This window comes from Macaca fascicularis, chromosome 2 (genome assembly GCF_037993035.2).
Source record: "Macaca fascicularis isolate 582-1 chromosome 2, T2T-MFA8v1.1".
In the NCBI taxonomy this organism is placed as follows: domain Eukaryota; kingdom Metazoa; phylum Chordata; class Mammalia; order Primates; family Cercopithecidae; genus Macaca; species Macaca fascicularis.
In genome coordinates, this window is record NC_088376.1 from 184805793 (window position 1) to 185053976 (window position 248184).

At 38.4% G+C, this 248184-nt stretch overlaps 3 protein-coding genes across 29 annotated transcripts; 2 read left to right on the top strand and 1 right to left on the bottom strand.

Annotated features, from left to right (window-relative positions):
* Positions 1–6262: 6262 nt before the first annotated feature.
* Positions 6263–61140, top strand: GABRR3 (gamma-aminobutyric acid type A receptor subunit rho3). Of its 2 annotated transcripts, XM_045385353.3 has the most exons (9): positions 6263–6721; positions 16415–16527; positions 22989–23056; positions 28610–28833; positions 32801–32883; positions 33948–34088; positions 40082–40234; positions 54681–54877; positions 60713–61140. In XM_045385353.3, the coding sequence occupies exons 1-9, from the start codon at positions 6597–6599 to the stop codon at positions 61010–61012; spliced, it is 1404 nt and encodes a 467-aa protein (XP_045241288.2). In that variant the 5' UTR covers positions 6263–6596; the 3' UTR covers positions 61013–61140. The 2 variants fall into 2 exon arrangements, 1 of the variants encoding a protein (XP_045241288.2); XR_010584682.1 differs by lacking the exons at positions 22989–23056; positions 28610–28833; positions 32801–32883; ... (2 more) ...; positions 54681–54877; positions 60713–61140 and having other exon boundaries at positions 6589–6721; positions 16409–16649.
* Positions 61141–75972: 14832 nt separating this feature from the next.
* On the top strand, positions 75973–106428 carry RIOX2 (ribosomal oxygenase 2). 25 transcript variants are annotated; one of them, XR_012431754.1, is made up of 12 exons: positions 75973–76008; positions 76690–76799; positions 80746–81216; positions 86687–86806; positions 89116–89244; positions 93783–93886; positions 96049–96149; positions 97411–97513; positions 98287–98455; positions 100855–100943; positions 102388–102477; positions 102933–106428. XR_012431754.1 is itself a non-coding variant. In XM_065539276.2 (11 exons), the coding sequence occupies exons 3-11, from the start codon at positions 80785–80787 to the stop codon at positions 103089–103091; spliced, it is 1398 nt and encodes a 465-aa protein (XP_065395348.1). In that variant the 5' UTR covers positions 75973–76219; positions 76690–76799; positions 80746–80784; the 3' UTR covers positions 103092–106428. The 25 variants fall into 25 exon arrangements, 12 of the variants coding, with proteins under 12 accessions (XP_065395348.1, XP_073889736.1, XP_045241284.2 ...); XR_012431752.1 differs by having other exon boundaries at positions 98284–98455; positions 102933–103493; XR_012431746.1 differs by lacking the exon at positions 76690–76799 and having other exon boundaries at positions 75973–76219.
* Positions 103307–227394, bottom strand: CRYBG3 (crystallin beta-gamma domain containing 3). Of its 2 annotated transcripts, XM_005548357.5 has the most exons (22): positions 227050–227394; positions 206132–206198; positions 183625–184055; positions 166905–173076; positions 165199–165243; positions 164845–164960; positions 163732–163879; positions 157789–157925; positions 156085–156199; positions 155144–155179; positions 151559–151692; positions 148465–148591; positions 143176–143318; positions 142930–143056; positions 141692–141724; positions 136016–136125; positions 132480–132606; positions 114424–114563; positions 111350–111473; positions 106943–107101; positions 105799–105958; positions 103307–105016 (listed from the first exon to the last, which is right to left on the bottom strand). In XM_005548357.5, the coding sequence occupies exons 1-22, from the start codon at positions 227196–227198 to the stop codon at positions 104928–104930; spliced, it is 8889 nt and encodes a 2962-aa protein (XP_005548414.3). In that variant the 5' UTR covers positions 227199–227394; the 3' UTR covers positions 103307–104927. The 2 variants fall into 2 exon arrangements, with proteins under 2 accessions (XP_005548414.3, XP_045241283.2); XM_045385348.3 differs by lacking the exon at positions 206132–206198.
* Between the last annotated feature and the right edge of the window lie 20790 nt (positions 227395–248184).

Genomic DNA, 248184 nt, shown 5'->3' on the forward strand with positions numbered 1-248184 from the left:
CTTCTTTGACTGGATAATTTTAAATGATCTCTCTTTGAATTTGCAGATTCTTCTGCTTAACTCTCTGTTGTTGAAACTCTCTTTTGCATTTTTCATTCCACTCACTGTATTCTTTAGCTCCAGAACTGCTCTTTGGTTCTTTTTGAAGATTTTCATCTCTTTGTTCAACTTCTCATTTTTTAATATATTATTTTCCTGATTTCATGAGCTACCAATTTGTTATTTTGTAGCTTACTGAGCTTCTTTAAAACAATTATTTTTAATTCCTTGTCAGGAAGTTTGTAGATCTTCATTTCTTAGGGATTCATTAGTAGATGTTTTTGTGTTCCTTTAGTGGTACCATGTTTTCTTGATTTTTCCAGTCCTTTGTAGTCTTGCTTTGATGTCTGTGTATTTGAAGGAGGAGATACCTCTTCCAGACCTTACAGATAGGCCTCAGTTGGGAGAGATATTCACCACAGGTGGGCACAAGGATGCTGGTCAGATGGGGTGCAGCAGCTTCTACTCTAAGAAGGTGCATTGGTGTGGACTTCTGGCAGCTGCATCAGCTGAGGTCAGTGTCAGCAAATACTATGGGGGCACTTGATGGCAAAATTTGTGGGTTTCCATGGCAGAAGCGATAGTTGCTTGGGCCCTTCTGCTCTCCATTTCTCCCACAGATGGAGTCTCATCTGAGACTGGGCATCCAGGGGATGGGCACATTTCTTAATGGTACCAGGGCCCAGAAATTAGGTGCATGCATAGCAGTGGCAGCACTGGAGCCCAGGGAGATATATTAATATTAGAGACTAAGAGGTCTAGTGGCAATGGAAATACAAAGGGCAGGAAAATGCAAAAGAAGTTGTGAAGCAAAAAACAAAGAAAAGATTTTGAAAGGGAGCAATTAAAGATGATTCAAAATTTCAATCCTGGAAAACAGGGACCTTATTGGTAATCTTAATGAAACTCATAACATTGGAAGATCATACTACATTAATAGAGATGAATGAGATGATAACTGATATTCATTTTGTCAATTATGGTATTTTCAATGTACCAAACCTTGTGCTAAATATACAGTCTCATAAATTCCGACTTTAATCTTAAAAGATCAGTCCTAGCATTATTCCTCTTAACTATATATAAAGTAACTGACTCAACAAAAAAATCTTAGGTCATTTTCAAAGTTCAGACAACTAGTAAATGGAAAAGTAGATGTTTGTACCCACAAAATCTGACACCAAATATCCCAATAAAGATGATCACTGTTGTCTCTTCTTAACCACTGTGTTTTATTGCTTCCTCGGGGATCTCAAAAGTCACCTACGTACATGTGCTTAATGAATACAGAAGAGGAAATGGAAGTCCAGGAAGTTTAAGAAGCTTTTTAAAAATCATACAGTAAATACCACATCCAGTCCCAGAGCCACGTACCCTAGTGCTTTATTCAGTGTCCTTTAGAAACTTTACTCATAACAGGTACTTCATTCTAATAGAAAGCTTATTGTTCTACAATGTTCACCTCTGTCCCTTAGCGTTCCCACAAACAAAATGCTGTTCTTAGGTGTAGGTAAAAAGTGAAATCTTAAAAATAAATTTGTGTTCAATCGGAGAAACCAATAAACCTCATTAGTCAATTATTCAAGGTAAATAGTTGCATTTTCCTCAATAATGGGGTGTGTGGTTGTTTTTTCTGAATCATTTGATATTATATCATTAATCTTTTCAGTTCATTCTGCCAATATTGGTAAGTGAAAATTATTCACTACAAATGCCGAATAATTTGCATTTATCAGTACCACACAAGGTTTTCCTGCCATAAGGAGGCAAATTCGAGACAATACTGTAATTTGGATGAGAATTTGTATCCTATGCTTCCATCTAGTGGTGATTTTGCGCTATTACACGATTATGTAGACAGGTTTGCTTTAGTGTCATCCGCTGGCCTGTAAAACAGAGGAGATTCTTCAGTGTCCTCACTCCTATCAGCTGATTTTGGATGCCAGGAAGGATGTGATAAGAGAATGAAACAAGGGTCGTGGGGCGAACGATGGTCTACTGGGTATGGAGAAACGATGATCTACTGGTTGTCTGGTAATTCTGGAAATCGGAGAGAAAACAGGATTTCTGAGCGAGAGCAAGGTTTTTTGAAAGGATAGCAAATGCCCCCTACTGGCTGCTCTAGGCATGGCCAGTTATATTTCCAATGCATCAAAGCAAAACACAGTTATGCGCAATTTGATGACGGGGACAAACTCAGAGAAATGCGTTGTTAGGTGATTTCCTCATTGTGCAAACAACTGTAGAGTATACTTACACAAACCTCTATGGTCTGGCCTACTGCACACCTATGCTATAGAGTGTGGCTATAAACCTGTACAGCACGTTATTATACCAAATACTGTAGGCAATTGTAATACAATGGTACATACTTGTGTATCTAAAAATATGTAAACATAGACAAAATAGAAAAGGTTCAGCTAAAATGCAGCATAAAATATTAACTGTATCAGGCACTTACCATGAAAGGAGTTCACAGGACTGAGAGTTGTTCTGGGTGAGTGAATGTGAAAGCCCAGGGCATGAGTGTACACTACTCTCAAATGTACACTTAGGCTACACTAAATTTATACGAAATATTTTTCTTTCTTCAAGAGTAAATTAACCTTAACTTATTGGATAACCACAGTCATATATGTGGTCCATCACTCACCAAAACGTCGTTACGCAGCACATGACTATAAATAAGAAAACTAAATTATGATCACTTAACCTCTCTAGTCCTAGCTTCCTCAGCATAAAAGAGAGCAGGAGAGGCATTAAGTGTAGTCTAAATGATTTCCAAAAGTCTTTCCCTATCAAGATTCTATGACTCTACAATTTGCAACTCAAGATATTTTGCCTAGATAACATCCTGCCGACACATTGGGAAATTTCTGGAAGCCTGGAATTTGTTGTTGTTGTCAGATCCAGTCTAAATAAGACTTTAGCTTTTCTTTTGTTTTCTCTTTGTAGGCAAAACAATTGCTACATATCCCAAGATTGGCGACACAGCCATCATTTCCAAATTCTCTCTTTATGTCCCTGCCAAACAAATAAAAACTGGCCGACTGACATCATCAGAGTGGATGAAGAGTGAACAGGAGGCAATTTATGCAAGGGAGAGCTTAAACTGTTACGAAATTCTCCAGTGACCCTGTGATTCATTTTGTTTCCTGGCAGTTACTTACCACTCTCTAGTTTTGACAGATGTGCTTTTCTGCTTTTTTTTTTTTTTTTTTTCCTTAAGAAGCTTACTGAGCTTGCAAAGAAAAGCTCTAAAGGAATAAGGTTAAGGAGCTAACTCAGCATCAACAGAGACAGATGCCTTCTTGTAATTGAACTAAAACCCTTGGACTTTCTATAAGCCAACTCTCTCTAGTCTAAGCTATTGCCTTATTTTTATTTTTATGCAGACCATTTCCCACTTGAAATTCATCATCAAAAACAAGCTTTTTATTTCTTCCTTAATGTTTATAGTGATATAGATAGTCTAGCAAAAATTATTCAATAAAGAGGTCAGACAGATTCTCATCATGATTCATCCCTGCAGTGCAGAAGGAGACACTAGGGCATCCTAACATAATTTAAGTGACAGTGAGGACGTATATGATCTGACAGATATTTCCGGAAAATACGTGCCCCAAAGAGCTCCAATGAGTCCTGTAAAGAGAATAACTTCTACTCTAGGGCTTCATTCCTTCAGATCAAAGACCCCTTCATGAAGTCTCCTCTTAAATCTTGCTTATTCTTTATCAGCTACCAATATTTCATTGTGAACGTAAAAGTTTAGCAGTCATCAAAGGTTGTCTCAAGATGATAGGACACAGAGTTTTGGTAAGGAGAATGTGCAAAGCACTGATTTACCTGTAAATGAGAATCTCCCAAACTGGCTGCCATGGAGGAGTACTATTTTGGAAGAATGTAAGTGTCGTGGTTTGGTTTGGTTTGGTTTTGTTTTAAAATGGGATCTGAGATCAAATAAGTTTGAGAGACACAGAGTTCAGCAGAACTAAACAGGCCTTTTTTTTTTTTTTTCAACTGAAGCCTTGATTGTGTTAATAGTCATTCATTATTTAAGAAATATTTACTAATACCAGCTATACTTCAAAGATAGTTATAAGTGTTTGGGAGGCCTCACGGAACAAAACAAAGATCACTTCCTTGCAGAGCTTACATTCTAGCAGGATTAGACAGATTATGAACAATAAACAAAACATAAATTATATAAGACATGCTAAACAGGATGAAAGGCAGATTGCTAATGCAGGTTGTAGGAGGAAATAAAGAATATGGCATTTTTAAAAAAGAGTGGTCAGGGTATACTTCACTCAATAGATGATATTTTCTCAGACATTTGCATTTGTTAAAGGAGTTAGCCATATAGATATCCAGATGAACAATATGTCAGGCAAGGGTGACAACCAGTCCAAAGGCCCTGGGGTAAGAGCGTGACCCCTAACAGAGTAATAAAATGTATAATGTTTCCCAAACTCATTTAGTACAGAACAGTTTCTCACAAAACATCTTCAGTGTAGCCAAGTACTTTGGGAAATGTTAGCGTAGATATTGCTTTTACTAAGTGAAGAGGGGACCAGGTAATAGAGAGTGCTAGGACTAAGAGGTTGGTGCCCTGGATCTCATAAGAGCACTGAGGTGGAACATACTCAAACAAACTTTGACCACAGTGCAGTCTTCCAACAAGCAAAGTGACAAAAGCAAAAGTTTAAGATGAGCAACTTTTCTTACATTTCTTCCATTGGCTCTTCAAAGAAGGCTTACTGGCTCAAAAATACCAAAGAAAATGCTTCAACGTTTCTAAACATTACAGAAATTAAAATTACAATACCCATTGAATTAGGCAACATTTAAAAGTCTGATAATACCAATGTTAAAAAATATTTTAAGAAATAAGATCTCTCATTTACTGCTAGTGGAGAAGTAAATTGCTACAAGCACGTTGATGAGCAATATGATTGTGCCCAGTAAATTTGAAGGTGTGAAAATTATTCAGCTTAGCCATTTTACTTCTAGGTATTTACCTAAAGAAACACTTACACGTGTGTACAAGAAAATATTTATAGAAATTTATTGCAGGATTGTTTGTAATAGAAACATAAGAAACAATGCCCATCAACAAAAATACGAATAAATGCAATGTTATGTATCCATACTGAAATACCATATAGCAGTTAAAATGAATTGACTAGAGGCACATTTATCAACATAATAAATCCCTAAGCATAATGTTGAAAGAAAAAGTAGCTTTTAGTAGTAAAAGTAGAATATGACACCATTTACATAAAGTTTTAAAACATGCAAAAATTTATACATTATTTATAGATACATACATATACAGTAATAGTATAATTGCATATAATTATAAACACTAAATCCAGCCTAAGAAGAGAAGCAAGGATTTATTACATCATTCTGTATATTTGTAATATTTTATATTAAAAATATATTTTAAAGAGGAAAGATATGCTCAAGAAATATAGGAGAAGGTTTTAATGCATGGACTAAAAGAAGACATAACCCAAACCAAAAGAAATAAATATGATTAAGCAGTTACACAGAATACAAAGTATCAAGGACACAGATCGATTTGCGGAAATTTAATAATTTCTCTCACAACACTATATTTCTGGTAAGAAAATGGCTTTCTAAGTCCTAGTAAAAAGGGCAGCTGTTGCTGCGTTGCTCACCTTGTGGTATTCCAGTTGAAGAAGATTAATTTCAACGACATGACCATTCATTGGTACTTCGCATATGTGAAGTAGAAATATTTTCCTAAATATTTTCTCTAAGTATGCAAAGCACCTTTAGGAGAGTATGTGGCTGTAATTTAACGGTGACAGTGTGTGCTTTGCACACTGACCAGGATTAAGTTCATTTTTATTAACTGGGTTGCTTGCTATTAAATAAACCTTAACTTAAACCACTTTTGTTATCAATGAATAAACCGTCATCTTAAAATACGATTATTTATCTTTAAAAAGATAATTATATTTTGTGTTTGTGCTGAGGCAGTCTGTATGCATTTGGTGAGGAAAAGATTCCTTTCTGGATTAAAAGGAACCATAGGATAATGGAAAAGGTCTTCAAATGTGTAATTAAGATTAAATTAATCATCTTTTTTTTCTCAATAAGCATATTATTTTGCTGAGTCACTAAGTATATTTCAATGATATTGCATTGGAGTAAGAGGATTAATGCTTAACCTCACTTCTTTGTTTGCCTAGGACTGCAGCTGAAGGTTTATTGAGTATGGATTGAGCATCACACTAAAACCCTTCCCTGGAACAGGGGACCAAAGGATGTAAACTGAACATTTTTAAAATCTGCTTTGTTTTCCTCATATTGCTGAAGATTCAGATAGATATCTGCCTGTAAGTGATGTGAATCAATTTAATCTACTGAAACAAAGTACAGCATTGAAGACAATGTCTTTTTTCACCCCCTAATACATTTTCCCTGGCGTGCTGTTTATTTTTTTTTAAGACACATGAAGAAGAAATCGTGATCACAGTATTGGCTGTATCCACCTGCATCCTTTTTGTCTTTTTTTGGAAGAGATGATCCTGGCTTTCCAGTTGGTCTCCTTCACCTACATCTGGATCACATTGATACCAAATGTTTGTGCTGCTTCTCACATCAGGATGACACACCAGCGGTGCTCCTCTTCAATGAAACAAATCTGGTAAGATGCTCATAGTGCAGTCCATGGAGTTACTGCCCAGTTTCTCTCACCAGTTGCCTCAGACCGACAGGAAACCTAGAAACATATCTTTAATGGTAGCACATCTTTGTAACCATGTCTGTCTCTGGAGATAGCATTCATGCATCATCATCAGTCACCTCTGTTTGACATCTGAAAGAGCAAGATCTTGGAATTTGCTGACATTTGTAAATTTATTTATGCTTATTTACGGAGAAAACGGTTAAAGGGTTCATATAAGGATCCTCTTTCAGGGAATGTATTTCCTCAATTAGTAATACATTTATTACTGATACATTAAATACTTGTTTAATGTTTCCTCAAATGTATTTTGAGTAGAAATTAGTCTAAGCACCAACTTCATTTAATGTCAAGTATTTGTAGGGTATATAGTTTCATGGATTGATGAAATAGTATCAAAAGGCATTAAAGCCATTTATCTTTCAACAATAATTTTCATACGTTTGACAAATCCTGAATATCAACACACGATCACTATTATCTTCCCATCAATAATCAGGAGCGTGTTTGGATGTGCTAGTAAGGGAGATAGCTATCTGTGAGAGTGACCTGTTTGTACACCAACTTGCCTAGGGCTTTATAGGTTTTAGTACTAAAAATGCCAGGAATCCCTTCAGCCCCAGGCATACTGCAATGATTTGTCCCCCTACTACCCATATACCTTTAATAATCAAATAACGTCTTTGAGAAAGTCTTCCCTTTTCACCAAGCACCGTATTTCCAAAAAGACCCAACAGGAGAAATTGCGGAATGAAGATAAGAGTATCATCTGGTCAATCCTGGCAGCCAATGGGGTGACAGATGTTTAAGTTAGATTGTCCTCACATCCTGAATATGTATTATGCACTCACTGGAAGATCAGGAAAGAGAACATAAAATTTTAATAAATATCTTCTGAAGTCTCAGGTTTAATGACCAAAACCAAAAGAGGTGTGTTGCTTGATTACTGATTCCTGCTCTGCAATTAAAAATCAGGGACTACCTCTCACACTTTCCTTCCATGCTTCTGCTCCCAGACCCAGACCTGAGATGATACGAAGTCTTGTTCCATTTAACCACTTTCCCAGTCTTCTTCATAGCAGTTAGCTAAGGAAATATTTGGGAAATGTAAGAGTATACCACCAGACTCTTATTTTTTTTCCAGGTAGCTTATTACATTTTATAGTATGTTTTATCTAATTTTAAAAATTAATGGACTTAAATGCTTAAAATATTATCTCTCATCCAAAGAGTAGACTTGTACAGTCTGGTGGATGTTTAGATGAGGAGGAGAGATGATTATAGTAGCTAATTCATCACACCAGCCCACTATCAGTGGCAGAGTTGCTACAGAAAAAAATCTACCATGTGTATTTTTTAGGTGACATTTAAAGAACAAGGGAGGAACATTGGTTCTTTGTGGTGAGGTAGAAATTTTTCTGATGTTAAATGCCTCATTTTTAGATCCTATGTAAAGGAAAAGAAGAATTTTAGAGCCTACGCAAAAGCAGACTTCCCACATAGGAAACGCCAGGATTTCGGCCATGTGGGGCCAATCATATTTGTTTTCACTTCTCTATATCCTAAATGAAGTGCTCCTTTGAGTCACAAGCCAGAATGGGATTCATTAAAATTTATATCTGCTTCTTTTGTTCTTCAAAGAAAAACCTTCTAGGGCACTGGGGATTGCATAAACCATCACCTGGTCCAGAAGTAGCCACTTAGAATGAAACCCAGGCATTTCCCCTGAGTGAGCAGGGTAATACAGCCAGCCAATTTGTGAGCTGTCACTCAAGCACTCTGTCATGCAGATTTTAGGGCATTAGACCAAAATACAGTAATTACTGTATACAGTCATTTTTCAGAATAAGGGGCCAGGAGTCTTCCTACCTTAGTGAATAGATACTGTGAGGTTCTTTGCCCAACATCCAACCTGATTATCAGCCAATAATTAAGTAAGTAATGAATGAATGAATAATCCACTCTTCTATAATGCAAGAGAACTAGTAGAGTGAACATGAAAGGAAGACATGATCTTTGAAAATTATAAGGGGGATTTATATATGCATTGTTTGGGGCCAGTTTTTATGCAACAAGGCTCTTAAATGTTTTGTTTTTAGTTGTTTTCATTCAGAGTATAACCTTAATTTTTAATCCAGAGATTCCCTTTTTTCGAAATCTAAAGACTTTAAAAAGTATTTATTCAAAGATACCTTTTGTTTCCTAAAACCAAAGTAGGGAGAGGTGTGAATAAAGTAAGTTTGGCAGGTGGAAAATGTTCCCCTTTTACCTAGAGAAGAAATTTTGCTCCTGGATAATGCAAAGAAGATTAAGCAAATAGACTCATTGAATATTTATTCATTCTTTCAACAATTATATTGAGTGACATTTACGTGCGAGTGCTGGGTTGGGGGCTAAAAATACTATGAGAGCAACGTATTGACTCTGGCCTTGAAAATAATCAGCAGAGTGCTGGAGTCTGCTCAAACTGGCTTGCAACAGCCAATTGTTTTCAGGAAATTTATCAGCTGGCTGTTAAAAGCACACATTATTTAAAATTAAATTATATAAGCCTGCAATTAAATTAAATAATTTCTAAGATAAAGGTAGCAAATACTTAAAACTCACCACTTCCTAATGATTTCTCCACATTTTATTATCATCTGTTGCTCTTGAAGTTATTTTATTTAGGTCTATTGTAACTATGGTAGAAATACAACAATATACCATACTGTACCATTTATCCTATCCTCTCCTCTCCTCTCCTCTCCTCTCCTATGTGCTAGGCACATCTCTGCCATGCATGTTGTTGGTAGCCTGAAATCAGCCATGGTGGAAATATTTACACCATGGAAATAAAACACTATAAACTGGGGCTTTTTTTCCTAAAGAGTCACTTGTTAAACATTACCCTGAACCTAATGTAAGAGCCAGTAGATTCTCAAGCATGGCAAATCCAATGCTACCACAAGCTAGACAGAAGACAGTGGCAGAGACTACAACTACAAGGTATATGCTCCTCTGAGGGAAAATGGCTGGTCAGGTTCAGCCTTCTCTTGTTTTTGTTTGTTTTTTAATTTTTAACTTTTTTTTTTTTTTTCCTGAAACAAGGTCTTGTTCTGTTGCCCTGGCTGGCGTGCAGTGGTGCAATCATAGTTCACTATAACCTCAAACACCTGTGCTCAAGTGGTCCTCCCACCTCAACCTCCCAAGTAGCTGGGACAACAGGCGTGTGCCACTACACCTGGCTAATGTTTTTTTTTGTTTGTTTTTTTGTTTGTTTGTTTGTTTTTGGTAGAGATTGGGTCTCTCTATTTGCCCAGGCTGGACTCAAACTCCTGGCCTCAAATGATCCTCAAGCTTTGGCCTCCAAAAGTTCTGGGATTATAGGCATGAGCCACCGTGCCCACAGCCTTCTCTTGTTATAACTTGAGCCTTATGTGGCCAGATTTTCTGATTTTTTTCAAAAGAAGCAAGAAATCCAGGCTTTTCTCTGAATTTTTCCAAGTTAATATACCATGTGGACTGTTTTTAAAAAATGTCTGCAGACTAGCTGCTAATCTAGTCTAATTTCCTCATTTCACAGATGAGGCAACTGAGGCCTCCTCACTGAGCTTTTGGTCTGACAGAGGTCCAAGTGAGATGTGGGAACTGTAGTGTTTCAAGTGAAGCATTCTCTCTCGCTGGCTTTTCCACAGAAATGTTCATCTGCCTAGATTTTTTCTTTTAGAAGAGACAGGCTATTGATAAAGTCAGGTATGTATTTCCAGAGTTCAGAAGTTAGGAGTTCAATCAAAGCCTTAAGATTCACTACATCTTATGTACCACATTTTCTCTAAGACATTTCAAAAACATCCAGGGTCTGGAAATAAACATTGGATCAAGAATTATAAAGGTTTTCTTCATGATGAAAAATTGGACCAACTGATTTTCCCACTACTTTACCTTATTCCTTGAATTTGCATCCATGTATGTAGCCTAATAGAACATTGTTGGTTCATTTTGTATTTTTCTAAAGAAAAACAAAAAGCCTACAAAAGGTTTTTAAAATGTTGCTTACATTATTTGGAACAGTTAACTGAGCTTCAGTGTGCACTGGTTCACAATAAAGCTTGACTCAGAAAAACATCCATGTTATCAAGAGGCCATGCTTCTAGAACTACAAGAAGAATGGAATGATAAGGTGGAGAGCTTTGACCAGATTCTTATTTGGAAAGGATTCTAAATGGCAAGTCCAATTTGGTCTAGATAATTTATGATACAAATAACAATAACAATAATGGATTTTTATGTGGAAAAAAATACCTAGAACCTCAAGGCTTTTGTTTTTCCAAGTTCACGTCTAATCGTTATTCATGAAACTACATATTTTCATGTTTAAAATCATAGCATAGAAACTGTTTTGTATTTTCTTCACTTAAGCATTTCTCACATTGCTTCACAGACACCATAATGCTATTTTTAATCACTCCATATTATTAATTTGAATTAAAGGACAAGAATTATCTCCTTTGTTTCTGAACATTCATTTTCAAGTTTCCACTAAGATAAGTAACAGCAATAAATGTTTTCACACATGTCATTTTTTCCTTTACCAAGAAAATTATGATTTTTCTGGAATTGAATAGTTGAGTAACGCACATGAAATATCTTTATAGTTCTTGAGATGAATTTCTAGAGGAGTTTACCAATATGTATACTCCCACCTGCAAAATAGAAATATTTGCATTTCATCATATCCTTTTTTTTTTTTCCCAAGACAGAGTCTCACTCTTTCGCCCAGGCTGAAGCTGGAATGCAGTGGCACAATCTTGGCTCACTGCAACCTCTGCCTCCCAGGTTCAAGTGATTCTCCTGCCTCAGCCTCCTGAGTAGTTGAAATTACAGGCTCCCGCACCACGCCTGGCTAATTTTTATATTTTTAGTAGAAATGGGGTTTTGCCATGTTGGCCAGACTAGTGTCGAACTCCTGACCTCAAGTGATCCGCCCGCCTTTGCCTCCCAAAGTGCTGGGATTACAGGTGTGAGCCATTGCACCTGGCCTCATCCCTTCACAGCATGGGGCACTAACATTATTTTTTGTCTTTTGCTAATTTAATAGGTATAAAATGACAGTTATGGCTTCAATTGGTATCATACTCTTGACCCCCTCAATTAAATACTTTTAAATATGCTTATTAATTATGTCATCCCTTGGGTAAGTAGTCTTTTCATATCATACCTAGTTCTTTATTCTAGTTAATCCATCAAATATACAGGCCTCCAGGCTCTAGGGAAACCACTCTTATAAGGCAACCAACCGAGTGTTTGTGACTCAAGTCAGATGAGTTTTCATCATTCCACTTATAAAACTCTAATGCCACAGAATAAGTTAGGTGTCTTTACTTTTCCTCAACCAGTTCTAGTTTTTAATCCTTTGGCTACTATGTCCTCTTCAAAGACCCTCTTAGTCCCCCTGAGACCACTCAAAATCCAGCCTTTCCCTCCTCCCAGACCTCCACTTTCTTCGTCACACAATTACAGTAGAGTTTCTGACACTGAGAAGAGGGAGTATAGAAATACGTTTTCTTTGTGTGACCCAGGAAGGAAAAAGCCCTAATTGAAGGAGAAAAAACACACCTATTACCAAGACTCACATCTACTGTTTCTCAATCTTCATAATACTTTATGGGAAAGGACAAAGATGAGGAATACCGGTGAGAGACTCTCCCAGGAATTGGGATATCTTCGCTTGATCCCATCAGGACTCAGACTCCTAGAAGATCCTCTCCTCAGACAGAACAAATCCAAAAGCTTCTTCTCAGTAGCTGCTAAACTGAAATCATTTTTTCTAGAATGAGGGAAAGGAGAGAAGACACAAAGGGGTTTAAAGTGATATGTGTATAGAGTAAGACTAGAACACTCTGAGCTAAATCTGATGCTGCATTATATAGTGATCCTTTATTAAGCAAATTTCCTTCTGTCTCCTTGGTTTTATTTCATCTTTCATTTTATTAACCTTCCTGTGTAGGCATCAGAGGCCTTCAAACCAGGGTGCCTGTCCTCCTGGGGTACAATGTATTATGCCTCTATGGGTAGATGCAAGGTATCTGAGGGGCATGTAGACATGAGTAGTTTTAAAACAGTTTTTGGATCTTTAACTTCCTTCTGACCTCTTTCTTAAAACTGATCTGTTCGCCACCTGCAGTCTCCTTTATTACCTCCATTTAATGATTGCTGTGTCCTACCTGGCAATATACAGGCATCCCTCTCCCTCTTCCTGAATCCTGCAAGTATTGTCTCAGTGTGTAAAAAGTTCCTGGATACAAAGAGATCATTACAAATACTGTAGTTGAGATAGTGGATGACGCTACACAAGACATCCTTTTCTTAATAGCAATTCTCTATTTTTTGCTTTTAACAAAATTGAAGGAGGCACTAATTAATTTGTCAGATTATAAATCATTAAAATAATTGTTGAAGATAAACTCTACAGTGTGAGTTTTGAAAAACAAGTAAGGAGTTTAAATAATTAAGTTGCATTGTTAAAAGAATACTGAAACAAAATTTCTTCAAATTCCATGTACTTCCACATATATGAACAAACTTTCTCAATATTTTCATCTATAAAGATTAAAAAATAAGAATAGAATTAATGCAAAAACTCAGCTTTATTTCAGCAATGAGTAATACCCATTTGCTGATACATAGAATAATTGGGGAAAGCGAATCATCACTTCATTAATAAATGCACTTTTAATAAAATTTTATTCTTAATTTTAATAAGTATCAGTATTTATACAAATTATGTTTTATTCCATTTGTAATTGTCATAGAAAATAAAAAAGTCAATTTCTTTGCTTACACATTTTTCTTAAAAAAGATACATGATGGAGTGATAAAATTATATGAAATAAATAAAATGGAGATAGAAATTTTTTTAAAAAAAGAATGCAATAAAATTTCTGATTTTTAAAAAGCTTATTCAGGTATATTTAAATGCATAATGTGTATAGTTAGATTCACTGGATACACTTAAAGGAACAATGTGTTTTATTTGAAATCATCAATATTTGAGTAATTTCAAAATTTATGATGAAGAAATATAAATGTCTATTTAAATATGTGTGAGGGGAATATATAGATTTTCAAAATTCATTAGAAGGGTATTTAAGCAGCAGATCCTTTTTGGGAAATAGAAGATACAAAAAATACAAAAAAAGGTAAAAGTAGATAAATATGGAACATCTCATTGTGTACCTGAAGAGCCCTCAAGTTAGAACAGGTGCATGTGCTTTCGCATGCTGCCAAGAGAGCATTTCACAGTGGGCTCTGCCTTTGGCATTCTTGGGATTCTTAATTAAGATTTATCCTTTTCAATCTCATGGAGAAGTATGCTTCTGAGCAGACACATTAGTGACATGCCATTTAGCTGTATTAAAAGATTATTACTAAAGGGGTTTACAGATTTTCATGAGTTTTCACTCATAGTTACATTTCCATCTTTCTTAAAATAATAACAAGTAGCTAGCTTTTATTAAATGTCTACTATTTTCTAGGCCAGTGGATCTCTTGAGACATTGTTATACATGCAAATTCTCATACCCCAAACCTATTGAATCAGAAACTCTGGGCATAGGTCCCAAATAAAGCATAATTTGGATGTATGCCAATGAAGATAATATTTACTTGGCTTGGTGCCTTGAACATAGTAGGCATTTAATACAAGCTAGCTGCTATTATTTTTTAATAAATTGTTCATTCTAACTCCTTGGAAGAACTTTTCTAGTTAATTCTAACTCCTTGTATATGTTCAATTATTCATGGGATATAATGGCTTAACATGTTTAAAATAAAACTCACTGCCTTCTACCAAAAACAGATTTCTTTTCCCAACTTCCGCATTTCTATCCATGATAAAATATACATCTATAAACCTCTGATGGTTTCAACCAGAAACTTCCCTATTGAAAGACCACACTGGGTGATCTCAGGTGCCCATAAGATGTATTCCTTCTAGCAGCTGCTCCAGTTTCTGAAATTCTCCCCATCAAAGTCACTTTATTGTGTAAGAAAGTTCACCTACGTGTCTTATATTAAAATTCACATCGGTTTCCTGGAGAAGACATGTTTTAATACAAAAGCATATCAGCTACTCAGAATGACTAGGATTCACTTAGTAGAGCCCTCAGGGTCTTGTGTTATTGCTCCTGCTGTCCACGATGATGGTGGTGATGATGAGGAGGAGGATGATGATGATGATGATGGTGATGATGATGATGGTGATGATGATGGTGATGATGATGATGGTGATGATGATGGTGATGATGATGATGGTGATGATGGTGATGATGATGGTGTTGATGGTGATGATGATGGTGATGATGATGATGATGGTGATGATGATGGTGATGATGATGATGGTGATGATGGTGATGATGATGGTGTTGATGGTGATGATGGTGGTGATGATGATGGTGATGATGATGATGATGGTGATGATGATGGTGATGATGATGATGGTGATGATGGTGATGATGGTGTTGATGGTGATGATGGTGGTGATGATGATGATGATGATGGTGGTGGTGATGATAGTGATGATGATGATGATGGTGATGATGGTGGCGATGATGATGGTGATGATGATGATGGTGGTGATGATGGTGATGATGATGGTGATGATGATGATGATGGTGGTGATGATGATGATGGTGGTGGTGATGATGATGGTGATGATGATGATGATGATGGTGGTGGTGATGATGATGACCGCCACCTTTTTCTGGAAAGAGGTGCTGAGCGAGGTCTCCCTCTGAAGGCTGCTGCAAGTCGCTCACAAAGGAGCTTTGCTACAACAGACATTCCCCCTCCACACCCACAGGATTGCTGAGAAGTAGATGTCACAGTGCAGAAAACAAACCAGGGTGGTCCAGCAACCTGCCTAAACTCACCGACACAGGGAGAGACAGGGCCTTATTCCCAATCAGGACACCTAGGGCCAAGAGGCCACTGCCTGCTTTCCTTTGCCCTAGAGAACTGTAGGTAAAAACAGACATCACCTACTTCACAATTTGACCTGGCTTCAGGTGTAAATATTGCCATCCCTCAGGTTGTGGAACCCCCGGTGGGAATTCTGCCCGGTGCGCTCTCAACCTGCACCTTGTATTTTCTGCTCATTTAGTCTTTGTAAAACACTGCCTTCATCTGTTTACAATCTTGCTGTCTTTTTTATTTTCTGTCGTGGTGCAGAGGTTGTTCGGCCTCAGTGACCCCAAGGATCACCTAGGTAGCTTGTTTGGGTGCAGATTACTAGGCCCTGCTTCCTAGGGGGCTGATTTAGTTGATCTGGGACAGGAGTCCATGAATCTGAGTTTTGATCACCTCCACTCAGGTCATTGGGATTTTCCAGGTCTAAAAACCGTATTCTGAGAAACAATACAAGTTTGTGCATTAAATCCAAAGTGAGTTTGTCACTGAAGGTGCTCTGAAATTTGGTTTACCTTATTTGCTCCACACTTATATAATAAAGAACAAATGTTGACAGCTATTTGGCTTAATATGAACTGAGAAAATGAGCTTTTATGTATATATTTCAGAACATGCTATGTTGAGCACAGATGGCTAACCTAAATCAAAATATCCAGAAGCATATGTATCTCAAAAGTTTTTTTCTTCCCCCCTTTGGAGGAACAGCAAACAAGAAACTAGAATGAAGAAAGATGACAGTACCAAAGTGCGGCCTCAGAAATATGAGCAACTTCTCCATATAGAGGACAACGATTTTGCAATGAGACCTGGATTTGGAGGTGAGTATTATCCTCTCAAAACTCATCTCAAAACCCATCATACTGTCAAAATGGAAGTGAAAATTTAAAACAAGTAAGACCAAAATGCAAGTAAAGACCATCAGTTTAAAACAGAAAAAGAAGGCTTTTATAATCACTGTCTCTTTAGTGAGAACAATTGATGAGTTATCCATTTTAAATTGACCAAAAAACTCATTTTCCTACTATGCACACTATAGTGAATAGTATGTGTTCCATAAATAGAGAATGGATATATGTTGCCTATACACCAACTTATTTTCTAACTGAAATCCTTAAATTGGATACATATTATTTATAAAATCTTATTGAATATTCTTATGAGCTAGAATGCCTCTCTTTGGGGGAAGAACTAGTATGGCAAATGCCATGGCTCCCTCTGAACATACTCTGCTGAATTGTCTTTTAAAAATGATTTATCACTTCTAGCAATTAAGATTGATCCAGTGTTAGAATACTCCTTAATGTACTATCTTATTCCATCCTCGCAGTGACCCTATGAAATAGGCACTATCATGATACTTAATATCGCAATGTGAAAACTGGGTCTTAGAGAGGTTAAGAGATTTGCCCAAGGCCATGAAAACAGAAAGTGGTAGAGCTGAGTTGCGATGGCAGGTAAAGAAGATGAAAATTCATATTACAGGTACATAATTGGAACAAAGACTTTCTTCTCCTTAGACTGCTTAATGTACACATAATTGCATCACTGAGGGTACCAAGTTTTCCAACAATACACAGGGTATGGGGAAATCATCAGGTTAAACTCTCTGACTTACAGCTAAATCCATCCTGATTCTTCTTTCATTGACGGAGCTTTCCACTTCCACAATTCCTGAACTGACAACTTTTGAGAATCCTAGAGATGTGGAGATGAGGGAACTATGGATGAGGGTTAGAAGCAAGATCCTCTGGCAGTAGAACAGATACATCCTTCTGATGAATAATGAATACCGCAAGTGTTCAGGGCGGGAGATACTCTTCTCATGATGTGGTTATGACCAGGGGAAGTGCAATAGGCATGTAGGTACTGCAGAGAACTAACTTGTTAACAGGCAAAACAAAAACGTATGTTAAATATTCTTACATTGAGGATTGGGTTTTTTTAGGGTGTGGTTGGTTGTTTTTTCAATTTCCTGAAATCCTTTTGATTCCAGTTCTTTGTTTGTTTGTTTGTTTGTTTTGAGAGAGAGTCTCACTCTGTCACCCAGGCTGGAGTGCTGGAGTGCAGTGGAGCAATCTTGGTTCATTGCAACCTCCACCTCCTGGGTTCAAGCAATTCTCCAGCCTCGAGTAGCTGGGATTACAGACATGTGCCACCAGGCCAACCTAATTTTTGCGTGTTTTAGGAGAGACAGGGTTTCACCATGTTGGTCAGGTTGGTCTCGAACTCCTGACTTCAGGCGATCCACCTGTCTCGGTCTCCCACAGTGCTGGGATTACAGGTGTGAGCCACAGTGCTGGCCAATTCTAAAGGTCTGACCTTGATTTCATCACATTTGTGACTCAAACTTTAGTAAGTATCAGAATCACCTGGGGGTTTGAAGGCACAGCTTACTGGGTTCCACCCGCGGAGTCTCTGATGCACTAGATCTGGGTGGGGCCAACGATTTGCCTTTCTAGCAAATTCCTAGGTGATGCTGCTGGTCTGAGAACCACAATTTGAGAGCCACTGTATTAGGTGATCAGCATCAGATGAAATCATGGTGAGTTGAATTTTTTGTTTTGCAGAGCATTTTTCACACTTGTTGAATCATAATTTAAGATTTAATAAGGCTTGAGATTAAGCAAGTTTAGAAATATGTCTCTTTTTTTTCTTCTGAGACTCTATTTCTTTATCTTTTTTTACTTTTCTTCACTGCTTCTCTTATGTATCTTCCTTACGACCGTTCTCAATGGACTGTTTTTCCCCAATCAAATTTTCCCAAAGTTTATATAATAGGCTCTACAACTACTACGCAGATATTCTGTACCTTGGTCTCTGTGATTTTACAAAAGCTCTTTAAAATATTTCCCCTACCACCATATAACAAGCAGAATCTTCAGTCGATAAATTTGCTTGGCTGTGGGTTTTCGGCCACCAGGGAGCGCCAGTCACACAGGAATGGCTTGAAACTGGCCACTCCGGAGCCACAGTTGGAAGCTCTCTACTTGATGTACTCTTTTCAACACAAATTCAAAAACCTGCCCTAATTCCAGTCAGGTTAGATTCCTCAATTAAATTCGCTCCTATGCTAGAGGAAAGGGTTTTTATGGAGATTATTTGAGGCCGTGGAAAGGAAGAAAGATTGAGAGAAAAATGACTATCCTTGAATGCAGACCTTGAACCAAGCGGTCTAGAGAGGCTTTGACACTCAAAGTGGTCCGTGGACCAGCTGCAGAATCACCTGGGAGTTAGAAATGCAGATGCACGGGTCCCAACCCAGGATTCTAAATAAAAATCTGCAGTGATTCCCCTAAATCTTACAGTTTGAGAAGCACTCCTGTAGATGAGGAAGAGCCAACTCTCCTCTTTTATTTTAAAACATGTATGCCTTCATTCTCCATCCCTACCTCGTCCTCACCCCCCAGAAAAACATGAAATTGACGTGAAATTTCGACTCTGCTTGATCTGTTAGAGACACATTTTAATATTTTTTAAAAATGAAAACGCATTTTTTAAAAAATACTTTCTTTCCCGAGGCGACTTTGTGGGGTCATTAAAAATGCAATTGAAATGTGCTGCTTAGTGGCAGGTGCAAATCATCCCATGATTAAGAAATTTTTCTGACAATCATAGACTGGGGCAAAATGGTGTCCAAATGACTTGTGTGTTTAATCAGTTTGAGCAGAAAAATCCATAAATTCAGTCAGAAGTGTCAGTCTGGTAGCTCTGTGAAATACACCCCTTAACCTTCTCTTGCCTGTCTTGGTCAGAGCAGTATAAGAAGCTCTTATACCAGTGACCCATTTCTCTGTTCTCACGGCTGCCTTCCTTGGGGGAAATCAGACTGCAGGATATCAAAGACAAGCTTTAATTTCTCTTCTTTCTTTATGCTTGTCTGCAACACAAACACACGCACATAGTGCTTCCCTCTTGAGCTAAATGTAACTTCAGCACTTCTCTTGCCTTAATGTGTTTTCCTAATTAGCTTTAACATTAAAACCAGCTGCTACTGCAGTGTTTTTTACTTTTATAAAGCATTAGAAGATTAATTGACTCATTATGTGGAAACAGGAGGATATAAATTTAGGGGAGCTTTTTGTTTAACTTGGGTTATAAATTGCAGCTCATTTTCTTTATTTATGTTTTCCCTACCTTTTACATCTCCCATAACTAAGGGCTTTTTGTTTTAGTTTTATAGATAATAATTTCTTTGTTTCTTCAAAGTGAAATCATTTCAGTATGTAGATAGTGGCTACAGAGTCAAGACAAAAGGTAAAGTTATAAAAGCTGCTTGCACAGTCTTTGCTTGTCAAAGGAGAGGACTATACTGTGAGTCAGAAGGATCTGGCTACTTTCCAATCATTAACTAACTTTGGGTTTCAGGCAAGTGTTGTAACCTCTCTGAGTATGCACTCCTTCGTGTCAAGTGGAGCTAAAATCAGTTCTCTCTAGCTAACAAAGCAGCTACAATTAAAAGATTAGATGATATATTATATAATGAACTTTAAATGCATTATATAAGTCAGATGTATAACTTTTATTTAGCCCTCATTATTCCAGCCTGCATAAAAACCAAATAGATGCTATATCTTTCCATATACAAAAAGGATTATAAATGTGTGTACTACTACCTAGTTAGTGAACCATCATCATAATGGTTAATATTTATTTAATTTTCACTATATTTTAAATGCTTTAGGTACTGAATTAATAAAAGTACCTAAAAATTATTATTTACACTGTTACATTTATTACTGAGCCAATAGATAACGAAGAAGTTGGTTTTAATACATCTGAATGGAGTTAGGCTAAGAACTTGACAAGCTTTCTATCACATAATCACAGCAACCCTATAAAGTAGGTACCATATATTTGGTTCTGTTTTACAGATTACAGGAGGAGTTGAGGTATTTACAAAAGTTTGGCACTACCTCAGGTTTATATGGCTACAAATTCCACGGATTTTAATCCATATGCTTATTGCCACCTTCTATCTGTGACTCAGCTCCTTCTTTGTAAAAAGAATGATCTTTGGAGCTTTTATCTGGCTCCCAAACTGTGATTCTGCATCTTGGCTTTACATGCTGCTCACTCTCTGCTCTGTCCTCAAGAATGCTAGAGCATAATACAGTTCCTCAAACCCATGAATAAGGTGCAGTGCGACATGGAGCTCAAACGAGGCAGAAGTAATATCCCGGCGCAGTGGCTCACACCTATAATCCCAGCACTTTGGAAGGCTGAAGTGGGCGGATCATTTGAGGTCAGGAGTTCGACACCAGCCTGACTAACATGGTGAAATCCCGTCTCCACTAAAAATACAAAAAAATTAGCCAGGGGTGGTGGCACATGCCTGTAATCCCAGGTCCTCGGGAGGCTGAGGCCAGAGAATCGCTTGAACCCAGGAGGCAGAGGTTGCCATGAGTCGAGACTGCGCCACTGCATTCCAGCCTGAGTGAGACTCCATCTAAAAAAAAAAAAAAAAAAAAAAGAAAGAAATGAGGCCAGACAGCACCCAAGAGCATACATTTTCCTTGCAAACGGAAGAGCTCATCCCCACCAGAACCAGTATAAATCTGGAGGACTGAAGGAAGAAATTGAAGTTATTTCCAGAAACCCATTCCTAACAGACAAGCTATGTTTTAACCCCCATCTCAGATCAGCCTGCAAACAACCCTTAGGCTTCAGTGCTTGGGCAGCAGTGGCATGAATAGGTCTTTGGAGGACAGTTTTATGACTGTCCCCAGGCTTGTAGAGACAGTTGTCAGCAACTAGGATCTATTTATAAATCATGAGGTACTGACTGCAAGTTGCTCTCTGGCTTAAAAAAAAAAAAAAAAAAGTTCTGGAAGCACTGTATCTTTTTCTTTTTTTCTTTTTTTAGTGAACATTGGATTCATTATCTAAATGTGCGTAGGATTGGGAGTAGCGGCTTGCATTCCTAAGGGGCAGGTTTACATTTTTGCTTAATTGCAGTAGTCATAACATTTATTATATGCCATTTGTTGACTACCAACTAAGTTCAGTAACTGTATTATGTCTAATCCTCAAATGAGTCTCCACGGTGAGTATTACTAGACAAATTTTATAAATCAGGTAAACTAAGCTTAGAGACATTATTTACTCTCATTCACATAACAATTGTGCAGCTGGTTTCAAACTCTAGCCTGAGTGACTTTAATGCTAGAACTTCATTTGGGGCATTCTGCCACTCCTCTAAGACCTTTCCAAATTTTTTCTTCCCTTGGAGTTTTGGAATTATTGGGAGGATTTAGTCAATCTAAAATACCATGGCATTTTATTTGGAGCCATGGCGAAGATATTTTCATGAACTGTTATTTTAATAATTCTACTAATTCAAGAAAAAAGGCACATACACAGAAAAAAGCACCAGAGCAGAACCCTATGAAGGAATAATAGTGAGATGTTCCCAAGTTAATGCTTAATCAAAATTACCATTAAACACCATGTAAGAATTGTCATAATTTGGCCAGGTGCAGCGGGTTACGCCTGTAATCCCAGCACTTTGGGAGGCCAAGGCAGGCAGATCACCTGAGGTCAGGCGTTTGAGACCAGCCTAGGCAACGTGGTGAAACCCCCATCTCTTCTAAAAATACGAAATTAGCTTGGTGTCATGGCATATGCTTCTAATCCTGGCTACTTGGGAGGCTGAGGCACGAGAATCGCTTGAACCAGGAGGCAGAAGTTGCAGTGAGCTAAGATTGTGCCACTGCCCTCCAGCCTGGGCGACAGAGTGAAACTGTCTCAAAAAAAAAAAAAAAAAATTCGTCATAATTAGTGTTGTAGGATATATAGTAATTGATCCAATATATCAGGAAGAAGATGGAAGTTAAGATGCAACTGAGGTATTCCAGAAGCCTGAAGCAGGAATATATTTGCATGCCATCCCTGTGCCTGGCCAACTGAAAACTTTCAAAATAAAAAAATGATACCGAGGGCATGGACTTGAGGATCCAAAAGAGGGAATTTGTTAATAAAGTGAAAGTGATGTCGGTTAATTCCTGGAAGAGTCACAGAAAAGATACAGGGACTGGCAAGACATACCTTGGGTTTCTATAGTATTATGCATGTAAAGGGCTGTTGAATTATAGGCATACCTGTTCCACGTAGCACATCCAGGCATTACGTAGCCTCAGCCTCATTAAGGAAGCTTTTCAGGCTTGACTCCTCTAAATCTTTCTTTGTTTCTTTTATCAAGAGCATTAATCTGTCTGTTTTGAATGGTTTTAAAATGATTATAATGCATTTCTCAGGATTTTACCCATTCTTCTTTCTGAAGGGTCCCCAGTGCCAGTAGGTATAGATGTCCATGTTGAAAGCATCGACAGCATTTCAGAGACTAACATGGTAAGTTTCTTCATGGGATATTGTTCTTCATGGGATATTGTCTGAAAAGACAGAAACTCGACAGTGTTAAAATCACTAGTGTTTTAATAAGTCATTTTAACTATGTATGTTATTTATGTCTCCTACTTTGCTTAATAATAGGGTCATGATTGCTCGGCTCTCTTCTATCTACTTCATTTTACCCTGGATTACAATTCTCATTCCCTTTCTACTTTTCTATTTTCCATCCAATGGTTTTCTAGTGGTGGAACACTGTAGAACATCATGATATGTTTACCTATGTAGCAAGAACTGGAACAATTGTATAAACAGAAGGATGACCGTACTATATGTGCAATATGAAATCTAAATCATGAGTCTTTGCCCATAAAATAATAAACGGTTGAACCAGCATTGATGGACTGCTTTCAAATATGTCAAATGATATTAATTTTGCTTACCTGTAGACAACCAGTAGCAGAGGGATAAATACTTTTTTTAAATTCATGGGACTAAAAAATTAATTAAAATTTTGTCTATTCCCTTATATTTTTCTAGAGATCTAAAAGAGACTGCCATTATTTAATTTTGCAGTGAAGCATCTGTATTTTCCTAGAGTATTATTCACTCTATGAAATATCCATAAAACTTGAAACTGACCCCTTATCTTCAACCTTCCTGTTAGCCTTTTTCTGTCTTTTACGACATTTTGCATGCCTTGCTTTTTTGTTTCTTCTTCCCGTCCCTTAAGCACTTTAGCTATTTTTATGTTTTAATATTATCAACCGTAATTTTCCATTTTATTTTCTCTATTCCCAATTTAGGACCACCTTCCTTGTTTACATAATTACCAGAGACATTTTTTAATTAAGTGATTTTAGGTTTTTTAAGTTGTTTTGCTCTAAGAAAGAATAGTTAATACCATTGCTAGCTTATACATACAAACACCTACATATTTGTTTTCAGATATATTTCCTTTTTACCCACTCTTGTTCTGTTAATTTGTTCATGTAGTTTCAGAGTTTGGTTGAGCCCTCTTTAGTTTGTTTTTCTATCCCAAAGAAAGAGTGCCTTTATAGCTTCAAATTTTCAATAGCTGTTTCCTTGCGGTCTTAGTCTGTTTGTGTTACAATAAAGGAATACCTGAGGCTGGGCAGTTTATAAAGAAAAGAGGTTTCTTGGCTTATGATTCTGCAGGTCGTACAAGAAGCATGACACCGCCATCTGCTCCTGGTGAGGGCCTCAGGAAGCTTCCACTAATGGCAGCAGGCATCACATGGCATGAGAAGGAGGAATGGGGGGTCGAGGGAGGTACTAGGGTCTTTCAACAACCAGCTCCGGGTAGCAGGGGTGAGGAAGGGAGAAGACTGTCATGGGAAATAATTGAGAACTCATTCATTACTAACAAGATGGCTGCAAGCTATTCCTGAAAGATCTGCACCCAAGACCTAAATACCTCCTGATATGGTTTGGCTCTCTGTCCCCACCCAAATCTCATCTTGACATGTTGGACGGACCTCGTGGGAGGTGATTGGATCATGGGGCGGTTTCCCCCATGCTGTTCTTGTGATAGTGAGAGAGTTCTCATGAGACCTGAAGGTTTGAAAGTGGCAGTTTCCCCTGCACATGCTCTCTCTCTCTCTTCTGCTGCCTTGTGAAGAAGATGTTTTCTTCACCGTTGCCTTCCGCCATGATTGTAAGTTTCCTGAGGCCTCCCCAGCCATGAAGAACTATGAGTCAATTAAACCTCTTTTCTTTATAAATTACCCAGTCTCAGGTAGTTCTTTATAGCAGTGTGAAAATGGACTAATACACCTCCCATCAAGCCCCACCTCCAACACTGGAGATCACATTTCAACACAATATTTGGAGGGAACAAACATCCGGACTCTATCACGTGATCTCACCTAATGGCTATGTATCTTTATATTTAAACGCTTTTTCTATCTCATTTCTTTCTCCTCAGTTGCTGTCTTTTCCATCATCATCTTTAGATGGATCTTTTTCATTTTCTATCAATCCTACACCACCTTCAGGTGTTAATGACAAAGGCCCTAACTGGTACCTACTAGTAAGATGCAGCTTATGAATATGTTTTGGTTTGGTTTCAATTTTATATTTGGTTTGAATTTTAGTTTTTTTCTCCATTCTACCCAAAGTACTAAACAATTTAATGTTTGGGCCAGGAGCAGTGGCTCATGCCTATAATCCCAGCACTTTGGGAGGCCGAGGTGGGCAGATCATTTGAGGTCAGGAGTTCGAGACCAGCATGGCCAACATGATGAAACCCTGTTTCTACTGAAAATACAAAAAGCTTAGCTGGGTGTGGTGGCACATACCTGTAGTACTAGCTACTCAGTAGGTTGAGACAGGGAAGTAACTTGAACCTGGGAGGTGGAGGTTGTAGTGAACCAAGTTCGCACCATTGCACTTAATCCTGGGTGACAGAGTGAGACTCTGTCTCAAAAAAAAAAAAGTTTGAATGCCTTCAGATGGGGCCTGTGCCCTCCAGTTTGTCCTGGAGCCCGTGCCTTGCTTTGCTCTAGAGTCAGCCTGCTTCTTTCATTAAACTTGCCCACCTGGTCCTTGGAGTCATTTGAGATCACAGCTTTTATCCAGATGCTTATTGTCCTTTGTTTTCTACTTTAAACATGGCAGTCTGGTTTTCTGTTTGTTTTTTAATAAAACCAAACCAAAGAGTACCTCTTCCATGAATTGGGAAAAGTTATTTTCTTTTCAAACGCCATTTTGCATCTGAAAAGATTTAGTTTGTTGTTTATCCAATCTACTCATTTGATGGCCATTTTTATGTACATGAATCCTTGAATTTCATTCCATTTTCTGGAATATTTTACATGTGCGTTCTTATAAAACTTTCAAAAGTTGCTTTTATACATACTTTAGAGTAAGTATTATTGATACATAAACTCTAGCATATATAGTGATTTTCAGAGTGTTACATTTTAAAATTTAGATTCTATGTATTATTTTTGTAATAATGCAAATACCGCAATTAAAGATAAAAAGAGACAGAAAGTGAACAAACAGCTGTTAAGGGAGGGACCTAGAAAATATCAATCACTAAAATCAAATAATCTTTTCCTCTATATCCTTAATCCATATTTTTTTATGTATAGTGATTCCTCCAACTCACTAAAGGAAAAGTTCAGGACACATAAAAATTCTAGAAAAGTCTGAACAAAATCTTCTATGACCCATTACACCTTGTTTCACCTTGTTTCAGTCTGTAAACTCTTCAGCTAATGGTCTGCCTCGTCTTTATCATTATCTAATTCAATATTTATTTCAGTTCAATGTAAGTCTTAAAGATTCATTTGCCATTCCCCTCCAAAAGGGAACAGCACCAAGAGGACTCGCTACTCAAAAGAGATTGGTTTAGAAGATTTTATCGCTTTCCTACCCAAAGGCAGCTCTTTTACTGATATTTCCTCGAGCCTGTTGTGCTCTGAGATCAACCCTTTATTTCCCCTCTCCTGGCATATTATCCAAGTCATTTCTTTTTTTTTTTTTTTGAGACGGAGTCTCGCTCTGTCGCCCAGGCTGGAGTACAGTGGCCAGATCTCAGCTCACTGCAAGCTCCGCCTCCCGGGTTCACGCCATTCTCCTGCCTCAGCCTCCCGAGTAGCTGGGACTACAGGCGCCGCCACCATGCCCGGCTAGTTTTTTGTATTTTTTTAGTAGAGACGGGGTTTCACCGTGTTAGCCAGGATGGTCTGGATCTCCTGACCTCGTAATCTGCCCGTCTCGGCCTCCCAAAGTGCTGGGATTACAGGCTTGAGCCACCGCGCCCAGCCTATCCAAGTCATTTCTGAATGACGCAGTTTGCATCTAAAATCCTTATTGTTTCTAACCAGCAGCACCCAGACCTGGACATCATCTTTACCCCCTGAATAAGGTTAGCTGTGCTAGTCCGTATCAGATCAAACTGGACTGAGTTCACATGCCGCGTTTGAAAATGCTTTCTAATTGTCAGTGATTCGCCCTCTCCCACTAGTGTTGTTTTTTTGTCTTTGTTGCTTTGTCTATTTGGTTTTGCTTCTCATTTAACTTCTTTCTACTCTCTTGTCCACCCTAACTTCACTTTCTATCCATTTAAGTTTTGTCTCACCCGCCTCCCAGAATGCTGTTTGGCCTGCTCCTGATGATAGCGCCAGCGTGTGGTGACTTGCTGTATCACCGACATGCACCAGCATCTGCTATTCGACTGCATAAACTCAATGTTTGCCTAGTGACCTTCAGATCAGACAGAGCATCTAATTCTAAATATATGCTTATTAAGGCACTCTGTGCAGTAACCCACACAATTCCTTGTATTATGTTAATGAAAGAACCATTCGGTTTATTTGCCCTCACCCTAATTCAAAATTACACATGGCTAATGTTCCTTGATTAATCCAGAGCCATAAATCAATATAGCTCTATTCTGAACCTAGGACAAACTAGCTCATAATTAATTGGTGACTCATTCAGAGTTTACTGAAATGTATCCTTTGTTTGTATAATAAATGCCAAAGTTCTATGATATGCACTAGTTCAAGAAAAATTTGATTATCGTTGGAAAAAAAACGATAGTAAGAAGTAAGCAATTGTGAAATAGTCAGAAGTAACCAATTGTGAAATAGTAAGAATTAAGCAATTGCAAAATAGTAAGAAGTAAGAAATTGTGGTTGTCCAACAGCCAATAATTTGGATGAAGCTGGGGGAGTTTCTATTCAAACAACGAAATATTTGGAACATCTGAGAGCCAAACAAAACTCAAATTATTAATGAAATAAACTAACTGTTTTTTCTAATATAATGCTAGTACAGTTTTTTCCTCTCATCAATACATTCTTACAATGTAAGAATAAACATTAACAATCCAAATCCCTGAGCCATACTGAATCAGAATCTCTGGGAACTAGCTTCTGGGAAATGTGCCATTTCAACAAACTTCAAAAGTTAATCTCTGCACGCTAAACTTTGAGAACTACCATTTCACAATATGCTTTCTGTCTCTCAAGCTGAGGACAATTCTGTCTCTGTCCCAGGACTTCTGACAACTTGCTTTACACGAATAGCTCTAATAAACATTGTATCTGTGTTTTTGTGGGATTATAGTTTATTCAATTTGGGAAAACTTCTTTAACAAAAATAACATGAGTATCAATACAAAATCAATTTTAAAAGTGATTTATTTAGAATGAAAAAGGAAATCACAATAAAATAATGGACAGTAAAATAGTAAAGTTTCAGGTTCCTTTCTTCTGAAATCTCTTTAGGTTATTTACCAGAATGCTTACACAGAAATGCTTCCCATTTATAACCTGGTTCCCCTTCCCCAACTTGAATATTCTATTGTAACTCCCAGAAATTCTCAACATTCACTAGACTTCATGTGAAGGAGAAGCTCAAAGCACAATCTTCTTAGCTTCAACCTGAAACTACAATATTAGCCATTCACTTAAAAGTCATTAACACCATGGGAATGAGTCCTTGGACTAACAGTGTTGAGTGGCCATCCTGAACCATATTCCTACTGGTTTTGATTGGTATCTTTTTCTCTCTGTCTAGGACTTTACAATGACTTTTTATCTCAGGCATTACTGGAAAGACGAGAGGCTCTCCTTTCCTAGCACAGCAAACAAAAGCATGACATTTGATCATAGATTGATCAGAAAGATCTGGGTGCCTGATATCTTTTTTGTCCACTCTAAAAGATCCTTCATCCATGATACGACTATGGAGAATATCATGCTGCGCGTACACCCTGATGGAAACGTCCTCCTAAGTCTCAGGTAAGGAGAGCTGCCTATGGCCTTTGGCTTCCTTGTACTGCAGCCGTCTGCACCAAAGCTGATGGCGCTCATTTCAGATGAAACTCACAATGTTGCTGTCTGTCTAATGCTGCTGGAGATTGGGGCACAAGCATAAGATGTGATTTTCCCCTGGTTCTAACATCCTGATTTTTAAAAATGATTTTCTAACTATACCCAGGCTGGGTATATGTTGGTTAGACAAATAGAGTGGAGCTGAATTATGGAACTCCTAAAATCTGGCACAGAATATTATAGGTAAACAAGCCTGTTTTCCTCCTCACCAACTCCACCCCACCCCTGCAGTTTTGGAACCTTGGATTAGCTAAATAACTTTTCTTAATTGTCTCCTTCGTTTTTTCATGGGAAGCTATAGCTATCATTCAAGCTAACACCAATTTGCTTTCTTTTTCTTTTCTTTTAATTTAAAATGTGCATTCCAACACTTTGCTATAACAGCTCTCCCTTTTTAATGTTCCATATTTTCCTTTAGTCAAATGAGTCCTGTGCATATTGAGTGGCTTATCATGGATAATTCTAAAAATGTTTGGTAAACCCAAGCAACTCAGCTTTTTTAAATGTCCTACAAACCTTAGAAAAATTCTAAAGTAGGGTAAAAAAATGATACCCCAAAAGATATCCAAGTCCTAATTCTTGGAACCTGTGAAGCTTATCATGTATGACCCAAAAAAAAAAAAAAAGAAGAAGAAGAAGAATCCTTACAGATGTGATTAAGTTAAGGATCTTGAAATAGGGAAGAAATTATCTGGATTATCTGGTTGGGACTAAAATGCAATAATAAGTATCCTTATAATAGAAAGGTAGAGGAAAATTTCATGCATACAAAAGAAGAGGAGGCAATGTGATCATAAGCCAAGGAATGTTGGCAGCCACCAGAAGCTATAGGACACATGGATTTTCCCCCTAGAGCTGCTAAAAGAGAAGGTCCTTTATGACACTTTGATTTCAGCCCCATGATACTGATTTCAGAGTTCCGGCCTCCAAATCTGTGAGAGAATAAATTTCTGTTGTATTAAACCACCAAATGTGTAGTAATTTATTATAGCAGCAATAGGAAACTCAGATTATTTTTGCTCATTAAAAATACCTTACTGGCTGGGCACGGTGGCTCAAGCCTGTAATCCCAGCATTTTGGGAGGCCGAGGCGGGCGGATCACAAGGTCAGGAGATCGAGACCATCCTGGCTAACACGGTGAAACCCCGTCTCTACTAAAAAATACAAAAAAAAAAGTAGCCGGGCGAGGTGGCGGGCGTCTGTAGTCCCAGCTGCTCGGGAGGCTGAGGCACGAGAATGGCATGAACCCGGGAGGCGGAGCTTGCAGTGAGCTGAGATCTGGCCACTGCACTCCAGCCTGGGCGACAGAGTGAGACTCCGTCTCAAAAAAAAAAAAAAAAAAAAAATTCCTTACCCACTTCAGCACAGAGCTGTTGCCAGGCATTTTATAAGCGCTGTCAATGTTTTTAAAAATGCAATTAAAGGAAAATATCACTTTCAATGGGTTTTCTTTGATGGGGGTGGGGGGAGGAGCAGAACCTCACTGTGTCACCCAGGCTGGGGTGCAGTGGCACAATCTCAGCTTACTGCAGCTTCTGCCTTCTGGGTTCAAGTGATTCTCCTGCCTCAGCCTCCTGAGTAGCTGGGATTGCAGGTGCCCGCCACCATGCCCAGCTAATTTTTGTATTTTTAGTAGAGACAGGGTTTTACCATGTTTGCCAGGCTGGCCTTGAACTCCTGACCTCAAATGATCTGCCTGCCTCGGCCTCCCAAACCATTGGGGTTATAGGTGTGAGCCATTGTGCCTGGCCTCAATAGGACTTTTAAATCAGGAGCAGCGTCGGACTCATACCTACTGGAGTCAAGCCCCAGTAGGAATCAGGAGCAGAAGGGCACTATCTGGACAAAGAATTGTTTTAAATTAATTTTGGTGGGGGGAAGTCCAGTAAATAATTAACTCAGTGAATTTTTCTTACCCTGCACATTCCAGGAAATATTTGGCCCTTGCCAGGCTCTTGCAGGGTAACCTCTAACCCCTTGGAATATCCTAACTGATAAGAGTATCTTTGTTTACTTGGGGGCTGGGGGCCAAGCCAGATAGTTTCTGCTAACAATGTGATTTACAGTGGAGGCTTTGAGCCCCTGGATATCAGCTTGACCTCTGGAGGGGCTGGAGACTAAGGTCAGTCATGTGAGTGGTCAGTCATGACTATGTGGCTACTCTCAGTTGAAAGTGTAGATACCGGCCGGGCGTGGTGGCTCAAGCCTGTAATCCCAGCACTTTGGGAGGCCCAGACGGGCGGATCACGAGGTCAGGAGATCGAGACCATCCTGGCTAACACGGTGAAACCCCGTCTCTACTAAAAAATACAAAAAACTAGCCAGGCGAGGTGGCGGGCGCCTGTAGTCCCAGCTACTCGGGAGGCTGAGGCAGGAAAATGGCGTAAACCCGGGAGGCGGAGCTTGCAGTGAGCCGAGATCGCGCCACTGCACTCCAGCCTGGGTGACAGAGCCAGACTCCGGCTCAAAAAAAAAAAAAAAAAAAAAAAAGAAAGTGTAGTGTAGATACCAAGTCTTGGGTGAGCTTCCTTAGTTGGTAATGTCCCCAGGGTGTTGTCACATATCATTGCTGAGAGAATTAAGCACCAACCACATAACTCCATTAGGAGAGGACAACTGGAAACATGTTCCTGATCTCTCCTGGACTCTGCCCTGTGCCCCTTTTCTACTGTCAATTTTCATCTGTGTCCTTTCATTATAATATAGGTAACCAAGATGACAACAGCTTTGCTGGGTTCTGCAAGTCATACTAGTGAATCGCTGACCCTGAGAGCGGTCTTGGAGATTCTCTAACACAGGAGGAACTCAAAATTGTTGTCAGCACAGCTCTTCCAGCCAACAGTAGAGCCAATCCAAGCCCAGAGCCAGATCCCCTGGTTCCGGCTTGGTTCTGACACTGCCTAGCCACCTAGCCTCCTTGGTCATGAAGTCACTCACGTGTACTATGAAGGAAGTGGACTGAAACACCTCAGAGGGTCCCTTCTAGGTTTAAAGTACTAGGAATACACCAAAACGAATATGTTTTGTGGCACAAAGTAATCCTTGGCTCGATGTTTTGTTGTATGACTATTGACAGTAGAATTAACCCACAGAAGATAAAATGTCCCTACTCCTCTGATTAACTCAAGGGCACCACAGGTAGGAGCATCTGTTGCCTTTGTTTTTTGCAAACCTGCTCAGGGGCCTTTTATGAACCTCTGATCTGCTATTGTGGGTACCAAAGTTTCTACTCTGAGGCAAGGTCATAGTAAAGCAGCCTCTGCCTGAAGCCAGGAAAATCTAGGAGGATATAACATTTGAAAAAACAATTCTCATCAGTATGCAAGCCTTTTGGCTTAATACTACCTGAATTATGCATTGTGCACATGGATCTATAACTAAGAATGCTCCAGGCTTTTCACTCACTACTGGAAAGAGAATATCCTTAGGTAAACTTGCTTTGTGAAGGAAACCTTTAACTATAGATTTTTATTGCCACCATTCCAACCCTTCGTTACTACAGACTATTTATGTGTGCATCTTCCAAAAAGCAAAAAATATTTAAATCTGTTTAAAAGTCTTCTCACTTTGAAGAGTGTTTTTCTAGAGACATCAGAGCCAGAAAATATGGAGGGGGCTGATCAGGAAATGGTGAACTCAGAAGCAGGTATGAGAGCTGAATTCACTCATTGACTCTGTGTCTTAAGAAAATCATCCACCCTCCTGAGTTTGCTTCCTTGAATGTTATTTGGACAGAAGATAATACTGCCTGTTTTGCATTATTCTAGAAAGACACACAGAACCGGCAAATAGTAAGAAAGCTTCAGTGTTGCGTGCTCGTTTGGCCAGGTGGTTAAATGATCTGTAGTTTTCTTTTTCTCATTCTTTTTATAGGATAACGGTTTCGGCCATGTGCTTTATGGATTTCAGCAGGTTTCCTCTTGACACTCAAAATTGTTCTCTTGAACTGGAAAGCTGTAAGTCTCACTTCCTGGTGGAGTGAGTACACATCATTTGAACACACCGTCACATACTCACATGTAAATAAGCATGCTCTTAACAAGCATTTTAAAATATTGATATATTTATCCAAAACCAAAACAGTTGTGGGTTTTTTGTTTGTTTGTTTGTTTCTGTTTTTTTTTTTTTTTTTTTTTTAATGAAGGTTGATGGTAGTTCGTCTGTTAAAGGAGAAGGTTCAGGGGAAAAGCATTTTGATAATTGCATATCCTACAGTTTCCACAGTAAAGGAACAGCTCCCTAAAAAGGTCTATTCTTGCTAATGCTGTTATATAGACTGACACAAACTTTCCACATTTAGAAAGCCCTGGAATTCACGTTCCCAGATGAATCACAATCCTCAATTAAGTAGACTTGGATTCCCTAGAAAAATCTAACTGTAGACATAGACCCCCTAATCAAAGCCCCATCCCAGGGCATCTGAGCTGTCAATCACTTTTACCGATCAGCTATTTTTGATGGAAGATCTTAAAAGCTGACTGCAATTTTTGAAAATGTGTCTGAAATGCTGGGAATCTCAGTAGATGTCTACTCCACAGATGCTCTGCCCCAAAGCCATTAGAAATTTTCCATACCACTGTTTGACTTTTGAAAATTTCTTGTAAGATTAGCCCATTTTGGAATTTCATCCAAGGAAACTAAAAACAAAGGGGGACTAACGGCGTGGAGTCAGGCCTGTGACAGTGAGGGGATGCTACGATGTCACTCTGAGGCCTGGCTTAATGCTCTAAGAGAATGCACACAAATATGGGAGCAGCTATCTGGGGAGTTTCAATTCATTGTGTGGGCACAAGATCCACATTATACTAGTCATCAGGGTCTAACTTTTAGAGATTATTTTTCCTCTTCCTAAAAGTGTGTGTGTGATCAGTTCACTGGCAAACATATTTGTGTCACCTAATATGTACATGTCATTGGACTAGGCACTAAGGATACAGAGTCACATAAGACATGCTTATGGAACTCATCGAACTTACAAGAGCTTATTCCACTTACAAGACTGGTATTTTTCATGTTTTAGATGCCTACAATGAGGATGACCTAATGCTATACTGGAAACACGGAAACAAGTCCTTAAATACTGAAGAGCATATGTCCCTTTCTCAGTTCTTCATTGAAGACTTCAGTGCATCTAGTGGATTAGCTTTCTATAGCAGCACAGGTACAGCATTTCACATGGGTGATTCATCAGCATTTATTGGATATCTACTGTTTGCAGAGCACCACAACATGTGAAAAGACCGGAATCCAAGCAAGTGTCCCCTTTGGCCAGGACCATCATTCCTCTCGTTTTACAGGGAGCAACCTCTACCTTTCCATACATCATTTCTTTCCCACTCATGCAGCCGTCTCTAACTAGATGCCTCGCTTCTATTCTTGACTTCTCTGGTCTCAATACAGCAGACAGAGTAATCTCTTTGGAACGTAAAGTTCACAGTTCTTTCCTGTTCGAAACTTTCCAGTGTCTTTCCATCACATTTACGACAAAATTGAAGTTTCTCAACGTGATCAGTCTCCTGCCTAATGTGGGACTCACCCACTCCCTCTGCCCCTCAGCACGTGCTACTCTCCCGACACTGGCCTTTCTGCTTGCCCACCTCATTCCATCTGCAGGGCCTCTGCTTGGCATTCTTCTCCCTCTGCCTGGAATGTTTTCCCCCCATATTCTCATGCCCAGCTCCCTCACTTCAGTCAGAACTTTGTTCAAATAGCTTCTCAAACGGTGCTTTCCTAACCAAAGCAACCCTGTGTAAAACAGGCTTCCCTTCTCACTGTTCCCTATTTCTGTCATCACAGCACTTACCATCACCTGAACTATACATTTATTTGACTGCTTTGTTGTGTGAGTGTCTTGCCAGGAAAAGGGCAGGGAATCTTGCTGACCATTTCTTCTGCAGCACCTGGAATGGGCTTGGCACATGATAGATGCTCAATAAAAATCAGTTGAATGAATCCATCCATAAAGTGCATCATTGCCCCAAACAGAAAACCCATCTGAAATTGGGCCTATATAGTACTCTTTACTATGACAGATGTATTTCTGAATTGACACCTTTTATCCAAGATACCTTTTAAAGTTAGATGTGATCCCCGTTGACTAAAGTTGGAAGCAGCCTCCTTCTGCTCCCCTCTACCTTCCTCACCCTCCACTATCATTCCCCTGCTGGATATTAATATTCTGGGTCATTTTAGGCCGAATCCATGTAAAATGCCATTTCAGATTCAATGCAGCCATGCTCAGGCTAGCCAGAAAGTATGCCAACAGCTATCCCTGAGTTTCAGAGCTGTCCTGGCTAGAATGCTTTTATCTATTCTGCCTTGATGGTGGTGCCTTTTCTCCTCAAAGATTCTCCACTCTGTTCTTAGATCTTGGAGAATAGTTATCAAGTTTTTATCTAAAAACCTGCAACTTTAAGAGAGAAGTAGAAGTTTACATTGCAGAGAAGTTAAATGATTCTTTAGGAACAACAGCTATTTAGCTATTTAGACCCAGAATAAATTCTCTATTTCACTCCATTATTTGTCTACATTGCTTGGGATTCAGCAAACGATACTATCAATTTTAATCACGTTTATTGCCTTTTCTGGTTATATAAGTAACACATATTTATTTGTTTTGATCACTGATATATCCCTGGCTCATAGTTGATGCTCAAAGGCTAATTATTGAATGAATGAATAAATGTTAGATAATTTGAAGAGACCTCAGAAAAATTTAAAGGAAAATCTCTTTGTAATCCTACCTCATAGAGATAAACTATATTATTATTTTGATATATTTTTCTGTCCTCCGTCTCCTTCTTTTCTCACTTTGTCTTTCTCTATATGAATAAATATATGCATATATTTGTCAGGATTCTTAATGTTCTTAATCCTAAATTAAATTAATATTTAAATAAAAGAATGTGTGCAATGAACCATGATATATGTGAAGCATAATGTATAGGATGTTTTTTCATTTTACTATTGCTATGATAAAATAACTTTGGCATATGATAAATTGTAAATAGATATTTGCAATGTTTAATGCTAATATCATGTGATATATATAAAGCATAGAAATGCAAAAGAATTGTCTCCTGCACAGAACATATACAAAACATACAATAATAACAATGGCATTTCTTTAGCTTTTAAAGCACAATTATCCAGTAACATATATCCAACCATCCTCTTAACAAGAAGTTAAATTTCACTTCAAAATTCTAACTTTACCACTAAGTCATTCCATTTGCTCTACTATAATTTTATTGGTGCTTGTCAGACTTTTTGAGCCCTACCAGGCAGCTCCAACACTAGTTGATTTTTGTCTTTTTCTGATCATGGTTTTAGAATCTCTAAAGCTGGGCAGAATACTGGCATGAAAAAACTTACTGCTTCCAAAGATGCTTGCATTTTAAGATGAACTTTCACATCCTTGACATTCAAATGTAGTTACATTTTTAAGAAATAGCATTTCAGTTCCTAAGAAAAATGAAAAAAATAGAATTAGGTTCAAATGTACATGCTTTGTGTAACATGAGATGGAGAGTTATCCATAATACATTAATATTTTTTAAAAGCAAGTTACAGAAGAATATATTTTTAAAAATCCCATATTTGTTATTGAAGAATGTATTTCCATATTTATGAGTGTTTATGTACATATGTATACATATCGTGTGTGTGTGTGTGTGTGTTTATGTGTGTGTGTGTGTGAAGAAATTAACAATAGATACGTCCGAGAAGTAGGTACTAACTGGGAGATTTTCAATCTTTGCATTTTTTAATTTGTTACAATATACCCATTTTTTAAATGACAGAGATGGTAGGAAAAATGCAGAAGGGAAGCATTTTGGAAGTTGTATTCAAGTATTAAATTAATAATCATATCTGGGTTCATTTAACCATCCCTTAGGTTTCGGAAAGATTACACTTAGAAACTTACTTTAGTTCATGAGCATGTGATAGCTCTGCCTCACATTATCCACGAATCATTAAACATAATCTTCTGACAGTCAAACTCAAGTGTCTTTTTCAGACTAGTTTCCTGTTTAAGTATTTTAGCTTCCTCAAAAATAACTTTTGATTTGTTTTCTTCACTTCTATCCTTACAACTACGAGCCACAACCACCACTCCCAAAACAACTTTATGGAAAAACTATACATCTGACTCTGGCTACAAGAGCCAGAAATATAGTTATAGGACCTTAGTTTCCATTTTATAGCCGAACAACAGGGTGTTGGTTTTTTTTTTTTTCCGTTGGCCTTCACCACTACCATTGCCACTGTTCAAAAATCACCACGACCTGGCAATATTAACAAGCAGGTGAGGGCTTCTGCCTCCTGCTCCCTTTCTCAAAATCCTCAAAATCATGTACTATAAATTTACAAAGAAAAAAGAAATGACTCCTGCCCCTAAGGGATGCATTGAATAATTTTCTTTCATAGCATAATCTAGTGGCTAAATGTGTAAGTAGTGGAAAGAGACTGCCTAAGTTCAAACCCTGTCTCTATCATTTATTAGCAACGTGACCTTGGACAAGTTGCTTAATCTCTCTAACCCTTAACTTTCTCATCTTTAATTGGGTTTCAAAATACTCTCTACATCACAGGGTTGTGAGGCTACAGGATGTCATGTAGTTAAGTACCTTAGAATGTTGTCTGCCATATAATAGAGGCTCAATAAATATTAGTTAGTAGCTGTTATCATCATCCTGTTTTCATTCACATTATCTTGATCCTTTTCATAGAGAGTATTAAGGCCTACTTTCAAGGTGAAGGTGACTATCTCTAGGTATAAAAACCTTCTTTATTCTTGTCTTGGGACTGACTCCCCAAATACTGGCCCAGTCCTCCATTTCCTTGGGTGCCAACTCTCTAGTCATTTTCTCTCTTTTATTAACTCCTCTTCTTTCTCCTGTATGGCAAACTGATGGAGGCAGATGTACCCGTCCCCATCGAAAATTTAGTTCAGATGCCAAAACTGATGATGCCATACATATGACAAAAGGGTATGAAGTGATTTATTACTCACATAATGAGGCTTTCTAGAGAGAGATGGGCAGGTTCCCAAGCAGGTCTGAAATGAAAAATGGCTTGAGAGAACAGGAAGGGGCTACTGGCTTGTGTTTTTATGGTAGCTAGGGGGTGCAGCTAGGGTGAGGCTGCCTGTCGTAGGACAGGATGCATGGTTTGAACTTTTCACGGGTGCCAAAAAAGGGAGACCTAGTCTTTTTTATTAACTTGCTCAGATGTAGGGCAGAAGGAGAAGTTGGGCTTGAGAGCTTTTCTCAGTCAAACATCAAAAATAGAATCAGACTCCTCTTTATTGTACTACCCAAAATGAAGTCTCCACAACATTCCAAGGCAGCACCACCTTTCCTGAGAGGGAAATGGACTCCCCATGACCTGCAGGTTCAACTAAAATACCACTCCTAGTCTAAAACCACAAGGCAGAGCAGCAGTTTTACTTCCTGGTTACTCCACCCTGTCCCCACCCCACCAAAAGGAAAAAAAAAAAAAAAAGGTGTTCTCCAGAAAAGTATGAATAAAGAAAGGATGCTGTTAACTACTTTTATTTCAAGTTAATAATGAACAGAAAACCATATACAGTAATAGTGTCTTTCTTTTGAATTTCTTTCACAGGTTTTCCTTATTTCTTTTCACCTGACAATAATTATATAAAGTTGTAAGTTCAGATAGCTGTTATTGTACTCTACAGCCATCACTGAAACTCTCGGTGGTATACAGTAATAAATTGGGGCTGTGATATATGTGATACAAAACAATGAGAAACTTAAAAAATAATTTATATTTTAACTTTATAATGTACTATGCGATGTATCTTTTATTACTCCTGGTAATGAAATTGTTTGATATTCCTGAACATGTATCAACTGACTGTTAGAAGCTTAGAACTAGGTGAGGAAGAAAAAGATAATGAACATTGAATTGAGAATAGGATTCTAAGAGTGGAGTCTGCCAGTTCAGTGTGGGTTGGCCGGGTGTATTTCGCAGGCCAAATGCCTAAGTACTTAAGTGATCCATCTAATAGGTTTGCCATCTTGGGTTTCTAAGAAATTACCACTGAGACTAGCAGAAGGGTTTTCCAACTCTGCAATACCTATGATTTTTATTTTATAACTTTTGACCTATAGTCCCTGTATTTTGAATAGTGTTGTCTGAAAATAAACAGAATTTATCACGGAAAAAATAATCATAATCTTGCTACTTATTCATAAAAGATGTATTTTCTTGTTTCCTCATTTATTGCCTTATTTTAGTAAAGATTTAACAAGTTTGGCGCATAGTTATTGTGAAATAAAGCAAGGTAATATACAATAGAAGGTATGAGAAAAAAAGAAAAATAAGGATAAGGTATTATATATCCTGGTACGTGGTCATTAAAGAATGGTGCTCAGAGAAGTCTGGTAGATGTCTGAAAATTTGGCTTTAAACTTCCTTGTAGTCAATGGGAGAGGTAAACCTGAACAAAATGTGCGTGTGGATGTGACCACAAATGGTGCTTTTAATTAGCACAATTAATCAATATTACCAACATGAGTTTATATAATTTCAATAAGAAGCAAAGAAACATCAGTTGGTTAGTTTTTTGCAGATTTGCCATACACAAATTATGGTATTCATGAGACTTTAAAATTATAAAACTAGCTTATGGATGTCGTTTTCTTTCCCCTTTGAATCCCCAGCTGTCTCCCTCCCAGGTCAAAATCCAATGACCTAGTACCTACTGTGAATCTTTTCATTCAGATAAATGTTTCTTTTCATTTGTTATAGCTAATAAATGGTTTGCTGGCTCTTTTATGCCATTATTAGTCATGTATTGAAGACTTTCCCTCTTGCAGAAGCACCACAGCACATTATATTGTGGAGAAAGATCTTTAGAGGCCATCCCACAAAATATAACTGCTATTCATCCCTAAACTGCGGGTTTGGAAGTTAAAGGCGATCTTTGAGTCAAATAATTAAGCAGACTGCAGTTCAGCTGGTTGAACAAACATTGACAGAGTGCCAGGCCCAACTAAATGGAGACGAGTATGTCAAATTCCACGTCCCCAAGGGCTTGGAGTCTAAAGAAGCAGGTCATTTCACTAAGTGCAGTGTTTCTAAGGGGAAGCTTGCTCTAATGAAAACTTTGGCTTTTTTCCATAGGTTGGTACAATAGGCTTTTCATCAACTTTGTGCTAAGGAGGCATATTTTCTTCTTTGTGCTGCAAACCTATTTCCCAGCCATACTGATGGTGATGCTTTCATGGGTTTCATTTTGGATTGACCGAAGAGCTGTTCCTGCAAGAGTTTCCCTGGGTAAATCTTTCCCCATCTTTATAAAATACTAACATGGGAGAAAGTTAGTATTTTACCTCAGTAAAATTAGTATTTTGCAGTTTTGGTCTTGACATCCTCAAGGGCAAATTGTCATTGAGTTCTTTCCTTGGGAACCCAGATTTTAGGGATGAAGTCTTTGCTGACTGACCTGCAGTTGGGTGACAGTAAAGAAAGGAGGTGAAACTATGAAGCATAAACAGCTTCACTTTTAAAGCTTATCTCTTTTCTTTTTTAAGGAAACCTCCCCATGCATTATACAAGTACATTTAACTTTTCATGACAAACCCTTACATCACAGAAAGGAAAACCTTCAAACTAATTCACACTATACTGTTAGTGTATTAATAATAAATTACCATGGTGGGTTAACAAGAATGTGGAGGGGATGCTTGAATTTGAAAATATGAATACTGATTAGAAATTAGGATGTAACTAAAAGTCCCAAATCAGAATCAACCACAGTGGAATTTCAGGTACAGTGGCATATTAGTTGGCAAGAGATTTTAGGTGGAGAGACGTTGCCAGCCTCATTAAGTCACTACACAGGGGTGATTATCTACACCATCTAACATGCTATATGCCTCTGTCACACACACTGATTTATGGGAACCATTTCAGACCCACTTAGCAATTATTGAGATCTTAGAAAGTGGAAGATGCCAAGCTAAGCAGTTAGATGACATGTTACTTAATGAGAACCCAAGAGATAATCCCACTTGCCTTTTTTGCTGGTCAGGACAGAGCCCCCTCATTTTTATCTGATTTTGTTCTTTCATTTGTAGTGCTCTATCTAGAGAGAAGATTGTTACTATTATAATAATTGTTACAATTATTGTAATTATCACACAATTCATTCCAGAAAGGGTGGTTTGTAAGTTAATGTTCACAAATTATATGCATACTTCAAAAGATCATTTGAAAGACATAAATTATTAATATTAACAATTTGCTCACCTCCTTTCCCTATTAAAAGATTCAATCTACAAGTATTTGAGACTGGAATATCTTCAAGGAAAAAATACCATCTGAATAAGTAATTAAATTATTTGAACTGTTTCTTCACATCAGAGCATGTGCCCTAACCTCAGTGCTGCAGTGTGGCAGCATAGACCCAAATACAAGACTAAGGGCACGTTTCCAGCCCTCGAGACACAATGAGAAAAGAACTCAGTCTATAAAGGTTTATGAACATGATTTTCAATCAGATTTCTGAACTTGACTGCTCTGCTCTTATACTGTGAAAATGACAGCAATAAGAGCTACTTCCATGGAAGGGTGGAGTGAATTGAGAACACTAAAACACTTTTAAGACACCCTTGAAAGTCTCTGCTTCTTGCAACCACATCTGATCCCTTAGGGTTAGAAAATTGCTATGCAGATGTACGTAAAATTCATGCAAATCAGAAGTGTAACTCTCCCACTTTTTAAAAAAATTATTTTAATAAGAGAACAGTACTATTCCTATAAAACTATTACCCTCTCAGGCTTTTGCTTCCTACCACCCTCAGTTTTTTTTTCAAAGACACTTTGCCCTCCGCTTCCCTAGCTCTTTGCAAATGCTGTGCTGCCCAATTCTCTGGAAGGTCCCTATGAATACCTATTCATCTGTCCCACTTACCTTTTCTCTTCTGCCTCCTTCCTTCACCTTCTCCATGGCATTTGACATTATTAGGCATCCTCTCCAAATCTACGACCAACTTTAGTGGTCAACAGTTCCAGCCTCATCTTCCTCATCTGCAAAATGAAATTATTCATACTACCTCCTAAAGGTCACTGCGAGAATTAAATGGGAGAATTAATTAATTTAATCATGTCAACTGCCTAGCTTGATGCCTGACCCATAGCGTTGGCTAAAACCAACCACACACACAATGCATTAGTTTTCAATACTCTCCACCAGTCGAGTTTTTTCTCCTCCCGAAAACTTTTCTTTCCATTTCTCTTTCCTGCTTTTTCTTCCACTCCTTAAGTATGAATAACTCCCTCTCAAGGATCTGCTCACTTTTGACTCTTATCAAATGGAACAAATTTTTTTATTCCAACTTTTATCCCTATGTAAGCATGTTCCATTTGGTTATTTTCAGTTGTATGCTGGATTTCACCTTCAGGTACTACAAACATTCATCCTGTTTAGAACCGAGTCTTTCCTTGGGAACCCAGACTTCAGGGATGAAGGATGTGCCAACAGCCCTGTAGCTGGATGATAGTAAGGAAAGAAGGTGAAAGTATGGAGCATAAACAGCCTCACTTTTAAATCTTATCTTTTCCTTTTCTAGGTGGTCTCCCATGCATTACCCAAGTCCGTTCAGCTTTTTGTGACAAACCCTTACATCATGGAAAAAAAGAACCTTCAAACTAATTCACATTATACTGTTGGTGTCTTAATAACAACTTACTTTGAAGAGTTAGCAGGGAAGCCGCTTATTCTCTTCACTTTCCTCATTCTGTTGGGGGCCTCCCAGTTTGTTGAGCCTTTCATATCTGAAACCTCAATTGCCTTCTTAATCTTTGGCAGTGATTCTCAAACTATAGCCTTAGGAGCCAATTACAATCTTAAAAATTAACGAGGACCCTAGAGAGCTTTTGTTGCTGTGGGTCATGTCTATCATTATTAGCCATATTAGATGTTAAAATATAATTTGAAAACATGTATTAATTCACTTAAAACTAGGAATAATCAACTCGTTACAAGTTAACATGGTAACAGTGTATGAAGCATAATTATTTTTTCTAAAACAAAAACATTTAGTGAGAAGAGTGTCATTTTTAAACATTTTTGCAAATATTTAATGTCTACCTTTATTGAGGGCACTGGATTCTTATCTCTATTTCTTCATTCAGTCTATCGCAATAGGTTTTGGTTGAAATATAGAAAGAAATCTGACCTCATCAGATACATAGTTTGAAAAGAGAGTGGTATTTTAATAGTCTTTCCACATAATTGTGGATAGCCTCCCTTCACATTACACCAAAACTCAGCAAGTGATAGTTCCTTAAAGTTTAATTGCAATGTGCTATCTGAAACCATGTCAACAAATATTTTCTACTGTGTTAGATTGCAATCCATTGGTCTGTCTTACATTTTGAATAGATTTTTCACTGATGCATTGGTCATTGGGAAAATATTGGTTCACTGAGTTATACACATCTTCTAAATGTTTACATAATTCATTATACTGGTTTGGATCATAATCTCAAAAAACACAATACCAAATGCCATAATCCTGAATGTTGAAATCCTGAAAGATCAAAATCCCTAAAGTCTAAATCCCTCAAGTCTAAAATCTCAAAAATCACAATCACAGGATAATTACATCATGTTAGGCCAGTTACTATGCACTATCTTCATGCAATTGCCTATAACCTATCACTGTAATACACTGTTTCATACATGAAATTTTCTTTTTAGTTTTTGGTCTGTTTTTCTTAAGTTTTTTTTTTTTTTTTTTTTTACTATTTTAAATTGTCAGAATTCTATTATAATTTTCTACACTATGTATTTCATCTTTGCATCATTTCTAGTAGTAGAGATATAAAGAAGTTAGACTGTTAGAGAGTTCTAATTTGTATTATGCATTTTTGCAAATTTAGCTCCATGAAAGTGCTTTATCAGATTAACTTTGCATGTGAGTATTGTGCATGTGTGTAAAAATGTTGAAACTTTCTCAATAAATGAGACATGTCCTTTTTGTACATCTGCATTTGTGAAAGATAAAATTTCATGAGATCTCAGCTCTTTGGGTGACTGCATATGTGGTGGTGACCACCATGGTTTTTGATCGATCCTCAGAAGACTTAGGTTGTTCATCACGGTGTTTCAGATGACCACAGTTATAAAGCTGGGTGCCCACAATGACCTACCATAGTGATATGCATTTATATGTTTCCCTTTTGACCTATTTCTTTATCAATACGGTTCATCTGCTCATAACTGTTCTGCCTGTGCAACTGTTGTTAGTATACCTGAATGTTTATGCTCACAGAAATACGTGCGTTATTATTGCCTATTTTACTGTGTAAAGTGGCTTATGAAGTGTTATGTCTTTTTTTATGTTTCTTAAATAACCTTTTTAAAATATAAATAAATAGCTTTTAAATTTTTCAAAATTGTTTTTAGAACAATATTTTCAGGATTTTCATCTTTCAAGATTGTGATTTTTAGTATTTTAGACTTTAGAGATTTTGATCTTTTGGGGTTTCAACTTTTGGGATTATGGAATCTGGAATTGTGTCCTTTGGCATTATGATTGGCTCCTCCTCCCCACCTGTCTTTCTCTGTCAAAATCCTGCCATCTCGACATGGCCAAAAGCCTTTAGTGATGACTCCAAGCACACATGCTCTCTGTCATCTTTGAACACATGGCACTTTCTGTATCTTCTAAGTAGCTTACTTCCTCTATTTTATGTTTTGCTGTGGAACAGGAGTGGCTTATCTTTTGGCCTCTATTAGAATGTGAGCTCCTTAAGGACTAGGATCACTATTACCATTTTGTTGTTGTTGTTGTTCCTTCAGTGAGTAGCACAGCGTCCTCCTGCACATAGTTCATGTTCAGTATGTAGTTGTTAAGTTGCCAGTGTTTAGACCACCATATTTTTAGTTACTAACTGGAAACGATAAAGGGTGATTCATTTGCTGGTGAAGGCCCTGCCACATTTGCCATGTTTCATGTAAAGAACAACAGAGGGTGCGTAGCATAGAAGTATCCACTGTGATTAGGCAATTCTCGTAAGAGATAATAGCTAACATAACTTGGAATGTGTGATAGGTCAAAAATACGATTATGTCTCTCCATTCAATTATGTGTGGAGAGAGTGTGAGGCAATTATAAGGTTGTTCAAGGATGTTTAAATATTTTACTTTCTCCTCTCATTTCCACTTCCCTCTTTCTTTCTTTGCCTCCATCATTCTTGCTTGATCCCTCTACATGAGGTATGCCATTCTCTATAGAATGCATTAAGTAACGGGCTCCTTTACTGGAAAACAGATATGACAGAGGAAGACAACCAAAGTTTTCAGGCCTGTAGTCACTCTCAGAGAAAAAATGCCTCCTAACAGAGGATATGCCATATGCTTGGAAAAGTGAATACTTAGGCAACTGGATAAGAGCAGTTCGTTTAACCATCACAGAGATTATGATAATTTCTTTTTTTTTTTAATTATACTTTAAGTTCTAGGGTACATGTGGATAACATGCAGGATTGTTACATATGTATACTTGTGTCATGTTAGCGTGCTGCACCCATCAACTCGTCAGCACCCATCAACTCGTCATTTACATCAGGTATAACTCCCAGTGCAATCCCTCCGCCCCCCACCATGATAGGCCCCAGTGTATGATGTTCCCCTTCCCGAGTCCAGGTGATCTCATTGTTCAGTTCCCACCTATGAGTGAGAACATGCGGTGTTTGGTTTTCTGTTCTTGCGATAGTTTGCTGAGAATGATGGTTTCCAGCTGCATCCATGTCCCTACAAAGGACACAAACTCATCCTTTTTTCTGGCTGCATAGTATTCCATGGTGTATATGTGCCACATTTTCTTAATCCAGTCTGTCACTGATGGACATTTGGGTTGATTCCAAGTCTTTGCTATTGTGAATAGTGCCGCAATAAACATACGTGTGGATGTGTCTTTATAGCAGCATGATTTATAATCCTTTGGGTATATACCCAGTAATGCGATGGCTGGGTCATATGGTACTTCTAGTTCTAGATCCTTGAGGAATCGCCATACTGTTTTCCATAATGGTTGAACTAGTTTACAATCCCAACAACAGTGTAAAAGTGTTCCTATTTCTCCACATCCTCTCCAGCACCTGTTGTTTCCTGATTTTTTTAATGATTGCCATTCTAACTGTTGTGAGATGGTATCTCATTGTGGTTTTGATTTGCATTTCTCTGATGGCCAGTGATGATGAGCATTTTTTCATGTGTCTGTTGGCTGTATGAATGTCTTCTTTTGAGAACTGTCTGTTCATATCCTTTGCCCACTTTTTGATGGGGTTGTTTGTTTTTTTCTTGTAAATTTGTTTGAGTTCTTTGTAGGTTCAGGATATTAGCCCTTTGTCAGATGAGTAGATTGCAAAAATTTTCTCCCATTCTGTAGGTTGCCTATTCACTCTGATGGTAGTTTCTTTTGCTGTGCAGAAGCTCTTTAGTTTAATTAGATCCCATTTGTCAATTTTGGCTTTTGTTGCCGTTGCTTTTGGTGTTTTAGACATGAAGTCCTTGCCCATGCCTATGTCCTGAATGGTATTACCTAGGTTTTCTTCTCGTGTTTTCATGGTATTAGGTCTAACATTTAAGTCTCTAATCCATCTTGAATTAATTTTTGTATAAGGAATAAGGAAAGGATCCAGTTTCAGCTTTCTACTTATGGCTAGCCAATTTTCCCAGCACCATTTATTAAACAGGGAATCCTTTCCCCATTTCTTGTTTTTCTGAGGTTTGTCAAAGATCAGATGGCTGTAGATGTGTGGTATTATTTCTGAGGACTCTGTTCTGTTCCATTGGTCTATATCTCTGTTTTGGTACCAGTACCATGCTGTTTTGGTTACTGTAGCATTGTAGTATACTTTGAAGTCAGGTAGCATGATGCCTCCAGCTTTGTTCTTTTGACTTAGGATTGTCTTGGCAATGCGGGCTCTTTTTTGGTTCCATATGAACTTTAAAGTAGTTTTTTCCAATTCTGTGAAGAAAGTCATTGGTAGCTTGATGGGGATGGCATTGAATCTATAAATTACCTTGGGCAGTATGGCCATTTCCACTATATTGATTCTTCCTATCCATGAGCATGGTATGTTCTTCCATTTGTTTGTGTCCTCTTTTATTTCACTGAGCAGTGGTTTGTAGTTCTCCTTGAAGAGGTCCTTTACATCCCTAGTAACTTGGATTCCTAGGTATTTCATTCTCTTTGAAGCAATTGTGAATGGAAGTTCATTCATGATTTGGCTCTCTGTTTGTCTGTTACTGGTGTATAAGAATGCTTGTGATTTTTGCACATTAATTTTGTATCCTGAGACTTTGCTGAAGTTGCTTATCAGCTTAAGGAGATTTTGGGCTGAGACAATGGGGTTTTCTAAATATACAACATTGTCATCTGCAAACAGGGACAATTTGACTTCTTCTTTTCCTAACCGAATACCCTTTATTTCTTTCTCTTGCCTGATTGCCCTAGCCAGAACTTCCAACATTATGTTGAATAGGAGTGGTGAGAGAGGGCATCCCTGTCTTGTGCCAGTTTTCAAAGGGAATTTTTCCAGTTTTTGCCCATTCAGTATGATATTGGCTGTGGGTATGTCATAAATAGCTCTTATGATTTTGAGGTACGTTCCATCAATACCGAATTTATTGAGCGTTTTTAGCATGAAGGGCTGTTGAATTTTGTCAAAGGCCTTTTCTGCATCTATTGAGATAATCATGTGGTTTTTGTCTTTGGTTCTGTTTATATGCTGGATTACGTTTATTGATTTGCATATATTGAACCAGCCTTGCATCCCAGGGATGAAGCCCACTGATCATGGTGGATAAGCTTTTTGATGTGCTGCTGGATCCGGTTTGCCAGTAGTTTATTGAGGATTTTTGCATCAATGTTCATCAGGGTTATTGGTCTAAAATTATCTTTTTTTATTGTGTCTCTGCCAGGCTTTGGTATCAGGATGATGTTGGCCTCATAAAATGAGTTAGGGAGGATTCCCTCTTTTTCTATTGATTGGAATAATTTCAGAAGGAATGGTACCAGCTCCTCCTTGTACCTCTGGTAGAATTCAGCTGTGAATCCATCTGGTCCTGGACTTTTTTTCGTTGGTAGGCTATTAATTATTGCCTCAATTTCAGAGCCTGCTATTGGTCTATTCAGGAATTCAGCTTCTTCCTGGTTTAGTCTTGGGAGAGTGTAAGTGTCCAGGAAATTATCCATTTCTTCTAGATTTTCTAGTTTATTTGCGTAGAGGTGTTTATAGTATTCTCTGATGGTAGTTTGTATTTCTGTGGGGTCAGTGGTGATATCCCCTTTATCATTTTTTATTGTGTCTATTTGGTTCTTCTCTCCTTTCTTCTTTATTAGTCTTGCTAGCAGTCTATCAATTTTGTTGATCTTTTCAAAAAACCAACTCCTGGATTCATTGATTTTTTGGAGGGTTTTTTTGTGTCTCTATCTCCTTCAGTTCTGCTCTGATCTTAGTTATTTCTTGCCTTCTGCTAGCTTTTGAATGCGTTTGCTCTTGCTTCTCTAGTTCTTTTGCTTGTGATGTTAGAGTGTCAATTTTAGATCTTTCCAGCATTCTCTTGTGGGCATTTAGTGCTATAAATTTCCCTCTACACACTGCTTTAAATGTGTCCCAGAGATTCTGGTATGTTGTATCTTTGTTCTCATTGGTTTCAAAGAACATCTTTATTTCTGCCTTCATTTCATTATGTACCCAGTAGTCATTCAGGAGCAGGTTATTCAGTTTCCATGTAGTTGAGCAGTTTTGATTGAGTTTCTTAGTCCTGAGTTCTAGTTTGATTGCACTGTGGTCTGAGAGACAGTTTGTTATAATTTCTGTTCTTTTACATTTGCTGAGGGGTGCTTTACTTCCAATTATGTGGTCAATTTTGGAATAAGTGTGATGTGGTGCTGAGAAGTATGTATATTCCGTTGATTTGGGGTGGAGAGTTCTGCAGATGTCTATTAGGTCTGCTTGCTGCAGAGATGAGTTCAGTTCCTGGATATCCTTGTTAACTTTCTGTCTCATTGATCTGTCTAATGTTGACAGTGGGGTGTTGAAGTCTCCCATTATTATTGTATGGGAGTCTAAGTCTCTTTGTAAGTCTCTAAGGACTTGCTTTATGAATCTGGGTGCTCCTGTATTGGGTGCATATATATTTAGGATAGTTAGCTCTTCCTGTTGAATTGATCCCTTTACCATTATGTAATGGCCTTCTTTGTCTCTTTTGATCTTTGATGGTTTAAAGTCTGTTTTATCAGAGACTAGGATTGCAACCCCTGCTTTTTTTTGTTCTCCATTTGCTTGATAGATCTTCCTCCATCCCTTTATTTTGAATCTATGTATGTCTCTGCATGTGAGATGGGTCTCCTGAATACAGCAAACTGATGGGTCTTGACTCTTTATCCAGTTTGCCAGTCTGTGTCTTTTAATTGGAGCATTTAGTCCATTTACATTTAAGGTTAATATTGTTATGTGTGAACTTGGTCCTGCCATTATGATATTAACTGGTTATTTTGCTCATTAGTTGATGCAGTTTCTTCCTAGCCTCGATGGTCTTTACATTTTGGCATGTTTTTGCAATGGCTGGTACCGGTTGTTCCTTTCCATGTTTAGTGCTTCCTTCAGTATCTCTTGTAAGGCGGGCCTGGTGGTGACAAAATCTCTAAGCATTTGCTTATCTGTAAAGGATTTTATTTCTCCTTCACTTATGAAACTTGGTTTGGCTGGATATGAAATTCTGGGTTGAAAATTCTTTTCTTTAAGAATGTTGAATATTGGCCCCCACTCTCTTCTGGCTTGGAGAGTTTCTGCCGAGAGATCTGCTGTTAGTCTGATGGGCTTCCCTTTGTGGGTAACCCGACCTTTCTCTCTGGCTGCCCTTAAGATTTTTTCCTTCATTTCAACTTTGGTAAATCTGGCAATTATGTGTCTTGGAGTTGCTCTTCTCGAGGAGTATCTTTGTGGCGTTGTCTGTATTTCCTGAATTTGAATGTTGGCCTGCCCTACTAGGTTGGGGAAATTCTCCTGGATGATATCCTGAAGAGTGTTTTCCAACTTGGTTCCATTTTCCCCCTCACATTCAGGCACCCCAATCAGACGTAGATTTGGTCTTTTTACATAATCTCATACTTCTTGCAGGCTTTGTTCATTTCTTTCTCTTTTTTCTTTAGGTTTCTCTTCTCGCTTCATTTCATTCATTTGATCCTCAATCGCTGATACTCTTTCTTCCAGTTGATTGAGTTGGTTACTGAAGCTTGTGCATTTGTCTCGTATTTCTCGTGTCATGGTTTTCATCTCTGTCTATTCGTTTATGGCCTTCTCTGCATTAATTATTCTAGTTATCAATTCTTCCACTCTTTTTTCAAGATTTTTAGTTTCTTTGCGCTGGGTACGTAATTCCTCCTTTAGCTCTGAGGAGTTTGATGGACTGGAGCCTTCTTCTCTCAACTCGTCAAAGTCATTCTCCGTCCAGCTTTGATCCGTTGCTGGCGATGAGTTGCGTTCCTTTGCAGGGGGTGATGCGCTCTTATTTTTTGAATTTCCAGCTTTTCTGCCCTGCTTTTTCCCCATCTTTGTGTTTTTATCTGCCTCTGGTCTTTGATGATGGTGACGTACTGATGGGGTTTTGGTGTGGGTGTCCTTCCTGTTTGTTAGTTTTCCTTCTAACAGTCAGGACCCTCAGCTGTAGGTCTGTTGGATATTGCTTAAGGTCCACTCCAGACCCTGTTTGCCTGGGTATCAGCAGCAGAGGCTGCAGAAGATAGAATATTGCTGAACAGCGAGTATACCTGTCTGATTCTTGCTTTGGAAGCTTCCTTTCAGGGGTGTACTCCACCGTGTGAGGTGTGGGGTGTCGGTCTGCCCCTAGTGGGGGATGTCTCCCAGTTAGGCTACTCAGGGGTCAGGGACCCACTTGAGCAGGCAGTCTGTCCCTTCTCAGATCTCAACCTCCGTGTTGGGAGATCCACTGCTCTCTTCAAAGCTGTCGGACAGAGTCGTTTGCATTTGCAGAGGTTTCAGCTGCTTTTTGTTGTTGTTGTTGTTGTTTAGCTGTGCCCTGTCCCCAGAGGTGGAGTCTACAGAGACAGGCAGGACTCCTTGAGCTGCTGTGAGCTCCACCCAGTTGGAGCTTCCCAGCCGCTTTGTTTATCTACTTAAGCCTCAGCAATGGCGGGCGCCCCTCCCCCAGCCTCACTGCTGCCTTGCCGGGAGATCATAGACTGCTGTGCTAGCAATGAGGGAGGCTCTGTGGGCGTGGGACCCTCCCGGGCAGGTGTGGGATGCAGTCTCCTGGTGTGCCTGTTTGCTAAGATCCTTGGTAGAGCACAGTATTGCAGTGGGAGTTACCGATTTTCCAGGTGTTGTGTGTCTGAGTTCCCCTGGCTAGGAAAAGGGAGTCCCTTCCCCCTTGCGCTTCCCAGGCGAGGCGATGCCTCCCCCTGCTTCAGCTCTCGCTGGTCGGGCTGCAGCAGCTGACCAGCACTGATTGTCAGGCACTCCCTAGTGAGATGAACCCAGTACCTCAGTTGAAAATGCAGAAATCATCTGTCTTCTGTGTCACTCGCGCTGGGAGTTGGAGACTGGAGCTCTTCCTATTCGGCCATCTTGCTCCCCCCCCTTATGAGAATTTCTAATGACAGTTATCTGTACTCTTGCACCACCTTCATGAGAAAATGGCTGTCAGTTTCTGGTCATAGAGAAATGTTAGAATGTCAAGCCCCCTTCCTTTCCTTCATATCATGTAATATTTTCTTTCTGCCTAGGCCTATATGAAAAATATTTTTACTCACTTGAAGATGAATATAAACACCCCCCTCCCTTCAAAACAACTACCTGCAACACAGTTAGTGAGGGGGTGAACAAACTCAGTGGTTTCATAAGTGATGCCTGTCTGCTCTACTGCTCTCATACCCATCAACAAAACTCTCCACCATGCATGGCTAAAAATAGCCGATGAAACTGGCAGATTCATGATTCTCCCCAGACTAAAGGTTTCTTAAGTCCCCATGCATGTCTTTAAAAGTTGATAGGGTGAGGCTGCAAGAGCCCAGGGGAACTGAGTCAAAGGGTCAGACTAAATATTTTCTAATAACACTTTCCTAACTATGCGTAGCAACATCAGTAGCGGGGAAGATGATTTGCTAATCCAAACACATGACCTTCCTTTGACTAAATGGTTGCTTCGTATAATTCAAAACTCCTTTATTGGGATGTTAACTTTAATGGGTTTGGAAGGAATACTATTTGTCAAGATTAATGTATTTTTGAGGGGTGGCTCAAGACATAATAAGTGTATTTAATGTGGCTATAATACTCCTGACTTCAGGTTCTATTGCTTTAGGAATTTACATCTCAGTTTGCTCATCATTCACTCCTCCTACCCAACAATCCCTCCTCTCCACTCTAATTCTTTTTTTTTTTTTTATTCATCTTAAAGAAGGAATATCTAGAATGCTGGTTTTAAACTAACTAAGGCTATTGTAAATTAGTTGGATTAAGCAACCTTTAAAGAAAATGATTAATAGTTTATTGCTTTCTGGCAAATATAGATAGTGCAATTCCTTTTTATTTGCCCAGTAGTTATCAATTTCAAGTACATGATGAGACCAGTCAGGCATACACATTTGTGTGTTTGTCCAAAATCCTTATTTTGTCCACTAAGCTCCATATTACTGCACATTGAAAAAATAATAAGTTCTATCATTTGTATCTTAAAAAAACAATAAAAGAAGACATTAAAAATTTTTTAGCTGGGCACAGTGGCTGACGCCTGTAATCCCAGCACTTTGGGAGGCCAAAGCGGGCAGATCACCTGAGGTTTGAGTTTGAGACCAGCCTAATCAACATGGAGAAACCCCCTTTCTACTAAAAATACAAAATAAGCCAGGGTGGTGGTGCATGCCTGTAATCCCAGCTACTCAGGAGGCTGAGGCAGGAGAATCACTTGAACGCAGGAGACAGAGGTTGTGGTGAGCCGAGATCGTGCCACTGCTCGCCAGCCTGGGGGACAAGAGCAAAACTCCATCTCAAAAAACAAAACAAACAAACAAACAAACAAAAAGTTTGAACTAATGAGGTTAGCACCTAAGTGGGAATATTAGTTCATGATTCCTTCACTTCCTACCAGTGAAATGTTGAAGAGAGTAAGACATTGGCATACTGAAAATGTCAGTATGGCACAGTAAAGGCACAGTGCCTTCTTTGTGCCTCTTGGCATAATTCTGCACTCTGAACAGAATTTGCATTCTGCTCTGACAAAATATGGGGTAATCCCTTAGGCACTCTCGGCTCCTGTTTCGTTTCTGCTATGTGTGGCTAATTATTTACCTAGATGTGTGGTAGGCAAATATTTGATAAAATAAGTAGGTTTTATTTAATAATCTTGGCTTCAGCTATATCTGTAATGTTAATAAATATTCCATGCTTAATAAAATTCCATGCTTCATGTTCATTCTTTGCTTCATGTTTATGTAGCCAGTATGTTTCAGAGCTGGAGAATACAGACAGAACCCTCTGATATGCAGATTGTTGATAATACCATTGTTGGGGGAAACCTGGGACTTGATGAGACAGTGGCCTGTGTTCAATGTTAAGAGCTACAATAGCATTTAGGTTTCTTATTCTGGAGTTCAAATTAGTGTGAAGGTGAGATTCCAAGTCCTCCCATGGTACTGTCAAATTGCCAAGTTGTGTTGATCTTGATCATACAAACTAAAAACCGTATTTGAAATAGAATGGCTCTATAGAATTGTCATTGTGTTTGATATGGGACTGTCTCAGATGAGAGCCTAACAGAATTATTACCGAAAAGATAGAAAGGTGTTGGTGAAAGCAGTCCACATGCTGTGGCTGTACATTTAGGAGTAAATCACAGTGCTCTTCCTGCTGTTTGGGACTCTGTCTGTTGACATTACAATGTCCTCACAACTTACAAAAATCATTAAGGATTCCATTTGCACCTCCCTGGTGGGAAATTAAGAAATAAAACCATGCCGGCCAGTGTACATTTCAAATATTTACAATAGTATGCTTTCTCTCCAGGCGGTACTCTCGCAATATCCCTCTGAGAAATTAGTGTAGATATTGAATGGCCCTCCCCATGGCCAGCATTTTATTAAGGAAATCTCAGAGTCACCTCTTTTTCCATTTTCCCCAGAACCTTGATCTTCTTACCTCTGATGATCATGCCAGAGAACAAAGAAGTAAAAGGAATAGGGGAAAAAAGGAAAGGGAAGAGGGAAAGTAGCAGAAAGTGAAAAGGGAATAGAAGGAAAGGGAAGCATGAAATATTAAAGGTAGACATAAAGACAGGTTATGAACAGTAAAAATTGTGAAAGAATGGGAAAGGTTAGAGGAAATGATTTTAGAATTTTTTTTTAATTGAATACATGTTTACCTTTTTGGCCTGCTTAGAAGAGGCCCCTCTGAGGGTGGAAAACAGAAATGTCAGACTCTGATTTCTGTGAAGGCTTAAATGGAGTAAAGCAAACCTTCTGGACAATAGGGTGAGGGCAAGAAAAAGAGACAGAAAGAAAAATCCAATAAGAGTGTTTGTTTAGGCTCAAGATATGTACTTGGTCAACATGCACACACCTTCCGTCCTCTTGGATCACCAGGTTGATATTGTTCTAGAAATCCATCCCCTGGTGTGATTCAGCACCAGATCCTGGAAATGAATGTCTATATCACTGAGCTTGCCACTATTCTCCAATGGCAGGAATCACCACAGTGCTGACCATGTCCACGATCATCACTGCCGTGAGCGCCTCCATGCCCCAGGTGTCCTACCTCAAGGCTGTGGATGTGTACCTGTGGGTCAGCTCCTTCTTCGTGTTCCTGTCAGTCATTGAGTACGCAGCTGTGAACTACCTCACCACAGTGGAAGAGCGGAAACAATTCAAGAAGACAGGGAAGGTACAGCCTTGCTTTGACTATCAGATCCCTTGGGGAATGTGGAAAAGACTATCCTTATCTGTTGCGCTCTCTTGACGGTGTTGTAAGCCTTTGTGTTAAGTCCATATGCTTGTCAAGAGGCAAGTTGACAGTATGGTGACAATTTAACATTGAACCTTACTCTCTGCTCTGTGCTGGCTGTTTTCTCATCCTCACTCACCTTCACCAGGAGGTTTTGTGTGTGCAGAATTTCTTTCAATATGCTCCTTTCCCCCAACTGTACCCTTTGAATAAAAGGGGTTGACATACAAACCACATTCTTTCAAGTGGATGATCATGATAATAATAATAGCTAACACATAATGGGGGTTTATTATATATTGGCATCATACAAACCATCTAACATATTGTGTCAGTTAACTCTCATAGTAAGGTCAGTATTTTATTGCCCTCATTTCACAGAGGTGAAATAAATGCAGCTGGGTGGTAAGTTGGCCAAGGTCACACAGCTGAAGAGGAATCGGGCTTTGCTTCTGGGTCTCCTTGACTTCAAAGGCTGTGTGTGCACTCTCAACCAGTAAATGATATGTTTCTCTCCACCGAGAGCCAGCATTTACTTTTCTCTTCTTGTCACTCGGGAGAGTGGTAGAGCATAAAGGGAGGTTCTTCCCCCGACAGTATCCTAGAAATGAGGTGCCTTCTGGGCTCTCAATGTTATCCATGTTTTTTGTGACATTGTTTAATAAATGCAGATAGATTGCTCTCTACCTGCTTCATTTCACAGAGGATTTGGGCACCAGTTTCCTACTTTTTACAAGAACTTACATAAGATATTGTACTTCAGAAACTTAACTGATAAGAGTCATTCGTTTCTAGTCTACACTTAAGAGAATAAACACACATACACACACATATATATGTGCATATAGTATATATGTATGCATACACATCCTATATAGAGAATAGCTATACACGTGTACCCATAACTTCAATGAAATCTATTCACATTGGTTTAAGGTTTTTTTTACATGAGCTTTTATACACACCCAAACATTATTTATTTTTTCTACTTCTGAGAGCATCTCATACTTTCAGAGTGTTTTTATATCCTCTTCTCACACCGAACTTTCATGTCAACCCCCGGTATAGATCTCGCAGAGATTATCATCTCTATTTTATAAATGAAGAAGCAGAATTCTAGTGAAATGAAGTGATTTGCCAACAGATTCTCAGCCAACAGAACTGCAGTTGCAATTCAGATATGGAATGCTCACTTCATCCTTTGATTTTACATCCTTTGAGTCAAAGCTCTAAAAATAGCTGATTTTGTTTTCTTGCAGATGCTTTCATTTCTTTGCTAGCAGCATGTGACTATGTTTGCCTGTCACATACATACCCGCAGTAAGTGCTATGCAGGCGTAAGGAAACCAGGAGCTGTTAGAGCAGTATGTGGCAGTGGTGCGTAGGCATCACCTGTGTCCTTGTTAAACTCTAATTCAGGAGGTCTGGGGTGGGACCTGAGACTCTGAATTGCTAATAAGCTCTAGGTGATGCTGATGCTATTGGTCTGTTACCCATACTGGATAGCAATGATTTGGATAGTCTGTGAAGTGAAAGGTGACAGGAAAAATGTGTAAGGAGGGAAAGAATTTTCTTCGTGTTTTATTTTGTTTTTATACGGGGAGTGGCTAACACAAGAAATAGGCACTGAAGTACTTTTGGCTCACCTCCATCTAGTCCTTTGACTCAAAAATATCTACAACTCCCTGCCCCCACCTGCCACACAACATGTGTTCACACTGCCTGATTGTTTTATACTTGTTGATATTATACACCATCTTTTTGTGTACCACTATGCAGAACTTCTTTCCAGGTAATAAGCATCCTCCATTTTAAAAATTATTTTTCAATTTTTAATTGTAAAATTACTATAACTTAGATTTTACAATCTGAATTGATTTTTTAAGTGTGCAGTTCAGTAGTGTTAAGTATATTCACATTGTGGTGCAACCAATCTCCAGAGCTCTTTCGTCTCACATAACTGAAACTCTATACCCATCAGAGAGCAACTTCCCATATTCCCCAACCCTCAGGACCTGGAAACCACCATTCTGAGCATCCTCAATTATCTCAAATAAATGCAGTTATCTCAAAGGAATGTCCTATTTGCCATTCATGTCTTAGTGGGACAAAACGAAGAAATGATTGAAGTCAGAAGAAGAGATGGCAGGCCAGGTGCAGTGGCTCACGCCAGCACTTTGGGAGGCCGAGGCAGGTGGATTTCTTAAGGTCAGGAATTCCAGACCAGCCTGGCCAACATATGAAACCCCATGTCTACTAAAAATACAAAACTTAGCCGGGCGTGTGGTGGGCACCTATAATCCCAGCTACTCAGGAGGCTCAGGCAGGAGAATTGTTTGAACCTGGGAGGCCGAGGTTGCAGTGAGCTGTGATTGTACCACTGCACTCCAGCCTGGGTGACAGAGGAAGACGCTGTCTCAAAAAAGAAAAAAAAAGAAGAGGAAGTCTTGATGGCAAACCAAATCCACCACATCCCAGCTTTGTGTTCCAGGTTAAGTTTCCTAAACCCCTTCTGTGCTTACACAATGGTGTCATTTCTTCCCCATTTACTTCACAGGGCTGTTGTGATGATCAAGTGATATAATAAAAGGGCCTAAAACCTTTGCAAATAACGTGCTATACAAATGGAAGTTCTTATTGTGAGTGGTGCCCAGAACACCTGCCCTGACGGAATAAGAGTATTACTAGGAAGAGTGGGAGCAAATCCAGTGAGATGAGATCCCTTGGAAGAAATAGAATGCAATGAGAGGGGCTGGGTAGAAGAAATGTCTGTGGGTTTGGGGGCTAATAGATGACACCTCTCTATACATATGGATTTGGAAGCCAGTATTAGGGAGCCAGTTGTGGGAGCCAGATATATGGATATAACAATGTCAAGCAGTTTGGAGAATGTTGCTTAGATCTGTGAGCAGGAGGGCTCACTAATAGTTCATCACTAGCTTAAATGTACTCACTGTCTTGGTCACTGGCAAAACAATGTTCAGGCCTATCCCTGGAAGGACAGTATCTTTTCACTTCATTTCAGAGAAGAGACCTGGACACCAATGCAGACACCAAATGGAGGACTCTAAAGGGACTGAGCCAAACATGCCAGTGTCTTTTCCCAGACCACTACAGTAGAGTGACCGAGGGACGATGAGAAAGGGCTGGAGTGTTAGGCCTTGCAATGGAGTTCCTCTCTATGAAAACAAATCAGGCAAAACTTGTTTTCATCACTCCCCTACCACCATTACCACTACCATCCACCACCCACCACCATCATCCACCACCCAGCACCATCCACCCTCTACCACCATCCACCAACACCACCACCCACCACCCACCACCACCACTGCTCACCACCCATCACTTACCACCTACTACCACCGTCTACCCCAACCACCATCCAACACCACCACACACCACCTACTCACCCACTGACCACAACTTATTACCAACCACCACTTACCACCGGCCACCACACCATCCCCCATATCCACCACCACCATCCCCACCACCCAACACCATCATCAACCACTGTTCACCACCATCCACCACCACCATCCACCAATACCACCACTATCCACTAACATCACCAACCACCACCCATCATATCAACCACCATTACATCCTACTATCACCCACCACCATTATCCAACACCATCATCTACCACCATCACCCAGCATCCACCAATACCATCCCAACACCATCCACCACCATCACCACCCCTCACCACCCACCACCACCACCATGACCACTACCATCTCACCACCATCTACCACCTACTAACACCACCAACCATGACCACTACCATCTACCACCCCCACCACCACCTACCACCACCACCCCCATTCACCACCACTACCACCACTCACCACCGACCACCACCATCCACCACTACCACTGTCCACCGCTACCACCATTCACCACCTACCACCCACCACTCACCATCATCCATCACCATCCACCATCACCACTTACCACCACCCACCATGACCACCATCCACCACTACCAAACACCACCATCATGAGCACCATCTACCATCACCACCAGATACCAATACCTACCACCACCATTCACCAACAGTCCCACCACCACACAACACCACCCACCATCTATCATAAACCACCACCATTCACCACCACAACCATCCATCACCACCATTCACCACCACCACCACCCACCACACACCACTACCACTCACCACCTCCATCATCTGCCACCACCATCCATCTCACATTATTACCATCCACCACCACACACCACTACCACCAAGTACCATCATGTTCATATACACATTCCTACCGCCTCCCTCGCTGAGATACTCAGAACTAGAAGAACAGCCAGTCTGGAAAACGTATCCCTGGTGCTGACCATTGCTTAGAAAGAGGAAAAATAGCTATTTTCTTTCTTGGCTGGGTGTGGTAGCTCATGCCTGTAATCCCAGCACTTTCGGAGGCCAAGGCAGAAGGATTGCCTAAGCTCAGGAGTTGAAGACCAGCTTCAGCAACATAACAGGACCTCGTCTCTACTAAAAATAAAATAAAATACTATCTCTGGGGATGTATCTATTATGTGTACGTCTGCAGGGGGTGCCCAACAGTGATGGTGCCTTTGCAGACATATTACTCTTCGGGTCCTAAGGTTTGGCTTTCATGCTTTCCATTGCCCCAGCATGGCAGGGCACTCCAAGCCACTTCAAGCCCCATCTGGGCTGGAACTGGTGTCGGGGGAGCCTTGGATGAATCGTATGCCCTGGTGTTGGTGTTGCCTCACTCCTCTGAGCTCTTCTTTCTGATCAAGCCCTGCTTAAAGTTAAATAAAAGAGAATGAGTGAAAAGAAAATTAGCCTAGTATAGTGATGTGTGTCTATAGTCCCATCTCCTCAGGAGACTGAAATGGAAATGATCACTTGAGCCCAGGAAGTCAAGCCTGCAGTGAGCTATAATCACACCACTGCGCTCGAGCCTCGATGATAGAGCGAGACCCTGTCTCGATACATAAAAAATAATAATAAATTTTAATTTAAAAGTTAAAAAAAGGGACAACATAACTCAAGTATGGGTCCTTAATTAGTTCACTGACTGCACAAAAGAGTCTTCATGTCTTTTGAAAAATATTAGATTTTTAAATCACTATAAATCAAATACATGTTTTGGCAGAATTTATTCTACAGCCTCCAATTTGAATTCTGAATAATTTCATCCAGTAGTAGCCTCTCTCTATTTGTTCATTTTTGAACTTCCCTATGAATCAAGAAGTGATTTTGTTTTCTCCAAGAGCAATTAGTAACAGCTGCTTTGTAGACATGGCTCTAAACTAGTGAGAACTGCTATCTTCCTCAGAGTGAAACCTTAAAGAAAATTTTTGTTTTGATTCAATCAGGCACTGGAGCCAGAAAGCATTGATAATTTGTTCCTTCAGAAAAATAAACCAATTCTGTGTTGTTTAATTGGGCTATGTTAGGATCATTTATAGGTGCTCTTAAGCAAAAATGGGAAGGCCCGGCTAATTTGCATTTGAATGGAGCAGCTAAAATCTTTCCTTATCCCATCCCCAAGCATAAATGGATCACCGATGACATGGTTTTAGTTTTGGACCAAAAAATATATACACAGTGACTGAGGATACTGCTATGTTTTCTACAAAGAGGAAAAATAAGTTGAAAAACAAATCCAATTGGCTTATATTGCTGTTCTGATAAATCATATTTAACTTTATTAACATTATTTACTGTAATTCCTATTTGTAAAACCATATTCAAGACCTACTTAAAAAAAATTTTTTTTGACAGATTTCTAGGATGTACAATATTGATGCAGTTCAAGCCATGGCCTTCGATGGTTGTTACCATGACAGCGAGATTGACATGGACCAGACTTCCCTCTCTCTAAACTCAGAAGACTTCATGAGAAGAAAATCGATACGCAGCCCCAGCACCGATTCAACTCAGATAAAGAGAAGAAAATCCCTAGGAGGACATGTTGGTAGAATCATTCTGGAAAACAACCATGTCATTGACACCTATTCTAGGATTTTATTCCCCGTTGTGTACATTTTATTTAATTTGTTTTACTGGGGTGTGTATGTATGAAGGGGAATTTCACATGTATACAACTTTGAAGCCAGACGATGTTTCGAAACAAAACTCTTGAATATGAGGTGGGTAGTCCTAGATGGAACTGGGAAAGAGCCAGTTGCCTCTCCTGCCCTAATGAGAATTTGAAAGCTGACTTATTTACATCTAAGAAAGAGTTTAGGCCCTAGAAAAGTTGGACTCCATAAATAAGAGTCACAGGCATGTGTATTATGGGAAAAACAGTCTTCCATTGGGAAGGGCTTTGTAACTACTTCATGTGAACCCTCCTTCTTTCTTCATGAAATGTTCTTTATTTAACTAGGGAAGAAAGCTGGACTCTAAACAATAATTGAAGGATATTTGGTTTCTTACTGCCAGCCAAGTGCCTGGTTATCTACCAGAGCTCAACCATCCTTAGGTAAGAATACCTACATTGAGGTAGTATCACCTGCACTCACACAGTCAAGAATCCTGTGAAGGATCTCCAATCTCCTTCTCCAGTCAAGTCTTTATTCTTATTTAAATATTGTTTCAGGCCCGGTGCGGTGATTCATGCCTGTTATCCCAACACTTTGGGAGGCTGAGGTGGACAGATCATTTGAGGTCAGGAGTTCAAGACCAGCATGGCCAACACGTTGAAACCCTGTCTCTACTAAAAATACAAAAATTAGCGGGCATGGTGGCATGTACCTGTAGTCTGTGCTACTCGTGAGGCTGAGGCAGGAGAATCACTTGAACGTGGGAGGCAGAGGTTGTAGTGAGCTGAGATTGCGCCACTGCACTCTAGCCTGGGTGACAGAGTGAAACACCATCTCAAAAAATAAAATAAATAAATAAATATAAATAAATAAATATTGTTTCATATATTTATGAGCATAAGTGGAGAGGGGAAGCTAAATTTCCACTCATTCTTCTCATTCTAATGTTAAATTAATACATCAGTCATCAATAAAAACATCTTGCATTTTGTAGACGATGTATTGTTTTCACAACTTTTTAGAGGTTTTTAATTAATCACTTTATTCAACAAATGTTTATTGACCACCTGTGTGTGCCAGGTACTTTACTAAGTGTTATGTACTGAAAAAATGAATATGAAATAGCATTCCTGCCTTCTCTAAGCGCATAGCCAACAGGAGCAGTGAACTGGAGCTATAACACATGTAACGAATGTTAAAATAGAGGTATGTACACTGTCTTGTGTGAGTTCTGAAAGGGGGATACCAAAGAAAGGAAAAGAACATCTCCAAAGGGATGTGGACTCTCAATTGATAAACAACTGGAGATGCTTCCAGGTATTGCATTGAGTGAAAAAACTGAACAAAATGTATTTATCCCATGGTAATCCTTAATATCTTTGGTTGAACCAAGTAAACCAGGTCAAGTGGATATTAAATAACTGTTTGCTAAGTAGAAAAACCTCCTGTGATCAGTGTTCATTTTGCAGATCGGCAGTGTGCATGCTTTTTTTTTTTTGAGTATTTTCTGAATAAGATTCAATTTAAAGAAAAGCCCTTGGCAGGAAATACTCCCATACCTATTTTGATTGCTGGGATTGAATTAAGAGAAATAAATTAAATGGTGTATTACTTTCAGTGTATTTCCTTTTATTTCACCATAAAGTAAATCAAAATGATTTGAATTATTTTTCACCAGGTGAAGAGACAAAACTTTCTGCTTTTTAAACCAATAACATTGGTTTTGGTTCTCTGTTGTGAATCACAGAGGGTTCTAGAAAAGTATCTTCCACCTGGGTACAAAATATTAAAAGGAAAATTATTTTTCTATTATGACTTCCCTCACAAGCAGGCTAACTCTGGGATACTTCATTCTATTTTCTTAATACAACTTTTCCAGTTCTTTTGAAACTTCCCAAGGATTATATTTTTACAGGATACTCTGTGAAAATGAGCTAATATAATGTATTAAAACCCTTCTCCATTTCATTGTAGATAGACCATAAATAAACTTTTAAAAAACTATTTATTTAATGGGTTTTAAGTTTGATTTACTAGTAGTATTTTGGTAGGATTATATTTTCAAAATACAGCACAGATTAATATCCTAGATGGCCAGGAATTTGTAGCTATTATTTAGCCAAGCACTACAATTGCATTACATTTCTGATTTTGACAAAACCAGATGTTTAAAAAGGGACAAATATACAAATGAACAGAATAAATCTCCACTGTTCTCGTCATCCAATACTCAGGTTCTTCGGGCTCTTCTGTTTTTTTTCATATACTTTGAGGTATAACATTCAATATGTCGAATGCTTCCCCTGGGCATATTCATTTCCTTGTTTTGAATCAAACGCATCACTGAATACATTTGGCAATCTAGTCTAGGAGAATGGGTCTCTATCACACCCACACACTTGGCATTCCTCTGGAGGAGCATGAATGCACAGTTGTTAGCCAATCAAACATAACTTTTGTTAATGGCTAGCAATACAGGCATTGTATTCTTCAGTAATGTACGTCTAACACTGAGAAGGAAAATATGTTTACTGCTCAAGGGAATTATCAGAGCGTTTGGAATGAGCTCCTAGGAGTTTTGCCAGTTTTCTTCTCTCGAGATTGGTGGCTTGTGAAGACGGTGAAGAGAGGGCTGTTCCCATTAGCTTCATTTCTTCTTGGTAGCAACAAGATTTCTGTTCGCTTCTTACTCCAAGAAGAATTGAAACCACAGTTTACCTGAAAAATATGAGAGTGAAGACAGCATATAAGAGTTACCTCATTTTGATTTTCACTTCATTTACTCATCACAATCCGGAACAGACTGTGCATGATTGTTCACTGAGGGATAAGCCTGGATAAAATGCAAGGATTTCAGAAAATAAGCTGCTTTCTATGATTAAGAAGAAGCCAGCTAGCTCTGTAAACTGCCTAAATATAGAAATGGGCTATTTTATAGGAACTACTTTGGAAAACCCATGAAATTGTATATTTTAACTTAGTTTTATTGTTTCTGTTCTGGTTAGAAAATAAAGCTTCATTATTAAAAATAATTTTTAAATACCAACTGGCAAAAAAAAAAAAATTCATCTACCCAGAATTAACATTTTAATGTACATTCTTAGAGGTTTTCTGTACATCATTTACATTTTTTCAAATGGAACCCTTTTGTCAACACTTGTGTTTATTAATTTAAGCACTTGTATCAAGCACTATCTGCTGGGGATACAGTAACGAAAGATGGACGTGGCTCCTCCCCGTATTGAACTTACATTGTGTTGGGTAAAGTGTCTATTTGTAGCCAGATTTTCTTCTCTGCATTCTAAACAACTTCTCATGTCTTTTTTCCTGAAAACTGATTTTTATATGCTGCAGAGCTGTCCACTGAATGGGTGCACCATAGTTTACTTAACCTATCTCGTCCTGTAGGACATCATTGTCATTTCCTATTGTATGCTATTACAAATGGGTTGCAACTAACAATGTAAAGAACACTTAGAAGTAAAATTATTTTTGATAAAATGAAATGTCTAGCCATATTCAAATTTCTGCACTTATTTCCTTTAGAAGAATCCCTGTCTGCAACTAGAACCCGCCATGTCAGACTCACTCATGGGTCTGCCTAGAAGCTCTGAGGTGTAGATTACTGTAATTGAAGAACCTTTTAAATTTTTAGTTCATTTTCCCCATGAAGCAGAGCCTTCTTATATATGTCTGCTGGCATTCCCTTTTCATAATGGAAGTTTCTGCATTGTCTAAAATACTTACATTAAAGCATTCCTATGTATTGAAAACCTGCTTCTTTCCATGACTGCTATCACCACTGCAAACCTTTGCCATCTTTCTAAGTAAGAGAGTAACTGAGATTGCAAATATTTGCATATGAGTTGCTACAAAATCATAACTAACTTGTGACTGCATTAATCTTCGTGGAGTAAGATCTATTGCAGGTGGGTTAATCTTCATGGAGTAAGATCTATTGTTCCTTATTGTGCCACTTATAAGCCTGTTCAAATCACACACACACCCCTGTACATACAATTTTTTTAACATGGAGATAAATTAGAGAAAGAATTACATCTACTTATATTTATTTCTATAACCATTATTATGATCAACATTTCAATGAAAATAAGCAACACCCTCAAAGAAGCAAGAGAAAGAAGTGACATGAAAACTGCTATTTCAAGATCAATTCTGTACTGGTGCTGCTGTTATTTTTTGGCAAGGCCTCAGGCAAAGCAGGCAATGTTATATTCCAACTACCTCATTTATGGAATGGAGCCACCTAGTCTTTCTCTGTAAACACTGCTTTAAAACACTCTATCACACTCAAGTGTCTTGCTTTTCCAACTGCAAATTTTTTCTTTCCTGGATTTAACAAATAACTTAGACATAATTTTTTTTCTCTCTTTTAAAGAAACCATGAAAAACAAAATGCACTGGACATTTAAGATGATGATTTTTTTTTTCAGTTTACTGCAATAGAAAGGGCATTTATTAATGAGAAACACCTCAAAGAAAAGGAAGGAGGTCAAGAGCTTCAAAGAGCCAGGTATGCAAGTGAGTCACATTCACTGGGGAAGGGTAGAGGTGGGCCTGATCTTGGAATATGTGAGAGCAGAGTGGTCATTTCTCAGAATACAAAATGTGGCGGGGATTTCCAGACCTTTGATACTTTCCAGGAACACACAGGCTCAGATGAAGTTCAGCATTGTCAGGACAACATTGTCAGTTGTTCCTCCCTTTCAATCCCCTGCTGAATCATAATGCTATTTCTGGTCCATGATGGGGCCAAGTGTAGAAAAGAGATTTCACAAAGTCACTGAGAAAAAATTACAATAGCTTTCTTTTTAATATACTGATATTTAGTTTGTTGTAGGAAAGACTGAACTACATTTTATTTATTAACATACATAATATTAAGTTAGGTTATTTGAAGGATTTGCTATTATTCTTAATTCTAGGATCAGTACAGTTCATTATAGAAACATTTTCTGCAAGAGTGTTTCAAAGCTTTTCTACAAAATTGTGGTGCTAGTTGACCCCTCCTTACCTTAGACAATCAAAAATAGGTGAAATTATAATGTCATTAGCAACTCTTTTGAAACACATTTTGTATTGTGAAATAAGACTTTCTGAAGTTTGAGGTACAAGCCAGTGTCCTTTAAAAGTGACATATATGTTCCAATAATTCCAAAACTAGCTAACTCAACAAGGGACCCTAAGTAAGCGAGGAAGTACTTACACTTACATAATTTCTTTTAATTCATCAGAGAACATCAAGGCAGGTGTTTCAAGGATTTTGCACTTCAAAGAAGTGTTATAAACAGAAACCCACACATCAAATAAATTTTTGGAGCAATCACACTGCCCAAAATAACTTAAAATATATTTTTTTAATTAGGTTGTATCTTGGGTAAGGTCATATCTAAATTAAATCGTGAATCAATGGGAAAGTAGCCTTGGGACCAGCTAAATTGCTTTTAAATAAATATGCAGTTCAGATAGACAGAAGAGAATGAGAATGTTTTGTGAAAAGGAACCTTAATAACGGAATATGATTTATAAAGATAATATGAATTAGAAGCAGGTAAGAAGAAAAAGGTAAAAGAAAGACAAGGACGGAAGTTTAAACTATGGTTGCTCTACAAAATGATGTCCTTAAAGTCACATAGCGTATATCTTCAGGGGAGATTTGAATTTGAAAATAGTATAAAGTCTATTTGATTATTTGGAATACTACCCTGGTCTATATCAATGGAATCAGATTATTATTGCTCATTTTTATAAAAGATAATGTGTCTCTGTGCAATAAGAGCAATTAATTGCATGTCGGTCACCAAGTAATCAATATAACATGCCATTTTGACCAAAATAATCAGCCCATTTCAAATCACTCAAGTTATTTGAATTACTTGATTCTATCATGATGTTATCTTTTACCCCTTGTATGTAATGGGTTGTACTGATGGAATTCCTGGTGAGTTCTAATTTGTTAATGTGAGCTATACATATTATATTGCTGAACCACGTTTTATACAAAATAACCTGAACTTGTAGTAGGTACAGACAGAAAATGGCTTTATTTTTCACCAATTGCTGTCAAACATGCTCTATTGGGTATTCTTTCTCTGCCTCTTGCTGACCCCTCAGGCTGATCTCACAGCTTTTGGGATATCAGGAGTCATTTATAAAGCCTTGTCTGATTTTAGTGTGTTTTCCCTACCCCCACCCCCCAACTAGTTCAGGCCTCAACCCTGGACTGAGGAAACTGTCCTAGGAATAAGGAATAAGGTAGAATCTGGTCTTTAATACATACCTCTCCCCCATCCTTCTTCATTCCACCAGGTTTGGAGTGGGGAATGGATGGAGAGGATTAGGGAAAGAACTTGCAGAAGTCTATTTACTTAATGATATGTACTTTAGCTCTCTTGGTTTGTTGCTGTTCTCTAGGTGGCAGGCAGGGCTGAGTATGCAGTTCACCAGGAGCCTCACCGTTGGGGTTTAATGCTTTGGAGTCACCATCTTGAAATTCATAATAATCTAATCTTAGAATTCGTTTTGTGAATGAAGTCTGAAGGAAGAAGGGAGGAAACTGCAGGTATGTGGGTGTGGCACATGCAGTTCTGTCTCTGTCCCACCTTGTGGGATGGTTCTGGACCTCTCTTTCCCAACCCCCTCTCCTGCCAGGTCCAATGCCCTGCTGCTTGCTGCCCCAGGTAGAGGCCTAGACACAGATGCAGAGAAGGCTGGGATGGGATGCACTTTCCATAGCATTTGGGGCTGGTCATGGTGGCAGCCAGCTGTGCCCTGGGCTGTCAGTGCTAGTGTGTTTGGAGAGCCACCAGGCTGGAGCAAACCCCTTGCCCACTCCCTATTCAAGTAATGAGTGTGTCCTGGCTGGGAGGTTGCCATCTCTTGGTGTTCACCCATCTGCTGAGGGTTGGAGAGATTGATGTTCCCACCCCTGGCCAGGCACAGCAGTGTTGAGCCAGTGGCTAGCAGCGGGGAGATGGCAGCAGCCTATGACCACGTGCTCCTGCACACACGTGGGCACTAAACAAAACATAAAATGCTAAGCCCCTTCCTGACTGAAAGAACCCCCTGCGGGGAAAGGGACCCCAGAAAATCCTTAAAATTCAGTTCATGGCCATGACGGAACAGGAGGTCAGAAAAGCCTCATTCTATGCCCCTCCCTTTTATGATTTTGATACAACTGACCTGAAAGTATGGCAAAATACAGAGGTGGGAGGATAGCTTGAGCCCAGGAGTTCGAGACCTGCCTGGGTAATATAGCGAGACCCCGTTCTCCACAAAAAGGAAAAAAAAAAAAGAGAGAGATTTTAAGACTGACAGAGCAGACTCCGTGGCAATAAGGTATCAAATTATAAACAGGACCTGAGGCCATGCCACGCAAGGGTTAAGATACTCACCCCCTGCACTTAAAGAAAAATAAACTATGTTCTAACTGCTACAAGGTTTTTATTTTTCTCTAGCAGCTAAACAAGTACTGGCCTTGAGATAAGCAGTATTAAAACAATTGTAGCTTAGCACTGGACACTAACTAACTGACCTCCTGTTCTACCAGCCATAACTTCAGCTTTGATTGGACAGGAGAAGATTTCAGTAACTTTCTCCTGATAAGAAAACCACCAACCATAGACCAGCTCTGGCCAGCTTACAGAGGTTATGTACTTCCCTGACTTCGCATCCCAAAAACACCTCTTGACATACAGAGCCTAATTGCAATATATTTAAATGTTAAGTCTCCACCTCAAAGTGAACCTGGGTCATATGTTATTAAATACATGCATATTTGTTCAATATGCAAGTGTCAGGACCACCTTCATGAATATGCATAGCTATTCCCATAACCTGCTGGGCATGTATGTTTAGCCAACTGGTTCAGCATTAAGGTCCTACCCCCGACCCCTGCTCCTTTGAAAGTGCCTCTCCCTGGTCTTAGCCAGAGGCACACCTCCCTGTCTGAGGGATGGGCACCTTGCAGGGTATAATCCTTTATAGGAAATAAAGTCTCCTTTCCTTTCCAATTTTATGATTTTTTTTTTCTTAATTTAGCAGCACCCGATGGTCCTGCAGGGCCCTGGGTACCTGTGAATGTCGGCACTCACCTTCCTGCACCAGGGTAGAGCATGGCATTTAGTGCAAATAAAAGATGCCACCCTGATAGTAAAGAATGAGAGACAAAAGAAGGGAATGGTTTTATACTTTAGTACCTTTAACGGCACTCTTTTGAAAAGGGGCTCTATATTTTCATTTTGCTACAGGTCCCACAAATTATGTAGCTGGCCCCAGTGACAGCTATTCAAATGGGGAAGCTTTCTAGGAATGCAGGGTGTGAGATAAAGTAGCAAATGTCTGCTTCTGGCCAGCCACATGGCCCTTGCTGTGAAGAAGCAATGTTTGCTCATTCTGCCTGTCAGCCTACCTTCAGAAACCCCTGGCTCAGTGACAAGCGCAGCCCTCCGGAAGAACGCCTTGAAGAAGATAAGCAGAACAGAGCACAGATTCCCACATCTCTTGCCTGAATCACTGCATTTTTAGAAAAGATAAGTTCAGTGATCCTAGATTTTGCCTCTTCCTGTCCATAAGATAACATCTGACAGGATTAATAATTATACCTTTGTGATCCGTAGCCAGATGTACTCTTGCACCCAAACTTTGATGAGATTTTGCTCTAATGTAACTTCTGAGTACATTTTATGTAACTTCTGAACACGCACAGAAACTCCACCACATAATGTATAAGGTATGGGTTGAAACACTGCTTTGGAACAGTCTAACAGAACTCTGAAAGGCTCTCCTTGGTTGAAATTGTAAGACTCTAAATGAAATTAATTTAATTCTTTGAAAGTCTAGCTTTTTCTTTAGTTGACAAGGAGAAGGTTGATTTGGAGGTACTGGGTTTATTGAAATTAACCTTGAGATCTCTGACAGACTGCCTGAGACCCTGTGTCTCTTTTCCTGTCTGGGCCAATGGACCCCACTGCTTCCTAGTCCACTATGCCACTCTCTTTGTCACCTTCCAGGTGGTCCAAGCCTAACTACTTTCCACAGCAACCACTCAGCCCAGAAGATGTTCAACGGTCCTTGATGTAACAATCTGTGTGAGAGCAGGCTGCCCCCACACTGCCTTTTTGCCTCAGAGTGCTATGATGAGGTCACCAGCCAACTCCTTCTTCAGAATATGCCAGGTGAGAAGCAGCCTTCACATTCCCAGGGCCATATCTCTGGGGTGCAAGAACTTTCCAACCCCAATAGGATCTTCTCTGACAGCAGGCCCAGAGCAGACCAGCAGATCCTACAGCTCAGCAAGCATCAAGTCAGACACCCTCCTGCAGAGAATCCAAGCCTCCCTGCCTGGGCTCTGGAGTCCCTGTCACTTGGCTTGGGGGAGGAAGGGACATGCTACAGAAATTTCAGCTAGGCTGAAAATCTACGATTCCGCAAACTCCCTACTTCCACAAATTTCCCCTAACTTTCCTTCTCTTTATATAGCCTGAATGTGAGTGATGGTCACAGGACCGTCTTGGGCCTTTTCAGTAAGCCCTACAGGGCAATGTCTAGCATCTCCTCTTGAGAATATATTTAAATGTGCTGTTTAACTGCAGTATGGTGTGAGATTAAAAGCTGGGATAGAAGGGACCCCCAGGAGAAATTCAGCAATGTCTAGATAAATTTAGGGTGTTTCAACTAGGGGTGGAAGAACAACCAGCACTTGGTGGGTAGAGGCCAGAGATGCTGTGAAACATCCTGCAATGCATGGGACAGCCTCCCACACAAAGAATTACAGACCAAAATGTCAATATTACCAATGCTAAGAAACCCTGCTCTAAAGCCAGGTGGCATCCATTGAAATCTTGGTTCTATCTCCTATTTCTCTGTGACCTTTGGCTAATAACTTAGTTTCCTGGTGCCTCAGTTTCCTCCCATGTAAAACTTGGAGAGTTATAGTATCTTCCTTTTAGATTGTCGTGTGTATTAATAAGTTTATGTACTCAGTTTTTAAAAAGGGCCTGGAAAATGGAAAGTGGCAAGTGTTGAACAAATAAAAAATAAGAATATTGTCTCCAGTTTGGGAGATTCGACTGAAATTTCAAGTCAAAATCCCACAGAGGTTATATGCCTCTAGGTTTATAAATAACATTTGTCTGTAATTTTCTTTTTCAGTTATTTTCCTTTTCTATATTCGGAAACAGTTTATATGAGGTATATTTTTCTCTTCCTTGAAAGTTTTTAAAAAAACTTCATTCACAGACCCATCAGTACCTGACTAGTACCACCTTAGCTGGTCACTTTTAGGTCATTATGATATTTTAAAGGAAAATAAGTAAACTAATGTGGCATCATAACGTTGGGGGCTCCTCACCCATACATACATTCTGTCAGTCTTGTAGGAAACATTTTCAATAGGAGCTTGTTTACCTTTTAACAAAGCAACCCAAAGAGTATGAGCAGAAAGCGCCTCTGCAGGAGTATATATATTTATAAGAATCATGGGCAAGTCAGTTTCAAGATTTATGGTAACATGTTTAGTAAGAAAACATGTCTGTAAGGAAAAGTCATTGGAAAATCCTGAGGCATATTTTCGCCGGCAAGTGCTGGGTTGTTGGAGAAAGGAGGTCTGCAGAATCATTTAAGAAAAGTCATGCAGCCTAACACCAGCTTTCCTGTAGGCACAGGCTGTAAAAGAAATTGGACTCTAAGCAAGAAAAGAAAATAGGAATACTTACCCAATTGAATTTTGTAAACACTGAGTAACTACTCTGTGAAGAACTCTGTTGCAGTTCTCAGAATTAAAGCAGCACATCTCTTGCTCCCAAAGAGTTTAAACCATAGTTATATAAATATGCAAAGTATAATCCCAAATGGTGATGGTATGCTTGTTATCAAGTTGAATATGTTGAGTTCTATGAGCTGTATCATAACTGTATAGTCTTGAAAGACCTCGGCCTGGGTCATTCTCAAACAAATTTGACTTTTCTGAAGGCACTAAGACACCAAGATTATCCCATGGTGATATGACATCAATTGGAAGGTGCCCTGCTTGATGAGTTGTGTAAATTAAGTGAAGTATGCATGGATAAAAGGCCCAACTGCATTTAATTCATTCTATGGAATCATGTTCAAGATGTCATATGGGATGTTAACAGTAATGCCTCTCATGCTGAATAGCATTTTACCGTTTTAAAACTCTTTTTACTTACTCCATCTCACCCGAAGCTCACAGCATCTTTCTGAGTTAGGTGAAATTAACCACTTTCAGAGAAACATAAACAGAAGTTCAAAGAATATTACTCGATAGGCAGTATGGGTGCTATGGTCTGAATGTCCCCACCCTGGATTCATACACTGAAACAGAATCACCAATGTGATCAGAAGGTGGGGCCTTTGGGAGGAGATTAGGTCATGAGGGTAAAGCCTTATAAATGGGATTATAAAGAGGACCCACAGAAGTGCCTTGCCACTTCCACCATGTGAGGATGCAGCTAGAAGGGCTCCTCTATGAACTAGAGAACAAGCCTCCGAAACTGTGAGAAGTCCATCTTTGTTGCTTATAAGCCACCCAGTCTTGGGTATTTTCTTATAGCAGCCCAAATGAAAAACATGGATTATCAAATGTAATTTTGAGCAAGTTATTTAATTTTGATGTGTCTGTTTCCTTATATTAAAAAGCTAGGCCAATATAGTGGTAGAAATATTAAAGTCATATACAAGAAACACGTGGTTTAGATATTTTCTGGACCAAAGTGAATACAAACACATAGGGGGCAGTACTCACATAGTTTAAAGCCATGTGTGTTGCCTGGAGCTTTACGACAGTAGCATTATAAAATAAAGCTTTAAAACAAGCATACAGATATTAATCATTTTATAAGTTCTTCAGTGTTTATAGACTGAAGGTAATTCCAATCAGACTGATTTTTCTTCTAATGCCTTTTGAAAATTTGAGCACGGACCCGTAAGCTTATGGAAGTTGAGTGCCAGTAGGGATATCACAGTACATCTGGTGCAATCTTACTTTATAAATGAGGAAAGTGAATGTTAGCAAAAAGAGTTTTCCAAATTCATATACCTGGCCCCTCCAGAGTTAGATCTAATAACCATAAAAAGTACATTTACACACTACCATTTTTAGATTGTTTTTTGCACCCAGCATCATTGTGACTGGAGGTGGGAGTAGGACAGGGAGGAACTTTGGCAGCCTGATGCCCAGGCTGGACAGGTGCAGAGCCACAGTGAGGTGGCTAAAAACCAAAAGCTCTACAGGAAGAAGAGCCTAAGAGACCACAGAAGTGGAAGCCAAACTTGGCTCTAAAAGAGTCTTTTAACAAAGCAACCCAGAGGGTTTGAGCATCAAGCACCTCTTCCGAAATGTAACTTATTTTATAAGGCTCATGGACAAGTCTGTTTCTGGATTTATGACCAAGACATGAAGGGAATTCTCTCCTTTCTCCTGTCTCCTTGGCATCTTGTTCCCCAGATCCAGAAGAGGAGCGCTAGTCCATTGATTCAGAAATCTGGAGGCTTCTAAAGTCTTTTCCCGGCAGATCTTGAGAGCTGCCATCTACAGCATTGTTTTCATGAGAAAATTAATTACAGAAACAAAATAACTGACTTAAATGAACCTCTGGTGGGAACTGGATAGCAGTCTGCATCCTGTTCTCCGGAAGAACTTTTCCAAAACAAACAAACAAACAAACAAACAAACCCAGAAACAATACATTTAGGAAGGCCACATATTCTAGAAGCCTCCCAGGCAAGGTTGCAGACCATTCTCCACTCCCATCCCACCCCACCCTTACTTCCTCACCTCCTCTTCCTCCTCTCAGGCAAGGTTGCAAGCCATTCTCCACTCCCATCCCATCCCACCCCACCCTTACTTCCTCACCTCCCTCCCTCCCTCCCTCCCTTCCTTCCTTTCTTCCTTCTGACAGAATTTTGCTCTTGTCACCCAAGCACAAACTAAGTTTCTTTCTCTTTTTCTTTTCTGAAACAGAGTTTTGCTCTTGTTGCCCAGGCTGGAGTGCAGTGGCGCAATCTCAGCTCACTGCAACCCCCACCTCCCTGGTTCAAGCAATTCTCCTGCCTCAGCCTCCTGAGTAGCTGGGATTACAGGCGGGCACCACCACGCCTGGATGATGTTTTTGTATTTATGTTAGAGACAGGTTTTCACCATGTTGGCCAGGGTGGTCTTGAACTCCTGACCTCAGGTGATCCACCCACGTAGCCTCCCAAAGTGCTGGGATTACAGGCGTGAGCCACCACACCCGGCCTCTCCTCCTTTTCTTCACAGGCATGATAGGCACTGTTTAGGTCTGAAGATGGAACTATCATGACTTTTTTGCTTGCTATGCTAAGAAATCGGAATTATAATGAAAAAAATCAGAGAGAACATACTGATAGACTAATTTTGCCTTAGAGGAACTCCTACACAAGATGTATGATTTCCCCCCACAGAGTTGACTTCAATATGTACTTTTGTTCTGTTAGACATCCTAGGGCCATTTTATATGCTGAGAAAATGGTATTTTATGTTGACATTGTAACTTTTTTCTACAACAGTACTGTTTTTCCGACTGGTGGACGTATGAGAATTTACCTTTATCTGAATCCCAGGAACAGCAATATTATTCTATATTATCTTGAGTAGATACTCTGCAGTCAAAATAAAGAGCAAAGGACATTACCAATATCATATCAACTAGTGATTTTTGTTGTTGGCTATTTTTTTTTTTTTTTTCCTGTAAGGGCTAAATTTGATGTTACCCTTGAGTTTTTCCAACTGGAACCTGCCAAGAAACTTACTAGTTACACAAGTGTTAGTAAAACGTGAAAAAGACCAGCAGTTGACTGACTGATTTGGCTGTAATCTTGTTTCTGCATCTTCCTAGCTGTGTGACCTTGTGCAAGTTAGTTAACCTCTCCTGACTCAGTTTCCTCAACTGTAAAATGGAGGTAATTGCAAGGTTGTGGTGAGGATGAAGTGAGGAGTATTTGAAACGCCCAGCGTGGTGCCTTACAGCCAGGAAGAACTCAATTCAAGACTTGCTATTATTGTTAGTTTTAGACAAATGTTAGACAAGGGTGTACTTTGTTCCCATCTGCTCATGTGCCACTTGACCATTAGAAGCAGCCACTGGTCTCAGTTACCTTGACAGAGTGAAATATCGACTTCCTCTGGGTCCTCTGGCTGTCTACAGAGCAAAGAAAGGCACAGGCCCGCCACTCATTTCCCTGCCCACTCATTTGTGCCTCCCGACCGGATCCAAATGTTCCAAAGCAGGGAGTGTTAGGCCGAAAGGACTCAAATAACTGCAATTCTTCTTTGTTTCTATAGCCATAGTCGCAAAGAATTTCCACTATCTTTTAAAACCAGGATTGATTCTCTCTCCCGGAGCGAGATGATTAAATGACACTCGGCTTGTACAAATCAGCATTGTGTAGCCCATAAGAAAGCCATGGGAGAATCCGAACCACCAACTCCCTAAACTTGCACAGCTGGTATTCCCTCTTCAGGCCTGTTTCTCTATTCATAAAAGGAGCGGGGTTGCAGCAAAACGCTCCCCCAAACCCCTCCTCCCGCCCCAAGTTAAAAGAAAAAAAAAGAGAGTCGGGTGGGTGGCTCACACCTATAATGTAGCACTTTGGGAGGCCGAGGCAGGAGGATCGCCTGAGCCCGGGAGGTGGAGGTTGCAGTGAGTCAAGAGCGCACTACTGCACTCTAGCCTGGGGAGAGTGAGACCTTGTCTCACATACCAAAAAAAAAAAAAAAAAAAAAAAAAAAAAAAAAAAAGAGAAAAAAAAAGTCCATTTATCATTTATCTCCTTCCTTATGGACTAAAGAAACGCCCGGGCGTGAACACGGAACACCGCGGGGTAGCCAGGCCCCGGGGCTCCCACCACTGGCTGGCCGGCGTGGCGGGGCGGGGGCTGGAGCACCGCCCGGAGCGTGCCCACGCCGCCCCGCCTCCAGCCGCCGCGCCGTCGCGCAGTGGGCTCGCGGCCGCGCGCAACAGGCCGTGCCGGGTGAGTGGGGCGCTCTCGCTGGCAGCCCAGCGCCGGGGCACGCCTGGTCGTGCCGGATCCCGCGGGGCGCGCGCTGCTGCTTTAGGCACCTGGGCCCGGGTGCGGGTGTGGGAGACCTGCCGGTCGGCGGGAAGCCTCGGTGGCAGGCTTTATGGTTGCCGGACCTGGGACGCGCGCCCAGGCGCCCCACCTCCCCGGAGACCGAGGCAGGGTGGGTGCAGCCCGGATCTAGGGGTATGGTCGCGGAAGCCTTGGGCACAGAGAGTCGCACAAGTGCCCTGCTAATGGTCGCGACCCGGGTTACGAGCGCGCAGAAAGTTTGGAGGTTTGGCAAGGAGGGTGGTGCCGGCTTCCGCCCGCTGGTGGCAGAACTGCCTGTGTGAGCGCGGCCTCCACGTGGGCTGCGCCGCCAGGCGTCAGGTCGGGCCTAAGAGACACGCTCTATAGCTGGGAAACCTGAAGTTCAGGTGTGTGGGGAGAAGGGCAGCTGCATTACATCATAGGCTTCCAATTCATTTACCAGCAAATAATTCCACAGCGATTGGCCGACAGCTGGGTTGTCCAACAGGTTACTGAGACCAGGTTATTCACTGTTTTCAGGAAGGATAGACTGGGAGGAAGAGGATCTGATTTTACCACTTGTTAGCTGTAAATCTGGTGTCTCGGGTTTCATATCACTAGGCTCATCTTTGAGCGGAGGAACCTGATTGACCCAGCTTCTTCTGCTGGTGCTGGTTTTTGCCTCCAGGACATCAAGCTTTGTAACATCAAGGTCACCAAAATACATTGAGGTATAGTCCGTTTCCTCTCTAAAATCAAACTAAAAAATAGCTACTGATCACCCCTTTAGGTCAATAGGAGAACCAGTTTTCCCTCTGGATTGATTAACATGTCTCTGAGCCAAAAATAAATGTTTTAGGTCTGGGCAACCTTGTTACAAACAATATATAATTTCTGACAGCCGTGTGTGTTTAACTGAGCTGCGTTTGACTGTTGTCCTCCATTAGTGGACCGAAAATTCATCTAGAGAGCGTATTATGTTGATGCAGATTTCTGGGCCGCAGCCGTCAGAAGTGGCAATCCAGTGGGCTTGATAAGGGACCCAGAAATTTGCATGCTAACAACCTTGCTGGTAACTCTGAACTATATTCGGTAAAACAGTGCCCAGGGGATGTGGAAACTTATACTTCCCTCCCCCGCTTTAGTAGTAACTACTGATGTCTAAAGTGCCTTTTAGCTTTTACGATACTGTTGAATCCTGAAGTGACAGCTGCCATCGGAAAAATAATCCCCTCTGCACAAACCATCTGTTTTTTCCGTAACTGTTTTGTGTAAGGCCTTTGTGATTTGTCTCCAAAATTGTATACAGACAAAAGATGAAAACGTGAAAAATTCAGCAAACATTTCTTGAGGACCTCCTATGTACCACACTTTGCTTGTTTCTGGGGATATACAAATCCTTTCCTTCAAGAGCTTCCTCACGTCTTCATGTCCTCAAATATGGGAAAGGAGTTTACGGTACCTTTAAAATATAGTGACTCTCTATCTGTTACCTAGAGTATGGTTGTCAACATTGATTTTCTTATAGGGTTTATCTGTGGGGTAGTCACCAAAGTATGAACCGTAAATCTTTTAGTCTTTTTACATTTAATGCTTACAGTCAACTCAAATGGAAAACCATTGCTCTTCAAAAACTTTTCTGTGATTTTATAGAAATATTTACTCCTATTGGGGTGGTCTCTGAGGCTTATGGGCAAGATTGTGTTGGCTGTACTATTCTAGACAAAGCATTGTCTTCTTTAATTACCATAGTATTGGATTCTAAGATAATGTGTTTTACTTTTTGCTGTTCCCGAAATTGTGATACGTACCTTAAGACTTTCATATGTTTAATGTGGTAGGATGCTTCATCTATTCTCCCCTCTGCTCTAGAAAGCTGTTAAAAGGAATGGTTGTCTTACAGTATGAGTAGTGTGAGAATCAGAGAAATAGTGTATTTGCCCAGAAACCTCTAAGCTTAGGCTCCAATTAACTGAGCCTCAAATCATTTCAACATGAACATAGAGAAACAAATGATGTAACTTTTGCAGTATGGGTAGTGAAATGTATATTCTAAGGAAAGCATTTGTTACACAGTATTGGGGTATATTTTGTTAGTGATTGTAGATGGGAAAGATTCTTTGAAGTGATTTTTTTCGGCATAAGTGTTTTGCATTCTTGTTTAGCCACACTTTCTGGTGAATGTGCTTATACTGTATTCATATATTATGCTTAAAGAAAACAAGCTTTTCGTTTGCATCTTCCTGCTGCTCTCTCCCCTTAAATTTTAAACGGAACAATTGTGAGCGATAAGAGATGTGTGGCTGAATATAAAATTACTGTATAGGGTGCCTTTAGTAATACAAACCTAATAAGCCCATCTAGGTTTTTAAAAATTAAACGTGAGCAATGTGTGTGGTCCCCAAGACCATTCTTAGTTCAGCAATTTGCTAGGAGGACTTGGCTGATTTATTACAGGGAAAGGATGCCAAGCACAGTCAGCAAAGGGAAGAGGCACATGGGTGAAGTTCTGGGGAGACCAAGTACAAGACTCCAAGGGTCTTCGAGCGGCCACACCGGCTGCGCTCAGTTGCTGCAGCAGCTAGTTGTGTCAACACTTGTGAAATGTTGCCAACCAGAGAAGCTTGTTAGAGACGCGGTGCCCAGGGCTTTTACTGGGGGCTGGTCACTTAGGCCACCCCTGCCTGGCACATACCAACATTTCCAGACTCCTAGAGGAAAGCAGGTGTTGGTATAAACCATGATTGTACGTTTTAGGCATGGTGAACCACTCCTATCAGTTAATGGTGGTGGAAACTCTCCCAAAATCTTAAGTTCTCAGACGTCGGCCACAAGCTGCAGTTTCAAAGGATAGCAGTCAGGCCTGCTATGGAACCTCTTCTGCATAAGCAGTACCCCTTGCCGAATCCATTTTTGTATCTCTTTATTTCTACATCACTGGAGAGTTCCATGTACTAGCTATGCTGTGCCTTCCCGAAGCCTTAGTTCTTTCCTTGAGAATTCTAGCTAGTCTGTTTCACTGAAAGGAAACATTTTCAGAAAATGTGTCTTACTGACCACATATCCTAAACACTAAAGTTTATTTTTTTTCCCCTAAGCTTAAAGCTTTACCCCTCTTCTGTAGGATTTTAGTATCCATTTGTATTCGTTTTCCACCATGTCCTGCGTTTCCTTATCAAAAGCACTTGGCCTTTTGAAGGAACTGAGCTGTTTAGAGGGTTTTATATTTTGACATTTCCTTTCTTAATCTGTTCAGTTTACATCTGGGTTTCATTCTAAAGGTTCTTTCATAAGTCGCAACACATCACACAGTATGCAACACATCGTTCCAGGATGCTTACTTCCCAAGCGAAAACATTAATTCCACTTAGTCTACAGTGTAGCTGAAATACTGCTTAGTTCTAATGACAAAAGAGCAGAGAGCAGTATTCTTGCAATTCTGATAACTCACCAAAGTAGGAAACTCTACCATGTATAAATAACAAGTCTCTGAGAAATTTTGCTTTTTATAAGCACAGTGGTTCTTAACCTTGTCGGGAGATGGGAATCCTTTAAGAATCTGCTGAAAGCAATGGAGTCTCTTCCCAGGGGGAAAGGACTTTAAGATAGAATTTTGCAGTCTCAGGAAATTTAAATAATTTGAATTACAGTTCTTGGAAACAGATGAGGGAGACCTAGCCTTTAAGTATCAATAGTTGTGGTTTGGAGGCAGTTCTGAAGGAGCTTTGCAAGGCTTGGCTGAGTGGCTTCTGCTACTCAGCAGTGTCAGCAGCAGAAGCATCACCTGGGAGCCTGTTGGAACTGTAGAATCTCAGGCTCCACCTGGAGCTAGTGAATCATCTCCTGCATTTTGTTGAGATGCTCAGGTGATCTGTGTGCACATTAAAGTTGGAGAAGTGCTGTGTTAGGGGTTAATGATATTGGTATTATTTAACATCTTCAGTTAAAAAGTTATAGTTTTTTCAAGACTTTAGATGTAACTACTTTTAACGTTCACTTTTCAGCCTTTAGGGGCTTTATTTGTTTCTTTAAATGAAGAGTTTTTGATAAAAGTGGCAGTTTTCAGGAATAAGCTCAGAGTTGGAAGTGAGGAGGTTCAGGTGGTTAGTGGAGACAGGAGAAGGCAGTGGCCTGCTCCAGCCACCAGGAGACACTGTGGGTCCAGGGTGCATTGATTGGCCTGCGCAACAGTTGGGGTGGTGCTGCGGTGAGGAGCACCTGGAAGTGGGCGGCTGTTAATTGTTCTCTAGTCGAATGTTTGTAACTCAGAGTACATCTAATTAGATGTGGGCCCTGATGCTGATGGGAGCCAAATCCAAGATATTTGACTTTGCTGTGTCAAGGACCACAGGCTGAACCTATGAGTAGGAACTGCTGAGACAGTTGAATAGGTTTATTTGGGATAATTATACTGCCTAATAAATAATACCATGACATAGTGCTTGTGTAAAAGAAAAACACGTTCTTCTTTAGATGAATATGTCATCTGAGTGGTGGTTGAGGCTGAATCATATCTTAGAAGAAACGACATTGGCTTAAGGCTGTCTCCTCTCCTGGGGGAAGTAGCTTTGACCTATGAGAGTTCTCATGAAGGTGTAATGGTCGTTCAGTTGCGTGTGTACGATCCACTAACACCAATCCTGGCACCTAACCATGTGTGTTTTGTTCTTTTGGTAGGTTTGCCTTTCTTTATTGCTTTGTCTTGAAGACAGAACGATGCCAAAGAAAGCAAAGCCTGCAGGGAGTGGGAAGGAAGAGGGGCCGGTTCCCTGTAAGCAGATGAAGGTAGAAGCAGCTGGGGGGCCTTCAGCTTTAAACTTTGACAGTCCCAGTAGTCTCTTTGAAAGTTTAATCTCGCCCATCAAGACAGAGACTTTTTTCAAGGAATTCTGGGAGCAGAAGCCCCTTCTCATTCGTAGAGATGACCCCGCACTGGCCACATACTATGGGTCCCTGTTCAAGCTGACAGATCTGAAGAGCCTGTGCAGCCGGGGAATGTACTATGGAAGAGACGTGAACGTCTGCCGGTGTGTCAGTGGGAAGAAGAAGGTTTTAAATAAAGATGGCAAAGCACACTTTCTTCAGCTGAGAAAAGATTTGGATCAGAAAAGGGCAACGATTCAGTTTCACCAACCTCAGAGATTTAAGGTAACCAGTTTCCTCATTGCAGAATCCTCATACATTTTAAAGTACTCACATTTGGCCACATAACAGCTCAAGGGTGAATACCTAGTTTGATGATGGTTAGCTTCCTGCCAGTTTGAGAAGGGGTAGCACCTCTTTGGTCTAAATGCATTCTAACTAGGGTTAAGATTATGTGTTAGGTTTTGGCTAAACTGTTAGAAACTCCAGCAACTCAGGGCAGACATTGTTGGGTATCATCGAGCTGCAAAAACTATACTGCAAGTTTGTAAAGTCATTAAAGTGGCAGTACAACTGCAGGAGTATGTCCTGTGAGCCAGTTTATGTTTTTCTGTATGATAGACATTTCTATTTGGTTTGTCACATCGCCGTAATTTAAGGCATGATAGCATCAAGGTGATCATTTTTTCCCGAAGTTGCCTCCCTTTACTGCCTGCGTCTAAATAGAGGCTTCAGAGCTATGACCAGATCACATGCTAGATGCAAGTTCGATAAAGAGACTCCACCCTTAATGACACCCGAATGGGTGACATTGAGGTACAGGGTCCTGGAACTGCTTCTGGTAAGGCTTCATAGATGGAGGAAATCTTTGCTTTGCAAATGCAGAGGACTGGCAAATTTTTAACTTTTTTTCTATATCAGGGATTGACGTTTGGGAAATAATTTGCCTCCTCTATGCTCGGTTTCTACATTTATAAAATGCAGATTTAGTATGAGCTAACTTGTTTTCCTCAAGGTTTGAGATCTGTATCTCATCTCATGACAGATGGCCCAGAACAGGTGAGGGGCTGTCTGGATTTTAGATAAACTTTTATCCCCATTCAGAAACCCCCTTCTGTGACCCTCCGTTAAGTCAAAATGGCAACATGGGAGGAGAAAGAGCGGGGTTTGTGAGGTTCCATATTGAGAGCAATGAATTCTGGCTTTATTGATGGTTTCTGAGGCTCTGTTGTCAGTTACCAATAGTGTTTCCAGTGATTTAACTTGAGGTGGCTTGTTACATCCCACTGGCCTTCATCTGGTGAATACCCCTCTCTTTCTTTCTTGTCTAAAAGATCTTGAACCTATTCATACTCTGTATGAAGTATGAGTACTCTTAGATTCAAGACAAGTCCTGATTCCAGCTATTCCATCTCAAGCAATCATACGAAGTTGAAATGTCCCTGAAATGCTAACCTTGTGGCCTAGGCACTCAAAAAGAATTTACAAATCATTTGTCAGACCAAGTTATGATTTGAATTCAGAAAATATGGACACCATCAATAAAATGCCTCTCGCTGAGCTAGTCCTTGACTAGAAGTAGCGCTTTTAAGAGTGGTGTTTAGAAACCTGAAAACTCTATAAACCTAAATGAATTCAGTGAATTTGATTGCGTGTACTTCGGTCATAGACCAGCAGAGAGGTGATGTTTGGCATATGTGTGGTATCCACTGTGGCTGTCATTTCTCTACTTTAGAATCATCTCCCCCGAGGACTTTTCTCTGCTCATCCACTAAAGCCCTGCACATTCCTCGTCTGGGATTCCAGTGTCCAACAACCTGTTTCTTTTGCCTTGTTGACTAGGCTCTGGCTAAGTTTCTTAAAGCAGGAAAGATGAGCTTTCTCAGCCCAAATTCAGCCCTCAGGCCAGACTAGGATGTGCCTTTTTTTTTTTTTTTTTTTCAGGCTGAGTCTCGCTCTGTTGCCCAGGCTGGAGTGCAGTGGCATGATCTCGGCTCACTGCAAGCTCCGCCTCCCAGGTTCAAGTGATCCTTCTGCCTCAGCCCACCTAGTAGCTGGGATTACAGGCACACACCACCATGCCCGGCTAATTTTTGTGTTTTTAGTAGAGACAGGGTTTCACCATGTTGGCCAGGCTGGTCTTGAACTTCTGCCCTCAGGTGATCCACCCACCTCAGCCTCCCAAAGTGCTGGGATTACAGGCATGAGCTACTGTGCTGCGCCTTTTTTTTTTTCAATCTCTTTCTACCACCCATACTGGAGAGACCTGTAAGCCATAGGAGCTCACTCTCTTCCACTAGAGTCTGGATTCTAAGTACTATATTATGAGGTGGTTTGGCATTGTGTGTGTTTCTTTAGTAATGGGCTTATTAACATCAGAATAGAGGAAGTCTAGAAGCAGTTTATCCCTGGCCAGGTTGAGAGACTGTTAGAGTGAACATGCCACCCTTTGTTTATTGGGTCTCAGACTGTGCACAGCTTATTAGTATAGTTAGTTTAAAAATGAGTAAGGGGGCAACCAGGGAGCCATAATAAGTTGTTTGCACTTGCTTTCGGTAATCCATATATTAAAAGTCCTGGTGAGAGGAATTATCACAATTATTTGCATTTTGCTTAGCAGACTAGAGTTTACCAAGTAATTTCATATATTTAAACTTTTGAACTTTCTAACAGGCATTTGAAATAGGGCAGCTTTTGTTCCATTTTCTTTTTTTCTCTTTCTCTTTTTTTTTTTTTGAGACAGAGTCTTGCCCTGTCACCCAGGCTGGAGTGCAGTGGCGCAATCTCGGCTCATTGCAATCTCCGCCTCCTGGGTTCAAGCAATTCTCCTGCCTCAGCCTTCTGAGTGGCTGGGATTACAGGTGCATGCCACCACACCTGGCTGGTTTTTTTTTTTTTTTTTTTTTTTTAGTAGAGATGGGGTTTCAGCATGTTGGCCAGGCTGGCCTCGAACTGCTGACCTTGTGATCCACCTGCCTTGGCCTCCCAAAATGCTGGGATTATAGGCATGAGCCACTGCACCTGGCTGTGGACTCCATTTTCTGTGTGAAAAAACGAGTTCACAGATGTGACCTTTCCATAGCTATTCCAAGCTGATAAGGGTTTCTGACTTCAAATTTAAGGCATTTTCCTACCATACTTTGAAAGATGTAAATTGAAATTTAGTGGGGCTTTTTGTATGTTTGCTTTTGCCTTTCTTTAGGCATATACGCGGACTTCTATTTTAGCCATGGCCTTGAGTTTGGATTCTGAGGGGTAGGTCAGTGGAGAGAGGAGGTCACAGCCAGCCAAGAGAGAGACTTCCGGCTTCTCCCTTTCATTGTTCTAGTTCCTCCTTGGACTCGCCGGATATCGAGTCCTGTGGTAAAGGAGAAGACAGGTTTCAGGAGCCTTGTTTGTGCTTGAGTCAATGTTAGTAAAGCAATATCGCTTGTATACTGCTTTGCAATTTAAATAGGATTTGTGATAAGTTGTTTTATGCTGTTCACCACAGTGTTTGAGTGGGACTGGTAATATCGTTATCTTAAAGATAAACAACTGAAGTCACCTTGCTTGTAATTATAACTTGAACCGAGGTGGTTTGGCTCCAGATCTCTTCTAGTAGGCCACGGTTGGCAGATTCAGGGGCTAAAGGTCCTGGTGAAATAGAAAAATGGTGCCATTGATAGCATTTTCAGTAACCTTTAAGAAGAAAAGAGACATATTCATCAGTTACAGACCCTGAGAGTTGGGTTGGGAACCATACAATCACCTACACAGTTCTGAAAGACCTCTCATGCCGTCAGAGAGAGAGAGAGAGAGAGAAAAGCCCTGGTTTTCTAGTGGTTCCAGTTACTATATAAAAATAATTGCAGAACCAGGTCCTGTTGGCCTTTCCCTGAAATAAATTAGGCCCTTTTGGAGCTCTGTTAACTCTTTGGAGCTATTCAGATGATATTAAATTATTTTTTCTGTGTTAAGTAGAAACTCTGAGATCTATAAATAGAGAGGCCCAGTGGTCTGTATAAAGATGTCCTTGGCTAAGTCCATGGCTCATATCTGTAATCCTAGCACTTTGGGAGGCCAGAGTAGGAGGATAACTTGAATCCAAGAGTTTGATACCAGTCTGGGCAGCAAAGTGAGACCATCATCTCTACAAAAAGAAAAAAAAAAAAAGAAAAAAATTAGCCGGGCAAAGTGGCATGCACCTGCAGTCCCAGCTACTTGGGAGGCTGAGATGTGAGGATCATTTAAGTCTGGGATGTCGAGGCTGCAGTGAACTGTGATTGTGAGCACACCACTGCACTTCAGCCTGGGTGACAGAGCAGACTGTGTCTTAAAAAAGTCTTTTTTCGTATTGACCCAGTTCTTCCCAGTGGATGTTTTTAATACAGTGGATTCTTTTTCACTCCTGTGGTAGAAGGGACTCCCAAGCTGTGGTCATTGGTTTGCTCAGCAAATATTCAAATATGTTGTCATGCAGTCTGTGTGCCAGGCACCGTACATTCATATGTTTAAAACTTTAGTCTCTTTAGTGTCCTGTGTGATTTGTCTTTTCTTAAATTATCTGAAGGGTATGGACTCTGGAGCCATGCTGCCTGAATTTGAATCCTGGCTCCATCGTTTACTAGTTGCATGTTCTCATGCCTCAGTTTCCTTGTCTGTAAACTGAAGATAATGATAGTACCCTCTCTAAACTGAAAGTAATGGTAGTACTGTCTTTATGAGGCAGGGTTATTGTGAGGGTTGCATAATTAATATGTGTAAAGCACTTGGAGACAGTGCCTGGCACATAGGAAGTGCTAATATCTACATGGCCTAATTGCCCCCTCCTCTGTTCTCGTCAGCCTTGGTAAAATCAGACTTCTTTCTCTCTCATGGGAATATATGGCCCATCGCTAGGCCCCTCAGTCTGATGTCTGCTCTAAAGAGTTGATAGTAGAGAGAGGGAACATTACCCAGCCTGTTATTCCTTCTCTGTCTGTACCTTCTTCCTATGTGATCATTTCTGTTCCCATTGCTTTAAATATCTGGTTTGTGTAGGCAATTCCCAAGTGTAAATCTACAGTCCTTCGTTTCTCCCAGAACTTCAGACCGACTTAAAGCATCTCCATGTGGGGGGTCTTAGCATCCCAAACTTAACATTCCTAATCTAAAACTCTTTTTTTTTTTTGTCCTGAGAACTTGTTTTTTTGTAAGTTTTTTGCATCTCATTACATGGAAAGGGGAACTGATTGCCCACGTCAAAAACCCAGGAGTATTTTTTTTAACTCCTCCCCTCTACATTGAGTCTGTCAGCAAGTCCTGTCTGTCCTGCTTCTAGAGTGCATCCCACTCTTCTATTTCCCTCCATGCCTTTCTTACCACCCCAGTCACTTCCCGCGTGAGCTGCTGCCTGAGAAGCTTCCTCACTAGTCTCTCTGACTTCCACTCTTTTCTACAGTGCATTCTTCACACAGTAACCAGGGTGAGCTTTCAAAAATGTAAATTGGATTGTGTCCTTCCTTGCTTAAAAGCCTTCCGGACTCCCAGTTGCCCACCTTGTCAGTCTCCCCTTTATCTGTTCACATCTGTTGCATGGTGTTTCTGCACTGGAATGGAAGATTTTTGAGGCCATGGGTATTGGCTGTATCATTGCATAATTCCCAGTGTCTGGTATATAATAGTTGCGCAGTAAAGACTTCCTAAGTGAACAAGAGCATGCTCTTACTCTTATTTCTAATACATTTTTCACCGCCCCCACCCCCGGACCCTTTTTTTTTCCTCTTTTGTAAAGGATGAGCTTTGGAGGATCCAGGAGAAGCTGGAATGTTACTTTGGCTCCTTGGTTGGCTCGAATGTGTACATAACTCCCGCAGGATCTCAGGGCCTACCGCCCCATTATGATGATGTCGAGGTAAGAGAGGGAGAAAATTGCTCCATGCTGGGAAGAACGAGTTGTTGAGAGCCTGGTTTAGTAGAGTTGTCAGGGTGAGTTCACATTATTCTCTAAGGCTCTTAGGTCTGTATTCACTCTTTCTGTGCAGTGTCTGGAGATATTGATTTCATCAAAATGTTGGGCCAAAGTAAATCCCACTAAACTGGTTTCCCATTCTGTCTCAAAGGAAGAGATTGTTTCCAACCTTACCAATTTAAAGAGCCACACATTCCTTTGAAACAAGTATTTATTGAATTTATCTACAGAAAGGTGTGCTTGGCTTTTCCTTTAATTTCACAAAGTACGGTCTTTAATAAGGTGAGGTCACAATCCTTCATCTGCTTTCATTTTTTCTTTTTCAGTAGCTGCCAAAAATATGTATATATTTTCCATTTGTGAAAATCTTGGGGCAGCTTGAATGAGGGTCATGGTTTCACTTAAGTATTGGCATCTTGACAAGTGTTGATTTCACTCTGACGTGGCTGCCAAACAAATTTAACTCTTTGGCTTATGTATTCCATAGTTTTATTTTTGTCCTCATATAAGGTGTAAACACAGAGTTATTAGTAAAACGTCCTCTTTTTCTCCTGTGGTAGCAATTTGACATCAATACATTTTCCCAAAATGTTATTTTTAAGGTTTTTAATAGAATATTAAAATATCTTTGACTGATTAAAGAATAAAAAATGCTAACTTTTCCTGTCTGCCCAGGCCCTTTCAACATTCAGGATTTAGACCTTCAGTAATATCTGAAGCTTGGCTTTTCCATCAGAGATTATGGGCTTTCAGCTGTCTGATAGAAGATTTAAAGGAATGAGATAGTGGAATATAAAGAACTCAGCGAGGCTCTAAGAAAGTGAAAAGAATGAATATCAAGTGTCAGGATTCATGATTCCCTGTTTTTAAAAATAAAACCCAGTAGTGGCAACTTCCGTTTAGCTGTGGAATGACATGCATTTCTCATGTTTCATTTTTATTTTTTATCGGAAACTTGTACCGTTGACCCTTGAGCAGAGTGGGGGTTAGTGCTGCCAACACCTGGTGCAGTCCGAAATCCGCTTGTAACTTTTGACTCCCCCAAAATTTAACTACTAGTAGCCTACCATTGCCTAGATATCTTACTGATAGCATACATTGGTTAACACTTACTTTGTATGTTATATGTGTTGTATACTTTATTCTTCAATAAAGTAATCTGGAGAAAAGTTGTTAAGAAAATTGGAAGAAAGAGAAAATATATTTCTAGTACTGTATCAATACTGTGAGTTTACATCATTTGTTTACAAGCTAAATTGTCCATCTGAAACTGTGGGCAGCCACAGCTGCAGGCCTTAGTCTACAGTACACATCAAGCAATTCAACTTTTTCTTGTAATGTTACAACTTTTTTCTGCTTCTCAGGAGTACTTGGAGTAGTCATAGTGGCACTTCATATGGGTCCCATGGTATTATTCAAGGCTTAAGGTGTTGCACTCAACATGATGAAAAATACACAAGAACTGTTGAGAGATCACTTTTTACTGTGATACACAATTCACTGGAGAGAGGAACGGTTCATGTGGAGATAATTAGCATCACACTTGAGCTCATGGCAATAGCAACAGGAGGTAGTACAAAATTATTACAGTAGTACAATATGTACTAAAGTTAATTTTATTCAGCTATTCCATATTGCATCTTTAAGTTCGTTTACCTTTCTTGACTGCAAATGGTGACATGTATGGTCTGGAAGTATTTGTATGGGTAAGTTTTGATAAATTTTAACCTTTCGTAATAGATTTGTGAATATGTTATGGTAGTAGATGATAGACTAATATCTATATGTTTTTATATTGGATGCATTTATGAAATTCTTAATTCTTTTGATATTTTTCATGTTTTTCAAGTTGTTGCAAATCTCCCCCAAATTTTCCAATATATTTATTGAAAAAAATCAGCATATAAGCACACCTGCACGGTTCATCCCCATACCGTCAAGCCAGGTGCAGTGGCTCACGCCTGTAATCGCTTTGGGAGGCCAAGGCGGGAGGATTGTTTAAAGCCAGGAGTTCAAGACCAGCCTGGGGCAACAAAGCAACACCCCAAATTGTGACACTGCACTCCAGCCTGGCCAGCAGAGTGAGACTGTCTCTAACAGAAAAAAACAAAACAAACAAACAAAAAAACCTATGTTGTTAAAGGTTCACCTATATATTTGTCTAAACCCTTAGAGGGCTAATATTCTGGAAGCACTTTGTGTGTGACTTGTCAGGAAGCTCTCTGATGCTCCTGGGCCTTGTGGGTCTCTAGGTTTTCATCCTGCAGCTGGAGGGAGAGAAACACTGGCGCCTCTACCACCCCACTGTGCCCCTCGCACGAGAATACAGCGTGGAGGCCGAGGAAAGGATCGGCAGGCCGGTGCATGAGTTCATGCTGAAGGTATGTGATGACCATTGTGGGCACCTCATTGTTGGAGCCATTGTGGTTTTCTCTGTTGCTAAGACAAGTTCAGGCTCAAGGTTTAGAGTTCGTGTGCTGGTCCCCATGGGAATGTAGCCCTGGGTCTCAGGGCAGGGTGACTGTCATTGCCATCAGCCAGCACATGCAATTTCTGAAAGAGTCTTGGTGGTTTGCGCTTGGAGACTTGAGTTAAGGAAGTATTAAGTTCATTTCCCAAATAACCTGTCTTCATGTGCAGTTCAAGTTCAACAGGAAGAAAGAGAATTCAGTGAACCATTTACTGCTCTAAAGGAAAAATGGAAGCTCTGGCCTTGGTCAGCTTCTCCACATCTAAGACAGTGGTCAGCACAGGGCTGGAAGTTGCTTAGACAGAGGATAGCCAGGGATCCCTTAGTTTTTTTTTGTTGCTAAAATTCCGGTGTGACTCATTTTCATCCTGGTTTTATGGCACACTATCTCTGTAGCCCCTGCATACAGTTACCAGAACAGTAGTAATCAGGAAAGCTCTTGAGGATTCTTTCTCCGGGGATTCGGGTGGCTTGATCACGTGCAGGTTCCTTGGCATCTTACTGCTGAGAAAATCTGTCTTTGAGCAGTTAACATCGAAGGGAACTGAACGTAGCCAGTCCCTAGCAGGAGAGGTTGTTGAGGGAAAGAATGTTACGGGGATAGTGGTTCCATGATTCAACTTTATACTCTTTCTTAAAAACATGTAACTTAATTTCCTTTAGCATTAAAACAATAGTCATTTTAAACCATTCCAAAGATTCTGCCAACCTGACACATTTGCATATACTTATTGTTTTTCTTGTGTCTCGAAGTTATAATTAGTCTGTTTCTTACTCAGTGCCTTGTGTGTTTCTTGATTTCAAGATCCTTCCCTACCTCCCAGTAACGAAGGGAAACAATCTTGCTTTTTAGGATGGGTGCCTATATTATAGGATACTTCAATAAATAAACAACAGTAAAGGTAATCTTACTGGGTTTTTAATGCTTTCAGTCAGTGGTCATCAAACTGTAGCCCATGGGCCAGAAAATCTGGCCTACTGCCCGTTTTTGTAAAGAGTTTATTGGAACACAGCCACACCCATTCCTTAACGTACTGTGTTCACTCAGCACCAGCAGAGCGGACTAGTTGTCACAGAGATCACGTGGCCCACAAACCAAAAACATGTACTGTCTTTCCATTTGGCTCTTCACAGAGTTTGCCAGCTTCTGCTTTTGTTGCACCATGTTTACATAGATTCGTGGTTGGTTATCTTTAAAGACTAAGCCATCAATAGTCTGGAGGTCAGGGCTAAGTTACTCAGGCTAATGACCTGGCTACTTGCTCTGCCCGAGAAGGTCAGGCTTCATAGTGGCCTTTAAGTGTAAAGGGTGTGGATTCTTTGTATTGTTGCTATGCCCATTAAACACGCAGTGAACAGAGTCCAGTAAGAGATGCCCTGAGTCTCCTGGACGGAGAAAGACCATGTTGTGCAGTGTTGTTCAACTGTGTATGTGTATGTGCATGTGAGGTTTTTTTTTTTTATTTTTTATATTTTTTAGACAGAGTCTCGCCCTGTCACCCAGGCTGGAGGGCAATAGCGCAATTTTGGCTCACTGCAACCTCCGCTTCCCAGATTCAAGTGATTCTCCTGCCTCAGCCTCCTGACTAGCTGGGATTACAGGTGCCCGCCACCACGCCCGGTTAATTTTTTGTATCTTTAGTAGAGACAGGATTTCACCATGTTGGCCAGGCTGGTCTCAAACTCCTGACCTGGTGATCCACCTGCCTCAGCCTCCCAAAGTGCTGGGATTACAGGCGTGAGCCGCCACGCCCCGCCACCGCATCCCATCCACATTTGAGCTTTTAACCAGTGGGCCTCTTCAGGCGAAACCTTGTGTCAATGCCCAAAGATGAAATAGGCTGAGTGGCTGTGGTTGAGGGATGGGCATGAGAGGGTGACGGTGGGGATCTTGGAGCCCTTATCTGCTGCTTGCCCCTACACCAGTGGCAGCCTGTGTGGTTCATCTGCAGACCCAGACTCCCAGGATGAGAGCACCCCTGTGATGGAAACACCGCTCTGTGGCTCAGGGATCTGACAGATCTGAGTTTGAATTCAGCTGCTCTCACTTATTAGCTGTATGTCCTTGGTCAAGTTATTTATCCAAATCTCAGTTTCCTCTTTATTAAAATGGAGATCATGATATTTACCTTGTAGGCTATGAGGATTGAAAAATTTTATTTTGCTGCCTCCTTTACAATAAAAATCTTTAGGTGGGGCGCGGTGGCTCACGCCTGTAATCCCAGCACTTTGGGAGGCCGAGGCAGGTGATCACCTGAGGTCAGGAGATCGAGACCAGCCTGCCAACATGGAGAAACCCCGTCTCTACTGAAAATACAAAATTAGCTGGGCGTGGTGGCTCATGCCTGTAATCCCAGCTACTCAGGAGGCTGAGGCAGGAGAATCACTTGAACCCAGGAGGCGGAAGTTGCAGTGACTGAGATTGTGCCATCGCACTCCAGCCTGGGCAACAAGAGCGAAACTCCGTCTCAAAAAAAAAAAAAAAAATCTTTAGAGGCAATATCTGTACGTCTGTCTTGTTTTCCTGTTGCTTCTTGTCAAATTACCACTAAATCAGTGGTTTAAAACAACATAAATTCATTATCTTATGTTTCTGGAGGTCCGGAGCCCAAAAGGGGTTTCTCTGGGGTTGCTGTACTGCATTCCTTCAGGAGACGGGGGGGGAGGATGTTTACTTGCCTTTTCCAGCCAGGAGGGTGGGGCAAATGTGTATGAAATCAATGAAATATACAGTCATGTGCCACTTGACGTTTTAGTCAACAACAGACATATGTGACAGTTGTCCCATGAGGTTATAATGAAGCTGAAAAATTCCTATCACCTAGTGTTACTGTAGCCGTTGTAAAATGTTGTAGTGTGAAGCATTACTCACGTGTTTGTGGTGATGCTGCTGTAAACAACCCTACTTCTTTGCTAGTCGTATAAAAGTGTACAGTGGGGTCCTGGGTTCTCCCATTCACTTACCATCACTGATGGGCTCGCCCAGAGTATGTAGATGTACCATGTTTTATTGTTTATACTGTATTTTTACTTGTCCACATTTAGATATGTTTAAGTACACAAACATCATTGTGTTACAGTTTTCTACAGTATTCAGTACAGTCACGTGCTGTATAGGTTTGGAGCCTAGGAGCAGTAGGCTGCACCATGTAATCTTGGTAGTACCCTATACTACCTAGATCTGTAAGTACACTTTGATGTTTGCACAGTGACAAACCACTTTTCTCAGAACATAACCCCATTGTTAAGTGACGTGTGACTGTATACATAAGAGTCTCACTCGGGCTGGCACAGAGACACTCAGTGAACGATAGTTATAATTATCAGTAAAGCATTTACTTGAAGTACTGTCAGTTTGTTGTCATTCAGGGAAAATTTGCAACCAAGATAGCTCTTATGAATATACATCATGATATATTCCTGTTGCTTAAAGCTCGTATTTCTTGAGCTCTTTCTCCAGGGCTCATGGTCTTAACCATTGCACTAGACTGACTCTTGTAGTTGCAGAGAGAAGATGAGCTGCCCTCCAGATTCCCTCTTTTCTCTGTAGGTAGCTGCTGTATGGAATGTTTCGGCCTGAGTGGGATTAGGAAGGAGGTAGCTCAGGGCAGGAGTAATGTGGGGAGAAGGTTTTGGTCCATTCACTTGGAATAGGGTGAGGGAGGCTCAGCTGCCTGGGAAAATGATGAATCTTTGATTACATCTGATTTTTCAGTTCAAATAAGGATTGTATAGTTTTTCAATTCATCCCAACATTCATTGAGCCTGTGTTGAGTGCTAGGTGCTTTGCTAGGGTAGGCTCTGAGAAAGACAAGAGGGTAAGATACAGACCCTGCGCCTGGGAGTACTCAAAAATTATCAGGAAGTGGGAAACTGGCAGATAAGATCATGTCATCCAATCACATGCCCATCATGGCCCTAAGAGCTTGGAAGCAGCACCTCTAACCCTCAGAATAATCCTGTAAGTTTTGGGGCTATGAACCTCCATTTTACAGATAAAGAAACTGAGACTTTGGGCAGGTAATTGCCAGATCATCAGCCAGTAAGTGGCAGTGTCTATGTGACTCTAAATTAAAGCTCCTACTGTTAACCACTGAAGCATGCAAGAGGGAGGAAGCAGGCTTCCCAGGCACAGGGTGTTACTATCCTTGATCCCTATATCAGGACAGGGTACTCTCAGGTGAGTCTAGTCTCAGCTTGAGAATGAAAAGATAGTTCCTCAGGCACTGAGAGCCCCTCGTGGATTGTGGTTAACAGTGACAGGCTCACGGACACAGAGAAGCTAGACTAGCTGCACATGACATGAGCCCAGCGTATCGACTGCGTCTTGAGGTCGCGGTTTCTCAAATGGCGAACTGAGACTCAAAGCCCCCATTTATCTCCCTGAAATAAAGAGGACTGAGAGGAATACTTATTAACTTCTCTCCCCTTTCCTATTGCTTCCTTTAGCCGGGTGATTTGTTGTACTTTCCCAGAGGAACCATTCATCAAGCGGATACTCCTGCGGGGCTGGCCCACTCGACTCACGTGACCATCAGCACCTACCAGAACAAGTAAACACGGCCTCCCGGCTGCGCACGCTAGGACAGCGCCGAGTCCTGGCCACAGCAGCCATGTTCGGGAGGGACATGAGGGAGTTGGCCCCTACCTCCTGTGCAGACCCCGGGGTTTCTGTGTCCTTTGCTGACTTCCACATTCCTTTGATGTCCCATGTATGTGACTGGCCCCTCTGGACTTGCCCCTGGGGACATCATGAACCTGACTCTATGTAGGACATGGGGCGTTGCCCAAATAAGAGAGTCCTATAGTTTGGAAAGAAAGAAACGAGCTGTGAGTACATCAGTGTGTTAGTGACGCCAGGCTGGGCTCGTACTCTCTCTTTTTATTTTTAGTATAAAATATATAGAACATAAAATATATCATTTTGAACCATTTTAAAGCATATATAGTTTGACATTAATTACAGTCACACTCTTGTGCAACCATCACCACTGTTCGTTTCTAAAACATTTTTATTCCAACAGAAACTCTGTACCCATTGAAATCTCTAGATCTCTTTTGAGGGGTTCTCTTTTTACAGTCCATGAAGTTAAAGTCGGACAGGCAGTCTGGAACAGCAGGAACTAAAGTGCATGTGCTGACAGCAGTTCCAATTAAAATCCTGTTTCATTTCAGCTAGTACCTCCTCACTGGGTGGCAGTGCTATGTGAGTTATATCCAAAAAGCAGCAACCTTGCTGGCCCAAATCATATTTAAAATACTAATCATGGCCAGGCATGGTGGCTCACTCCTGTAATCCCAGCACTTTGGGAGGCCGAGGGGGGCGGATCGCTTGAGGTCAGAAGTTTGAGACCAGCCTGGCCAACATGGTGAAACCCCGTCTCTACTAAAAAAAAAAAAAAAAAAAAAAAAAAACAAATATTAGCCAGGTGTGGTGGTGTGCACCTGTAATCCCAGCTACTCTGGAGGTTGAGGCAGGAGAATCACTTGAACACAGGAGGTGGAGGTTGCAGTGAACCAATCTCGCCACTGCACTCCAGCCTGGGTGACAGAGCAAGTCTCTGTCTCAGGAAAAAAAAGTACTAGTCATGAGTTAATGTGTTAAGCAGATACGTACTAGACATTGTTTGTTGCTGGGAATTCAAAGATTGTATTGAAGGGACTTTGAGAGAGCTTATACTTTGGAAGTGGTTGTAGAAGAGATGGTGTGATAAATTCTATTGTAGGTTTGCGGAGGAGACTCTTGGAGCTTAGAGGAATGCATTTAGCTAAGTAGGGGGGTTAGAGAAGGCTTCAGAAATAACACCAGTGCTGAGTGAGTCTTTAAGGATGAGTAAGTAGGGGTGGGTCAGCAGATCAGAGTAGGAGTGGACATTCTAGGTCCAAGGAATGGCAAGTCCCCTCCTACCTTCAAGGCCAGAACTTGCAAAACAAGTTAGTAAGCATACCTCTGCTTCTTCATCAGACTTTTCAGTGTGAATTTCACCTCTACATTTAAAAGACTTACTGGAGGAACTAGCTGAGGTCTGGCCCTAGTGTAGTGCTACCTTTCCCACAAGTAGAAAGCCCAAGCTTGTATTAGGCTTCCATTTTGAAAAATGCCCTCATCACTGTGGCTACGTAGGTTCCTTGCATCTTAAGGGACAGAAAGTCACCAAAGCCAGCTCAAGAAGCACAGAGTCACTTGAGGGAGTGAGTCCTAGAAACTATAGAAGGGCCAGGCCACGGAGAGGCTGGAATCAGAAGTCCATTCTGGATTCAGAGCAGTTCTGGACCACATAGTTTGGCCCTTTGAACATCGTGCATCTGCTGGTGTCCCATCATTAATGTTTCTCAGCTGCTCCCTTTCTGTAATTCTCTTTTCCATTTCTCTTGCTGCTACCAACTGGTTTTCTAGCAACTGGTGTTTTCTCCCTTCTATTCCTTCTGTAGCTTCTGTTTACTCATAACATTAAGCCATCACCAGTTGGTGCTCTGACCTCCCTCTATCTCATTGATCCTATTAGCTTTTGCTTCTGCTAAGGACCTGACTCACTCTCTGTTTCCCAGTCCCAAGAGTGAAGAACTGGCCGGCTGCCCCTGGGTCCTATTCATTTCTTCATTCAGCTGGGGCTGGAGAAGAGCTTCCTAAGTTACAGAAGTTGCCTGCCTAGGGTTGTGGGTGGGTACCATGATCAATGTGTCCAGGCTGGATTTTGACCTGTGTCTTGGTCAGTGATGCTGGAGCTAGAATGAGAAGATGTGACTTGCGGGCCATTGCTCCCCAGAAATGATCCTGTGCTTTGAGCCTAATGCTCCTTCAGATACCATGGAAAGGTGAATATTTGGGCCCTCCTCCTAACACCTCTCAAGGTAGCATTGTTGGAGTGTTTGGGGGTCTGCTGTATGTCGTTGATTTGGTGGTTTTACCAAAGTGAACCCTTCAAGAGATATTCCTAAATTGTGCGAAGTCCTCATGTCTATTCCGAATATTCTTAGAAGAGCACTATTTAACTTCTACTAAATTCCTCCACGAACTGTTGCTGTATGACTTCCACCTACAAAACCCTGCAAAGGAAGCACATATTTTATGTGCTGAGAGATCTGCATACGCCCTCCAGGTTGAGACTCAACGAAAGATGCAGGGTTGGATATCACATTAAGTCACAAAGCAGTGAGGCTGCCAGCTAGTAGACGTCTTGGGAAAACTGTCTCTCATGTGGCTTTTGTCCTCCTTTGCAACTTTTCTGGGAGGGAAGCATAACAGTGTTAATTTTGCTTACTGAGTGAGAAGTAAAAGTCATACTGTGAATTTCCATTTTCCACTCTCCGGCAGTTTGAAATCTGCTGGTGACACAGGGAAATGTTAAATTGCTAAGAAATGTTTAAAGAGAGCATCCCCACAGAGTGCGTTTCTTACACCGGCACACACTTAGGACCAGATACCCCAGAGAAAGCAAAGGTAATTGAATAGGGATGCTTGTCCCTCGATGTTATTTTTAGTCACTGGCTTCTATCCCCTGGTAAAACCACTGCTAGACATAATTGTTTTGGAATTATTGATGGTAGATATTTTATTCAGGAATAGCATCCCTTGCTGTAAGTGACAAGGAAAATGTAACATACAACTGTTCAAATAATTACACAATCCAGAGATCTTGCTGTTACCCCAAATTTCTGTTGTATTTATTGCACATAAAATTTGGTTTTAGGTCCTATAATGACTGTTTAAATTTCCTACAAATCTCCTCTCATAGACACTTTTGTTAAAAATTTGGTCTGTTGAACTTCCTGTTTTATGGAAGTCTATGGTTGATTTTCTGAGAGCTTTTAAGAGAAATCAGTATTGAAGCCTAGCTTCCCACTTTTAATTTTGCAAGTGAGCGTCTGGAATGGGGAGGGAGGACACAGGGTGGTTGATGAAGGTCTTAGATTTCCATGCTGAGTAATGTCCAATTAATGGAACTCAAAATGCCTGGACAGGGAAGCCATAATCCAATCTGTAGCTTTTGGCTTTACTAGCAATAACTATTTTATGTATATTTCGTCTGTGCTCACTGTTTTGGCTTTTTTTTCCCCCCCTTGGTGCATATCCTAGTTCATGGGGAGATTTCCTTTTGGATACCATCTCGGGGCTTGTATTTGATACTGCAAAGGAAGACGTGGAATTACGGGCCGGCATACCCCGGCAGCTGCTCCTGGTAAGGAGTAAAGGCAGCTAGGATGAAAGATGGTAGCTGCAGCCCAGGCCAGCTGAAGTCCTACCTTAAGGAGCCCAGGATACTTCTTCCTACATGAGCCAGGCTTGTCTACTGTGCTGCACTGCTGAGCTGGGTGATTTGCAGAATGAGTGGAGTGCCGTGTGTTACGTGGTGATCCAGAGAACTGTGATGTTGTCCAGACAGCTCTCTATTTCACAGTGGCAGTAGCAGGCAGTGTGAAAATGTTGGTTGAGTAAATGAATAATATGGCCAGGAGAACTGTAGATTTAGCACACATCAGATTACTAGTTAAGAGAGATTCACTGTACTGGAGATCCTGGCCTCGGTGTATTCATTGGCCTCCTGTTCTTTTATTACCTTTTGAAACCGGGGTGTTATTTGATTAGTTTTGAGATGAGTGGATTAGAGCTGAGTTGAGCAAAGGTTGCTTTCTCTGTCTGAAGCATTCGTCTTAGGACAGTGACCTGCTTTCCAAAAGGCAGAGCTTAGACTGTACCATTTTCTCAAGGATCTCTATTTCTAGACCAAATTCTGAAAATTTTTTGCAAACAACAGGCAGCTTAGAATTAACAGTGTTTATAAGGAAATGATGAGATATTCTTAGTGGCTCAGGTTGTCCCTTCCCCTTTGGAATGACATGGATTAATGTTCGTCCCGGGTGGCTGGCAGTTTTGCAGTCTACTGTGGAGACTGAGCTGGGCAGTAAGTTCTGCTGGCATCTGGGCCAGGACTCACTTCTGTGTTCCTAGCAGGTGGAATCCACAACTGTTGCAACAAGACGATTAAGTGGCTTCCTGAGGACACTTGCAGACCGGCTGGAGGGCACCAAAGAACTGCTTTCCTCAGACATGAAGAAGGATTTTATTATGCACAGACTCCCCCCTTACTCTGCGGGAGATGGGGCAGAGCTGTCAACACCAGGTGGAGCTTGCTGTTTTCTTCTGGGTGGTCAGAGGCTAATGCAGGATGTTTGCGGTTTTTCTGGGTAGGCGCCTCTTCGAACAGATGGAAAGTTTGAAGTGCTTTCATGTTAATGTGGACCTACATCCATCCTTAGTGTATGTGGTCAGACGAGATGTGCTGCACTCAACCTTTAGTAACCTGCATCTTAGAAGTCATTTGGAAAGAACTTGTATCCCAGCCTGATGGGAAATAAGAGCCCTGTCCTTTTGGGTGAGAAATATGTATATTTATAGGTACTCTGGTATTCATAGTCTTCAGGAAGTTTTAAAAATTTGAACATTGAAATAATATTGTTGGAATTAAGTCAGGGATGGGTTGTCTTTGTTTGTGTTGCTTAAAGGAATACGTGAGGCTGGGTAATTTATATAGAAAAGAAGTTTATTTGGCTCATGGTCTGCAGGCTGTACAAGAAGCATGGTGCTGGTATCTGCATTTGGAGAAAACCTCAGGCCACTCACAGTGGAAGGAGAAAGGGAGCCGGTATTTGCAGAACACATGGTGAGAGAGGAAGCAAGAGCGAGGATAAATGCCAGGCTCTTTTTAACACCAGCTGTCATGGGAACTAACGGAACAAGAACTCACTCACCGCCCCCGACCCTAGGGAATTAATCTATTCATGAGGGATCTGCTCCCCGCAGTGTGACCCAAACACCTCCCCTTAGGCTGCACCTCCATACTGGGGATCAAATTTGAACATGAGATTTGGATGGCACAAACATCCAAATCATAGCATAGGTAAAATGGGTGCCATCAGCCAGTGAGATTCAAGAAATGTCCAAGATTATTGTCAGCCTTCTCCAAGGTACAGGTGCCTAATTTATGACAGATTTAGCCTGCAGTTGATATAACATACTTCTGGATGGATGATATCATTGATGACTTCCAGATGGATGATGTCAATGTCCTATAGCAAAGACCACCAAGAACATACTCCTGAATTCAGACCAAATTGGATTTATTGACTTGGTGCAGTGGGAAGACCACACACCATTGGGGACTGCAGGGCATCTCAGTAAAAGGGTGTTAGAAAAGATTTATAGGACTCAGGTGTAAGGTGATTTTGGAGAGGGTTCAAGGAAGCAGGGCTTTGCTCTGGATTGGATGTTGTCAGGAAATGGAAGGGATTCTAGGATTAAGTCTCCTAAATGTTACCTGGTAGGTAGGAGGAGGGATGTATGAGGCTGAAGTTATCAGTGGTAAAGCAGACGTGGTCACTGATTAGCCAGAGTAGGGGGACGTTTGGTCAGTGTTGTGGTTTGGAATACGTTCTTGCCTTGCCTGAGTTTAGACATGAGTATGTATGGAGCGATGGTGTTTTGTCTTCACCTATCACGGTCACAGAGTGATCTCTGATGTTAGCATTCTGTGGAACTGCCTGTGTTCAACAGGGGAACACCAAGACCTAGCTGTGACTGCCAGGCCAGCTTTTTGGCTACTGTTCTTTCTCAGGGTTGAGTGAAAAGAGTATTTCTTACTAACTTTTATAAAACTCTTATTTATGACCAAGAGAGAACCACTGAGATAATCTATAAGGTCCCTTCCAACACTGATTCTGTATACATTTTTATTATCGTCTTTGGAGGAAGCTTAGAATTTGTTTTTGATTGTATCTATTCAAAATAGCAAATGTTTTACAAGCACATGGTTTAATCTTTAGCAGAACAGTTTGCTTATGCACCAGCTTATGGCCCAGATTACTTCAGTGTTTTCCTTAGCCATTATATTCAATAAAGTGATGATCCCTCACAAATCTTTCCCCACGCAGATGACCCTGTAAGGCTAGTCTGTTTTTATTTTGTATTGTTCCACTAAGTTAAATCCAATTTGGAAAAAAAAAATTTTTTTCTGTGGACTTTATTAGATGGCTTTTATAGGATACTATGCTTGACTTACATAGACTGAATAATTGACCAGGGTCACACACCTAATAATTGGTGGAATAGTGCAATTTTGAACTCAGGTCGTCCTTCCAGAGTCCACATGTTGAGCAAGAAGCTTGTAGAGGAGAGAAACTGGAGGAGTGAGTGTTCTGTGCAGAAAGCACCACAGCCTTATGTGCTGTGATACTTATGTGTGTGTACTTCGATGGTATTATTTTTGTCTATTTATTGTACTTATAAACTTACATTGGTATTTATCTAATTCTATGTCTGTCTTTACTGTAAGAATGAGCTCCATAACGATGTGAACTATAATATCAGTACAATGTTGGGGTAAGCAAAGTCCAGTTGGAGTGTATGCCATGTTTGGATTCACCTGTAAATTGTTAGTAAAAGTGTTTCCTATGTCTGTAAGCAAGTTTGAATCTGCCTGTTTCCTTTTTTGAAGGTCAGCTTTCTCTCTTTGGGGTTTTCTAGGTGGAAAGTTACCGAGGTTGGACAGTGTAGTGAGACTGCAGTTTAAAGACCACATTGTCCTCACAGTACTGCCAGATCAGGATCAATCTGTGAGTATCCAAGAGGGAGATTTCCGCTCTTCTCAGGGTGTTTTTCATCAGAGGCCTCGGTTATCAGATTAACCACTGGTCTCTGCCCATCTTTAGGAATCCACCTGCATTCAGTTTAATGCCATTTCTTCAGGTCAGATGATGACCAAATCTCACAGTTCCAATTCCATATTTTCCTGCCCTCATCCTCACAGAACATTCCTTCATTCCCTTTATGTGGTGACTGATGTCTAGTCTTTGCTTCCCATCCTACTTCAGGCCTTACTGTTCCTGCTTGGACAGCCACAGACCTCATTCATGAGTTTCCCAGCCCCAGTCCTCCACACTGTGCACATCTGTCTCTCTATGTGGTTTTGTGGATATTGCATCTACTTAAACTCTATCCTGTAGATCATGGACAACAAAGTCTATATTCTGTAACTTTGCTTCCTAGCCCAGTGATTCCCCAAACTGGCTAACTGATCATGGAGTCGATTGGAAAGCTTTTTAAAATTATAAATTCCTGAGTTTCATCTGGTCTTGGAGCCTTTGGATTTATGTTTTCATAGAGCTCCCTGTACAGTCCTAAGAACCATCTCATACCATATGGCTTTTCCCCATTCCTCCTAATCAGCTCTCTGAGGAGCTATCCTATGAATGATCAAGGGGGATAAGAGGGGTTCTCAACATGTCTCAATAACCAGATTTTCCAGCCGTCAGGGCCAGACTTGGAATGCTCAGTTTTTTAAATCCTACCTGCACTGTCTTTTTGGAATCAAAAGTACACATTCCTACATCCTTGTCTAAAAAAAAAAAAAACAGTGATTCTGATAACCAGTCAGTTTGAGACATTGTATGCTAGGCTAAGATTTTTTTGCCCTTATCTAAGAGGTGACAAAGAATGACTAAAGGCTGTGGAAGAGACGATAAACTGCACTGTGTAAGATGGGGGGTGAAAGGAGATAGGGACCATGTGGAAGGGTACTGTAATGGAAATGGAGTTTTTTGTAGATCACACAGCTGGTATTTCTCAGGAGTTAATGACTTCATGATGTTCATAAATTGTCAGTTTATACCTAGGAATGTCAGATGTTTTTGATTACAAAAAAGACAGTGCAGGTATGATTTAAAAAACTGAGCATGTCATTGGTAAGTTGATACATAAATCATTGCTTTTTCATTAAATCCTGAGGATGCTCTTCCAGGTGGCACTCCAGCTGTTTTAACAACTTATTGCCACATACAAATAGTAACCTGTGGTGACTAATGAAGTGTAGACATTGTGTGGATGCACACACCCATCACTTTTTGCCAAAAGGATTCTTTACAGTTTTCAGTAAATTTCACTTGAACACCAAGGCTTTTAAGATTTTTCTTGATGTTGACCTATTGGAAAACCTTTCTAGCACTGACATCCTCAGTGTTGTGTTGTTGATGGCCTAATGCATTTATTTTTTTCCCAAAGGATGAAGCTCAAGAAAAGATGGTATACATCTATCATTCCTTAAAGAATAGGAGAGAGACACACATGATGGGGAATGAGGAGGAAACAGAGGTTTGTTCCAACTGAAAACAAATGCCTATCCTGTGCCTTGGGTGGTGGTTGGGAAGAATGGATTATTTTTGATTTATAGGTAATATGCTTTTTATGGCTGCACTGTGGACTTACCATTTTGCACTACTCACAGAGCTCCTTCATGGGGATGATTAAGTCAGACATTTCTGTGATACATGCACACCAGTTTTAAAGCTTACTAGCTGGGACCTGTAGCCTTATAGGAATGGTATAATGTAAAGCATTTCAAATTACTAATATCACTTACTACATAAATTAGGATCCCTTTTATATAGAAGTTGGCATCTTTTATGTTATCATCTAATTGTAGCATATCTAAAATACTCATGAAGGGTATCAAAAATAATGTATTGAGAATAAATTTACAGGAAAATGCCACTTCAGTGACATAAGTAGTATACATATTTTTGACTAATTAATGTATCCTTTTTCAGTCTCATGGACTTCGCTTTCCTTTGTCACATTTGGATGCACTGAAGCAAATTTGGAACAGTTCCACTATTTCTGTCAAGGACCTGAAACTTACTACAGATGAGGAAAGGGAAAGCCTGGTATTATCCCTCTGGACAGAATGTTTGATTCAAGTAGTCTAGTGCCTTTGCCGAATCAAATGCTACTATTTTATATGCACATATTAAAAGAAAAGCAAAGACCTGAGCCGAGGAGAGGATGAATTCAAGTTTCCTTACCTGCGTATCTATTAACATGAGACCTCCCTATTATAGGTGGTCATTTGGCCAAGTGTACTAACAGGGGCACATGAAAGAACAGCAGATTATCAAGTGTCTCAGAAAATGAAAAAACCATATTTTGACAAGTTTATTTAATCCAGTGTGGTAGAAAAGGCACAATTCCAATGTATCATTTAGAATTGAATGTCATTAACCTGGCTTTGTTCTTTGGAAGAAACAACTTCTTTAAAGAGCTGCTTTGGCTCTAGAAAAATTTCCAACAATTAAAATAAAAAATTTTAAATTGTTTTTTTACAATGAAAATATACATACCTTTGTGTATAGACAAGCCCATGCCCACTAAAAGTTATCCTGTAACATAAATTTTATTAAATAATACTCCCCCACAATGAGAGGCACACAACACCTGTGGACAAAAGGGAGTTACAGAGGCTGCTTAAAAGATGGAGAAAAGCCTGAAATTGAGGGAGGAAAAAACCCAGTATTTACATGGAAAAACTAAGTCTATAAAAAATACTCAAAATAGTGGGTCTTCGAGTTTAAAATACTCACTGTTATTTTACATTCTAAAGTGCATATAGGTTGATATTTTTTAAAATATCACCAGAGAATTTAATCTTTATAAAAATAGAGCATTTTTCTGCTTTCTGGCAAAAGTTGGGGATAAAAGGAAAAGTTGTCTTAATGTAAGTCTCAATCCCATTCAGCAGGAAAAAAACGCTTGTGAATTGTGCAGTAAAAGGTGGTAATGACTACTGGAAGCCAAGTCAAAGGTGATTTCCTGCCTGAGTTTACTTAAATAAAAGTTACTTACCATGGGAGTGAAGAAGTGAGGCTTCTATTATTTAGTAGAGAAATCAACTCCACATTTATTTAAAAAGATGGTAAGGTCAAGGTTCAAATGCTACTTTGTTTTAATTTGGACATTTGAAATTTCTCTTCACTTGAGGCAAAAAAAAAAAAAAAAAATTGCCTCTCCTTAAATCTAGGATGAAGTGTCAGCGTGGAGACAGGTAACCACTGTTGTAGAGTCTTGTCACCTAAAGGGATGTCTTGGTTAACATGTAAGAGTGCAAGTTTGGTCATAGGTTATTTGTACTGTTCTAGTTTGAAGGACTGAGGAAACAATAGCTACAGAAAATACTTTACTACTTGCGCCTTATTCCTAACAAAGCTGATGTCCCTGCCTGGGGTTAGTTACAAGTAAAAATAAATACTTATGAGGTGTGTTATAAAAGTCTCAGTATAGAAACCTTAAAGTTTAATATATATTTTCAGATGTTGCTAAAAAATTACTCATCTGTTTGCAAAAGTATGACTTGACCTATAGGAATCTGTTCCCTTATGCTTTGTACTCATACAAGCATCTAGGTAGGATATTAATAAATACTAAGGATAACAGCATCACCAGTGTCCAATAACAGGCCATCAGGAATAGGATTCACGTTTGGTGGATAGGAGAGAAAATAAACACTTCAGGAAACTTGCTCACCACAGCTGGAGATCAGGAATAGAACCTTTGCCAGACATCATAATATTTTCTTTATAGGAACACTGAGTAATGGCAAGAATATTTTGAGCTTTTCCATGGTTAAGAGCGATAGTCTCAGAGGTTGGAGAGAATGTTCATTCTGCTCAGTGATCCAGGAGTGTGAGGATAGTAGCTTCCTTTCCATGTCTACGAGACAATGACAGATGTGAGTTTCCTCCTCCTTCACTCTAGGGATGTTGATTCTCTCATAATATTTCAATGTCCCATTTCTGTGTTTCTTCTCCCTCCAGGGGCTGATTTACAATTACATGAGTCTTGTCACAATAATTTCCTCCTAAAATAGAAATTCCAAAAGAAAAGATTATTTGTTCAGGCAGGTGCTTAGCAATTTCACAATTTTCACAAGCTTCTGTTCAGCTCACCATTTCAGTGGATTAATGTGTCATTTACAAAGAAGTCTGAAATGAGAAGCTGAGTCTGAACAGGCTTAGCCATTATTCACCTCAAATTGGACCTTATTATGACTCAAATTGAAATACTAAAAGGTATAATACATGATTGTGTAAGCGGCATGCCTTAACAATGCGATTCTTTACAACAGAGTGCTCTGAGAGAACTCTAGCTGAATGTCAGGTACTGTGTTTTTGTTTCTACACCAACAAAACTGACTAACCCAATTAAAGCAACAGCCATGAATAATACTGGCCCTGACCTTGCTGAATTCAAAAACAAGGTTAATTGAGACCTACCATAAATTAGAGCTGAGTGTTTGAAGGACCATGGCAATTCCTGGCGAAAAGCTGGAGATGTTTCTAAGAAACAGATGATATTCATGGGTTTATGGTGCTTCGAATTTAGAACTGTTCTGAGTTCATGTAGCAAATGCAAGTTTTACAACTGTACTAATGAACAAAAACCCTAAGCTTTGTTGTTTGGCTTTTTCTGCTAATTGTTTTGTTTGTATAACTGCCTGTCTTAACTTTTTTTCAAGCATAATTTTAAATGATGTAACATTTCTCTTATACATAAGGATTTCCTTTACCCAAAATGAGGAGATGTGGAACTGAAACTAATATCCAGGGACCCAACATTGGGTATCATTTTATAAAGGCCCACCTTTAACATCGAGGACAAGTTGATCACTGAGATAAGAGCTGATAGTTCCATTTTGATTCAGTCTCCACTTCTGCCTGAATTGCCCATGTTCAGTCCATAGAGCTACTTTAGCTCCAGGTGTGTCCCGGCCACCAATCACATCAAGACATGTATCACTGGCCTAAAAGGGTTAAGAAATGATTAATTGGCAGTACTGTGTTTGCTAAAGTAAGTTGAATTAGGTCCCTTTTCTCTTAGGTAAACAAATCATAGACCTGAAGTATGTATGTCTTGTCTAAAAAAAATACTATATAGTATAATTTCAGTAAGCCTTTTTTAATGTCTTCTTTATGGCTGTGGGTAGGAAATGGTACAGAAATAAACCAACTGAAATAGAGGTACTTGTTTTTAATAGGATGTCTACGTCTGACACAGATGTTCAATAAAGATTTGCTGAATTGGAATTAAATGTTAAACCCTTGTTTGCTTAAAATGTATTATGCTGAACTTGGTTTTCTTACGAAAACATTGCATGATGGGCTAAAGATATCCAGAAAATAATTACTTTTAAATGTTTTTCATTTTTGAAGCATGAAAAAAAGAAGATAATCCATTGGTGATACAATAAAACACAGTTTGAATGTTTTAAAACTAGTGTTCTATTCCCAATGCATTAAACATAATGGGAGGGTCATAGAAAAGAACAACCCTAAATTTTATTTTCTAAGCTTCTTCCAATAACAGCTTTCTTTTTCTACTGCTTCTTTTATATACTTTGAAAGTGAAAGGGTTTCAACCTATTTAGAATCAGACATAGCTGATTTTATCTGGGCCATCAAGTAAGGAACGTCTTGCAAAAGCACATTGTCCAGCTTAGATCTGGTGACTTATACCATTGGTTGTAAATAAAAAATCACTTAGGTATATCCATAGTATGTGATAACCTTTGTGTTTACTTAAAAATTGAAACTGGATTATCTAGATCAAAAAATTAAGTCAATTTTATATAAATGTTTTAGTAATATATGGCAGTATTTTTATAATCAACACCTGTTTCTAAGAAGTTGCACTGTTTTATCATGCCAGTTGATTTGACAAGATTCTAGTTTTCAAAACAAAAAACTGAGGCCAGAAAGTGGCGTACTGTATCAGTAGGATTGCTTACCTTGGATTTAAAGAGTCCTCGGCAGTAGTGCCAGATCTGAGTATCCTTTCCACTATAAGGAGAAATGCACACAGATGTTGCCCTGGTGTCTGCTAGATTTCCAGTGACTGTCAGATATTCATCTTGGGCACGGTTCTTTATTCTGATGTACACTGCAGGCTATGACAGGAGAAACAGCCATTTAGAAATAACCTTTTGAATCTGGAAGTAATTCCAGAGGAGGAAAGCTGGGAGGGAAAGTGGGAGGTAACTATCTTAGTTATATCAGTTTCACTCTTATTCCCTTTAGTAAATCTGCATAAATAAATATGGTAAATCCGTAGGCCATGGAGCACAAAGCTTAAATTGTACAGTCTCTATTACACTTTGTGAAAAGGGCCCTTTTGAACAGCATAAAGTAAAAGTTTCTTTCACTAGAATTCCATGTGGCAAGGAGTGAGGTGGTAAAGAATTAGGGACTTGATGAGTTTCATTCAATAACTAGCGTGTCCCAGCTGTGCTGAGGGAGGTAGGCGAGTTAGAATAAGGGTAAGGTATTACCTACAAGGATTTTGTAACAACTTCAGAAAGACAATCAGACATACTGTGGAGCTATGACTAAATGCCATTAAGTTGGCCCTGGGATGTCTTGAAAAACCCAGACAGCTGAGGGCCCTAGTAGCTGTGATTGTTTACATAAGACCTTTATTTCTTCAAAAGTAGAGACCATGTATGTTTAATGACTATACTGAGGTACTCAAAAATTGTGTAACAAAGGACTTCGTCCCCTTGGCCTGGAAGTTTTAAGATACATATAAAAAGTTTTAAAATATTAAACCTGGGACTTGCCTCTAAGGAGAATAGCTAATATTTATTGAACATGTATGTGTAAGCAGCATGCTAAATGCATTCTGTGCCATTGTTATTTTTCAGAATAACCACAAAAACCTATTAAGAAAGTACAATTATGACCCTAGTTTTACAAATAAGGTGAACACAGATACAAAGAAGCCAGGTTCCTCTTAACTAGGATGCTCTCAGACCTATGTTGAAATGCATTAGTTGCTCTTAGGCACAGGGAAGAAGAGACGAATTCCAAAGGTGGCCGTGTAAGACAATGAAAGGCAGGGGACATAATCGAAGCACAACAGAAACCATTATTTCAGCCCTATGACTTAGGCCTCCAGGCTTAATGTAATAAGATACATGACACCCAACATCCCCACCTTTGGTTCATCTCATTACCATCCCAGTTAGGACCCTGGCTTAGTAATAACAAATGGTCTCTTACTTGAGAGCACTTTCATGCTAAGAAACATAAGTGCTTAGGTAAATGCAATAGGTAATATGGTAAGAGCACCAATGAACAGTCTACTATTTTTGAAACTTGATAGATCAACATGAAGCCAACTGAATTTTGGTAATTAAGCCTTCCTAAGGAAATACACATTCTCAGCACTTAAGGCAATAGAAGGGCAAATTATCTGGCCATTTAAAGCAGGTGAACAAGATCTCTACTTGGCAAAATGTTTTAAATGTTTCAAATCCCTACTTCCAACATTAACAACGCAACAGTAGTGTACTTAAATGTCTATAATTCAGCCTGATCTCCCACTGCAATTATTAATTCTTGAGGCTTCAGTATATCTTTATTACATTTTCATTACCTTGTACATATAAGAAAACAGGCGTGACCTTCACAGATGACAGAATTCCAATTACTTTAGGACCAAACATCACAGTTTTAATAAATTAACTCAAGCAAGGTACTAATTACCCTTATTACACATTTGTAGTCTGACTCCTCTGTAATTATACTTAAAAACACTGATATACATTATAAGTACCTTAGTGACTTCCTAATTCCCAGCCTCAAAGAGGATCACATTTTAATTAGTCCTGAATTTCTAAACGAGAATATGAACTAAAGCAGTACCAACAACCTTACCACAAATTTAAATGTGACCCACACACTACTATTTTAGAAACTCAAATTCCTTTGTTGGATTTCAAAACTGTGACCTAAATAAACAATAGGAAAAATAATCTATTAAAATATTATTTTGAAATTAAATGTTTAATCAGAAGAGGAATCGGGTAGCTCCTAAAGCACAATGAAAGAAAACAGCATACTATTCTTGTTAAAAAAAAAAAAAAAAACAACAACTTCCTTGTAAAAGTAGAGGTGGCTGTTCTCTCCTTTACCAGAGAATCCTGAGCAATAGGCAGGGACATCCTTCCCCAACAAGGAACCACCATTAAAAAATGAGGAACATATTTTCAGTGTTGAACTTAGCTACTAAAATGTCTAACAGAGGGTCAGCATTATGATGTAGTTAGTAAAAGCTAAACTGAATTCCTATCTCTACTTTGCTTTTTCCGATGGCTTTTCAGTGGGCTTACTTCCTGTTCCACATGATAGGAGTGGGGAATAAGCAAGATGTAAAGGTCATGAGATCCTGTACCACACACTCTGCCAGGAAAGCCACTAATGTTTCAGTATCCCTCAAAAGAGCATCTCAAGGGACATTGTGAACAATAAAAAAACACACTTTCAAAATCAGTATGTTACCATAGTAATATGAGCCAGAGCCATATCAGACTGTTCATACACATTATCTTACTCAACCGTCACAGCAATGAGATGTAAGCAATGTGATCATTGCTTCACCAGTGAGAAACCTGAAGTGCCAAGAAATGAAGTGACTCACCAAGCTGCATTGCTTACAAATGACAGAGCCAGGATTCGAACCAACAGAACTCATGAGTGGTGGGATAAGCATGGTGTGTGTGCACGTGTGCATGTGAAGAGGGTGAGAGAAGATAAATTAGGTTAATATTTTATTGGTTACCATTTATTTAACACTTAAGTGAGGGTTAAATAAGTGTCAGGTCAGAACATCAGAGCCTCAGCATTTAGACCCACTAGGCTGTATTCAGCTCAGTGCCTGAAATAGGTGGTACTCTCTAAGTGCTCATCTTAGGCTGACGGAACGTAGAGTGTGGTTGCTTCGGAACACAGATTTTAAAGCGTAGATTTGGGTTCAAATCCTGGTTCTGACACTTGGATGACTTTTGTCAATGTGCTTCTATTGTCACAGGTAGGAATCATTATCCCCATTTTCCAGTTGGAGCCTTATTCTCTCAGAGCCTTATTATTCCAACTAGAAGATGGGAATAATTCCTACCTCAAAGGACTGTTGTTGGATTCAAGCAATATAGTGTTCTAAAGAGATTAAAGAGAGGTACTAATGCCATATCCACGGGCCGTCACACCCCTGACAGTTTCACTTGGGTTTTCCACCTTCCATGAAACCTCCCTCCTACTCCTAAACATGTTGATACTTCCTTTCTCTGAACCAGGGACTGCCTGTGGCTTTTGGATAATTATGCATTGTTTTGCATTTTATGTTACTGCTTTGAGTTGGACATGTTTTACCCAACAAAAATGTAAGCTTTAATAATAATGGCAGAAATCACATCTATCTTTATATTTTCCATTATACTTTGCATAATATCATCGGTCCATCCACTGATATATTCATTCCTTCATTAAACAAATAGTTCCTCAGCTCTTACAATACTCCAGACATTGTTTCAGGCACTAGGGGTAGAACAATGAGCAAAACAGGCACAGTCCTTGACTTCACAGGGTTTTCCGCAGAGTGGGAGAGACCCCAATCCAACTCTAATGCTGGGGTTATAAACGGCATACAGTGTTTTGATAGCAAAAGCACCCCCAGGTCTTTTATGATCTAATGTAGATTGGGAGGGAAGGTGGGGGAGGCATTCTTGAGGACCTGACACTTAAGTAGAATTTACAGGGATGACTAGTCAAAGAATGAGGGAAGAACACTACACAGAGGGTGCAGCCCATGTTAAAAGTCTTAGTGGGAAAGCACTCTGTACTTAGATGCCTGTGACACAGCCATGTGAGAGATGAGGTTGGAGGAGCAAGGTGGGGTAGGGGGTAGATTGTATTCTAAGTGCAGTGGGAAGCTTTTGAACAGAAGACTGACAAGCAGTAGGTGTGCAATAAATACTTATTTTAATTAAATTGCCAGGATCCCTCCTGAGTATTATATAAGTAGGGAGGGGAATATCCAAATGCTTAGAAATTAAAACTAGTACAGTATCAAAGTTCATTCCTGTTACCAAGGTTTGCCACAGAACTTATGATATCTTAGTTTTCCACGAAAAGTGAACATGGCCAATGAGGCTTTGGACTGAAAACTGAAATCCAATGTTGACTTTAGATACAGTCTTACAAATTGGTTAAAATGTACAAGATATCTGCATCCTAATTCACTCCCCCTACTATGTAAATGTCAAACTAAATTAAATGATTATTATTTCAGATGTTGTGGTTTATGACATTTCTACCACAAAAGCAAGCTATTTGGAATCTTACAGTTCTTTTCTCCTTACCTGCTTCATAGGACGGAGGGAACCAATTGTCTTCCATCTGCTGAATGCTGTCCAGTTTGGGATCTCATTAGGCCTGAGTAGGATTTGCCTTCCCAAGAAATTGGATCCTTCATAAGCTATCCATCTATGAGAACACAAAAGAAAATAGTAGTGTACTTCAAAACAAAAAAGCAATCCCTCATCAAAAGTATCTGCACTTTGCCTTATAGCGTTCATAAACTTCTAGGTTTGCAGATTTTTAAAACCACATTTTTTCCTAACAAAAATCAGGGAGGTGTAGGAGAAAGCCCACTGGCCTAGACTCAGAAGATTTGGGTTCCAGTTACAATGCTGGTTTCCTTTCTTCCAAAATGAATGCAAGGTTTCCTCCATCTCTAAAATCCTATATTCCTTTGATAACATTGTCATAGCATTTTAACATTCAAAGGCAGACCATAACCTCCTAACCAGCAGAAAAACACACTCCTGCCCTAGAGTCACATCACGTGTCCTTCAGGGCCTCTAGGTGTGGCTCCAGTGAACTCTCCAGACATAGCTTCTTCCACTCCTCCCTCCACAGCTTCCCCAAAGCCACCAAGACTACTTAGAATTGTTCACAGAAGTTCCCCATCACCCTCTTTCTTCAAGGCCTACCTCCTTTGAGAATCCTCCCCCAGACCCTTGCCTTCAACTCTGGCGGCATTAAAGTGTGTAAAATACACTGGAGTCTCAAGTCTGGAGTCTGGAGTCTCAAGACTGATTTAGTGGAACACAGTCATGCCCACTGCTTTAAGGACTGGCTACGGCTGCTCTTGCACTACCATAGCAACTTCAGTAGTTATGACACAGACAAATGACCCACAAACTGAAAAGACTATCTGGCTCTATACAGAAAAAGTCTTCCGAGCACCACTTGAGGTGTTAGATTACTAAGCTTGATGACTAAAGAGAATGTGCCGGAGTCACTAACAGGACCTGAAATTCTCAGCAGGACTCAAGGTCAGTGTACACAGTGCTTTAAGAAAGCGTGTGGAGGATGAGATGGCTGCCTTGCTTTATTTTGCTAAAGAACCTGGAATCATGGCAGGGTTTGTCCTGGCTTGCACCAAGGGATGTAAAGCCTTGTGGATGAGGCAAAGAGCACCAGCAACAGGCAAGGCAGCCTGCTTATCAGATGGACCAGAGCTCAGGAACAGGGTCATCCAGGGCTTAGGATGCAAGCTACAGAGGGTTGCTTGTGCTGCTATGGCAGCAACTTCAGCCCCTCGATTTTCCAGAGGAAAACTTCTAAAACTTACAAAGTGCAATATTCCTTAAGGACTTGTGCTTCAGGTAATGCAGGAAAAGATATCAACTTGTGCGTAAGTTGTGGGGAGAAGCGAAGAGCTGAGGAAAGCTTGATGTATTACAACTATGAAAGCTTGGGTAGGGATGACTGACTTAACCTGACCACCACTAATAAAAGTCCTCCTTGCTCCCCACAACCAAGATCAGACCTGGCCAGATTCTGGAGAGATGAACGAAATGGATAGCCCATTCCTGACCCCTCCTTCCTACAGAAATCTGATCAATCAGACTGGTGCAGAGGCAGGTCAGCATGACCACAGACAGGCTTGGCCACCTCTCCCGCCGCAGATTTAAACAGGCAGGGAAGTTTCAGTTATAAAATCTAGGTAAGATTTTAGGAAAATGTACCTAATTATGTATTGATTTAAATGAATTCTACAGTTGGAAAACTGTGTGGGATGGTACATTTAAGCATGGCTGACATCATCACAGATCAAAGATGTGGCACAGCATGGGGATTAAAACAAAACAAACCCAACTTGCCACTAAGGGAAGCTGGCTGTACATTAAGTAGTGTTCTGTAACCTAGGAAAATCCTTAGGCAGCCTTCCCTGTTCCTTACTCCATATTCAAATTCTTTTTAAAGAGAATTTGGAATAGTGAGAGTAGGTGGTTAACAAGCCAAAGAGAAGAAATAAGAATGTCAAGATAAAATGGCACCAGTGTTCCAGAAAAAAATGAAGTGAGAAATTTTCAGAAGTGAGTCAAATATCAATTTCACTCAGAAATGTAAAGGAAAGAAATGGATTAAAATGTTGTGAAAGACCTCTATCACAGGGATGTAAAATTTAGTTAATTGTTAAATAATATATTGGCATTTTATGCTTAGATAGAATCAATTTGTGTGAATAAACATCAAACCATTTAAAATGTTTTACAGAAGAAAATTGAAGCTATTATACATGTATATAATATAAAAGCCACTTATTGTAATAGTTTGCTAAATTTTCAACTCCACCTATATTATTGGCTTTTTCTTTAAACCCGCAAAGTTGATTATCACATAATTTCGAAGTCATAGACAAACGTTTAAAGCCACTTTTTAATTAACCGTCAAGAGCGATGTGTGTTTTAGCTGACTTTTGCTACCAGAACACTAACAGTGCAGGAGCGGGGACTGGTTTATATGCTGGACTCTTCAGAAATGGCTTCAGAGGCAGATTTTCCAGGAAGCAAATAGAGCTTTAACTTCAAGGCCCCTCACTTGCAGACTTCTCACTATTTCTGTCCTAAATGTTCACATTCATATCTAATATTTCTATCATAATTTTTAATTTTTTCTTAAAGGCAGCTTTGTAATTTGTAAAAGCACAGGCCCCTGGATCTACCCGGACTGACTGATAACCTAAATGAACAACAATACTGGTAGGCAGGCTAGGCCAACCAGTGTAGTCCTCAGGCAAGTGAGTACCCCAGAGGGAACTGCTCTAGAATACACAGCTATTAAAAAACAACACCGCACTTCGTCTGGCCAGCAGTCACTTGCCTTAAGCAGGAAACTGTCTTAACCAAAGTTGCTGGGATATTGAAATTTCTTCTGAAAAGAAAGTCAGTTCAACTGGGTAAAGTCATCTGATTGATCTACTCTACGATACATGCTGTGACCATATGGTAGCCCTTCTCTCCCAAAAGGCTCTTCCTCAAGACCACTTGAATGCATACTACTACACAGTGGACTTGGTTTGCAACTGTGCAACTCTGCCTTAAAACAGTGACTGAACCAGACCAAGCCTTTCTCCCATACTTACAGTCCACTTTTTACCCACACAGACTGGGTGTAGAAGTGCAGGTCCTTGTTCAGAACAGAGTTCACAGCCTCTTCTAGATGTAACTCTCTTCCCTCACAATGCTCCAGAGCAAAAAGGCTGATGGAGGGTTCTTCAAAAACCTATTAGCAGAGAAAGAAGTCATCACCATAGGAGTGGCCATATCTCAGTGACATCCCAGTCTGAACACAGGGTACCCTGGATCCATTGTATTCTTAAATGCATGGAATTTACTGCTTTACTCGCTAAGGTTGCTATAGTCAAAACTGCACTGGAAAGATTAGATTTTATTAATAATTTTTATTCACTTTTTTGTAAATTAAAATTCAAGTTATCAGAAAAGCAATCAATCTCATAATAAAAACAGCTATAATAAAGAGACCCATAATTCCAAATCACAGATTAAGGTCTTGTGGTACTGTAATATGGACCATAATTAGTTCTGCCAGTGCTTTTAGCTGGCAACAGAATAAATATGGAATGGAATGGCACCCTCATTTCTAGGAGGTCACAGGAGCAGTCACTAGGAATGTAAGACTTTGTGACGGTAAACTCTTCAAAATATCCTAGGAGGAAGAATAAAGGCATTTTTAATTTAAAAAAATAGCTGAAATGCACAAGAATGGTGGTGATTTCTGCATTAAAAGTATTTCTTGAACCCATCATGTCAGACAAGAATATACTGAATATTGCTTTTTCATTCATTAGTGTATGCAAGACACCATGTTAAGAGACTTTTGGGGGGATGACAAAACAAGGCGCCATCTATCCTTGTGTCTGGGGAATTACTAATGAGTAGCTAAATTAGAACTGCACATACTGTAATCCAGCGCAGAAAAAGATATGCTGTGTTAGCGTCCTCGGTAGAAAGCTAGATTATTTTTAGCAGAAGGGAACAGGAACCAAGCTTCACGGATGTGGTGGCTTGTGAGCTCAGTTTCAAAGGATTCAGTGGATCTGGAAAGAAGATGGTGAACAGAGGGAAAACACTCTGCAAAGCAAGGCAACAGAAACACATGGAACATGTTGGGGGAACGGCAAGTCAGCCCAACAGGAAACAGCGGCAAGTGCTCCCACAGTTTGTTATAGTGAATTGCACTGCTTGCTTCTCCTCCCACACTGACAGGACAGAGACAGATCTATTCCCAACGGACAGTCCTTGAAGGCTTCTGAACTAAGGACTATGAGTGGGCTGAAGCAACTGCAACTCGGTACATAAGAAGCAAAGCACTAGCAGCAGGGGCAGTGGAGGGTCAAAGAACAGTAAATGAACAGGCAGAAAATAACAGGCTCTCACAGTGATCCTCACAAGGGACCTGCTTATACTTGCATAAGAGAAGAATGACTTATCAAAGAGTTTTTCTTTGCAGAAGTGTTTGGAACAGTGAAGGGTGGGGAATGATTTAAATGCCCATCAAGAGAGGACTGGTTACATAAATTATGGTACATACACAGAAGAATCTTATACAGCTGTAAAAAAAGAATAAGGAGCTCTTTATGAAAGATCACCAAGATATATTCTTTAGAAATAAACACAAAGGATAGTATGAAAAGCATATTTCATATATTAACATTTGCAGAAAAGGAAAATTTCTGTGCACATACATATATATGCGCTTGTACACACATTAAAATTTTTCTGAAAAATAAACCAGTAACCATGGCTACCTGTTGGGAAGACTGCATAAGAGAAGATAAAGGACACAAGTGGGAGCAAAGTTTTTCACTAAGTGCCTTTTGGTACATTTTGACTTTTGAACCATGGGAATATTTATTTTAAATTGGTATTATTAATTTTAAGTTGGTAATTATTACACGTTTGCGTTGTGTATATGCATTTTTTAATGGTCTTCAGGAAATCTGTCTAACAACAGCATGAGTGAAGAATAGAGAGAATGGAAGTAACGGCACCAGTACTGGTGGAATATATGAGGTCAGAGAAAAATAGACTCAGACCTGAAATGGGTTAGGGGGAAGGTTAGGAGTAAGGGATGGCCAGGAAGACTATTAATATCACAGTGATAACACAGACATGCTAGCTAAGGCAAACAAATGGAATCAGTAAGTGAGGAAAAATGTGAAAAGTCACGGCTTGGGACATGCTGGTATAATCTGTCATATATAAAGAAACCAGGAGGAAAGCATGCCCAGATGTCTTAATGTTGAGATAGAGGCAGAATAATCTTAAGAGAGATGTCCGGCATATACTGGACCTTTTGATCTTGAGTTCTGGGAAAAGACCAGGTTTACAGACATCGTTTGGGAATTCTCAGAAAGTGGGTAATAACTAGAGCCATGGATGAGAAAATGGAAATGCAAGGAAACTAGAACTGCACTGTCATACACAGGTGGGCGATGATGAAACATGGGAGGTGGAAGTGACTGAACAAATGAATCAGGAGAAGACAGCCAAAACAGAACCCCTTTACACTGTAGAAGTGAAGGAGGAAGAGAATTATAAGGAAGACTTGCCCCATGGCATCAAATTATTTCCATGTCGAGGAAGAAGGTGACTGAGATAAGGCTATCTGGGTTTGACAATCAGAAGGCAGCTGGTAACCCTATGACTGCTGTTTTAGCACAATGTCAGAAATTAAGTTAAAATCTAGGTTGTAAGGGCTGAAGAGTAACTGGTGAGAAACTGTATAGGCTATAATAGGTGTACAGACTATTAGAAAAATTTGGTGAAGAGCAGTAGGGAAACGGGGTAGTGGCCTATGAGCATACTTTGTAAAATGGAGAGAAGCTGAATACTGCAAGGCAAAAAGGATGTTCCAGGGAAGGAGGGAGAGGTACAATCCCTTGCTTCCCATCAGTTCATGAGGAAAAATATCACTTTGGAAAGGATGAACTCCACCTCTGAAATAAAAGGAAAGATAGAAAAAGGATGCTAAGAAATTTCCATTTAAAATCAGGAAATGTGTGAATAAATTTCTCTTTACATTATGTGGCCAACACTGTCTGCTGATCAAGGAAAGTTTAAAGCATCTTCCAGAAGAAGTTCCTGCAGTGATAGAAATGTTATGTATCTGGACTCTTCAATATGGCAGCCACTAGCCACATGTGGCTTGTGTGACCAAGGGACTGAATCAAATTTAATTTAAATAACCACAGGTGGCTAGTGCTATGGTGTTGGACAGTACAGATTTAGGAGTTAGAGGATACTGGCAAAGAATCTTACAATTGCTGTGTGCAGTGAGAACATAAGCTAAGATGGAAAAGCTACCTAGGAGCATTGATTTTCCCTCAGTAGACACCACTGACTGCACCAGGAATAAAAACTCATCTCTAATCACTGAGTTATTGAGTGGCCACAAGCAAGGTTAGGCACCTCTTCTGCTATCTGCAAAATAAATTGGAAGCATCCCAACAGTTTATAAAATTAACTGAAAGTAAGCAGACAATAAAAATCCACAACCCTGACTATATTGGTGGATTTTTTTCAACATCTTTACCCTCAAGATTTTAGAAAGTATTCCACTTTCCCTTTTTACACACATCTACTTGTTGAGTTACTGATTAGTGAGGAGGAGCAGATGGCAAGGAGCCTGGCCAGTGCTCCAAGTCAACAATCAGCAGCACTCTCCTCAGAGAAGAGCTTGCTGGGGTAAGAGCAACAGACATTTACATCAAAGGCATTTACTGGTTACATGATGTTAACTGTTTTATATCCCAGAGGGGGAAAAAATCTAAAAGCCTATTATGAGAAAGTAATCTAAATGCTAAGCATTATTCTAAGAAAAACTGACCTGGGTACATTTTTCCTCTTCCTTTTGCAGAATGCCTACAAAGATATTTTTCAAAAGGCTGGTATTGTCACTGAAACGCCATTAAATTCAATCCCTTGATTCTAGCAATTCTACCTCTAAAAGTGTATCTCAAGAAAAGATAAAAAGCTCGATGGAGGGAACAAAAAATGTGTAAACCTCTATGTTTTTAAAAATAATGATGCAGGGATATTGAGGAAAAACATTGTACAAGATGACAGAAAATATCTGAAACATTTTAACAGCTTATATAAATTAGTAAGGGTACTCTAAGAAACCTATTGGACAAATGGGCAAAGAAGGTAAGTCAATAGCATTAACCAAAGAAGAGACACAGCTAATAAACCAATGTGGAAAAATATCCCACCTCTCCTAAACAACAACAAAAGGATATCATTATGTGATCCAACTATCAAATTTTACATTTAAGAAGATCTATTGTTTTGAAGCTTTGATTTTTTTCTACTTTATTTTAATTTAAATATTTAATTTATAAGTATACTTGAATTATAAATGCATTTAAAGGTTAGGAAGATTAGGAAAGTCAACACAATGCTAACCTGGGCAGGATGATGGGGGTTGGTTAATAATCTTTTGGAAATAAATGGTATTGAAGAACAATTAATATTTTAAAATCACATTTTTCTGATACATTTCCCTAACATGAAAATAGGAAGAGAGATCAACTATTAATAAATCTTTAAAACTGAAGATGACACAGTAATCCGAACTTTCCAACCATAAAAAAAAAAAATTGATTACAGTTTGAGCTCTACAAATGTCTTGGCCTTAGTCCACGTTAACGTAGAAGCTGGCCAACCATTTGTGGCTAAAGGTTCTTCTTAGATGTCAGCAGTTAACAGGACATTCCTGCCGGATTAAGTCTAAATCATGCAAAGAGGATACAGTTTCTAAAAGGAAGATGTAGTTGTCAAAGAAAAAGAATACTAGACCAAATTGTATAAATGAAAATTTCAATATGAAAAAAGACAAAACTCATTGTTCCTCCTCATCCCATCAACTAAAATAATAATTTAAATAATTTAAGTGACAGTAACAGTAGAAACTAACATATATAGCACTTAATATGTGCTGGGAATTATTGTTCTAAGTTATATACCTATATCTGTATCTATCCATAGATATATATGCACAACACCTTATTCATTGTTCTGAAATCCAAAAAGCTTTAAAATCAAAATTTTTTTCCTAGTCAACAAAACTCTACCTGAATAAATTGAAGTCTATTTATAATATTACCCAGTTTGTGTAGCTGTGCATAAATTTCATTATAGGAATAGAAATATGTTTAATTAGGGGTGCAGTCCAGAACCCTGCTGGGTGTGTTTCCTTATAGGCCATACATGAATCATATTACTGTTTAAAATTTGAAAAATTACAAATCCCGAAATACATTCAGTTTAGGGATTGTAGAACTGTATTTTCTCATTTTTTTTTTTCTACCAACTTTTATTTTCTATTCTGGGGTATCTGTGCAGGGTTGTTACATGGAAAACTGCATGTCACAGGGGTTTCGTGCATAGATTATTTCATCACCCAGGTAATGAGCACAGTACCCAAAAGGTAGTATTTCGATCCTCACCCTCCTCCCACCCTCTCTGCTCAAGCAGGCCCTGGTGTTTATTGTTCCCTTCATAGTGTCCATGTGTATTTAATGTTTATCTTCCACTAATAAGTGAAAACATGACATATTTGTTTTTCTGTTCTTGTGTTAATACGCTTCAGATAATGGCCTCCAGCTGCATCCATGTTGCTGCAAAGAACATGATATTCTGCTTTTGTTATGGCTGCGTGGTATTCCATGGTGGCTATGTACCACATTTTCTTTATCCAGTCCAACACTGATGGGCACCTAGGTTGATTCCATGTCTTTGCTATTGTGAATAGTGCTGCCCTGAATATACATGTGCATGTGTCTTTATGATAGAATGATTTATATTCCTTTGAGTATATACCCAGTAATGGAATTGTTAGGTCAACTGGTAGTTCTGTGTTCTTTGAGAAATCTCCAAACTGCTTGCCACAACGGATGAACTAATGCACATTCCCACAACCAGTGTAAACATTCCCTTTTCTCCACAATCTCACTAGCATCTGTTATTTGCTGACTTTTTAATAACAGCCATTTGGACTTGTATGAGATGGTATCTCACTGTGTATTTGATTTTCATCTCTCTACTGATTAGGGATGTTGAGCATTTTTTCATATGCTTGTTGGCAATATGCATATCTTCTTTTGAGAAGTGTCTGTTCATGTCATGTAGGCCACTTTTTAATGGGGTTGTTTTTTGCTTGTTGATTTGTTCCTTACAGATTCTGGATATTAGACCTTTGTTGAATGCACAGTTTGTGAATGTCTTCTCCCATTCTGCTGATTGTTTACTCTGTTGATAGTTTCTTTTGCTGTGCAGAAGCACTTTAGTTTAATTAGGTCCCATTTGTCAATTTTTGTTTTTGTTGTAATTCCTTTTGGAGGCTTCCTCATAGAATCTTTGCCAGGGCCCATGTCCAGAATGGTATTTCCTAGGTTTTCTTCTAGGGTTTTTTACAGTTTTAGGTTTTACATTTAAGTCTTTAATCCCTCTTGAGTTGTTTCTTGCATACAGTGAAAGCAAAGGGTTCAGTTTCAATATTATGCATATGGATAACCAATTATTCCAGCACTATTTACTGAACAGGGAGTCCTTTCCCTACTGTTTATTCTTGTCAACTCTGTCAAAGATCAAATTTTTGTAGGTGTGAGGCTTTATTTCTGAGTTCTCTAACATTTTCCATTGGCCTGTGTGTCTGTTTTTGTACCAGTATCATGCTATTTTGGTTACAGTAGCCTTGTAATATAGTTTGAAATCCGGTGGCACGATGCCTCCAGCTTTGTTTTTTTTTTGCTTAGAGTTGCCTTGACTATTTGGGCTCATTTTTGGTTCCATGTGAATTTTAGAATAGCTTTTTTCTAATTCTGTGAAAAAATGTGGGTACTCTGGTAGTAACAGTATTGAATCTGTAAATAGCTTTGGGCAGTATGGCCATTTTAATGACATTGATTCTTCCTATCTATGAACATGGAGTGTTTCCCTTTGTTTGTGTTGTCTCTGAGTCCTTTCAGCAGTGTCCTATAATTTTCATTGTAGAGATCTTTCGCCTCCCTGGTGAGCTGTATACCTAGATATTTTATTCTTTGTGTCTATTGTGAATGGAATTGTATTCTTGATTTGGCTCTCAGCTTGGATGTTACTGGTGTATAAAAATGCTACTGACTTTTCTACACTGATTTTGTATCCTGAAATATTACTGAAGTTAATTATCAAATCTAGGACCCTATGGGCAGAGACTATGGAGTTCTCTAAGTATAGAATCATATCATTTGTGAAGAGAGATAGCTTGACTCTCTCTTTTCCTATTTGGTTGCCTTTTACTTCTTTCTCTTGTGGGCTTGTTCTGGCTAGGACTTCCAGTACTATGTTGAACAGCAGAGGTAAGAGTGGGTATCCTTCTCCTGTCGCAGTTTTCAAGGGAATGCTTCCAGCTTTTACTCATTCGGTGTGATGCCGGCAATGGGCTTGTCATATATGTCTCTTATTATTTTGAGATATGTTCCTTCAATGCCTAGTTTGTTGAGGGTTTTTATCATGAAGCGATGTTGAATTTTATTGAAAGCCTTTTCTGCATCTATTGAGATAATTACGTGGGTTCTGTTTTTAGTTCTGTTTATGTAATAAATCACATTTATTGATTTGTATATATTGAACCAACTTTACATCCCAGGAATAAGGCCTACTTGATTGTGGTGGATTAACTTTTTGATGTCCTGCTGGATTCAGTTTGCTAGTACTTTGTTGAGGACTTTTGCATCTTTGTTCATCGGGCATATGGGTCTGAAGTTTTGTTTCTCCGTGTGTTTCTGTCAGGTTTTGGTATTAGAATGATGCTGGCCTCATAGAATGAGTGGTCAGAAACATGCCAAGGGTCACTCATCTAACAGTTATTAATGGTAGAATCAGGACTTGAACCAAGAAGGTCTCTAAGACACTCAAACCAAACTCTTCACCAGTAAACTATAATCCTTCTCATAGAGCCTCTCTCATTTGGTTTAGAAAGCCAGTTTCGATACGGATTTACCTTTCTTACTGGTGTTTGTTTTCCTCTTTTAAGAAAATTATGATTCATTTTAAAAAGAATAACATAGATGACCATGTACCTAAAACCCAGAAGTATTACATTTTAATTTTACTATATTGGTATCAAATTTTTAAAATGAATAAAACATAGCAAATACAGATGAATTTAAACTCCCACCTCCCTGAGAGGTGACCACTATGCTCAAGTTGTAAATCTTTTCAGCTCATGTTTTTCTATTTCTATTAATGGTTATGCATCTTTTGCTTTTAACATTTACAGAAAATGTATTCTACTGTAACATCTTTCGTAGCCTGCTTTCCTTGCCTACTGTGTTTGAAATTTGACTCTTCATACATGTAGCTCTCCAATTCATTGTAACTACTATATTTCATTCCCTTATAGGAATGTGTGATTGTTTGTTTCATCCATCATAGCTGCAACAGACATCCTTATTCCCCGCACCATTGTAATTAACACTTCTTCCACTAGCTATATATGAATAATGTTACTTCCCTGCAACTAAGACAAACCTTAGTATTTTCAGATTTTAAAATGCCTGTAGCTAGAGTAAGCTAATGTTACTCATAATTGTTTTAATTTGTATTTCCTTGATCACCAGTGAGGGTTAACATCCTTTGGAAGTCCTGAGCCATTTTTCCCTCTTCTATAAACTGCCTATTTATATCCTCTGTTGGTTTTTGAAGTGGATTTTTCTGAATTGGTTTGAAAAAGCTCTTCTAATTATTTTATTTATTGTTTGTAGAGACAGAGACCAGCAATGTCCAGGCTCTTCTGGACTCAAGCAGTCCTCCTAGGTCAGCCTCCCAAAGCACTGGAATTAAGGTCTGAGCCACCGCACCCAGCTAAGAGCTCTTCTTATATTCAGTACACTAAACCTTTGCAGGTTATATGGACTGCAAATATATTCTGCGGCTTGCTGTGGCAGTCTGAATAATTAATGCCTGCCTCCTCTCCCTACCCTACAAATGTTCACATCCCAATTCTTAGAACCTGTGAATGTGGTGAATATGTTACCTGACATGGTAAAGAGGCACTTTACAGATATTATTAATTAAGGACCTTGAGATGGGTCTAATCATCTGGATTACTCAGGTAAGCCCAATGTAGCCACCAGGGTCCTTGTAAGAGGAAGTTAGGAGGGTCAGAGATAGAGAGCAGATAAAGAGCAGATAAAGAGCAGAGACTGGAGTGATGCACTTTGAAGATGAAAGAAGGTCATGAGTTAAGGAATGCTGGTGGCCTCTAGAAGCTAGAAAAGGTAAGGAAATGGGTTCTCCCCTAGAGCTTCCCAGATGAAATGACTGCCAACACCTTAATTTTACCACAGTAAGACCAATTTCAGACTTCTGACTTGTGGAACTGCAAGACTGTAAATATCTGTCATCTTAAGCTACTAAGTTTACAGTAATCTGTTACATTAGCAATAGGAAACTAATACATTTGCCTTTCACCTTTTTCTTACTCATTTGTGCTTTTTCTGTTTGAAGAAATCCATCCTACTTCAGTATCATCAGGGTAGATTCCTATATTTTCTTCTAAATTGTAACGTTTGCTTTTCACATTTAGGTTGTTATTAATCCATCTGGAACTGATTTTTGTGTTTGGAGTAAAGTAGGATTCTAACTGTCTTTTTCCATGGAATGGGTCAATTGTCTCCACACCATTTATTTAACAGTTCATCACAGCTCCATTGGAATGCTGTTATCTTCCAAATTCTATTACTATATAGGTCAGTTTCCATGCTACCCTATTCCCCTGTCCCATTTGTCTCTCCTTGTACTGATTCCCACTAATTATTACTACTGTATAAAGCAATATATATTTGGTAGGATAAATGACCCTACATGTTGTTCTTAAAAATTATCTTGGCGATTTTGGACCCATTATCTTTTCCAAATTAATCATAGGATAAGCTTGCCATGTTTTACTCCCCACCTCTACCCCCTAAAAGGACAGAACACTGTGTTTTGCCTGAAACAGTATCAATTTGGGGAAGACCATATCTTTATAATATTGAGTCTTTTTACCTATAAAGATTGTATCTCTCCAATGTTTACTTCCTTCAAGAGTTTTTATAAAATTTCTAGGAAAAAAACGTATTGCCTTGTGTTAGATTTATTTCTAAATACCCTTAATTGCTATAGTTTAATTGCTATTTATCTTATATTATGCAGCTTTAAAAATGTGCTTTAGCCCTAATAATTTATCATTTACACCATAGATGCTCTTGCCAGTTTTGTTTTTTCCTTTTGTTTTAATCTTATTTCATTTTTTAGATTAATTTTTTTTATTAGATAGAACTTCAGAATACTGAATAGTAGTGGTAATAGGGAGACCGTTGTCTTCCACCTGAATTTAAAGAGAACTGTTTCAGATATCTCACTGGGAAGTGAGATGTTTACTGTAAGTTTTTGTTGGCCTGCATTTTCAAAATGTGCATAATAGTTAATACCATTAACTATATATATAGGTTCAGCTAAAAAGTTTAATAGTAACCAAATTCTTCTATACTTTATTTTTTTTATTATTATACTTTAAGTTCTAGGGAACATGTGCACAACGTGTAGGTTTGTTACATATGTATACATGTGCCATGTTGGTGTGCTGCACCCATTAAGTCGTCATTTACATTAGGTATTCCTCCTAATGCTATCCCTCCCCACTCCCCCAACCCCATGACAGGCCCTGGTGTGTGATGTTCCCCACTGTGTGTCCAAGTGTTCTCATTGTTCAATTCCCACCTATGAGTGAGAACATGTGGTGTTTGATTTTCTGTCCTTGGGATAGTTTGCTGAGAATGATGGTTTCCAGCTTCATCCATGTCCCTACAAAGGACATGAACTCATCCTTTTTATGGCTGCATAGTATTCCGTGGTGTATATGTGCCACATTTTCTTAATCCAGTCTATCATTGATGGACATTTTGGTTGGTTCCAAGTCTTTGCTATTGTGAATAGTGCCGCAGTAAACATACGTGTGCATGTGTCTTTATAGCAGCATGATTTATAATCCTTTGGGTATATACCCAGTAATGGGATGGCTGGTCAAATGGTATTTCTAGTTCTAGATCTTTGAGAAATCGCCACACTGTCTTCCACAATGGTTGAACTAGTTTGCACCCCCACCAACAGTGTAAAAGTGTTCCTCTTTCTCCACATCCTCTCCAGCATCTGTTGTTTCCTGACTTTTTAATGATTGTCATTCTAACTGCTGTGAGATGGTATCTCATTGTGGTTTTGATTTGCATTTCTCTGATGGCCAGTGATGATGAGCATTTTTTAATGTGTCTATTGGCTGCAGAAATGTATTTTTTTTTAGAAGCGTCTGTTCATATCCTTCGCACACTTTTTGCTGGGGTTGATTTTTTCTTGTAATTTAAGTTCTTTGTAGATTCTGGATATTAGCCCTTTGTCAGATGGGTAGATTGCAAAAATTTTCTCCCATTCTGTAGGTTGCCTGTTCACTCTGATGGTGGTTTCTTTTGCTGTGCTGAAGCTCTTTAGTTTAATTAGATCCCATTTGTCTATTTTGGCTTTTGTTGCCATTGCTTTTGGTGTTTTAGTCATGAGGTCCTTGCTCATGCCTATGTCCTGAATGGTATTGCCTAGGTTTTCTACTAGGGTTTTCATGGTTTTAGGTCTAACATTTAAGTCTTTAATCCATCTTGAATTAATTTGTGTCTTCTACACTTTATAAACTCATTCCTTCCTTTCATTCTGAGGTTGGATTTATAGTCTCCCTCTATTTGTAGCTGTGCCTCTTATTCAGTATCCTTCCACAGAATGAATGATTGTCTTGCCAATTCTTATTCTACCTCTTAAGATCATTTATGTCATCAGAGTCTTAATTTCATCTGAAGTTTTTCTTCAGCCTCTTGTTATAATATTCTTTGGTTTTGCCTCCGTGGAGCTGCCAGAGTTCGATTATTACTTCAAAGGCAGCCAAACTTCCATTCCAACGCCCCAGTGGAGAAATAAGAGAAGTAACCAGCTAAGTACTGCTCCCATGGAAATGCAATAAAACAGGTTACCCCACACACTCCTGGTCCGTGCTTAAATGTTTTATGCAATAGTCTGAAAGTCGCAGTTAACTCCATCTTAGATCAATCAACAAGTTCTCATGTATCTTGCTCCTAGTCTATATATGCCATTATTCTTTTAATACCCAGTCTGACTTTAAAACATTTCATCAATAGTTAGCAGCTGTAAATTACTATTTTTTTAACTTAGGTTCCCCACCATCCCCCAACTTCTAAAGCTATTATTACAATATTGTAAATGGATAAGACACAAACCTATAGTAAGTCCAAAGTACAACCCCTCTTATGGAATGAGCTCTGAAGTAGAAGAATGAACTTTATACAACTACTGCCTATATATTTTTAGGCATGAATAAATGAGTTTATTTAGTTGGCTTATTACATAATGGACTCTTGATATTTTTATAGCATTGTGCTAAGTAGAGGGGACATAAGGGTGACAGAATTTAAAGCTACAATAAATATAAATCATCCCCTCAATGGCTTTACAGTTTCAGTAAGTGTGATGAAAAGGAGAAAGTGAAAAGCATCTTGAGATGCAGAGAAAGAATATTCAGGACAGACAAAAGTCACTTTAAGAAATGAGGTCATTGAAGGCTTCCTAGAATTGAGGTCCTTTAAATTAGATCTCAAAGAATTTAGAGACCGGAAAGAAAAACTTCATTCTAACTTCATTCTATGTTTCCACATAAAAACACAAAATAAAGAAAGTTTAAGGAAGGTATTGAGGGGAAGGGGGGAGGGAAAGCTTGTAAACAGGATACATGAAAACAATTGAGCAATAATATTGGAAAAGTAGGACCTGATGCCAGGGTCTGGGCTTTATGAGAAGGTTACATGCTCAATGCTGCAAATAAGAACTGCAAAAGAAAGAGGCCAAAGGAAGAAAATTAGTTATGTACCCATCACAATAGTTTTAGAAAGACAGAATGAGCCTCTAAACTTAGTCATGGCAATGGAAAGGAGATAAGAGGAAAAGCTTAAGACGTATCATGGGACTGTATGCGATGGCTCACGCCTGTAATCCCAGCACTTTGGGAGGCCGAGGCGGGCGGATCCCTTGAGATCAGGAGTTTGAGAACAGCCTGGCCAACATGGTGAAACCCCGTCTCTACTAAAAATACAAAAATTAGCTGGGAGTGGTGGCACGTGCCTGTAATCCCAGCTACTTGGGAGGCTGAGGCACGAGAATTCCTTGAACTTGGGAGGCGGAGGTTGCAGTGAACCAAGATTGTGCCACTGCACTCCAGCTTAGGTGTCAGAGCCAAACTCCATCTAAAAAAAGGTGGGGAGGGAGTAATGATGATTGCTTTCAACAGAAACAGGGCAGAAAAGAAGGACAAGTCTATGAGAGAAAATGGGATGCTGGCAAAACATGCTGAAGACCCATGTGGAATCTGGGAATGAAGCTCAGGGAATAACTGAGTACTGCTTACTCTAGATATCTGCAAATGCGAATCATCTTTATGATAATGAAAATTTCTAAGTACAGGAGAGGAAAGGCCAAGAATAGGTATCTGAGAAACATCTACACTTGAGAGGCCAAGAGTAAGAATCAAATAACATTTGGACTTGATGAGTTTGTTACGCTAATTCTTTTTTTATTCATATTCAGTACTTAGCACAGTATTTAGTAAAGAGCACGTGTTCAATACTTTAGATTGAATAAATATAAATGCATCTTCAGCAATGGTGTTATTGTGCAGCATTTGTGATATTTATATAAATAATTCAGCTGGATGGTGCAGTGGTTTGCACCTGTAATCCCAGCATTTTGGGAGGCTGAGGCAGGTGCACTGCTTGAGCCCAGGAGTTTCAGACCAGCCTGGGCAACACGGTGAAACCCCATCTCAACCAAAAAACCACAAAAACTAGCCAGACATGGTGGTGCACACCTGTAGTCCCAGCTACTTTGGAGGCTGAGATGGGAGAAATAATTCAGCCACCTTAAATATTTTTCTTTGATCAAAGCAAAATAGAATACCTTTAAACTTTCTTCTACAAAATTACTAATCAGATGTGTTTTTCATTCACAGAACTCTACACCAATGCCCCAAGCATCATCTTAGGCGTTTTTTTTTTTTTTTTAAATAATTTTATTGCCCTTTCACACCCAGTATGACTACTCCTAAATATAGAAGGCTTTGGTTTCAGCCCCCACAAAACACTTAAACTTCCTTAGGCATGATATTCAATCTTTTTCATCTTAAAAGGTCTTCTTGTAATCACTGTTAAGCAGTCAAGCCATTACCAAACCAAGGCTACTGAAAACCTTAAAGAGAAGTCAGTGGAAACCAATTCACCATGTTTTGAGATAGATATTTAGGCATTTTATTAGACATGTAATTTTTCCAGATATATAATTATATCTCTGTGAAGAGCCTGATGAAAACCCTGGGTCTTAGTTCACTTTCCTAATTCTAGGCCACTTAATTTATTATTTTTCCCAGATGCTTACATAGAGCTGTCTTAGTATGATTAAATTAAATTTCCCTATATTAAATTACCTGATGATTTTAGAATTCTAAAGGAATTTTGAAAGAGAACTGGGGACCATATTCTGAGGCAGACTTTTCTACTTGTCTACCATATACTTCATTTGACAGCCACCAAACCACCTCCAGACTGTCACTAAAAATTAATCTCAAGTTTTTAAAAGGAAGTTAGCTCTGTTACAGTAGCAGAGAGAAATTATTACAATTTCATCTCCTTTCATTTTCTCCAAAATATAGTAATAGAGAACACCTCTATGAGTTTATACATCTCTGGTAGATTGTATTATTGTTTGAATATACTTTGTCGACTTCATCCCTGCCCAAGTGAGAGTCTATTCCCCTGCCCCATTTATGTCAGGCTTGGTCTAATGACTTGCTTTTGGAAACAGAATATGAGTGGACACAATGATGTGTGCATGGGCAAAATGAATCTGAGCAGAAGCTTCAAATGTGACTCTGTGATTGTGACCTTGTTCCCTCTTTCCCCTGTCATGAAAGTAGTCATGTCCCCAATTGGAGGTGCTCCCATTAGCTTGGTCCCAATGCAAAGCAAATATCAAAAGTGTATCTAAATCCAACTCACAAGCCTAAAGTGGAGGCCATGCAACTGTCTTGCCATTTTGAGACAAAATATGAAAATGAAATGAACATATGTTTTCAACCACTATGACTCTGGAGACTGTTGTGAAAGTTAATACATGATCTTATTATTCCCTCTGACCTTGTGAATCCTAAAGCCGGATAAATTCTTTTTCACATCCAATTAGAAATATGACGAGGATACTTATTTGCAACAGAACTGGAGGCTGTCCAATATTTGAAAATACCTGTTCTAACAGCTTCTTTACAGAAGAATTAACTGAGATACAGATAAATTAAGAGATTTGCCTAAGGTCATATTAGTTAGACGCAGAACTATGAACTACGCTCCTAGCTCCATTCATTATAAAATGACTGCAACACTGCAAATTGTGTGTTGACAGCCCTCTAGAATGTTACCTTCACCTGTACCAACAGAAGTTTGCCTGGAGCAAACTGTCATCTTCAAAATATACTTATCTTCTACGAAGATGAAGTCTTAAGACTCCTCAATATGATACCATTGTGACACTGAAGCACCAAGCCATAGCATGTCTGGCAATACCAACTGCAGGCAACATCCCTCGAATTCTGCAGTTTTAACTAATAAAAGCGAAAGCAAAGGATTACCTCATATTACATAATGTCAACTTAATTACACAGAAACATTTCCTAGAATGAATCCAGAATTACACTGGATTGTGGCATAGGCAGCAGTATTAGGAAATCTAAGAAAAAAGGCATATCAATTCCTAAGTACAAAGATAGTGGGGAGAATCACAGAAAGAATCAGAATTAATGAGAGAAGCAGAATAGATAGTGTATCTAGCACTGTCCAGGGAAACGAGACAGAATCTAGAGGGTGTGAGCAACTGGGACCTATATAGTAAAAGGACTCTTTTGGGAGGAACGTTAGCCTACAGGCTAATCGCAAGACATCTACCCTATTTTACCCAAATCTTATGCTCAACAAATAACCTCCCGATGACTAATTCAGTTTCCCTTGTTTTTCAGAGAGGGGAAAAAATGCCCAGGACAGAATTCTCGAGCATTCCAGTCACTAGAATCCACTTATTACAAAATACTAAATTGACCTTCTGGTTTACATATCAATCTCCCTAGGTCTGATCAACTTAAGGCTTTGGGATCCCTGTTGAGGTGTCTTCATGGTCAATCTGCAGATCTTTGTAGGATATCCAGCCTCCCTCATGCTCCTCCCATTTCAACACCAAACCTGCTGCTGTAACACATCTTTGCAAAAGATGTTTCAAATATTTTCAGTATATTATGAATGGCATTAAGATAACTAACGTGCTACCCTTACATAAACTGATTATACTCTTTAACCCATTCTTGAAGTGAAACGTCTATAGATTTCAAGTCCTTTCCAATAGGCACCTTCGCTTATGCTGCCTGGGTTCCACAGGACCAAAACTAGGGACATGCAACTCCACATGACAACTTACATGAAAAAATCTGTTTATTTTAATCCCAAATTTTTCATTTTACACTTCATGAATCTAAAGGAATTATAACCCTTCAAAGAAAAACAGTAACACTAATTAATTTTGACCCTGCTTCTAAAATGCCCTCCCTAGAAATTTTGTTGGTTTAGTTCACTGAATTAAGAGTTGTACAAAATCCTTTCGGGATGATACTTTCAAATTTAGACCTCTATCTTTTGCTTTTAGAGTTAACACCAAATAAGTATCTGTCTGCTGATTTGGCCACTAAAAATTGTTTAAAAAATCACTTTCCAGTAAATGTGGACTACTACCTTCCAGTGTCTTTTCCAGCATTATCAAAGCCTGCAGAGACTTGCCAGATCATATATATATATATATATATATATATATATATATATATATATATATATATATTTAAACCAATTTTCCTCCAACAGACAAGAAGTGTTAGTAGCCACTTATTTTTTCCATGTTGGTGTCTACAGAGCCATTGAGAGAGACCAAGAACACTATTTATATTCTTGTTCTCAGCCAAGACTCTATAATTAGTCTGATACCAAGAATACTCTATCCAGGAATGCCTTGTGAAATAGGACTACACTGCTTAGGTTGAGATCAAAGATCCTGGCCATTATCCCTGGAGTCAGCTCTGACAAAGGTTTGAGTCACTACTACTATTATGTAGAGTTTCTAATCAGCTCTGTGTAAAACTGAAGCTTTGACCAAACATATTGCCAAGGAATTGTCATAACTAGATATCTTGAAAGTATCCAAGATCCTCACTACCTCCTCTGCACAGATCCTATTGACCAGGGGTCCAGAATTGATGTCCTGGAGTTGTGATCCCATTTTTCTCACATTTGAAATTCTAAATAAATGTGGTGGAAAGGAAGACCTACTTACTCTGTAAATATGGGCCTCCAAGGTGACCCAGATCATTTTGCACACACCAGACAGAAAGGCCCTGTTCCCAAAAACAGGTTTGAATTTAGAATCTGCTACCTTAGTAGCAGACAAACTGTCATGTGACTTACCTAGTAGAATAATAAAGTGGTCAGGTTATTTTTATACTTAAGCAGCTATAATAACAACAACCATGGTACTAATAGCTAACATTTAAATGAGAACTCACCATATGCTGTGCACTTTATAAGCATCATCTCATTTAATATCCCAGTGGCCTTGTAAGTACTATTGTTATTATTTTATTTTTATAGATGGGTAAGCCAAGTAACTTTGCCAGTGTCACTCAAATTGATTAAAGTATCAAACTGGGAGTTAAGTCGAGGCCTACATTATTCTAATTCTTGAGTTTTACACCCCTGCTTTTTTTAAAAAAAGAATATCAATATTACATTTTGGTTGGATTTCATGAGTGAACCTCAGTTTTACAATTGACAAATGAATTATTCATATTTTTCAGATTTTGATATTTCTCCTTTTATCATTTCTTCCAACTTCACATTATCATTGGTGGTAATTAAACTGGACAAGAAAAAGAGTCTTGTAAGTATGCATTTTGCAAAGTACTTACATAGTCAATGGGCTTGAGAGATTTGACTTTAGATGCTGGGCAACCGCAGGAAGTAAGGTCAGCATAGAGGCCTTCTTCTAACACACAGTGATTAACAAACACGTCTTCTTGGTAATAGAGGAGCCAGCTAAAAGCCAAGCAGTAAAACATTCAGTCAAATTGCATTCACTTGGCAGTATAGGCTCATTATTTTGCTGTGGGAACTGGTGTAGGGGTAGGGCATAGAAAGTGGTGCAGAGCACCACCACACCAGCTTAAAAAACAAAAAACAAAAACAAAAAAAACACACAACAGCTACCACTATTATTCCTCGACTGCTTATGATGCACCAGGCATTAGGCTAGGCACTTTACATATACTATTTATCATGGTGTCCTTAATAATTCTATGAGTTAGGAACATCCTCATTTTTATAGGCAGCAAAAGTAAAGATCAGAAAGGTAAGGTGATTTTCCCATGGTTCCTCAAACTACTCAATGGTAGAGATGAAGTTTGCAATGAGACGATGTATGCTATAAGCTAAAGACATTCTTTTTATTTAGTGCCTTCATGTATAGCACTCTGGGATTAGATCAGGGTGATTATTAAGTACCTGAACAGATTATAAGCTCTTTTTGGGAAAAATTAAAAATGTTTTTATTCAGTTTAGATGAGTATAGAAGACAGATTTTTTTTTTAAATCACACAAGAGTATATAAAACCTGTCACCTACAAATCTGACAACTAATAGAAAATTTTAAAAAGAAATAAACCCCTTAGAATCTTCAATAGTGAGTTATCTTCAATACAGTATTCATCAAAAGATAGCTAAACACACACCCTTTTGAAAAGAATGAGCCCAAGGGAAAAATTAAATGACAGTTACTAATTTAGTTTTGGTGTGGTTAAGTTCTTGCCCTGTATTTTAAGATCACCAGAACTGTACTCTTGCCAGACCAGTTTAACTTTGGATAACCGTAGAAATGCTGTGTGACATTATATTTACTGTCACGTCTTCTACTGTAATAAGCATTTCATAGTCAACATTTATCAAAGGTTTCTAGTGTGCCAGGCATAAAGCTAGTGCATTATTTTATTTAGTCCTTGTAAGAAACCTCTGAGGTAGGTACCATTATTACTCCTCCTTTACAGATGAGAAAGCTGAGGTTCAGAGAGATGACTCATTTTGCCTAAAGTTACATAGCTAGAAAATGGTGGAACTGGGCTCAAATCCAGGTCTCTCACACATTCCAGGTGCTTACACAATTGTCATAGTTCTTGTATTCTTTTATCCTGCTGTTGTATATTTCCTACATGAAGAGACGTGTGACTAGTTTGTCCTATTATTCAGTGTCAAGAAAAATACATTTTCCTCCAGAAAAACTTCAGTGTTTCTCATTAACAGACAATGATCCTAAATCTTGTAAAATATTTTCTTCTATCTTAGTGGAGAAGGAACTCAGGGCCAAATAATAGTAACAAAATTATTTCAGGTCCTTGGGGTGTGTGTGAGTGTGTGTGTGTGTGTGTTTCTTATTAGAGTTGCAGATCTCTATTTAACTTATTGTGCTCTACTTTGTGTTTTAATGTTGTAAAACTCACATTTCCTTTTCAGAGGTAAGTATATAAACAAAAACAAATACAAGGAGGCTCAAGGCAGAAGAGCTATAGGAAATAGGAGAAGGAAAGGACTGCTTGATTTAGGGTTAATCAAGAAGGTGAACAGAAATAATGGAGTGGACTGAACCTTAAAGGATATATCTGAATTATTATTAAGCAGAGGTCACAAACTTATATACCTTCAGGAGACCACACAGGTAATACAGATTTGAATAGTGTACCAGGTGGAAAAAAATTGGGAATAGTGGTGATTATGGTATGCTGGAAAGCACATATGCAATCTACTCACTACCAGCTAATTACTGACAAAGGCAAAAGCTTTCTCCAAGTCGTAAAATCTTCTGATTTTTAAAGAGAAGGTGGAAAACAGCTTCTTCTGAAAAATATCCTAAATGTAAGTATTAATACTTACATTTGTATTAATGTATTACATTTGTAAAAATTGTATTAATACAATTTTTTTAACCTAGCGTATAAGCCAAACAAATGACACCTGCTGGCTAGATTTACCAGAGACCTCCAACCTTTGGTATGAAACAGGCATCAGCAAACTACAGCATGTGGGCCAAATTTGCCCCACTGCTTGTTTTCAAACAGCCCATAAGCTAAGACTGGTTTTCACATTTTCAGAGGGCTTAAAATTTTAAAAGAAGACTATTTCATGACATGTAAATGTTACATACAATTAAAATGTCAATGTCCATAAATAATGGTTCATTGGAATGCAGCTGTGCCTATTGGTTTGTGTATTGTGTATGGCTGCTTTTGTGCTATGTCTGATAGCAGTGTTGAGAGTAGCTGGGATAGAGCCTGTGGAACCCACAAAGTCAAAAATATTCACTATCTGATTCTTTATAAAGTGTGCTGACCCCCGGTATAGAGGGTATGGAGGAAAGCAAATGTTAGAAAAGAGAATAGGATGGGAAATGGATAGGAAAAGGAGGCTAGTTGATGGTAAGGTCAGGAAAAGAAAGAGCTTGAACTTGATTGGACTGGTACTAGAAAATGGCTGGGAATTAAAGCATTAGCAAAAATATTAAACTGGATTTTGGGACACATAAGTGGACTGTGATTTGTTTGGGGTAAACACTAGAAATTAGATGACACTGAAACAGGGGGTAGCTAAGAGACTGAAGTTTTTGAAGTGAAAAATAGAAGGCCCAGGTCTCTAATGATTCAAGGGAGAAGGGAGGAAAACTGACAAACCTAATATATTTTAAAGGAAGGAAAGAGACTTTGATAGGTTGCTAGGTAGATGTTTGATACATAGAGATGCCACTGAACTGTACAATTAAAAATTGTTAAAATGGTAAATTTTATGTTACGTATATTTTAGCACAATAAAAAATTTGTAGAATATATTTTAGCTGTGAGAATCACATGTAGTTTCATATACATGTGAAAAATATACAGTATATTGTTGCAATTGGAAGAATATCCGATTCAGAGATGAGAAAAAAAGACCAAAGGAATCATGGATCTGAAATTTGGTATGTGATCTTGGGAAACCCTAACTCTGAACCTGGTTTCCACATCTGTGAAAGGGGGATGATGAACACTTCGTTAAAAGGTTAAAAAAATTAGGATTAATGTATCTTACTTTAAAAAACACCAGGTATTTTTATCGCATTCTACTGTGTGAGACAGTAAATATACAATATAAACATTCAAAATATTTAGGAAATAATCTAAGATCACAGTGAGAGACAAAAATCAAAATGTTCCCTAAGTTGGTTAATCAGCATTCTGCTTTTCTGTATTCCACCATAGCTCAAAATACAAATTAAGCAAAATTAATATAGATCAGTTAGCAGGTAACCAATGCCTGTTGAAGATAAATTTTAAAGATTCACTGTGCGTGCAAAAAATATATCTCTGTAAATTTAAAAACATTAGTTATTAAATAACAGCAGAAAACACTAAGTAAGCATACTTACCAACCTCGAAGAACTTTAAAAGAACATGGTATAAGTGAAGTCAAATCAGAAGTTTCTTCTGTCAAATCTATACATTCACCTTGGAACCCTGGTTTACTGAATACTTTGAGCTACAAGAACAACACCACAACAGTTAAACAGAAAAAAAATGGTCTTAGATGATCACAAGCAAATAAAAACCTTTAATTTCATGAATTTATAAAATGTAGTGAAATATCAGACTCATGTTTTATCTATTATCAATGAATTCATATTAGGGATAATGATACGCTCCTTAAACTTGCTTTCTTACATGGTTTCAGGAATGGAACATCACTATTTGTTTACCATTTTCTTGCCTCTCTTCCACCAAATTGTGGGAACAGAGGCCTAGAAAACAATTCTGCCTATAAAAGAATACATTAGAGTCCTTCCTCCACTAACATGTGGTCCTTTATTCTCTCAAACAATCACTGTGCCTTATGTTGAGACTAGATGTATAAAATAAGAAGAAATTTAGTGCTAAACATGAAAGAGGCTTAGATTAGTATAAGGCTACATGGTTAGATGCTTCTCTCCCTAGCTCTTCCTGATCCACAGTTAATATAAGGAGAAGAGGAGAGCACGAGCGCATGCCCATAAGCAAGCATGAAGAGTACCCAGGAGGGCACACGAGCAGATGGCAGAGGAGATAATAATGACGGGATTAGTGGAAGATTTATGGTGAAGAAAGAAAGATATCTGTGTCATGTATTTCAGCTTACAGGCTTCGGTTTTCTGATAAGAATACCTTAAATGTGCAGCTTATAGTTATATACAACTACATTTCTACTTTAGTCAATTTTGTCGAGAAAAATCCATGAAATCTCAACTGTAATTCCCTTTAGACCAGATATATAATAATCTACAACTCTAGTAGCCTTGAATCTACAATAGGAATGAAAAAAATTAAAGAGCCCATAAAAATTTCATAATACACTGGAGACTTGGAACAACATGGCCCACAGGTCCACCCTGCACTGACAGGCCTGCACTAGGGCACAGAACACATCATAACAGACCATCTGCTCGTGCTGTCATCGAGGATAAGGCTATTCTGAGCAGCTAATGTTCACCTCCCTCATCTTCCCAAAGGCCTTTTCTTAGAAGAATTGTTTCTTGGTTATCTCATTCTGCTCTGGCCTTACTTGATCTGTTGTCAAAGATCAGTCAAAATCAGGGAGGTGAGAAAACTAATTCCCCATGATCATCTGTGGCTTGTACAACACCACTTCCTACTGTGAAACCACGCTGTATTTGGAGCATTAAAACATCAAGGGACTTCTTGCCTTAAGGAGATGTGATCCAGCAAGTTTCTGTTGTAGTCCTTGTAGCAGATACAGAGGATAGCAAAGAAATGAAGTCCAAACCAAGACATACTTAGGTTTTTTAACTTAAAGACATATAAAATGTGAGGCTAAAAAGCAAATCACTTTTAACCTCCAAAAAATGCAGAGAAATTTCTCCTGCATGGAAATTCTTAATAAAAATTAAAGAAAAGCCACATGAGAAGAGAGACATGTTGTCTTGCTCACTAACTACATTCCCAGTTAATTAGTTGTATACTGCTGAATTGAAGATTTATACTTCACCATTTTCACAATGAAGCCATGAAACATGAAATCCTGGACTACTGATAATGCCAGTGAAGCATATTTCAGATGGTATATATAGTAGCCACCTCCAGTTTTTTGTCTCAGTCTTCATACCCAGAAAAATTAATTAAAATCCATATACACATGCAGAAATAATGTTATAAAGTATCTCTTGATTTGATGGGTTAAAATAGTCTTTGTCCAAACTTTAAAAACTGGGTTAAATGCTTATCTGAGTTTACTAGATGAGATACGGTATATGATTCACCCAGAATTAGACCAACTCTACAAAAATATACCTCATTTTGATCACCTTATCAATCCTCAAAACAGAACAATTCTCATGATAATGTTCTGAGGATCGACCATACAGAAACCAACTCTGAGCTTACTGATTATAATAATTAACTTGTGGTTTCTACTCTTGGTGAAATTAAGTGACCGAGCCTTGGAGAAATTAAGTCCTTGGAAAAACTAGCTGGATAAATGACCATGTTGGCTTCCTTTACAGAACAATGGATAACAAATATACAAAACAACTCAGGTTGCTTAAAACCAAGGCAAATAGACAAACAAGAGATGAGTGTTTTCCAAACTATACCCATCCTTCTGTGCCACGTTGGTACGGCTCAATCCCTAACAGCTCCCCAACTAGAAATAGAAGTGAACGAAAAACAGTATCCCTCTGGTTTGCTTTTCACATATATTATCGTACTTCTTTCTTAGAACTACCATTTGAGCAGAAATTATCTCCACTATATTATGAAGATTTCACAGAAATTCTTTTTGCTACATAATTTTCATTTATAATATATGCTAACAATATGTGGTAATATATATCTTTAATATAATATGACAAACTAAAAATGCAATGAACTACTGACAAAACAAGAAGCTGTGCTTACATATTTTACAATATCAGCATTATTTTTAATGTAATTTGACTTACTCCAATACTAAAATAATTTCTATGAGAAACTTTCTTCCCTGTCTAAATAAGACTTTCTCTAGCCCTCTGAGCCTCCCTCATAGAAATATGTTGATTATTAAGGAAAAGTCTTGTTTCTATTCTTCTATTACATCACATCTTTCTCATACTGTAGTGTTATATATTTCTCATATTGGTTATATATTGTACAATGATTTCATTTCCCTTATTAATCATAAAGGTTTTCTTTACTGAAATAATTCTTCCTAAGTATTTCTGTGATTTGGCTCCTATAAAAATGATCTGGTTAAAGTGCCACACAGAAGTGTTTTCTCTTTACTGCTTGTAAATCTTACTGTATTTGCCTAACGCTGTCACTTTCCTATCCCCCATACATGAAAACAGTAGCAACAGTTATTACAGATCCTGTGATCACTGTAAAATTCAGTGAGGCTACATTATCCAATATAAGAAAACACCTAGTTGTTTTTCTTGGTGAAAATCATGCATAAAATGGAACAGGGGCTCAATATTTAAATAAATCCAAACATTTAATTATATCTGGAAATGGACTTTAAAAAGCTTCTAGAAACAAAAAGTACTTGGCTGAGTCAAAGGGGAGAACTGGTTAGAATTTCTAGAGAATGATGCCTAACTACAACCACCTCTGAAAACTAAATTCACTGTTACAAGATTTAATCTAGTACTAGATTCCAATATTCAGGACTTGTGGTAAGAGAGATGATGACGATATGCAGATAATACATATTCTGTTTGGTTTTTGTTTGGGAGGGAAATTAAAAAAAAAATGTCACTTGCTAACAGTGAAGAATTCTATAGCGATCCTATATATCTTGAGTTGCTAATTAGACATAATGACCAAGCTTCAGCCTTCAGAAAAAAAAAAAATCTTCTCAATAAAAGGTGGTGTTCTCTGCATGTTCTCATTCATAAGTGGGAGTTGAACATTGAAAACATATGGGCACAGAGAAGGCAGCAACACACACCAGGGCCTGCTGGGGAGTGAGGGGTGAGAGGAGGGAACTTAGAGGACTGGTCAGTAGGTCCAGCAAACCACCATGGCACACGTATACCTATGTAACAAACCTGCACGTTCTGTACATGTATCCCCCCCTTTTTTTAAAGAAGAAATAAAGACAAAAAAATTAAAACAAAATAAAACTTTCCTAATCCCAAAACAAAAAATAAGATTAAAAAATAAAAGGTGGCGTTCCACCAATATCTCAAATAAGTCACATTTCCTCATGATATGTTTCCAGAACAGTCATTAACAATATTTTCAATCATCATAACACTCATAATGTATACTAATCCCTATACACCTACATTTTCTGGCTTTTCCCCTCTTAGGTTGCTTGAGGTTCCCCTTAAAATCACCAGCATAAAAAAATTCCCTCTCTGACTTGAGCTCTGAAATGAAACTTCCTCCTCATTCCTCAGGGAAAATTAGTACCCCATCTGAACACAGCATCTGTATTGCCAATCTGACTGTTGTAACTACTGCCTGTTGAAGAGAAAATACTTTCCAGTTATTGAACAGAACCAGCGTGTCAGCCAAGATCTGTTTAAGTAAGTACACACAAAAAGAATGTCTGAAAATTTGATCCACTGAAAATAACAAGACCTTTGATACTGGGCAAACTAAGAATGTTTTGTTCATGTGTTACTAAATATCCAGTTATCATACACCTGTCAGAAATGCTTATTCCACCAGGCAATACCTTAGCCATACCCAGAAAAATGAAGTGGAGCTGATTTCACTGGGCGTTTTCTGCGGCTTCCTCTCTTCCAGTTAGACTGGAAGTACTATAAAGAAAATCCTCCCAGCAATCTGCCCCAAACAAGGAAGTCCATAAAAAAAGAACCAGGAGGTAGGAGCAGGAGAAACAGAGATTTAAAAAACGAGGCTTTTTATCTGTACTTAGAACTCAAAAAATGCGCAGTTTGAAATAATTTCTCTTTTTTCTATCTACTCATGTTGTTTTGATTCATGTGAAAAAACACTTTAAAAATCCACAGTTGGGAGTTTTCAAAATTTCAAAATAAAAATCTGGCAGGAAGTGTCTCTAAATACAACAACTCAATTATATTCAGAAAGGAAATGTTCCCAATAGGCCTGAGCTAATCAGAAAATAATAAAACCCAAAAGCATTATGAATGGAAACATGGTTAAACTAAGCTGGTCTGAAATAAACACTGACATGAATATGAAAAACATACACATTCAGAGAAAAACACTGAGCATTATGTAAAGGCAGCAAATGCCAAATATTTAAAAGTAATCACTATATTTGGCTTTTTGACAATTTTTCTGAATTTGTAATTTAAAATAAAACAAAGGAAGCAACGTCTCTCACCCCCTCTTCCTTCTATAGTTGTACTGCTCGCATCATGATTATGTCTTTATTTGATGTAAAACCCTGAACATGTGGTTTTGTCAAGTGTGGTCCATACTAGAAACATCTCTTTTGCTACTTCTAGTTGTGTATATGGCACTTACTTAAATTCTGAATCTCAGATTTATTATCTATAAATGGGAGTAATACTGACCTTACGGACTTATTAGAAATGTTAAGTGGGTACAATTTCTAGCCCTCAGTAGAAAATAAACAAATGTTGGGCTCCAAAGTACTGTCCAGTTCCCTTTAAACCATTAATACAGTAGAAATGAATATAGGGTTTCAAGTTCACTAGCTCAGAAGTATTTGATTATAGTTATTAGAAATACATGTACATAACAAGCATGCTAAGACAGTGACTTTTCCATGGTAAGTTTGCTCTTCCAGAGATAAATATAATATTCTATGAAGAATGTGACACTGAAGAAAGAATGGACGATGGGAAAGAAAGAGTGCCAGAAGTTCAAAATGACCCTAAAGTGGTCAGAGCTACAGCTCTGTCAGGAGAAAACAAAAGGAAGTGTGACAAACCCAGTCTAATACAACCACTGACAAAGATGTAAATTCTTCTACTCATAGATACCAAGTGCAATATAATCTGCTCTGCCAGAGAGACACATAAAAGTTATCTGCAGAAAAGAGAAAGATTTGAGAGAAAGGGTATAAATGCTTTTAGTAAACAATTTAACAATTGTAAGAATATTTTAAAACATACCAAATGTGGAGGTTCATTTATCCCAAGTGGTTCCTGAAAACATATTAAAACATTTTCAAAATTGTAATCACATAATCTTAGTTGTCTTTTTGAAAGTTTTGAAAATATCCTTTGAAAAAAATTTTTTTTCTTTTTTTTTTCCCTTGCTTTTCTGAGAGAGTATTCCTCTGTTGTCCAGGCTGGGGTACAGTGACACAGTCCCAGCTCACTGCACCCTTGATCCTCAGGGCTCAAGCGATCCTCCCAACTCAGCCTCCCAAGTAGCTGGGACTACAGTCCTGTGCCACCACACCCAGTTAATTTTGCTTATTTTTTGTAGAGAGGAGGTCTCATTGTGTTGCTCAGGCTGGTCTCAAACTACTAGGCTTTAGCGATCTTTTACCTTGGCCTCCCAAAGTGCTGGGATTGCACACCTGTGCCACTGCAACCAGCTTGAAAAAATTTTTTGATGGTTTGACCTATTTATGAGACTCTTTGAATTGGCTATGGCTCTCAAATAACCTACTGAATTCTCTTATAATAATTTTAGTATTTATAACTAATTCACTTTTAAGTAATATTGTAGGTGGAAGAAAAATATGGCCTAGTGCCCATTACAAAGAAGGAGTGTGAATTTCTGAACATTATCTCATGGGCACTCTTATTGTTCTGCAGGGTTTATTATCCAAACTGGCCACACTTCTACAACTTCATGAATTTGCAAAACAAGGAGATTATTCCTTCTTTGTGAAATGCCCTTTCTGCCTAGAAAAATTACTTTTATCCTTTAAACTATCACTCAATTCACCAGTACATCCTATTCTGAGGCAAGGTCTTCAATTCCCCAGGCACTGAGTGTTCCCTTTCCCTGCTCCCCTGCACTGCCTACACACTTCATTTTCTCACTAATCATACTACCATTAATTGTCCATACATCTATCTCCTCTAGGAGACAGAGAACCATCAGGACAGTCTTATTCAATTCTTATCTCCAGTGATTAGCATAGTGTCCAACACATCAGAGACACTAAATAAATGCTGTTAAGTGAATGAACTGATCAAATTACGAAGTCATCTTGTTCATGTGTTAATATCTACTACTCTCTATGGAGTCTATAGAAATTCAATTGCTATTGCATTTTCTTTCTATATACACACATGACATCATTCAACAACTCCACTTTTAAAAAGTGTTTTCCACATATTCAATTGCATACTATTACATGATGCAGCATTGGCTATATTTATACTTCGCTCACCAGTTGGATTGGTCGTATCGACATGATTATATTACTTGATCCTCCCCAGTCAAAAAAGCATTTGTATTTCCCTTTTTCTAAAATGTATTGTTCTCCACAGAAGAACTTTTGCTGGTAGGCAACCCATCTAGTAGGGAAAAAAGAAAAAACAAAAACATAAAAACAAGTGATATACAATTGAGCAAACAACAATTTTAAATACCAAAGACTCTCCTCTCAAGGTTCTTAGAGGAGGGGGCAACTTACACTCCACTTTTAACATGAATGGATCTTGTTTTACTGCCAAAGCCAATTTCTTCCAAATCAGAAATTTCCTGATTTGTAATGTCAATAAACTTCCCACTTTCTAGGTCAGATTCAAACAGTGTGACAGAAGATTCTATAAAATTCTAAAAGGAAAAAGAGGAAAATTTAGGAAAACATACATATTCTGTTTTATGGACTGCTATTATCTTAGCAAAATATCACATACTGATGGGGTAATTTTTACACAGATAACTCCAGGAACAATTTTAGATGGCCCAGGAAACAATTTTATAGTTATTACTTCCACATAGTTTAAAGGAAAAAATCAGCCTGAATTTACTTTAATTGGGAAGATATTGCATTTTTATATAAATAGTTATTTAAACAGTAATTTAAATAGTTATATAAACAGTTAGTAAATTGCTGAGACTTATAGGCTGTCATAAGCAACACTAATTGCCAAGGAAACTAGTCTCACTTGTGCCTAAGGAACAAAAACTCTATGAAACAAAAGTAAATAGCATACTTTGGCAATCTGTGACAGGATTTTATGAGCTTAAATATAATAAGAAAAATACTTATAATTTGCTTAACAAAAAATGCTCATTAAAAAATTAAAATGACAGGAAATTAGAAAAATTTATAGTGAATCAACACATTTAAAACAAAGAAAATCTCTATGACTCAAATAGATTTTTGGCAAAAGACAAAGTTCACGAAAGAGAAAATAAATATGCAAATGTCTAATTTCATTAGTAAATTAAAGAAATTCAAACTAAAACAATTAGATAAAACTTTCACTTTTTTTTTTTTTTTTTTGAGATGCTTTTGTTGCCCAGGCTGGTGTGCAATGGTGTGATCTCAGCTCACTGCAAACTCCGCCTCCCAGGTTCAAGCAATTCTCCTGCCTCAGCCTCCCCAGTAGCTAGGATTAAAGGCATGTGCCACCACGCCTTGCTAATTTTTTATTTTTAGTAGAGATGGGGTTTCTCCATGTTAGTCAGGCTGGTCTTGAACTCGCGACTTCAGGTGATCCGCCTGCCTTGGTCTCCCAAAGTGCTGGGATTACAGGCATGAGCCACTGCGCCCTGCCAGAACTTTCACTTGGCTGGAGTGCTGTGGCGCAATCTCTGTTCACTGCAAGCTCCGCCTCCCGGGTTCCCGCCATTCTCCTGCCTCAGCCTCCTGCGTAACTGAGACTACAGGTGCCCGCCACCACGCCCGGCTAATTTTTTGTATTTTTAGTAGAGATGGGGTTTCACCGTGTTAGCCAGGATGGTCTCAATCGCCTGACTTCGTGATCTGCCCGCCTCGGCCTCCCAAAGTGCTGGGATTACAGGCGTGAACCACCGTGCCTGGCCCAAAACTTGCATTTCTTAAAGAAAGACCTAAAAGTTCAGTTTTGTCAAAACATTGCTGATGCACACAAGATTAAACATCTATTTTAGAAAATGGCTTAAAAAATAGTTTAAAAAGAAACTGTTCACACTCTCTGACCCTGTAATTCCTTTTTGAATTCAGAAGTCTCCTAAGGGAACTAAATGGTGAGAAACTTGTATGCAAAAATGTATTATTTACAATAGTGAAAAATTGTAAACAATGTAAATGTCCAATGGTTTAATACGCCTTTTACTTTAATAAGCCTTTTACTTCATCCGTCACTTGATGGAATAATAAATATAATTAAGAGTTTTTAACCAACTAACAGAATAAAGTCCAGGGTAAGCCCTGTGAGATGACTAGGTTACTACCATTGCTGCTTTTCTACACAATTAAGTAACTGCCAAAGTCACCTAGATTTAAATGTAGCTCTTCTGCTTGAGACTAAGGAACAATGATGGAACTACCTTAAAAACTGTATTCCATTTTATATTTTAAAGCACTTGCGTAAGTTAGTAGAATCTCAGGTACAGGACTGCCTGCTACTAAGAGAACACTACTGAGCAATTGCTTCAGGCCCAAAGATAAGTCTTAAGGATCAGTAATTTGATTACTTTTAAATTCCATAAAATCCCTCAGCTGAGTCCTTGCATTACAATCTCCAGAGGGCGATGTGACATGAGACATTGGTGGAGATCTGATGTATCCATTAATTTAAGAGAAAAAAATGGTCTCCGCTGCATACCAACCCGATGTCGAAGGTCTGAAAAGAGGCCTAAAGTCTGAAAATCGCAACAAAAGCAAATATAAAATTAATCTAGTAGAAAACTAGGGAAAAACAAGCACACCAAGAAAGTGTTATTGAGGAAGTCAAGGAATAAAAATTCCCTAGTCCCTGGAGCCTAAATACTGTTATATTCCTTTTGGTCCTTGCCTTAAAAAAAAAAAAAAGAAAAAAACAATCAACTCCAATGTATTTGAATGACTCATTTGGAATTAGGAACACATTTCTGGTTGTCCTCTCCAAAGCACTCCATGACACAGATCACATGATCCCTAAGGAACATGTCCGGTATTTGACCTTTGTAGATCCAGAGTGTTCCATATACTGGAGCCAGGACATTTGAAAACTGTATTGCATTATGCAGCTCTTCTATCTGTCCTCTAGTGTATTTTATATTACTTCAATGGAGATCTTAAATGCAGTGCTTCACTCTTCCCCAGGCTGGAGACATCTCAGCCTCTGTATGGGGTAACAATGTCTCACATTAACTCTACATATTAAGTCACAGAGGGCTGTCACAACTACAAGAACTTTAAGAACTCCTTTCCAATAATAATGCTGTGTCTGGGGAATATACAATTTTTCTAAGTATAATTTGATAAGCAAGTTTTTAAAGCATTTTCACAGTATGTACATATATATTTTATATTGTCTAAATACATGTAGATATTTTAGTGTATTTCATCTGAAAACATTTTAGTGAACTTAAATGTAAATGATAAAGTGTCTGAAAATCATGTATTTATTATATATGTATATTGGTCTGTAATGTGATCCTATATTTATAGCTACAAATGAAATGCTGGTATGTCTGAATGAAATCCAGTTTTTTATTGTTAAGGTACTTTTTAAGTTTAAGCATTTTGGAGCAATGGAAAATGGATAATCTCACATGGGCTCTAGAGTAAGACAGACTTGCCCTCAAATCACAGGTCTACACTTGGGCACAGTACTTAACCTCTTAGACAATCAGTTTCTGTATCTCTAAGACAGGAATCATAAGAGTCTCCAATTCATAGTCTTTGTGAAGATTAGTACAAATATGCATATAAAGCTATTAGTAAGTTCTTCATAAATGTTAAGATTATTATGAGGATTATAATAATATCTTTAGCTATGAGTTAACAACTAATATTTTAATTTTTTTTAAATCTAATTTAAGGAGGACAGAAGAGAAGATATTGTTTGAAGGGTATTTTTACTTATATATTTTTTAAAAAACCAGCCAGGTGTGGTGGCTTATGCCTGTAATCCCAGCACTTTGGGAGGCTGAGGCAGGTGGTGGGTGGGTCACGAGGTCAGGAGATCGAGACTATCCTGGCTAACACGGTGAAACCCCATCTCTACTAAAAATACAAAAAATTAGCCAGGCATGGTGGCGGGCGCCTGTAGTCCCAGCTACTTGGGAGGCTAAGGCAGGAAAATGGCGTGAACCCGGGAGGCGGGGCTTGCAGTGAGCCGAGATTGTGCCACTGCACTCCAGCCTGGGCAACACAGTGAGACTCCATCTCAAAAAAAAAACAACAACAAAAAAAAACAAAACAAAAAACCCCCAAAAAACTGTCATTTTTGTACATGCCCAGAACTTTTGTTTGCAGTAGTAATTAGCATATTTGTTTCTGCTATTTTTTCTATTATGTATTTTAGCCTCTGTCTATATCAAATATCTCCTAATTATTTAGCTATGTAGTTGCAATATTTGTAACTTTCCACATTTTCTACTACTGGGGGATTTCAACTAGTGACTTGGGGTTTGGTCTTTTGTTATGCTTGCTTTAAAATCATCTTTAGAAGACACCATCAAATTCAGGGATGAACATTTCTAGCATTAGCAATGTGCCACTCAACTTTTTCTTAAATAAGCTGGGAGAAAATTTTAAATTATTCAATACTGGGTGGACGATGCTTTGAATAATGAGCCATGATTTCCTCAGTGTACATGGTCACAATGATCTAAAGCATAAAGAAGGCTCTGTCTTGCTTTGTCTTGCTTACCTTTTAGATATCAAGTAAGACATGGCTAAATAAAGAAAATCCCATGGCCCCTGTGTATTACAATTGTAGACTAAATATATCACAAATTATTTATCTATTGCTCAAGCAATCCCAGTGCCTAATCTTCAGTGGATTGTTTTATATTTCTTTCAGGTAGAATTAGTTTCCAACTCATTTGGTATAGTCACCAGAAAGATCTTTCTAAGGAATTAATGTAATCATGCTTACTAGGCCTAAAATCCATCAACAGTTCATGGTCAACTCAGGAAAAAAAAAAAATCTGAACTCCTCAATATGGTCCTTCATTATCTGGCTTTAGACTCATCTTTCCAAAGTTCTCCCTAACATCCCAAGTTAACCACATTTCCCTAAACATGGCAAAATTTCGCTTACATGAGGGTTTCTCAATCTCAGCACTATTAATATTTGGGACCCTGTAATTCTTTGTTGTTGGGGACTGTCCTTCACATTCTAGGGGTTTGGCAGCAACTGTTGCCTCTACCCTGCAGGAGTAGCACCCTTGCTCCAGATATGACAATCCAAAATGTCTCCAGACATTGCCAAAGGCCCCCTAAGGGGTAAAATCACCTCCAGCTGAGAATCAATGGCTTATAACCTTGACTTTACACATTAACGTGTTAATCTCTTGCTAAACAGGCACCTACCTTTTTCCTTCACCCTGTTCTAGAACTTCTTCACTTGGTTAACTCTTTTTTGAACTTGAAATTTCAGCCAGCTGTCATCTTTTCCATGAAGCCCTCTCTATTCAAGTGGGGATAACTGACCAACTGACCTTTCTCTGGGAACCCTGAGTACTTTGTACTTAATTCAATCATAGCCAAGCAATACCAAACATTTATATAAGTGCTATCTTCCAGACTGCCTGCTGTGTAAATGTGGGGGCTCAGTCTGGCCACTCCTGGCATCTAACAAAGAAGGTACTCAAAAAATGATTATGGAAACAATGGGTGAAAAGTTAAAAAAAAAAATCCATAATAATCATTGCAGTTAAGCAGTTGAGGTTAATGCTCTTCTATTTTATAATCGCATGTTCTATCAGCAGTCATGTCCAATTTTTGTGAACAGATTTTTTAAAAGGTAGAACATTAAGGATAAGGAAGCTAACTCACAGCTTGTAAGTACCGGAAAGACAAGATAGGGCCACTTAATGCACCGCAAGCATTACTGTCTTCAAAGTCTCCTTCTTCAAGCAGAAACTGCTGGCCTTTAAAATGTTCTTTTTCATAGGCAACCCACCTAGAAATACAGGGGACACCCAAATGACCCATTAATAAAACTGTAGTCAAGAAAGCAAAACAGAGACAATCAAGATAAACCTCATAGTGGCTCATCTCCATATTGTAAAAAGCAGCACATTAGTTTTGTTTCATTTACAAAGATAGACAAATGGTGTGTGCTTCATAGATCAATAATTTTTATAATTTGGAGGCTTTTCCCAACAAAAGGTTAATTACAGAATTGCAACAGAGCAATGCTTTTTAAATGTTTATGGTGTGACTTGATACTACAGCACAAGGGGGTCAGAGAACAGTGTGTCAAGTAAATATAATACAAAGTGCATAGAGCCAATGAGAAAAGATACAAATTTACATGGAGATCCAAAGATAATCATTTTTATTTTACTAATTAAGCCATTCTGGAACAACGGAATGACTTTTACATGAAACATTTATTCAGGGTTTAAATCAAGCGAATCTGTCACCAGGCTTCAGTTCTAAAACAAAATACAAGATGGTTTATCAAAGAGGAACCAAGAAATTCGACTGAGCTGTTATTAACCTCACGGCCCTACATGTATACAAGGACATCTGTAGGTACCTACAGGTGGGGAATGTTGCTCCCACTACTTTCTTGACTTCTAATCTAAAACTATCAGTATAAGACACTGATAAATACCATGAGTTATTAAGCTCCTCCATAAAGCTTACCTTTTTATAAACTAATCCACAGTATCTAATGCAACGTGGGCATAGATGGCTCATGAAACAAGCTGGCCTTCTCGAATCTGCCTTTAGCCACACTGCGTAGTTAGGCTGAGAGGCCCTCCAATAGTGCAGACTCCAAGGGTGACTATTTCTGAGCTCCAGGGTTGGGAACTTTGAAAATCAGGAGCTTGACAAAATAAAGCCTAGGACGGCTGCCTACTACTGCTTTTTCTTTCTTCACTCCTACTGTGGTTGTGAAGATACAGAAAATATTCCAAATAATTGTTTTCATAGGGCACAAAATAGCAGCCATTAATTGTTACACCCTCTCCCCTTTCTGTAAGCATAGGTATGATGGTGGGGCACAAGGTCCACATGAATTGGAATAAACCTATAAACCTATTTATACATCTCAGTATATCTGTACTATGGAAATGAACTATTTTATTCTTCAACTGTTATATGAAAATAAATTTCACAAAACAACTTTTAAATTCTAAGCTTTATTTTATATAAGTGTGGCTACTCAAAACACGCTTTTATTTATATCTGAATGGGAAAAGAAATAAAAGGTATAAAAGACCTTAAAGGATCGATTAAGATTCACAAATTCATTATATGACAGTCCAATAACAATGTACTCAGTTTTTCTTAATAGACTAAGTTTTGGTTAATATTCAATTTGTATATCCATCTGGTATATTTCAAGATAGGTGTTATCTGAGAAAAGCTAAGAAACATTAGTTTTACTTTCCCCAGTAAAGATGGTTACAGGGATGGAGTTACAGGGATGGAGTCCATGCTACCTACAGATACAATTAAACAACAAAACCAAAAAACGGTAGAAGTTGTGAAAAAATAATCAGCTATTCCTCTTTAAATGGGGACATCACATCTTTCTTCTGCAGTTGTCACAGACAAATGAAAATTTGTATCCTGCATTACAAGTCATGTTTACTTAAGATTTTTACAAAATAGCTATTTTTTTAAAAAAAACCTTAGAGAATAACAATGTACATCACACGGAATTTTAGCAGATAATTTTCTATGCAGCAGAAAATTGGTTTTAACCTAAGTCAATCTAGTTAATAGGAAAAACATTTAGATCTCAAAGGGAGGAAAAGGCAAAAATATTTTATAGCAGGGTTAACAAGAAACATGTGTGTTCACAAACCAGATAATATTACAAATAAACACAATAAAAATGTGTTTATCCAAACCATATTTGTTCTTCAAGACCCAAATAAAATTTTTAAATTGAAGGACAAGGAAGTGATTAATATGTCAGACTAATAATTGATATAATCTACATATCCAGCATATATAATCTCTTACATTTTTATTTTGACTAGTATGGCTATTACTTAATTTACTGTCAGAAATTGCAAAGTCTAGTTCTCTAAATATAGACCCTTGAGTGATCTCAAATAATTCACTTAACTTTTGTGAATAAAATATTTTAGTAGCATCTTTTACTAGAGTAGCTATTAGCAAAATTATATGATGTTACTGCAAATATCAAGAGATACTGATAATTAAAACAAATTAACATTCCCAAAAAACCAATGTATCAACAGAGAGACAACAGAATGTTTCTGGAGGGATTCCAGCATTGGGTTGACAACGATAAATAAACAATGAGGACAGTTTCTTCTTCATTGTTTCACCTGCCAGGATACAAATATAAAGGTACATCCCAGGCTCATCATAGATTTGGGAGGCTTCTGCCACAGTAACTGCTGACTAAGACTGGGATGGTAGCAATGATGGTTACACTTGGGATTATATCCAGGGGTTCCTAGAGAGCTTCCTCAAAAGCAGTTCAGAGTCCGAGGGGGCAACCAATGTCAAAAATCCTTGACTTTGGAAACATACAACCCAGATCCTTTTTTAAGAAGAGAAGGCTCACTGCCAAGGTCCTTGGTACATAAGTCAAGTATGATCAACAGAATAGTGGATAAAAACTGGGGCTCTCATTCACGTTCATAACTTGTGAAAACCTAATTTTATTTTGCAATTCTTATAGTCTATCCTGTGTTCAGAAATACAAGGTGTTGAAGTTTTAGGAACTATTTTCTACATTTAATATATCTCAAAATCTTTAATAGGAACAAGAGTCCACAGAAAACCATAAGTAACTAATATTTTTTACTTTCCATATTACAGAAGAAATGTATATTTTTAGATTAAAAACATTGTTTTTGCTTCGCTTAGCACATTTTTGTGCTGACCTTCAAAAATAGACTACTAGAGCAAATATTAAAAATACGATACTCACACTCCACCAATGACACGAATTGATCCAATTCTGTGAAAATCTCCATCATTTTTCAAAAAGTTAGGAACAGAATCTATATGCTCACTAAACTCTTTAGCTTGTCCATGGAAGTGAGGTTTTTCATAAATAATAACCTGAAAAAGTATTTAACATGTTTATATTTTACTATAGATACATATTTACTTAAGTGACACAAAAGACCACAAAATGTACAGGGACTACTATCTATTTTTTTAAATTAATATGAGGAGATTTCAAAAAGTTCACGGAAAAGGTGTATTACAAAAAACTATGCATGGATTGCAAAATTTTTTGCACCCAAATCAACTCCTACTAACTTGTTATAACACATCTGAACAGGATCTAGTTTGAGGTACTAAGAAGAATGAAACAGAAGTTGGAAAAAAGCCCCTATCAGAGCAATACAAATTTTGCTAAAATTGAAGCAAGAATAAACAAATTTATGGTGAAGCTTGGGTAGAAGAATGGTGAAATCACTGATGATTTACAAAAAGTTTATGGAGACAATACCCCCAAGGAAATCAGCAGTTTACACATAGATAACTCATTTAAGAAGGGAAGAGATGATGTTGAAGATGAAGCATGAATCAGCAGACCATCCACATCAATTTGAAAGGAAAAAATTCATCTTATTTGAACTCTAGTTGAAAAGGACTGACAATAAACTGCAGAAACAATAGCCAACACCACAGATATCTCAATTAGTTCAGCCTGCACAATTTCGACTGAAAAATTAAAGTTGAGCAAACTTTCCATTCTATAGGTACCAAGACCGTTATGCTCTGATCAGCTGCAGATGAGAGCAGAGCCTTCAACTGAAAATTTAAAAAATGGGATAAAGATCCTGAAGCATTTCTTCAAAGAATTATAACAGGAGATGAAACATGGCTTTACCTGTATGATCCTGAAAACAGCACAATCAAAGCAATGGCTACCAAAAGGTGGAAGTGATCCAGTCAAAGCAAAAGTAGGCCAGTTAATGGCAAGGGTCGTGGCAACAGTTTTTTGGGATGTTCAAGGCATTTTGTTTGTTGGTTTTCTGGATGGCCAAAGAACAACATCTGTTTATTATGAAAGTGTTTTGAAAAAGTTAGCTAAAGCTTTAGCAGAAAAACAACCAGGGAAGCTTCACCAGGAAGTCATTCTCTACCACAGCAATGCTCCCATTCATTCTCTCCTCAAACAAGGTCAATTTCCCAAGAGTTTCCATGAGAAATCATTAGGCATCCACCTTACACTCCTGAACTGCCTCCTTCTGGCTTCTTCCTAATCTTAACAAAAATTTTAAAGGGAACCCACTTTCCTTCAGTTAATAATGTAAAAAAGACTGCATTGACATAGTTAATTCCCCAAGACCCTCAGTTCTTTAGGGATGGACTAAATAGCTGGTATGACTGCTTACGAAAGTGTCTGGACAGTGACGAAGCTTATGATGAAAAATAAGGTCTATATTTATTTTTATATTTTAATTCCATTTTTTCCATGAACATTTTGAAGTCCCCTCATGTATACTTACAGTATAGCACAATGTTGGATATTCACAAAGAATATGTGAGTCTTTATCATCATAAAGGTAAAATATCTTATTTAATAATAAGTTTCTCTCATATTATAATAATATACTTGAGTGTGATTACATTGTTTTGGTCACCCAAATACTAGGACCATCTCATAGGGTAAACTGCCTTATAACTAACTGATTCTTGAATTATCTTTGTAAGTATATCCCTGTGTTCAGAATTTAATATAGACCTTCCTTCTACTTACTGAATTTCCCTTAAAGAACCTCTTGAGATTCCAGGGTATAACAATAAATTATCTATTGACTTTTAAAAATACATACTGTTTCTTACAACTAACTACTTCTATGGCCTACTATTCATTGAGAAGAAACAGACATGCAAATTTTAGAATTTAAATACAAAACTTACTTAAAAATAAGAAATTATCGAAAAATATTATTTCTAAAGACTGGATATTTGATTTAAATCGAGGGGATGCAATACATATTGTCAAACAAATTTCTGGCATTTACTTCAAATTTGGATTGGAATAGTATTTCTCCTTTACTATTTTGCTGTTTTTTTACTTCTCAAATACCAGCTGCATTAAGTGTGAGGAAGTGACAACAGCATTTATCTATCCACATTCTCTCACTTGGTCCTATTTGTGGGTAATGGAATAATTTGTGCACAAATGTCAACTCAATATCTTGCCAAATAAACCCCATGCTTAAAAACACTAAATCAAAAAGGTTATAGCTGCCTTATGACTAAAAACTGCTAATATTAGGGAAAATTTATATAGTACTGATCCTGCACTTTTCCATGTTAGGTTTGCACTGGGTACTATATTTGAAATGACAAAGTTTTATTTGGTTTTAATACATGTTACATATGCTGACCACATTAAAACTCAGTAAGAAATACAAATTCTTTGAAGAGTAAGCCACAAATTTATATCAAACGACTTATAAATTGTTATTACCAATCCATTCATGTACACCTACAACCTGTCAAACTGCAAATGTCCAAGGAAGATCCAGCCTGTCACAACTGAAGTCCTGATTGACCAGACTAGGAGACGTGAGACAGAAGGCATTCAGACAGCACCACAGCTAATTTACACCTTTTACATCTTGACTGCAAATAGAATCACCTAGGACTCTTTGGAAATTGTTGACTATGGCCCAAACTAATATGGTATCTCCGGGAGTGCAGCCCAGGCACAAGCATCTTTTAAAATTCCAATATGTATAATTCCAACACGCAGTCAAAGTATATTAGATACACTCAGACACAGAAGTTTTAAAAGACTCCATCTATGTGTCTGAGAGAATGGAAGTCAGTTCCATAAATGAGAAAGCCCAGAAATGGGAGAGTTGAAGGAGTTGTGTCTTGTTTTAGAGAAGAGGAAGACAAATGAATCCCTGCTTCCACACCTGCCTCTGCAGGTGCTATAACCAAATTATAGGCAGGCCTGTTTCCATCTTTTATCACTGTACTGGTTTGCCTTCTCTCTCTAAAAATACTTTGTAATTCTGTTTCCTCCTTTCTTTCCCTGAATTTGCTTGATCCTGGCACCACTGCCACCCATTTTCATTGCCTCGCCTCTACTCTTCCCTTTGGATGCTCATACTTACAAACTGCCATCTATCTGATAAGAGTTACCTACACTTCCTTTTGATCAGCCTTGATCACCTTCCTGAGCATCACTCCCAAAGGCCTGCTAGATATCTCCACTTTAATAACTACCTGCTATCTCAAGTCCCCTCCTCCAAAACAAAAATCAAACCTATCACCTTTCCACCCTGCAGCAGAAATCTAGTGAGTCTGACTGATTTATTGGTACAGACCTCCATCTTTGCAGACTGATCCCACTCTCCATTCACAGCCACAGGGTGGGCCCTCATCAAACATTTTGTGCATTCACTTCCCACCTCCCTCAAATCCATTAGCTAAGTATAATCATATGTGGAGGTACTTTTTATACCAATAATTCAAAAGACCTAAATATTAATCCGGAGACTCTTTAGCCTGCTACAAAAATCAGTTCAAGACTTACCTTTAAGTTCATGGGCATTTCCACTTTCAGTCCACCCTTAAGATGACAAGATAGTTTAATATTAGACAGGTAAATATTTAAAATATTTGAACGTAATATCTGAAAGTGATATATGTAGGTTACATAAAAATCTAATCAGTGAAGATTACACATCAGTCAAATTTAAATTGTGCTAAATTTTAAATTCTAAATATAGAACTCTATAGTAGTCAAACCCAAGTTATAGTGTTCCTCATCGATGTAGATGGGGCAAGAAATCTTAAGGATACACTTTCCAGATTACAACTACTATGAGGAAGGAAACTGAGCTTTAGTCCTTGACTACACATGACCAATTAAGATTTAATCCCACTTCAGAGTGTCCCAAAAAGAAGAGTGGTATTGCTAGTAAACTTAGAAATCTCATTCAGCAGAGTAGTTTTTCTTAGCCAGCTAATCCAAAAGTCTTCCCTAGAATTATTTGGGCTTTCTAAATTGGAGCACTGAGCTAACCACACTAACCTTTCCAAGTTCGACCAACACTTTTGATCACATGCACTGTCTTTGTGACCTCAAAGTTGAACAGCATGAAAAGTAACTTTTTCCCTACAAAAACCCCAATTCTGTAGGGGTTTTTTTTGTTTCAAGTGCTACTCCACATTGTGATATTTCTTAAAATGTTTCAGTTTGTCCTAGTGGCTATGTTTTTAAAGGGCATGGACTAACCAAAAATGGTTTATCACATAGCCAATGTTTAATTGAACAGTTTGCCACTAAGTAAATGTTTGCAACAAAAAAGAAATACTATAAATACTGAAGGCACTACAGTACAATAGTTTGCCAATTCAGTGGTACACATATTCACTTCTTGAGATTGAGATGCATGAGCAACCATGATGGTTATTTAATTTTGGATTCATGGGTACTTGGGAAAAGGAATGCTTCTTTTTAAATTTGCTTACCATTTGAAGCGGATGTAATGATTTCATTTCTGCTGTAGAAATCTCAAAGAGCCCATGGTCTTCCTCCAGAACTGTAGCTTGTCCCTTAAAATTAATATCTGGGTAGGCAAGCCAACTATATAAAAATAGATAGTTAGTTAAAGTATAACAGTACTGATTTAGTCTAGTTCGGCAGGTAAAAAGTGCTACCAAAATAAAAAAACAAAATCCTCCATCACAGAATTACACTAGTAAAACACACTCAAAGTGAGAGCCAGACATTATATAACGATAACAGTTACCATGTTATTAAGTATTTACGTTCACACATTATCCATCCTATAATAAGCTATCTGTCCTTAATAAGTCTAATATGTTTTCCAATCATTAGGCATTACTTTTATTTTTCCGATACCTAAAACATGTGGCACCTTTAATTCAAGTGGGAAATAATTAGAAAATCAAAACAAATTTTACTATATTCCGTTCTTTTTTAAACTGGAACAATCAGAGGCAGGGATTCCACAAGGTGTTTTACATTTTGAGCCACATTTTTAGAATCAATATCAGTTCTATTGGCTGCCTAAGGAAGAGTATTCGCAATCAGATTCCCAAAAGACCCATTTTCCAGCTAAGCTTGATAATTACAGACATTCCTCATGGACACGGCCAATTACTGGCCTGCCCAAGAGTTGTTTTGTTTTGTTTTGTTTTGTTTTTGAGATAGAGTTTTGCTCTTGTTGCCCAGGCTGGAGTGCAATGGCGCGATCTCGGCTCACTGCAACCCCTGCCTTCTGAGTTCAAGCGATTCTCCTGCCTCAGCCTCCCCAGTAGCTGGGATTACAGGCATGTGCCACCATGCCCAGCTAATTTTTTTGTATTTTTTAAGTAGAGATGGGGTTTTTCCATGTTGGTCAGGCTGTTCTCGAACTCCTGACCTCAGGTGATCCGCCCACCTTGGCCTCCCAAAGTGCTGAGATTACAGGCACGAGCCACCACACACGGCTGGCCTGCCCACAAGTTCTAATTCACATGTAGGGGGGACAAAAAAGTTGTCCTACAGTGACCCCCAAATTGTACACCAACCATCATCAGAGTAAACAAAAACAGTGAGGGAGCAGAGGGTTTCATGTTGAGCCAGATATCCACAGGGTTTGGAGTCAAGTCAATCCGGGAATGAACTAAGACTGAACTTAGACCCATCATCCTACAGATGCCTCTAGAAACAGAGAGGCCTAGTATCAAATCCACACTTACCAGCTAGTAGCCTAGGACAAATCACCCACATATAATATGAGAGTAACACCATCTGCTTTTCAGGAACAGAGGAGTCATAAGCAAAAAAGCCATATGTGCCTGATACCACAGAGGCAGTCAGTGACTATTAGAACTTAGACACCCTAGAAATAGTTCAGGCTCCAAAATTTTAGGCCAGGGACATGCTTTTATTTCTCAATCACAGAATTTGTTGGATGAAAAGACAACAGATCTATATATCGAGAACTACATCTCAGAATTCTATACCTGCTCCTGTGAGTCATATATCTGAGCTCTAGTTAGATCCAAAGAAAGAATCTTTTAACCCCTGCAGTCTTTCTTGGGTGACTGAGAGTATAAACATTAGCTAGAAACTTTAGAACTATGTATGTCATCTATTGAAATATGAAACAAAAAGTTAACTTTGGTGGCCATCAATCACTATAATAAAAAGGAACTGATACGTACACTCCTGACTTCACAGTGAAGGACATAGATTTGGAGATATTCAGTTCTTCCAAGTTGGGGACTGCTCTCTGTATGTAGACAGGACAACAGGCTGGGTCAGATTGTGGGAAAAGCTCTATCTCTGGAATGCTACAGTCCTGAAAAAAAATAATAATTTGGCTTTGAAATCAACTAGAGACACACAGTCTAGTCTTCTCAATGTCCTGGACATACAGTTACACTGTTCTCATTATCGAGTTGAATTTCTTCACAAAGAAAACATAAAGGAAATAGTGTTTCTCCTAAAAAACAAGTTTTTCTAAAAAGTTGTTAATAACATGAAAATTATACATTTTATGAAAAAATTATTGTCCCAATTTTTCTGCTTTGTTTTTTAAAGATTCTTTCCATTAAGCAATGCTTAGAGTTACCAAATTGAGTTCAGATTTCAGAGTTACCAAACTATTTGAGTGCCAAATGTCTGTAAGCCTTCCTTCTTAGAAGTATAATAAAACCATAAGGGAGGAAGAGAGTTAAATAAAAGCTGATCTCATCGGGGATATAAAAAAACAAGTAGAGAAGCAGTACCCTCTTCAGTGTTTATCTGATTTACCTTGACAAAAGAAATAGTCATTAGAGGTGAGGGTAAAGGAAATCTGTTTTCCTCCCTGTAGGACTGCATTTCCTAGTGCAGTAGGTTTGAAGAAGAAAAGCATTATGTAATTGACCCTTTACTCCATCACAGTCTTAAAAAATTATGCACTCATTGTCCTGTGAGACCTTCCTTAAAATTTTCCCTTGTGTATCTCTCTTCTTACATATTTCCACTGTCACAACCCTTGGTTAGGCCCAAACTTTGATTACAGGCCTACTTACAACCACTAGTCAAGCACTAGCTACTACTCTTTAGACAGCTGAACTTGTTAGAACATCACTTTCCTCAAGAAACTCATTGGCTTCAGACCCAAGCACATCAAATTCATGTTTCTGTGTGTCTTTCTGTAATAGGGCACAAAACTAGTGATCCAGACTAACTTCCTACAACTCTGCAGTCATATTGGTCCTCACGCTATCTCCACTTCCACTCCAGCCTCTGTAAGCTTTGCAGATGTTTCCCCTATCTCGACTAAAGAAATAATCCTTTGTATTCTTACTTTCAAAAATCTTTTCTAATAGTCAAGTTCTAACTCAAAAAAGACCTCATCCCTTCTTAGGGAATCAAAATTACAATTATTTTTTCCCTTCTCTGAAATTACAGATACACTTCTGTCTAAACACACTATCTCAATACTCATGAGTATTTAATGATAGAACTCGATACAACTCAAGTTTTAGTAATTATCCCCTATGACACTGTGAGATTCAAATGCATACGTTTTAATAAAATAGGTAAATGTAATAACAGGTGTGGCATTTATAAGAGACTGAACAATTCTATTTAAGTTTTGCAATTCTAAAAGTATAATATTCTGATTTTGCAACTTTTCCCCAAACTGAATTCTCAATCATTCTATTAATATACAAAAGCAAGCAAGTTTATACATCTCATTTTCAGAAAATTGGTTCTAAAATGCAAAATGCTAAAGAAGTGTAATCTAAAAATATCCTTTAAAGTACAAAAGCATACTTCATTCTAACATTTCATTTCAAAAATAAGCAGAAATGTTTAGAACAGTCACCTGTCAATCCTCAAGGCTCTTTTGTATGCTATTAATAATAGAGTTCTAGTAACATTATTTCAAATACTTCCATATTAATGTCCCTCCAGGGATCTGAGTTACAGTAACAAAATACATAACTAACTGTCTCACACAAACAAATTTCCTCTGCATTGTGTTGTACAAACAATGTTTGGGTGGTGTACTCTAAAAGGGAAAAGCTAAGAAGCATTCAAGTCTACAACAACACAGATGGAAAGAGTATAATAGCAAAAGTGTAATCACCAAAAAATGAAAATAAACAAAAATGAGAAGGCATATGTTTTGCTGTTATCTTCACTAGAAACCTAATTTTTGCTCTAGTTGACTGAAAAATATTTCACTGTTAAGTTCTATCTTCACAGTGGCTATTCACAGAAATAGCATGCTTTGCAAAACATATGTATAATTCTTGATGGACAAAGAAAGTCAAACACCAGCAACTGAAAGGCACTTTATAGTAACCTAGAAACAATAAACAATTTAAGTTTATATGGCTTCCTTGTATACTTTTGTAGTCCTGATACACTTTGCAAATAGATTAGTGAAATTTGCAAACGTATACTATTATAGTAAGAATGAAGACAGTTTTATAGTTATAGTTAACAAAATCACAGTTAACAAACACAGTAAGAAAATTTGTCTCTACCTTACATAAGATACCTCCGTTCTGGATCTAACAACAGATTTTTAACATAAGAAAAATGTTGTATCTTTAAAAAAAGACTTAAATACACAGTAAATATAGTAATTTGCAATATTAAATTATTCTAATTTTGCAAACGAAAGCACTTGAATCAAGATTCACCATGTTACTACCTTCACCCCCAATTATTTTCCCTGGGGACAAAGACAATCCTTAGCTGGAATCTACATACTGATAACTGAGGGTGTCTGCTATACCTGTCAATCCTTAAGGCTCTTTTGTATGCTGTTAATAATAGAGTGCTAGTAACAATATTTCAAATATTTCCATATTAATGTCCCCCCAGGGATCTGAGTTACAGTAACAAAATACATAACTGACTGTGTCACACAAACAAATTTCCTCTGCATTGTGTTGTACAAACAATGTTTGTTTGGGTGGTGTACTCTAAAGTGAAGACGTCATGAAAGAATTATCTTTAAAGGACATTAAAGTCTTGACTACAACAATGAAAACAACTAATATAAAGATGATTCAACAAGATAAAGTTGGCATAGAATAGGCAGAAGTGAATCCAGCATGGAAACAACCATCATGAAAGTGAAGCATCGATAGGCAGAATTTTGACAATGTTGGAAAAAGGAAGCAGTTTGATGCCTAATTATTACTTTGTAAAATATTTAAACAAGGCTTATGCCTCTTTCATTCAATGCTCAATAGTTTTATTTTCCTTCCTCCCTAAAAGTTGTTAACCTGTTGGAGATACACGGGCACTAACACTGCAACTAAAAAAAGAAATGATTCCAAGAACAAACACTGGAGGAAAAAGTACAAGCCTGACTTACTCTTTCTTATAATATAGTCCAAACAAATGGTGGACGTGCAAATATCCATTCAAATATCTATGCTCACCAGATTAAATCTGTTTGATTTTATTGTTTGATTTCGGGGGGGTTGAGAGCGGTGGCTGTTTGCTATAAATTACTTGTTTTTTTCCCACTAGGCCTTGGCATAGTGCCTGATTTCACAAAGAAAGCACAAAACCACAAGTTATATAAATCTTAAAAGAGTAGAGTTACAAACTAGTCATTTTTTCAAGGAATTTCTAGTTGAGTTAATCGAGTGAGCACTCAGATGGTTATCTGCAGAACTGAACTGACTGCAGTTAAATCTTTCAATGAAAATGGACATTGCTCTCTCCACTTCAGCCATCTTAATCTCCTTGCATTACACTAGGCCACCAAAGCTCACCTCTGCATCTGACAAAAGTGGCTCTGCCAGGAACTCCCTCATATCTCCTAGACTGCTTAACTCCTGTTAGTCCTTGCAACATTCCAAACAGGTGCCACCTCCTCCAGGTGACATGCCTCTTCCCAAAGGTGAGTTGTTTCTTCTGTGTGCCCAGAGGGCCCTGGAGAACACGTCTCACATCATATAATCATGTGATTCAGCTGCTCTCCCCCAGTCTTTAAGCAACCTGAAGTAAGGAACCGTATCTCACTTGTATTTCTATTCCCTGTGCACACCATAGTATTGGCTCAAAAGCAGACACAAATATTTGTTAAATATAGGTTTACTTAGAGTTTGGCAGACAGTATTGATTCACATAAAATATGTGCAGCCACCCTTTATAACTTGAGTTTTTCTGTAGGCTATATTTAATTTCTCTGAATGCTACAGACCACTATGAAGAGTTTAATAATAACAATCCAAGTCATCATGATGGTGTTCATCTCAATTTATACTTTTTATGTATACAAATGAAATCTCCATAACTTGAAAACTACATATATCCATGACTGTCACATAAGTAACTGTATTGTATCACATATTATGTTACTGTTGAAGGGAATCTTAAGAATACCTGTGAGGAGAATTCTGTCCTTATCTGAGGTGACCTTATCACTAATTAACCCCTCCTCTATACTACCACAGAACTTCATACAAAATATTTTATTACATTGGAAGACCCTTTTCATCTTAGTATTAATATTGTTTAAACAGAAAAATAAAAAACAATACCTTCCCTTCCTATTCCAATCCTCCCTTATTTCCCCTAACACACACACATGCATGCACACACATGTCTATAATAAGTAGAAGCAATCTACACTAGGAAAATGTATATCTGGAAATCAATAAGGAATCTCTAATATTCCTGAATAGTATACTCCTAATTAGGAACAGTGTATACTAATTAGGAGTATTCTATAATACTATGCTGCTATTGTTATTATTATTATTGTTAAGAGACACAGTCCTGCTCTGTTGCCCAGACTGGAGTGCAGTGGCATGATCTCAGCTCACTGCAACCTCTGCCCTCCAGGTTCAAGTGATTCTCCTGCCTCAGCCTCCTGGGAAGCTGGGGTTACAGCTGCCCACCATCACATCTGGCTAATTTTTGTATTTTTAGTAGAGATGGGGTTTCACCATGTTGGCCAGTCTGGTCTCAAACTCCTGACCTCAAGTGATCTACCCACCTCAGCTTCCCAAAGTGCTGGGATTGCAGGTGTGAGCCACAGGGCCCAGCCAATACTATACTATTATATACCACTAGGAGTATTACAGTAGGAGCAGTAGAATACTATTATAGTAGTACACTAATATAGTAGTATACTATTACTAATATAGTAGTATACTATGGTAGTACACTAATATAGTAGTACACTAGTATAGTAGTATACTATTACTAATATAGTAGTATACTATAGTAGTACACTAATATAGTAGTACACTAGTATAGTAGTATACTATTACTACTATATAGTATAGTAGTATACTATTACTACTATATAGTATAGTAGTATACTATTACTACTATATAGTATAGTAGTATACTATTACTACTATATAGTATAGTAGTATACTATCACTAATATAGTAGTACACTAATATAGTAGTATACTATTATATACCACTAGGAGTATTACAGTAGGAGCAGTAGAATACTATTATAGTAGTACACTAATATAGTAGTACACTAATATAGTAGTATAGTCTATAGTATACTATTATAATAGGAGTATACTATTCCTATTAGCATATTTTAATAGTAATAGTATAATCCTATTAAAATACATAGTACATCATGTAACATTTTATATCTTTATTTATTATTGTTTTTTGAGACTGAGTCTCACTTTGTCGCCCAGGCTGGAGTGCAGTGGCACGATCTTGATTCACTGCAACCTCCATGTCCTGGGTTCAAGTGATTCTTGTGCCTCAGCCTCCAGAGTAGCTGGGATTACAGACTTGCACCAGCACACTCGGCTAATTTTTGTATTTTTAGTAGAGACAGGATTTCACCATGTTGGCCAGGATGGTCTTGAACTCCCAATCTTAGGTGATCTGCCCGCCTCAGCCTCCCAAAGTGCTGAGATTACTGGCGTGAGCCACCGCACCCAGCCCATGTAACATTTTATAAACTAGATTACCTCTGGTTAATATTTTTAATTACATTCACTCTATTTGCATAAACTCAAAAGATTATCAATGATAATGAAGATTAGTAACAGCACAAAAATTAGCAATGATTTGTAAACATTGCCAGGTCATAGCACAGGTTTACTATATGACAAATAAAATCAAATAAAAAACAGGAGAAAAATCTACAGTTGTTACCTTTAACACACGTTTGATAGAACCCAATGCAAAGTTTCTTTGTGGATGCCTTCTGTTCTGAAGAATCCAGTCACGATTTAACACCTTTTCCCCTTCTTCCAGCACACATTTCTGACCTCGGAAATGTGGTTTCTCATATAAAATCCAGCTAAATAAAGAGAAATGCAATGATGAGTTATATTATATTTAATTTTCTAAGAGCTGAGGCGAATAAGTCACAGACCATTTTGTCTACTTAAATTTTTTAAGCTGGGATATCTTCCACTATTAACATATAACTCTATTTTTTTGAAACAATGCTATATGCTAATTTAAGTATAGGTGAATAGGAAAGAAAAAACAAAAGTGCATATACCTTGGGAATAGAAATACTTTCTGAACATAGTACCATAATATATTTCTATGTCTATATTTAGGTATGTATGCTCTTTATAGATGTGGTCTATACAAAACTATACAGTTGCATTAAAAACAATAGTGCAACAATTCCAAATTATACTTCTAATTTTCTTGTTGCTGAGTAACACAGGACACAAGTCCTATTTTATTATATGAAGATGAGATTACACCATATGATTTAAGACGTGAATGCTTACCTGGGTAGCCTAAACACTGGACAGATAAATTCTGGCTCCAGCTTGTCCATGGCTCATGGTCCATAATAAACAGATGCAGTTGCCCCTCATTTTTAGACCATACAAAGATTCCTTCACTTCTGAGCAAGTTATACGAACAACTTTAACTATGTGGCCTTCACATTCCTCAGCATCCCACAAATTCTGAACTCATTTTCAAAGCTATGCTTCATTCAACTGAAGCATTCACCCAAACTTGCCAAATCTATCCGCTAATAATGCAGTTACAGAATGGTACTGATTGTATAGATTAAGTCTTGCAACTTACTGGCTGAAGCACTAAAAACAGATTATATTTTATGCCATAGTAAATAAAGAGAACAATTAAGTTATAACACACTAACAATAATGTTTCAAAATATTCTGTCAAAAAGTAGAGGAAGGAAATTATGACTTTAATAAAAAATAGCAAAAAAAGCATTAACAGCAAGAAGACACATTTACTTTTTATGCTATAAAATTTTAAGAGACTTCTTACCAGCCCCTTACAACTTTTATTAGAACTCCATTTGGAAAAGACCATGATGTAGCATCAGGAATATTACAGTAGACTTCTTGTTTATATTTACTTTCATGGAGATCATAGATAACCATCTGCAACACAGTAAATAGCAGTAAGTAGCTACAATAACTAATTTTTAGAATGTATTTTAAATTCTAAAATGTCCTAGAACATAGAAATAAACATCCTAAATATACAAAAGTAAATGTTACTTTAGATGTTAAATCCTTGAAATCATTTTCTAAGTCACGTATAAGTATATTAAATTCCTCAAGCCTGAAAGTTACCTAATCTTTAACCTTTATCTTAGTTTGAGAAAGTTATCCTTACCTTCCCAGGTCTTGGGTTATATCTCAGAGTTTCTTTGTCAACATTCTGAAATAATAAAAGTGGAAAAGTAAGCTTCAAGAAACATCGGTGAAAGATGCATAATTCATTTTCTTAGCAGTCATGTATCCAATTTATCACATATTTAGTTAGTGATCATTATGAGCGAGGTGCTTCTCTAGATAGAAGTGATATAAATACAAACATACAGGAAATTAACACGTTGTCTCTGCCCTCAAGAAGTACATCGCTTAGAATGGGTAAATAGATGATCATATTTGCATAGCTCTTCTAAGCCTAAGTTACATTCACAGGTAAAACACAAGGAAAACACTAGGTTGTGGAAATGGCACCAGCATGGAGGTAAGGGCACACAGAGATTCAGAGAGGCTTTTCTGAGGGAGTGGTACTGAGGGATCTTGAAAAACAACATTTCAGTCAATGGAAAATGTGGCAGGTTGTGACGGGATAGTGAATAAAGAAATTCTAGGAAGAGAACCATCCTGGGGAAAAGTGCACTGGTAGGAAACAGAGTGTGCACCCAGAGTGTGGGGAGACAAGGTTGGCAAAACAGAACTTGGGGGCCTTATAATGCAGAGTTAAGAGGTGCCACTTGATTTGGTAGGCAGTGGAGAACCATGAAAGAAATATTTCTTCAAATCCCATCACGTCTTTTAAAACGACTTTGCTTTGCAAGTTTTGGTTGGTCTTTGAGTATTACTATTTGCCATGAAGATTGTTTGAGGTAAAGATACAGGCCTTGGACATCCTCTATCTTTATCTTGAAAGTACCATGACCTTGGAAATGCCAGAAAGGAAAGTCCCATATTTAATAAATATTCTACATTAAATATTTAAATTTTCTAAATCAAAGAAAAATGTAATTGAATTTAAAACATTTTCCAGCTATGTTTGTTTTCAGTTCTTTTTGTTTGATTTAGGTTGCTCACTGCGTTGCATGAACAACATGAGTTGTTGTAGTGAGAGGCTGCTGTCAAATACTTAAAAATTTTACTTAACAGAAAGATTTTTCATTAGACTAATAAGCTAAATGCAAACTGACAATTTTCTCACATACAGTACCTTGAGAAATTTAGACTGTCACTTAATTTAGCTTGAAAAATATTAGCAAAATACTTCAAAATAACCTTGCTTCAGTATTATGCTTTTTAAATTCTGACCAAGCAATTTTGTTTCCTAAGTAGTCCAACTAAAATACATGAGTTATGATATATTTCAACCAAAGAATAAATCTGATATTTTTATGAAACAAACTTTATGTAACTTCTACAACCTCAAAACATTGATTTTCTTTTTTGTTTTGTTTTGTTTGTTTGAGATGGAGCCTCACTCTGTCGCCCAGGCTGGAGTGCATTGGTGCGATCTTGGCTCACTGCAACCTCTGCCTCCCGGGTTCAAACCATTCTCTGCCTCAGCCTCCCCAGTAGCTACGATTACAGGCACCCACCACCATGCCTGGCAATTTTTTTTTTTATTTTTAGTAGAGACGAGGTTTCACCATCTTGGCCAGGCTGGTCTTGAACTCCTGACCTTGTGATCCACCTGCCTCGGCCTCCCAAAGTGCGGGGATTACAGGCGTGAGCCAGCATGCTTGGCCAAAACATTGATTTTTCTTAATAAGCCTTTAGATAATTTCATGACCCAAAGCTTTAATTATTATTATTAATATAATAAACAAAATAACTTACCTCTATAAATGGGCTCAATCTGCCTGGGTTGTCTTGAACACGGAAATACTTGGACACTGGTTCCTGAAGAATTCCACCAAATCTGGCTCCTTTTTCTGAGGAATGACTTTGGGAAGTCTGCAGATACTGATGATAAGCACTCTTTAAAGAAGAATGTAGTTTAGAAGTAAGGTCAGATTTCTGGAGAAATGAGGTCTTTTCTGGCCACAGACCAACTTGTAGATTGGAGGTAGTAGGTTCACTTGGCATCACATATGAATTCTTAGAAATTCCAATGCTTTCCTGGTCATCAGGGTAAAATGTGATAGAAGGATCTGGCAACTGGAAGGTAACATGCTCCCCGCTTCCAGCTCTCAGATCTTTATGCAATACTGCTGCCTCCTCCTCTTCTTCCTCCTCAGCTGCCTCTCTGTCATCTTCATCAAAATTCATCTTTAAACGCTCTGACACTGACTGGAGAAGGGATAAAACAGAAGAGGGCTGGTTTTCACTCTCTCTTGATTTCCTGGGGCCATGGTGACCAGGTGAAACCTCACTGGATAGAATGTCCTCCTGTGAGCTGTCATCCTCATAAATGGGAGACAATGCTAAAGGATAAATTTTGTACCTTTTGGCCTCCACTGATAAGAACATTTCTGAACTATCACTATCAAATGTCTCACCTAATTTAGTACCTTTTTCAAAGTGATGGACAAGGTCAGTTCTACTCTCAGACCTTTCACATGCCAGAACAGGCATGCTGTCAGGGGACGTATCAGGAAACCAGACAGACCGTGTTTGGCTTGCTTCCGCGGAAGCATACTTGTCCTCTTCTTGAAGGGGCTCTTCGTATAATATAGTAAAGGAAGAATTTTCTTGTTCATCTTGAGAAACAAAAGCTAAATTATATCCTTTTTTGCCACTATAATCTGTCTCTCTCCTCTTGTCATGTATTGCAGTAAGAGACATTCTTTTGTCTAGTCTTACTATGGTATCTCCAGGTTGAAAATCTGGCATTGCTGGGGCTGGGTAGCCCTCATAATCCTTACTTAATGTAGGGGATTCATAACCCCTGAAATGTGTAGCAAGTCTATTCTCATGTGCTATCAAGCCTTCCTTTATTTCAGTAGGTTCTTCCTTTGTTTCTCCAACACTCCCTTCAGCATACTCTTGTAGTGTTTTACTTTCAAATGCAGGAGGCATGGCCTCCACTTGTGTAATGGTCAATCCCAGTCCTGGTCCATGTATTTTCTCAATGTCTACCACTGTAGGTAACACTTCGTGTTTCCCAATATTCTCACCACAATCTTCTGGGGATATTTTTTCCATTTCTATCACAGAGGGTAAGGACACAGTTGCTCCAATAGTGTCTTTAACATCTCTCTTGCATGCTTTTTCTATTTCTAAGGGGGCAGGTGCTGCCTCGTGTGCTTCCTTCACTTTTAACACACACGGTACTATTTCAGTATTCTTAATGACCTCTTCAGCAGTCTTTTGGCAAGTAGCTTCCATTTTCAACATAGATCCCTCAGTGTTCCCAGTAAACCCTTCGGCATTTCTTTGGTAAGTATTTACTACCTCTAATGCAATGGGCATCACCTCAGTTTTGCCACTATCTCTTTCAGTATCCTTTGGGTAAGTATTTTCCATTTCTAACCTCACAGGCATCACTTCAGCCTTTGCAATATCCCCTTCAGCATCCTTTTGGTAAGCATTTTCCACTGCTAATGTAATGGGTATTCCTTTAGCCTTTTCACTAATCCCTTCACCATCTTTTCGGTAGATATTTTCCAATTCTGACAAGGGTATTGCCCCAGTCTTGCCAATATCCCCTTCAGCATGCGTTTGGCAAATATTTTCCATGTGAATTGTAACAGGTGCCATCTCAGTCTTTACAATATACCCTTCAGCATCCTTTTGGTGGACATTTTTCACTTCTGGCATAACAGGTATCACCTCAATTTTGCCAACATCCCCTTCGGTACCCTTCATCTTATAAGCTTTTTCCATTCCTAAAATGACAGGTGATCCCTCAGTTTTTTCAATACAGCTCTCAGCATCCATTTGGTATACCTCTCCCATTTTAAAAACATTAGCTTTTGGTTCAGTTTTCTTGACATTCATTTCAGCATCCATTTTATGTACTCTTCCCATTTCTAACATAGGAGGGACTGCCTCGTATTTCAGAATATTCAATTCAGCATCCTTTTTGTTTGTTTTCCCCGTTTCTAACATGGAAGGTATAAGCTCAATTTTCCCTATATTTATTTCATTATCCTTCTTGTGTACTTTCCCTACTTCTGACATTGCAAGAGGTGTGTTTTTACTGTGTCCTGGCAAGTTTTTTTCAGATATACATACAAGGCTATCAGACAAACTGCTTTTAGATGTACCAGGTGCATGGATGTCATCATTCACAAGTGGAGGCCATTTGAAATTTAATACAAGAGTTCTTCTATCCTCTGTCTCAGTTTTGTTATTATCCACATTCTCTATTTCCATTGTCTCATTACAGTCCTCATTGCAAAATAAATGTGTTTTTACCCTATCATCTGACCGTTTACGTGACATGTCTTCAGCTAGTAAAACCGTATCTGATTCCTGCAAATTTATACTATCAGACAGTCCAGATCCATTTCCAGAAAATGGGGATTTTTGGTAGAGAACAATTTCTCTTCCCTTAATTGACTCTGTGCCACTAGCTAAGTTACTTACAGAGAAGAATTTACTTAATACTTTATTTTCACTAATTTGTGTGCTTTGATTTACTGGCTGTTCTGATACCAAGAACTCTCTAACTACATCATGTGGCTTAACACTATCACTGTTCAGAATTTTTGAAGGATCTGCCTGAAGTTCAGAATCCCAAGTATCCTCAGTATCTTCAAAAGCATCATTTCTCAATTTTTCTTGGGCTACATAAATAATCTCACTGACTAATTCCCTAGCTTTATCTTCTAACAAACAAGATACATTCATACTATCAGGATCAACAAGAAGACTCTTCTCACCAACTGCTGGTGAATCACAGGGCTTCTCTTCGACTTCTGACATGTTTTCCATGCCCTGCTCTTCCAAACCCTCTGTCTGTTGGATCTCTGTTAGTGTAACTTCTAATGGGTTTTTCTCAGAGACGTCTTCTTTCAGGGTACCCTGATTCATTATGCCTTCTATGGCTATGTGCTCCTGGCAGGTACTCACTGTGTGTTTGAATTTTAGTTCTTCCCTGACAGAATTAAAAATCTCACCAATCAATGTGTCGGCCTTTTTGAGTAAACTACTTTCGAGGTCCAAAAGTTGGTCATGTGCTCTTCCCCTGGCTTCTATGTGCTCAGCAGAGGCTTCAGAACACTGTTGGCCTGAGCTGTTAACTGACACTGCAGGCCCAGCAACTGCTCCAGTCTCTGCTTCCACGGGATTGTCAAATCGGGCAGTGGTTGGGAAATCAGTGGATATCTTCCCAAAATGTTCCTGAAATGGGGTTACTTCTTTCCCAATTGAGATAGACGTTTCAAATTCCAAATAAGAGGTGTTAGGGTACAACGGGTCAGTTACAGAGGTACCTTCATGTGTGAGATCTTTGGTAACTTGTATAGAATCCAAATGATTTTGGGGCTTATGTGAATTTATCATCACATTAACTTCTTCAGGGTAACTAGAGGAAGATGACACACTATCAATACCACCATTTAAAAAATGGATGTTCTCTTTCTTTCTGTAAGATGAGGATTTCTTTTCTGATCTCAGCACAGAAGGTACATTAAGGAAGCTTGAGTCCTCAGATGCAGAAACATTTTTTCCCAAACTGGAATCAGAATCCAGAAAAGGTGAATTTACTTTTGAGCTGCCAGTTTCTTGGAATTTATGGAAAATATTAGCTAAGCTGAGTTCTGCCATTTCTGAGTGACCAGAAATCTTTTTAGTCCCACAAATATCCAAAGATTGATGAATCATGTAAGTGTTAGCTTCACAATTCTGTGCCATTTGCCTACTGACTTTCTCATCACGAATAGGTGGTAAAATCCCAGATATAATACTTTTAAGAAGAGCAGGAGGAGAGCCTAAGGCATCTACCTCTGTTTCTGGTATATCTTCATATTTGGAGGTAGCAGGAGAAAGCTCAGCTTGGCAATTCTCTTTTAGGCCAGCGTCTGAACATTTCTCTCCAATCTCATTATGATTAATTGATTGAAAACTTTTGTCCTGTTCAACTTCTAGAAATGTTAATTCTGATAAAATAGGCTTTTCTGGAACATGGGTAATTTTCAGTGGAAAAGAAGACATTTTATCCTGAGAAATGTCTCTGGGCTCCGCTTGTGAAAGAGATACCTTGGACAAGGATATAGTTTTTCCTCTTCCAGAATGTGACTCCACAGGAACATTGTTCTGACCATCAATTTCAGCTTTTGATACAATGTTAGCAGCTTTGGCTTCCAAGGAAAGAGAATCAGACTTCTCTATTATGCTCATATTTGCTTTAGTGTTTGAAGACATTACTCTATTACGGTCTTGAGATAAAATGGAACTGCAATCCTTAGAGAGGTTTCCAGAGTCAAAGCTCAATAGCTCCATCCCAGTTAAGTGAGGGCCACTGGCTTCAGAACCTGGAAGAACCTGGCATTTTTCACTATTAGAAATAATTTCCTTGGATTCAAAAATTGCAGATGTATATTCAAGGCAAAAGGAAAGAGGAGGACTCTTCCCGCCTGCAGCCTCAACATGGTTTTTCACATTTTCTTCTTTACACTTACTAGGCTGACAGGAAATACCAACAGTGTTGACCTTCCCAGTTTCAATGGGCACAGGAGAACCCTCATTCATTAAATCAGGAATATCCAACTTGCTCAGCATCCCAACTCCAGAAACAAAGGTAGGAGGTGAAATATTGAAATTTAGTTTTTTACAGTCAAGGCTAAGACATGTTTTAGCATCAGGTGATACTTTAGTTTGTTGAGGACTCTCAGAGTCAAGAGGAGTTTCTGAAATGTGACTTCTATTAAGTTCAAATTTCAACTCAGGTGCATTTTTATTTACTAAGCATGCTACAACTGCTGATTCACTGACGTAATTTAAGGAGGTCAGGTCTTTTCTATTCATTCTAATATGAGGAATTTTATCATGGGACCTAAAATCAAGCTTTTTGGCTTTGGTTTCAAAGTATTGGTCAGTATCTTTGGGTGATGACTCAATTTTATCTTCTGGAGCTTTTACATGACTTGAAGCTATGGATTCACTAGCTGAGGCACTTTCTGTTTCTTGCCTGATTTCTCTAACAACCACATTTTTCTGTGAGTCTTGGGCAGACAATCTCTTTCCTTCATTTACAAGTTCTGTGTTTGTCACAGCATGTCTCTGAAGAGCAACGACACTGGTGTGAGTGGCAGCTTGCTTTGATGAGTTATCTATGGTTTGCTTGTCAGAACACTCACTCTCTGGCAACTGCAGATCTTCATGCCTAATTGATTTATTTGGACTTGGCAAATTTGTACTTTCCTGTTCAGTAGTGTCACTCCCATCAGATTTGGTACAAGAGAAATTAGAAATAGCAGGGCCCTGAGGCTCAACAAGCTCCTCTCTTTGCACCAATGTCCCATTACTCATCACAGTGTTTTCTTTTATCGTATTTTCTGTTGTAGTTACTCTCTGAAAATCTGGGCTGCAAGGGACATTGCTACTGCTACTTCCTGTGAACAATGCTGAACATACCAAATTTCTGTTAGTCTGAGAAACTGGTTCACAACTTAAATGGTGCTGTGAGTCAGATTCTCCATCATAGCTGGAGTTCGTCACAGAAGAAGGGGATGACCTATTTCTCTCAATACCCCCCCAAGCATTTTTATTTAAAAAATTATTGGAAGAGGCAATATTCTGCAGTTCTGGGTTATTTGTCAAAGAACTTTCTGTGTTGAGACTTGTTTTGCTACAATCAGAGTCTTCTAATGGGCCTTCAAGTAGATTTCCTTTCATAGATGAGTCTGTACTAGCTGATAACAACAGTGGCAGTATCCTAGCCTCAATCTCACTTCCAGGGTCAATGTGTCTGTTTATACTAGAGTCAGAACTTTCATTTTCTGTGTCCAAGGTATTCACAGTTGCCAAGCCCGTCTGTTGCTTTAAATATTTCCTAATGTGACTTGGGCCTCGATATGTTGCATATGTTACTGAAGGCTCCTCTGGTTTACCATCGATTTGTCTGTAAAAAGAAAGTATGAGAGTATCAGGAAATACAACTAATAATACTTACTACTAATCCCAGCAACTGTGGTAAAAGTACATCTTTTAAACACCACTTCCCTTAATATGTACCAATTTGGGGAGTAAATCATAGAATGCTTTAAATTTATCTTTATTAAAAATAATAAAAATTTAACAAGCAGCACCTGAATGTCAATGCAGCATGAAGAATGTTTGAGTTCCTTAGAATTACTCCTTCTTACCTGATTACATACATACCTCTGACTGTGGTTAACAGAATATGCGTTCAAGCCTTGGGTCCTAGTTCTAATCTCAAAGGAGTGTCTGACTTCTAAGTAACCAGATTGACTTTGGGCCTCATATTACTACAAGTTTAGGGATACATCACTGATTTCTCCACCACATTAAAGCATCATAATGACCTTCTATTCCTTTACTCTTAGATGTGAATTTGAACAGCAACATTTAGCACATAAGTTGGAAACATTTTAAAGGAAAACAGATGGCAAGATATCTAGCCCACAGTAAGCACTCAGTATGTATTTGTTGATTCAATAAATGACAAAACTGCATCAAAATTCTCACTATACAATTAGTATAGTGAGTATTAAACTGCTTGGGCAAATGCCGAAATCAAAAAAGATGTCTAGAGGAAGTATAGAAAACTAACCCCAGTATAAAGATCCTGATGCTCTCAGCACCCAATTTCCTTTGGAGAATCTACCCCCACGAGTTCTCACATCATGCCATACTATCTTGCAGCCAATTACATGCACCATTCTCTGTCCTTTAATGCCAGCATCAGAAGGAAACTCTAATGCCCTCTAAGACTCAGCACACAAAAAATTTCCATGCAAACCTATCCCTCTACTACTAAGATGGACAGTTAGTCTTTGATCTCCGGGTGCACAGAGCACAGCGTTTGTCACATTAAATCATAAAGATCTATGCACTTATTTATCTTCCCCACTAGCCTGGTGGCTATTTGAGGGAAGGTACTGTGTCCTAATCATCTTTCTGTTTTTAAGTGCCCCACACAAGATTTGGCAAATTGTATATGCTTAATACCTTCTCATGAATTAATGAATAAGTAAAGCAATGATACTTAGTGCTAAGTAATCTATTTCAAACCAATGTCTTCATTTTTATATGTGATAATTAAAATGTTTTAAATTTTGAACTCTAATTACCTTTCAATTTCCTGACTATAAAAAATAGCATGCACTCATATGTCCATATGTTCATATGAGCACTATCCACAATAGCAAAAACATGAAATCAACCTAGGTGTCCATCAATGGTAGATTGGATAAAGAAAATGTGATACATATATGCCATTGAATACTATGCAGACAGAAAAAAGAAGAAAATTTTGTCCTTTGCAACAACATGAATGCAGGTGGAGGCCATGATCCTAGGTAAATTAACACAGGAAAACCAAATACTACATGTTCTCACATATAAGTGGAAGGTAAACATTCAGTACACATGGATCCAAAGAAGGGAAAAATAAACACTGGGGCCTACTTGAGTGGGGAGGATGGGAAGAGGGTGAGGACTAAAATACTGCCTGTCAGGTACTATGTCCATTACCTGGGTGATGAAATAATCTGTACACCAAACCCTCACAACACGCAATTTATCCATGTAATAAACCTGCATATGCACCCGACTAAAATAAAAGTTGAAATTATATTTTAAAAAACAGTATGGCAGAAAAATCGGATGTGTGTTCTACTTGATTATTTTCTGATTAGACATATGATTAACCAAACCATTACTGTGAAATAAACATGAACAATTTAGAAATTCAGTTATCAGTATTCCAATACCTAAAAAATACATTTTATTGTCAACTTGAAAGCAGTTACATTAAGAGTTCTAGATTTGTCTAATTGATAAAAGAGAAATTATATCTCTTTTGACATGTAAAAACTTCACCAACTGTGTCTCTTAAATACTTCTTAAATTTTAGCTGAAATAATTCACTTCAACCTATATACTTCCTGGCCCCTTAAAATACTAACGCACCAGCACTGTAAAAAATTATGTTAGTTATATTCGTTTATTTTTACTGTCCATTATAAAGCACTAAAGGAGATGCAAAAAGAAAAGCTTTGTGTTCCAAAAATGGTTGTAGTTGCTGCATGAGTTTCAGGCTAGATCAAGGACTGTTACGAAAAAAACTTGGATAAGATACCACTATTTGACATTTGGGTCTTTCCTCATTGGTATTTTTTAAAAATCTAATCCTTATGAAGACAGAGACCAACGTATTGTTTTTATTAATTTCTCTATGTAAGCCTCTTGCACAGAGCCAACTATGACATAAATATCTAATAAAAATGTGATGGCAACTTCTATGTGTAAGAAAACTAAGTACAACATTCTGTTCTTACATATGAATCTTCCTATTGTTATATGCAATATGGAAAAAAAGTTTTGTACCAAACATTTTGTGTTTCATAAAGTAGAGATACTTCATACCAATTTTAATAATGTATCATGTTTTATTCAAAGTAAGCTATATGATAATAGGATTAAACATTTAATTTGTAACTACCAACAAAACCCCAAAAGTTGAATGAATGAATGAATGAATGAATGAATGGTGAATATAAAAATAAAACAATGAAAGAAAAAGGTTGGATAAGGCAACCAGTTCGTGAAAATATGCAAGAAGAAAAAAAATAGGTAAATTAATGCTATTGGTAAAATACCATATCAAAATATGTAAGTTATTCAGAAAATACAAAAGCCTTTCAGAACAACATATGAAGGTACAGAGTCTAAATAAATGACAGGTTTTTTTCTTTCAAACTTTTAACATTTCATACCTAAAACCTCCTGTAAACAGACTGCAATGTTTCTTTTTGCAAAAGATCACAAAAATAATTCTGAAGAAATCAATACCAATAAATGTTTATGGTCAGTGGAAATAAGAGATGAGGAACAGAAATTTATTCTAGTGTAGTAAATTTAGGTCCTCTTGCTAGCAACTCTCTCTTAATCAAACCTCAAAGCATTTTATCCTGCATCAATGCAACTTTTGATCCAAAAAGACTTCTCATAAAAAACAGAAAAAGTCCATTACATTTCAACTCACTATAGTGATACCTTTTGGTATTGGGGTCCTTTGCAGGGTAGGTGGTGGGAATCATTGTTTTATATTTTTTAGGGCTTTCTGAGTACTTTCAACGAAGTTGATTAAGTTAATTTATATTAAGTTACATGCACTGGTTTAAATTTCTAACTAATATGCTGCACTGGAGATGGAAATATTATATACTTGTAATTAAAACATACATTCTTTAGACTAAACAATTATATTATATTTAAAGAATAGGAAATCAAAGTTACAAGTTCAGCTTCATATGTTATAGTCAGTCCCTTCAGGTACTAATGAGCTACACTCCCTCTATCTTTTTTTAAACTCTCCCTTTTTAAAAGGTTAAGTCATGCCAACATTATGTTTTAGATCATTCTTTCATGGAGTATAGTTGAGTTCATACAATTAAATAATCTTAGGAACATAAAGTTGTTCTTTAAGTTTTAATTTTTCCCTAGTAAATATAAATGCCAAAAAGCATATAGCTAAAAATAAGCTGAAGATGGAAAATTAAAAATTAAAAAACTTTTTTTTCCCACATTGTATTTAACAATAGGAGGATTCATATGTAAGAACAGAATTTCGTACTTAGTTTTCTCTCACACGGAAGTTACCATCGCATTTTTATTCTATATTTATATCATTTGTATTTTCACAAGCTACACAGAGAAAAGGGAGTATTAACTTCACGTATTTTGTAATTGTACATAGGATCTACAGCTTATGCTACACACCAAAGGTACATAATCCAAAGAACAGCGAGAAAAAAAGTAAAATATCTAAAAATTTCGAGTATTTAAGGAAGTAGGCATACGTATTGAAAATCTGAAAAGGTTTTACAGATTTTAGCCCAATACATAATTACTCATTATATGAAGGTTTATTAAGCCTCTAGGTAATACATACAGCTATGCTCTATTCTAGATAAATTTGATACACTTGATAATACAAAGGTTAACCAAAGACATGTATCACTCTTCAAAGAAAATTCTATAATAGCAGCCTGAGCGTAATAACTAGACTTATAGCAAAAGTATTTAATTCACATTTAGGAAAATATGGCAAATTATTATTATTATTATTATTATTTTCTGAGATGGAGTCTCGCTCTGTCACCCAGGCTAGAGTGCAGTGGTACGATCTTGGCTCTCTGCAACTTTAGCCTCCCGGGTTCAAGTGATTCTCCCGCCTCAGCCTCCTGCGTAGCTGTGATTACAGGCACGCACCACCACACCCGGCTAAGTTTTTATGTTTTCGGTAGAGAAAGATGGGGTTTCACCGTGTTGGCCAGATTGGTCTCGAACTCCTGACCTCAAGTGATCTGCCCACCTCAGCCGCCCCCAAGTGCTGGGATTACAGGCATTAGCCACTGTGCCCGGCTAAGCTACTTTTTTTTTTTTTAGCAGTAAGATTTATTTCCTTTCAAATTACAAAGAATATCTTCTCTCATAATAGAAAAGGCTTTTTAACTTCTCTATGGAAAGCAAAGCAAAAAAAACAAAAAAAAAAAATCACAGGAGCTTTCACAGAAGAGTTTAGCATTATGCATATGTACCTGTGAAAAATAGAACTGAAAAAAAAATTAACCCAACAATAAAGTAGCTTCCTATGTAAACTACCCTAGAAACATGAGTTAATATACAGAAAACAATCTAAAAATGTTGCCACACAGGTTTTCATAAAGGTTTTATGGATATTAAAAACAAAACTTGTATAGTCAGTTATAATTTAAAAACAATGACAAAACTATTAAGTGAAGATCAAATCACTTACATTGCCTTTTGGTGAGGATTTTTTTTTAAACTCACTTTACATAGTAAATACAGGCTGAACATTCCTAATCTGAAAATCTGAAATCCAAAATGCTCCAAAATCCAAAAGTTTTTGAGCACCAACATGATATCACAAGTGGAAAATTTATCATTTTTTCTTCTTTCCAACTTTTATTTTAGGTTCAAGGAGTACACATGCGTGTTTGTCAAATGGATAAGTTGCATGTGACAGGGGTTTCATGTGCAGATAATTTTGTCACCCAGCTAATCAGCGTTAATACCCAGTGGGTAGGTTTTCAATCCTCATCCTCCTCCCACCCTCAAATAGGCCCTGGTGTCTGTTGCTCCCTTGTGTCCACATGTATTCAATGTCTAGCTCCCACTTAGAAGTAAGAACATGCAGTATTTGTTTTTTCTGTTCTTGCATTTTATGTGGGAGTTTGCAATTTTTTGAGTTTGAAAAATCAGACCTTGGCAATAAGCTTGAGCAGCAGGATGTAAAAAACTCCCACATTAGCGTTCCATTAGTGGAACGCTAAGCATAAAAGGGTTAATTTGATTATGACAATGGTCTCTTAGTCCATCCATGTTGCTACACAGGACATGGTTTCATTCTTTTTAATTGCTGTGTAGTATTCCCTGCTGTTTTTGCGCCACATTTTCTTTATCCAGTCCCCCACTGATGGGCATCTAGGTTGATTCCATGTCTTAGCTATTGTGAATATTGCTGCAATGAACAGACATATGCATGTGTCTTCATGGTAGAATGATTTATATTCCTTTGGTTATATACCCAGTAATGGGATTGCTGGGGCAAATGGTAATTCTGTTTTAAGTTCTTTGAGGAGTGACCACACTTCTTTCCACAATGGCTGAACTAATTTACACTCCCACCAGCAGGGTATAAGGGTTCCCTTTTCTCCACAACCTCACCAGCCTGTTGTTTTTTGATGTTTTGGTAATAGTCATTCCAACTGGTGAGAGATGGTATCTTACTGTGGTTTTGATTTGCATTTCTCTAATGATTAGTGATATTGAGCATGTTTTCTTAAGCTTGTTGGCCAGGTGTGTGTCTTCTTTTGAGAAGTGTCTGTTTATGTCCTTTGGATAACTGGCTAGCCATATGCAGAAGATTGAAACTGGACCCCTACCTTTCACCATATACAAAAATCAACTTGAGATGGACTAAAAACTTAAATATAAAACCTAAAACTATAAAAACCCTAGAATAAAACCTAGAAAATACCATTCTGGACACTGGCCTTGGCAAAGACTTCATGACAGACTCCAAAAGCAATTGTAACAACAAAAAAATCGACAAGTGGTACCTAATTAAAGAGTTTCAGCACAGCAAAAGAAACTAACAACAGAGTAAACAGACAACCTACAGAATGGGAGAAAATATTTGCAAAATATGCATCTGACAAAGGTCTCATATTTACAATCTATAACTCAAACAAATCAACAAGCACCTTTGCTTTCTGGGTGCAAACTTTCAGGAGCAAACTTTGCTTCATGCCCCTAAATCATGTGTATGAGATGCAAATGAAACATAAATGAATTTTGTGTTTAGGCGTAGGTCCCATCCCCAAGATTTCTCATTATGCCTATGCAAATACTCCCCCCCCCAAAAAAAATCTAAAATCTGAAAAAATATTGAAAATCTAAAACACTTCTGGTCCCAAGCATTTTAGATAAGGGATACTTGACTTGTAATAACTTGTCTAAATTCTGAAAGCTGTATTAATGGTAATAAGGAAAATTATGTTTGATAGCATAGTAATGAGCATCTGTTATGCAGTATAGGATGTTTTATTACCTTGTTTAAGCTATTAACCCTTTTTAATAAGCCTTGATTTATTTTTTTAAAGTAGGAGCATTCGTCCATGAAAAAGGCAATGAAAAAATTTAAGTAAATTCATTCCTCCTAATATCAAAAAATTGAAATGTTTGTATGTGACACTGAAATCTCTTAGTAATTTCAAAAGCATAAGCTCTTTTATTAATTGATATGTAATAATTGTACGTACTTATGACGTACAGACTGATATTTTGATACAGGTATACACTGTGTAATGATCAATTCAGAGAAATCAGCATATCCATCACAAGCATTTATCATTTGTGTTGTGAACATTTAGTCCTTTCTGCTAGCTGTTTGATAATATATGATCGATTATTGTTAACTATAGTCATCCTACAGTACTACAGAACATTAGAACTTATTCCTCCTATGTAGATCTAGCTGTAATTTTATATCCATTAATCATCCTCTCCCTATAAGCTCTTTAAATAACGTTTTATATTTGAGATATACTCATGATCATGAATAAAAAACTTAAATATATCATTGCTTTTAATAATTCATATAACAGAGCCAAAACAACTTTAAAATAAAATACAGATTCTCAAAATTATCATTAATAGTAAAGGATTCTCTACATATATTGACCGGGCACATTGGCTCACACCTGTAATCCCAGCACTTTGGGAGGCTGAGGCGGGCGGATCACGAGGTCAGGAGATTGAGGCCACCCTGGCTAGCATGGTGAAACCCTGTCTCTACCGAAAATACAAAAAATTAGCCAGGTGTGGTGGCGGGCGCCTGTGGTCCCAGCTGCTCAGGAGGCTGAGGCAGGAGAATGGCATGAGAACCTCAGCCTCCTGGGTTCAAGTGATTTTCCTGCCTCAGCCTCCCAAGTAGTTGAGATCACAGACATGCACCACCACACCAGGCAAATTTTTTATTTTTAGTAGAGACAGGGTTTCTCCATGTTGGTCAGGCTGGTCTCGAACTCTCGACCTCAGGTGATCCGCCTGCCTCGACCTCCCAAGTGCTGAGATTAAAGGCATGAGTCACCACGCCTGGCCTAAATTATAATTCTTAAGCATATTGACAGCTGTCAGGAGGAAGTTGTTGAAACTGTAATTCTAAGCCTGGTAAACTGTGAGATTTTCAAAGCTAGGCCTGAAGGAAGCTGGCATCTCAGTCAAACTGGCAGTCAGGTGGTTTTCCCTTTCCTCCTAAATCAAGAACCACCATTCTTTGTTGAGGAGACTTTGGAGAATTGCCTTAAGCAATTATTCTGTTAACAAGGAATTAGTCTACTAACAAGTTATTATTTGGTAAAAATAAGAGGAAAAGTATCTTCTCTCTTTTTAATCGACTAGTACCAAAGAAAAAAAATCTGACCTAACTAATCAAAGGAGAAAAAGTACAAACTTCCCATTCTACCCAATTCCTATAACAACCTCCAAATTATCACCATTTTAAGTTACTTTAAAATGCTAGATGTCAAATGTGAGCAAGCAAAACAATCATCTAAAGAGGCAGTTAGAATATTGCTGGGCCCCACTCCTGCAGAGATTCTGCTTCCGTGGATCTGATCAGATAATGTGCATTCCTAATGAGGTCCCAGGTGATTCTGCTGCTGCTGCTCCAAGGACCACACTTTGAATAGTACTGCTTTAGACAATCGTATTCACATATTATGGATGCAGCACAATTGAGCCACTTTTCTGCTGTTGGATACTGGTTTCCAAATACACGTTCCTGTAATGTTAGAATCAACACCTTTGTACATTATCAGAAATAACTTCCAAACTTAAGGTTCCTGATATATATTGCCAATTGAATTTCTAAAAAATGCTACCAATTTGTACTCCACTCCTAGCAGGGTATATGAGTGCCAGCCTTATCAACTCTGACTCACTCAGGACATTATCATTTATTATTATTATCAATTTAATGGGGAAACATTCTCACTTTAGTTTGCATTTCCTTGATTTTTTTTTTTTTTTTTTTTTTTTTTTGAGACAGAGTCTCGCTCTGTCCCCCAGGCTGGAGTGCAGTGGCCGGATCTCAGCTCACTGCAAGCTCCACCTCCCGGGTTTACGCCATTCTCCTGCCTCAGCCTCCCGAGTAGCTGGGACTACAGGCGCCCGCCACCTCGCCCGGCTAGTTTTTTGTATTTTGTAGTAGAGACGGGGTTTCACCATGTTAGCCACGCCCCCCACCTCGCCCGGCTAGTTTTTTGTATTTTGTAGTAGAGACGGGGTTTCACCATGTTAGCCAGGATGGTCTCGATCTCCTGACCTTGTGATCCGCCCGTCTCAGCCTCCCAAAGTGCTGGGATTACAGCTTGTAATTACCTACAGGTAATCCCAGGGATTACCGCACCTGGCCTGCATTTCCTTGATTGTTAGTGAAAATAAACTTTTTTCACTTATTAACAGATTAGACTTCTTTTATTTGAAAGATTTGTTTATATTGTTTGCCTTTTCTATTGGTTAGTTGGTGTCTAAATTGCTTATCAGTTAAAGCATTCTCTGTCATTTTTTTGTGTATAATTTTTTCATTTTCCATTTAAATTTATTATTGCTTATGTTACTTGACATAAAAGAGTTTGAAAATTGGGAATAAGTTTTAATCTACTGATCTTCTTATTGATACCTTCCATTGCTATTATGCTTAGAAAGTCATTTCTTACCAAAATAAAAATGTACAAATGCTGCTTTTAACATTTTTATTGTTTTTAATATTTGTTACTCTATCTTCATTTACTTTAATGCAAAGATGAGGAACACATAATGACATCACATTCTAGGGTTCAAGTTACATATAAGAGAGTCTATTTCTAGGCTGTCTACTGTGTTCGATTTAAATGTCTAGCAAATATTACATCAGTATGACACTGTTTCAAATACCACAGCTGTATCAATACATTTTAACATCAGGTGGAACAAGCCCCACAACATTCTTCTTCATGGACAAACTCTAATCTATTTTCACAGAGCTGTAAGATAGGTCTGTGCCTGTATCATAAGTTTACTATGAGGAATTAACTGAAAGCACCTACATAAAGACACCTGGAAACTATAAAGAACTTCCTAGAAACTAAAAAGAACTGCATAACTATATGGTAATGCTTATATCTGACTATAATATTATTGATGGCTTCTTCAATAATAAATTCTCAAGCAGAGGTAAAAGTAAAGTCAATAAAACAAAACCTTACTAGTTACAAATGAATACTTTTATGTCACACAAAATATCGAATGGACTCAACAATGTGATAAACATTCCTTAATTACAAAATATTCCTTCTACCTCATTTGAGAGTAAAAGGAAAAACAAGTTGGTGTGTGTTTGCTAATCAAACAATGAAGAAAGTGGTGGTAAAATGTTCCTTCAATTCAAGCAATATTTTCGTTTCTTGGAGCTCTGTAAAGGTTCATAAAGCTAGTTTCATGAATAGAGCCCATTTAAATTGCTTTTCTTAACTGCTTTAATTAAATTTTACAGAATAAAGATATTGACAGAATAAGAATACAAACCTGAGGACCATTTTCCCTCAAAATGCACATATTGAATACGTTGCCTGTCCTGACACAGGAGGAATTCATGCAACAGAAAACATTACCATGCAGGGAAAAAATAAATCTTTTACTAAGACAAATTTAGCAGGCCCTGGATTACCTGTATGGTTCTCTGTACCATGATTAATTACTTGTATGGTACAGAGAATCATAAAGATTTTTACCCAGTAGTAGGGACACTACAGAATATCTCTTCCAATCCCACCAATTACTAGGATTAAAACTAAAGCTAAAAAGCTAGATCCAAAAAGCTCAATTTTTTGGTTCGATTAAATTTTAAACTTACTTTAGCAAATTAGTGGCTTCTTGTTCACTGTCTTGTGTTGTATCCAAAGAAAAAGCATCTGAGAGTTCAGATGAGTTGGAGTCCTGTTCTTCTGTTGGATGTGTCTGGGTTCTTAGGGAGCCACTGAAAATCTCTCTCTCCCTTTTGATCCCTTCTTCATGATGGTCACTGGGATTCTGTAAATCTTTCTCAGCTTTATCATGGTCATCTCTGAAAGAAGACTGCTTAGCTTCACCTAGAGATGATTTTCCCGAAATATTGAATAAGTTACCAAGAAACTGAAAAAAGCTTTCTTTTGGCTGTCTGTCACTTTCTCCTATTTTGGAATCTGCAGTGGAACTGGAAACATCATATGCCTTTTTGGGATCTTCCTGCACTGGAGGAGTGACTGACTTCTCAGCATGGTTCCTTTTGTCCTCACTTTGGCGAATCTTTGAAAACAAAATAGACAATAATAAGCATCATTATTTAAATAATAAAACAGACTGATAAGCTATTACAAAACAGACTCTGTGTAGACACCAGGATACATTTGTGAATAAGACTAATGGCTTCTGTTCCTTTGGGCAGTTCACAATCTACTGAAGGGCACGGTAAGCTACATGGTAAATGTCATGAGGGGAGAAGTACCGCACACATGGGAACCCAGAACAGGAGTAACTAGTCCAGACTTGGTGGAAATGAGAACACAGACGGTAACTTGGGGGATGCTTCCTAGAGGAAGTGCACTCTTTGAAGGGGACAAAAAAAGTGACTATGTGATACTTATGCATCTGTGTGTGTGTTTAGTGGGGTATCAGCTCCCAAGGGAGTTTAATATGACTGGAGGTTAGGGTACAAAAATGACATGAGAGGTAAATACGGAGAGAGAAGAGACCACAGTAAACATGTGTATTTAAATTTAGCCTTTATTATGACAGAGCTAAGGGAGAGTAATCAAATTACTGGTACTTGAGATAATAACACCTCAACAGACCTCATCATTTCAGCATTGTGTTAACCTATAAAGCTGGCACAATATGTAACATTATTCAAGAAGATGAGGAAAAGACAGTAACATGGTACTTCAGAGAAAGAGCCCACTTGTGACCCCTTCCTGGTAAAACAGGAAGTCCTGATACATAATGTTAATGCAAACCATGGATAGCATCAGGCACTCTTGAAGACAAACACTTGCAGAAGTCCATTTTGCCTGCTCGTAATTAAGTTACTGGTAAAGCAAACTCAATTAATGCATACTGTGTGAGGCAAACTGAGCTGCTACATCAAAGAGCATGTTGGCATTCCACTTCGTGCTATTTCCAGATTCTAAAAAGCTTTAGGCCCATGAGCCAACTCACTCTGCCTTCCAAACATGCTCACTCACATAACTGTAAAAAGAATGCCCATCCTACAGTCTCTGTCACCTGTTATGTTCGCTAGCCCTTAGAAAAGGAAAGGTCGAGTCGGAGTCAGAAAACAATCAGGACACCAAGTCAAAACCACCTTAGGGCATTTTAGGTTCACGTGAGAATGTTTTATAAAAACACGAGCTTCAAGAAGGCAAGAACATAATTATAATGCCATTTTTTCACCTCATTCCATGTTTTGATCTAAGTTCAAATTAATATAAAGGAGGATTTCACTAACCACTAAAAAAGATATAGCATATGAAAGGTTGAGAAAATATTAAAACCTATTAACTCAGCAAACTGATTGCAAGCAAACAATATTTTTAAGTTTGTTCCCATAGGTGTCAAAGGGGATTTCTGAGTGCACATGGCATTTTTTGATGTGTTAAGATTTAATACATCTTGTGAGCCTCTACATTTAGAATGCCACCAGCCTTCTAGAGACACTACACGTCTCACCTTTCACCAGTTTCAACTACAATTTGATTCCACTTGTCTCCACCTCACCCGTCCAACCTTCTGCCCATTCTGAGAGCTGACACTATAAGTCACCTGTGCCCTCTCCTCATATAAACAGGATAAATGATCTCTCAGTCTGGCAGTAGAAGATATGCAGTCAACATTTTGAAACTGGTCATTTATATGAAGGATATACATTTTTTGTTAACAATTGGGTTTATTGTAATTTTTAGCCACAATATTTCTCCCCAGCTCAAAAAGAGCACTGGAACGTGAAAAGAACAGTGACTAAAGCGGCTGCTCTTCCTATGTAGCCACTTGAAGAAAGCAAACTACAGGCTGTTCATTAAAATATCATAAACATCCTTAAAATGCTTCAGAAATTTGCAAAAGAGTCTTATATAATCTGGGCAGTGATTTAAAAGAAGAAAAATGAACAAGATTACCACTTTTAACATCATTAAAATCTCAAAAAAGTAATTTTTGTCAAAAATGTATTTATCTCCCTATTATTTTAACTTGCTCATTCCTTTCAAAGCGTAAGAGGTTGCTTTCCAAATGAGGAAGATACATTTTGTGAAACTAATGAAAGACTTTATATTTAACCTTTTTAAAATAGTAAATATATTTTTTTAAAATCACTTGTTTCTCCTTCCCCTCAACTGTCTGCTTCTTTGCTATTCCAGAATCCCTATAAGTTTACTAAAGAGTAGTTTTTAGTTCCCTTAAATGTTTTAGTTGCTTAATTTTTCCCTCATAATCTTATGAGAAACGTGTATTAGTAATTAAAACACCAACAACAAAAAAGTTTCTGAATTTAGAAACAAAACTAGCAGGAAAAATACACTGCTATTCAAAGTAAACACCTGCAATAAATTAAATAACAAAGAATTAAAATTTTAAGATTGATCTAAAGCAGTTGTTCTTCACCCTCAGCCTAGACAAGTTCAGCCTGCCTACAGGCCCTCATTATGCGGGCCCTACATCTGTCTGCCAACAGGACTGTCTACCATTGTAGCAATGAATGAGTAGAATGAAAGCACTCAGGATTCAGGCAAACATTAACAAAATGTTCATTCTAGCTGCTCTCCAAGATTTTGGTATTATGTATATACTATGTGAATGTTACTGATGAAGGCATATGTATCTTTGGAATTTTCAATGTTTTTCCCTCATGTTCAATATGTTGTAATGCAGTACTTTTAGTCCAAATGCATTTCTCTATCTACTCTCTTTGCTATGCTGGGGCCCAACACAACAAAATACAGGAAAATATTATGTATACTGATTAATAAGATTTAGCTGAGGTCTTCAAGGAGCTTACAAGCTAGGAAGATACTCATTATATTAGTATCACTGTAGAGGGCTTACAAGAGATATGTACACAATGGAAGACATAATTAATGAGTGGGGATGTAGAGAAACCATCTTCTTTGCATAGAAGATAACATTTGAGCTTAATTCTGAAGAGTGTTAAGAATATTCTAGACACAAGCCATGGTATGCACAAAGACACAGAAGTTTGGAATATGTTTACTATGGCAGGGATATGGTTGAAAAAGATTGGAGCACAGAGGATAAAGGGTTCGATAAGATGACCAGTTAGAAGTGGTGGGTGAAGAATAACATGGTCACAGATAACTGAGTTCTCTAAATTAGACAACAATTTGAGTAGGTAAGCCAAACAAATGGACATGGAAAATAGAAAGGGAGGTGAGAATTAGGGCTCTGGGTAAGAGGCAGGTAGGGCAACAAACTATTTAGTTGTCAAATGTGAAATTTTTGGTCCCTTGTGATACACAAGTTGAGATGTCTGATAAACAGAGGCACATTTTAAGAATGCAGTCTGGCAGTATACAATGTGAGCAGGAAAAAAAGAGGAAAAAACAAAAAGATCCCTATGGAAAAAAAGACAAAAAGGCAAAAACAATGAAAAGAAGAAACCAGTGAAAGAGACGGAGGAGATCAAAACCAGACCAGGTTAGTCTCTATAGAATACCAGAGATCTCCAAAGAAACAAAGAACCCTTCAAAAGGCAGACGGGAGTCAAGAATGTCAAATGCCACTGTAGGCTCAAGAAAGATGAGGACTATCTTCCTCATTCATATTCAAAAACATCAGGCACACACCCACCTTGGGAATTTGCCTTTACTCCTCTCTCTACTTAGAATGTTCATCCCCCAGATGAACTCACTCTCTCTCACCTCCTTCAGGCCTTTACTTGAAAACCATCTCACCAGTGAAAATTCTCTCAGCATGATCTAAAATAGCAGACTCCTCCACTGTAAAACTGCCTATCCTCCTGTTTTATTTTTCTTCTTGTACTTACTATTATAGTAAATACACACACAACACACACCTACAACATTTAATATGTGTTTCTTCCTTAAGGATGTAATATCCATAAGGCCAAAGGTTTTTGTCTATTTTATTCACTGCAGTATCTCTACCACCTTGAAACATGCCTGATAATAAGGCATGTTTGTTAGAGTAATAACAAACATGCCTTATTAACATGCCTAATAATAACATGCCTAATAATAACAAACATGCCTAATAATAACAAACATGCCTCAAATGTTTGTTAGAGTAATAAATGAAGAAATGGAAAAGCCTTAAGAATGCAGGAGAAACAGTCATAACAGTTCAAGAATTCATGTGTTCAGTCCAAAACTTGAGGTGCGAAACAGTGAGTAGCTAACAAGGAAATATGAATAGTCATAAGTAGATGGGAAACCTTTTCAGAGATGTTTAACTAGAAGGAAGGAAAGACAAAAGACATTTTAAGTTCCAAGACAGAACTTACTGTTTTGTGAATCAGCTCTATACTTGTTGGAAAGGGAGTGACTATGGTATAAAGAGATGGATGACAGGTTCCAGAAGGAAAGGAAGGAGGTGATGATATGAAGAGAACAATATAATTTCTAATACTTCTAATAAAGACAAAGTATTAGCATTGGAGAGAAGGACATTTTCTCTGCCAAGTAAAGTGGCAAGGAGAGTGGCTAAAGCCTTATAAATTTTGTAAGTGAAAAGACAGTAAGGTTCAACAAATGGCTCTGACCTCAGTAAAGTGAAAGGAGAGAAAAGCTGAAGGAGAGACAAAAAGGTGAAACTAGGATTTGGGTTCTCAAAATTTAGAGAATTTGAAACAATGTTTCTGGGGAATACAGTCCCAAATGAACAGGCTAAAACTAGGTAAACGAAAAAGCAGTTAGGTTCAATGTAAACTTTAAAGTATTGATTCATTCAATAAAGAATCAACAAGACACTATTCTAGGCATTTAGATGCAATAGTGACAAATGTACCAAAATCCTGGCTTTCATGGTACCTACATTCTAGTGATGTCTGAACTTTTTTGCAGGTCTAATTAGCATTATTTTGTCACCTCCTTAAGCAGCCTGTAGCACGTGATGGGTGCTGTGGCAATGGGTACAGTAAACAAGGTCAACGTGCAGATAATGTTGCCCTGCCCCCTTGAGCAGTGAAACTGCTAAGCATCACATGTGCACCCTCACCACAGGGCCCCAAAACAGGCTGCCAGGAGTCTGACACTACCAGTGACTGTGCCCCTTTCATCAGTGGAGCTGAATGGTATACACACACCACTCAGAAACTGGGAACAGGCCTGCTAGGTGACTACTGTCACTGATGATCCTGCCCCCAGCAAAACCAAAGCCATCTCACTGCCTCCACAGACCCACATAGTCTAGGCCACTGAGGCACTCACAGATGTTGATGACAGCCAAAAAAAAAAAAAAAAAAATCATACTGTGACTACACTACTGTGCCTACCTAGAACCAAATCCAAAGCCAGACACCATGTATCACATCTGCAAGAAAAAATCTTTCCCTACAAAGCTACTTCATAAAATTGAAGGAGGTACTTATTCCACCAGATGCATAGGTAACAAAGTAGGGACACGAGAAACATGAAAAAGCAAGAAATGTAACACAAAGGAATGCAATAATTATCCAGTAACAGAAAACCAAGAAAAGAAAATCTATGAAATGCCTAAAAAGAAATTAACAATAAAAATCTTAAGTAAATTCAGCAAGATACAAAAAAATACAGATAGACAATTCAATAAAATCAGAAAAACTATTTATGATATGAATGATAAAGTCAACAAGACAGGTGTCACAATAAAGAACCAAACAGAAATGTTGAAGCTGAAAAAAATCAATGAATAAAATATGCAATGGAAAGTACCAATAATAGATTAGATGAAGCAGAAAAAACTTCTGAACTTGAAGAAAGGTTTTTTTAAATGATCCAATCAGAAAATAAAAAGGAATAAGGAAAGCCCAGGAGGAAAAGAGATAGGAAAAGGCATAGAAACCCTATTTAATGAAATAATAGCTAAAAACTTTCTAAGTCTTGGAAGAATATAGACATCTAGATCCAGAAAGCTCAAAAGTCCCCAAATAGATTCAATCTCGAAAGGTCCTTTCTGAGGCACATTACAGTCATACTGTCAAAAGTCAACAAATAGAGATTTCTAAAAATAGAGAAAAATGGCAAGTCACATACAAAGGAATCTCCATCAGAATAACAGCATATATCTTAGCAGAAACCTTATTGGCAAGAAAAGAATAGAATGATACGTTCAAGTTGCTGAAAGAAAAAAAAAAACTCAACTAAAAACATTATACCCAGCAAAGCTATCCCTCAGAAATGAAGGAAAAATAAAGTCCCTTCCAGACAAACAAAAACAGAGAAAATTCATCACCACTACATAGACTTTAAAGAAATGCTCAAGGGTGTCCCACATTTGGAAGCAAAACAATATCTACTACCATAAAACTACAAAAGTATAAAGCTCACTGATAGAGAAGATACATAGATGAGATAAAGTAATCAAACCTTATCATGATAGAAAACCACCAAAGATAAACAATAAGAAAGGAACAATGTATACACAAAATGATCAGAAATTAACAAAATGACAATAATACCTATCAATAATAACCACAAATGTAAATGGTTAAATTCCCCAATGAAAAGATATAGATTAGCTGAACTGGCCACTGCACTCCAGCCTGGGCGACAGAGCTAGACTCCGTCTCAAAAAAAAAAAAAAAAACAGGACTCAACTATATGCTACCTACAAGAAACTCACTTCACATATGGAGACACACACAGAATGAAAGTAAATGGATGGAAAAAGATATTCCATGCAAATGGAAGCGAAAACAGACTACAAGTCAAAAACTGCAAAAAGAGATAAAGAAGGTCATTATATAAGGATAAAGGGACCCAGTCAACAAGAGGATGTAACAACTGTAAATATACATGCACTCAAGACAGGAACACCCAGATATATAAAACAAATAGTATTAGATCCAATGGGGTAGACCCCAATATAATAATAGCTGTAAACTTCAAAATCCCACTCTCAACTCTGGACATATCTAGACCAAAAAAAAAAAAAAAAAAACACTTAAGGAAATAGCAGATTACATTTCACTATAGACCTAACAAACATTTATACAACATTTCATCTAACAGCTATAGAATACACATTTTTCTCACCAGCAAATGGAATATTCTTCAGAACACACCATATTTCAGGCCACAAATTAAGTCTCAACATATTTTTTAAAAAATCAAAATCATAGCCAGTATTTTTTCTAACCACAATGGAATAAAACTAGAAATCAATAACAAAAGAAATTTTGGAAACTGTACAAATACATGGAAATTAAACATGCTCCTGAATGACCAATGAAAAAAGAAGAAAATTAAAACATTTGTTTCGACAAATGAAAGTAGAAACACAATACACAGAAACCTATAGGATACAGCAAAAGCAGAAGAGGGAAGCTGACAGCAACATCAACATAAAAAAATTATTTCAAATAAACAACCTAACAGTACACCTCAAGAAACTAGCAAAACAAGAATAAGCCGACTCCCAAATTAGGAGAAAACAATAATCAGAGCAGAAATAAATGACATTCAGACTAAAGTATAATACAAAAGAGCAATGAAACATAAAGTCAGTTTTTTATAAAAACAAAATTAATAAACCATCAGTTAGACTAAGAAAAAAGACCCAAGTAAAATCAGAATTGAAAAAGGAGACATGACTGATAGATACCACCATAATACAAAGGCTCATCAGAAATTTTTATGAATGATGATATACCAACAAATAATTAAAAAAAAACTTAGAGGAAATGAATACATTCCTAGACATACACAATCTACCAAAATTGAAGCAAGAAAAAAATAGAAAACCTGAACAGACCAGTAACTAGTACCAAGGTTGAATAAGTAATAAAAAGTCTCCCAACAAAGAAAAGCCCAAGACTACACAGCCTCACAGCTGAATTCCATTAAACTGTTAAAGAACACCAATTATTCTCAAACTATTTCAAAAAACTGAAGGAGACAGAATTCTTCAAAAGTTCATCATGCAAGGCCATGCAAGGCCATCATTACCCTGATACCAGAACCAGACATAGACACACAAACACACACAAAAGAAAACTACAGGCCATTATCCTAGAATAACAAGATGCAAAAATCTTCAATAAAATACTAGCAAAATTAATCCAACAGTACATAAAAAAGATTATATATCGTAATTAAGTGGAATTTATCCCAATGATGCAAAGACAATTCAACATATACAATGCAAGAAACATTACATCAACAGAATGAAGAATAAAAACCTTTTGATCATCTGAGACAGAAAAACATTTAATAAAATTTAATATCCTTTCTTGATAAAAACTCTCAACAAATAGGTACATAAGGAATGTACCTCAATGAAATAACGGCCACATATGACAAATCCACAGCTAACATCATAGTAAATGTTGAAAAGTTAAAAGTTTTTCCTCTAAGATCTAGAACAAGACAAGAATGGTACTGTTACTACTCTTATTCAATATAGTGCTGGAAGTCCTAGTCAGAGCAATCAAACAAGGGAAGGAAATAAAGGGTCCAAATTGGTAAACAGGAAGCCAAACTGTCTCTGTTGGCTAATGATATGATCGTGTTTCTAGAGAACCCTGAAGACTCATCCAAAAAGCTCCTACATCTGATACATGAATTCAGGAAAATTTCAGGATAAAAAAATCAATGTATACAAATCAGGAGCACTGCTATACCCCAACAACGACCAAACTGAGAAACAAATCAAGAACTCAATCCATTTTACAACAGCTGCAACAAACAAACAAACAAACAAAAAAACTTAGGAGTATACCTAACAAAGGAGGTGAAAGATCTCTACAAAGAAAACTACAAAACACTGCTGAGAGAAATCATCGATGACACCAACAAATGGAAACACATCCCATGCTCATGGATGGGTAGAATATTATGAAAACGACCATAGTGCCAAAAGTAATCTACAGATTTCATGCAATTCCCATCAAAATACCATCATCATTCTTCATAGGACTAGAAAAAAAATCCTAAAATTCATATGGAACAAAAAAAAAGCCCACATAGCCAAAGCAAGACTAAGCAAAAAATAAACAACAACAAAAAAACAAATCTGGAGGCATCACTTCACTTGACTTCAAGCTACACTGCAAGGCTATAGTTACCAAAACAGCATAGTACTGGTATGTTGACTAAAGGAACAGAATAGAGAACCCAGAAACAAAGACAAATACTTACAGCCAACTGATCTTCAACAAAGCATACAAAAATAAAGTGGGGAAAGGACAGCCTATTCAACAAATTGTGCTGGGATAATTGGCAAGCCACATGTCAAAGAATGAAACTGGATCCTCATCTCTCACCTTATACAAAAATCACCTCAAGATGGATCAAAGACTTAAATCTAATACCTGAAACCATAATAATTCTAGAAGATAACATCCACAAAACTCTTCCAGACATTGGCTTAGGCAGAGAATTCATCACCAAGAACCCAAAAGCAAATCTAACAAAAACAAAGATAAATGCATGAGACCTAATTAAACTAAAAAACTTCTGTACAGCAAAAGAAATAATCAGCAAACAGATAACCCACAGAGTAGGAGAAAATCTTCACGAACTGTGCATCTGACAAAGGATTAATATCCGGAATCTATAAGGAATCCAAACAAATCAGCAAGAAAAAAACCAGATAATCCCATCAAAAAGTAAGCTAAGCACATGAATAGACAATTCTCAAAAGAAGATAAACAAATGGCCAACAAACATGAAAAAATGCTCAACATCACTAATTATCAGGGAAATGCAAATTAAAACCACAATTGCAATACCACAATATTTAATTATGGCAAACATGACCATAATTTAAAAATTTAAAAATCATACATGTTGACATGGATGCAGTGAAAGGAGGACACTTTTACACTGGTGGTGGGATTGTAAACTAGTACAATCACTATGGAAAATAGTACAGAGATTCCTTAAAGAACTAAAAGAAGATCTACCATTTTATCCAGCAATCCCACAACTGAGTATTTACCCAGAGGAAGAGAAGTCATTATATGAAAAAGTCACCTGTGCTCACATGTTTATAGCAGCACAATTCGCAATTGCAAAAATATGGAACCAGCCTAAATGCCCATCGACCAACAAGTGGATAAAGAAAATGCGTGTGTGTGTGTTTGTGTGTGTGTATTATATGTGTGTGTGTCTGTGTGTACACACACCGTAGAATACTACTCAGCCAGAAAAAGGAATGAAATAATGGCATTTGCAGCAACTTGGATGGAGTTGGTGAGCATTATTCTAAGTGAAGTAACTCAGGAATGGAAAACCAAACATCGTATGTTCTCACTTATAAGTGAAAGCTAAGCTAAGAGGATGCAAAGGCATAAGAATGATAATAATGGACTCTGGAGACTTGGGGGAAAGGGTGGGAGGGGAATGAGGGATAAAATACTACATATTGGGTACAGTATACACTGCTTGGGTGATGGGTATACCAAAATCTCAGAAATCACCACTAAAGAACTTATCCATATAACCAAACACCACCTGTGCTCTCAAACTATTAAAATAATTTGAAGAAATAAAAATGGGCAATTAATCTGAATAGACATTTATCAAAGATGACACACAAATAGTCAACAAGTACATGAAATATGTTCAACATTGCTAATTATCCAGGAAATGCACTTCAAAACCACAATGAGATATCACACCCCAGTTAGAATGGCTATTATCACAAAGACAAAAAGTAACAAATGCTGGTGAGTATGTAGCGAAAAGGGAACTGTTATACACTGTTGGTGGGAATATAAATTGGTACAATCATTATGGAAAACAGTATGGAGGTTGCTCCAAAAACCAAAAATAAACTACCATGGGATCCGGCAATCCCACTTCTAAATACACATCTAAGGAAAAGGAAATCAGTATGTCAAAGACATATCTGCACACCCATGTTTATTGCAGCACTATTTACAACAGCCAAGTATGGAATTAACCTAAGTGTCCATCAACAGACAAATGGAAAAAGAAAATGTGGTTTATGTACACACAATGAAATACTATTCAGCCATAAAAAAAGAATGAAACTCCATCATTCGCAGCAATGTAGATGATCCTGGAGGACACTATGTGAAATGAAATAAGTCAAGCAGAGAAAGAAATACTGCATGGTCTCATTCACATATGGAAGCTGAAACATTTGGTCTCAGAGGTAAAATGGTGGTTACTAGAGGTTGGCAAGGGTAGAGGAGAGGGAGATAAAAAGAGGTTGATTAGTGGATACAGAATTAAAGCTACATAGAAGGAATAAATTCTAGAGTTACATAGCACTTCAGGGTAACTACAGTTAACAATTATTTATTGTGTATTTTTAAATAGCTAAAAGAAAAAACATTGAGTCTTCCTAGGAAATGATACATGTTTGAGGTTATGGATATGCTAATTACCCTGATTTGATAATTACACATTATATATGTGTATCAAAATATCACTCAGTACAGCATGGATATGTACGATTACCTGTCAATTTTTTCAAAGCATCTGAGTAGAAAACATGGAATGGCCAAGTAATTCTTCCTTTACTGTCTCTAGCACCTGGCTTGGTCCTCCTTTCTACCACAGGCTTTGGCTTCACTGTGCATACCAAGAACAACCCTTTAGACCACCCTGACTCCCCACCCCACCTGGGTTCCTTGGCACTCTCAACTCCAATGCCCTCCACTTCGACTCCCCACTTCCCTGCCCTTTGGCTAATCCTCGCCCTTGTCCTGACCCATAACTGCATTGCTTTGGGCTCTGCATCTCAGGCATTCCCCCGCATTCACACCTGCTCATCTTTTCAGCTCCCTTACCCAATTGTCCTAGGTGTACCCATCACACCAGTTCTCCTGCCTCATCACAGCTTCTGCCCTGATTCTTACTCTGTCCCTTTCAGTTCCAAAAAATGTTCCTATCTTCTCTATCCAGATCTCAAATATGGCCAATTACCTCAAAGTCTCTTTCTTTTGTTCCTTGGTCACCCCTATCCAGAAAACTCCAGATTTCTCTTTTCCAAATAGGTGACTTGAGTCTCACTTAAAAACTCTGCAGGGATATGCAGAGCTATACAGATTCAGGGTGCCAATCATTCATGATTTACAGCCTCAGCTTAAAATAAGTCTGCAACCTTTTCCCATTTTTCACAGCAGCTATTTCAAACCCTTCTCGCATCCTTTTAGCCATCCCTTCAACTATCCCATTCACTTGCTCAGAAGAGTATCAGAAAGAGTACTTCAGAAGAGCTCAGAAAGCCTTGTTTTTCAGAGAGACACTCCCTCACAGTCCTGTCACTACTTGCATCACAACAGCCATAGCAACAACAGCAGCAGCAGCATCTAGCCCACTTCCTTCACTGACCCTTGCAAAAAGGAGCAACAATTCCACCTCCCAAAGCTAATTCCTTCACCAGAGCACCAGTTCATAATCCTCGGTGTCCCTCACCGAGGAACCTCAGTTGCTGATCTGGCCCTTCCATGAGCTTCCACCATTCAAAAGTATATCCAGAGACAGCCTTTTCCTCTGTCCTCATTACTAACCTCCTTAGAAAGGAGTTACCAATCCTCCCCATTTCTTTCCCTTTGCTCCCAATCACTTCCTAAGTCCCAACAATTGGGCTGCCTCCCCAGTAATCCTAACCATGACCTTTCAGAGGCACCATTCTAATGACTAATCAATCCAATGGACTGTTCTTCTGTCCTGATCTTAAATGATGTGTCTGCAGAATGTGAGACGGAATCTCTTCCTGAAAACCATTCTTCCTTTAGATTCCACAGCATCACTCTGAGGTTTCCCTTCTTACTCTCTGAATACTCTCTTCATCTCTTTCACATTCACTTCTTGTAGCCATTCCTCATATATCATGCTCCTCCAATTTCCAGCCTGTATCAGCTTTTCCTTCATGCTCTTATGAAATCTCTTGCCCACAGACTCAAATATTCAGACGATGATCCTCAGATTTGCATCCCTAGCTCAGATTCCTAAACTATCAACCAGACATCTATCTCCATACCTGGATGCTTCACTGGACCTCAAACTCAAAACATTCCAAACTGAACTTGGCTATGCTATGTCTCCTTTCTTCCTTCTATAAAGTTTAAAATTCCCACTTGTTAAAGTCAGAGAAAACGTCAGGACACCATCACCATAACCTCACCCCTAGAACAGTGTTATCAGTGGCCTAACTGGATTTGTTGATACCGTATCTGTTATTTTCCACTCTGTTCTCCAGACAAAAACCACAGCAATCTTCTAGAAGCCAAATATGATCATTCTTAAAGCCGTCCAATGGCTGAGCATTGTCATCAGGATAAAATCCAAGCTCCCTGGCATTGCCTTCAAGGTCTTGGTGGATCTAGCCCCCATGGCTTTCTCCAGTTTCATCTCTGACCACTCACAATGCTTGCAATGCCTACTGTCTTCATAAGCATTACTATTCACTATCTCCTCCTTCCTCTCTCCCTCCCTACCTTTCTCTCTCTCTCACACTACTGTATATCTTTGCACAATGCTATTCCCACTGCTGGGACTTATCCCTTGCTCTCTTTGCCTGGAAAATTTCTTCTACAATCCAAGTTTTTCAGGATGGAAATTACATTTATGTTCTTCCAGTGTATATCCCAAACATCCTATGTCTTCCTTGACACCACAGGGTGTAGGTAAACAATAATCTTACATACTTTCATCATGAGTAGGACTATTACTGAAGTTATTAACGGTAACTAAAATTTGGCATTCATAAACTAAAACCCGCTCCTTATAAAATATTTCTAGTTAATGTTCTACTAAGACATCTGGCTGCCACATATTACTTGGAAATTTTGCCAAAAGTTGAAATTCCACCACCAATACTTGAAATTCCCAATTTTGGGAATAAAGCCCTTTTTTTTTTTTTTGTGAGACAGAGTCTTGCTCTGTCGCCCAGGCTGGAGTGCAGTGGTACAATCTGAGCTCACAAAACCTACACCTCCCAGATTCAAGCCATTCTTCTACCTCAGCCTCCCAAGTAAATGGGATTACAGGCACACGGCCACCACGCCCATCTAATTTTTGTATTTTTAATAGAGACAGGATTTCACCATGTTGGTCAGGCTGGTCTCCATTTCCTGATCTCAAGTGATCTACCCACCTCAGCCTCCCAATGTGCTGGGATTACAGGCTGATGTTAAAATCTTAAATCAAAATCAGTACCTTTATAAACAGTTTCGTTGTGGTGGGTTGTCTGATTAACTCCTTAGTGAGTACTGATACATATTCATGTCAATATTTTTCAATAAATGGATTTTACAACTAATGTTAAGTTGTAAAGATGAATTGTTTATACTCCTATTGTTAAAATAATTTTGCTTCAAAGATAACATTAGATCGTTATCACAGAATTATTCTTTTCACTAGAAAATGACAACAAGTAAGGTAGGTGGGCAACTACTTTGCCTGAATGCAGCTGGTTATAGTTTAAAACAATAAGCTATATGCAAGTCTTATATCATCACACATCAGTGTTATGATCAGTTCTAAGATGTAATTAATAACTTATTACTAAGATTATTTTAAAAGCTAAAATTTTACCTTCTAAAAATGTTCTGGTATAGAATCAAAGTTATATCTGGAGTGTTACTTTCACTGTTTTCAAATACACATAATTTTTGATAAAGAGATGTAGTTACACGTACTATTAAAATAAGTACCCTTACCCACAGGTGACCCAAAACAGTTACCTCTCACATGTATCAGAGAAAAAATATGGGTGAAATTGCTGATCTAAATAAGAAAAGTATGAGTTATACAGTATCATGGGTATGGCTATGAAGCAAGGGCTGTTGATGGGCCTTAGTTCAATGGGAAGGGGGATAAAATACTAGATTCATTGTCAGGTGTCAAGATTGGGTAGTGTGGTGGTACTTCTAGAAACAGCAGAAAGCTAAAATAAAATGAATTCAACTTTGAGTATGTCAAACTTTAGCTGAGAGGAGAGGTCCATGAAATAGCAGGCTTTATCACCCTGAAGCTCAGGATATATGCTGGGCTAAAGGAACATATATGAGCTAGTCATTGGCCAAGACGCAGGCAGAAATCAAATCAACCAGGGCAGGTATATAAAGAGAGAAGAGAAAAGAACAAGAAAAGGAATGGGAGGAAAGCCATTCCCTCCTTTTACGATATAAGTATTTCAGCAAAAGCACTGGGCCAGAATAATAAATGCTTTTGATTCTCTGAGAGCTTTCTGGGGCTTACTCTTGTGTTCCAGAATCAGTATCTGACAACTGTAAAGGCAAATTTTCTCATAAAAATCTAGAGTACATACATGATCCTTCATATTCAGTTTTCATTTTGATAAGATACTCCCTTATACCACAATGTAGGACTATTCCAGGTACACCATAGTTGAAGTGACTGCAAATCAAACCAGATACCTTACAACACAATCAATTCAATAACTACAAGATGTCAAGTCCCCAGACTACCATCAGCCACAATGATAGGCTTAAGCCCTGGCAGTCCATTTGGTCATCTGGATAGCGCTGTAACACACAGCGCATTTTCCATTTCGGGCACTCCAATAGCACACATTTTTTTTTTCAGAAGCAATCAAGAGGCAAGATTTTGACTTCCAGCTAAAGTTAAATATGGTATGCCTTCTTGTACATACCTTCTTCTCAGACATCATGCAGAATCAATATTTCAAATATCTGCCTTCTATACTATTCACCCAGAATAAATCACCACCATTTTCAAGCAACGATTCACAGTATCTCTAAGTTTTAGTCAGACTATATGGCAAGAAGGCAATCATTTTACCAAGTACCTTCTCTGTGTCAGGCATTGTACAATACTTAACATGTTATCTCAGTTAATTCTAAAACACCTCTGTGAAATAAGGACCCACCCCACTACAGGTCAATAAACCAGAATTCAGAGAGGTTAAATACATTCCCAAAGGTACCAAGCGACCACCTGGAAGATCTAGGATTGAAGTCCAGGCATATCTGGTTACAAAGACTGTGTTCTTTCCATCATTACACATGTAATTTCAAAACTGTTCCAAGGAGGTGCCAGGAATGGCAGGGGCAGAGAACAGTGGCTGACTGGGAAGCTCCGGGCAAATCATTCCCAACATCAACAGGGAAAACTTTGCTGTAATCTATTTATATGCGGGGTTGCAAGTACAATTATTGTTGGGGTGGGGGCACTTTTATGTTTGAAAAAGAGACGTATAAAAATCTGTACGTTAAACTGACATGATATTGCTACAACTATTTTCATTCCTGAGAAAAAAAGACAGCAAGCACTGGGAGCAACGGTGTATGCCTATCTGTAGTCCCAGCTACTCAGGAGACTGAGGTGAGCGAATTGCTTGAGCCCAGGAGTTTGAGGCCAGCTGGATATAGCAAGACCTGTCTGTTAGAAAACAAACAGGCTGGGTGCAGTGGCTCATGCTTGCAATCCCAGCACTTTGGGAGGCTGAGGCGGGTAGATCACAAGGTCAGGAGATCCAGACCATCCTGGCTAACACGGTGAAACCCCGTCTCTACTAAAAATACAAAAAATTAGCCGAGCATGGTGGCACATGCCTGTAGTCCCAGCTATTCGGGAGGGTGAGGCAAGAGAATCGTTTGAACTCGGGAGGTAAAGATTTCAGTGAGCCGAGATCGCACCACTGCACTCACTCCAGCCTGGGCGACAGAGCGAGACTCCGTCTCAAAACAACAACAACAACAACAAACAAAGATAGCAAGCATACACTAAAGCCATAAATATTTTAAAAATCGGTTCAATAATTAATTTCCCTCTAACCAAGACAACAGTTAACACATTTAAATTTGACTACCATTTTACTCTCACTGAGAAAGAGTTGAAAATCTAATAAGGAAAGAGGAGCTACATCAAATCAAAATATGAACAGATGCATATATTTAAAATATTAATCTTACTACATAATTCTGTATTCTAAATACAGGCATTAATGTAAAGAACAATTAGTGATCATTCTTCCTCAGTGAAATATTCTTGAGCTACAATTCTTCCATTTCCACATGTCAATTATTAAACAGTGGCAACAAAAAATATGGTTCTTTGTAGTAAGTGATTTACTTATTAGAAATAAGTGTTATGTGTCATAAACATCTGATACTGATGTGCATTAAGTTGATACTTATTAATTTCATTTTATTTACAGGAATATCACAGGCATACACCAAATACTTCCTCTTAAAAGATGGTAAATCCTTCACCAAAGTTGTCTGATTAGTCATGAGCACCACTCCTAAATTGGGACCAGTGGTAGATTTTATATAAGGCAGATGCCAAGCTATGGAGAATATGCATAATAATCATCAATGTATTGAGGACTGGGTTGGAGAATCTACAACCTGTGGTCCAGATATAATAATCTTATTTAGCTCATGGTTCATTTCTGGAAGAAGACTTACTGCCATAGTTCTTTTTATGTTTTAATAGGATTTCTTTGATAAATGAAGTTTATGAATATAGCTTATAAATTCAGTACACGAATGGGAAGAATCATTCTCTCTAAATTCTCTTGCCTCTGTTCATTACCAGTGGGAGTTGTGTCAAGTGACTTAATTTGAGATTTGCTTTTTTCAACTATATACAAAGGGATATAAATTCCGTTTAACACTGTGCATAGAATATACACATTGATTTTTTTCTTTTGAACTAAATACTCTAAAATGACAGCGAAAGGGTGGTTTTTTTTTGTTTTTTGTTTTTTGTTTTTTTTTTTTTTGCAAAATACACTTATACAAGTAGGATTTACTCAAATGAAATTTAAGAAATGGAAATATTCAGCTCCTTGGATTTGTCATTCTGCATAGAATATACATGACAGACTTTTTTTTTTTTTTTTTTTTTTTTGAGATATAGTCTGGCTCTGTCGCCCAGGCTGGAGGGCAATGACGCGATCTCGGCTCACTGCAAGCTCCACCTCCCGGGTTCACGCCATTCTCCTGCCTCAGCCTCCCAAGTATCTGGGACTACAGGCGCCTGCTACCACGCCCATCTAATTTTTTGTATTTTTAGTAGAGACAGGGTTTCATCATGTTAGCCAGGATGGTCTCGATCTCCTGACCTTGTGATCCGCCCGCCTCGGCCTCCCAAAGTGCTGGGATTACAGGCGTGAGCCACCGCGCCCAGCCAGCAAGGGTGTGTTATTTTGTTGTTGTTTTTAGTTATAAGTACAAAGACAAGACAAGAACAGATATAACTGGTGATACAGCTTGGATGTTTGCCCCTCACACTGACATATAATCCCCAGTGTTGGAGGAGGGGCCTGGCGGGAGGTGTCTGGGTCATGGGCGCAGAACCCTCACGGATGGCTTTGTGCTGTCCTTGCAACAGCGAGTGAGTTCTGGTGAGATCTGGTTGTTTAGAAGTGTGTGGCAGCTTTCCCCTCTCTCTCACTCCTGCTCTTGCTATGGGACATGTCTGCTCCTTCTTTGCCTTCTGCTATGATTTCCACCAGAAGCTGAGCAGATGTTGGTGCCATGCTTTCTGTAAAGCCTGCAGAACTGTGAGCCAATGAAACCTCTTTTCTTTATAAATTACCCAGCCTCAGGTATTTCTTTATAGCAATGCAAAAACGGCCAGACATAGCAGGCAAGAGATTTCAGAAAAGGTTAGGAAGGCAAAAGCAGACAGATGCATAGTAAATGAGCAGAGAAAGCTTCTACCTAAGTGACTGCAAGAAGGGACTCTGAACCTAAGGGGAACAAAACAATCCATCACATAGGCAATCTGAAATTTCAAGACACTAGGTACCACTTAAGGCAGTGTCAGACATGGGATTAAAACTAAGAGTTTGCTTGAAAATCTTCACATAGAAAAGTTGAGCCCAAGGGCTCTTCCTTCACCCAAACAGTAAGATAATCCTCCCTACTTCCCACCACTAATGCTCCCAAGAAAAAATAAAAACAGAAAAACTAAAAAAACCCTGAAGATATTAAGGCTTTTGGAGAAACGGAATTTGAGATCAAAGGGACATCCACAGGGAAATGTCTGGATCATCGATAAAGTCTGGAACTCTAGATGGATGTCAGATAAAGACACAGGAGCCAAAAGATGACACCAAAAGACTGGAAGGTATTACTTCAGAGGTCTGACACTGAGGAGAACTGCAGATTTTGAGAAACATCTTCATGAAAAAGTATTAAGCCAAAAGAAATCAGTGACTGAAACTGAAGGAAGTAGCCAGAGGTAGGGATGGGACCAAGAAAGGACAATATCACAGAAGCAAAAATAAACCAAAGAACATTTCTAAAAAGGAGAGAAAGACTTGGAAAAAAAGTGTTTCAATTGGTTAAATAGAATGAGAACCAGGGAAAGGTTACTGAATGTGGTCAGCGAAAGGTCACTGGTGAACATGAATGTAACTGGTTTCATGGAATAGCTTTCATTCAATCAGCGACTACGTACTGAGCATCCATGACACATGTGCCAGACACAGTACCAGGCTTCCCATGTCAGAAGGAACTAAAAGAGAAACAGGAATCAGAGCAGAAAGCATTAAGAACTGAACAATGCTTAAGACAGACTTTCATAAGGAATTTTGAGGTAAAAGGCAGGAGTAAAGTAAAATAACAGACCGAAAGGAAAGGAAACCAGACTCACAAAAATAAAACAAAAACATTGTTTTTAATTTTATATATTTAAAGAGAAACAGAGACCTGATGCAAATCAGAAGCCAGTGAAGATGGATGGATAGCAGTAGTCAAGGCAAGGCCCAAGGAAAGGCAGTAAAGTAAGGACACCAATACCACTGCACATGGTATAGTCAAGGTGGGGGCTTAAGGGAATTTAGCCTTACAAGGGAGAAAGGGATAAATATTCATCTGATATAGGTAGAAGAGAGCAGGGCATAACACAAAGTAGATGTGAATGAAGAAAGAGTTTAAGGCTACAAGACAATGATAGAATGTGGACTAAATTTCTGGAAGCATCTCCAGCTAGATTAAAAACCTTATTAACATAAAATACGTATTCCAGTAGAATAGAGGTAAATGTTAGAAGTAGCCACTGATGTTAGCAAAATAGCAAAATTTGTGTAGCATGTAAGTGGTATTTTAACAATCAAAAATTTAATGATGTCCCAAGTTAATATAAAACATAATCTAAAATTGTTTAAAAATACAATTAATTTTTGTAGCTCAAACTTGTCTTGCAACCAACAATCTTCAACATCATCACTGGGTATCTCAAGGTCAAACACAAAAAGAAGACTATATAAGGTTATGTTTACATAAATCTGTTATGGTTCTGATCAAGTGGGAAATACTGCACATTTTTTCTCTTATCACAGAAAGCATTATAAAATTTAAGTTATGTTACCAAAATACATATTTGTTATGATGCCTGGTAGCAGCAGCCCCTGAACAACTGGGTCTGTGTGGCTAGGTTGAAGAAATCCTACCAGTAGCTTCCAGAAGGTTTTTTTAAAAGTTACATGAGCCAAAATGCACAGGATACCCCAGAAAAAGTGCCACGATATCCTTTCTATTATGGGATAACTGCAGTTTCCATATATAAGTAAGCTTATGGGCTTCAAATCACAAGAGAAACAGTCTCATGACTGCATGGTATTTACTTAGGGGCTTAGATGCCAAAATAAAATTATCCTCGGCACTCAAAACAAGATGTTAAGAATGGACAGAAAAGATTGTTAGCATAGAGGCCCAGCTATTCTATTTGCCAAATATATTTACTGAATCCACAAAGACGTAACTTTCAGAGCCTCTGTAGGTGGAAAACAGCACTACTGGAAATAAGAGCCTGAATTTCTTCAAGTTTGAACACTAAAGATTTATTTAGGTGAAAGTATAGCTAAAATAAACCATCAGGTATAGGCTAAACGGGGAAAGAAGCAGAGACTAAGAGAAGAAAAGGGAGCAAGGAAAGCAGGAAGGTTTGGTAAAGGTCAAGAGTGAGTACAGAGGAAACAAGGGATTAAGAGACGGAATGACAAAAGCTGATAACCAAAGAAACTTGGAAGTTTGAGATCTCAGATGTAACAGCCTTCCTATGAAACAACACAAGGGCAAGTTTCGTTTATTGCATTAGAAGTAAAAGTCTTGAGTAGGGAAACTCGAAGCATGTACAAACTGAAAAAGCAGCAGCAGCTATAGAGCCCATACAATGGTAAACCAGCAGGCTGGCTAGCAACTGATTGCAGAAGAGAAGTGAGATACATGATAAAACCGCCAGGAGAAGGATTTGGTAGCCAGACTCACAAAGGAGTAAAGAAAGGAAAGCAAGGTGAACTTCATTTTTTCCTTTCAACAAATTTTTTTTATTATAATGGAGAAGGTAGACATAAAGAAAACAACTTTGTCTTTATAATGTGTAATGCGCTGGGCATTATATAGTTTTTAAAAATATTACAAAGTGCCCATATCAGTCATGAAGACTTGAGATGACATTTTAGTCTTTCTACTGACCAAGCTAATTTATTCTGAAATTCCCAGAAGATTCCAATTTTCTCCTTGACTGTCACAAATCATGTGAAAAGAAAGCAACTGGGACCAAAAGCCATGATTGTGGGATAGCTACCAAAACACGATCACATACCTAGAAATTGGAAACATCAAATTTCTAGAAAATCACTTATGAATAAAAAGAGAGATCACAAGGTTTAGTGGTTTTCAAGGATTTTCAACTACTCATGGAGAATTCCCTATGTAGGTGTGTAGGTATCTACTTTTTGTGCTTGTCCTCTTAGAGAAGCCAAGAATGACATGCAAGCTAACCGAAACACACCTAACACAGAGCAATGATATGTAGAAACAGATTATTAACTTCTACCCTCCAAAAGCACTATTACTTTGCAACATCTCAGAAAACTCATAAATCCCAGAACTTCCTAGGAAAAAGACCATGGAGGTCATGTAATCTGACTTACAGATTAGCAAACAAAGACATAGAGAAGTTAAATGCCTCAGCTGAAGATCACACAGTTGGGTTAGTGGCAAAGCCAAGAACACCAGTCTGTATACTCCCTTCTCAGAGCCTTTCCCCACCCGTCCAGACCCCCATCCCACCTCCCGATGCAAGTGTCCGACAAAGCCGGGCTGGATTTCCACAAAAAGTAATTACACCGTGTTCTTTTTGAAATGTAAAATAAGATGATAGAATCTAAAAGAATTAACAGTAATTTAAGATATTTACTTGATATAAAGTAATATTAATTTAAAACTATACCTTTACTGCTTCTGATGAAAGTACATTTTCCTTTTTCTGACTTGTGCTCATGGGCTCATTTTCAACACTGAAAAATAAAAACCACAGTTTCTTTTGAAATTAAAACTACTAAACTAAAAGTTTTCTGTATTTAAACCTAAACTGAAAGGTCCTTTATCTTCCATGCCCAAAGACTGATACACCATGTTATACCAAGGATATATTGATTTGAATCTCTAAACTCAAAAAATGCATTCAAAAATGTTCATCTAGGCTTCAGATATTTGTGAGAACTCATTGTGCCTCATATTTTCTTATACAAATAGTCAACATCACAGTAACAATATATCTGAACAAAAGAGCACCTGTGTATTACTTTCATAACACTGGCAAGTGCTAGCACTCTAAGATATTATTTACGTGAAGGTTCCCCACAGCCAGATCTTTTTTTAATGCCTATGCTGGGTGTTATTTGGAACAGAATGCATTTCTATTCAGCAAATCACTATAAACATTTAGGTCTATCTAGTGAATTCTGGGAATACTCAAAAATAGATGTAGGCTTATCTAGCCCCAAACGTGTTCCAGATGGCACCTTAAAATCTGATTTCCCAGATAGTTACTTCTAACTGTCTTTAGTCTGGAATACCTCCTCAGATGCCTTTTGGGATGTCATTATAAACTAGTTTCCCAAGACACATTTAAGATTTTTTTTTCTTTTTTAGAGATAGTCTTGTTCTGTTGCCCAGGCTGGAGTGCAGTGGTGCAATCATAGCTCACTGAGACCTCCTGGGCTCAAGCAATCCTCCTGGCTCATCCTCCTAAGTAGCTAAGACTACAGGTGCATGCTACCATGCCCAGTTATTTCATTTTTTGTAGAGATGGGGGTCTCAACTATGTTGCCCAGGCTGGTCTTGAACTCCTGGCCTTAAGTGATCCTCCAACCTTGGCCCAAAGTGCTCGGATTACAGGCATGAGTCACTGCGCCCAGCTTCCAGATCTAAATATTTATATCTCTTTTTAAACATTATCCTGTTTTCATACTTTCATAATACTAGACAAATTAAGTAGCTTCACTCTAAAGATTATTGACTCTCTACCATATGCCAAGGATTGTGCTTAGCCTTAAGGATATAAAAATGAGTACGTCAGGTTCTTTGCAAAACTCTGTCTAGTTGGAGAGACTAATACATAAACCTTAATACAGTTTCATAAGAGTTATAATTGCTAAAGGAACAAAATTCTATGAAGCATAAAAGAAACAAGGAACAACCAATTCTACTTGCTCAGTAAAGTACCCTCAGAGGAGGTGCAAAAGCAGGTGGTAATAGAGAATCAGGCATTTTCTGAAAACCAAGTTTTATTTGTTTGCTTTTAATATAAGTCTGGAGCACAGAGCTTGCGAAGGACAGAGGTAATCCTCCAAGGGATGAGACTGAGACCAAAAATTAGTGGATCCCAGACTATGAAGACCAGGCCTGACCTGTTACAAAATCTGACCTTTGTCCTACATGCAGTGGGAAGCCTTCAAGGAGGGGACAAGCATAAGCAGGAGGATGACTGAGAGTGGGCCAGATGTCGAATAGTGGTCACTGGTGGTGGAAGGCCTGGAAAGGAGGAAGTATATAAAGGCTGTCCCAAAGCAGATCAGATGGAAAGACAGGACACGATTTATGCCATTTAGATTTTCTATCCATAAAAGTCTATGTTATTTTGCACAGTATCCAAGAAACAAATGGTCATGGTCAAAATATGGAAACAAAAAATAAATCATGAACACCTGGAAAATACAATGGATAAAATGTCATTAAGTCCAAGACTACATGCACAAACACATGGACCAAACAGATACAGCTAGACAGATCCTTAAACCTTCTAAATGTCAATAGAAAAAGTGTGTATATATATATACACACACACACACACACACACACATATATATACACACACACACATATATATAAAAACACATAAGCTGTGTGTTAAACACATAAAAAATTCTGTGGGGCAATTCAGGAATAAAATCAAGAACAAAACAATAGAAAATATTGTACAATACAGAATTGCAACCTGTACATATGTATAAAATAAGAATGTCTCATAATTGCTTCTTTAAAAGTGAATAAGTTCTTATCTCTTTTTTCTATTTTACTAGTCTTTATCTTTTGCCAAAAGGCTGTTTACGATTCAGTTTTTGGTTTTTTTTTTTTTTTTTTTGAAGTAAATGTGAATTGATTTTGGTCTATTTCAGCTCAAATTAACAAAAACAAACTGGCAAATACATATAAAAAGATCATGTTATAAAGATTTGGGGTATAATTAAGAATAATGCTGACCTCAACAAGTGATCTAACTACAATCTATTTTGAATGATCTACCTAAAAGCTATCTAAACATACAACATCTAATTTTAGTCTCCTAGTTCATGCTTCAGGATTCCTGAAATTCTGCTTCATTTGGTGTGTTTACAGGATTTTCTATAAACCTCCTGCCTAAGACTGTAAATGAAAACGGTAAAGGTTTCCTTTCTAATATAAAAGCTCTCCAGAAAATGCAGCTAAGTTCATGAGATTATGGCAGAACTCAGTCTTTTCAAGTACCAGTAATCACTTCCAAGTACAGACTACAGACACACACACACATTCCAGAAAAACACAGCAGGAAATCAGCATGTAAGTACTGAGCAAACAATGAAAGAATTTAAGTTAAAATCACCAAAAGAAAAATTACTTGATATTTCTTAAAATTCTCCCTTATATCCTTTAAGTTGCATGATTCTTATTACTAAACCAAAATTTTAAAATGTGTTGAGTTTTAAAGCAAACGACATATTTTAAAATTTTGGTTGACTGATAAAAATCATTGCTTTTATTAAAATTTCAACACTTTGCTACATGAAACATTCTTAGCATAGATAACATTATTCATGCCCTAGCTCCTGATATAACTGTTACCCATAACCACTTGACATTACTAGAATATACCAAAGTTTACACACCTACAAATCACTTTAATCTGCTGCTTGCAACATCCTTCCCAGCCTAGTTCTCTAAATCCTTTACAGCCTAGTTCTGGTTTTACTTGTATTTTTTGTGCTCTCACTGCATGCAGCAATACCTCCCACATATTTGCCACTCTTTATCATTAACAGCTAGTTGTCCATCTTCCCAATGAGAATATAAACTTATTAATTCAGAAGATGTATCATTCATGTCTGTATCCCAGAGCCTGGCATCCCACCCGGCACCACGAAGGCACTCAAATAGTATTTGTTAGATGACTTTTAAAAAATAACCTATAACCAGGCCAGGTGTAGTGTGGCCTGTAATCCCAATACTTTGGGAGGCTGAGGCAGGCAGATGGCTTAAGATTAGGAGTTCGAGACCAGCCTGGGCAACATGGCAACCTTGTCTTGACAAAACAAAACAAAAACGCTGGGCATGGTGGTGCGCGTTTGTAGTCCCAGCTATTCAGGATGACACTGTACTCCACCTGGGTGATAGAGTGAGACCCTGTCTCAAAAAAAAAAAAAATCTATAACCATATTTCCATTTGTGCCTGCTTACCTTCATCAGAAAACACTGTTACACTGGGAACAATATAATTATAACATCAGTCTTTTTTTCTCAAGGAGGTAGCATATAAGTCTCTTGAAAGAATATGCCAGCCATTCCTATCCTACAACATACTTCTCTAAAACCATTAAGTAGGGAGTGGGGCTGGTGGGAAAAAATCACTCAACAAGAACAAGGTCATTTTCAGTTGATTTAAAAATAAAACAAAACACACAAAAAATGAGAACACAGCAGCTAAATATACTCAAAAACAGTGAACACTCAGATGTCTGCTTAGTACAAATATAATATAAAATAAAATTAAAAGGGCTCAAAAGGCTTGGGGTGATATTTTCAGTCTCTTAAAAAATAAATACCAAGGAGAGAGAAACATGTTCGCCTCAAACTTCATGAGAGACCACAACCCATTCCTATTGTTTGCTCACAATTTAACCCCCTGTGGGACCCAGGGGTATTTCAATTAGGAATATTTTTAGAAAGCAGACATTTTATTCATGGCAGAGGGTGAAAAGCAGAATTCAAAATCACACGTAGGCACAAATAAAACCACCTAACATTTCTAAATAGCCTCATCTTAGCTAACAGAACTTTAAGAATTAATCTTTCAAAATAGCTCAAATATGAAGGTCAATGTAACATAAAAGCCCCTCATCTTTCAAGTAACTTTATTTGGACCATGCCTGAAAATGAATTCAACATATAGTTATTTAGCCTTTATGTGACTCTGTGCCAGACATAAAATATTTTTCATCGGCAATGCAAAAAAAGGATCACTTTAACCTTCTAAATTTCAAATAATTTACATAAAGGAGAACTCCTAACCTGTCACTGAAGATATATTATTTTCTTAAAATTAAATTATAACAAGATTCCCTAACCAATAGCAGAAAAGCAGCGGAAAACTGGGCGGAAGAACTCACCCACTCAACAAACTACTAGTGCACACATGTATGTGTCAGGCACCGTTCTTGGTGCTGGGGGTTGCACAATGTACAAACCAGACAGGTCCTTGCCCTCATTCTTTCAGAACTCATGTCTATATTCATCGGAATCACCTGGGGTATCTATGTTTCTCAAACAGATTTCTGGGCCTGATTGTCAAGGAATCCAGTTGGAACGGGATCCAGGAATCTCCATTTTGAGCTACACATCACCCTTTACCCCAGGTTGTTCTAAGGCAGGTGGCCCTCTGACCCCATTCTTGATAAACAAAGGTCTGAGAGCCTCTCTATCTTTAGCTGACATCAACAACTGATAGATGTAGAGGGAAGAGAAAAATCTGACCAGGAAGATCTCCACTTATTATTTAAATATGTTAAGTGTGGCTAAAGATTAGGTAACAATTATTTAGAAAACACTACCCATTTTCCAACACTGCTGTTCAGCAAAGCTCCTCCATCCAGAAAAGCAGTGTTGCCCTAATGAGCACATATAGCACTGAAAGTATAGGGTGGGACCTGGAAGGAAAAAATTCCCCTCGTTCAGTCCATACCACAGACTGGAGCACAAGGGAAGCTTCCGGGCCTCTCTCAGAGTCAATTTCTCATGAGGTAAGAAAACACCTTCTTGGATGGCCACAGGACAGACGCACAGAAACAAAGGGTACACTCAGTGGAGGGTGTAAGGGAGAGTAAAGCTTTCCTCCCCTCCTGTAAGCACCTGTTGGGCACCTCCTCCTCCTATGCCTTTCTCTCACACATAACCGTGACTGCACCAGGAAAATCTGGAAACGGTAAAGACCTGAATACAGCTTCCATAAGCGTCTTCTGGAGGCTTGTCTACTTCTCTATGGATGCCAGAGTCTACGAATTCTTGCCCTTTTGAGAGAGGAAGAGATCGTTGGTGCTAATGCCATCACTGGCAGCAATTCAGAGCACCCCCAAATATGAGGTCACTTAACATAAGGTAGTCCCTAATTTGGGAATGCTCTTACATCTAAACAGCACACCCCAACCCTCTGTCCACAGGGACATTTCTCCACTTCCAGGGCCGATTTACCTTCTCTCCTTTGTTTCCAACTCCACTCAAAACTGATGCTGCCTGAAAGTATCCTCCCACTTGAGATTTTCACTTCTACTACATGAGGTGTGGTATACAGTAGAAGAATCAGCAATACTGTTGAGAACAGGGAAAAAGAATCAGGGCAAATCTCCCCATCATTTTATCTTCCCCCACTACCGTAAAACTGCTGGTTCCACTCAGCAGCACCTCTTCTTCTACCTCAGCTTCATTAGGCCTTTCCTTCCTGGTATGTCCCTCCTCACCACACAGCCCACCTGACCCAACTCCTGTGATGAAGTCCTAAAAGTAGCCAGAACCTATCCTTCCCTTAAAATGTGATCAAATAATACCCCAGTCTTCCAGGTGAGACTTCCCCTTGGACTAAATGAAAAATAATGCAGAACAAGACGAGATCTTTACCCATCCACTCCCTCTCCCTCTGTCATAAGTAGTAAAATGCTTTGCAACAACTCAGAATGAACTTTTGTCTGTTTCAGAGACAGCACCTTGAGGACAAAATGCACTTGTCAAAATGAACGTTTTTGGATCTGATTTTACAACCATGTAAATTAAAAAGGTTCAGACCAGCTGATATGAGATCTCTGTCAGATCTAAAATCCCACATTGCTATGTTCTACAACAGAAGAATGGGTGGGAAAAAAACAGGCAGACTAAACTTGAGGCTTTTCTGGTAAAAGATGAGAAAGACTACGGCCAAGAAACCAACTTAGATCAAAACTAGCATGAGGGCACCATAACAAAGAGGCAGAAATGTCTACCGTTCCTTATTTCAAAATGACTGAGACTCGCTCTGGGCCTGCCCTCTATTCCCTCAGATTCCACCTCTTGGCCCTCTTTTGGGTCCTTAAATACAGCAAGGACTTCATCCTCACACCCTCCCAAAGGGTCTGCTCAAGCCATGGGATCTACATTACCCTTGGGATATTTTTCTTAGAAATATAGCCTCACGTGACAAGTTCTATAATTTTCTTTGTTCAAAGCTATACTGCAGATGCATTATGGATTAAATTGACTTTTGTGCACTGGCCTGGAGCACCATCCAGCAGGTCCAATGATATGGGAAGAAAGATAGAGTTCCACACCAATGATTTGCAAACCACCATCTGGAAAACTGTCCATTCACAAATGGTGTCTGCCAGCAGTAGAGTGGTACTTGTATTTTTTTAATGGCTATTAACAGAATATAAAACAGGTGGTTATGGCACTATTTCTGGGCTTCAAATTAAAAGGTAACTAAAAGCTGCAATTTTAAGGCACTCAAACAGCATATATTTTAGCCCAAACATCTGGCAGTTGCATGATTTCAAAATTCTAGAGAAAAATCAGGAGGAGAGAGGAAAGGTAGGCATGATTATGAGGCTCTGTTGCTTCACAATCTGAGACTTCTGACACTCCTTTTCTCTATAATGTCAGTCCTCTCCTATAATTTATGTATCTACCTTGAGGCTGCCTTATTTCCTGTCCCCCAACTCACGCACCCAAAATAAGACCCATAATTACAGTTAAATCACAGGCTGCAGAGTGAGAATCTCAGTACGTCTGAGATGTGCCTGAGCTGTCTACCATACATGTGTTGTGAGTGATTGCTCCATTCTCCCCAAGTTCTCCATCCACCTCATAACCTTCAGATTCTGAATGTTTGACTCACCCCCGCAAGATTCAATACCCTGAATCTCTTGCTGTGATGTGAACTCACAACAGTATTTTAGCTGCTTTCTAAAATGGAGCATTCATTCACATATCTTTCAACAAACTGTTCTGAGGACAGGGAACTGGAGACCCGAGATTGTGCCCTCGCAAAGCTCCCCAGAATCTGACCTGGGCTGACCTCCCCTCCAACTGAAATCCTTCCTCCTCTGTAAATTCTTCCAGACACAGATAAACAGATAATATATATGTGAATATAAAAACACATTTACAAACACATATAAACACATGCCCAGTGATACTTTCCAAAAGTAAACTCATCATTTCAACTCCTTACTATGAACTAACAAGTCCTACCTCATTGGCCCCTGGCTCTCTTCCCCATGTCACTAACACCCACTCCTCCTCTAATTTTGTGTCTCTGTCCACACTGGCATCTGTGCCACATGATTGTGCCCCAGGACCTTCTAACTGAATGTTCCTTCTGCCCAGAAAGTTCTTTCCTCAGACTTGTTCATGCCCCACTCCCGGATATCACCGGGGTCTTTGCTTAAATGCTACCCAATACAGACACCTTTCATGACCACCCTACCTGGACTCACCACTGTCATTATGCCCCTATCCCTCCCCATTTTATTTTTACTTCAAAGCATATTATATATTAATCTAGATATTTTCTTCCCTCCCCATTAGAATACAACCCTATGTAAGTAGAGACACATTTAGATATGCAAACAAGATTCTGAAAAGTGATGACACAACTAAGTTGTTCTAATAATTCAATTTTAAATTATTTTTACAACATATAAATAAATGTATTATTGTCAGAAATGTTACAGCACTATTGTTAAGTGAAAAAAATTCAAGTTCCAAACTCTTGAAGAAGAACTTTTACTTTTATAAAAATATTTAGACATGAAGACGTATTTAGACAAACCCATAGGGAATCATTTGAAAGAACGATATATGTTTCTGAGTGGGTAGGGTTATGAGTGTGCTTTTGCTTTTTGGTCCTCTTATAATTTTATACCTGTTTTGTAAAAGCAAATATTACTATCAAAAAGAGAAAAGAAAAGTAGCATAGCTGATGAAAAAGAAAGCAAAAACAAGTCAGTGCAAAAAATGCAAGCAATTAAATAACAAAATACAAATACTGCAAATATTACCTAATGTTAATTCCTTTGTATCATAATATATGCAACATGGCCAAAAATTTATTTGCCTACTTAGAACAATGAAACACCATTATTACGGTTCACATTTTCAGCTCTTACTGATAAAAAGCACAATGCCATCCTTCCAGCCTGTGAAAGAGCCTTTGTGCTTTGACAAGACAATAAAAGGCAAGAGACTTTACATCTCACCTAATCTGTCCCCAGTTATTAAAACATCAAATTCAAAATACTTCATTCTTTGTCATAAGAAGCATGGTAGTTACAAGAAATTTATGATCTGCCACTGAGGTAGCAACCACCTTTGTATAAATTTTAATATGAAAGATAAAAATTTCTAGCATATCTTCTAAAAATTACATAAAACAAATATTGGTGAGACCACCCAAATACCATTTTCACTTCACTTCTGACACTGCCATTTGTACTGTTTGTCATAAATAACATATAAAATATTTTTCCTTAACTGTTTTCTGTAACTATGCTAGGGTCCATCTTGGAATTCTGCCTATTACAATGGGTTATATTTTTGTGCCAACACCTTACTTGAAAGCAGCACTTAAAAGCATATCTGATTTTAGAAGTATGCAAGTGCTATGGTTTGGATGTTTGTCCCCTCCAAAGCTCACGTTGAAATTCAACCCCCAGTGTTGGCAGTGGGGCCCAGCGGGAGGTGTTTGGGTCATGGAGGTGAATTCCTCAGGAATAGATTAATGCCCTCCCTGGAGTGGTGGTGAGTGATTTTTCACTCTGTTAGTTGCACGAAAACTGGCTGTTAAAAAGAACCTGGCACCTCCTGACCCCTTGTTTCCTTTCTTCCCAAGTGATTCCTGTATCTTCCACCCCAACTGGGAGCAGCTTGACACCCTCATCAGATGCAGATGCCCAGTCTTAACATTCCAGCCATCAGAATCGTGAGCTGAATAAATCCCTTTTCTTTATGAACTACCCAGCCTCAGGTATTCCTTTATAGCACACAGCTATGTAACAACACAGACTATGACAGCAGAAAACCTCTGTTTTGTAATCTTTTAGCAATTTTATTATTATACTTTTAAGTTCTGGGATACATGGCCGGAACCTGCAGGTTAGTTACATAGGTATACATGTGCCATGGTGGTTTGCTGCACCCATCAACCCGTCATCTACATTAGGTATTTCTCCTAACGCTATCCCTCCCCTAGACACCTCCTGACAACCCACCAATAGGCCCTGGTGTGTGATGTTCCCCTCCCTGTATCCATGTGTTCTCATTGTTCAACTCCCACTTATGAGTAAGAACATGTGGTGTTTGGTTTTCTGTTCTTGTGATAGTTTGCTGAGAATGATGGTTTCCAGCTTCATTCATGTCCCTGCAAAGGACAAAAACTCATCTTTTTTATGGCTGCATAGTATTCCATGGTGTATATGTGCCACATTTTCTTTATCTAGTCTATCATTGATGGGCATTTGGATTGGTTCCAAGTCTTTGCTATTGTGTACAGTGCTGCAATAAACATACATGTGCATGTGTCTTTATAGTAGTATGATTTATAATCTTTTGGGTATATACCCAGTAATGGGATTGCTGGGTCAAATGGTATCTCTGGTTCTAGGTCCTTGAGGAATCACCACACTGTCTTCCACAATGGTTAAGCTAATTTACACTCCCACCAAGATTGTAAAAGCATTCCTATTTCTCCACATCCTCTCCAGTATCTTTTGTTTCCTGACGTTTTAATGATCGCCATTATAACATGTGAGAAGGTATCTCATTGTGGTTTTGATTTGCATTTCTCTAATGACCAGTGATGATGAGCTTTTTTTCATATGTTCATTGGCTGCATAAATATCTTCTTTTGAGAAGTGTCTCTTAATATCCTTTGCCCACTTTTTGATGGGGTTGTTTTTTTCTTGTAAATTTGTTTAAGTTCTTTGTAGATTCTGGATATTAGCCCTTTGTCAGATGGATAGATTGTAAAAATTTTCTCTCATTCTGTAGGCTGCCTGTTCACTCTGATGATAGTTTCTTTTGCTGTGCAGAAGCTCTTTAGTTTAATTAGATCCTATTTGTCTATTTTGGCTTTTGTTACCATTGCTTTTGGTGTTTTAGTCATGAAGTCTTTGTCCATGCCCATGTCCTGAATGGTATTGCTTAGCTTTTCTTCTAGGGTTTTTATGGTTTTAGGTCTTACATTTAAGTCTTTAATCCATCTTGAGTTAATTTTTGTATACAGTGTAAGGAAGGCATCCAGTTTCAGTTTTCTGCATATGGCTAGCCAGTTTTCCCAAAACCATTTATTAAATAGGGAATCCTTTCTCCATTGCTTGTTTTTTGTCAGGTTTGAGAACGATCAGACGGTTATAGATGTGTGGCATTATTTATGAGGCCTCTGTTCTGTTCCATTGGTCTATATATCTGTTTTTGTACCAGTACCATGCTGTTTTGGTTACTGTAGCCTTGTAATATAGTTTGAAGTCAGGTAGCATGATGCCTCCAGCTTTGTTCTTTTTGCTTAGGATTGTCTTGGCTATATGCACTCTTTTTTTTTTTTTTGGTTCTATGTGAAATTTAAAGTAGTTTTTTCTAATTCTGTGAAGAAAGTCAGTGGTAGCTTGATGGGGATAGCATTGAATCTATAAATTACTTTGGTCAGTATGGCCATTTTCACGATATTGATTCTTCCTATCCATGAGCAAGCAATTATTTCCTCATAGCCATCATTGAGAGGTTAGGTTATGGAGTTCAATTTATACTCAAAGAATTAAAAAGTTTGGCAACAATGATAATTGCAAAGATTTTCTAGCTATTTCTGGCAAAACAGTATAGGTGAACACGTTTAACTCTGTCCCATGGAAATGATGGTAAAGCAATTAATAAGAGGAAATAAGCTACCAGGTTAAAAAAAAAAAAAAAAAGATGAAGAATAACAGCATTCAGGATAGATGAGATTTTCAAAGGAAAGAAAAACAGGCAGAAATATAATTTAGAATAAATAAAACTTTTATCATTTCTTTGTGTTGGTAGCATTTCAAATCTTATCTTCTAGCTATTTTATAATACACTATTGTTAACGCTAATCTCCCTCCTGCACTAACAGTGAAGTGCTAAGCTGAAGTGATATCCTAAAAACCCTGATTTGATCATTACACATTGCATGAATGTAACACAATATCACATATACTCACTCCATAAACAGTACAATAATTATGTATCAATAATTCTTTTACAAAAAAGAATAGATAAAAACTCAGAATCCCATATCCCAAAATATGGCACTTTGACATGCTGAACTGAGCAGCCTCAAGGTCTCTCTGAACTCCACCTTTGTCTTTTGTCTTTGCTCCTCTGTCTCTCCCAAAGCACAGAATGAAGTTCTGTTCTCTGAAGTTCTCTTATCTGCTTAAAGTTTGGACCCATCAAAGAAGAAAACAATTACCTCTAGTCCCTTCCCTAGTTTTCATTAACTGAACTCACGTCACAAGAAGAAAGACTGAAGTCTGTCATAATATCTCAACAGACTTTTGTCATAAACCACTGTCTGTTCCGTGGGCCCAACAGATTTTGTCCCAGGCCTTTGTTATGTTCTTCAAGCTCACTGAGTTCCCATAAAAATCATTTACTAGTCCCCTAAAATCATCCACTTTCCTCTCTCCTAAGAGGTGGGGTATATAAGCATCTGTACCTTACTGGGATATTTGGTAGTCACTCTGTGATTTTTTTCGCCCTGCATGCTAATAAATTTCTATGTCATTTCTCCTATTAATCTTCCTCTTATCAGTTGATTTCTTAGTGAACTCACATCTCCAAATTATAACATTTGGCAGGAGCCTAGCAATTTTTAAAAAGAGAAGCCTCCAGACTCTGGAATACCAAGAATAAAAGTATAGAAAGCACAGACCACACACGGGGAGCTTGAGCCAAACTCTCCATTCTAAATCGAAAGATATAAGCCTCTCAAGAGAAAGAGCCTGCCAACTGTCCAGCAAAATAAATTAAAAAGGCACTGTGCAAGGTTCATTACTGTGCATTTGTGGAGTCTACATTGAAAAGAGATTTCAAAATTTGCAAAGAAAAAATGAATCACAAAAATAGGTCCAGAAATTATACTAGCCTCAGATTTCCCAACAATCCAGAATTAAAGAGAAGGCTAATAGAAAAATGTCTTCAGAAATCTGCGTGCAAGTAATTTTGAGTCTATAAATTTATACCGAAACTATGATTTACTAGAGTAGAAAAAGGCAAAGACTAAAAAAAAAAAAAATTATCTAAGATGCACCCTTTCTTGTTAGATATATGCCAACAAAAGGGGGAGTTAACCAAGAAAGAGGAATACATGAGGTCCAAAAATAGGTGCTCTCACATAGGGCTGAGTAGTAGAGATCAATGCAGGAAGCTTGGGAACTACTAGGTGATACAAATTACAGGAAGACACAGAGACCAAGAGAAAGGTCTTGGAAGGCATGGGGTAAACTGGTAGATGTGATTTAATGATGTCAAAAAAACACTGAAAGTGGTGGTTTTATAAGAGTGTTTGTGCATTCTAGAAGTAGCAGCAATAAGAAAATGAAAAACAAGGTAATTTACTCCATGAAAACCAAAATATCACACAAAGAAAGTAACCATAGTACAGCACTTGGCTTAGCAGAAAACAACAGCTACATAGTCATAGAAATCTACAGGTTTATTTAATCTTCCAATTATAATGATTATTTTGGCTGGATAAGTAATGAGATGTGGAAGGGTATAAAATGGCTAAGTGCTCATCTACCATAACCAGAAGTCAATATATATTGTCCAAAGTTTATAAATCAAGAACAGAAAGACATTACTTAAGACACATGTTCCAGGAGAAATAGCTTAAATGAGATTAAAAGTTTCCTCTGAGAGCCTCAAGGATGGGCTCACATTTGTTAAATGCTCCTACAGTCCCCTACATGTTACCTTGGTACTTACTTCAAGTGAAAAGAAAAATTTGTGCAATGTCTGCCTTCCCCACAAAACTGCATCAGTGCTTTAAGGCAAAGACAATGCTGCACCTTGTTAACTGCTGGATTCCCAGGACCTAGACTGGTGCTTGACACAGCGACACTAAATTAATTCATTTTAAACACAGGTGAAGCTTTCAAATCAAATGACCAAAATGTTAGGATCACATGGAGGATTAACTAAAGCATTTTCATATGTGACTTTCCCAAAAAAAAACATAAATCTTTCTAATTGTAAGGCATATCCATTTTGTACACACCTAATAGCCATGGAGTTTTGGCTGGTATGCTAAAGCTGAGAGAGACCTTACGGATGAAAACCAACTCCCTTGATTTATCACAAAAGACTCTGAGGTTAATAACCTGTCCTGGGTCATACTGGAGAGGTCAAGGTGGATGACAGGTGACCACGTAAAAATGAGTTATGTTGATAAATTTGTGGCTGTGTCAACTCTACCCAGTTTCACATTAGAGAGTAAAAATATAGAAAAGCCTCACTCCTACTTGTGCAAAGTGTCAAAATATCAAATTACTCTGCATTACAAGAACTACTTCTATTTATTTATATCCTTAACTGAAACTTTTCTCACTTGAATAAGTTCATGTAGCGCATTCTCTCTTTGGAGGATTTTTGCCAACTCAGGATCATAAATTCTCTTTTTTTTCCCTTCTTTTAACCACAGATATTCACCAGATTTTAATCCAGTCTTTTTCTTACTTTATGAAATAGGTAATTCACATAATTTTTAAGTGGACAAAGGCATAGGATAGTCTTTCTCCTGCCTCTCATCCCTTCACTCAGTTCCCCATACCGCCAAAATAAGTTACGCAACACTAGTACCAGATTTCATATCCCCTTCATTTGTATATACAAATGGGGCATACTATACACAATTCGTTGTAGGTTTTTATTTATTTATTTATTTATTTTGAGATGGAGTTTGACTCTTGTTGCTCAGACTGGAGCGCAATCTTGACTCACTGCAACCTCAGCCTCCCAGGTTCAAGCGATTCTCCTGCCTCAACCTCTGGAGTAGCTGGGATTACAGACAAGCACCACCACACCTGGCTAATTTTTTTTGTATTTTAGTAGAGACGGGATTTCACCATGTTGTTCAGGCTGGTCTCGAATGCCTGATAATCAGGTGATCCACCCGCCTCTACCTCCCAAAGTGCTGGGATTACAGGCATGAGCCACCGCGCCTGGCTTTTTTTTTTTTTTTTTTTTCCTTAATGTATCTTGGAGATATTTCCTTAACAGTACATAAAAAGCTTTCCTATTCTTTTTGGTAGCTGCATCATATTTCACTATATGGATGTACTATGATTTATCAATTAGTCCACAACTGATGGCATTCTACTCTATTTTTCATCTTTTGCTGTTAAAACAATGCCGCAATGACTAACTTCTACAGGCAACTTTTGGCCTGTTTGCAAACTGTACATGTTCAGTGGAATTCCCAGAGAAGAAATGCTGAGTATGTGAATCTGCAATATTGATAGGTCCTGTCAAATTTCTCTCCAAAGTGGTGTATCAATTTACCCTCCCACTAGTAGTGTATGAGAATTCCAGCTTTCCCACATCAAACTGGAGTGTTGCTTATCAAATAGGTAGAATACGGTATCTTGCTATAGTTTCCATTTGAAACTCTCTTTTGAAGGAGACTGACCCTTTCTTTGTATTTAAATATAAATCTATAATCTGCATAAATGTATACATTTATTTTCCTCTCCCAACTGTCAGGAGTATAATTCTTGATTGTCCATAGCCCTGGCCCAATCCATCTGGGCAGATGTCCAGCTGCATGCCATTGTCTTTTATTTCCATTCCAAACCATTTTCTAAGGGCAGCCTTCTTTTACGAGGCTTCCCAAGTTAAGCGGAGGAAGCTGTCACATAATCCTGTGTAGGCTTTGAATTCAGGAAGGAAAATTTGACTCTTGACTCTACTACCAATATTGTGAGACTTTTGATTACCTACTGAACCTCTTGAAACCTTAAATTATATGTCTGTAAAAGGCAGTAAAGATACCTCTCTCATACGTTTGCTCTGAGGATTAAGTGATTTGATATTTTTAAAGTTCCAAGCTCAGGGCTTGGATCTGAGTAGTGCCTTAATAAAGGGTAGTTTGGTTTTGTCATCATTAGTTGATTAGGAAAAACGAAAACACACACACACTTGGTTAAGCAGTTGTTTCAGTGCTTTAGCATACTTCCAATTAGAAACTCCTGGGAGTCAAACATTCAGGGAAGTCCCGCTGGATGGAGTGGTACCATTACTTGGCCATATACAACTGCCAAATAAACACTAAGAATGACTTATTACTAGTTGAAAACTTTGATTTGTTCTCTAACAACTTCAAGTCATTTTGTGTAGGCACCGCCACTTATTTGGAATGTTGATTCCTGAAAGGATGCACTTTTCTGCCTCTGTCTAGGACTTGCAAAGCCTGCAGGGTCAAGGAGGAGAGCAAGAGGAACCACGGGGCAGCATTTCCATTCACCTTGATGGTGCAGTTACTATCATGTTTCCCTCGCTATGCTGGCTTGGCAAAGGAAGCTCACCAAACCATGCTTGGAGAAAAGTTAATAATGTGAGAATGTATTTTGAAAGCCCAATTAAAGTTCTCATACAATGTATGACATTCGTGAAACATTAAGTATGCTCTGAATGAAACAAGTCACACACTCCAAAGACGTGTTTGATTTATACTGAGTTCATATTAAGAACAGAGATGTACACTTTTATCTCCTCCATTAATCTGTGAATTCTATGAAGGCATATTTGGTCATTCATTTATTTTTATATTCACATTGCTTTGCACCATGTGGGACACAAAGCAGCCACTTTAACATATGGATTGAACAGACTCAAATTATTACCTTCTTAACTTTTACTTCACACAGATTCCCTCTTTTCAGCATATAGCCTGGATTATTTTCCTTAATTTTACAACCACCTACGGTTTGTTGCTACCATTTTGTTTAATAATTGGTAACTAATATTTCTTATATCTGGGTTTTGGTATATTTCATCAGAACTTTGGATAGAAAATATTTTGTCTTGAGGGAATATTTTCTCTTACTTTACAAAACTTGCTATTACCCTTTTTACATATTTTCCACTGTGATGAGGAAAAAAACTTAAAAATGTTATAACTATCAATAAAGCTAGAAGTTCTGATTACATAAACTTACTGCAGGTCAATTTGTGGTATCCTTGCAACTTTAACACATTCAGAACATACAATTGAGTCCATTTCCAAAGAATGTTCACAGCAAAAAATAGAATTCTCAAATTAGCCACCTGGTAGACACCTTATTGAACCCAAGAGATGGGTTCACAAAGATGAAGGGGACACAAAGATGAATACACAGGCACTGACCTTGGGCCTAGTAATCCTGTTTCACCTTCTTTTCATCAATGACACTGTATTTGGTCAAAGTAACAGCCAAAAGGAATATAGCTGAAATGGGCCACAGTGTCACCCATTCTAGAACAAAGTAAGGAACAATCCAATTGCCTCACATATTCAAATATGTTTTGAAGGAGCAGAGTTCAGAAGGGTGGTGGACAGGATGGTGTCAAAAAAGGAACCAGAACTTTAGAGTCCATTAGAGAGACCTAAGTTCAAATGTCACCTCTCACCTCCTCTCATGATTTAGGGTAAATCACTCTCCACTCGGAGTGGTACCACTCTCCCTCCCACCCACCTGGGTGGAGGAGTTTTCAGTTATCCCAATGACCAGAGGATGCTACTGGCAATTAGTGTGTGGAATCATGGATACCAAACATCTTACAAAGGACAAAAGAGTCCAGTTCAAAGAACTGTTCCATTCAAAATGCCCATAGCATCCATCACTGAGTGCTCTCTCAAACTCAGTTTCTTTAATTGTCAGATGGTAATAAGTGGACCAACGTTTCATGCTGAGTGTGAGATTTACATGATATGTTGCAGGTAAAAGTACCCAGCCCAGGAGTAAGTGCACAGTCAGCCCTTGATAAATACTGTTCTCACCTTACCATCTCTCCTCAGTTACAAACATTACACAGAACTCATTTTAAACAGGTCCATCATGCATGACACAGCCAAGAAACAAAGTTGAGCAATCATTTTCTCAAAGCAGATAAAATAAAGCAGGAATTCCTCCAAGTTTGCAATATCTGTATAACAGGCTTTTGCAAAAATTCTCTGAGCCTTAAATCTAGAGCCAAACACTTTATCTAGAGACCTTTATGACCCAGTTCCAACCTAACTTTCTTACTGCTCCTTTCACTCTGCCCAATTAATGTATATAGCCCCTAACAGATCACAAACCCCTTGCAGGCCTTTGCTCAGTCTGGAATACCTGTTCCCTCTTCTCTCTCTTCCTAAGTTCTCTTTGTATAGAACCATCACCAATTCCTTGAAGACCCAGTTAAAATCATCCCTACCAGGAAGCACTTCCTGGTCTCCCCTATCACTTCTAATGAGTGCGTTCCTTGTATACTTATAAACTGGGCTTAACACTGCAGCACTGATTCTCAAACTAGGATCCACAGAACTCTGGGAGTTTTGGAGTTTTCTATGAAAACTTCAATTGCAGTTTTCCTTTTCATATCATCTAAGATAAATTAATATAAGCATTTCCTGGAAATGGTCAACCACCTGATATGAGTACTATCAAGCAATTTGAGTGCCCACGCCTAAGTTGGGATATACAATAGTGTTGATGCTAATAGGCCTTCTTTAATTGTGAAAGATTAATGAGATCAGAACAGCAACAAAGAAAACATAATGAAGTGTTCTCACCAACTGAAGCCCATATAACTCACAGCACACCATAAAAACAAAGATTTTCCTATGGTTCAAAACAGTAAAATATTGGAAGAGCTGTATCAAGGCATGGCAACTCCCCCAAAGACCTGATGTTTGTCCCAGTATGCATTTTGTGAGTAACCAAAAAAACAGTTTCAGGATGTTGTAAATTCTACTTTTATGGGTCTCATAATTATGTTTTAGTTTATTTTTTAATTTTGTACTTAAGAAACTGTTAAGGAATTCTGTTCTTAAGGAACTTATGTCTTGTTTTATATTTGTACATGTTACATAAAAAAATTCATGCAAATCAACACTGGGGATGCAAAAAGGAGACTTCAAAACACAGGTTTTAGAGAGTGCATTTCCTTTCAAGTACATCAAAAAGCCAGGATGCAGACAATAAACTTTATTACATGTTCAGAATTGTAGGCACATCTGATACCATGTTCACTGACTGAAAAGTAGTTACATAACTTTCAGTAAGTTTCCTTAACCCTGTTTTTTACAGTAAGATGGGGATATTGATAATATAGGTTTGGTCAAAGGTCATGTTTAATAATATTATTGAAAGTACTTTGTAAAGTGCCAGACATATGATAGGGATTCATATTAATGTTTTCAAGTGGTCTTCCCAGCTTCTTATAGCTCTTAAACAAAGAACCCTTTTTCTTACTCTTTATGTCCTTACCACACCAACCCCGTTTGTCTGTTGCACTGACTCCTCTTCATCTAAAATCACCTCTACAGAAGGTATATCCAGCTCTCATAATGACACAAGTTTTTATGCCCACAAAGAGAAATAGCCAAAACACCCTTTCATTTTGAAATAAGATCATAGTGACAAATTGCAATTCTGTTTCCAATCTTGTTAACATCAGGGTGTTGTGTTACTGGGACATTCATTACTACAAAGAGGTTCCATTTGTTTTATTAAATTTTCAATAAAGGCTTTGTGTTTGTTTATGCCCTTGAAATGAAAGATGTAAGCTCATTTAAAACAGTAAAACACCCACACAAGGGGTCATCTGCCATCCCCCTAACACCTGGCAAGTTCCAAAAAAGATGAGAACAAAATTAGCATTGATATAAGCACAATTAAAACCTTCATTGTTAAAAAGCCACAGTTTTGCCAATCTGGAGATGATGAGAATAGAGAAGTGGTAGGTGAACAAGGAACTAGCTGCTGGAGTGGTCAGCTCCAGTCAGTAAAGAAATTAGAATTGAGAAGTGCCTTAAAAAGCCAAAATGGGGCGGAAAGACCAGTAGGATTTCAGGCCATTACTGACATGACCCTGAAACTGACCTGCTTACTCCTTTCTAACACTGACTTTCAAGTCCCCAACTTTGCTGAGCCTACTTGGGATTTCCTTGCAGGCTGCGTTCATATTATCCAAGACTGTTAGTGTTGCTACGGTGGTGGCAGGCACCACAGGCTGCCTGCCCACACCAGCAGAACTAGCTGACACCCTGGATGAGATCTGTCAGACTTCAAAACTATTTTTAACTACTGTGTAACTTTGAATTTTAAATTCTCAACAGTCAGAGCAATAATAGCTGAAACGTCCCAGGAGATTAACCACTCAATTATCGTAGGAGCTTTCTTGGAAATATGTGGCATGTGATTAACAGACGGTCATAATGAAAATGTTTCACAAGCGGGTAAACTGAGGAACACAAAAACCACCAAAATCACATCACAAAATCTGAATACTAATGGAACTGGCTCACTCTCAGTTCTGTTTCCTATCCATTTTTTTTTAAGCCCACCAGGAAATCTTGAGTCCGAAGTAAACATGGCTTTCTGGAGTGCGTCCTTCCAATGACAATGGTCATTCTAGTGCAATCTCGGGAGGAGATAGTGTAAGCCTCTCATTAGTTTAAGAAAGCGAGCTGCATTTTACTTAACCCCTCTTTCTTCGGGGGGATGAAAAGACTCAGAAATACGTATTTAAATGAGGCGTGTCTAAAACTTTTTGATTTTTGAACATAGGAAAGTAAAGGAAAGATAAAAATATTACAGAGAAAGGGTACCCTTTGATTACTGAAACCAAGACAGCTGGAAACTTGATTTCCAGACTCTGTTTGGGAACCTGAGGCAGCTGTTTCTAGGAGAGATGAGAAGTAAAGAAATGTGGCGTCGTTTACATGGCCAGTCCCTTTTGGTGAAAGTCTTGGGAACGCATTATCACAATGCCTTTTAAAAATCATTTTGAGAAAATTTAAATAAGATGGCAAAATACCATCTTAGCTGAGGGGGTGACGCCCCAAAGCTTTACCTTTTCCACTTTTGCCCCGATCTCCTCCCACACCAGTGGTGCTGGGATCGCGCCCTCAATTCCCCTGGCCGACGGCTCCGCTCGGCTCACAAGTGTTTCCCATTACTACAGGCGGGACGCCGGGGCAATCGCTTTTGCCACAGAACTTGGAGAGTAGAGCGTGTGTGGAACCGAACCCAATCACGTTCCGGCAGGGGAAGGTGGGAAAGGAAGAGCGCGGAGCCAAGCGGGGATCGGGGGATATGCGTCCGGCCGCCGGGCAAGAACTTCTGCCCGATTTAACCTGTAGAGGAGAGGCGAGTGGTGCGGCACGGGAACGGGGCAAGGAGGAGGAAACTTTAGCAATGGAGGAAGAAGAACAGAAAGTGGCGAACTGCAGCCTGACCCAAGAGCGGCCAGCTGCCGGCGGTCAGGCCGGGAGCCTTCGTCTAGCGAGTACGCGCAGGGCCCCCCCGCGACCTCCTCCGCGACTCCCACCTGGCAGCGGACCGGCCTGGAGCCGGAGGCTGGCTCGTCCCCGGCCTCTCCTCCTCTTCCTCTTCCTTGTCCCGGGAAGGACTTCGGGGAGCGAAGAACCGGGAGAAGCTGTGCCAGGGGGCGCTGCCCTTTCTCCGGCCGCTGGACATTTCCCGAGGGGGCCGCTGGCCCGGGGCCGTCTGCGGGGAACGACCTAGGTGGTGCCTGGTGCCCGGAGCCCGACCGGGCGCCGCGGGATGCGGCGAGGGCAGATCGACTCGACGCGAGCTGCCAGCGCGGCTCAGTCTCTCCCGGGCGGGAGAAATGCGGACGCGACGCGCTCCTCGCGCTGCAGCTCCTCAAGCCGCTGCGGCTGCTCCTCCTCCCGCCCTCGCCCGGCGCGGCCCGCCCCACCCCCAGGAGGAGCCAGCGGCCGCGGCACCGCCCTGAGCCGGGCGCAGCCGCCACCGCCGGAGCGCGACATGGTCCCCAGAAGGCGCCGGCCTGAGAGCCTGAGGGGTGTCGCCCAGCGAGCGACGCTAGGCTCGAGCTTCCCGCTCAAAAGAGTTCAGGCTGCAGCCTGTTGAGCTTTGCCTTCAATTACTTTCTGTGACCGTTGTGTTTTCTCTCCTACAGTGAGAGCACAGAAACAGTTTTCTCCAGACTTTGGAAAGAGGTTTATGAACTAAGATTTGTGAAAACACTTGGCAAACTGCAGTACCGGGGCGCCCCGAACTTCCTGGGAGCTAAGAAACAGCTACCGCAGGGACAGCCCCAGCCCTGAGGGCGAAATCGCGTTAGCCCAGCACCCGGCGGCGGGAGGGAGAGGGGGTACCTGTCAGGCGGTCACCACTTCCCGGCGCGTTCCGCTGGCTTTCTGTGGTGTGACTTTTCCTAACCGCGTTGTGCTTCACACTTTTCACACTCCACGCTACGTACTTCCCTGCGAACTCTTTCAAAAACGGCACTGATCAAAAAGTATGATTTCAAGCTTGTCAGTGCTGAAACATATTTAGCAGTCGTTACACAGATGCCACTGAAATCTGGGAACCAAAGGGTCCTTAAGACTTGTTTTAAGTCTAAGTACAGTGGTATGGATTTTTCTTGTTTTTTCATACCCTAGCAGCTAGTACAGGAGATACTAAGAGGCCCATTCACCCCAGGTGTTTTGTTTTCGTTTGAAGGCGAGCTGCCCCTGGGGTAGGCATCAAGGAAGTGATATGGCGTTTGTTCATTAAACAATGTGTACAAGTAAATGAGATACAAATGAAATGTCCACAGCAGAGGGGAACCTTGGAGTAATCTCCCCTCTGGCTTTCGGGAGATGGAGGAGAAGCAGCATGAGTAGATTGCATACCTGTAAGCCCCAAGTCCTTTAAGCACCTGCTGGAGGCTGTTGAGCCTCCCTGCCTCCCCACACTGCCTCCCAGAAGCCCTCCAGCCCCTACTAACTGTAATAGAGCCAAGGCACTCACTCGCATTTGTTCTGGCAGGATTTAACCCATTAAAGTTCGGTCAGCCCGGTTTCCATCAGTCGGGTTCATCTCAGTCTATCCCTCAAGATTAATTCTTTTTTACTCGTTGGTAAATATTTCTTGCTTCTCTGTGAGCCTAGTCTGAGAAAATAGAAAAAATCTAAGATAATAGACTAGAATAAGACAAGTAAAGTTCCCAATTCTAGCTTTATTATAAGAGAATCTCCATTGAAGACCCACTTACCAAAAAGCCCAAAGAGAGTAATAAAGCAAACTGTTTTTTCCAGCTAAAAGGTCGAAATGATAATTTGTCTTCCCAACGTGTTATTGAATCAGTATATTTGTCCCCCATTTGTTCTGTGATCAAACCAGGCCCCAATGCCTACCCAGAGGGTACTTCGTTCAGGAAGTTTTTCTTGGGATAAAAATGGGTGGGAGTCAGTAGGATTTAATTAACAAATTATGGTTTTAACTAATAATATGTCTAACAATACTCTGATCTCCACTCGGTGACACAGCAAAGCACTTAAGTGATTGTTAAATACAAATAATGCCATGCTTACACTAAGACAAATTGCGTCTATGACAAAATAGCTTAAAGCCATAAAACAATGACCGTTGAATTTTCCTTCATTTGCTTTCTGAACACTTACTAGTTTTCTGTATGTCCTACATTGTTATAACCTGAACTCATATTAACCAATTTCTAAATACTAAATTCTAAGATTGCATTAGGAAGCCGGTAAAAATGTCAAATTTTAGAGCTGTAAGGATTTTAGAGATACTAATTTAGCACAGTGTCATTAATTCACTCATCCAGTTATTCCCCAACGTTTAATGAGTGCCTGCCGTAGAAGCACATCTACAGTGAAGCTGATGAGGCTCAAGTTTCTTGACTCCCTACTGGCACAGGCTCTTCCAGTGTGAACTCAGCAGTGTGATCCATGGCCAGTTTTCTAAAATTTACCAAAGTAAATAATGTGATTAAGACCACAATCTCTTTTTTTTTCCACTTAGATGTCCACTTAGATTTTCTTTCCACTTAAGAGTTATCGAATGCATTTGGGAATCTGTTAGGGAATTTCAGTTGGGAATATATTTAGTTTGGACTTAGTGGAATATATTTATGTGGTTTTCAACCTCTCCAAAATATAGTTATTTCTTGAATTCCAATTTCTCTGTAGCGCAGCTCACCAAGTATTACACCCAAGATGCAGAGCCAGAGGACATATCTTCTGTGGTCTCTGACACTGAAAATATATGGCTGATAGAGGTGAGACAAGATCTGAAAGGTAAAGCAGCATCAGGTGGCATGTGGAAAGTTATTCCAGGCATCAGAAGACAAAGTTTCAACAGGAAGAATTACCTCCGATTGATATAATTTCTCTCATAGCAATAATATGTTCAATAATACTCTCTCTCTCTCTCTCTCTCTCTCTCTCTCTCTCTCTCTATATATATATATATATATATATATATATATTTGTTGTTGTTGTTTTTTGAGATAGAGTGTCGCTCTGTCACCCTGGCTAGGGTGCAGTGGTGCAATTTCGACTCACTGCAACCTCCGCCTCCTAGGTTCAAGCAATTCTCCTGTCCCAGCCACTCAGGAGAGTGCTGGGCTAGGTGCCCGCCACCATGCCCAGCTAATTTTTGTATTTTTAGTAGAGATGGGGTTTCACCGTATTAGTCAGGCTGGTCTCGAACTCCTGACCTCGGCCACAAGCCTCAGCTGCCCAAAATAATTTTTATAACTGTAAACACAAAACATTTTTTATTGTTGATGTAAACCATGTAAAATAGAATTTATCAGAATTCTTGTTTGTAGAGTACAAACGTGTAGCAGTACCACAAGCTCTGTGTGTGTGTGTTTGTGTGTAGTGTTGCATGTTTACACAGTCCTTCTATCAATAAGAGCAACAGAACTAGAGGAAAGATTACATTATCTTTTCATTATTATAGAAAATAATATTACTAAATTATCATCATATGAAAGGTTATTGAAGAGTATACTACCAAAAATATAGGAAAAAAGTGATACAGAGTTGTGCACGACATTTAATAAGAAAATTATATTGTTTTTCTAGTCCACCTTTTAAAATTGGTAATTTGCATGGTTTATGTTTTCATTCAATATATTCATTTTTGTATCTAATGTTCTTATTTTAAAATCCTTTTTCTTTAAAGAGGATCCTCCAAATTGTAAAAACTTCAGATCCCACAAAATCTGGATATGTCCTCTAGTGCATACTATGTGTCAGATACATGCTCATTCTTAGACATGGAGATGCAGTGGTAGACAAGACCAAATGCTTAACATCAAGGAGCAAGTTTAATTGGGCAAGATGAGCAAATAGGGTAAGATGGGAAATGTAGGAGGGATACCCAACTCAGTCTGATGGGTTCCTGGAAGGCTCACTAGAGGAGAAACTGTCAATATGCTCTCTTCTTCTCTGCCTCCTTTTAGCACCTGATTTCCACCTATAATACTATAATTAAATAACTTGTGTGATATATGAGAAATCCTGAAGTTCATCACACTGTAACTGAATTGTCATTCCCACAACGTAAGTACCATTCTCAAAGGTATCAGAATAGAATGAAAGTGTTGATCCTTGAAGCATTTAAACTGCAAGAGTAGTTTAGTAATGCTAAGCTTTTTTGTTCTGAAAAGTCCACCGGGGAATAAACTTCTGTATATATCTTAGAGCACAGTATTTACTGTGTGGCAGGTGGCCCAGGAATATTAAGACAGCTGTCAACATCAAGGAAAGCACCAGCCCATGAAAAAGCAAGCAGATGGATTGGGGCACTTCACTAGCTGCCTCCTAGAATAATAGCTGTGCGTGGCCAAATGAGGCAGTGTCATGCTGCCCAGGGCAGCAAAAAGCTATTACTGAATATAAGCACTCAATTAGGAGGTGGGGTGGGGGAATATCCTCTCTTTTCCTTTGTATGTATGCTCAAATTTTCATTAAGAACCCCCACAGCAAATAAGAAAGGGGAAAAATGATGTTAGCATTTCTCATTGTTACTTTCTAATTACCATGGTTTGTAACATGGGGAAATGCCTGTCTTGCTGCTTCAATGAGAACAGATGGTAAAATTTTTAAGTAATTGGTTATTCCAACTTCTATGAGATGCATGATGTTTTATTGTATTGTTTGTCTGTTTTTTGTTTGCAGAACATGTGGAGATTGAGATCTTTCAAACACACATCTTTTAATGCTTAAATTAAGTAAAATGTGTTAGTCTGACCTAAATTACATTTACACTTTTCTCCCTTTGATATGATGATACTTCAAAGAGAAATTAGTCCTTTACAAAAATATAACATTAACATTAAAAATTAAATATATAGCTTTCAAACAGCACAAAATTTGCTAAGATTGAAACGTCGCACTTTTAAAAATATATAAATAGGAGTAGCATGTCTTTGGCAAACACTGATTATAACATGTGTTCCAAAATGGTTGTTCACACCGATTCAGTGTGGTGTGTCTTTTATCTAAGTCAAATGCTATCTAAAATATAAGGTCATATGTAAGATATTAAGTTTTATTAATGGAGCTTCATAAGCATGATATAGATAATGGCTCAGAATAATAATTTGCTATTAGATGAGAAATTCATCCTCTGTATTCTGTTTTCCCAAAATATTTCATCTGATCATCTGACTTCATAAACTCTGCACTGTAATATGCACTTCTGATATACAATTTTAAAAGTGTTCCATAAAGAACAATTATTATAAATTTCTAGACTGCATTATGTTAGTGCTAATTGTAAATTTTAAGGGCTTTATGAAACAAAGCTTTGGAGCAAAACAAACAACACAAAAAAAATTGGTTGTGAATTGGCTTCCTTTTTATCTTATTCTGACATTTTGTAGTATACATGTCCTAGAAGCTAGAGCTTTTTACTACGGATACTTTGTTCTCAGTTTGATTTCTTGCAAATGGTTTAAAAACAAGGCATAGTAGCAGCTGCTTTTGTGAGCAAATGTTTTGATTAGAGAGAGAAAGCAGCTGGAAATGCTACATGCTGTCATATAAAATGGACCAGTTTTCACATGGGAACTTTACCTAATCTAAAATTGAGATTAATGTTATTTCCTATACATGAATTTTCTTTGCATAGAATAAAATAGAAATCTATTCACTTTGATTATAATTTGGAGAAATGAAATGATGAATATTTTGCTGAATAGAAACTTGACATATCTGTGGAAATCTTACTCCATTCTGAAAGAAAATATCGTTAACAAACTTCCAGAAAAATTTATTTTAAAATATTGCTAAAGGTAGTAGCAAAAAAATCCATATGGAGCTTATAAAACCAAATGTTAGTATAGATGACATAATTTTTTACTTCTTAAAAATGGGGCAGGTATATGTCTCAATGACCCCACTTTCATTTTGAAAAACCTGTAAAAAATTATTTGAAGTATAACTTAACTGGATTTGCAAATAATGAACAAAAGAACCAGACAGCAATGTTTTAGTTTGTCCTACCAATTGAATTCCTGCCTCACCTCTTCTAGTCAGCTTTTCACTGGTAAAGGAAAAAAAGGAGTTACCTATGAAAAGAGGTAAACAGAAGACAAGAAGTTAGGTTTTCTTTTTGGTTTTGCCCCTTACTATGACCTCTGGAAACTTTATGAATGAGACTGCAGATACTAAAATGTGTTTTATTTGTCCTTTTGTTTTTGTTTTGTTTTTGGTTTGGAGATGGGCTCTCTTTTTGCACAGGCTGAAGTGCAGTGTTGTGATCTTAGCTCACTGCTGCACTGTAGCCTCAAATTCCTGGGATTAAGTGATCCTCTCACTTTAGCCTCCCAAGATGAGATTACTGGCACAAGCCACCATGCCTAGCTATATGTCTTTTTTTAAAAAACCACATGTCAACATGAAAAGATATCATAAGTATTATTTAATGTACTTAGTCACATTTTCACAATTACTTCTCACTTTGAAAATTACTGGAGGCCAGGCATAGTGGCTCATACCTGTAATCCCGGCTTTGAAGGCAGAGGCAGGAGGATCACTTGAGCCCAGGAGTTTGGGACCAGCCTAAGCAACATAGTAAGACCTCATGTCTACTAAAAAGAAAAAGAAAAATATTATCCAGGTGTGGGAACAAGGGCCTGTAGTTCCAGCTCTTTGGGAGGCTGAGATGGCAGGATTGCTTGAGCCCAGGATGTTGAGGCTGCAAGGAGTCATGATCATGCCACCTGCACTCTAGCCTGGGTGACAGAGCAAGAACCTGTCTCAAAAAAAAAAAAAAAAAAAAAGACCAAAAAAGTTACTGGAAAGGATGTTGAGTACTTGACTTGAAAAGGACAGTAATTTCTATCCAAGCCCTTGTTATGATGGGGTTTGATTAGACACTGCAGAAGCATTCCATTTAGTAAAGAACAAAAAGCAAAAGGAATGCTATTTTTATAAGCATTCAATAGAATTATTTTTGCTGAAATATCAAAGTAAAAAGATAATTCTCAATTGATTTCATATTAATAACCATTCTTAAGTTTTCATTCATTTCTATGTCCTATCTTCTATTTCATTTTTCTTCTCTTCAGTTCCCCAAATAAGGTCTTCTAAGTAGTCAGTTTCTGTGTAGTAAGTCATTTGGTCTACTTCTCATACAGGTAAATGTATTGACATACTACTTTTATTATTGAGTACAGAAGACAATTAATGAACAAATTGTTTTTATGAACCACCCAGTTGGTATTAACTTTAAGTAACACCAAAAATTAGAATGATGTTTCACCTCCATCTGGCTCAAGAGAAACTCCAATTCAAATGATCAACTATATACATCATCAAATGAAACAACTGACCATACTACAATATAAAATCTGTCTCTGTAACAGTATCAGCCACAGTGCAGTCTGAGGGAAATAAACTTACTGAGTTCTGCCATTTTCATTCCAGTACTTCCCGCCATGTAAGTGTATTCTGTAGGTAAATTTGACCACTGGAATTGAAGTAAAACCCAGTCTAGTTTAGAATAGGACACATCTTTTAAAAATTAATTAATTTTATTTCAACTTTTAGATATGGGGGGTACATGTGCAGGTTTGCTACATGGCAATATTGCATGATGCTGAAGATGCACCTTTAAATAAAATTTAGCAAATAGCTATGGGCAGAACACTTGCTTAGTGGCTCAGGAAGGTAGTCAGAGAAATAACAAATACATATTTTCTGAAAAGTCTATCAATCACTCTACATTTCAGAAAAGTCTATAAGTCATTCTACATTTCAAGAAAAAAAAAAAAAACAAGAAAAATAAAACTTCTAAACTAAACATCTAGGTAGAATCTAAATCATTGACCCTGAATTTATTCCTTTTGTGTTAGCTCCTTTGAACTTGATTAGGGAAGTTTGTAGGAGGAATATATTTTGAGAAACAACAACAACAAAAATCCCCAATATTCCATCTACAAGGTTATTTTGTAGCCATCCACCCATCCAATAATGTTTATTTATTCAATACTTCCAGGCCATGCATTTGGAAATCGAAATACCCACTGTGATCTCCCCTCAAGAAGATCAATTTCAGGCCGGGTGCAGTGGCTCACGCCTGTAATCCCAGCACTTTGGGAGGCAGAGGCGAGTGGATCACCTGAGGTCAGGAGTTTGAGACCACTTTAGTCTATGCGGTGAAACTCCGTCTCATCTCTACTAAAAATACAAAAATTAGCCAGGTGTGGTGGCAGGCGCCTGTAATCCCAGCCACTCAGAAGGCTGCGGCAGGAGAATTGTTTGAACCTGGCAGGCAGAGGTTGCAGTGAGCCGAGATCACACCATTGCACTCCAGCCTAGGCGACAGAGGGAGAGGGAGGGGAAGAAGATCAATTTCAAAGAAAGAAACTTACAACTCAGTAACAGTTATAAGATTACAAAACAGTGTGATAAATATGAACAGGCATGTCTCCTTTCATAGCACTTTATTGTGCTTTGCAGGTAGTGTGCTTTTTACAAATTGAAAGTTTGTGGCAACCTTGTGTTGAGCAAGTCTATCAGCACCATTTTTCCAACAGCATGTGCCGATTTTCTGTCTCTGTGACACATTTTGGAGATTCTTGTAATAATTCAAACATATAATAATTCGTCATTATTATATCTGTTATGGTGGTCTGGAACAGAGGTCTTTGATATTGCTGTTGTAATTGTTTTGGGGTGCCATAAACCACATCCATATAACGTAGTGAACCTAATCGATAAATGTATGTGTTCTAACTACTCCCTGGACCTACCGTTACTCTGTCTCTCTCCTTCTCCTTGGGCCTTCCTATTCCCTGAGACACAACAATATTGAAATTAGGCCAGTTAATAACCCTGAAATGGCCCCTAAGGTTTCAAGTAAAAGAAACACTTGCGTATCTCTCACTTTATTTTTATTATTTTTTTTATTTTTAAGTTCTAGGGTACATGTGCACAACGTGCAGGTTTGTTACATATGTATACTTGTGACATGTTGGTGTGCTGCACCCATCAACTCGTCAGCACCCATCAACTCGTCATTTACATCAATTATAACTCCCAATGCCATCCCTCCCCCATCCTACCTCCCCATAATAGGCCCGGTGTGTGATGTTCCCCTTCCCAAGTCCAAATGATCTCATTGTTCAGATCCCACCTATGAGTGAGAACATGCGGTGTTTGGTTTTCTGTTCTTGTGATAGTTTGCTGAGAATGATGGTTTCCAGCTGCATCCATGTCCCTACAAAGGACATGAACTCATCCTTTTTTATGGCTGCATAGTATTCCATGGTGTATATGTGCCACATTTTCTTAATCCACTCTGTCACTGATGGACATTTGGGTTGATTCCAAGTCTTTGCTATTGTGAATAGTGCCACAATGAACATACGTGTGGATGTGTCTTTATAGCAGCATGATTTATAATCCTTTGGGTATATACCCAGTAATGGGATGGCTGGGTCATATGGTACTTCTAGTTCTAGATCCTTGAGGAATCGCCATACTGTTTTCCATAATGGTTGAACTAGTTTACAGTCCCACCAACAGTGTAAAAGTGTTCCTATTTCTCCACATCCTCTCCAGCACCTGTTGTTTCCTGACTTTTTAATGACTGGCATTCTAACTGGTGTGAGATAGTATCTCATTGTGGTTTTGATTTGCATTTCTCTGATAGCCAGTGATGACGAGCATTTTTTCATGTGTCTGTTGGCTGCATGCATGTCTTCTTTTGTATCTCTCACTTTAAATCAAAAGCTAGAAATGGTTAAGCTTAGTGAGGAAAACATGTCAAAAGCTAAAACAGACCAAATGCTAAGCCTTCTGTGCCCAGCAGTATTAGCCAAGTTGTGATCACAAGGAAAAACTTGAGGGAAATTAAAAGTGTTACTCCAATGACTACATAAATGAAAAGAAAGTGAAACAACCTTATTGCTGATATGGAAAAAGTTTTAATAGTCTTGATAGAAGCCACAACATCCCCTTAGGCCAAATCCTAATTCAGGGCAAAGCCCTAACTCCCTTCAATTCTATGATGGCTGAAAGAGATGAGGAAGCGGGAAAAGAAAAGTTGGAAACTAGCAGAAGTTGGTTCATGAGGTTTACGGAAAGAAGTCATCTCCATAATATCATAGTGGAAGGTGAAGCAGCAAATGCTGATGTAGAAACTGAAGCAAGTTATTAGAAAATCTAGCAAAGATCATTGATGAAGGTGGCTACACTAACAACAGATTCTTAATGTAGATGAAACAGCCCTATACTGGAAGAAGATGCCATCCAGGACTTTTATTACTGATAGGAGAAGTTAATGTCCAGCTTCAAAGTCTCAAAGGACAGGCTGACCCTCAGGGGATAATCAAGCTGGTGACTTTAAGTGGATGCCAATGCTCATTTACCATTCTGAAAATATTAGGGACTTAAAAAATTACATTAAATCTACTCAGCTTGTGCTCTAGAAATGGAACAACAAAGCCTGGATAATAACACATTTGTTTACAGCATGGTTTACCAAATATTTCAAGCCCATTTTTGATACCTACTGCTCAGAAAAAAAAAAAAAAAAAAGATTCCTGTCAGAAATAGTCACTCATGAGCTCTGATGGAGATGTACAAGGAGATGAATGTTGTTTACATGCCTGCTAATACAACACCTATTGTGCAGCCATGGATCAAGGAGTAACTTCAACTTTCTAGTCTTATTTTTTAAGAAATACATTTTATAAGGCTAGAGCTGCCACAGATGGTGATTCTTCTGAGGGATCTGAGCAATGTCCATTGAAAATCTTCTGAAAAGGATTCCAGATGCCATTAAGAACATTCATGAGGCCGGGCACAGTGGCTCACACCTGTAATCCCAGCACTTTGGGAGGCCGAGGCGGGTGGATCACAAGGTCAGGAGATGGAGACCATCCTGGCCAACGTGGTAAAATCCCGTCTCTGCTTAAATAAAAAAAAAAAAAAAAAAAAAAAAAAACTAGCTGGGTGTGGTGGTGGGTGTCTGTAGTCCCAGCTACTCAGGAGACTGAGGCAGGAGAATCACTTGAACCCAGGAGGCGGAGGTTGCAGTGAGCTGAGATCGAGCCACTGTACTCCAGCCTGGCGACAGAGCGAGACTCTTATCTCGAAAACAAAAACAAAAACAAAAAAGAACATTCATGATTCCCGTGAGAAGGCGAAAATATCAACTTTAATAGGAGTTTGGAAGAGATTGATTCCATTCCTCATGGATGACATTGAGGGGTTCAAGACTTCAGTGCAGGACATAGCTGCAGATGTGCTGGAAATAGTAAGAGAACTAGAATTGCACACAGACCTTGAACACATGACTAAGTGGTTACAATCTCATAAGAAAACTTGAATGGATGAGGAGTTGCTCCTGATGAGCAAAGAAAGTAGGTACTTACTAATAACCATATGTCTAATTTAGGACTAAAATCAAGTGTATTCAAGAATCAAAACAATCTGACAGCTGCGTGGCATTCTGATATGAATTGCTTTTCTCATAGCTAAAAGTTGGCAGGTTGAAAGTACTACTATTATGAAATCCTGACAGGAACTTGGTCCATCTTTATTATTAAGAGTTAAAGTGTTTATTTTAATTGGTTGCAGTACTGTATTTTCTAATATATCTACAACTTCACTCTCGGCGAAGATGCTGTGAGCATTGTTGAAATGACAACAAAGGATTTCAAATATTGCATAAACTTAGTCGTTAAAGCAGGCGCACAGTTTGAGAGGACTGACCCCAGTTTTGAAAGAAGTTCTACTGTGGGTAAAATGCTGTTAAACAGCATCAGATACTTCAGGGAAATATTTTGTGAAAGGAAGAGTCAATCAATGTGGCAAACTTTGTTGTCTTCTTTTAAGAAATTGCCACAGCCACCTCACCCTTTTGCAACCACCGCCCTGACCAGTCAGCAGCCATCAACATGAAGGCAAGACCTTCTACTATTATAGCAAGAAGATTAGAGTTAGCTGATGTCTCAGATAATAATTAACATTTTTAAGCAATAAAATTTTTTTAAAAATTAAGACATGTACACCATGGTTTTAGACATAATGCTATTGCATACTTAATATACTATAGTATAAACATAATTTTTGAATGCACTAGGAAGCCAAAAAGTTTATGCGACTTGCTTTACTGCTATATTCATTTTATTGTGCTAGTCAGGAACTGAACCCATAATATCTCTGAAGGTATGTCTATACATGGGAAAAGGGAGGAAGAAGTGCCAAATCACATCATTTGGGCAGGCTGTGCCTGGGGTCCTGGATGGATTTCACAAATCACAGCTCTAGAAGCATGGATGGGAAACTTGCAACCAGAACCCCGTTGAAACACTATTTAACAGATTTTGAATCTATTGAAACATTTATATTAGGAATAGTACACTAGTCGAAAAGCAGTATCAAAAATTAGGAGTGCAATAGTAGGCCAAAAAAAGAGAGAGAATTAATTTTTGCTTGCTGTCTGATTTGGTTAGGAAATACGGCAGTGAATGAGTGCTACTACATTGTGAATCATCAAATACTATGTGTAATACAAGAACATATAAGGGCTTTGGAATGTTAATATGAAACTACCTTTAAGTGAACTCTTTGCTACATTCTCTTGACCTTCTTCAAAATAATTGCATAATTAAAAAGTAAATGACAATGATCAGGTATGAGAAATAGGCACATGGAGAAACTGCTGCACTGATCCTAAAGTGACCTACATAATTTGAATTTATAGCTGCCAATCCTTGCCTGAGACAGGTTAGACGAGTAAATCTAGCTGGAGAAGTCTTACTAATAACCATATATCTAATTTAGGACTAAAATCAAGTGTATACAAGAATCAAAACAATCTGACAGTTGCGTGGCATTCTTACATGAATTGCTTTTCTCATAGCTATTAGCTGGAATTCATTCAAAAGTTGGCAGGTTGTAAGCATTACTATTATGAAATCCCAAAAGGCACTTGGTCCATCTTTATTACTAAGAGTTAAAGTGTTTATTTTAATTGGTAGCAGTACTGCATTTTCTAGTATATCTATAACTTTCAAGAATTACTTAATTTATATGATAAGTATACTTACATTTCCCATATTGGTTGCAATTATCAATCTATTCAGACAGTTGATTTTTATGAGTGACACCATTTCAGGCATTCTTTTGTGAAAACACTCATCTACCTTTTATTCTAATTCTTCAATATGTAAAATTCCATTTTCTCTATATTGTTATTTCATATAATTTTTTCTAAATATCTTAATTTTGAAAGTATTTCAAACTTATTGAAAAATTACAAGAATAGTATGAAGAACCTCTTTTTGTTTCCTGAATCATTTGAAATTATGTTGTCAAAATGATGTCCCAAATACTTTGATGTGTAACTCTTACAAACATAACCATTCTCCTAAAATTCTAACTGCAATTCAACTCTCAAAATCAATAAATTAATGTTGATGTATTCCACTGCCTTATCTGCAGATTCCATTTAAGTTTTGACAATTATCTCATTAATGTTCTTTTTAGCAAAGTGATCCAGTCCAGAATCACATACCACATTTAGTTGTCACTTTAATCTCCTTTACTCAGTAAAAATTCCTCAGTCTTTCATTGACTTTCATGACTGTGACATTTTTTACTGTTACAGGCCACATTTTGGTGTAAGCAGGATCTTTTTATTTGGAAATGTCTGGTGTTTTCTTATGGTTAGATTCAGGCTGTACATTTTTGGCAATATTCCGAAAGTATGTTACTATGTTCCTATGTTCTCATTGTGTCAGGTGGTACATAATCTTTTTCTTTTTCTTTCTTTTCTTTTTTCTTTCTTTCTTTCCTTTCTCTTTCTTTCTTTTTCTTTCCTTTCTCTTTCTTCTTTCTTTTTCTTTTCTTTTCTTTTTTCTTTCTTCTTGTTTTCTTTCTTCATTCTTTCTTTTTTCTTCTTTCTTTCTTCTTTCCTTTCTTCCTTCTTCCTTCCTCTTTCTCTTTCTCTCTCTTCCTTCCTTTCCCCTCTTTCTTTTTCCTCCTTCCTTCCTTCCATCCTTCTTTTCTTTCTACAATGCTATATTCTCATTGTGTCAGGTGGTACATGATCTTCCTTACCCTCCCTCCCTCCCTCTCTCCCTCCCTCTCTTCCTTCCTTCTCTCCTTCCTTCCTTCTCTCCTTCCTTCCTTCCTTCCTTCCTTCCTTCCTTCCTTCCTTCCTTCCTTCCTTCCTTCCTTCCTTCCTTCCTTCCTTCTCCTTCTTTCTTTTCTTTCTTTCTGACAGTGTCTCACTCTGTTGCACAGGCTGAAGTGCAGTGGTGTGATCTCTGCTCACTGTACCTTAGACCTCCCAGGCTCAAGCGATCCTCTCACCTTAGCCTCCCGAGTAGCTGGGACTACAGGCAGCACCACCCAGCCCGCTAATTTTTGGAATCTTTGTAGAGATGGGGTCTCACTATGTTTCCCAGGCTGGCCTCAAACTCCTAGTCTCAAGTGATCTTCCTGCTTCAACCTCCCCAAGTGTTGGGATTATGGGCGTCTGCTACCACACCAAGCTAAGGTACATGATTTCAATTTCTCTCATCACAGATGATGTTAACTTGGATCACTTGATTAAAGTGATGTCTGCAAGCTCCCTTAATTGTAAGCTATTTTTTTCCTCTCTGTAATTAGTATTTTGTGGAGAGATAATTTGAAGGTATATAAATATCCCATTCCTTGACAACATTTCATTATTATTTTTAGCATCCATTGATGTTTCTAAACTGAATAAATTATTACAATGATTGCCAAATGGTGATTTTCTCATTCCAACATTATTTCTACATTTATTTGTAGGTGTTCTACTGTTATCTCATCATTAGTCGTTACATAGACCATTACTATCTTTATTCATTTTGATGTTCAAAATGTCACAGGTGTTGCCAGCTAATGCCCCTTCAAACTGTCTTTGTGTCCTTTTACTACGTCTACATCATTATTTGAGCATTTTTTAACTTTCTGGAAAAACAAAATGTTCCAGGCTTATTCTGTCCATTTTCTGCTCCGTTATGGAAGTGATCATTTTCTCAAAGAGTCCTACTTCTTTTTAGTGGACAATATAACCAAGATACCTACATGTGGGTGCCAGGTGTTCTCACTGCTGTTAGAGTCACTGCCCCTAGGCACATACACAGGTATATACACACAAACAGCATCTCTGCCTATCTCTGTATCTATATATCTGTCTTTCTACCTACTGAAATTCACGAGCTCATACCGATACCTCCAACTGTAATCCAACAATCCTACTAGTTTTCTTTCCACACCTGTAACTCTCTTCTACACTCTGGAGGATGACTCCCATTATTTTCAATATATTGTTAGAGTATTTCCTTGCTAAATGTTACTAATCACCTGTTACCACCACCACCTCCCTGGACATCTGATGTAGAAGCCCTCTTTACCCTTCTCACGCTCCAACATCCCATGCCAGGCAATATGGATGCCTTTGTCATCCTACAGGGGTTCCAACAACTGGTGCTAGGCCACTCCTGCTGCTCTATCATCACCTCCATACAAAGATGCGTAACTTGATTGGCGCCACATACCATTTTGCATTCCCCACCAGCATTGTGTGAGAATTCCAATGATTTCATGTTCTTGCCAACACAAGGTAATACCAGTTTTAAAAACTGTAGCTATTTTAGTACGTGTGTAATGGTAACAAATCATAGTTTTTATTAGCATCTCCCTCATGACTAATGACTAATGATATTAAGCATCTTTTCCTGTATTGATTGACCATATTCTTTTGTGAGGTATCTACTCAAGTGGCTTGCTCATTTTTTGTTGTTCTTGTTGCCTTCTTTCTATTGATATATAATAGGTCTTTATATATTATACAAGTTCTTTTGTCACATATATATATTGTGGATGTTTTTCCTGTTATGTAGCTTGTTTTCCAGTTTTTAAAATTGGACTGTTTGTCTTACACTTTGAAAGAAGTTGTAGTTGCTGGGTGTAGTATTCTACAAATAGGAGTTGGGTCTATTTGGCTGATTCAGATAATCTATGTCTACTGTTTTTTTTTTTTTTTCTTTTTTGCCTAGTTATTTTATCAATTGCTCAGGAAGAGGTATTTAGATCTACTGTAGTTGTGAAATTATTTCTCCCTTTATCTGTCAATTTCTGCTCTACATATTCTGAAACTTTGCTATTGGATGCACACACATCTGTGATGAATCATAATGAAATGTCTTTATCTCAGTTAATTATTTTTCTTTTGACGTTTATTTTATCTTATATTAATATATGCACTCAAATCTTCTTACACTTACTGCTTCCATAATCTTTTTTTAATACATTTACTTACAACATGCCTGCATCTTTATATATTAAATGCATTTCTTGTAGAGAGCAGATAGTTGAGTTATGCTTTTTAAAAATTCATTCTGCTTATTTCTGATTTTAATTGGAGAATTTAATCCAATTAAATTTATTCCAAGTATTGATATAATGGTATTAAGGACTGTTTGTTCCTTCTGTGTTTTGTTCCTTTGTCCCCCCTTTCCTTATTATGTGGATTAATTGAGTATTTCTTAAATTCCATTTTAATGTATTGGCTTTTTAATATTTCTTTTCTACATTTTTAAATAGTTGCTCTAGGGATTACAATATGCATCTTTAATTTATATTGTCGATTAGAGTCAATATTGTATCAATTCTTGTAAAATGTAGAAGTTTTACAACTGTTTGGGTCCTTTATCACCCTCACCATCCTTTTCAATTATAGTTATCATATGTTATTTGTATGAAATCTACATACATTATTAGCCACACACGGATATGTTATTCTTTTAAACATTCGCATGTATTTTAATATTTTTTAGAAAGAGTTTTACATTTACCCAGATATTTATCATTTCATTGCTTCTTGAAAATTAGACTTCTCATTTGGTATAATTTCCCTCCAGCCTGCAGAATTTTTTCTTAGTTTTCTATCTTAGAATTCTGGATTAACTTTCTTATTTTTCTTTCAACACTTTAAAAGATACTGTACTACTGAATTTGGCATAGTTTCTAATAAAAATGGACTTTTTTTTTGTATCAGTTTGTATAGAAACTTATTTGTATCACTTTTACTCTGTAAATAAGGTTTTCTTTCCTCTGGATGTTTTTGATATTTGGTTTTCAGCAATTAGCTTTCCCATATGTAAGTTTATGTTTTGTATTTACTTTATTTGGGGGTTTCTGAGCTTTTAAAATCTATAAATTATGCCTGTCATTTAATTTAGATTTTTTTCAGCTATTATTTCTTCATAAATTTGCTCCATTCTTTCTTTCCTATCCCTGTGAGCCTCCAATTGCATATATTAAAAAATCTTTTTCTGTTATCCCACAGGACCCTTAGGGAATGGCTAGTTTGTAGAGCAGTCAGAACATGCACATTGACCAATTAAGTTTGCAGTTTTATATGGGTGAGTTTCATGGCACCCCAAAATAATTACAATAGTAAAGACCACTGATCACAGATCATCATAACAAATATAATAATAACAAAGTTTTAAATATTGTGGGAATTAGCAAAATGTGATACAGAGATACAATGTGAGCAAAAGGTGTTGGGAAAATGGTGTTGATAAACTCGCTCAACACAGGGTTGTCACAAACCTTGAATGTGTAAAAAACAGGGTATCTGTGAAGCACAATCAAGTGATGCTCAATTAAATGAGGTATGCACTGTTTTCTTTTCTGACTGCAGTTCATTAGTATACTATCTTAATATATGACTATACATTAATATTAGTTTAGCCCCTTTGAAAAACAATTTAAAGTAGTGCTAAAGAAAAAAAAGACAAAATCATGAGTTAACTGAATATAAAAATTTCCTTAGAATAAGACACTCTTAGCATTATAACTTGTCATTCTGTCATGCAATAGTCTCATGTAGCCATTTTTCTCAGTTTCTGGAAGGTAGAATATATTAAGAGTGAAGACAAAAATTTAAATAAATATAAAACTGATGTGATTTAGATATAGGGTACTGTATAATCTTTAAGATAAATTTAGGTCTTCTTTGAGGTGACAGTAATTCAAACGTTATATCAAAGGGAAATATAATTGTAGGCTCCATAAATATAGTTGCTCCTTGCATACTCATTCTACTTTAGGGAAAACTTTATTCATATAAAGACTAAGAAGCTGCTCACTTAGTATGATTTGGTTGGTACTGATATCAATGGAGGCTTCCACCTCAAGATTTTCCTGATCTCTTTTAAGAAAGAGTCATAGTCTATTTCTACCCATTCTTCTCATAGACAATTGAGTATCTCTGTTATATCTAAAGATCTTATTAAAAGAAAAATACTGCCTCTTGTCTTTATATATAGAGATTCACACTTTGTTTTAATCAGGAAACTATCAATATTTTTTTCTGAAGTCCTGTGTTAGATATATTCTGTATTAGAAAATACAAATTTAAACATTAACAAGATACCATGTAAATATAGGGTCTTAAAAATCTTTTCATTTGTTCTTAAAAAATCTTGTGCTGCTATGCATAAATAAAATGAAATTATTCACAGTATGGGGGTTTTACAATGTGAAAAGCAATAAGTGATATTTTATGAAACTATAAACTCACTGAATTAGAGAGCATTTAAGATAATAACCCAGCATCTAAAAATGCACTAAAAACACTATCAAATGTATAATAAAGTTCCCAGAAATGGCAAGAAGTAAGAGCTGATATATTTAAGAATTACATAAAACAACATATTTTTTTAAAAACCCCTAAAACTTGGTAAGAATAGTATACTTGCAAGACATAACTATAAATCTGCCTAAGAAAGTCCCAGGGAAGAGTTAGGGATCACTAAAGTGTGAGCTTGCTATGACTTTAGGAAGGTGCATGCATCCTGATACACACATACACACAAACACAAACACACACCCCCCACAGAGCCTAAGAAGAGTGTGAATGTGAAACTGCTTTAACTCCAACAGTAATGATTACATTTAATTGGAGGACACATAAATCACTTTTAGTCACATAACATTGATACTTCATAAATTATTTGGAAGAATTTGAAAACTTCTCAAAGAGATTATAAACACACACACACACACACACACACACACACACACACACCCCACAGAGCCTAAGAAAAGTGTGAATGTGAAACTGGCTTTAACTCCAACAGTAATGATTACATTTAATTGGAGGACACATAAGTCAATTTTAGTAATATAACATTGATACTTCATAAATTATTTGGAAGAATTTATAAACTTTTCAAAGAGATTATAAGAGACAGACCAAATTCTGAGCCTAGTCCTTTGTGGACATGTTATTCGTTTAGGCAAATGGCAAGTGTAGAACACTGACGCATAAACATGAAATGTTTGTAATGAAGTAAACATTCTTAGCTATACTTGTTACATAACTCAAAAATACAAATATCTACAAATTGAATTATAAAAATGTTTCTCCTGCAGGGAAGTTTAAGGTTTTCCCCTGATCTGTTCACAGATTAACAGGAAAAAAGGCATACAAATTTATTTTGTGCAGTCATGTTCAGAGGAGTCACACAAAATATAAAAGCTCAAAGAAATGGCCATACGGCGTTTTGATACCATCCTGAGACTACAGAAAGAATAGCTAGACGCTTCACCCAAAATGGTTTATGGTGGCAAGACAGGTTATGGGAGCGGGGAAGAGGAGGCTTGGCTAGCAAAGGTCGTCTAGTTATATAGATGAAACCTCACAGACAGCAGAATCTCAGTTAAAGGTATCAGACTCTCAGTTCATCTTTCCTTGATCCAGACATGGGAGGGCTCAGAGAAAGCTTCGCTGCATCAGCGCAGATTTTCTCTGCAGAAAAAAATCTTTCCCACAAAAGACAGCTTTGTAGGGCTACTTGTGTTTGCAGGCCCTCTGCATAGCTTTCTCAAAAATACACCAAATTAGTATATTTTATTTTTGTTTCCTTCACTATATGCTAACATATACATTTCAAGACTATCAACAGTAGCTATCATTTACCTCAAAATATTGGTAAAAATCACCAGGGAATCTGAAAGCCCAAGCCAGATGCTTGGGGAAAATTTGTATGTGTTTCTATACTTTTAAAAGTTAACATATTTGATGCTTCATCATCTGCCTTATTTCTTGCCACCCATTTAAAGAAAAGGAAGAACAAAAACCAGAAGGCCAAGACTTAATACTTTTCATTCTTAATGGGAAATTAAAGAAATTCCAAAGAGCATTGCTTTTCAGCCATTTGCACCCAATTTTTCATTTTTAATACAATTATTTAAGAAGAAAGTAATTTCAAATTGTTCTATTGCACTTTAGAACGTTTAGCTTTGCTATAAAGCTATGTAAAGGGTAAGAACACAGATTCCAGGGCCAGATCTTGTAGACTCAAAATCTGGTTTCTTCCATTTATTTGCAATATGCTATCTCTTGCCTCACTTTATCATCTATTACAGGGGTAAACAAACTTTTTATGTAAAAGGCATCAGACGGTTTATGTTTTAGGCTTTACAGGCCACATGTATTCTCTGTTGCTCCTCCTCCTTTTTAACAACCTTTTTTTTTTTCATACTTTAAGTTCTAGGGTACATGTGCACAACGTGCAGGTTTGTTACATATGTATACTTGTGCCATGTTGGTGTGCTGCACCCACAGAGTCTCACTCTGTTGCCCAGGCTGGAGTACAGTAGCACAGTCTTGGCTCACTGCAACCTCTGCCTCTTGGGTTCAAGTGATTCTCATGCCTCAGCCTCCCAAGTAGCTGGGAGCACAGGCACATGCCACCACACCTGGCTAATTTTTGTATTTTTAGTGGAGACGAGGTTTCCCCATGTTGGCCAGGCTGGTCTCAAACTCCTGTCCTCTAGTAATCCGCCTGCTTTGGCCTCCCAAAGGCCGATTACCTGCTGGGATCACAGGCAAGAGCCACCATGCCTGGCCTAACTACTCTTTAAAAATGTAAAATAAACATTAAAGGCAGTACAAAAATGGGTTAGCAGTTTACTGACACCTGATCTATATATAGAGATGATATTTACCTCACAAGGTTCTTACGACAATTAAATGAATATATGTAAAGTGCTTATGAAGTGTGGGCACACTGTAAAAGCTATAAGATGTTTATCATTACTACTACATTTCTAATCAAGTTTTATTTTCAACGTATCTAGTATCCCTGGATGACTTTTAGCAT

Excerpts from the sequence above, each read along its gene's own strand:
- GABRR3 (XM_045385353.3), top strand. The coding sequence starts at position 6,597 with ATGATCCTGGCTTTCCAGTTGGTCTCCTTCACCTACATCTGGATCACA. Across the intron at positions 16,528-22,988 it reads AATGAGACCTGGATTTGGAG|GGTCCCCAGTGCCAGTAGGT; the intron begins GTGAGTATTATC and ends TTCTTTCTGAAG. Across the intron at positions 40,235-54,680 it reads TCCTGCAAGAGTTTCCCTGG|GAATCACCACAGTGCTGACC; the intron begins GTAAATCTTTCC and ends CTCCAATGGCAG.
- RIOX2 (XM_005548358.5), top strand. The coding sequence starts at position 76,160 with ATGGTTGCCGGACCTGGGACGCGCGCCCAGGCGCCCCACCTCCCCGGA. Across the intron at positions 86,807-89,115 it reads CCCATTATGATGATGTCGAG|GTTTTCATCCTGCAGCTGGA; the intron begins GTAAGAGAGGGA and ends GTGGGTCTCTAG. Across the intron at positions 97,514-98,283 it reads TACCCCGGCAGCTGCTCCTG|CAGGTGGAATCCACAACTGT; the intron begins GTAAGGAGTAAA and ends CTGTGTTCCTAG.
- CRYBG3 (XM_005548357.5), bottom strand. The coding sequence starts at position 227,198 with ATGTCCAGCGGCCGGAGAAAGGGCAGCGCCCCCTGGCACAGCTTCTCC. Across the intron at positions 156,200-157,788 it reads TTCACTGTGAAGTCAGGAGT|TTGGCTTGCCTACCCAGATA; the intron begins GTACGTATCAGT and ends ATTTTTATATAG. Across the intron at positions 132,607-136,015 it reads TTTAAAGTTCTTCGAGGTTG|CTGGCTCCTCTATTACCAAG; the intron begins GTAAGTATGCTT and ends CTTGGCTTTTAG.